Genomic DNA, 288,358 nt, shown 5'->3' with positions numbered 1-288,358 from the left:
TTGCATATGTAACATACGAGTAAGGAGCTTGTCCGAAGTTCATTACATTTATTTCTTGCAATTTAATGAGATGTGGGAGCACCGTAAACGATAGACGATTTTGGACAATAACGTTGGCAGTCCTAAATATCGTAGCTGTCTTTTTACCACGAATTTCATTTACAATTTTCCACCTGTCTACTGCATTTGCCATTGAACCCTATATTTTTTCCCTATCCCTTTGTTCACATACTGACATGTGAACATTTCTTGTGTGTAATAGACTTTTCGTGGCCGAAGATTTTATAAAAACGTTTCTTTGATGCATTTGCAATAATATCGTTGCACCATACACTTTGTACATTTATTCTTCTTTCTATATGAATACCGAAATGAATGAAATCTTCAACTTTTACGTCCCACGTTTATGCCGGTTAGGCTAAAGGAGACGGTGGGGATGAGAAATGAATGAAATGATTGAATGAAGAAAGTGGAAGGAAACAGAAGAACCCCGAGAAAACTCACACAGTGTATCAATACCGAGTTTACGAACGGCAGCACATATGGTGCACACAACGCGAATGTCATTAGTATTTTGTTTAGCACCTAGCCACGGTGTTTAATTTTCCAGCTCGGAAATTGTTTTTGATCACATATAGAAGGGAACAAGCCACTGGGACTACAAATAACCTTACTATTATTAACACTAGGTCCCGAATTATTTTCATCTTTCTGATGAGATGTCTGCAATGTAATTTCGGATGTTGCACTATCTTCAAAGCCTTTGTGTGCTGGAATTACTTGCCTCATCATCAGGAGCTTTTCTTTTGTTAAAATATAGTCTAATATCAATTTCCTTTTGTTCTTTTTAACGTGCTTGTCAACGAAGAAGATACCAATTCACAACTGCTCACTGATTACTGAAAACGTTGCTTTTTTTTTTATTACTGTGCTACTTGGATTAAGAATGATAAGTAGTGATGCCAGTTGAAAGTTTTTTCTTCGGGAAGCAATTCTATAAACAAGACCAACACAGCTCGCGACAATGAACATACTGAAAAAATGAATTATTGTACTTTAAAACAGATTGTATAGCCTAAGAAAGAGGGAAAATATCTTCCCAGGCTGGGAAGACTGAATTAAATCTAGAGACAGGGAAGTCAGAACTTAGAAGGGGGGAAATTCCCAGGCTTCCCTGGCTACAAATAAATCCCTGCCCCCATAGGAAGGGGTCACTTGCTACCAGGGCATATAATTTAATGCCAATTCAATGTACTATGCAGTGAAGCCCGGTCTATGAGGGGACTTGAAACATCAACGTCTGGGAATTATTGTGATAAAATTTGCATTTAAAAAACTCAACATTTTGATGGAGTTGTGGGTGAATATATGTTGCAAAATGTAAAATATTTCACAAAACATTTTAAAAATTGGCAAATGAAGAAAATAATGAAAATAGCTCCAACCTACCTCACATAAAACTAGAAGTTATCCTCATCATGAAAAAATATTGACTATGTCTTCAATAGAAGTTTCTGGTATTTTCCTATTATTTGAAAATTACAGTTTTCGGCATATGGCACTAATAGTACTAAACCGAACTGAACTGATAAGAAAATAAAAACTTGCGAATATTGTAATTAAAATCTTTAAGTTTTACGTCCCACGGTTATGGCGGTTAGGCTAAAGGAGAGGGTGATCATGAGAGATGAGTGAAAATGGTGGAATGAAGAAAGTAGGAGGAAACGGGAGAACCCCGAGAAAACCCACGAGCACGGTGTTTGTCCACCACAAAGTCCACACGGTGCGAGCTGGGATCGAACCAGGGACCCCAAGCACCGGAGGTGAACGCTCTACCACTGAATCCTGCAATCGATTAAGCGTCCCAAGAATACATTTCATTTCCATCCTTAACTCTCTACTGAAAGCGGAAGATGAAGAAATCTAGTATGACTTCCGGTTTCAATATTTCTCTACATACACGTGGAGCAAAAAAGGATGAGTCCGGTTTTAACGTTAATCGGCATAAACTGAAAATAATACCAAATAGCGAGAAGGATTTTCTGCAGTTGATTAATCATCCGAAGAATATATTCCACTGCTCCACTCAAATTCCTCTACTAAAACCGGAAGTGGTATAAATATACTACAACTTCCAGTTTCCATAATAATTAACCAAACACCACACCATAATACCAAACTCATTAACGTGGTGTATACAGTGGCGTATTTACGATTTTGTTTCGGGAGGGGCTTTGCTAACTTTGCCTGAAAATGTGAAAATTCTGCAAGATATTTCATATACTTGATTATAGTAAGTAAGATTTCGGGGGGACTTAAGCCCGGAAGCCCCCCTAAATACGCCACTGCATGACACTCCCCCTTGTTGTCAAGGAATTTTGTTTACCAAAACTTTTTATTATTAGTTGAACCTTCGATCTCTACACAGCGCATCATTCACATATGAGCATAAATCTCCTTGTCATTCCTTACAACATCTGTACATGTCCCTTTACAGATACAAGTGAAAGACGTCTTGATAAAAATCGGCAAAGGGGTATCATAAAGGGAGATTTTTCAATATCTCGCACCGTTTGCAAGATTTGAGCCTACTTCCGGTTGGAGTTTCTACTTCATGTATGATCAGTGTTTTCTTTCTTCTTGCATGCAGTTTGTAATGAGCAAATACATTATACATACAATTAATTATAATGTCAGTGATATATGGTGATCATTGGGCAAAACACTCTAAACAATAAAGACTCATCTTGGACTGGAGAAATGATTGTGCTTCGTTTTTCATTATCATTTCGCCATGAAGCAAACGCGCGCCGGAGAGATACACTAAAACCGTATACAAATGTGTGGTGTTGGAATGCAGTATAACTTGTAGGATACGATGCTTTACTTTCTTAAAATTTCAACACTTCCAGTATATCCTTTAAAATGTAGTAAAGATATAACGCCCATTTTTTAAAAAAAATATTCAATTAGAACTGAACAATCTACACAAAATTTGTAATCGATTAGTGAAAACGGCATATTTCTACAGCCTATGGTTCCCGAGAACTCCCTGTCGAAAGGATTGGCCACAATCACATAAACTTCTCTTGACCACAAACATATATATATCTAACATTTTAATATGTAAATTTACTAATATAAGTTCGTCTGGGATCACTAGCGGATCCAGAAGGATCGTTTGGGGGGGGGGCGGTTTGCTTCCTGAAAGATGATCGTACCCTCATGGTGATCAGAATTTTTCTTTTGCAAGAATCGGACGTTTATGAATGCGGGACTGGAAGGGGGGGGGGTGCAAACCTTATTCCCAGTTTCCATTTTGGTACCCGAATTTGTAAGTTTTCTTAAATGAAAGTATATTCTGTCTCTAGATTTAAATTAAATACGCACTTTCGTTTCGGAGGCATGGCGGTGTCATGATTCACTAGTCACCAAACTGTATCAATGCGCTGTCTAGCACAGTACTTGCACAAAAGAAAATACTGTATTGACGATGGCATTCATTTTAACGAAAGAGTGTACAATTTGCTCTAATCATTTATATTTTGAATAACAATTGTGGGACAACAGATAAAAAAAAAAAAAAAAAAACAGACTCGGTCTGCGCAAATATAGATAACAAAAATATACATGAATCAAGAATAATACAAAATGTCAACAAATAACAAAAGACATGATGATATTTCTATGTAAATTTCTTGGTATAAAATACTACAATAATTAATTATAAAGTGATGTTTAAAAGTATATGGCACACATTGTTCCAACTGGGCCAAAATATAGGGGAGCAATCTTTACATATTGCTTTCATTTATGTTTATGTCAGATATAATTCAGCAAATTAAAAATTGAAAAAAAAAAATCAAACTGAACTCCAAGGATGCTTAGTGGTTCCGTGATTATTACCTATGGTAGTGATTTCCGAAACATGAATTTCGTGGCTTTCTCCGGAAATAAGAATGTTATGGGTTTTGCCTTAAAAGAACTAGCCTGCATACTTAAGGGCACAAATCGAGTACAGGAAAATGAAATGGATACACTTCCCAATACATAATAGTAATCCTCAATGCATTTAAATCTTGTACTGTACTACTAACAGTAACCCAGAGCGACGGTTTGAAGTTAAACTACAGCAGTAGCATAAAGAAATGAATTTTGGATATAATCCTATATAAATATAATATATTGCAGGTACTCCTTAACCATACAAATCACTACGAAGGCAAATGCACAATTTATTCAATAAAATATTGCAAATAATATAATAACAAAAATATCAATGCTAAACTTTATCTTACACAAACTCAACAGAAATTTTGTCAGATCATCTAGCACGAAATGTGTATAAATCTATATATATAAAAGAGAACGTACAATTTTTTGTCCGCTCATCACGCTAATACGGCTGAACCAATTTCTTTCATTTTTGGGGGGTTATTAGGATTTGGACCCTAGATGGTTTTTATCATATCACTTTAATTTTTAATTACCAGTGTCTTGAGATAATTGACCATTCAGGTGTCCATAACGTACAAATCCTTTGTTATTAGTTCATCATAGGTAAAAATAAACGTATTTATATGCAACCCGCATGACCGTGTCACTCGGCGGGTTAACATAAATGACAGGCGATATACAGCGGAAAATAGCTTGAATCTTCTGTTTAAAATTTTTTAATTGATTTGCTTATTTTTACAGACACTTTTACAATATGCCAGCACCGGGATGACCGCAGCGAAGCGGGGCGGGTTAACATAAATGACAGGCGATATAATGTTAAGATTTACTGCAATCTTCTATGGTTTTTATCATATCACTTGAAAGCGAAAAAGTAAAAATTATCTAAGTAACAAAGTTTATTGCGTTCCGGGGTGACCGCAGCGAAGCGGGGTGAACGCTGCTAGTTTTACATGAATTAAAATATGAATTACAATTATATAGAATCACAATATAAGCCATTATAATGATAAATAGTAAAAAACAAAATGAACGAAACAAGATCTGAAATGTAAAACCAAAGTGATGTTTTCGTTCATTACTGCACACAAACTATATCTCCTTTAACATTCCGACTGGCGATATTATTTGACAATATCAGATATTTGAAAAAATTCAAATTCAAATTTAATTTTGAAAAATTCTCACCTTTAAACGAAATCATTAATGGAGAATAAAGTACAAAAACAAACTTGTTGTTTTTCTTTAATCTCAGATATAATAAGGTTTGATCTAATGGCTAACTTGCCTTTGGTGCGAGTGATCCCGGGTTCGATTCCCGGTGAGTTTACAGTTGAACGAAAAAAGTGGTTCGGCATTCCACTATAATCAGTAGGTCCACGTCTCCTTTAGCCGTCCTGGCACAACCGTGGGACGTTAAACAAACAAATATCATATGTATTGTTTATTAAAAATATAATAGTCTATATACCGGTACACATTTTTTACGATTGTTGTTGTGCCCTTTTGTTTCAGTTAAATATTTAAAAAAATACAATTTCAAAAACTTTTTCGAGTTCGTTCATCTTTCTTGCTTTTGTTTGCGATTCAGATACATAGAAGGAGTTCAACGTTATAGATTCATACTCATGATTTTTGGGGAATACCCACGAATTGAAAATAATTACTGGCCAAAATCACGGCCTTAGTCACCTTGCAGTCCATCTCTGTGAAAGTTACAACACAAACTCAAATCTACGTCCTTTCTTGTTCCTGGCAAATCTGTCGATGACACGAACGTAATCTACGTTTGTCTCGGTGTGTATATAGTAGTGCCAGGCCGCTAACTCGATCTGCATCCGTCCGGGATCGTAATTATGTCTTTAGCCTTTTTAGTGTTGAAAATGTTCTTTCGGATGATGCTCTGTATACGGTATTTTGTCCGAATACACCACTATTGCAGTAGTATAATTGAGTATGTAAAGAAAAAAAGCATTAGACCAGGCTAGGACTAGGAAATTTGCTCTATTAGGTAATTTCTTAAATGCAGTTCTTAGAAACATAGTATAATTATAGCTATGCTTACAACAACAATAAAATTACATTATACTAACCTTCGCCTAGGTAGAGCTTCGCTCACAGATAATTTGCTCTACATACGGCCTCGCACGATATGTATAGCAAATGCCCCAGCGTGCTATTGTGACACTATTGCACAATATTCTTTCGTCTCATTTAGAATATAGAATTGAGCTATCATATAGAATATAGAATTCAGCTATCATTTCAATAATGTAGAATTGGATTGAGCTAAAACTCTCTTACGAAATCCAAACACCTCGAAAGGCATTTTAGTGAATTACCCGCACCTCTTTTTCTTCCCTTCTACGTTAAGTGGCAAAAACGCTCAAATACATGTTTAATTATTTTAAATGAAAAATTAAACTACCTACTTTCATGTCTCTAACTGTAAGGGATCACGGGATATGGGCATTTAATAATAATAATAATAATAATAATAATAATAATAATAATAATAATAATAATAATAATAATAATAATAATAATAATAATAATAATAATAATTTTGATCCTCTTTCTTTCCTTCTAGGTAAAATATCAAAAACGCTGAAATACGTAGTGGATTATTTTGAGTGAGAAGCCCATACACCAAATTTCATGTTTCTAACTTTTAAAGATTCTTAGATATTGATATATTGCTATAATAATTGCAATCCCCGTAACCTTTTCTTTTCACCTCTTTTTCTTCAATTTTACTAAAGTATTAAAAAAAAACGTTGAAACGGGTGTCAAATTATTTAAATTGTGAAATCCAAATACCAAATTTCAAGTCTCCATCCTTAAGGGATTCGGAGAGATGGCCACTCCCTTCCTTTCTTCGAATTTCCAAAAAATCCTTCCTTAGTAATACTCTACATCACAAATCTTATCTACTGTCCGAATTCCAAGTTTCTAGCTTGAGCGGTTTGGCTTGTGCGATCAGTTATTCATTCAGGACTTCGTGTTTTTTTATAACAGTTTGTGTTATTTCCCAAGGAAAGAAGAAATGCCATTAAAAGTCACAATGAATCCCTGGTTCCTTCCGAATGTTTTCGTGTTGAACCTCAAAAGTCACGGCTCTCTTTGTTGATCTAGTAGCTAGCGAACGTATCTTTGATCTTTGATGCATGAGGTTGTGTGGTTTGATTCCCGGTGAGTAAGCATCGAACGTAGTACAGTGGTTAAGATCCAACTTTAAACTCTAGTTCTCGTTCTGTAAAGCATCGCATTTGACAAACAACGTAAATACATATCAATAAATCAACCAACCGAAAAGTCTCAGATTCAGAGAGCTTTTCGGTAAGGAGCGCTGAAGATTCTCTCTATTCAAGGTAAAGATACTTGAAGTTTCAATTCCCGAATTCCATTTACATATCCTTTTTCTAGGACACAATTTTAAAATATAGCTTTTTAGTTCAAAGAGTGAGCCGTCACCGTCTTTCCTAAAGCTGTTCGTCCAATGAATGAATCATATTCTCGCTCCTTTGGGGCTTATAGTGACCACCTCAAGGAACTAGGGACAGAATTATTCACACTTCAAATACCACACATTTTGATTAGACTCTGCTAGGCTTGTCTCACAGATTGAATCTGTCGGGAAAAGACCATATTTGTATTTTACAACGATAAATGCTGGAATAAAAACCAGACCTTTGGGGGGGGGGACGGTCGCCCCCTTCGCCCCCCTTTGGATCCGCCAGTGTCTGGGATGCAGAAGACCTCAAGCCTGGGATGCAGAAGACTTGATCATTCAACACCAAATTTGGCCAAAATCTAGGTCATAAGCTAGGAATCGATTTTTTTTTGTACCCGATACTCAAATCGAAAGTGGTAAAAATCAACCATTTTAGGTTTTACCTTTTATCACTATAAAGGGCAAAAACGGAAGTAGATAGAAAGAAGCAGTTTTCTGCAATCGATTAAACCTCCTAAGAATACATAACATCGCCGCCCTTGACTCTCTATTAATACCGGATTTGTTGAAATCCAGTACAACTTCTGGTTTCTGTATTGTTCTACATAGAGCAAAACAATAACACATAGCGAAAACCAGTTTTTTTAAAATTGATTTAGCGTTGTAAAAAATATTACTATCTTATGTTTTAACCGCTTACTCAAACCAGAACAGTCAGAAATCAACCACTTCCGGTTTTAACGGTGATCGTCGTCGAGTAAAAACGGTGATAGATAGCAAGAAGATTTTTTCTGCAGTCGAATAAATGTTTCAAGAATATACTCCACTCTAATCTCTCTACTAAAACCGGAAGTTGTAGAAATCTACTACGACTTCCGATTTCAATAGGGATGGGCACGAGTCCAGCTGTCGAGCCAAAGGTAATTTTCTCGAGTCGAGTTCCGAGTCGAGTCACCGTTTTGAGGTCGAGTTTCGATTCGCGTCGAGTTTGAAAATGGTTCGCTCGTTTAGCTCGTTTAACTCGTTTTGAAATCATGGCCTGATTAGACTGGAAAGCGAAAGCTATGAGAAATGTAAGCATTAATGTGGAATATTTTTAGTGTTGCTCACGAGATGGGACACTGCTCACATCTCGACTCGTCTCGATTAACAAGACGATAATGAATTTTTATAACGAAACAGCCTCAAATGTCGTGACTACCAATATCAGTATATACTCTAGTTCAGCGTTTCCCAACCGGTGTGCCGCGGCACACTGGTGTGCCGTGAATGGGCTGCTGGTGTGCCGCGAGGAAATCGAAACAAAATTATTAATTCTATAGCAATCAAATTGCAAGACATAAGGAAAAATGTACATTTGTGTTTTTACATTGCTGTGAACCTTTACTATTAGACCAGAAGTACCATGTTACCGTTTCATACCGTGTTACCGTGTACATTTTTAATGTTCAAAAAAACATTTGTTATCATTGTTATGACCATTATTGCTTGTTTATTGTTGCAGACTATTTCGTCACTTGAAATTTTAAAATATCATTCAATTCTTTCAACAAAGCGAACATGCATACAAATTACCTATATTTGTGTTTCAAAAGTAAAAGAGATTTGTTTCTTCGTTCGTTATTTAGTGACCTTCCTTCTTAATGAAAGCTTGAATACAGTTTTCGAAAAAGAAAGCGTATTTTTAATAATCTAAGTCCAATACTTCATTGCAATTGTTTTCTATTTTTAAATATTGACCTTTTTCTCTGTGAGAAGGAGATCAGTTATCACAGAAAAACATACCACGATATTTTATATTCACAAATAATAATATCTATGAGTGTGCCGCAACAATTCAAGGTACACCCATAGTGTGCCGCAAGTTCAGAAAGTTTGGGAAACGCTGCTCTAGTTCTTACCATCAAGCCTGAGACCTGCACGGTGGAAGTTCTCAGTCCAAGTAGAAGCCCAACCAGGGTAGTGATGTCAACCAGCTCAGTTCGGTTCAACTGAGCGAACAGCCCGAGCCGGCTCGGTTGAGATGAGGCACCTATTCGGCCCCGGTAAGCCATCGTCTCGAACAGGCTCGGTTGAGGTGAGCCATCAGTTCGGTTCGTTTCGGCTCGAGCCGGCTCGGTTGGGTAAGCTGTTGGCTTGGCTCGATAGTGAATGAGCTGTGAGCCGAGTCGCTCGACCCATTGGCAACCTTAAACCCGGGCTGAGCAGTTTTGAACATGTTTGGTCGGTGCTCTCTAACATTTAACAATTTTTGGCTCGAGCCTGGGTACTTGCTCCTCCGGATCTCAAACCTAGAGCCTCGTGAACAATGTTCTTGCCTCCTAGACTTCACGAGTACCGAGGTCAGCAGTCAACTAGTTTTTGGTATTCTTATACAAACCGCCTACCTTTCATGTTTACACACGGTTATTATTATTATTATTATTATTATTATTATTATTATTATTATTATTATTAGTTGTTGTTGTTGTTGTTGTATTATTGTAGTAAGTATCATTGATAATAATTATATTGTCTATGTAAGATACTTGAAGAAAGTACTTAAAACTACACACAACATTTGGCACGATTTGGCTCGACTCGACTCGAAACTCGAGTCAAATTCGAGTCGAGTGTTGAGGAAATTTTTCGATCCGAGTTCACGAGTCGAGCTCAAAGACGTCTGTTTCGAGTCGGAGTCGAGTTTCAATGAAAACTTGCTCGAACTCGATCGTGCCCATCCCTAGATTTCGATAATGATTGAGAAAATATTATGTTACGTAAACCAAACTCGTTCACGTGGCGTACACGTTACAGTGCTAATTTTTTTCTGCTATTATAGCCATTAATAACTTGAATGAAAACAACCATGTATTTATTTCAACTACTGTATCTAGTTTAGGACACACATGTTTTGTTTAAGAGTTCTGTTAAAACGTTCTATGATATGTTGTTTTACGAAGACATATGCTCAAAATGGAGGCTAAAAGATTGAAAAATTCGCAAAATATTATTTCTCTATGATTTACGGTTCCCGAGATATGGCACCTTAAATATTCTGAAATCGAAACTTCTTTGGCCAATATCTCGGGAACAGTAAGAGTGACGTGAAAAATTCCATCACTTTCTCAGATAGTTTATGATGCTCTATCGAGTGGAGGGCTCAAAATTTAAAAAAAAATTGCAAATAACACACACAGACATAGAGGATTCAGTAACGAACTCTTTTTTAAGTACTTTGAAAATGAACAGAGAGAGTAACAAATTAGTATGTTTTAAAACGTATAGGAGAGAAGAGGATCCTTCTTGCCAGCATCCTTTGTAGGAAGGCCAATTGGATTGGACACATCTTGAGAAGAAATGTCTTCTTCATAGCACTCTAAAAGGAAATATGGAAGGAAAGGGAGGAATAGGAAGAAGAAGAACCCAACTGATCGATGATCTGAAAAATTGAAGAAAATATTGGGAATTAAAAGAGAAAACTGAAGATCGAGAAAAATAGACACATTTCCAGGCTCAAATTTTTTAAAAAATAAAAAAAAAAACTAATTAGTCCCAGAACCTTCCAAAAGGCACAATACTTAGTAATAATAATAATGGTAACTTGAAACTTATGTTGGTGGAAAACGTTGCCTCCCCCTAAGTAAAGTCTCAAATGGTGCTACTAGTATCTACTTCTGCTACGTCTTAATACATTGGGTCTCTTGATCAAACTTTCTATGATTGGCAACTCTGTTACTACATTTTTCTTTACTTTTTTTTTTTTTAAAAAAAAGGCTAGTTACGTAACATTTTTTTCCATAATTGTGTTTTGTTTTTCTTATATCTTGGCGAAACAGAAGGGGGAGAAAAATGTCATACGCTCGAGAAGCCATGGTGGCAATTTCATAATGAAACAAAACAACATCTGAACAATGATTTTGTTGTCCACGCATCTATAATTCTTGCTTCGTATTTGTTGCATCTTTTATACTGTAATATATCATCTTGCGAATATCAGCTATCCTCTCTACACTGTCTTATGTAGCAATACCCATATATAGCAATTATGATTTATTACTTACAAGGGAAGGGTGTGTACTCCAATAGTATTTTATTCTAAAAAATATGTGGAAATTTATGGGTTTTTAAATGGTGTTGATACCTGCCCCAGCCTTTTCTGCCCCTTCCTCCTCCATTGATATATATGCTGAAATGTTTTATGTTTTCTTTGAAATAATCAGTAAATTCAATGGTTTGATTTTACTGACTTTTTCTGCGAATCGCATTTAAATATTCCTTAATTCGTGGAAATAAAATTTTGTGATATATATGGGTGAACATGGATCTGAAAAGGTAGGGGGACGGATGACATCACGACGTTCCCGGTGCCTATCTTTGCTCATTGTAATATTTTAGGAAGTAGGAAGACGCCATAGATATTTTGGGAAGTGGGGAAACGTCGTCCTCCTTCGTTCCCCCTCACTTTTACCCCTGTATATATAGGAAGTTTCAAAACAACACCCACAACGTTTGGGAGGTGAATCCTGACACCAAGATAAGGCAAAAAGCATAGACTAAGTTGGGTGCAGAAATGCTTCCTTTTGGAGTTATAGGTTGCCGAAAATATGACAAAATGAACTTTAAATGCTCATAGCTTCAATACTATGGGACCTACTGTAATCGGGCTAAGACTTCACTTAGGTACTAATATGTGCGCTGTTCAAAAATACATGTTTCAGAATCCTGCGATACTGACGCAACATTTTTTATAGAGGAAGTTTGGCTACAGGCGTATAATTTGAAGTATTCACCAACTACCTCGGATCGCGACAACGCTTTCGAGGTTGCTGGATGGACGTTCTCACACGCGCCACATTTTCCGCGTTGTTACGGTCCGAGGTCGGGCAGGTGATTTTTTTTCTCACTGCAGAACCTGTTTGATACCCAAACTTGAGTAGTTTTTCTATCCGGAACAGAATCATGTCGGTCAAGTCCGAACCAAATGCGAAATCCCCGCTGAGTAGTGGTCACAGAACCACCGTTACGAATGTACTCCTTCACAACAAACGCACGATGCTCACCATTCCATGCCATTGTAACTACAGAAAATGGCACGCATACTGCTATCAATCGATACTCCCTCCGCTGCCGTATCCTCACCACAACTCACATAGCGAAATCTCCAAATACGAGATGTTTTTGACGGACCCTGTAGCTAGTAATCTAGTTCAGAGAAAAGTAAGCTTGGGTTTTGAATTTTGAGGGCTTATTCAACCACTTTCTTTACAGATAGAATAAAATGTCGAAGCAGATATGCTCTCTATCGTCAATTCCACAGAAAGTTTCCAATAATTTGGTAGTATTATGTAATAGATTGTATTCTTAAGAACCTAACAGACACTTAAACGGTAACCTCGAATTTTCGAGGAAATTTCTCACTGAGCTTTACCTATATGTAAGATCGAAAAATGACCGTTCTGTCAGAAAGGAAAGACAATGATAGTCTTCTGTTATAAGAATTCGGTAGTAAAATATGATCATAGATGCATCGCATTTTGTGATACAATTTTTTGTTTGCATCGCACTTTTAATATTTTGTGTAGCAAAATCCGATGCGATAACCCCTAAATAAAACGCTGTATGTATTGTACGAGCGTATGTACTATATACTAGCGTTTTGCACTACAATTCGCTACACAAAATCACAGAATCGCAATGCAAACGAACCTCCCCCCCACGCCAAACATACACATTAAAAACATGTAGTTTTCCCTTCATGATAGAAAGATCTTTTGATTTTATATAGTTGTGACAAATTCCCCTTGGAAACCGATATTTTCCTTTTCAATTTGGTTGTCAATTATACATACCAATTCATTATCCGTACCATAACTCGCACAGCACTCTCTCCAAATACGGGAGGTCTTTTCCCTGGACCTTGTATAACATTAGACTCTCTCCTGTCCTCCCATCCTTTTATAGTTGTTTCATACCATTGGCCCAGAAGTATAATTTGTTATGCTACACTGTTCTGTTGTTCATTGAAATGAAAGAAAATTGGTTTGATATAAAACGTTTAAAAAAAGGAAAAAAAACATAATCGGAAGAGCAATTAGCTACAATATGAATTAAAAAGTGAGCATTTGTGTGAAATTGAGCTATTTTGTTTTAATATTTTAAAAAAAATATAGTTTTTCTTCGTGGACTGTGAATTGCAATTCTCCGTTTCTTGAAATCATTACAAATTCAAAACTTAATTAAAAAAAAAAAAAATCTTCATATGGGCATATTCAAAACCAACTACCAGCATAGACAAATTTTGGAATGTTAAAGTTTAAAAATAAGATATATATATATATATATATATATATATATATATATATATATATATATATATATATATATATATATATATATATATATATTTGCGTACTGTGCTCCCCATTATCATCCTGGTTTGTGATACACAAAAAATAATTATTATTTCATATTTACGTAAACAAATAAAATAAATAAATAATAGGCATAATAATAATAATAATAATAATAATAATAATAATAATAATAATAATAATAATAATAATAATAATAATAATAATAATAATAATGTTTTTTCTTTCGCTGAAAATGTGATACAAAACTTATAAATTGGGATGGAAATTTAAATTTGATTTGCAAAAAGCAAAATCTAGGAAAAAAAAGCTTATATACACACACACACACGTATATACATAGATAGATATGTATGGTGTCCTAAAAGTACCTTGACATAGGGCAACTCTGTTATTATCAAGAGAGGAAATCGTTTTCAAATATAATGTTTTCAATCTAAAGTGAAGAAAATTTTCAAAATCGGACGAGCCGTTTGGGTTGTACACTATTTATGCGCCCAACGTTAAATGAACATGCAACGTTGCCATTTACCTGGACCCACAAGATAAGTGAATGAAGTTACTGTCTTTTACACTAATGTGTCGATGGCTAGCCCCTATTTCAAACATGTCCCCATTCACTTCATGTTGTAGATACAGGTAAATGGCAAGGTTACATTTTCATATAACATTGGGCGATTAAAGAGTGTACAGTCCAAACGGCTCGTCCGATTTAAAAAATGAATCCATCATTTTAGATTGGAAAGATCATATATAGAGATAGTTTCCCGTTCCTCTGGAGAATCTTCTGAAATATTAAGTTGAAACTTCGTTAAGATATATTGAATGGCATGGTCTCCAGGCAAATCGAAGTCATCAGGAAGAACGGTCGATCGGACGGAAGAACAAACATAAAAAAAAAAAAAAAAAAAAACACTTCCCAACCATTTAGAAAACAAAATGTGTAAATGCGTTGAAATTTCGAAATAGATTTGGAAGTCCTGCGATCGCTTGAAGGTAAAAAGAATCCATGCAACTAGCAAATGTGCTGTTAAATTATAGAATCACTATCAGAATACCTGTTCTTCGCACGGAGAGAATACGTTTCATTTTGGACATAGGAGGCTGAATTCGGATTTAAACAGCATCAGAAGTATCACTGTTCATCTCTAGGACCCTGTAAACTATGGATTTGACACTAATATCGGTCATTTTCGTTCACTTTTAAATATTTCCCTATCCCCTAAGTTACCTAGGTACATTCATGTCCAAAATGATTGTCGCATATCTATAAATGTCTTCTTATAAGAATATAATTTGATAATCATTTTCCAGGGTACTTTTAATACTGATACTATGTGTATAATCGGGAAATGTATATTTGTGGTAAATCTCATAGGGAAAATATTAGGCCTATAAATACGAAAATTACAATGAGTAAAACAAAATGTTGTTAAATGTACAAGAAAATTTTATTTTCGTTCAATTTTTCTTATTTACGGCTTTTTTGATAAGAAATCTGCCACATACATGTCTTTGCAGATTATACACATACTTACATTATAAGAAATACAGGACGAATTCGTTATCAAATTATAATTCTACAACAACATAATTGTAGACATGTGACAATAATTTTGGACATGAGTGTACATCGTCAAAGTGAAATAATAAAAATAATCACAGGATCAAAATCTTTGGGGCAAATTTGGTCAAGATCGGTCGTGTGGTTCAAGAGAGATGAAGTCAAAAACATACTCACTTTCATTTTTATATACTACGTGTAGATTAAGAAACAGAACTATTCGATCTTGTATTGGAAAACAACAACAACAACAACAAAAAAAAACTTTGTTATAAAAAAATAGCCGAAATGTCCTTCCCTAATGGAGGGAATAGGTAATGGAAAATATTTCACCCCTCCCCCACCTTTCCTGCCCGTCATGGCAAGAAACCACAATTCTTTTGTAATTATGTTGCATTCTCCGATGAAAGTAGATTTTATTAATTTTTCAGACAACGATTGACAGTGGATGTGGGAACGATCGACGAACTACCATAACGATCAACAGCGAATGAATTACAATGCCATCAATATCTATAGTGAAGTACAACGGCTTAAGTGTCATGATATAGGGTACAATTTAAAAAAGTAATCGTAATAACTAGAGACCGGATGTTCAGGTACTAAAAAACTGGAAAATAAGCAGGCAAATAGGCACTTAAAATTTAAAAAAATAAGCATTTAAATAGTCACTGAAATGTAACTCGAAATAATGGAGATAAATACTCAATGCAATTAAAAAATAAATTCAAGTCACAGATAATGTTCAAAGAATATAGAAACATAATTCATACGTGTTTGTTAATATTTTCTTTTACTATATATATGGGTAGCGTTTATATATAAACGAACCTTGACATGTATTCCGTATATATTTGGTAAATACATTCTCTACAGCACTTTATCACTACACATAACAGTCCAAATTTTAAACACTTTATCAGTACACACAGCAGTCCAAAGTTTTATAGCACTTTATCAGTACACTTAGTAGTCCAAAATTTTAGGACATCTTATCATTACAAATAGCACTTATATTTTTCGGAACAGGCAAAATCCTTTATTGAAGTACTAAATTATATATTCTTCCACAATAAAGCCTTATTTTGAATAAAACACATAGAATAGGCAATATTAGGCACTAAAGCAGTTATTTAGGTAGGAATGGGCGAAATAGGCAAAATAAAATTGGCTTAAATTGAAACTAGAACCCGCCATATAAACTTTTAAATATTTTTTTTATCATATCTTTAATATTAAAGAATAGGCATTTTGCCTAACATCCGGTCTCTAGTAATAGCTTTTATTTTATTTTATTTTATTTTATTTTATTTTATTTTATTTTATTTATTTTTTTTTAATGAGCAGATCAATGCTGGATTAAGGTATTTCAATATTGATTGTCACCTTCCTTTGAAACAGAATTGTCGCGGGACACTATAACTGCGTAAGTCTTAAACTACAGAAGTTCTCAAATTAAGGACTTGTTCTGACGGGAGTTGTGTAATTAGGACTTACGCACTTTTAGGACATATGAAGGCAGATGGGGAGTTCAAAATCTAAAAAAAAAGCACCTTTTATCAAGGGTCCAAGGTCAACGAATTATTCAAAATATCAAAGGAAAAACCAGAAAATGCTATCAGTTCATGTAGCATTACGAAACAAAAGCATTTGGTCATAGTGTTAGGAATTTATCTGAAAAAAAAAAAAAAAAATTGAGTCATATTTTCGGAGAAAGGTGAACTCATCATATAGAAAGATGTGCTTATTGAAGCGAGTTTCCATTATTATTATTCAGCTCAACCTACCTTTGTATAGTACGCTATCTCGTTCTGTTTATTCCATTGGTAACTTGCATACATTTTCACTGATTTTAATGAAACTTTGCGTCTGCTTTCTTCCAGGCTTTAGCTCTTAGTTTCTTAGTTTGTTGCTTTCGGTTGAAATCCTGGAGAATAAGCCAGTACAGAAAAGGCAAAATTTACCCCAAGTTAACAACTTGCGCATTTGCATTAAATACTTTCAAAACATTTTTCCGAGAGAACTTCCGTATTAAAAAGTACGGTCTACCGCACTAAACTTTCTTACTACAATTTTTCCTAAAACTAAATCATATTGTTGCTGCAGCTTATTAATGAAACATTTTATTGTGAAATATGAACAATATTATAAGGCATTTTTGGAAAACTTTGCCAAAGACAATTTACTCCCAAAAGTAAATTACCCCCTTGTAGATTTTCCATAAGAAATTACTTATGCCATATGTTAGACTTTTAATGAAATATTTCTTTTAAAAAATGACAAACTCTCATAAGTTGTAATTTAGAAAACTCAATAATAGAAATGTTCCTAAGGATTAACTACTCCTTTTAAAACTATACCTATTGGATATTCTCATAGAAGTGACTTATGCATCATTATAGAAATATTAACGAAATAAGAAAAAAATCGCCTAAATCGTTTTTGAGAAAATCACCTGAGAAAAACTTCATCCCCAAGAATAAATTACCACTTGTACATTTTTAGGACTTTTTTTTTTTCAGGACAGGACAATATAATTCACATTTAGAAGTTGCATGAGTGTAAAAGGGATAAAATGTAAACGTTAGTAAGATACAAATAACCATAGAATGCAGTCTGTTAGTTAATAGTACATGTTGCTACATATATATATATATATATATATATATATATATATATATATATATATATATATAGAGAGAGAGAGAGAGAGAGAGAGAGAGAGACAGTGGCGGATAGAGGATATGATCAAGGGAGGGGCTAAACCATAGTTTGCAGTTTTATCCAGTGTAAAGCAGGATTGAAACCCATTTTATCCAGTGTATACTTGAGTGCCAAGGGGGTGTCTACATATAGATATATAGATATATAGATAGATACATAGTTATATTGGCGGATCAGGTATACACTCAGATATACACTGAACAAAATAGGCTTCAATCCTGCTTTACAGTGGATAAAACGGCAAAATATGGTTTAGCTCCTCCCTTGATCATATTCTGGATCCGCCCCTGCATAAATATATATATATATATATATATATATATATATATATATATATATATATATATATATATATATATATATATATATATAGATAGATAGATAGATAGATAGATAGAGAGAGAGAGAGAGAGAGAGAGAGAGAGAGAGAGAGAGAGAGAGTACTTAAATAAATCTTCAGCCAAAGTAAAAATTTCAATTTATTGTTGATAACGAATGACACTTTAAAAAAAAATGCTACAAAAGTTCTTTTTTCTCGAAAACTACTGATAAGACTTTACCCCTCAAATGAGATATTTTCTTCAGCTCAATGTGATTTAATGATTACTCTTATTTGTTACCTTTCGACAACATTTTACTTGAACAGAAATTGAGATTTAAACGAAATGAAATGAAATCTTTAAGTTTAATGTCCCACGATTATGCCCTTTAGACTAAAGGAGACGCTTCATTAAGGCAAATGAATTATAATTGAAGTAGAAAGACATGCAGAGGTCTTATTAAACGCTTGCAGGGACATGGGTTTAGAAGTAAATGCAGAGAAAACTAAATACATGAAAGTGCGTCGGGACCGTAATACAGCAAATTATGGATGTGTTAAAATATCCAATAATAGTTTTGATAAAATAGATAATTTCAAATATCTAGGATCAATATTAACAGACGATTCACGAAGAAATTAAATGTCGACTAAAAGCAGGAAATTCGTGTTACTATTCGGTTCAAAATCTCTTGTCGTCGCGAATTCTATCGAGGAATTTGAAGCTTAAAATATATAAAACGATAATCATGCCTCTTGTTTTGTATGGTTGCGAAACATGGTCCCTTACTCTGAGAGAAGAACGTAGACTGAGAGTATTCGAGAACAAGATCCTGAGACGAATATTCAGACTCGAGAGGAACGGGAATGGGGAATGGCGGAAACTTCATAACGAGGAACTACATAATTTATATGGTTTACCAAACATTGTTAGGGCCATCAAGTCTAGGAGGCTTAGGTGGGCAGGTCATGTAGCCAAGATGAAAGAAAGCAGGAACGCTTTCAAAATCTTAACTGGAGGACCAACCGGAAAACGACCATTAGGAAGACCTAGGCGTAGATGGGAGGACAATATTAAGATGGATGTAGCAGAAATAGAAATACAAAGTAGAAACTGGATGCAGTTAGCTAAGGATAGAAGCCTATGGAGAGCTTTTGTGAACGCGGCATTGAACCTCCGGGTTCCATAGGCCATAGAGTTAGTTAGTTACAATGATGATTGAAGGATTGGTGAACTGAAAATGTGGGAGGAAACGAGAGTACCCCGAGAAAACAAACAGACACGAAGTTATCCAAAATAAACTTACTTGGACGGAGATCGAACCAGAGACTCCACACACTACCATTGAGTCATTGCACCCTCTTTTTGAACTTATACTACCGTATCAATTATGCATCGCTAAAATAGTGTTTGAGAATTAAGAATTGGGTGAATTGGTGTTGCTTACGAGAATCGAGAACTTTCTCATCCCGAAAACGAGACGAGATTTCTCATCTTGTGGGTAAAACTACCCTAATAATATTATCAGGGGAGCATATGTACGAAAAACATGCTCCGTGGCAGCTTTCGTGAAGATAATACGAGAAGGTAATTTTTTGATTTAGAGGAGTCTTCTGATTAATTATTTCGATGGTGTCACTCGCTGGTGCGTGGCGTGTAGACATGGTGACGTCATCAAAATGTCGGACAACTCGATTCAAGAAACAAGCATAATCTCCGTTATTTATGGACCAATTTTCTTTTTTCATAGCTCATTTTAAAGGAAATTAAATTTCCTATAAAAATCGATATATAAGCATTTTCTCTAAAATTAACGGTTTTGGAGTTAGTTTTGTTTAACGGTTTTGTTTATCTTACAAATATTTGTTCAACAATTTATTAAATTATTAAATCACTCATACCTTTAATTTTAGACGAAATACTCAATTAACGGTTTTGGAGTTATTTTTGTTTAACGGTTTTGTTTATCTTACAAATATTTGTTCAATAATTTATTAAATTATTAAATCACTCTTATACCTTTAATTTTAGAGGAAATACTCACATAACAGTTTCTATAGGAAATTTAATTTCCTTTAAAATGACCTATGAAAAAAGAAAATTGGTCCATATACAACGGAGATTATGCTTGTTTCTTGAATCGAGTTGTCCGCCATTTTGATGACGTCATCCTGTCTACACGCCACGGACCAACTATTGACACCATCGAAATTATTTATCAGAAGGCTCTTCTAAATCAAAAAATCACTTTCTCGTCTTATCTTCACGAAAGCTGCCACGAGATGACATATGATCCCCTACTATATTGTAGAATGCTTCATGCATTGCTTTTCCTTACATTTCACCTATTTATTCTTTAGTTTCTTGTGTCGAAAATTGAGTGAAAAATTGCAATTCTGTCTTCCATTGTAATGTTTATAGGTCAATACAGAACATAACATTGTAATTTCCGTATGCAGCACATCTCTTTCTGGAAACCCACTGGAAACAGATTATACTTGAAGTACTGTCAGAAATACGTCACACCTGACTCATCATTTGCAAGAACTTCCTATACCTAAATGTTTAAGCAAGTATACATACGTACACATACGTAATTGGTCATTTTTTTAAAAATAAGGCTAACAAAATATTTACGTTGAGACACGTTTGTTTTCGCATTCTTCATGATCTGCCAATTGACATTCCAACAGCGTATCTTGTTAAGAAGCTGCCTCACATTCCTTTTACAATAAAATATTCAGCTATCATTAAAAGAAGAAAAAATCCTTTACACTTCAAAAGTGGTATGACATTTTTTTTTACAAGTTCATTACACTGACAACTGAAATGAAACAGTGTTCTTGTTTATATAATACGTACACTCACGTCCAAAATTATTTTCGCATGTCTATAAATATGTTGTTGTAGGAATATAGTTTGATAACGAATTCGCCCGGTATTTCTTATAATGTTAGTATGTGTATAATCGGCAAAAACATGTATGTGACAAATGTCATATCAAAAGAGCAGTAAATAAGAACAATAAAACGAAAATAAAATTTTCTTGTCCATTTAGCAACATTCTTTCTTTTCTTTTCTTTTCTTTTTTTGTATTTGTTAGCAACCGTGAAAAAAAAAATGCAAGAACATGATGCATATTCAACTCAAAAATCATATGACCGGACAATATGTGTATAATCGGCAAAGACATGTATGTGGAAAATTTCATGTGAAAAGAACAGTAAATAAGAACAATAAAACGAAAATAAAATTTTCTTGTCCATTTAGTAACATTTTGTTTTACTCATTCTAATTTTCGTATTTATAATTCTTTTCCTATGAAATTTACCACAAATATACATTTCTCGATTATACACATAGTATCAGTATTAAAAGTACCCTGAAAAATCATTATCAAATTATATTCTTACAAGAAGACAGTTATAGATTTGCGACAATCATTTTGGACATGAGTGTACGTAAGTTGAAAAGATTCCGTGATCATAACTTTTAAGATCAGTGCTAAATCCTTCTGCTAAATCGAATTTCGAGCAAAGCAATACAGCTCATTAAATGTCTCCTTTAGAAACGCTATAGTTAATTAGTACATAGTTTCGCCTTTGTAACTACATCTTAACCAGACAAATGAGTAGAGTATACATCAATTTTAGCCAGATGTAGAGGATCAAAAATTAGGAACAAGATGGAGGTGATATTCAAAACGAACATTTTCACAATATAGAAAAAAAAAAAAAAACGGTAATAGACAACTAGAATCAGTGGCGTCGATTTCTGTATAACTTTGGGGGGATGCCCGTCCAGATGCATGTCGTTACAGGCCCGCAACTAGAGGGGGGGCCAGAGGGGCTGGCCCCCCTAAACTTTTCATGGCCCCTCCAGACCTCAATACAAAATGCTATTATTAATTTTAAAAAAAATCAAAATTTAGATATTTGTAAGAGAATTTTTATTGACTCCCCCCCCACCAAACTTCTGTGTTTGGTTGCGGGCCTGTGTCGTTATCTCTCTCTTTCTCTCTCTTTGTTGTTGTTGTTGTTGTTAAAGGATTCCCATGAACAACGCAACTTTCGAAATGCCCACCATTTTTGTTGTAGTAAGTTGGCAGCACTGAACGTTACACGATTTTCATCTGTTCTCTTTGTGGTTAGTGGTCACGCAGCGCATGATCGTCATCTGTTTTCTGTTCGGATAGGAATAGAGCACTTCACGACTTACAACTATGTCAATCATTATGACAACACGCTGTTCCGTTTCGCGTGAAACGGGTCATTAGCACTTCCTTTTCGTCCAATCCTATTCTTGTTCAGAAGTGTTCTCGATTACATTTTTCCTGAAAGGAGAACGTAAATATTCTGTCTTGGTTTTACTAATTCTAAGCCCTTTGCTCTCCAGGCATCTAATTTCTCCGGACAATGTAAATATTCTGTCTTGGTTTTACTAATTCTAAGCCCTTTGCTCTCCAGGCATCTAATTTCTCGTGCAGAATTTCCTTGGTCTCACTTATCAGCACAATGTCATCCGCAAATAGCATGTTCCAAGGTCCTAACTCTTGGATATCCTTTGTAAGTTCGTCCATCACAATTGCAAAAAGGTATAGGTTAAGACTAGATCCCTGATTAAGTCCCACTTTAACTCCAAACTCTTCTCTTCTGTCCTACATCCATTATACATAGATGTAGCCTATGTGTAGCCATTATACACAGATATAGCTGTGTTCGGAACCCACCAAATAACGTTCCATGGCACTCGAGAAAGGAATGTGGTTAAACTTTTGCTTCCTAACAGTGTTTAATGCGAAGTGCCCTAAAAGTGTTCGGAATGTGCCAAAACTTCTTCCTCCTCGGAATGTGCCTAAACAGTGGTTAAAACAAACTGCACTTAATGTGTTCAAAATGTGACTAAGGTTCTGATGTATCTATGACTATATGGACAGAAAGGCCCGTAAATGTGTAAAGGTATCAAATGTTTTAACATTGTTTAAAATCAATTCTGTGCCCCACAAATGCATGGCACATCAGAAGTTCAGACACATTTTGAATGCCTTTAGGACAGTTCTTATTAACTCTGTTAGGAAGCATTCTAAACATACGTAGTTGTTCACTGATACAACTCTTCCGGACATTTCTTGACATGTTAAACAATAAACCAATGCCCATTCACAAAAATGTCCAAATCATAGTCAAACACTGATTTTTTTTTTTTTTTTTTTTTTTTACACTGTTGTGTTCTGTTTATTAACCTATAATTACAGTTTTACCTGATGAATTCACTATATACTACATGTGGAGTGAAGTATATACTATATGAGTGTGGACCCCACGAGTGGCGATGCAGACATCAAGACGATATTCTTATTCACGCCACACACACACGCACACTCCAACATATCTAATGAAATGGACTGGGTGGTAGCACTGATAGGAATTTGCACTTCTTGCAGGTTTTGAGGCAATGTGAGTACATAGACACAATTCTTTACGTAACCCCATAAAAAGTCAGGCGGCCTCGGCGACCACTTGTAGAAGACATTATCATTATTTCCGGCACTTCCAATCCATCTTTCTGGAAGCCACTCATTCAGATGTTCCCGAACATGTAAATACCAGTGAGTACCACTTCAAAATTGACGTGTGTAGGAGCCTGATGTTAAACCTTTCGCCTAAAAGCTAGGGATGCGTACGAGACAAGATTTGTGGCTGTCTCGTGTTACAAATGTGCTGTAAAAGTGATGTCTCGACTCGAAAAATGTATATTTCTCTATTGGAAGAGACGTGTCTCGACTCGAATTTTGTCAGGAAAATTCTGTCTCGACTCGTCTCGTGCACATCCCTACTAAAAGCACGTTGAACGTGCACCAGACTGCGTGCTTATATTAGAAAACGCACCAACTTCGTTCTTGTGGGGTCGACCACTGGCGCAAATCCCAGGGGGGACGAGGGGGACATGTCCCCCCAATGTTGGACCTGGGGGGGACAGTCGCCCCCAATAATCTGACTTAAAAAGTGCTTTTTGGGATAAGCTTGATGATTTGTGTCCGACTGCCACAAAGGAATGTAAGATCAAATTGATTTCTCTTGGCTTTTCCATTTTTAAAAAAGAATCGTAATCTGTAGTATTTCAAACTGAACTTCATGCTGTAGTGCGTTTAGTAGTCTCATCAATATGTATTAATTACACTTCCACTACTTGGGCACAAATTGCGATAAATGCTAGAGAAGGATATATCCCTCTCCTCATGCTGGAAAGTTGTCTCAGCTGTAGGTACGGGCACAAATTCCGGGGAAATTGGGAGACATGTCCCCCCCCCAACATTGAAACTGGAGGCTCTCCCAATAATCCGATTTGAAAAGTGCTTTCTGCAGATAAGTGTGATGAATTGTGTCCGACTGCCACAAAGGAAAGTGAGATGAAATTGGTTTCTCTTGGCTTTTCCATTTTTAATGAAAATGAAGGCGTGCGACTGTGCGTGACGTAACCTGATACGAAATCTTATCTCCTTTTCTCCCCTAGGCCTTAGCACACGAAGAATATACAGACTATCCAATGTCAGTAGAACCCATCTTTTCGGTAAATGGGAAATTAATCTATTTGTAGTATCAGCCTAGGCATCTACTCATGCTTCGTAAGCTAACTCTATAGCCTATGGTACCCGGAGGTTCAATGCCGCGTTCACGAAAGCTCTTCACTGACTTCTATCCTTAGCCAACTGGATCCAGTTTCTACTTTGTATTCCTATTTTTGGAGATCCATCTTAATATTGTCTTCCCATCTGCGCCTAGGTCTTCCTAATGGTCGTTTTCCGATTTGTCTTACCGCTAACACTTTGTAAGCGTTCCTCCTTTCTTCCATCCTGGCTATATGTCCTGCCCACCTAAGCCTTCTAGGCTTGATGACCCTAACAATGTTTGGTAAACCGTATAAATTATGTAGTTTCTCGTTATGAAGTTCCGCTATTCTCCATTCCCGTTCCTCTTGGGTCCGAATACTCGTCTCAGGATCTTGTTCTCAAATACTTTCAGTCTATGTTCTTCCTTTAGAGTAAGCGACCATGTTTCGTAACCATACAGAACAACAGGTATGATTATCGTTTTATATATTTTAGGCTTCAAATTCCTCGACAGAATTTGCGACATGAGATTTGGACCGAATATTAACACGAATTCCCTGCTTTTAGTCGACATTTAATTTCTTCGTGAATATGATTTTCGTCTGTTAATATTGATCCTAGATATTTGGAAGTATCCACTTTATCAAAAGAATTATTTAATATTTTAACGCATCCATGATTTACCGTATTACGGTCCCGACGCACTTCCATGTATTTAGTTTTCCTTGCATTTGCTTTTAAACCCATGCCCCTGCAAGCGTTTAATAAGATCTGTGCATTTCTTTCTATTGTTCTCATGTCATCCCCTATTAAATTTACATCAGCGTACGCATAAACTGGTGAATACCATTCAATTCTAGGCCCTGGTTGCTATCTTTGATTTTCCTTATAGCGTATTCCAGCACAAAATGGCGACAACGCATCTCCTTGTTTCAGGCCATTCTCGACGTGAAAGCTCGTGGCCAAAAATTTTCCTACCCGGACTTTACTTTGGGATTCATTTAAACATGCCTTAATTGATCTAATTAGCCTTTTCGGTATTCCAAATTCTGTAAGAAAGTTGTACAATGTTTCTCCCCTAACCGAGTCGTAAGGCTTTCTAAAATCAATAAATAGTTGATGTACCAGGCTACTGTATTCCCACTTCTTTTCGAGTATTTGACGAATGGTAAATATTTGGTCGATAGTTGATCGATTTCGTCTAAATCCACACTGATAATCTCCAATCATTTCATTTGCGTATGGGGTCAATCTTGCTAATAGAATATTTGAAAGGATTTTATAGGATATTGACAGGAGAAAGATGCCTCGATAATTATTACAGTCAGTTTTGTCGCTTTTCTTGTAGATTGGAACAGTGTTTGATTCTTTCCACTCTTGCGGCAATTCTTCCTTGTTGTAGATAAGGAGAATGAGTTTGTGTATCTTGTTCCACAATTTTTCGCCTCCATCTAAAATTAACTCAGTCGGAATTTCGTTTATACTCGGATATTTGTGTTTCCTTAATTTCTTTATAGCAATTTCTACTTCTATTCGGTTGGGTTCGGGAATATGTTTCTGCGGTGTGTATCTATCTCCCTTTCTCCACGCAGATTAGTTTTTGCTGCGTGTTAAGCAAATCGTTAAAGAAATCTTTCCATCTTTTTAAAACGCTATCTGTATCAGTGAGAACTGTTCCATCAGCTTTCTTTAATATAAGCACGAGGTTGATAGCCTTTCTTAAATTCGTTGATCCCTTTATACATGTCCCGAATGTTTTTATTTTTACTATTATCTTCAAGTTCCTAAATTTTAGCTTTCAAAAAATCGCGTTTCGTTGTTCCAAAAGTTTGGGAAGTTTCCCCCCTGATGTCTACGAGATTTTTTTGTGGTTCTTTCATTCGGATTTTGTAGCCAACGTAATTTTGCTTGTTTTCTCTTTTCTGCTCGTTCGAACAGTGGTTTGTTGCTACGTATTTCCGCGTGTCCCAATTTTTCTTTTGAGAGAGGATGCTTCGTAAGCAAAGAAAAGAATTCAATTGCTGGAATATTTTTCTCCATAATCTTAAGGTTACATCTGTTAACTAAAGAGTATATGACATGCGTTAGATTTCTGTAACGATTCCTTTAATGTTATTGAGATCAAGGGGGCCGATCCTGGGAGGTCGGAGGCCTCCCCAAAAGGTCACGTGGACCCCCGGTATTTTTATGAATATGTATTTGTATATGTATTTTCTCTTGTTATATGTATTGTTTTATGCATTTTTATGAATGCCCTCCCCCCAAAGTTACAGAGAAATCGGCGTTCTTGATTGAGATTATCATCATTTTGCTCAAAAAGTATTGTTGCGTCATACATAATTGATATTCTTTCTTAGTTTTGGGGAAGTCATTATTTATATTATTATATTATAAAACAATTTTAACGAGGATCTTTGTGGATGCCTAATTAGAAACATACCAATTATAAATATGCATGTATTCAGATTTCAGAATGTGTTTACGGCAGTGGTTTGTAATACTGATATGTACTACTACTTCATCTACACCGCCTAATATATAATATACTCTGTAACAGTTGAGTAGATTCATCTAATGTAAATTGAGTTTCATCTCCCTTCTCTAGAATAAGCCTCAAATCTGCCCACCTCCCAATGTTGAAGACAACCAATGGCGTATTTAGGATTTTGTTTCGAGGGGCTATGTCCAACACAAGGAAGGAAGTCGGCAATTGCCCACCTGATCTTGAGGATTAAATATATTTTAATTTATGCATAAATTGAAGTTATAATGGCAAGAATTGCAGACCGATAAATGCTATATGATATGATACAAAAATTTAGAAGTGAATCTAACCCTTTATTCTATTCATACAAGGGGGGCCGCGGTGGCTCAGTGGTAGAGCGTTCACCTCTGGTGCTTGGGGTCCCGGGTTCGATCCCAGCCCCCGCCAAGTGAACTTTGTGGTGGACAAACACCGTGTGCGTGGGTTTTCTCGGGGTTCTCCCGTTTCCTCCCACTTTCTTCATTCCACCATTTCATTCATCATTCATTATCACCGTCTCCATTAGCCTAACCGGCATAACCGTGGAACGTAAAACTCAAAGATTTCATTTTATTTTTTCTATTCATACAAGAAAAAGGAAGCATCCTCTTGGCCTTCCTAATTTCCCGGGCTAACTATTGCCCCGTTTTGATTTTTTTAAATTCAAACTTTTCCTTCTTTTAAAAATAACTAAACGATATAATTTTTCCTTTCTTTATAATAACTCAAGTCCTGTCATGTTGATATCCGCGCAAGTTGGTGTGGAATACCAGTTTCGCTTATCAACTCCTCTTAGTTTTGGTGTTACTGATGACGGCCGACTTGAATCACAACTGACCATCCCGGCGGGAGCTCATGTGGTTCGGATTCCACGTTAATCAGTAGGTCCACGTCTCATATAGCGTCGCTGCTGAACGGGACGTAAAACTCAAAATCAATCAATCAATCAATCACAACTGACCATGGTCGATAAAGTATGATAGACGAAATGAAAGAAAGTAACGTCAAGAAAAAGAAACAGAAAAGTAGAAAGGACGAAAGAAAGAACAAAAGGACGCAGTTCTTCTTACATAGAATGAAATTTGGCAAATACAGTATTATTTCTGAACAAATAGCATAAGAAAATGGAAAGTCAATGACATTCTTAGAAATGGTTAGAAGGATTATTGTTGTACGTGGAATGCGAAAAACTAACAAATTTATTTCGGGGGGAGCTTGAGCCCGATAGCCTCCTAAATACGCCACTGAAGACAATTGTCCCCTGATTCTTCACAGCATTGTTCTTCAACTTAATAAATATTTTCAACATCGCTTATATATATATATATATATATATATATATATATATATATATATATATATATATATATATATATATATATATATATATATATATATATATATATATATGGGAACGGTCTTACCCGTCCCCCCCAATGTTGAAGACAGATTTGCGCCGATGGGGTCGACATAACTCCTTAACGCTTATTCTTTAATAACAACACAACACAACGAAAGGAAATAAATTTACGTTAGCACATTATGGCATAACAGTACAAATATATATATATATATATATATATATATATAACTTCCCAAATGACTTCCAACAGAATTACCAACTACCTGCTAAATATCCAACAATGAACCTATATCGAATAATCACAAAGTAAACATGAATGAATTTACTTTTTCTGTGTTTGATCCCGGCCATTTTATTGACATGCACAAAAATATTTGGATTTTTCTTTGAAATGTGACCAATTTCATTTAAATACGATTATCCAAACGACTTAATATCAATTTAAAGTATGGTAGTATATTTGTGGACACGCTGTATATGTTTGAATGTGCGCCACTACTTGACTATACTTCCAATAAAAGAGGAAGATAGTGTGCGACCCCTTTAGCAACAATTCTTTTTATTTAAATCATAAAAGTTTAACGATCGTCGATAATATAGGGTTCCTGGTTCATGTCCCAATTTCCTCCTTTTTTGTTTAATTTTTCAGGTAACTACTTCTTTTTTGATATATTAATTGATAACGGCGCTCACAAAGAAAATGCATTATATTTATAATTAGTTTAGTTGCATTTGTCGGAACTTTTTTACGGAAGCTAATAGAGCCCCACACTTTATGTGCTAATAAACAATTCATTTTGAAACACAAACTGTTTCACTTTTAAATGTTGCTCGAGCGACTCCTTCCGTAAAATCACTGAACAAAGACTTCCTTATGTTGTATCTGAGTCTATAATCTATGCCGATAGAATATTAATACTTGCACGTGAACATAACAGCAGAAATAATGTGAAAATGAGCGCAATAGCAGACCATATCTTTCGAGTATTGAACTTGAGCACACAAGTGCATGAGAAATTTACTTTTTTTTTTTCTGTTTTCGATTATTGCTCTGACCTTTCTGCTTAATAGCTCAGTAAATTGTAGACTGCAAGTAAAACAATAAAGCCTATTTCACAGTACGATGAGTTTTGTTTGTTAACAAAACAGATTTCCTTGCAACACAATGATAAGTCTTGTTTTAGACCGCTTCCATTTCCAATGAGCCTCTAAAATTAATGAGACGGAGCGTGTATTTATTAAAATAATTAATTGTTCTGACCTTGAATACCACGGAAGCAAAGAAAACCAAAGCCGAAAGTGAAATCAAATTTATGATGAGTCAATTGGCTTGATGGACAGAAGTACTTGTTTCTTTTATCAACCATTTTGTTGCATTCGATACCTGGAACAAGTTCTCGACAGATTCAGCTAATCAGATCGCGTGTATGCTTTTTAGTTTTTAGTCGTGCAATACAACGGATTACAAACTTTGCTGTGCGATTGTCTTCTGTCTTTTCGGAATTCCACTCCAGAAACAATGACTACTGACAATATCACTGCATCTGTCATGGCCAATTTGTATGATTCTGAAGTGTTCGTGAGGTTTTGTTTAACTCGTATGATCCAGCAGGAGACATACTTTTCTGTAGGTTGAGAGTGGACAAGCAGACATCGTTTTTGAGTTTTAAGCTTTACTTGCACAAGTGTCACAAACATCATAAGCGTTGTTTCTTCTACGAAGTACAATAATTCGGCCAATTTGCTCTCCTGTTCTTTAGGTAAGTATTTTAAATCCTTATTTGTTTATGTTTGTACTTATCAAGCTTCTAGATATAGCCTGTGACAGGGACGTGCGCAGGGGGTGGGTCCTGGGGGTCCGGACTTACCGAAATTTCTACTTTTGTGTAAATTTAGCCTAATTTTAGGGGCAATTTTAGGAATATTAATCTAAAATACCCTCATATTTAGTTTGGAACCCCCCGAAATAAATTCCTGCGTACGCTACTGGCCTGTGAATCAAAACTTTACTTGTTGCTCACTGGGTTTTGGTTGCGGAGGAAACCAGGCCCGTAGTAAGAGTGTATCCAAGGAGTATTCAGGCTCCTAACTTTCAGTTGTTTGTTTTGATAAATATTGTTCAAAAATAAGCATTCAATAAGCTCTTACAGGTTATTTCGTTGCAAGCAAAAAATAAATAAATAAATAAATAAAATCTATTTATTTTGGGGCAAATTAGAGAACCCTATTTAAGATTTTAGTTATTTCCTGCCTATTCCTTCTTTAAAGAAAGCGATAGAATTAGGCTACCCATCTATCTATATCTATGTATCATGCTCATTTATACGCATTTACTTCGGTAGGCTCCCCAAACGTCCCGGTTTTGAGGAGTCGTCCCGGCAGGTTTCGTATTTAGTCCCGGCAAACGGAGACGCAGACGAAGACGCTTTTTTTTTTATTTATTGTGGTCTGGTGACATCTACGCTCTGGCAACCTTTTTAAGTTTTACGAGTAGACATCGTTGGTCGTATATCGAGAAATTAGAACACCAAATTTGAATTTGACCTACTGAACATCAAATTTTTTGAGACTAAAATACCTCAGACTGATTTTTGCTTTATTATTATCATTATCAGTGATAAAAGTGGATCTGAGAAGGTTAAGAAGGATGCATGACGTCACTCCATCCCCGTGCTTATCTTTGCTCATTGTAATTTTCTAGGTAGTGGGGGATGCCATAGATATTTTTTTGGAAGTGCGGTAATGTCAACCCGCGTTCCCTCTCAGTGCTCTTGGGTTTTCTCGGGGTTCTCCTGTTTTCTGCCACTTTCTTCATTCCACTATTTCATTCATTTCTCATAATCACTGTCTCCTTTAGTCTAACCGTCATAAACGTGGAACGTAAAATTTAAAGATTTATTTTTGCTTTCAAACACTGAAATCATTCATAACACTGAGATTGGCTCATACTTTCTTCCACGTACACTTTCTGGAACATTTTCAAAGTTTCTGTAAATGTTTTCTCAAATTTGAAATAAAATTGCTGCTATTCCAAAATTTTTATTTTCGTAATACCATAAAATCACCACAACTATGGAGCACAGCTTTACTCAAACGCTCACAGTCTCATAATGACACAAGGCAGGATATAAAAATTACCATTAAAATGCTGGGGAAGAATTCCATTACGCGGCGCTGGCAAGCAGAAAGTCAAGGTAGTATCGTTGATTATAACTTTTTTGAATCGAAGTTGGTTTCTTTTTGAATAGACCTCGTATGCATTAAGAAATTGTGAATGTAAGATGAAGACAAGCTTACCCTTTCCTTAAATATATATATATATCTCGTCCTCCCTATTTTATTGTTCTGGCAGGCCTGGAGTGAACAAGACAATAGATAGCCAGAGCAATTATCTCAGCCGACTTCGGTAACGCAGTCCATCCGTTAACATTTAAACGAGTAACGGCGGCTTACATTTGTCCGTTAGTGCACGCGATAACTCTTGAATGAAATCGAATTTTTGATTTGTTTTTTAAAAAGGTAGTAGAAGTAGTAGAAGTTACACATATCATTGTTAGATGACAGCAAACATTTTTCAGGCAGCTGACATCTACCGGACGAAATTGAAACTTCTAGTGCGTGATCCTTTTTACTGTCTACCAGAATTTATTTTGATGTAATTCGGTATAAGTTTAGTTACTAGTAATAATAATGTTAGTAGTTACGGTGGCAAAGTAGTAAAAATGTAAAATCTATAGTTTCAAATTTGCGACCCCAATTACACGAAATGCAGGCTGGTCTCCGAATAGGGGTGTCGAAGGATGAACAGGAAGTAGATGGGTTTTAGAATGCAAGTTACGCCAATGAAAATATTTGGAGAACACAATTCTCTTTTATTGAAAATGATACAATCAAATTGGAGAATGTAAATTTGAAGGCAGAAAAGTAAATTAGGAGGAAGAATGGAAAATTTGGGGAAGAATGGTAAATTTTGGGGTCAGAATGGTAAATTTTGGGGTCAAAATGGTACATTTGGGTCAAGAGTGGTAAATTTGGGAGTCAGAATGTATATTTTGGGGAAGAAGGGTAGATTTGGGGGGAAATTGTAAATTTTGAGATGCAGAATGGTAAATTTGGTGAGCAAAATAGTAAATTTGAAGGAAGAATGAAAAATTCGGAGGAAGAATTGGAAATTTGGGGATTAGAATGGCAAATTTGGAGGAGGAATGATAAACTTGGGAGTCAGAATAGTAAATTTGGGTCAAGAATTGTAAATTTGGTAGGCGAATAGTAAATTAGAGGAAACAATGGTAAATTTGGGGGGTAAGAATGGTAGATTTGGGGTACGAATAGTAAATTTGGGGTACAACGGTAAATTTGGGGGATCAGAATTATAAATTTTGGGGAAGAGTGGTAAATTCGGAGGAAGAGTGCTAAATTTGGGGGAAGGATGGTAACTTTGGTGGAAAGAATGGTAAATTTGGGATAGAGAATGTTAAATTTGGAAAGAATAAACGATAAATGTGGGGAATGAGAATGGTAAATTTAAGGAGTTCTGCCCAAACAAGTCCTTCTGCTGATTGATAATCGTGTCTCCGGGCCTATTTTGTTTAATCTGGCAACACTACTTAGTAATTGAGAAACATAAGGAAACAAAAGAGAAGATAAAATCAAATTTGAAAAAAGAAAACTCATAAAACTTTATTTTGTCCTTCGCGCTGGTGCCAACGACATAAAGATTAGGGGAGAAGGATAGAGTTTTGTCTCAAAAGTAATCGCCCTTGATCGAATGCTGAGAAAACATCGTAAAAAAAAAAAAAAAAAAAAAAAAAAAAGAAAGAAAGAAAGAAAGAAAATGGTGTTTAAAACGTAATGACGGAGCATCTATTTGTAATTCATGGCTTGTCATGAGTTTTGTCAGTGCAGAAAGTAAGTAGCCATAGCATATAGAGTTTTTTTAAATAGATTTTTTTCCTTCTTGTATGTGACTTACATGAAAGGTCTTATTAAAGGATAACAGGGTATCTTCAAACTCTTTAGAAGATGAGAGAAGTATTTAAAATTGGCATTTAAGCAGTGTTGCCAATGTGGTTGGTTTATGCTTAAATTTCAAGATTACTCGATACATTAAAAAAAAAAAAAAATTGAGAACGCTCGAAAAGCATTGCCAGAACGAACTGGATTCGACACTAATATCGGTCGTTTTTAACAATTTTAATTATCTCCCCCTCCGTCTCCCCTACGTTGTATCGTCAAAGTGAAATGATAAAAACTATCGAAGGCTCGAACCTTCTCTTTTGTTGAAAATTTGATCGAGATCGGTCGGGTGATTCAAAAGGTATAGTCACTTTCATTTTTATATAGTATATAGATAGTCTACATGAGAAATAATGTAAAGGAAGCATTATTTTGAACGGTTCATTCCCGTTGTGCCTACTTCCCGTTCTGCCTACAGACCCTCCAGCACTTTAAAGAAAATATTTTTAATTATCTTATCTCTAGGCAGAACGGTAATTCCCGTTGTGCCTACTTCCCGTTCTGCCTACTCTTTCGAGACGGGGAATTATGTGCAGGGAGGAATTTTTGTAGGGAATATTTCTTTAGTATTTCTAAAAGCTTCTGATCATATATAGAGGTGATGCCGGAAAAAGATCTGTGATGTAGAAGACAAAGGCTTTTTTTTAGAAAAAGAAAAGAGACCGAATTATGCATCTTCTTGCATTGTTTGTTTAATATATGGCCAAATATATTTTGAGGATGTGAACTGTAGCACCTATTACGTACTGCGAGCCTTAGAATGTTGGAGATGAACTACTGGAAAACTGAATAAAATTTTGTTGTGAAATGACTTGATATTAGACCGAAATAAGTTTATTTTCTTGTAACTGAATCAATTAATTTTCCATTTCTCTGTAAGTATTAAAAAAACACATCTCTACTAAAGTAGACGTGAATAACGCTGCTAATAACAAAACTATACCTAGTCATTTTTTCTGAGAAGAGCAAGTAAGATAACATTTAAAATATATGATGAAATTTAAAGGAATAGTTATTCTTCTTACAGAATCTATTAGAATTACTAAAGAAAAAATCCCTAGAAAAGATCCCTCCCTGCACAGAATTCCCCGTCTCGAAAGAGTAGGCAGAACGGGAAGTAGGCACAACGGGAATTACCGTTCTGCCTACAGATAAGATCATTAAAAATATTTTCTACAAAGTGCTGGAGGGCCTGTAGGCATAACGGGAAGTAGGCACAACGGGAAGACTTTGCTAGGAAATAGAAAATTTAGATAAGAAGGTTTACACTTTCCAGATGATATGACTCTTGTTGCACCTGAGGATAGAAAATAGTTTGAGATTAGAGTATTGTTTCCTGAAAATCTATAAAAGAATATTGAGGAACTGTGTCAGCTATAAGTTGTAAGGAAAATAGTGGCATTCTTGACTAGTTTCGAGTGTCCGGATATAACATCATTAGTGAAAATGTGAAGAAGGCACAAAAAAGCTAGAATAAGAATGTTGAAAATAAGCATTTAGGAAAAAGACTTATCTCAATTGCTGTGCTGTGCTGTGCTGTGCTGTGCTGTAAACGAAGCAGTCATTATATGATTTGATATTTAGTTTAGCGTCTCTTTCAGCAGGGAGGCTATATGAGACTTGGACCTACTGATTAACATGAAATCCGAACCACATGAGCTCCCGGCGAGTATGGAACCCGGGTCTCCCACGTTACAGGCACGTACGCTAACTGCTTAGCAACGAGGGAACTCAAAACATTACATTAGTATTACTCAAAAGAGATTTAATGTCTGTTCAAGACGAAATGTAGATAAGAAGAAGAATTGGGAAAATTGTCTGGATGAAACAGAAGAAGAGGAATATCAGAAAACTAAAGAAAAGCAAAGAAAATGGCTAGTATATGATTTGCCATGCTGATTGAAACGAAGCTATCAGAATCAAATATAGAAGTAGTAGAGGAGAAAGTAGAATAGGTGAGTAGTTTTTGATACCTCAGTAGCATTATTAGTACTGATATGAAGTGTGAACGTGAAATAAAAGCAAGAATAGGAATGGCGAAAGAAGCCTTTAGGAGGAAGAAAATGCTATTTTATGCCATCTTGAATAAAGAGTTGAAGAAAGGCCCATAAAATGCTTCATGTGGAGTATAGTACTGTATGGGACAGAAACATGGACACTACGCAAACGTGCTCAAAAATGACTAGAAGCTTTCGAAATGTGAGTGTGGAGATGAATGGAGAGAATTAACTGGATTGAGCGGAAGACGAATGAGAGGGAGTTGGAAATGATGGAGGAGAAAAGGACAATTTTAGATATTATTAAGAAGAGGAAGAGAAACTAGTTGGGACATTGCTAAGAAGGAACTGTATCATGAGGTACGAGCTAGAGGGTATGGTGGCAAGAAAGAGAGGGAGGGGCGAAGAAGAATACAATTGATGGGCGATATCGAAACAGAAAAATCGTACGTGAAGATGAAAGAAGTTAGAGGAAGATCGTACAGCATGGAAGTTTCAACAAGTGACCTGCCAATAATGTCAGAATACTTATAATGATTACGATTGTGGTGGACAAACACCGTGTGCGTGGGTTTTCTCGAGGTTCTCCCGTTTCCTCCCACTTTCTTCATTCCACCATTTCATTCATTATTTCCTCATCACCGTCTCCCTTGGCCTAGCCGGCATAACCGTGGGACGTAGAATTCAAATATTTCATTTTCATGATGATGATTGTACGATAGATTTTGTAGATTGGTAAAACAAAATTAACGCCCAACGTTATGCTTCGAGACTATGACGAAGTTGGTGATGACGATAAGATGAATGATATTGGTGCAATGAAGGGAGTGGAAGAACATGGTGTTTATCAACCAGAAAATCCCAAATTGACTCGAGCTGGGGTCGGACCACAGACCTTCCACCTAGGGATGCGCACGAGACAAGATGTGTCGCTGTCTCGTTTCGAAAATGTGCTGTTAAAGTCATGTCTCGACTCGAAAAATGTATATTTCTCTATTGGAAGAGCCATGTCTCGACTCGAATTTTGTCAAGAAAATCCTGTCTCGACTGGTCTCGTGCGCATCCCTACTTCCACCAGAGGTAAACGCTCTACCACTAAGCCATCTCAGCCCCAAGAAGGAAAAGATTGCGATCAATTAAAAAATATCCTAAATAGTATATTTGAAAAAGATAATTTATACATCAACACAAAGTAGTTATCAAGTGACTACAGAATATCGAAACCTTAATATTCTCAGAGAGATTCTGTTCACTTAATTCATTTGTTTACAAATAAATGCGGACGCCATATTTGTTTTTTTTAAAACCTTACCAAAGATTACTGATATTATATCTTGATTGCAGCTTTCATCAACAAATAAAATAACAAATTACAGGCAATTGAAAAAAGAACTTCCTGCAATTTATAAACATTACTTTAATCGTTTGGTAGCATACGAAGGAAGTATTCTAATATCCAAATCTTCTAAATAGAACTGCGAACACGCGAAGTTCAAATTTTCTTGCATCGAACTACAGGTCACAATAGCACTCAATAATCTATTAAATTATAGCTTACCGAGAGAGAGAGCGAATCGTAACAAGAAGAACAAAATATATATTTACGTTGAGCGGAAATATTTTTTACTGATAATAAAAAAAAAAAAAAAAAAAAAACGTTTCAACAGAAAATTAAAATTGGGCTATACGCATATATTATTACTAGCTGAATATACCCATTCTTCTCATGGGGGCTGTATTTGGAAGTCAACGTCTGTGGGAAGTATCACCATTCATTTCAGCGACCGTGAAAACTATGGATTTGACACGAATATCGGCCATTTTGGGTTATTTTTACATATCTCGGTATCCCCCTCCCCCACTGACTCCCGGCCTGCATATAATACTAGCTGAATTTGTAGGTCATCGCTAATGGAAGTGTCACCATTGATCTCAATGACCGCGAAAACTATGGATTTGACACCAATATCGGTCATTTTGAATGATTACTTTTGCATGTCTCGGTATCTCTCCCCCCCCCCCCCGGTGACCCCCGCCAGCAGCCGAATAGGGTGAATTTGGAAGTTAATACGATCGGAGTTTCACCATTGATCTCAGCGAACGCTTAAACTATGAATTCGACACTAATATCGATCATTTACTACTCCTTTTACATATCCAGGTTAATGCCCCCCTGAGACCCCCTCGTATGAATTTTGACAAAAGCTCTTCACCTTGGTCTGGGGCCTGGACCAAGGTATACGTGACCAAATTTTGGTAACTCTCGGTCCACTCATCTGATCTGCAGGCCGCACACAGACAGACAGTCAGACAAACTCTATTTTATTTTATATTAGATATATCTTTTAGATCAGTGGTTCCCAAGCTGGGGGTCGGGAGTGAAGAGCGAGCACAAAGGGAGCGGAAACTACTGACAAAAATAAATTGTCAAGTTATGAATAAAACACAACGTGTAATAAGCATTTACCCTCTAGCTTTAGCAAACTCCATAGACGCTACCTGTTTGGCATTTTGCCTTTGTTGTTCCTATTCAAGATTTCTATTTTATTAAAAAAACTAAATAATTATGAAAATTAAGATTCTTTATATGCTGTTTCAGTGTACTACACGGACTCCCCAAAAAAACTTATATCTAATAAATATTTGAGTGTAACGTCCTTTAAATTCGATTATGCCCCTTAAGTTAAGGGAGACGATGATTAAAGGAAGTGAATGATAATGGAACAATTGGTAGAGTGACAAAGTGAGAGGAAACGGGAATACCCCGAGAAAACCCACGGGTGCAATGTTGTCCACCAGAATCTTACTTGGCTGGGGTTCGAATCAGGGACCTCACTCACCAGAAGTAATCGCTTTATCACAGTTACCATGTCGCCCTTATATCAAATAAAAGCTAATAATAATAATAATAATAATAATAATAATAATAATAATAATAATAAGAAGAAGAAGAAGAAGAAGAAGAAGAAGAAAAATCACAGTAAGAGAAGGAGAGGGGCAGTATGTATAGAAAACTGGAAATCTATAGGGAAACCGGTAAACCAAAGAAGTGTATATTGGAAGTGAACGTGAAGAGATATTCATTTAAAATATATATATATATATATAGGAGTATAAATAAACATATTGGGAAGATAAACTAATAGGCGTATGTCAATCAAAAGAAACGACAAGTACTACATCAGAAGATAAGTATAAAATAATTTTAGTAAGGGAAAAGAAGTCCTAAGTGGATGAAAGAAGTATAGTGAGAAATTACATTATAATAGGAACTGACTGCGTAACATAGATGCTGAAACAACTAAGCGAAGACGGTAAAGGGTTTATACTATACTGAAAGATGAAAGTGACGAATGGAAAAACAACTAGAACACATAAACTGCGTTTTCAGTTAGTCAAAAACTTAAGTTAGAAAAGAAATAGATGTTTTGTATGTTGTATAAACTACATGAAACGATAGAATAGTCAGATGTATTTTTTTAAAATCGTAATGACTCCATTGAAAAAGTGCAAAACACATGAGAAATACAAAACATACAGTCATTGCCAAAAGTCTAAGGACACTACTGATTTCTAAAAAAAAAAAAAAAAAAAAAAAAAAAAAAGACATATAACCACACAAAACCCAGTTTGTTGGACTTATCATATATAGAAACTTAAAAATAATATTGTCCTATTTCCACTGAGGATGTATTAAGTATATTTGCATTCAATGAAATGCAGACCCTTAGCCTTGATAAGAGCTTTACAAATTCTAGGCATTTGTTTGATTAATTTATCCAACTTTTGAGAAGCTATGCGACTCCAATAGCTCTGAAGAGCCTTCCAAAGGTCTTCAGTATTCGTTGACATCTAATTACCAGTGGTGGATCTAAAAAGTTAAAAATGAGGAGTCAGTCAGAACCCAGGCTATGATAGGTATATCATGAGTTTACTATAAACTTTCAAAAATATATAAGTAACAGCTTAAATTATTTTTGTCATTCAAAAACCTGGAGAGGTCTATTCCCCCCCCCCCGGCAACGTGCAAGATCCGCCATTGCTATCCTATCCCTAAGACCATAGATATGAAGGCAATGCGCCATCATTCTATTGGATACCAATTGATATGGAACCATAGTTCTATTGGTTCTTCCGAAGCTGTTAACATCTATTCCATTTGCTTGTTTTTCCAGTGAACATGTTCTTAAGAGAAGTTGTTATTTTTGGACGATCAATACGTTTCAGTGTAATATTTACACCACTTTGTGACTATCTTTCAAGAGTCCGACCTATTGCACCGCCCGATCCCTGTCAGCTCATAGATGAAAACAGTAAGATCGCATGTCACAGATTTGCATCCAATTTTGCCTAAATTATGACACGATTGACCAGCACATACACAACTGTTCGTTGAAGTAAAGAGACAGCTACTGACAAGGATTTGTACACACACCACTAGGTGTTGTTGAAACAGAGAAAATAATGAACTAAGCACTGTGATCTAGGTTCTTTCGAAATTTTGAGGGAGAAAGGCACGGTTACTCATTGGTTGAGTCCTCAACTCTGATATGAATGGTCCTTGGTTTCATCTCAGGACAATATCGTATCTGTGGTTTTTCCCGAGGTTTTTCCAGTTTTGTTTCAAATGAAATTCTTACTCTGTCAATTCTTTAATAACCATTCAGTTTCGTTAGTCATCCATCTCCTTTAGTTTACACGACTTAAGCTTAGTGTCTCTTTTAGCACACAAGTCTAGAAAATTCGAAATGTCGTCCATTAAGTCCATTCTAATGAGATCGTTCTATCTTTCGCATGCTTTCCCCTTTAAAGGAAAAACAGTCTTTTAAAAAATGACAAACAATTTGATCCTCTGAGTTAGCAACGATGTAGATACAAGTAATAGTAATAAAACTCGCTGGTCCATTAATACAAAAACTCTTTTTATTACATTTTTTCCCTGTGTGATAGTGTTTAGAGATTTCTACCTAGTCAAGATATTTGCATTTAAGTAGGTGCGATGTCCACCCTTCTCGTCCTATAAGGCCTTGCCTTTAGCTATTTGACCCGTAGCATCATCAAACCACCAGCAACCATTTCAATATCTGACTCCAGACTGTCTTCAGCGTGGGCAGTGTCCAAGGAAAAATTAGATGACCTGGAAGCGAACGCTGCTTTTACGTATCTTCCTCGAATATCTTTGCTTATGCGAGGTCATTCAAACTCTCTCTCTCTCTCTCTCTCTCTCTCTCTCTCTCTCTCTCTCTCTCTCTCTCTCTGTCCGGAGACTGGAGTCGCAGAGTTATCTGAAATAATAAAAGAAAGGAAAACGAATAAAAAAAAAAAGAATAATAAAAAAAGACCATTGATGACAACCAGAAGGTCATCCGACTCTGTGAGTGGCCCTTGCAAAGGTTCTTTGGCACTATCTGCTCTGCGAACTACCGTAGAAGTTTCTGGAACCAATTCCATAAGAAGTCCTATCACATAACATGGTGCTCAGTTCTTGGAAGACATTGAACTGAAATTTCACCTGTCCATAGACGAAAGAGAAATGATTTAAAGCACAAACAAGAAGAAGAGGAAGAAAAAGGTAAAACAGTCAATAGTAAAGTGTTGAATGTTTACAAACACAGAGTCAAGGACAGATCAATAAATTAGACTGAAGCATATGGCCTACACTACTATAATAAAAAAAAAAAAAAGGGAAAATGTTAAAACATATTCCGGAAGGATTTACAATTCTACACATGACCTACACTGATGGAATTTCCACGAGTACATTCCAGAATCGTTTCAATGCACTACATCTTCTGGAAACAGATGTTGTCCAGATAGAAAAGAGAAAACTTTAAAATACTTTAATGCTTACTTTAGTTTTTGTTCTCTTACCTACTTCTAAGATTATTATTATTATTATTATTATTATTATTATTATTATTATTATTATTATTATTATTATTATTATTATTATTATTATTATTAAAAATAAGTATGACGCACTTGCGATTATATCAAAATGCTACTGGAATTAATACTAAAGAGAAGGTATTTATAGATGAAGTAAATTGTAATGACTTTGATATTTATTGTATCACTGAAACTTGGTTAAAAGAAATGAATCAACACTTTGTACAATTGTCAAATAATTACAATACTATACGTAAAGATAGAAACTTGACACTAGTAAATAAGACTAAGGGTGGGGGCTGTATAGTTATCATAAAAAAGGAATATGCATATGAAATTATAACTCCCCCAGATGATATTCTTGATATTATTATACTTAAAGTTTTAATCCCTGACAACAAGCCATTATTATTGTGCTTGCATTATATTCCCCCTGACTTTCCATTGAAGAATTTTATTAACTATTGTGAATGGTTAACTACTCTTCTAATAACAAGAAATTGTAACCTTATAGTTTTAGGTGATTTTAACGTATGTGGAATAGATTGGGCTACTGGAACTATAACCACATGTAACTATTACACTATGAAAAAAGCTGACAAAGTAATTGAACTAAGTAATATACTTAATCTAAAACAATTGAATAGGTCGTATGATCCTAATAGGAAAGATAAAGTTCTTGACCTGTTGCTAACCAACATGGATAATAGTTCCATTGTGTATGATGTCCCACCTTTAATAAAAATTGACCGCTTCCATCCACCTTTTGTTTTTGAATGGGAAGTAATTAAAAGTAACAATAACAATCAAGACAATATCTATAACCAAACAAAAGTTTTTGATTTTAAGAATGCTGACTTCTTAGGTGTATATCAGGGTATCAAGGCAATGAATGAATTGAATGTAGATACAAGTGATATTAATACTATGACCAACAGTTTCTATGATAGTATATATAATGTTCTAGATATTTATGTACCTAAGAAAGTAGTCATTAATAAACCCAAGTTTAAAGACCCCTGGATGAATAGGGAACTGAAAACTTTAATAAATAAGAAAACAAAATGTTTCGTCAAAGCAATACAAACCAATGACAGTATGTGGTACCAAAGGTATTCTGCATTACGTAAAATTGTAAAAAAGAAATATCTAGAAGCGAGAAAGGCCTATTATCTTAGTTTAGAAAACAGCATTGTTAGTGACAATATGGTCTTCTGGAAAGTATTTAAAAACTCAGATGACAAAAAATTACCTAATGAAATGAAATATAATGAAACAGTAGCTACTACACAGACTGATGTTGTGGAGCTGTTTAAAGAAATGTTCAGTGAAAATTTTAATTTGGGACTAAGTCATGTAAATGGCCATAACATGTATTTTACATTACCTATTTGTAGCGGAGATATAATTAATATACCTAATATTTCTGAATCGGATGTCCTTAGTGCAATTAAACAGATTAATGGAAGTACCTCTCCTGGTCCAGATAACATACCGTACTATATAATAAAAGCATGTGGTACTGAGTTATCATCCATTCTAGCAAATATATTCAATGAATCACTCAGATGTGGAGAGTTTCCATCGACATGGAAACAAGTATATATTGTACCTGTACATAAAACAGAAGATAGAAGTAATATGAAAAATTATAGGCCAATCACATTAGTTAATGCATTTAGTAAGATATTTGAAATAATAATACATAACCATATATACTTTAATGTAAAAAATAAACTAACTGAATTTCAGCATGGGTTTTATAAAGGTAGATCAATTGCTACGAATCTTGTACTACCATGAGCAAAATAAATGACGCGTCTCTTTATTTTGAAGTTTTTTGAAAATATCTCCGTTTTCTTTATATGTTCGAAATCTCGGAAGGTTTCCCCAGCAGGACAGGTTAATAACAAACCCATTTTTAATATTTGTGTTAGATATTAGCTTAAAATAAAGAAATTAGAAGCAAAAAACATTAAATCGACAGAAATCTCGAGAATTACCAACTCTGCTAAACTGGGAAATTTTCAAGAACGCGAGGGAATTCTGCAGTTCAACACGAAGCAGCGACATCTATGTCAGTGGGAGAAGCGTGGATTAGATCTACAAACGAAAATTTTAACGAAATATTTCTAGTATGTTTTATTATATGCATTATCAGCGAACTCCAAATATATGAATCTATGCTAAGTATTAACGTATAGATAGTGCAAATAGTGGAAATTACCTATGGAAAAAGACGAATTGTTAGCCCAATCGTAATGAAAAATCGTCTTTACTGTAGAACAGGTTCAGCTTACGTAAGAAAGCAAATAGCTCAGTTAGATAAAGCAACGAGTTTGTATACCGAAGGTAGACGGTTCGAATCCCGTGAAGGACTGTTGTCATTTTTATCACTAAGGTTATTTTATTTATTTTTTATTTGGGAAAGAATCAAATTGTAACATATGTGTAAAACTCATGACGATACAAAAAAAAAAAAAAAAAAAAAAAAAAAAAAGAGAGAGAGAGAGAGAGAGAGAGAGAAAATATCTTCGCATTTGCATTAGTGTCTCTAATTTTTGTTTGCAAACAGATTCGTAATTATTTCCCCTGTGCTCACTGATGCATAACGAATGTTTTCCAGTAAATGTTAATTCTAATTTGGAGAATATTATAGTTTCACAATTTCTCACTACATAGTCTTCTATCTACGTGTTTGGATATTTTGATAACAGATTTCCCTATTAAATGTTTCATTTTCTCTATAAATATTTGTCTTAAATTGAAATTGTTTTGAATTTACTACATAAGCAAAGTTGCCCGAAGGAGGAGAGCTCAAGTAATAGATATTCTACGTAAAAGCAACCTATTGTAGAATAGGAAAAGTGTCTAAAGATTACAAAAGACTTTATATTTTGTCAGAAACAAGGCAGTATATACACAACATTGCTTTCGTTAACAAGTGTTTCACCCTTGAGTCGCTTATAAAATTAGGCAGAATAACTTTTGCCGATCATTGTTCTAGAGGGATTTGTCCAGGATGGTTTGATGTCGAGCTAATAATGATGAGTATGTTTATTTACATCACTGTTAAAGAAATAGCAAACTTTCTGAAAGGAACTTACTTAGGAAACAGATCTTCCTTCTACTTAGCCAGAGCCCACTCTGAAAAATTGCATCTGGCGTTCTGAGTGAAAGTTCTATGGGACTATTAGAAAAATATATTCCCGTTTCCACGCTGATGGTAGAATTTCTTAAACCGTTATTGAATTACGTTCGAAGGGTAGGCGTAAATAGCGCCCCCGCAACAATGTGGCGTGGGGACCGCACAAGCTGCAAGGCCAAAAAGTATACAGAAAGTACGCAGGGGCGGAGCAGGCCAAATTTTCACACGGGCAAAATGACTTTTTGGCGCCCTTCCCCTAGTAGTAGCCTATATTTTACATTTTATCATAGTGTTTTTAATAGTTTAAACCAGGAGCGTCATTTCAGATTTTGCTTTGGGGGGGGGGGGGCAAGACCTCTTGATATAAGTAAAATTTAGCGTTTTTCACTGATTTACTACTATTCTAATGATAAAATCTATATACATCTCAAACTCAGGGGGGGGCAAATGCCCTTCCCTGCCCTCCCTAAATGACGCCCCTGTTTTAAACCCATTTTCGAAAAGAAATCCTTACCTAGGAAAACTGCACAAAGAATATGGCCCGCTATAAACAATACCAACTCCACCCCCCCTGGTCTAGTGGCTAGCACGCCTGCCTTCTGTGGTACCGGGTCCAATTCCCGGTGGATTACTGTTGAACGATAAAAGTGGTTCGGATTCCACTATAATTAGTATCCACATCTCCCTTGCCCATTAAGGCATAACCGTGGAGCGCTAAACTCAAGCAAACAAACAAACAATACTTAATTCCCGGCACTCTTTATTCTACATGCCATCTCTCAATTTTTCGATACAGCCCCCTTAGTACTATGAAACTCTCTTCTTCCATAGTGAAATGGAAAAAGATCATATAATTGCCACTACTTTACAAGAATATAAACCAAAAACGTCAGTAGAAAGCACATTATAAAATTTACTTTTTGAGGCTCGTTTTGGTGCCCCTCTTTCTCTGGCGCCCCGGGCAGTCGCCCGGCCCTTAGTCCGCCCGTGAAAGTACGGACGCATAACTAAGGACTGCGGAGGAGAGGTTAACCTTCATGTTATGCCACTGGTTTGACGTGTTTGAAATGTTCAGTAAGTGATCGGTTAGTGAAATAATTTCGACAGTTACTGATGTTTAAAGTTTAGCTAAGACAAAGCTACCTAATCAAATACATTTGATATCGGGATGTCACAATTTGATTTTTCCTCACATAAAAAAGATAAAAACAATAGTAATAAAAACCCTTACTCGTACTGGGCTCCTTACTAACTAACAATCTAATTCTTACAGACTAGTTGCTCTGACCAACTGAGTTTCGATTTCTTACGCGAAAGAAGTCTGTTATATTAAGAGGCATGCTTTTCATTATCAAAACTGTTCGAAGTAATACGAACATGGCTTAAGAACAGAGACGGAACTGAATTACCACTCGATTGACCTTGAGGGCAAATCACCAAAGCGTAAGTTCAGCATGCATCTCTCTGGAGTTGTGTTCAGTATTCCTATCTGCCAGTCATGCTTGTTCGTAGGAGTAATATGTTACAAACCTGACCTTTCGATACAGCACAATAGCAAAAGAATAAAAGGGAAGAATTCTTGCCCTTGTGAACGTTGGATACCACCATGTGCAATAAAACTGTCGCGTCTCCTTGAAGTGATATTTTATCGAAAATAACTCGTTTTCCTTTATATAGTCTATCCGAAGTTTTTGAGGGTTTCAAAATGAGGAAATGTTACTGACAAACAAGGACGCATTTAGGGGTGGGTCCAGGGGTCCGGACCCCCTCTGAAACCCCAACTTTTCTGTAAATTTAGCCTAATTTTGGGGATTATCTTTTAAAATTTTATTATAATTTATCCTAATATTGAAGTCGGACCCCTCCCGAAATAAGTTACTGCATACGTGTCTCTGACAATTTTCAGTGGTGGACAAACATCGTGTGCGTGGGTTTTCTCGGGGTTCTCCCGTTTCCTCCCACTTTCTTCATTCCACCATTTCATTCATTACTCATCATCACCGTCTCCTTTAGCCTAACCGGCATAACCGTGGGACGTAAAACTCAAAGATTTCATTTCATTTCATTTCTGACAATTTTCAATATATTCGTTAAATAATAAAGTAAAATAACTAAATTAGGAGCAAAAAGCTTTAATAATAATAATAATAATAATAATAATAATAATAATAATAATAATAATAATAATAATAATTGAAACGAGCTTAACGAGTTTCAACCGTACGACTCAACCAACGTTTGGGTGCCTGTTCGTTCGTCTGCTCCTCTCATAAAAGACATTTCATTTTAATGAAACTAGTAAGTGCCTTCTTTTAGCTCTGCGGAGTAACTATTGCTTGGAATATGAATCTGCAAAACATAAGAGGTAAAATTAACCAAATGGTGCAAGTTTCCACTTATATATATAAAACAATTTTGCAATATCAACTACGTGAATCTTGTCCCATAAAGAAGCCGAAACCCCTACACCGAAGAGCCCTCCGAGACTTGATCATTGTCCACACGGACTGAAATTGTCATTTGAAGCCAAGACTTTAATATGAAGCCAATAATTTCTTTAAAATAGACGGAAAATTCGGAAGTTATAAGCATTTTCATACTTTTGCCTTTTCCCATAAGGGAGCCGTAGCCCCCTGTACTGAAGAGCCCCCCCCCCCGGAGATTTGATCATTGTCCACTCGGACTGAATTTGTCATTTGGAACCAACACTTTAATACGAAGCAAAATATTTCTTTAAAATAGACGAAAAATTAGAAAGTTATAAACATGTTAATAATTTTGCCTTTTCTCATAAGGGGGCCGTATTAGCCTACACTGAAGAGCCCCACGAGATTTGATCATTGACCACTTGGACTGAAATTCTCATTTGAAACCAAAACTTTAATATGAAGCCAAAAATTAAACTTTTACATCAATTTAAACTGACTGGGTTCCGGTTCCCCCACTATTGTTTAGTTTAGTTAAGTGGTAATTTGTGACAGCTTCACATCATCAAAAGAATGTTTCACTTCCCCTCCCCTCCCCCAGGAGTTCATGCTGGATCCACCACTGGAATCAATAGATACTCTTCCTATTCTTTTTGTCACCCTTGATTGTGTAGGGGCTCCCTCGTACATAGGGATGCATTCGAGTCGAGTCGAGTCGAGATTTAAGCCTGTCTCGACTCGTCTCGAGAAAATGTTGTCTCGACTCGTGTCTCGACTCGAAAATATGTTTCTGTCTCGACTCGTGTCTCGACTCGACAGTCTCTGTCTCGACTCGACTCGAATTCGAGTCGAGACGTCTCGAAATTCGAGTCGAGACAAAATGCACGAGTTAAAATATACGCACACATCAGCCAGACCATCATGACTACCTACCTGATTGTCCGTATGTCGACTTTTGGCATGGATAAAAACGGCGACACGTCTTGGCATACACGCAATGATTGTTGATAGGTCGCTGGAGAGAGCTGGCACCACATGTGCTCACTCAGGTCACCTAATTCCCGTAAATTCCGGGAAGGGGGGCGATGTGTTCTGACGTCACCTTCAATCACATCCCACAAGGGACATCACTCAAATGTCCGGCTCCAATTTCAATGAAACTTTTTTTGCTGATAGAAGGCATGTATGCATCATTACTTGTGATGACGAATTTTTGCCATGGTGCATGTTTTCTATTTTTTTTTTTTTAATAACTTTTAAGAGTTGTGATGTGGTTATTAGAGATTACTACAGAAGTTCCTTACTACCGTTTGTAAACGGAGCGTTAATGAAGAAAAGTGAAGAAAAACCATGTGAATACATATAAGTTCTGGGGGGAAGTCGTATGGTAGATATGACCTTGATGGCAGCCATCTTGAAATCCGCCATTTTGAATTAAGGTCAAGTTTTCAAAATGGGAATAGGGTAATATGATACATAATTTCGGGCTAGAATTTAATTAGAAAAATAATGGTGAGGTTAGTTTTAAGATACACCCATTTGGAGGAAAGTTACAGGCATATTAATTGTTTTTACTTACTGTGTGCGTAAGTCCCTTCTTACTTTCGTCTCAAGATCTGTAAATCGATCGCAACGGCAGAGCCCGGTTTCGCACTAGTGTTTAGAAAACTTTAAACTCACTTGAGGCAATATTTGTGGATTATTGTATTGTATTTTGCCTTTAATTAAATTTGAACCCACTTCATGATCTTGCGTAAAGTATCACTAAAAGAGAATTTCTGTTTTTATGGAGAAAAGGAAGAAGTATATTGTAGTTCAAAACAAATGTAGAAACCTTAAATTATTTTTTCTTTTCCCTCTGACTGAATGAAACCCCTGCTGTGTAACGACCTTAGGTAAACAACGGCTATCTTTGGTCCGCTACCTCCTTTTGTTAGCCGACATGAGATGGGTTACTTTTTTTCTGGAAGAAAGTGAAGAAATAATTATCCAGTACATTTACGTTTTGTCAGGCACACAGGCGCAGTCTGTACTTGTTTCTTAACGAATTTTAGCAACATAACATAAATGAAACATATGTACCAGAAAATAGAGGCAGTACAAACGGAAATTTTCATCTGTGACACATTTGATGAGAAATATAGTTAGATGTCACGTGCAAGCACTCTAAACATGTCCTATCCTGTAATTCTATTCGTATGTTTCTGTAGGTGAGACTGAGAAATCAAGAAACAATAATAACTGGTTTTCTTCCAGGGGAAAAATCTAAATGTGAAGGGGTGTTACACTGGGACTTTAATTGCGTCCTTTGTACAAGATTAACAAGTAATAGCAATTTTTTGATTTATCTTAGTTCTTGGAGAGAGGAAGATGGAAGCGAACCCTCGTAAGGATCTCTGCAAGGAAACATGAATATTATCCGCCACTGTTTGTTACATTACACAAAATAGTTTTATATATATATATTGAGTTTTAGTCAGGGTTTTCATTCTGCAGGAGAGGGGGGAATAGTAATACCTGACGAACATTTTCTATTCTGAGTGTTGCAATGATAGCATTTCCTCCATTATAACTTGGCCAAGCTAGTTGCATTATATGTAAGGATTAAGTTAGCCTAAAAATCTTAAATTTCTATGGCTGTTTTACTCTGTACCCATGTTTCCCATTTTCGGTCTACGGGACTCTGTGTCCGGAGATTTTCAATGGCTTCCAAGTCGGAAAATAATTGTATCAAAGGCATATATATTATATCTATGGTTATATGAGGCATGGATCTACAGTTTAAAGTGGGGTACCGGTAACAACTTCATGAGCTTCCACCGTAAATCGAACCAGAGTCTCCCGCGATCAAGGCGTATGTGTTAACCATACAGCCACGAGGAAATTCACATAAGCACACACACATATATATTGTTGAGTTGATTTTGACTTTATCGTCTCTTTCAGCAGCGAGGATATATGAAATGTAGACCTACTGATTAACGTGGAATTCGAACTACATGAGCTCGCGCCGGGAATTGATCCCGAGTCTTCCACGGCAAAGACGCGTACTCTAGCCGCGGAGTTCACACACACACACAGAATCAGAGTCCTCACACACCAAGGGTGAGAGCTGTGCCACTGAGTCACAGCGGCCACGGGGCTAGGTCGAGTCCACTTTACGTTCATAGTTTCTTAGTACATAAATGTTACGATTATAAAATAGATTTTCCTTAATGAGCTGCATAAAAACGAAAGCTTTCGAAATGCATTAAACAATTAGCTCGATTTGAGTGTGAACTTAAAGTTATATCAGAGTGTAAATACGGATACGCACCAAAGCTCGAAAACTTAATACACTATTTCTCCTATATAGTCAGCATGTATCAAGCAATCGTTCAGCTTTCATTTGAGAGGATGGAAATCGAAGGCCCCTGAACAACTATGTTACTAATGTGCGGAATGTATTTATCTTACAGTGAACTGCTTTGATGCCAAGTGGCCTAACTCCAAAATTGAAATTTCCAGAAGTGAAAGTTGAAGTTCAATATCTCATGAACAATCCATATTTCTTTTATGTTGGGAACCAAAACCATAACTACTGTATGTAGTTCATTGTTTTATAACTTAGTGTTTACAAAAATCCTTTTAAAAAATACCTATTCATAGAAGTGAATGGTACTTATCTGTACTAGTTCTTGGCATCCAAGCAGTCCATTTATTGTAATACTAGCTTAATATACCCATTCTTCGCATGGGGGCTGTATTTGGAAGTCAACACCTGTGGAAGTATCACCATTCATTTCAGTGACCGCGAAAACTATGGATTTGATACTAGTATCAATCAATATGGGCTATTTATACATGTCTCGGTATTCCTCACCCGCTGACACCCGGCCCGCATACAGTAGTAGCTGAATTTGCAAGTCATCGCTGATGGAAGTGTCACCATTGATCTCAGCGACCGTGAAAACTATGGATTTGACACTAATGTCGATCAATTTGGATTACTTTTACTACATGTCTCGCTAAACGCCCCCTGAGACCCCCTGGTCCCAATTTTGACAAAAACGCTTCGCCTTAGACTGGGACCTGGACCAAGGTATCCGTGACCAAAATTTGGTAACTCTCGCTCAACTTGTCTGGTCCCTAGGTCGGTCCCAGTAAACGTCCCCCCGCAAGACCCCCCTGGTTCGAAATTTAAAAAAAAAAGCTTCGTCTTGATCTGGGGCCTGGACTAAGGTACCCGTGACCAAATTTTGGGAACTCTCGGTCCACTCGTCTGGTCCCCAGGTCGCACACAGACAGACAGACAAAGACACAAACAAACTCTTTATTTTATTTATATTAGATAAGATATACCGGTACTATGTAAAATAGTCTCGTATCATAATATGTGATGTACAACAAATGTTACATTATATATTATCCGTAGCTCGTGATATACTGCAACATATTAAAGCCTCAGAATAGTTGGGCAAGCGAATAATCCAGAAGTTACATAACCCTATTGCGTTCATGGGAACGAAAACACAATAATTATAACTATGCTAAATTACTATAGACTACCAACTGCTCATTCAGAGAATTTATGAAGTTCACTTTATCGCAATAGTTTTATACAAACTATATTTAGACTACGGATAATAGTTTTATACAAACTAGATAATCAATTATTATTATTATTATCATTATATTTGCAGTACAACCAAATACAACGACATTAACTATTAGTTCTAATTAACTGAATTGAGCTGAAAATTAAATCTTGATCTTTAAAGATTAACTATTAATTTTATGCGTTCTGTACCTTTCTGAAGGAATAAAAGCTGGAATTGGTTTCAAGGCTGTTTCTGAGTGAATACTTTCTTCAAAATAATATTAAAAATTATAGAAAGATTTTCGAGACATTCGAGTCGAGTCGAGATTTTTAAGAGCCGTCTCGACTCGACTCGTGTCTCGACTCGAAAATTCGAGTCGAGAAATTCGTTTGTCTCGACTCGTCTCGAATTTTACAAAGTGTGTCTCGACTCGAATCTCGACTCGAATTCGAGTCGAGTCGAGTCGAGATTCGAGACATGTCTCGACTCGAGCGCATCCCTACTCGTACAAATAAAGAAGCGGTAATATTACAATCAAGGGGCGCTATATATTAGGTATTTTTTTAGTTACCTACCCCTAACCGCACAGGGCCATCTTTCGTAGAATAAAAAATATTACGTGATATTCCAATCATGAAAGGGGAGAGGATGCTGTAAATATATTTCTTATTCATTTTGTCTGTCCTGCTTATCAAAAATTACTTTCTGTTGGAAGGGTACTGAAATGAGAAGGGCAAAATAAAAAGTCGTACCCCCTCCTACATGGTTGCTCAAATAAGTACTAAAGAAAGCATTTTAAACTAAGATATTTAAGATTTAAACTAGGAAACTAAGATATCCTTACATTATGTAAGGATGGCATATTCAGGATTATTATTATTATTATTATTATTATTATTATTATTATTATTATTATTATTATTATTATTATTATTATTATTATTATTATTATCATATTATTATTATTTGAATGTTTTTGGAGCACCGAAATTTTGTGAGACGAACAATGATATGTAGAGGTTTAAGATGGGTGGTCATAAAGGAGGAAAAACAGGATTTTTCTCTGTCTGACTCTCTAACGTAAAGATTATGTGCTGAAGGTAAGAAGCATCATCATTCTACAATAGGTTGCTTTTACGTAGAATATCAATTACTTGAGTTCTCCTCCTTGGGTCTACTTACCTTATGTAGTAAATTCAAAACAATTTCAATTCAATACAAATACATTGTAAAACGTTTCCGTAATTAAACATCTAGGGAATATTAAACATTTAATAGGGACATCTGTTATCAAAATATCCAAACACGTAGATAGAAGACTATCTAGTGAGAAATATTGTGAAACTTTATAAAATTCTCTAAATTAGAATTAACATTTACTGGGAAACATTCGTTATGCGCCAGCGAGCATATGGTGAGCAGTGAGCACAGGGGAAATAATTACGAAACTGTGTGCAAACAAAATTAGGGACGCTAATGCAAGTGCGACAACGGCATTTTTTCTTTTTTTGGTATCGTCATGAGTTTTACACATACGTTACAATTTGATTCTTTCCCACATAAAAAAATAAATAAAATAACCGTAGTGTAGTGATAAAAATGACAAAGGCATTTCCATGGGATCGAACCCGCTACCTTCAGCATACAGATTAGTTGCTTTAACTAACTGAGCTATTTGCTTTTTACGTGAACTGAGCCTGTTCCGGTAAAGACGATATTTCATTACGATCGTCCTACCAATTCGTCCTTTTCCATAGATAATTTCCACTATTTGCTCTATCTTTATGTTAATACTTAGCATATATTCATATATTTGGAGTTTGCAGATAATGCATATAATAAGACATACTAGAAATATTCGTTAAAAGTTTAGTTTGTAGATTTAATCCACATTTCTCTCAATGACATAGATGTCGCTGCTTCGTGTTGAAATGCAGAATTCCCTCGTGTTCTTGAAAATTTCCCACTTTAGCAGAGTTGGTAATTCTCGAGATTTCTGTCGATTTAATGTTTTTTGCTTCTAATTTCTTTATTTTAAGCTAATATCTAACACAAATATTAAAAACGGGTTTGTTATTAACCTGTCCTGCTGGGGAAACCTTCCGAAATTTCGAACATATAAAGAAAACGGAGATATTTTCAAAAAAACTTCAAAATAAAGAGACGCGTCATTTATTTTGCTCATGGTAGTACATTTTACAGATTTTACGTACTTAGCTCTTAAAAACAGACTACAGGTTGACACTATATATATTGATATGTCAAAGGCTTTCGACTCTATAGAACATGGACTTCTAATTCGTAAATTATCCAATGTTGGTCTATCTTCTCAGTATATTCGATGGTTCCAAAGTTATTTATCAAACAGAGAATATAGAGTGAAAATTGGTCATATAACTTCCAGTAATGGCTGCATAAAGAATGGTATACCTCAGGGATCTCCTTTAGGACCACTTCTTTTTTCATTATTTATTAATGACCTGACGGAAAAGGTTAAATTCTCAAATATATTATTATATGCGGACGATATGAAGTTATTTAGAATAGTGAATAGCGAATACGATAACTACTTACTCCAAAAAGACTTGGATAGTATTAGTATATGGTGTAAAAATAATCTACTGAAAATAAACTGTGATAAAACTAAGTTTATTTCATATACCAATAAGACGCAATACTATGTTAGCAAATATATCATAAATGGAATATCGCTGCAGAAAGTTGAAAAGATTAAAGATCTAGGCATAATATTTGACATGAATATGAAATTCAATTATCATATTAATGAAATAGTAAATAAAACACGAAAGACTATAGGGTTTGTTTTTAGACAGTGGCCTGAGTTTAAAAATGCAAATACATATGTCTATCTATTTAAGGTACTTGTAAGACCCAGATTAGAATTTGGTGCAATTATATGGAATAATATATCCACAACATTATGTAGCAAAATTGAATCTTTTCAAAAATGTTTCATTAGACTATTGTGTAGAAATAAGAAAAAAGATTACTACTCTCATAGTTATGATTACTGGAAAGAATACTGGGGGTTGCAAGAATTACATGTAAGAAGAAAAATGATAGAGAAAAACTTTATTCAGAAAATTTTAGATAATAGATATAGTAGTGAATACTGCCTACATAATATAGGTATAAGGGTACCAACATATAACCTTAGAAAAGCATCGGAAATGATTCCCATGAATAAAAATTCTATAATTTTAAGAAAACTGACAAGTTCTTTTAATATATTATCGGGATAATTGTATTTATTGAACTGACGTATAGATTTTAATAGGTATGTATGCTTTATATAGTATATCTGTATGTTTGACAGCATCCTTATTTTAAGGACAATTTTAAGAAAATTGACTGACTATTTTAATGAATAATGAAGTAATTATGTTTATCCAGACAAGATACAAATAATAAAATTATGTATATATTATAAGATAGACAATGACCTCCTGTCGTCGAAACAAATGTATTGTTAATATTAAAAGGAATATAAGATCTGTGTTATAACCCTTAGTTCTATGACTAAGTGCTGTATTTTTGCTATCTGGCTGTTCATGGCACTAAAATAAATATATTATTATTATTATTATTATTATTATTATTATTATTATTATTATTATTATTATTATTATTATTATTATTATTATTATTATTATTATTATTATTTGGCCTAAGAGGAATAAGAATGGGAAATGGGGAAACTTCACAACTTTGCCTAACATTATTAGAGGTCAAGAAATCTAGGAGACTTGAATGGACAGGTCATACAACCAGAACGGAAGGAAGTAGAAACATGTTTAGAATTTTAACTGAAAACCCAATCGGAAAACGACCATTAGGAACACCTAGGCGCAGATGAGAGAACAATATTAAGATGGATCTCGTAGAAATAGGGATACAAAATAGAAATTGGATCCAGTTGGCTAAGGACAGAAGTCAATGAAGAGCTTGTAGTTCTGAATGCGGCATTGAATCTTCGAGTTTTATAGGCCATAGAGTTATTATTATTATTATTATTATTATTATTATTATTATTATTATTATTATTATTATTATTATTATTATTATTATTATTATTATTATTGCTATATCTCGATTTAAATCGGTTTCAGTTTAGTAATCTGACGACTGTCTCTGATAAGTGCAGATTATTTGAAGACTTCTTCTTCTCCAAAGGGCTTTCTGACCATATGACAGGTGTCTAGTATTACTGATTTTTGTAGATTTGTTAGGAATGTTTTGCGTTCAAGTTGTCACAGTACTTTTATGGACAATTACTCGGGGTGACATGATCAGTCTTACTGTAACTTTCTGACATTTTCATTACTCTTAATTTCATCTGAAAGGTCTTTATATTTGCTTATTTTCGTCCTGAATGTTGTATGTGTTATGAGTCAATGATACTACATCTATGAGGGTTACTTCTTGGTCCATTTTAGTGATAATAGTGATGTCGGGTCTGTTTGCAGGTATCGTTACATCTCTTCTGATTTCTCAATCCCACTAGAGTTTGTACTACTACTACTACTATTATTATTATTATTATTATTATTATTATTATTATTATTATTATTATTATTATTATTATTATTATTATTATTATTATTATTATTACTAGCAGCGTTCACCCCGCTTCGCTGCGGTCACCCCGGAACGCAATAAACTTTGTTACTTAGATAATTTTTACTTTTTCGCTTTCAAGTGATATGATAAAAACCATAGAAGATTGCAGTAAATCTTAACATTATATCGCCTGTCATTTATGTTAACCCGCCCCGCTTCGCTGCGGTCATCCCGGTGCTGGCATATTGTAAAAGTGTCTGTAAAAATAAGCAAATCAATTAAAAAATTTTAAACAGAAGATTCAAGCTATTTTCCGCTGTATATCGCCTGTCATTTATGTTAACCCGCCGAGTGACACGGTCATGCGGGTTGCATATAAATACGTTTATTTTTACCTATGATGAACTAATAACAAAGGATTTGTACGTTATGGACACTTGAATGGTCAATTATCTCAAGACACTGGTAATTAAAAATTAAAGTGATATGATAAAAACCATCTAGGGTCCAAATCCTAATAACCCCCCAAAAATGAAAGAAATTGGTTCAGCCGTATTAGCGTGATGAGCGGACAAATTTTTGTACGTTCTCTTTTATATATATAGATTATTATTATTATTATTATTATTATTATTATTATTATTATTATTATTATTATTATTATTATTATTATTATTATTATTGGTGCTTCTCACATCTTGGATTCTTCTATTTTTTGACAATTATATTCTGGAAATCAGAACTCAATCCGAATATCTCAACTTCCCAAAACAAGGTGAATATACTACGATTGACGTAACTCTTCTCGACATATTTATTGTATCCCCCTCTCCCTCCCCCCATCATCATCGTTTAAGAAGAATTTCACAGCCTGATGCAATAAACTTTATAGACCATCATTGCATAATCCTTTTGTTCAGACATTTTACACTGTAATACTTTGCTTTAGTCTTCTTCACGTGGCCAGATCAATGTTTCGCGTGTGTCCTTGAGCTGATGCAGTAGACAAAAAACAGGGGGGGGGGGCGAATTGTTGCAGTTTGAAGGTTAACTGTGACAATAGTGATTTTAACATTAATATCTGTTTCCTTTCATTTCATCTGTAATAGCAAGCGATGGATCAGACAGGAAGTAGAGCGAAATAACAGGAATGCGTTTCTTATATATATTTTTTCTTTTTTTCCTTCAAAATCAGAAGTGCATATTTTGTAGGTAATTTACATGTGCAAGGGAGCTTTCCGTCTGCACGTGTAACGTTCAATACAGGCAGCTATCGTTTGTTTAACTAACCTAAAATCAAGCTGCAACGTTACTCATCTGATAATGTTATTAATCAGTTGAATAACTTGAATAAATACAAATTCAGTTTCTTTTAAGTTAACACCTGTCAAATGCATTAAAACGAATGTTTTTCTGTTCATTTTCTTCTTTTTCTTCTTCTATCAATTAAAGATTGATAGGCAGCACGGAGTTAAATGATTCACCCGTCTGTGGATGAGTCATTTAATTCCGTCCCTTTCAGTGACAGTGAAAGTGCGAGGATCCAAAAATCATATTTTCGGTTCTGAAGAAAATGGCTTTTAGGTGACGAAAAAACAGGTTGGTATTGGTTCGTGTTTATTTTCATGCAAAAAAGATATCCTTACTTTTGATCTGTGTAGTGTTTAATGTTCCTTACTTCGGAAATTTTGACAAAAATTCCAATTTTCTCTGTCACTGTATTCACAATGCCATTGTAAGTTCTATAGGTGTTTGGGCACCGAATTAGTGATGTCAGCCGGCTCGGCTTGAGTCCTGAGCCATCAGCTCAGCTCGAGCTCCGGCTCGGCTCGGCTAGGTTCAACTGAGGAGCCATCGGCTCGAGCCAGCTCGGTTGCGATGAGCCATCGACTCAGGTGAATCATCGGCTCGGTTCGACCCAACTGAGCCGAGGGCTCAAGCCGGCTCAGTTGGGTGAGCTGTTGACTCGGCTCACTTCTCGGCTTGGCTCAGTGGTGACAGCCGTGAGCCGAGCCGCTCACAACACTACACCGAATGCCACAGTTCGAGTTGAATGGCAATTGTACAGCATGACTCGCCACGGATATAGAAAGCTTCTTTCGCAATGGCTTTCCACATTCAAAATGAAATGAATTCTTTTATGTCCCATGATTATGCCGGCTAGGCTAAAGGAGTCGGTGATAATGAGAAATGAATGAAAATGGTGGAATGAAGAAAGTGAGAGGAAACTGGAGAACCCAGAGAAAACCCCACGGACAGGGTGTTGTCGGTGTATGTCCACCACAAAGCTCACTTGGCGCGAGCTGGAATCGAACCCAGAACCCCATGCACCAGAGATGAAAGCTCTACCACTGAGCCATCGCGATCCCTTTTCATCTTCAAGAAAAATACTACAAAGTGCAAGCCATTTCCACTAAAATTTAGAGGAATGTTTATTGTTTACCCATTTCTTATTGGGATCTTTTACTTTTCTCTATTCTTGCTTTAACTTCTTTATCTCATCCTGGCATTGCACTGGCGTCTTCTCAATGTCTTGTAACCGTAACATGTCCGGAATAACGTTAAATATTTTCTAGTTTCGCACGCAATTCTTCAGTATTTTGAACATTTTCTTTCCCCCGAAACCCCTATTAAAGCTTTCATTTCGCAACATTCCATCATATACACCGTGTTTCAAAAACAATGATCTGATTTTGGACGGTAATAATTACAGAACATGGGACATGTCGACAAGGAAATGAGTGTTGTTGGTCTAGAGTTTCAGAAAATGGCCGTTAGATGTCAGTCAATGCGTCTTCTCAGTTTGCAGTTAGTCAGAAGTGAGATGGCGTCCGCTCAACAGAAGGCGTTTTGTGTGCTGCAATTTGCAAGGATTCAGTCAATGATTTCAGTCCAGGGTGCTTTTCGTCGGCGTTTTTGACATTGATCCACCTGTACTCAAAAACATTTATTATTGGTACCGCCAATTTGAAGAGACAGGATGCTTGTGCAAAGGTAAGAGCTCAGGTCGGCCTCGCACTTCCAATGAAATGGTGGAAACAATTCGTCCAACGTTTGGGCGGAGACCACGAAAGTCTACTCGCCGTAATAGACTTCGTAATTGAATAGCTAAAACTTGAAGATTTTGTCAGTATTTTGGAATTCATCCCATTTTTGTAGTATGTCTTTATCAATATATATGAACTTTTAAAATCAGATAATTCTTTTTGTAACACCCTGTATTTGTTATTTAGCAAACGAACAACGTTATCAGTATAATGAATGAAAAGCTCCCGCCAAAACAAATCTCCTCAGTAACAACTAATCGATTCTGAAAGTTGAACACAGACAAAATTAAACATGGCATTGTTGAGATAGTTATAGTATGGATACGTACACTCATGTCCAAAATTATTGTCGCATGTCTATAAATATGTTGTTGTAGGAATATAATTTGACAATGAATTCGCCCGGTATTTCTTATATGTTAGTATGTGTATAATCGGCAAAGACATGCATGTGGAAAATTTCATGTCAAAAGAGCAGTAAATAAGAACAATAAAACGAAAAGAAAACTTTCTTGTCCATTTAGCAACATTTTGTTTTACTCATTCTAATTTTCGTATTATAAAATTTATTATAAATATACATTTCCGAATTATACATATAGTATCAGTATTAAAAGCACTCCTGAAAATCATTGTCAAATTATATTTTCACAAGAACACTGTTATAGATATGCGATAATCATTTTGGACATCAGTGTATATGTTTGGACCAAACAATATTCGAGTCGGCGTGCATCGGTCTGATTCGGTACAATTCAGAGCTAGTAATTTCATGCTGACTCGAGTCAACGACAGCTAAGGTCCCAGTGTGAAAAGGCTTCATATGAAGCACATGGCTTTGGAACCTGCTGAAAACAAATACCGAAAAATAAGTACGTAATTGCTTGGTCTATTCATACGATAACTTTGCCACGCATAAGGATTTGCGCTTTTTTTCCCCGGAGGCTTAAGAGCCAAAGCGCAAGATTTCCAGAGCTAACAGTTTTACGAACCAATACATGGCTTAAAGGGCAACTTCGATGAGTACCCTTTCCTTTGACTGGTGATTGTCACATGAACAAAGTACATTCATTAGAAGACATAATTCATAGTCTAAGCGCATGACAAATATTTTCGACATTTTATCAGAAAGTCAAACACGTTTTGGTATTCCAAAATGGCGGAATTCATTCTCTAATCATTTTAATAAAAAAAAAAAAAAAAAAAAAAAAATAGAGGAAAGAGGGAATCCTTATAAAACCCACAATTAGGGATTTATGACAATCCCTCGTAGTTTGACTCGAAGTTATCACTCCTCGTATCTAAGGTGAACATTGTACCATTATGCAATTCTTTTCCTCTTACATTAGATATACCATACCACTGAGTATTTAAAACTTCTGGTCGTTCATTGGACATTCTTAGGTATTCAAATATTCATTTGATTTCTATTTTACATGCTAAATACGGAATTCGGAAAGTGCTTACTGCAAGTGTTAATTGTTTGCACTTACCTTGAAGCTAGTAAGCTTTCTCACTTTCGAGATAGTCAATTCACCGAATTTTGAAAGGAATATTTCCTTTGAAATGATACAATCTTCCATAGGAATTTTTCTCTAATGGTGTTAATGAATAAAATACGACAATTTTTGATGATGGATTTTAATTTGGGAATTAAAAGAAGCCTGATTAAATTGTCCGGTGAATATAAAGTTTGGAGAAGAAGTGGCGTCGAGTTTTTGGCCAAAAGCTCTCCCTAATGACAGAGACAACTTGCAAACCGCTTGGTATAAGTTTGAATTGCAAGTCAGCCAAGCTTGCATCCAGCTTGATTGGAAAGCGTGTAAGCCTGCCGCAAGCTGGGTTCCAGTAATGAAGTTACATGGGGGAATCTTGCATTCAGTGTACCATTCAAGCTTGACCCAAGCGTTTTAGAAGTCAAGTCAATTCAATAGCCAATAAACGGCCAGTGATGCTATGACGCTCTGCAAATGGTCTACAGCATCATTTGGGTAGATTTAGAGAACAACAGAACAAAAGGTAGAATTATGAAAACATGCTTTTCAAGTGCAAGCGAAGAAAGCCAAAAGCCAATCACGCGCCAACTGGCAGAAAGCTTTCTTGCTACTAGGGCTGTTATTGGTAGTGACGTACGGGACAGAACGTTTGGGCGCCACCATTTGGGCGCGGACGTTTTGGCGCAAAGTCGTTTAGGCGCCAGACGTTTGGGCGCGAGGCACATAGTAAAAATCACAATTTACGACATATAAAGCAAGCTAGGCACTGAAAACTAAGCACGAATCAAGATATATACATTTCCTACACTTCTATCTTTATCTCACCTCATTTATCTGTATATTTTCTATCTCTATCTTATTTATTCACCTAAATTATATAGTTTAATGCGTTTGTGGCATTTGTTGCCTAACCTCGTCATGGATTGATTTTTCGCTTGTTATGAGTGTACGTGGTTCGTGTCCTGCAGTTCCCTAGGAGGGCTTGGGCAATTACAACAGTTCGGGATTCGATCCTTTATGTTTTGGGCGTCTCCTTTAGACTTTAATGACAGTTTGGATCTTTTGCCAAAGCCGACCATATAGCCACTGGACAACACGGTTCAGAATTCGGGTCAGAACATTCTGGGAAATCGACATAAAAGCTGATTCTAATTGTATTCTCAGTGCCGATGCAATTTAATAATGCAAGAATTATTATGTTCTGATCTAATGATCTAATTTTTGTATTATATAAGAAAGCTAGGAAATGAAGGAATCAGACGAACTGTTAATAATTTTCTTAATGTTAACTAAAACATATTGATTTAATTTTTGTATTTTTTTTAAAAAAAAAGTTAATAATTACATACTTACGAATATTAAAATTTGTTTTCTTTCGTGTTACATTTACCAAACTCTTCTCTTCCTTAAGTCCAATAAAGAACTATCAATAAAAGATTTCCGCTCACTCGAGTTGAGGAAAGTGGCACCGCGTAGCATTGTCACTAACGCTCTCCTTCGGTCGAAAAAGTGTAAACACGCTTTTTCAGGCCAGCCACCCTGAATGAGATTTTCCTAATTCACACCAGGCAAATGCCGGGTTGGTACCTAATTTATAGGTCCAGGCCGCTTCCTTCCTTCCCTTTTCCCGAATAGTGTGCTCCCTCAAACGTGACGGGCTAAATGGCCTTAGATGCAGAGAGCCTAGAAATCTAAAAATCCTAAATCCTAATCGAGTTGAGGGAAAAATGTTAATACAGTATGTCTAAGACATTAAGTTTAGGAACTGCAGTATGCCGTATTTCTGGTATCACTTTTTAAAATTAACATTCCAATATAAAAATCAAAACTTAACACACTTTTTTCCCGTCCCATTGTAAATATTTAATCTGCATTAAAGAAAGTGGCGAAAGGAAAAAAAAAAAAAAAAAAAAAGATTTCCAAGTGAAAAATAATAGTTAAGTATACATATATTGGTCATTTAGCCACTAGAAATGTTGAGTTGAGTTGAATTTCAGTTTAGCGTCCCTTTCAGCAGCGAGGCTATGTGAGACGTGGACCTACTGATTAACGTGGAATCCGAACCACATGAACTCCCGCCGGGAATCGAACCCAGGTCTCCCGCGCCAAAGGCGCGTACGCGAACCGCTTAGCCACGGAGGAGCTCCCACTAGAAATGTGTTTGACACACACACTTATTGCATAACTAGAGTAGAAGGCCTGCTTTAAGTTTTTTTCATGGAATAGACTCACTATGTGTGTAATGCAGTCAATCATATCTAGTCTGGTCAATCATATCTACTTACCTTTGGCTTGAAAAGTTATCAAATAAAAAGCACACTTAACTTTGGTTGAAACTTAAATTTACAAAATTTAATTGTTAATTCAGTTTTTAGAATTTTGAAATTCCAGTATTTCTAGTATGTAAAACAAAATCCAGTATAATTCAAGGACTTCCACCACAGTAGACACCATGTGATATCTTGATTCGAACTTAGTACTCAGCACCTAACATGATGACTTTTTTAATTTAACTCGCGCCCAAAGGTCTGGCGCCCACCCAAACGTCCAGTGCCCAAACGGCGGCGCCCAAACGTCACGTACCGGTGACATATGGCAGACGCTTTTCTATATCAACTGGCACATTAATGCAATCTAAGCTCAAGATAAGCAGTGTATCTTTTTGCCCAATCTTGACTCGACAATTCGTTCTTGAGTTAGAATTCCATCCAATTTTTGACCGGCTATAGCCGCGAAATTATGCATTAGTGCACCCCTATTGGCTATATATATTTTTCTTGTTTTCGTGTGAGGATTCGTTTTCCAATGTTATTATTATTATTATTATTATTATTATTATTATTATTATTATTATTATTATTATTATTATTATTATTATTATTATTTGTAGTTTCCGAATGCCCTGTATACTTATTTTCACATGTCACTTAATTCCTCCGAAAACAAAAGGTACTTTAAGTGGCAAGAAGCCAGATTACCAAAACTAGAGATATAATTTTTGTGCCAGAAACAATGTTTGTGGTTCTTGAGAAAAAATTTGCTTTCCGTATACAATTCTTTTTCCTCTTAAGGTTTTAAGCGCTGCTTCCTCCTGGTGTTAGTTTTTTGTAATAATTTCCTTAATGTTAGGCCAGTCAAGAAAGAAAGCAAGAAAGAAAAACGTATTTGACCTTGAGGAAAGGGGCATCATCCGCACATTTCTTTATCACTATAATTTTCTGCTTTTTCTCCTCTTGACGGAACTTAGGAAATTCAAAACAAGAGAACGAAAATAGAAGTACAATTTTTTATTTACTTTTGTTACTAGATATTTCGTAAAGATACAATTATACATGTGCTGCGGCGTAGTTAGTAAAACGAATATCTATCAAAATGACGGCCCGAGTTCTTTTTCCGAGGGAGTTAATGTTTGTTCTTTCATTCTATTCAAACGTGGCTCAGGGGCCGTGGTGCTCACTGGTAGAGCGTTCACTTCTGGTGCTTGGGGTCCTGGGTTCGATCCCAGCCCCCGCCAAGTGAACTTTATGGGGGACAAACACTGTGTGCGTGGGTTTCCTCGGGGTCCTCCAATTTCCTCCCACTTTCTTCATTCCACCATTTCATTCATCACTCATCATCACCGTCTCCTTTAGCCTAACCGGCATAGCCGTGGGACGTAAAACTCAAAGATCTCATTTCATTTTCATTTCAAACGTGGCTCAGACGTTCTCCCATGTTGTGTCAAAAGAGTATGTGTTGAAATTTGTCGGTAAAGGTGGCTTTGACACGTGGTATTGTCCACAACATTCTCTCTAAGACTAGGGGCAGTGTGAAGTCCGTGGGCCATGTTGGCCTATGGCATATTGGTCGCTATTTTTCTGCTTGATTGTCTAACTCAGTTTGAACGGCGGCCCCAAGCATGTTTCATGCCGCCCTCAAATAAAAATGTACGAATTATTCTTAAAAAAAAAAAGAAAAAAAACTCCATGCGTAACGCAAAGACTGTAGGTGGCCATCACAATACACGCTATATTTTCTTTAACCCTTTAAGTACCAAGCCCAATCTGCAAGTTAAGGTCCATGATACCGGACTTTTTTAAGAAGAAAAATACGATTTTTAAAGAGTTATTTTCAAATGTATCTAGCTCATGCCCTAGTTAGACACATGAAACAATAAACGGGATACGTAGATAGAACAAAGATTTACAGAATAGAATATAAATGTAATAAGTTCTTAAATTTGCTACTTATATATATATATATATATATATATATATATATATATATATATATATATATATATATATATATATATATATATATATATAATATGCCTGGCAATCAAGTATGGTTGTCATTTCGTCGTAGCTCGCAGTGCCAGTGCAAACTCTCCATCACTATTCTAACTCATTAATAAACAACATGACGCATAAATTGTTTGTATTGTTTTGCAATTACTAAAAGAACGAAGGTTGAAATTGTTTACACGAAAACTTCACATGCAAACAGTGTTGCTAAAACGTTGTCATAAAAGGTTATTAAACGAGAGATGAAAATACTCCCAATTTTAAAAGGAAAGTACCTGAAAATTATTCCTGAAATTGGTTTAAACATTCAGATGTAGCTAATTTATTTGACTTATCATGATTTGAGCAAGGTTAAGGTCTATCACTACTATACATGCAAACAAATATGCTATAGTCACGTCTTTGACTACGGGACGCAACCAATCCTTGAATTCAGGGTTCATTTCCCATTGTTTTCTGTAGTTTTCTTCATATTTTGAAGCAGTATGTTTTTTAAAGTTTTGCTGGGAATTCGAGAGGCGAAACTCCACCTCTCCTAATTGGTATTGACATACTGTATTATATGAGTTTCTGAACGGAAGTCCTTCAAACTAAAGGAAATTTAAGATTGGAATTGTTCTCCGTTAGAGGACATTTTGTTCATATTTTGTTCTGTTCAAGGGGTGTAGCTGAAAGCAAAGCGTGGTTGTGGAACATATATTTTAATCACGCTCGAGCCTAGCCATAGGAGCTAAGTACACGTTTCTGATTGGTTGGAGTTATCCGTTTCTTGTCACGTAGCATAGCCTACATATAACTCCAACCAATCAGACACGTGTATTTAGTTCCTATGGCTAGGCTCGAGCGCGAAAAAATGCGGTTATGGAAGGGAGGTCGAGTTGTATGCTTGTCCAACTCCTTGCCGTTTCTACCACTGATCAAACACAAAAGAAAGAGAGAGAGAGAGAGAGAGAGAGAGAAATTAAATGAAACAACTTCAAACTAAAAGTGCTTGAAAAGTATAGAAAGATAAGTTCGCAGCACAAAAATTACTAGGTTTGTAAGGACGTCACTAAATCGTCATTTAATAATGACCAAAAAGGGTCAGGAATCGGAAAAATTATTTCTTGTTACTATCTTGCAAGTCGAATTCCCTAGATTTAGCGACTTTTCCCGTAAAGTAGTAACGTTGCAAATAATTATCGAATAGCTGAGATACTCCTGGACGTTTTAACAGATGGAAAAGGAGTCTGGGAGACAGAAGTTCATCCGCAAACTTTTGTCATCTCATCATCAGTGGCGGATCCAGGCCCCGAGCGACAAAAATAATTGAAGCTATTGTTTAAATATTTTTGAAACTTTAGAGTAAGTGTTGCCTTTTATATTCTGTATTGGAAAATTTTTGAAACATTAGATAGAGTTTCAGTTTCAGTTTTTCTGTTATGCAATGTGTAAAACAATACTTCACGTCCACAATATCAACGTCTAACCTAGCCATAATAACTATCAGCAGAGTTAAGTTGGAAAATTCTTGAGGACCCATGAAAAGTTTGTAAACTCAGGATATCAGTCTGGGTTCTGGCTGCCACATCAGTTTTTACTTTCTAGATCTGCCACTGCTCATCATCATCATTCATCATTTTCATCAGTTTTACATGAATTTGTTACATTTTTTTTTATTTTAAAAATATACAGGCTGTTCATAAAAAAGTATACATATTTTGAGATTGGAAAATTGAAAAATAAACACACTTTTAAAATACAACACATATTTTACAAGTATATAAATACATATTATTGCCAATATTGCAACAATATGAAGGGAAAAGTTTCAACACAAACACATTTCTTCATTCAACTACAATACAAATAAGTGCTCAAATTGCAAACGACTAGCCTCCAAACACATGGTACTCTTCATTCCTGATAACATCTTCCACATTGGCTACATGCTGTACAAGCTATTTCCATTTGATGGCGCGGTTCTACTAGTGACTGTCATTTCTTACTGTACATAATGTTCTTAACGGTGCCCCACAAGTAACATTCTAGGGGAGTTAAATCAGGTGAACGTGGGCTGTACGCAATCAGGGCCATTCGTGCTATCCAACGTCCTAGAACAGCGTTGTCCAAGTAGTCGCATACATGTGCATGAAAGTGCGGCAGGGTGTCATCTTGTTGAATAAGAAATGGATCGTCACCAAATAAAGCCCTAATCAACAGTAAACTTAATGTATTCATCATATCCAGGTAAGCCCGGCAAGTAACCGTACTTTAGAGAAAGAATAGTCCAATTAGTCCCCTTGAGATAGCCCACACCAGACATTGAGTCCTGAAGAACTGACCGTTTGCTCGAGGAGATCGTGTTTAGGTGTGTTGGTGCCTCAATACCGTAATCCTGCTTCCATTGTCGTTTCATTTCAGACATTCTCAAACTTTCAATTCACTTTTTTTCAGAATGTTTTTTATCGCTTCTCGAATGTCAGCCATATTTGCGCCATCATTGCATTTTCTCAACTGATTGCATCGATTAATGCAAACGCCATCTGTTGCTGTTGTTGAACGATAGTAGGGCCTACTACATGTTGAACCCATTACCAACGCGAATGTGCATACATTTTTTGAACATCCCGGTATTAATAACATTTCTTAGTTATGAAAGTAGCTAGGTCTCAAGACTGCACCTGAAGATATAAAACCTCAATTGCGGTTATAAAAGAAAGATTTGATATACTTCTCACATAAGGCAGAAAAATACAAAATATTACAGTAACTTTCTGATTTCCTGCATCATTCTAGATTTAAAATAAATAAAAAGTGAGTGCATATTTCACCATAAATTCTGTGGTTATTAACATACGGTGTATAATCTAATATTCATACACTAAGTGTGTATTTTATCTAAATATTAATATAATAAATAATAAATACAAACTTCTCTGCATTTGTCAAGGTACTATTTTGTTCTGAAAGTCACATTGTACTGCATAACAAAATAGAAATTGAATATTTCAAATAGTGAGCTACATTCGAAGGTCATTTTACTATTTCCGCTTCCATGCGTTGTTGCCCAAGTTACCTATTTTACGGGACTTAGAAAAATTAACGCACGCAAAGAAAAATTAACGCACGCAATTAAGTTCTGGAGGAGTGTACAATTTTATTTTATACAGACTATCCCCAAAAGTTTGAAATCATAATCTTTTTTTCTTTCTTTATAGAACATGTTTGAAACAATCTCCACTATGCGTAACACACATACCTGACTGATTCTGAATGACAAGCAGGCGCGCACCTAGGAAATTTTTATTGGGTGGGTTCCAAAGTTTTTTACAGGGCTCCCATATTACAATTAGGGACAAGCAAAACAGGTTTTATAAAAACCAGAAACCGGTTTCTAGAACAACCGAAACCCGAAAAACCGACATTTCGGTTTTCTACAAAACCGGTTCAGTTTTCTCCGAAACTTGTGGAAAACACATTAAACTATTTTTGTGGAAACGGATTCGGTTTCCGGAGAACAACAAAACACTATTCTGGTCAGAAATAGAACAAATTTTGAGGAAAAAACCGGAACTGGTTTTGAAGAAAACTGAAACCGGGTCCGTTGAAAAACCGAACCGGTTTCGGTGAAAACCGAACCGGTTTTGAAGAAAACAGAAACCGGTTTTGGATAAAACCGAAATACGAAAAAATGGTTTTTGTACCCACCACTAATTACAATGTGTCATTCTACATGTATTCTCAGAAAGACGAGAAGTAATTGTTAAGAAGTGCCACTTATATTCTCAGAAGAAACTGTATAAGAATTAAATTGTGCAGATGAAATGTATAAGATTAAATCTTTACGCTACATAAATTATTTCTCTGCTAAATAAGTATAGTTTTATTAAGAAATTGTATAAATTGTTTTCTTGGGAGAGGGGGACCGAATCTGGTGGACCCCCCAAATGGGTGTGCCCCTGGACCATATCATACAACAAGTGTTTTCAGTGTAATCTATAGATCTTAAGCATAGGCGCCGACTTGAAGAAAATATTGGGGGGGGGGGGAACAATGAACATCATCATATTCAGCCGTTTTCTATCAGCTGTTTGATGAAGCCCTCTTCTCCCCCCCCCCCTCAGTTCTTGATCCGCTACTCCGATTCATCCCCTCCGCTGCGAAATTCACGACCTAAGTTAAATTTGTCTAAAGCCAATAAAACAAATTCAAGTTCAAAATTTGGGAACTTCGCTGCAACTTTACGCACCATATTGATCTTCACTTGTCATATCAGTGCTGCCAGAGTGTTGGTTGAAGCTTCAGTGCTCTATTAAACACAATTTTGAAAACTGCTTTTTTCTATTCAATAAGAAGGCTGTTCCTAATATTCAATTAAAGGCACGACAAAATTTACGACCGAATTTCTTGCTCTTCTTTGTTAATTCTTCCTCGACTAGATTATATTGGGGGGCGAGGACCCCACCTTTAAATATTGGGGAGACAAAAGTGTCCTGACCTCCCAAAATCGGCGCCTATGATCTTAAGTGTTCCCAAATGTAGGGGCAATAAGTATCTGGTTCGACCTTTGCTGGGGCACTCAACAATGTTTATTGTCACGAAAATTGATGATCAAGGTATTCTTCCTTAACAATCAAAAGAGAATACCCTTTATGACGTCAGTAATAATAATTTTATACACTAACTAATTATAATTTCTTTTGTTTCAGACTGGTGCTTACGACCAATTAGTAGAAAGCAAATACAAGTAAGTAAATATAAATATATTTTACTTTTGTTTTGTTTCTATTATATTTTTTCCCTGTAACATTTACGTTCAATTTACAAATAAGCAAGATTGTAAAAGAAATTTTGATTCGTTGGAGAGGTACTACACACTACAAGGACAATAAACCATACTGGATTTTATATGACATTGCTGTTGTAAAGGAGGAAATCGATTACATATATAATCTATCTCATCATAATGTGTACTTCTGCACAAAACACGTAGCTGCCTACGATAAGTTGTAAGAGGTATTTTTCAACATTAAAAGTGCTTTCAACGGGCATAGTTTGTACTTTTAATTTTGGTATTATAGTTTTCACATAATTGACTCAATCAGTTATGTCACAGCGCGACTGTTGCTATATTAACATGTGGACGTATAACAAATAGTCCACACTGGCTTTGGGAACTAATTGAATGACCATATTAGTACTCAGTTGAATTTGTGCCGCCTAGTTGAATTTAGGTCCATGTAACCTGACTTGTAGTGTCAAGAAACTATCAATTCTATATGTAAAACTTTTTAAAATAGTAAAGTTGCGTACTCTAAGCCAGCCCTTCCCAGCCGGTGTGTTTCAAAGCGCTGGTATGTCATGCAGCTCAATGAGATGTGTCACGAAATTTTAGAATTTAGAAATGAATTCTATGTTTTCCAGAAGACCTATAAATCTAGACTTTACACAGTACTTCTATTTTTTTTTTTTTTAACCATGAAACCTTTAAAATAATAGCTTAGAAACAATTTTGTAAAAGACTGTACTAAGTTTCAGAATCCTGTGGTACTCACACATCAATCAAAGTTCTTTTTTTCATGTTTTCGGCAGCCTATAACTCCGAAAGGAAGCATTTGTGTTTCCCAGGTTGATCTATACTTTTTTGTCTTATCTTGGTGTCAGGAATTACCTCCCAAACGTTGTCTTTTTGAAAGACACTATACATGTATGTAGATGTAGGTATCTGTATAGGCTTAAAAACAAGATGTCGCAAATACTGATTAGTTTTAAGGTATAATCTACCAATACTCACTTACAACACTTCGAGTTCACTAGGCCCTTCAGTTGACTTTTTCCAATCACATTATTACATAAAAGGCAATATTTCATAGCTGTAAGGATTATCTTTGCAATTAGCTTTGTTTGTGTTGAAGGAATGACATATGACATTGCACCATCGAATATACACTCTAATTGCTGTAAAGAATGAGATATTTTCATATTCATCTTTTTTTTCTAACTGGTGAAAAAAAAATCAGAAAGTCATGGAGTTCCTTAAAACCTATGCCAGCTGATAAAACAAGGTGTAATTCTAGAAAAGCATGTAAACGATCTCACGGTGCATTCAGAATGTCATCGATTCAATTCCCAAAACCTGTTTCTTTGGCTGATAACTTCTATACTTTAAAGTTTGTTTCTTTATGTGAAGATCAAGAGTGCTTGTGAATTAAAACATACAATATCTGAATTCTAAAGAATTACTTAACTATCTAACTAACTCTATGGCCTATGGAACCTGGAGCTTCAATGCCCCGCTCACAAAACCCCTCCATTAACTTCTGTCCTTGGCCAACTGGATCTAGTTTCTACTGCGAAATCCATCTTAATATTGTCCTCTCATCGGCACGTAAGTCTTCCTAATGGTCGTTTTCCGATTGGATTTCCAGTTAAAACTTTGAAAGCGTTCCTTCTTCCTTCCATTCTGTCTACATGACCTGCCCACCTAAGCCTCCTAGACTTGATGACCCTAACAATGTTTGTTAAGTGGTATAAATTATGTAGTTCCTCGTTATGAAGTTTCTGCCATTCCCCATTCTTGTTTCTTTTCGGACCGAATATTCGTCTCAGGATCTTGTTCTCAAATACTTTCAGTCTTCGTTCTTCCATCAGAATAAGCAACCATACAGCACAATAGGCTTTGATATATATTTAAGTTTCAAATTCCTCGACAGAATTCGCCACGACAAAAGATTTTGAACTGAAAAATAACACGAATTCCCTACTTCTAGTAAACATTTATAATTTCTTTCTGAATATGGTTTTCGTCTGTTAATATGGATATCAGATAGTTGAAAGTATCCACTTTGTCGAAAATATTATTTGATATTTTAACACATTCATAATTTGAAGTATTACACTCCCGACAAACTTCCATGTATTAAGTTTTCTCTGTTTATTGTATTTAAAGAATTATTTACCTGAAGAAATAAAATTGCTCAAAGGTAGTAAATTCTTTAAAATCTCCATCTTGCCATTTGACTGCGCTTAGAAACTAAAGAAAGGAAATTAAATCCTTTGAGGGAGAAGGAAACCATAAGGATCGCTATTTATGATGTTTATGATTCACCGGAATCGAATCATTACCTTCTAGTTGCGAGACAATAACGGGTGGCCGCGGAAAACTTGCTCGCGACAGTGGTATGGTGTATGCCTAACTCGTCTGCAATGGCATGGAGCCACTAAACGACAGTAGGATGGTATATGTCTAGCTTGTCTACAATGGCATGGAGCCACTGAACGACAGTGGTATTGTGTATGCCTTACTCGTCTGCAATGACATGAAACCACCGAACGACAGTGGTATGATGTATGCCTAACTCGTCTGCAATGGCATGGAGCCACCGAACGACAGTGGTATGGTGTATGCCTAACTCATCTGCAATGACATGGAATCACCGAACGGCAGTGGTATGGTATATGCCTAACTCGTCTACAATGGCATGGAGCCATCCAGCGACAGTGATATTGTTTATACCTAACACATCTGCAATTACACGAACACTTTTCCGAGGATCCACTTCTACGGTGTTCCTGAAGAGATCATCTGAACATGATGTTGATCGGTACCCACGGCACTCATTTGTTGGCTTAACGATGTGTCGCTGGAACAAGGTTTGACAAGCCAATGGCGAATGGTGCATCATTCGCTATTCCAGGCCCAAATACACTGTTCATTTTTTCCCGCTTTGTTGTTCAGAACGACCAACTTTGAATTCGTAAAGAAAAGTTGCCACGGTGCAATTTCATATGACCCTATTCACCGATGCACTGCCTTCTGACTCTGGGTACTTCAGCCTGTTTGCTGGACGTCTACAGATTTTGTGACGTTATTCCATTCTTGTGTTCTGTTGCTAAGATGACTTCCCCACTAAATGCGAAAGAGTTTATTTTATTCCCACCAACATAATAAGAAGGTCAAACAATTGTAAATATATAAATGTAATATATATATATATATATATATATATATATATATATATATATATATATATATATATATATATATATATATATATATATATATATATATATATATATTAATCTGTCGAAAAAGGGGTATTTTAGAAGAGAATTTTAGTTAATCATTTCTCTGTGTTTGAAAAGTACAGAGAAATGAGTACATCTTGAATTTCCATTAAGTAGCGCTTCGTCATTAAATTTTCCTCTAAAAGTGACAAACTATGAAATAATTAAGACATTTCCATTGGTTTGGGGAAAACAACCAGATGTTCCTAACTTTGTATTTCGTCCAGAAAATAACTTGAGCTCTCGGGAAAATCCATGAAACAGTTGAACATCACTCAGAGAGGCAATGATATTTATGAGATTGCGGTCTTCCTACTCTGATGCCAAAATATTAAAAAAAAAAAAAAAAAAAAATGTTTAAAGCTTCCTGTAGATAACGCAATCACAAAGAAAATGTCCTGGAAATTTCCCACAATTTTTGTCCTTTTAGTCTATTGTAATGGTTGGGTCATAGCCTAAGAGTTATGGCTTTGGAGACATCCATCAGTCACTAACCTTTGATGATTCGTTGGATGATGTTAAACTTAAAAAACGAAAAATCTTCTTCATATGAAAATGAAAAGAATGGATGTCTTGTCATCTAGGTTTTGTCGGAAAATGCGAGATGCATCCGGAAAGTAAGTTTCCCTCTGGCGGTAAACATAAAGAAGGTTCACAAATCTTGACACATTTATTGCCAGAGAGGTATAGTATAGATATTCACCACCAGAATTCAGGCACTTGTCATACTATAAGGTCAGCTTTTGTGTTCCGATGTCGCTATAGTCAGTTGCCTGAAAACAAAATCTGCATATGATAACCAGGAGCAAGATCTGGGCTATACGGTGGGTAATCAGAAACGTCACAATGGAATTTGAGCAATTTTCGTGTCTTCTTGCAATTCAAAAAATTCTTGTCCGGTAAGCACTTTGATGGTAATTAATAATTTGTAGACAGCTTACATGTGTCTGGTCTCCGGTGGCAAAACTAAAAAGTAATGTCGTCTGTGATGTATCTGTGGCAATAAATGTGTCAAGGTGAGTGTGTCTTCTTTGTGCCCACTACCATGGGGAATAGAGATGAGCGCAAGAGTCTTGACCAAGACCAACTTGCAAGAGTCTTGCACATGTTCTGCTTGAGTATGTTTTAGTTCATTAGGGTGACTAAGATGTAACAGATGAGTTTATTGACTACGGAAAGCTTTCAACTTTAAACTTTGGACTACGGACTTTAAAAGGTTTACATTGATACATTCCTTCCACAGCAAAGTATTGCTCCACAATCTCGAAAATAGTTTTGCTCTCGATTACTCGCTTCTGAACTCTCTTGGACCATGATTAATCTCATTAGGTGTCTGGAGTTGCGGGCACGAGTCCTCCTTAGTAAAAGCAAACAACAGGAATAACTGTTATTCAAATACAATCTTCGCGTATCTTTGTTATTCCTTTGGAACTTACCTGGGACACGAAGAATGACAATGAATTGGAACGGTGTGTAGAAGACGACAGAAAGTACGATTCTATAAATTGTTACAAGAACTTCAGTGTCTGATTTACTTTGGCCATCATTTGGTTCATTTACGACTGCTTATTATTAGATTCTATGAAATCATATGAAAAAAAAAAAAAAAAATAGTTGTGTGCTTAAGACAGCAGGTACTAACAAAACATTGAATTTTCCCCTAAAACTAAAGCAAAATGTAGTATTGAACTTCGGTAATTCTGTACACTATCATATCACACTCACGTGACGGTGAACAATATTACATTTAAAAACATATTTCAGTTACTACTGATGTATTAAAGCAGGCAATGATACGCGTAGCTTTTATTATCTCTTATATCCAGTTTGAAATTTACCTATGAAAAGCACAAGATTTCTTAAAAGCAAGTCTTGTGAAACTCTTGCAAGCAAGATTGAGAGCAAGGGCTCCAGTGCAAAACCAAGACCATCCGAGTATTCGTCTTGGTCTTGCAGTTCTTCATCACTACTAGAGAAAAACCTACCGTCTGAACACGCCTTGTATGTTGGGGAGTTACCATTAAAGTTGGTCATTTTTGTAACTTGGGTATATTTTCTTAATTTGAACCTAATCTCTGTAGCACCTACAATTTCTCATCAGTTGTGTTGACCACAACAGGAGTTTTTTTTTTTTTTTTTTTTTTTTTTTGTCTCGCTTCAGAAATGAGAGCAGACGAGTATTCTTAAATTCGAAACAGACAAGAAATGTCTCGAGTTAGTTCACCCAAGTTTTAGATACCAAACACTGTCTTAATGTTACATGATCCATAGTATAACAATTATAAAGTGAAAAAGTGATTGTAGAAAAATAATGAATAGCATTTATCAACGTTTAGCGATACGCAAGTCATTATATAATAGGTTTAAATGTTGTTCTTTCACCCACTTTGCAGACCTTTCCTGACGCAGAAGTATTCTGAAACTTTCAGATAAGATTAAGTAAAACATCAGGCTATAAATTTTGAACACGAATACAAACGAGACAGGACGGGAAAAGCTTTGTGAAAATCGAGACGAGAAAGAAGAATTCGAGAATCTAGACGAGAAACTTCTACAAAATTTACGAGAACAAGACGAAAATACTCGTCTCGAGATTACTCGTTTCATCTTATCTTATGAGCAACACTATTCACAAGATATTAATTACTGTGTAACTTGGCCAGTTGCTCATCTTGAAGCTTTTTTTCCACACTTGCAGCTTTATTCCCACAAGAGCAATCCCATACCTTTGGCCAGTTGTTTGGTTGCTTTTGTTGAAGTTAGCATTCCGTTTCAGCACCGAGGCTATATGAGACGTGGACTAACAGTTTTAAGGTGTATACAAGCCATCATAGTGCATTCGATGTGTTCCTAGTGGGGAAAGTCTTGTCCACTTCAAATGGCGTCTTGTTAAATATTTTTATATTGGCATGGTTATTGTATTCCGTGATAGCGATTTCTCTATAACAACATATCCAATCTCATTACGTTTGTGGTACCTTGCGAAATGAAAGCTCTTAATATAGATTACAAGTGCCCCATACAAGTATTTTTGTATACGCAACTATATTTCCGATAACTAGGTTTGTTTCTCGTTTCCCAGAAGTATGATGTTGTGGATTTTTTTTTTTCTTTTTCCACTTGGACATATTTTTTCTCTCGTTAAAGTATAATATTATAGAATTGTTGTTCATGGAAACTTTGGTTTACACCTGACTTTCTGTTGTCGTCTTTCTCTTCGTGGAGTAAAAATCTAAGAGAAAATTTTTGGTGCCCAATACATTGAAATAAAATCTTCCAGTTTTACGTCCCATAGTTAATACCGGCTAGGCTAAAAGGGACGGTGACGATGTGAAATGAATACAAAGGTGGAATAAATAAAGTGGAAGGAAACCGAATAACTCTGAGAAACCCCACGAACACGGTGTTTCTCCACTTACAAAGCCCACTTAGCGCAAGCTGGGATCGAATGTGGGACTCTACGTACCAGAGGTGAACACTCTACCACTGAGCTACCGTGTCCCCGTCAATAATTTTCCTATCATTCGAATATTAATTAGCCAATTAATTCAGTTCTCATTTAATTTTTCATTATTCGAATATTCGACTTTTCGTTTCCAAATTAATTCTCCTCTCATTCGATCATTCGCTAGTCGAATAATTCTTGTATCATTCGATTTTCCTTACTCGAATAATTCTCCTCCATTTGATTTCTCGTTACTGGAGTAATTATCCTCTTATTTAATCATTCGTTACTTAAATAATTCTTCCCTCATTCGATTTTTCATTACTCGATTCTCATTATTTAAATAATTCTCCTCCATTCGATCTCTATTTATTCGTATAATTCTCATATTCAGTTTCGTTACTCGAATAATTCTCCTCCATTCGATTTCTCGTTATTCGAACAATTATCTCATTTGATTTTTCTCTGATTAAATAATTCTCCTTTCACTCGATTTTTCGTTACTCAAACAATTTTCCCTAATTATACAAACGATTATATTCGAAGAATATATTGATTCATGTACAGTATTAGGGTATTCAAATTTTAATATCACTTAGTGCAGTAGGCCTGTAACTTGAGGTGGGCAAAGGTGGGCTGAGTCGTCCCTCCCTGTAGCCAACTTCAACTCACCTCACTCCTATCTGTTGTTTGTTAATATGTATTTACGAATGTTAGGTGAACTTTAATTTTCTACCCCCAAAACTATATCATCCCCTATTCCCTGCCTCATATTCTGGCTACGGGCTTGTACTCTAGTCACCCGGATCTAGCTGTACTTTCCATTCTTTGTGGACAGACTGTTCTTTGAACTTTGAAATGTTTCTTCCGCATGTACATAAGTTGTTATTGAAATAAATCACAGCCTTTTTCTAAAAAAAAAAATAAATAAATAAAATCCTGTATTTAAACTTATTTAGCCTGCCCACGAACCTTTCAACATAAAACATTCTAAGAATCTTTCTGCTACCACTGTTATAGATGGTGTCATTGTGCTTGTGTGCTGTTTGTCAAGCGTAGGAAACATGTCTTACAAAACTGTCAAATCCTTTTGCTTACATTATTAAAAATAAACCAGAAGAAAGAATATTTTTGTTTGTATGGGAAGAAATAAAACAGAGGTTGGCAAGTAAATGACTCAACAAGACTCAGAAATCCGTTATGAAAGAAACAAATAGAGACTCACACGGATAAAAATCAACGAAAGTCTGAGTTTATATTTTTTTAAAATCCAAGTGTGGTAGGTTCTATTGACAAAATGTTCATGTAATGTCCATAAATTAATTGCCTCTACTTTATTTAGTGAATCAACTATCTCACCGGGATTTCCATCATACATGTACGGTATTCATCAAAATTTTGTAATACGATGTTTTTCTGTTACTTGGTAATTCTCCGTGTCACTGGTCTGGCAATATTGACATCCGGCCTCAGCTTGATTAACCATTTTGTGACTTTGTGTTATTTGTTCAAAAGTTCGTTTACTGTGATTTCGAATGTTACAGCTTCGGAGGAGAAAAGAAGAAGAAGAAGAAAAACAATATTTCTTGGAAGGTCAAACACAGTTTATGAATAAGTTAAACAAACTAATCGCTAAAAATGCGTTTTTACGGCCATGAGCTCTTTTAGAACTAACCATAACATTCACCAGTGCTTTTGTTTGCGTTTAAAATGAATATGAATGTATTCAGTACTTGGTGCTGCAGTCATGAACGGAATGAAAGTGCAGAAACACAGAATCTAATTGAATTATGTACGTTGCAGTCTTGCTGTTAGATTTTACAAAGAAAACATATCAAGTTGAATATACTGTATCTCCAGATTTTCTGTAAAATTAGTCCTTTTAACAAAGAATGAATAAATAAAAATGCAGGAATAACTTGTAAAAATAAGAATAATTAATAGATTCTATTAATGGTTAAATATATCTTTTAACACCAGGAGCGGATCCAGGACGGACTTCTGGGGGAGGCGGTGGGTTGTAATACTGCTACCTAGAGCTAGTTTTAAGAGCTTCAAACCCTGGGATGGGTTTTATTTATATATAAAATAAGAAAGTTTCCCTTCTAGAGGGAGGGAGGGATCGTCCCGATCGCCCCCTTGGATCCGTCCTTGGTTAACACTAATTAAGGCCGTAATGAGTCATTTTAGAGAGAGGAGTATCAGAGATAACGATCATCTAATTTATAGAAAGACAAACATCTCAATGCATCACGCTACAGTAAGTCCTAATAATAAACATTTATGCTAATAAAAGTCGCTAAGTGCGTTATAGCTTGTCTTTCTTACGCTAATAGATGTCGCTAGTGTGCTGTTAATTTGCCGATTTAAAACTATTTTGATTTTAATTGCAACTTACAATTTATATTATTGCAATTTATTAATTTAAAAATGAATAGTGATGATTCAGAACATGATCGTGCTGTGGTATTTATTAGTTGGGACCTACTATTTAGATTTGACCGTTAAATGTTCGTGTAGCCCCATGTTCCTTGGTAGACAAACTCAAAGTACCTGTAACAATAATAATAATGGTATGATTTTTGGTATTTTAATTTACTACCGGCATACCATAACGACTGAATATTGTAACCAACAGGAGTGCGTGGTCTCTGTTCGGGCTTCCATTTATTTGTAACCATTCTCAAGTTCGTGTCGGTGTTCGGGCAGCCATTTATCTGTAACCAACTAGAGGTCTGGGTCCATGTTCGGGCGGCTTTTATTTGTAACCGGCTGTAGTTCTGTTCGCTGTCCTCGGTTCGTGGTATTACCAATAAGTATACTCCTGATACTTTAACTTACCTGGACAGGATGATGAAGACCTCTCCAAGAAAGGTTACAAACTGTTTCCCAAAAAAGCTCGTCGGTCTCAATAATGAGATGAGCATTAGGCGCCGAGAGGTTCGGGTGTCTCGTCTCGAAAACCTCACGGACGATCAGACGGTCATCCAGACCATAACGCACACAAACACCATTCATACATACAACGAAAACACACTGGGTTAAATGACACTATACTTATTTATTAGAACACTATTTTGAAAAAAAAAAAATAACGAAGAGAAATGAACACAACACTGGACACTAATAAATTTTGCCGCTGAAATTACGTTTTGCCCTTTTCGGAAAATAGAGCCCTTTCTATATATATGATTATAATTCAGGTATCACTATAAATACTTTGCTCACACCATTAACACACTTGGGGGATTCGCACTGGGGAAAAGTTGTCTGGATCGTCCCACGATGAATCCAGTTGTTACGCTGAACAGTCCTGCAGCGTAAAGGTGAATCTTCAGCAAACATACAAAAGAAGATCTCCACAATGGAATACAGATATTGGAGGGCGCGTACGTAACATTTTAAACGCACAAGGTCTGAGGACCTGGGATTTCACTGATTGGGGCTAGCCGTAAGAAATCGTCCTTCACCGGCTAAATAGCTTGTGCCCCTTAACACAACCTATGTTTGAAGTTCAACGCGAGATGCGTGGTTGCATCTTCCAGACCTGGAGTCAAACTCCTCGAGCATCCAAGCTCAAGCTACGGGTTGCAATGGTCAACAGAAAAGTGTTGGCAGTTCATTTCAAAAATCACTCGGTTAACTCACCTGTATGCACATACAAACAGAATACGGAAAACAATTTATGTTAATTTTAGTCAACTGCCTATAATGCACTAGACGCGGCGATAACACTGGCGTGAGAAAGTACAGATAACGGACTGCAGAACAACACAGTTGGTGCCACTTTGGTTGCTGGAACATCTGGTCAGCCCGTATTTCTCTAATCTATTGTAATGTTTCCATAAGCGATTAACGAAAGCACTTAATTCAGTTCCAAATAGCTGCAGAATATATACTGTGCATATAATAAGTCAGGGAGAAACACTGAAATGGTTCGTCACTAGCTGAAATGTTCTCAGCAAAAGCAATGTTTTAAATATATATATGAGAAAACGATGAAAGACTTCTTTGTCCAATTGTGTGGGAAAGAAGCAATTCCCACCAAAGAAAGAACTTATGTGCGTAGCAGAATAAAGTATAAATCGAAAATAATAATCACTGTCTTTACGAAATATACAGAATGTCCACAAAAAATCCTTCTATAACCTGGTAGTGGTTATAATATCATCATAGGTATTCTGCCAGTATTGGCAGTCACTTGCCGCAACTGCGAAGCTTCCAAGCTCCACAGTCTTCCGCCTACCTCTTCGTCTTCACGTACAATTTTTCTATTTTGATATTGTCCATCAATTATAGTCTCCTTCGCCCCCTCCCTCTCTTTCCTGCCACCATACCCTCTAGATTTCTCTCATGATACAGTTCCTTCTCAGCCAATGTCCCAACCAGTTTCTCTTCCTCTTCCTAATAATATCTAAAAGTGTTCTTTTCTCACCCACAATTTCTAACACTCTTTCATTCGTTTTCCGCTCGACCCAACTAATTCTTTCCATTCTTCTCCACACCCACATTTCGAAGGCTTCCAGTCGATTTTCGTCACCTTTACGTAATGTCCACGTTTCCGCCCCATATAGTACAACACTCCACACGAAGCATTTTATGAGTCTTTTTCTCAACTAAAATGGTAAATAAATAGGTTTTCTGCATTTCTTTAGTAAGTAAATATTTTGGTTACGACTATAACAGTTTTTAATGTTCCTGTGATATTAGTGTACGACGAACGATCTTATAAATTGAACTAGCCTTTGGCTAGCTGGGGGCTCCGCCCCCCAGACCCCTGAGTTTGTTCGGCCTACGGCCTCGCATCTCCTAGGTATAAGCCTTTCACCAAGAGTGAATTTTGTGCATTTGCTCTTTAATTACATTTCCTGAATTTGGCACAGCTGGGGGCTTCGCCCCCTGACCCTCACGTTTACTCAACCTACGGCCTCACACCTCTTAAATCCTAAATCAAATTTCAAGTATTTTTTTTCCTATTTCAACTATCTAAAAGATAAGATTTTGTATCCCAAGAAAAGGACCATTTAAATAGCAAGGGAATTTCTTTATCCCCACTTTAGACCACGAAAATTTAAAAATATTCACTTATGATAATTTTCCTGTCGGTTAGTCTTGAAAGGCTACAATCATGCCAAATTTCATCATTCTAATCCTGCCGAAAGTGCTTAAACATTTTGGGGTGTAGAAGACGTCCCATATAAATAACATGGGAAAGATTTTTCGGTTCCTCGTAAAACCACTCTACGTTCGGAAATTTTTATTTCTGATGATTTACTTAGGTAATGCTAATGAAAACGTACAAGCATACCGAATTTCAAGTTTTTATTCCAATTCCAAGTACTTAAAATATGTGATTATAGGTCCAAAAAAGGCCCATTTAAATAACATGGGGAAATTCTTCATCCCCCCTTTAGAACCCCTAAAAAATACAAATATTCACTTTTGGCAATTTTCCTGTGGGTTTGCCTCGAAAAGCGACAACCATGCCAAATTTAATCATTGTAGCTTTACAGGAAGTGTTCAATAATTTGGGGGTGTAAAAAGTGTTCCATATAAATAATATGGGAAAGACTTTTCAGTTCCCTATAAAACCACTCTAAAGTTGGATTTTTTTATTTTTACTGATTTATTTAGGTAGTGCTGACGAAAACGTACAAGCATACCGAATTTCAAGTTTTTATTCCAATTTTAAATACTTAAAATATGTGATTATAGGTCAAAAAAAAGACCCATTTAAATAACATGGGGAAATTCTTCATCCCCCTTTAGACCCCCTAAAAATTACAAATATTCACTTTTGGCAATTTTTCTGTGGGTTTGTTCCAAAAAGCTACAATCATGCCAAATTTAATCATTGTAGCTCTACAGGAAGTGCTCAATAATTTGAGGGTGTAAAAAGTGTTCCATATAAATAACATGGGAAAGATTTTTCAGTTCCCTATAAAACCACTCTAAAGTTGGATTTTTATTTATTTTTACTGATTTATTTAGGTAGTGCTGACGAAAACGTACAAGCATACCGAATTTCAAGTTTTTATTCCAATTTTAAGTAACTAAACCATGAGATTGTAGGTCAAAAAAAGGCCCATTTAAAAAACATGGGGAAATTCTTCTTTCCCTCTTTAGACCCCCTAAAAATTAAAAATATTCACTTTTGGCAATTTTCCTGTGCGTTAGTTCCGGAAAGTTACAATCATTTCAAATTTAATCATTGTATCCCTACAGGAAGTGCTCAATAATTTATGTCAGCTCAAGACGTGGTTATTAAATTCTTGTGAAAAATTTTGTACATTGTCTCGTACTGCTCTCGACGCTAATAAGTCCTCTGTGGTTAGCCCACTCCCTGTTCCAACTTTCACATGCCTGTCCTAAAGGCTTCTTTCACCATTCTTATGCTTGCTTTTATTTCAGACTTCATATCATCACTATTAATACTACCATAACGACCCATACTATCAAAACTGGAGCACTGATGTGGGGGACAAAAGGGTGGAGAAATTGATCCGTATACCCCTGTAATTGTAACCATCAATAAAGAAGGTTTGGGTAGGCCAGAATCAATATAAAAGGAGCCTAAGTATCTTAAGAATATGGCTAATACAGCAAACAATCCGGGTAAGGTTCATAGGTGTCCAAACTCGCGAGCCCGACGCTCGTGAGCTCGGCACTCACGCTCAACCGGGCTCGGGCTCAATAATTGAGCGCGAGCCCGAGTGAGCCCGAGCCCCAATGAAATAAGTGAGCGCGAGCCCGAGTGAGCCCGAGCCCAGTTGAGATTAGTGAGCGCGAGTCCGAGTGAGCGCGAGCCCAGTTGGGAGAAGTGAGCGCGAGCGCGAGTGAGTGCGAGCTCAGCTGGGAGAAGTGATCACGAGCGCGAGTGAGTGCAAGCCCAGTCGAGAGACATGAGCGCGAGCCCGAGTGAGTGCGAGCCCAGTCAAGAAAGATGAGCGCGAGCGCGAGTGAGCGCGAGCCCAGTTGGGAGAAGTGATCGCGAGCGCTAGTGATCGCGAGTCCAGTTGAGACTGGTGAGCGCGAGCGCGAGTGCGAGCCCAGTCCAGAGAGATGAGCGCGAGCCCGAGTGAGTGCGAGATCAGTTGAAAGAAGTGAGCGCGAGCCCAGCTGAGACAGGTGAGCGCGAGCCCGAGCGAGCCCAGTGGAAAATGGCCACCTTTGGTAAGGTTACATTGTTTTGTTTTTCCGGTAATGGATTTTGGAATTCTTAAGTCACAACAAGTACTTAATTATGTTAAATCACTGCTGTTCCATACTTCAGTAGCTCTTTTTAAACTCATATTTTCAAACTACGGACTCAAGTCATGTCAGAGTCTGCTTGAGTCATTTTGAGAGAATCAAAGAATTCCATAGACTACAGACTAAAGTCTATAATCCTGGCGGAATAAGAAAGAAACCGTGGCTAGCAAAGCATAATACTAAATCATGGCCTTGTATTGCACTGAGTCAGGAGAGTTGATTACTACAAAAGAAGTGATGTATTATTGTTTCAGTCACGGCGTTATTACAGATTCAATCTCTGGAATGTAGTAAATAACACTGCTCTACAAAATGAAATAATAACTTTGCACATTCCGTGTACAGTTTAAACTATTTCCATTACGTTGGTTCATATGATTCTGTTTTCTTTTCTGATCTCTTGGACTTGAGTCTTTTTACTTAAGGCAGATTCACAAGCATTTTCTAGATATTACGATTCTCAGATTTCTCTTCACAGGTTTTTTTATAACTACTATATAAGTTACTATTTTTTTAAAAAATATCATGACAGTTGCTGACAATCCCAAAGTATATTATTATTATTATTATTATTATTATTATTATTATTATTATTATTATTATTATTATTATTATTATTATTATTATTATTATTATTATTCATCGAAAGCAGACTACAGGGTATTTGAGAAGTCGTCGTATCCTTAGAATTGAGTATCAATGTATTGAGTTGCTTTAAGACATACATAGCTTAATCTTCGAGACAAGCTTTTAACTCTTGGCAGGATCAACCAGGGAGGATAGGTACGATCTAAGATTGATCCTGTCTATCCTGGGTTGATCCTTCCAGTAGTCATATGTTTGTCTCAAAGATTAAGCCATATACAGGGGTTTGACAAAAAAATCTAAAAACACTTAATACAGGACACGTAAGTTTGGCCTTCCACTGTACAACACGTGTTGCGGTTGCCGATCGTTTTTTTTTTTTTTTTTTTTTTTTTTGTTTTCAATGTGTCATGTGAACCTTCCTCTTCCGTCAGCAGTAACCAATTCACCTGTGAGTGTCGTGGTGTGAAAGTGGTGCGGTAAAATGGGCGACCTGACAGGCTTCCAAAGAGGCATGATCATTGGTGCCTGTCTGGTTGGAGCTTCAGGGACAACAATGGCGAGCTTTGTGGGAATATCGAAAGGCACTGTGTCCAATGTCACGAGGGCATACACAATTCATGGGCAAACGACGTCTGCCAAGCACAACAGTGGTCGAAAGACAATCCTGTCAGATAGGGACCGGAGGGCATTAAAACGGATTGTAGCAGCTAAAAAGAAGACCACTGCAATTAAAATTACGTCTGAACTCAATTCCGGCCTACAGAACCCGGTTTCATTGAAAACAGTGCGACGGGAACTTCATAAAATGAAAATTCATGGCAGGGCCGCTATCGCCAAACCTCTGGTCACAGCAGTAAATGCGAAAAGGCGTATCCATGGTGCAAGGACCACAAGGCGTGGACTCATGAGCACTGGAAACACGTAATGTGTTCCGATGAATCGACCTTCACCTTGTTTCCAACAACCGGTCGTGTTTAAGTATGGAGAACACTGTCGCAGACCTATGATACAGACTATCTGCTCCCAACTGTAAAGCATGGGGGTGGTTCTGTTATAGTATGGGCAGTGATATCGTGGTTTTCTGCAGGTCCCATCATAGCCCTGCATGGAATAATGAATGCTAAGGCGTATGAAGCCATTTTGGAGGACCAGGTTCTACCCATGGCTCAAATATTGTTCCCTTATGATGATGGCATCTACCAAGATGATTTGGCACCCTGTCACGCTACAAAAGCGGTGAAATCATGGTTTGAGGAGCATAACCAGGAGCTTTCACACCTTCCCTGGGTCCCACAATCACCAGATCTGAACATCATTGAGCCATTGTGGTCTGAGTTAGAAAGGCGTGTTCGGTCTCATTACCCTCCACCAGCATCCTTTACGGAACTGGAGCATGTTTTGCAGGAATATTGGTACAAAATTTCTCACACCACGATTCAGAGCTGTATACGTCCATTCCACGTCAGATCGAAGCTGTTTTGGACGCTAAAGGAGGCCCCACACCATACTAGGTATGATTTTCACACTTTTGCAAACGTTTTAGATTTTTTGTACACCCCTGTATGTCTCAATGCAAGCCAAAAGAAGACGAAATCGCGAATCAAATCAGTTATGGTTTCTTAGATCACATCTATCCTCTCTGGTAGAACAATGCAGTGTCATTTTAGTTGCGGTATTGGTAACATCGTTTTCCTGGTCACATATAAGTCTGGTATTTCTGCTTTGAAGTACTGTCTGGTATCCCTGCGTTCAAAGTCACGTGGAGCATTTCTGTTGTGGAGCCATGGTTGAAGTGAGTAGTAGTTGTTACACTGTTGGGAAACTTTTAGTCGTTTGTGTATGTGGGCTTAGGAACTACATACAAGACAGATAATGGCACAGTTGATGACCACGTTAAGAGATGCCTTTGGCAAGGAGTCTTCTCATAAAGAAGCTTTACTTGATTAGAAGAAACATGTGTTTGCTACATGATGCATCAAAGACGGGCCGCGTAGTGTGCGTAAGAAGTAGGGTGGCCAGAAGACAATGATTTTAAAAGCCGGAGACATTGACTTAGACTCTTTCCAGCCTTAGAACAAAGTAGACATAAACAAAGCGTAATGTATTACTCCGCGGCAAACACGTGTTTCGGCAGCCAGAGACGTGAACAGCAAGATCATCTGCTAGCTTACTGTCGTCGCATAATTTCCACAATGTTAAGGGTATAGTTGGTTGGTAAATAATTAACGCACTGACACTATATTGGAAATATGTATTTTCTTAAATCCTTATATAAACGAGCTTACCGCTGTTCCTGTGTCCTCTTTTGTGTTTTATAACACGAGACGAAAATGGATTATTGTCACATATCGTCGCCACGAAACTCTGCATTGTGCTATAATTTTAAATGAGTAGGGTAGGCGCGCGAACGCATACGCGTTTGCAGTAAATACTATATGTCCAAATACGCGTGAGGTTGAAATAAAGCTACATCTGTTGTTAAATATTACATATATTGCGTTTATTATCACAAAATGCAGGATAAATTCAGATATCTTTATTTGAAATTATTATTTTAGTAGGGAGTGCAGTGAGTCCAACAACCAATCACTGGTCATCGACCCACTGGTAGTCAGGTGGGTTTGTTTACATCTACTTTTTTCTAAGGCTGGAAAGAGTATAGAAAGCCGGACTTTATGAATTTGTAAACCTTTTCCCCACATGTGACGTGACAACAATTCAACTCATTAATTGCGTTTAGGCATCTTTGGGTCAATCAAGCTGGGAAAGCTACATTTACAATTAGCTACATTTACGTGTTAAAATTCTTACCTTATTGATATTTCTCTGCTCCTGAAGCGGCTTTCAATAGAAACTTGTTCTGCAAGAATTCTTTAAATATGTCACTGCACGATCCATTCTCACTCTTTCCTTCGAAGTTGAAACAAACTTGAAGTTCGGACTTAACTGTGGAGATATTAAATCGGTTGCGTTCTCTTGTACAAGCAGCATTCATTAATAAAAATACCTATTCGCAGTAAGCATTACTACTTTATATGGACAAAATATATGAACCGACTCTCTTAAAATTTTCAAAACTTTTTCGATTGATGTTTTCGCACGTTAATGGTTTTCCTACCATATTTTGGAACTCTAAACTTTTTTTTTTTTAAATTTTACAACTTACAAAAATGTAATAATTTGGAATAATCTGATAATAATTTGGAAATTCTGAAATGTCTGAGACGGGAGCCTTTAGAATAATGGAAAGTTAAACATTTATAATGAGACAACAGAAAAACAAGACAAATGGGCGTCCGGCTCAACTACTAAGCCGGACACGGGGGACAGAACCTCCAACTGTTCGGCCAAAAGCAGGACATCTGGCCACCGTAGTAAGAAGACGCGTGAGGAAACATGAGCTGATGTCGCTCGGACACTTGGCAATGTTTCCAACTAAATCACTTCACAAAAGAGCAGCCTAATTGAACATACTGAATTTAACAATGCAAGATCCCCCCCCAAAAAAAAACCCTCTCTGTGAAATTCAAAAATAGGGATTCAGGGACTTCTCGAACTCAAAAAGCGTCGAATGAATACATTTCATCTGCATACTAAAACCGGAAGTGATATAAATCTATTACAACTTCCGGTTTCAATATTAATCTATAGAGTATCGAAACGATAATAGATAGCGTTCTAAAATAGGTGCCACTTCCTCTCTTAACATTATATTCAAACCGTAACTGACAGAAATAAACCATTTCCGGTTTAACCTTAATCGCTATAGGCTAAAAATTGTAATACAGATAGCGAGGAGCTGTTCTCAGCAATCATTTAAGCTTCCGAAGAACAGACTCGATCTTCATTATAGTCTCTCTACTAAAGCCAAAAGTGGTAGAAATGTAATACAACTTCCGGTTTAAATATTTGATCTACCTACAGCAAAAGAATTAAGAGGGAGCAAGAAGAGATTTAAAAAAAAAAAACATTTATCGTTGTAAGAGTATGCACTATCTTCTCTCTAATCTTTGTATCCAAACCGGAAGTGGCAGAAATCAACCATTTCCGGTTTGAACGTTGATCACTATAAAGTGAAAGCGATAGCAGATAACGAAAAGTGTTTTTTTTTCTTCCTGTAACCAATTAAGTGTTCCAAGAATATTTTCCATCTCAACTCTAATCTCTTCATTAAAACCGGAAATATTAGAAATCTACTACCACCATTTCCACTCTATACAAACCAAACTCCTTCACGTGGCGTACCTGTGACACCGCTACTTGTTTTTGATGGTTAATTTAACTCCTTGCAACTGAATGGTGCTAAACTTTAGAAATGGAAATAAGTGTAAATTCTTGAGGCTTAAGAAAGCGATGTCTTTCGTGGAAACGCTGTCGCTGTCTTTCCTATCTTTATATATATTTAATGAAACTTATGGAACATTTTTTTCCTGCTTAGTTGAGGTAAATCTACTTTGTTCTCTGTGGCCGATTTCTATATGAAGCAACTAGGATGATTGATAGGCCTCTTAAGAAAGTGTACGCCATAACACAGTTATTTCGAAATTCTTTTTTACGAAAGTTACAGTAGAAAAATATTATGTTTATTTATTTTGCATATAGTAATCTCCGATATATATATATATATATATATATATATATATATATATATATATATATATATATATATATATATATATATATATATATATATATATATATATATAAGTAATGCGTTTCGTAAACATTTACCTTACTTGAAGTCGAATCTGTAAATTGCTTAAGTGTAAGTTCACAAGAAACTCCAATACTTATTATTATTATTATTATTATTATTATTATTATTATTATTATTATTATTATTATTATTATTATTATTATTATTATTATCAAAGTATAAAACAGGTCTTTCAAGCGAGAGAAAAGTTTTTAAATATCCATCTTGCCCACCAACCTATGGTTGAGGTGAACAAGAAGATTCTTATTATATGTATGTTATTTATATATTATTATAAACTATTTTATGTGGGTTGCAGTGGCTCAATGGTAGAGTGTTCTCCTCTGGTGCGTAAGGTTCTTGTTCGATTCTAGCTCTCCGTAAGTGATCCTTGTAGTGGACAAACACTGCATAAGTGGGCTTTCTAGGGGATCTTTCGTTTTCTTCCCCTTTCACCATTCCACAATTATCATTCATCTTAGCATCACCGTCTCCCCTAGCGTAGCATAATCGTGGTACGTTAAACTCAAAATTAAAAAAAGAAACACTTTCACAAATACATTAGAGGGGAGACCGGAGACAATTGTAACGCGGGTCAATTGTAACATTGGCCATTACTTGTAGAAGTGAGTTTCGAAATATCGTTTCTACATGTCATTGGAGTCACTCATGCAAGGTGTATGTGGGAAGCAAAAAAAGAACATCATTAGTAAAGTGTGGAAGACTGAACAAGGGGAAACGTGATTTTAACAGAGGTAAGTAAATTTTTAACTGACTTGTTTTTATTTTCTCTTGATAGATATGTGTTTACTGTAAACAAATACCCTGTGTGTGTGTTATATATTTTCTTTCCTTGACAACGTGGATATTGTGTTTGATGCTTTGACTCAATGTAATTATGAGAAATCATGATATTTATCACTGACCGTTGAACGGGTACAAATGTAACATGGCGATCGGGGACGATCGTAACACGTTACAATTGGTCCAGACAAAGTTGTACTGAATCATTATGAAAATAAACTAGGTATGACCTAACATAATACAATTGATGTAATTAATAAAACAATGTACGTATTAAGTATGCTTTTCCGGGGCCACAAGTACGTAGGGAGGGACCCGATCTCCCAAAAAAAATCCTTGGCGGCCTTAGTGTATAATATATCATTATGGTTACTATAGGGAAAGAAAACTGATAGCAGACACTGACACCCTTTTTTCTTTGTATTTTCTCTGTAGTGGGATGCGGTTACCACTACACAAGAAATATATAGAAATGTATAGTACCTAGGCTACTAGGCTATATTAGACGTAGATTAATTCAAACCACAATACCTATCACCGGAAATATAACCCGTCCTCCTGCACAGACAGCGAAGTTCAACCACTTAGCCACAAGGAATCTTATCGACGTATGTTTGTCAACAACATGTTTTCCTAGTTCTTTCAATAATAATAATAATAATAATAATAATAATAATAATAATAATAATAATAATAATAATAATAATAATAGATCCGGAAATGCTTCGTTTGACAAATAGTGTGGCTGGGAATCGTATGATTAATATACAAAGAACAAAACATAGTAGAAGATCAGTTAGCTCCCACGGGGCACGTTTCAAGTTACAGAAAAATCAGGATTATAAAGGTAATTTGGGAGATGGTAGAATATAAAGAAGCAGGCAACAATCTGTTCCTTGTATCTTATGCATGTATCACAGGATGATGCCGTGTTATAACATAAAATACAGGAATAGTCTATAGTTGTTTTAAGATAGTCGACAACTTCAGTATATGGTGTAAAATAAAGTTAATTTTAAGTGATAAAGAATTGTGCGGTTTTTTTCTCTCTCTGATCAGTAATCCAACTAAGTTTGTTTGTTTGTTTGTTTGTTTTCATAAAAAATACCTTACCGCAATCTTGTACAGTGGAGGCCACTGCAATGTCCCCATGCGAAACGTTCCATTTAAGACATTGCTTCTGCACGAGTGACGAATATTGAGAGTTGCTCGAATCGGATGCGCTAGAGTAGACGGTGACAGCGACTGCAGTTGCTTCGTGTGAAAGCTCCAATTTAAAGCAATGCTTCACAAGGAGTGGAACAACTCTGTCGTGCAACTCAGTAGCTGTGTATGAAGAGGATTTAATTATTCAAATGCGCAAACTTGCAACTTTAAGCTAATTTTACACTCTTTTTAGTTTCATTCACGAATTGCAACGTGAACCAATAGATTTACATCCAAAGGAGGGGGAGGGGGGAGAGAAAGCGTATTCCAAGTTTAGTTAAAAAATTTACGAAAGTTGTCATGCAAGAGCTATGCTAAGTCATGTACACTTTCTTCAATAATACTATTACAAACAGTTGTTGACAATTCTAAGTACAAAAAAAAAAAAGTTTATGGTAGGTCTACTATCCAGAAATTATGTCGGTATGTTTATTTATCTTAAAACAATTATCAGCTGTAATTTGTCTAACGAGGTAATAACAAATTTAGTGATCGGGAATTCCTTCTTGAGCAACCAACTAAAGAAAATGCATCACGGTACAAAAACTTAACGTACTTTTTGTTTATTACGCCGGATGATCGTCACCAAAATAATTGCATACTTTTAACTTATCTACTATTATAACTACTTCTTTCGTGGAAAGAACGGCCTCTTTGACATTGAAGCAAGTTTTAAGCGCATATTTCAACTCCATATACAATAACGAAGATTTGTTTTGCTACTATAAAAGATATTCTGTTGTTAGTCAAACTTCCTTAAAAAAAAAAAAAAAAAAAAAAAAAAATCTAGTGTTCATGTTTATTTAATTTTCTTTGCTTACACGAGGGTGATTTGGTAACTATTTGCAATCTCTTGCAGATGGCAGCATTAATTCCAAAGCAAATACGTTGTTATTATGGCAATGGTTCAAATTTAGTTATTTGATGGCCAAGGGCGCCGATTTCTCTGTAAATTTGGGGGGGGGAGCATTCAGATGCACAAGGTATATATGAGGATTTTAAGACAAATTATGCATTCAAATTATGTCAAACATTGTATATTTATAAATACAACGCTTGGACCCACATGAGCTTTGGGGGGGGGGGGTTCCCCTGGAATCGGCTCCCTTATTCATGGCTAAATCTAGCCATTGCTATAGTTCGTTTCTTGAGCCGAAGTCCAGCTCGTATATATACAAAACCGCCTTCTTCGTATAAGTAGTTCGTGCCATAAAGAAAGTCATCGTCCGATCGTATGGAAAGTTAATTTTTGGAAAACAATCCCGATAACTAAGTCTGTGGCTATTTGAGAATGCATTTTCGAAGCGTTACCACCTAGAGCGAACGCGATCAAGGTGGCTATTTGGTAACTTTACTTTCGCTAGAGTTATAAATCATACTGTGAGCCAGTCAGGGTTTCCAGGTGTTTTTTTTTTTTGCCAAGTTCAGGTCTATAATAGCAGAGTTCCAGTACTCTGCACAAAGCATCTTCAAAGCAGCTGTTTCTTTCTAAAATCCCCTTGCCTGGCAACACGTCTTTCCTTTTTTTCCTTGCTTTTGATATATTTTAAACAGCAGGCGGTCTATTGTTCCGAAACGCACCAAATACGCTCGAGCTAACGTTTTCTCCGCTTTTTTTTATTGCTTTCGCGTTTGTGATTAGCCATTCACCATTTAAATACATGGTCAGCGTGTTCCAAGCGTAAGCATGAGTAATAAAATCGCTTTGCAAACGCTACAAATAGCCGGGGACTAAATGCCCAACCAGACACTTCATTTCAAACAATTGACAGTCGGTTTTCAAGTCACAGTTCCAAACGCTCTCCTTTAAGTTAGAAGATTACTGTTTAACATATATAGTTTTCTTAAATATATGTTATACTCCATTCTCTGTTCCCAAGACGAGCTTCTTTCTTCTTACATTGCCTAATACAGTGGTCGCCAAACTTATGAATTTTGTGAGCTACCGTACCATTTTTAAATCCTGCTGTGAGGAATGTTTAATCCTGCTGTTTAAATCTACCGAAAATATCCCCGCGAGCTACTAGTAGCTCGCGATCTACGGTTTGGCGATCACTCGCCTAATATATGTTTCATATTAGCCATAGTATTGGGAAGAAAGAATGGACACAGTCGGAGTTAAACGTTGCAACCCCACAAATGCGGTCAAAAGAGGGATAGATGGAGGAAGGGATGTTGTTGTAAAAAAAAAAAAAAATGCCTAACTGCACTCCTGTTGAGTGAACGCACTATACATAGCATTTAGCCAGTAAAATGTAGCTTATGCATTAGGTATAATTTTAACAAAATCTAAATTAAAAATTGCCAAATTTCTAGCCATTTGTCCTTAGAGGTAGTTGAATACTTTTTCAGTAAAAGCCTTTCTAAAATTACAAATAAAAGCATAAAGATATGAGTTACTATTTTGGTAATCAATCTCCTGGTAATAGTGCATATATTACTAAAGCACAAGCTATCTTACGCACCTTATTTATGATTCGCAATTACTCCTCATGGCCTCAGGCAAATCGAATTCTGGAAGTTTTATTTTCCCGTAGCTAATTTCAACATTTGATCCATTTATAAGTACGAGAGTTTTGAGTGTATGTTGGGCAAAGACGGTGTATTTTTAGTGCTATCCTACCTATATCAATAATGCCACCTACCTGAAGCACACATAATCAAAAAGTTGGAGACAAACAAAAGAATTCATGGGATGCGTAGCACTGCGTCAATGATGTAAACAAATTGTATTGTAAGTGTTTTAAGTGTGAAAGAATTTTATCTGAGGATTTCAGGAAGAATATTACTGTATACTTAGGTATACAATAAAATTATTGTTAACTTCTTTAGGCTGTAAGTTTGCTTGTGATTTTAAAAAAAGTTTAGACATTTTTAAATTTTTGCCTAGGTATTTTGCGTCATTTAGCTATTTTCTGACGACACAGGGTGGCAACACTAATTATGAAATGAAAATGAAATGAAATCTTTGAGTTTTACGTCCCACGGTTATGCCAGTTAGGCTAAAGGAGACGGTGATGATGAGTAATGAATGAAATGGTGGAATGAAGAAAGTGGGAGGAAACGGGAGAACCCCGAGGAAACCCACGCACACGGTGTTTGTCCACCACAAAGTTCACTTGACGGGGGCTGGGATTGAATCCGGGACCCCAAGCACCAGAGGTGAACGCTCTACCACTGAGCCACCGCGGCCCCAACACTAATTATGAGTTATTTTCAGATATGACATTTTGCATTATTCTCGGTATCATTACACAACAGATGATGTTAAAGATAATTGTCGTGTAATTATGGTTCATTTCTGTTTCTTTTATTTAAAAAAAAAAAAATAACAAATTTCAACCACTGAGCGTAGTGTTGCCAATTTAGTAACTTTGTTGCTAGATCTAACAACTTTTCACTCTCTTAAGGGACAAAATTTTAAAAAATAGCGTTTACCAACGAATCTGTCGAATTACTTTTAAAAATGTAGGTTTGGCGAAAAAATGTCATTTTTAAAATTTCTGTTATTAAATTGACAAGATTGCTATCGATAATTTACTAACGTAAGCGCGATCCTCATTGAGAATAGTTTGCCTGATATAGAGTGAGTCTCACTAACATTAGCGAACGCGATCCTTATTGTGAGTAGTTAGCCTCAGTTCACCCTAGCCTGAGAAAGCATGAGTCTCATTAAGACTAGTCTCATTGAGAATAGTCAGGTTGAGATGTCATAAGCCTCACTGAGATTACTCGGTGCGTTCCTCATCGAGAATAGTTAGCCTCAGCTAACACGAGCCTGAGAGAGCGTCAGTCACACTAAGATCACTGAGAATAATTAGGCTGTGAAAGTGTGAGCTTCACTGAGACTAGTGAGTGCGTTTCTCAGTAAAACAGTTAGCCTTAGCTCACCCAAGCTTGAGAAAGTGTGAGTTTCACTAAGATTAGTGAACGCGATCCTCATTGAGAATAATGAGCCTGAGATACTATGAGCCTCACTGAGATTAGTGAGTGTTCCTTATTCAAAATAGTCAACCTCAGCTTACTCGAGCAGGTGATAGCATGAATCTCACTTAGATTAGAGAACATGATCTTCATTGAGATTAGAGAGCTTGAGGTAGCTTGATCCTGACTGAGATTAATGAGTCTTTTCCGCATTCAAAATATAAATAGCTAACCTCAGCTTATCCCAGCCTGTGATAGCGTAAATCTCACTAAGATTAGAGAGCACGATCTTCTTTGAGAGTAGTGAGTCTGAGATACTATCAGCCTCATAGAGGTCAATGATTCTGTTCCTCAGTGAGATTAGTTAGCCTCAGCTCCCAGAGTCTGAGATAATGTGAGTTTTACTAAGATTAATGAATTCGATCCCCATTGAGAATAAGCCTGAGTTAGTATGATCCTCACTAAGATTAGTGAGTCTATTCCTCATTGAAAATAGTTCTCAATGAGCCTCATCTTACCCATCTTACCCAAGCATGAGATATGTGAATCTCACTAATATTACTGAGCATGATTTTCATTGAGAATAATTAGCCTGAGATAACGTGAGCCTCACTGAGATTAGTGAGTGCGTTTCTCATTAAAAAATAGTTAGACTTATCTCATCCGAGCCTGAGATAGCTTGAGTCTCATTAAGATTAGTGAGCGTGATTCTCATTGAGAATAGTGAATTTGAGATACCATGAGCCTCAGTAAAATTAGTGAATGTGTTCCTCATTAGAATAGTTAACCTCAGTTCACCAGAACCTGAGATAGCGTGAATCTCACTAAGATTAGTGAGCGCGATTCTAATGGAGAATAGTTAGCCTGAGATAACGTGAGTTTCAGTAAGATTACTCAGCATGATCCTCATTGAGAGTAGTTAGCCTGACATAGTGTGATCCTCACCGAGGTAAGTGAGTGTGTTTCTCATTAAAAATAGTTAGCCTCAGCTCACCCGAGCCTGCGATAGCGTGAGTCTCAGTAACATTGGTGAGAATTTCACTAAAATTATTGAGTACGATCCTAATTGAGAATAGTTAGCCTGAAATAGCGTGAGTTTCACTGATATTAGAGAACATGATCCTCATTGAAAATAGTGCCTGAGATGCTATAAGCCTCACTAAGATTAGTGAGTGTGTTGATCACATCCGAGCCTGAGATAGTATGATTTTTCACTAAGATTAGTGAATGCGATCCTCATTGAGGATCATGAGCCTGACCTCTGAGCATATACTACAAAATAGCGATTGCTGCTTTTATTTAACCTGAACGAAGTCCCAGTGGTGTGTAAGCAACTCTCTAAAAAGCTTCAGTAATAATAATTATAAGTCATCAATTAAGGAAAATGAAACCCTTGTTAAAGTATATAATTAAGACAAGACATTAAAAGCAATATTTTTATACTCTAAAATACCCAAGAACCAATTGTGTTAAACCATTTTATGATAACGTTAACCTTGTGAGAAAATCTCTTTCCGAAGAAGTTCAAAAGTACGTTGAACTACAGTAAGTAGTTAGAGAAATATATAATATACTTGATAATTTTATATTGCTTATGACGCAGCCAACCAACAAAGAGAATAATTTCTCAAGTAAAAGTATCCATTGTTCGTCTGTTCCATTTGTAAGGAGATCATAGGTTAGAAGTATTGATTGTTCTTCTCAGTCTATTGACTAGGTAAGTGGGAACCTGTTTCCTTCCTAGGACTGCACCAGTGGCGAATCTAGCCTGAGCCTTAGGGGTCTAGGACCCCAAGTTTTTTTTTAGTGACAAAATCATATTTAAGCTATTATTTATATATTTGTAAAAATTTATAGTAAACTCAAGATATACCCGGGTTTCTGACAGGTTCCCCAGTTTCTACATTCTAGATCCGCCACTGTACTGCACCAAAATCTAGTGTTGCCAGATCTTTCAAAGAAAGAATGAAAGATTGTGACATTCAAACTTGCATACAACAAACAGTTCGTAACGTAAAATGATTTTAACTGCAGACTGAAGCAGTTACATTAAAAATAATTGCAACATATAAAATACAGTTGGACATCGATAACTCGATTTTTTTTTTTTTAATTTTCTTGAACTCTCCATAATATTCAATATTAAGATATCGTCCGTAACTTGAATACTTAGAACTTACAACCTCGATAGGCCGAATTTTAAGGGCTTTCATAAACATATCTAAAAACTTCAGTAACTCGAACTTTTGTATTTGCGAATCTCTACGAGTCGACGTTTACGTTGAGTTATAGCTCTAAGACATCTTATTTAATTTAAGGAATTTTCATAACTTCGAGTTATATAGGTTGAATTAATAAAACTTCGAGTTATAGAGGTTGAATGAATAGAACTTTGAGTTATAGAGGTTGAATGAATAGAACTTTGATTTATAGAGGTTGAATAAATAGAACTTCGAGTTATAGAAGTTGAATGAATAGGGCTTCGAGTTATAGAGGTTGAATGAATAGAACTTTGATTTATAGAGGTTGAATAAATAGAACTTCGAGTTATAGAGATTGAATGAATAGAACTTCGAGTTATAGAGGTTGAATGAATAGAACTTTGAGTTATAGAGATTGAATAAATAGAACTTCGAGTTATAGAGATTGAATAAATAGAACTTCGAGTTATAGAGGTTGAATGAATAGAACTTTGATTTATAGAGGTTGAATGAATAGAACTTCGAGTTATAGAGGTTGAATAAATAGAACTTCGAGTTATAGAGGTTGAATGAATAGAACTTTGATTTATAGAGGTTGAATAAATAGAACTTCGAGTTATAGAGATTGAATGAATAGAACTTCGAGTTATAGAGGTTGAATGAATAGAACTTTGATTTATAGAGGTTGAATAAATAGAACTTCGAGTTATAGTAATTGAATGAATAGAACTTCGAGTTATAGAGGTTGAATGAATAGAACTTTGATTTATAGAGGTTGAATGAATAGAACTTCGAGTTATAGAGATTATACAGTCACTTTTAATGAGGAACGCGTAACTTCGGTATCTCGAATTTTGGTTGTGGCCACTTGATATATCGAATGTTGCTTACTCGAAAACCTCGATAACTCGAATTTTTGTCTATTCCCTTCAGTTTCGAGTTATCGTAGTCCCACTGTATGTATTTCTTGAGACTTTGAGTGAAATATTGCCCCTTTATTTTAACTTGTAAAGCGTGAGATATTCCCATCATACCATTTCCAAAATAACTGAAAATGCATTTAAGCTGCTCCTAATACTTCATTTGAACAAAATACTTCCTAATACTTCCCTAGGATGAAGTGTAAATGTCATCTGGATTTTACTTCAGTAAAACACTAGCTGTGGCCCCGAGAGGAAATTAAAATGTTTATTACGGTTTTAAATTGTAAGGCGGAACTTCATATTTCATAATTAAATAGGGGACCCAACTTCATACTTTTCTTAGGAGGTCCAATTGCATTAATGTTTGTCTTCCCAGAAAAAGTTCTACGTTACGGCACTGGGGTACTAAGTAAAAATAATTGAAAATCAATGCGCTGCGGTGTCTTGTTAACTTCTTGGTGTTACAATTGTGCTCTTTCATACCGTTCTTCAACAATATTAAACGGCGTAACAAACATCTTGGCATTTGAAGGCGGCGCTCCAAGTTCCCTTTAAATGCTGCTAGCAAATGAGAGGCAAGCGGTATTGCCACGTTTATTTTGTACACATCCACGTCTATCCCCTGTCACCTGATCGCGCTGTAGTTTGTCTGCTTAGCCATAGCCACATACCTTAGCACTCGGCAACGTCGCGCCAGATCTTGCGTCTTATTCGTTTAGCTGAAATGCCAAGATGTTTGTCACAGGCTTTAGTTTTAATTCTCTTTTTATTTTTATTTTTTTACTGCCATCCTTTCATCGTATCCTTCAAACTATAATTCATTTTTAAATAACTTTCTAATTTGTCTCTCATTTTTAAATTACCAACAGTAATCTTCTCTCATATTCCTCCCCCCTCCTAACATTTACTCGTTGGTTTTCCGTTGTAACAGTTTTCCTCCAGTTTTCCAGGAGGACACATCGATCGATTTTAGTTGTTTTTTCCCCCTAACTTTTTGATAGTTTTTGTATTTCTTCTTCACAGACTATAATACTGGAGTAGCTGACATTGTCACGAACAAAGTGAAAGAATTAGAAGTACAATGCGTTCAAAAAGTTGCTCCTCTGGAGATTATGGCAAAGAGATACATATAAACACTACTACAGTGAGTGTTGAAAATGGTTTATCTTAACTTGAAGTAGCGACGCAACCAGGCTAGTTGTCGTTCGGGGCAAGAACTTGCCTTAGCGCCCCCGCCCCCTGACTAACTAAACCAAAACGTTCCCCTACTACTTCTGATGTTGGCATCACACAGTAATTCTCGTATTCCATTTTTTTTTTCTTCAGGTGGTGAAGCTTGATTTCAAATTTGCAAAACATAATTTAATTTTTAGTACAAACTAAAACAACAAACTAATTAGTATTTGATTGTCAAATAATCTGAGAGTAGCATGCTTGACATGCTTATAGTCTTATCATAATAACTGCAAATCACAATGTTCTTTTGGAATTAAATTGGGATGTGCATATGCATAGAATTAATCAACCGTCTGTTGCTTTAGAACAGAATATTTAATTATGACAAACAGCTAAACTCTTGTCTCAAGTATTATATCGGACATTTTACAAACCTCTCAAATCGATGTAAGTTAAATGAAAGTACAGAAAGCTGGAACCAAAATTTAGCTTTGGCTGTTTTGGCTGTATAGGCTTTTACAATGTCCTCAACAGATAGCTTTGAAGCTAACTTATGTTCTATGGATATGATCATAAGGTTGGTGAATCGTGGTTGTCCTGTTAAGTTTCTGAAGTAATTTTTTATGATCTTTAGTTTGCTACAACTCCTTTCCTTACCTTATAGTGAAAATAAATATTTGCCCAGTTTGCGCCCCTCCCAATCTGGCGCTCGGGGCACAAGCCCCGTTTGCCCCCCTTTCCTTAATTACATCACTGGCTTGAAGGCACAACTCAATCCTCCTACAAATTTTGCGAACACGTGAAGTAAAGATTGGTGATCGATAAATTGTACGTACCTTGTATGTGATAGCTGTACAGTGTTGAACCACTTTTCAATGAATAGTGATTCACATGTTCTCTGTATCTGTCACCTGTACAAAACATGTGGATGTTACTAACCAAAAAACACTTGTTACTCCATTGTTAACATTGTAATATACACCTCTGTTACTCGATACTCAACGGAACTCTGACCGACCTTTCTGCATAACAACTGGTTACAATTACAATGTAACGCAATTCGTCTTTATCATGCAGTAGACGTCTCAGTTGAGTTGGAAGTTTCATAAATTTTAGCTTCGTTCCTGTCTGCATCGAACATTTTCATAACTCGTAACATACACATACACAAGGAGAAAACATTATATGCCAATTCAAATATCTACATTCACCGCGGAGTGACTTTTTGGACGCACTGTATATTCCGTAATTTCTAGTTTTGAATCAAAAGATCCAATATATTTCAGGCAAAAAAGAAAAAATCTTGAAGGCCTTATGTCTGGAGAACTACATATAATGTAGCTGTAGCCAAACCCAAACTATCACTTAACTCAGTATGATGTGCTTATTCCGTAAAAAATACGAAAACTGGATTTAGGGGCTGTTCAAAAATTTTGTGGCCCTTGATTCAAAAACTAGTTATTGGCCAAGATCGCAATCTTTTGATGCATTTTTTTTATCATTCCTAAAATTCTTGTTAAAGTATTTACCTAAGCACTTTCTTCGAAAGACTTGAATATCGTGGAAGAATTAAAAAGCATAATGTATATACTTACTTTTTCATACGACCTCGTATAAACCCACATCCGAAGCCCAAAGAATTTATGGCATCATTATGACGTAGCATGTATATTGCATACTGCACTTTGTTTACTTAAAATATCATACACATATTTTTTAAATATGTTTTTTCTACAGAAAGAACATAATTTTTCTTACATCACCTTTCTGTGATTGCTTTATCACCGGAATGTAGAAAGCTGTTTGATGTATGCGTTTACGCATGATAGATTCTCTGACACATTCGCTTCCTCGAACCCTGTCGCATCGGTGTGCTCATATCGGTAAATTAAGACACACTCACTGGAAGAAACCGTGAAACAGCTAGTTTTTTCTTAGGCATAAATAGTTGTGTATGTCGTAAGTTGGATTGCTTATTGACAAGCTGAACCATATTGTTTAGCCATAGATCCACAGGGATTTCCATGCACTGTCGCCTACCACTGTGTGATATGGATGAAATGCACCAAGAATAGTAACATGATAGAGACTTAGTGTATCTTTTTAACAGATGAATCCAGTTAAAATGATCTTTTTTTTATTTTCGTATGTACTTTTGGTTGTCTACGGGGTTCTCGTTCTCCGATGGTGTATGATGCACGCTTCTAAATTCTCCTAGTGACATCCGACTCCTCTCCATCCCCTGAAAAAGTAATACTACTCTAAAAATTACTCAGAAAACTATAAGAATATAGAAGAATTAGAAAGAGTTGGCAAGTAGGTAGTAAAATCTATGGATATTCTAAAGAAACAAAGGGGTATCACGCAGGCCCGTATTTATATATTGTGGGCCCCTGTGCTCTAAATAATTTGCTGCCCGCCGTTCTCGAAAACGACCACTATTAGAGTTGAATCCACAGTTTTTGAGATTGCTAAAATGAATAGTGACAGTTTTAATCCAATTCAACTTCAAGATCATACCCCACTTTGCCCCGGGGCTCCCCGCAGGGTCCCAGACGGGGTCTAACTCAAAAGGTTCAAATGGCAGGGTGGTTTATTACCACATCGTTTAAAAGCTGTTGTAAAATGAAAGAAAATGGAGCAAGTCTCGACTCTCTACGACAACCCTGTGCAAAATGGCGGCGGGCCAAAATGTAAACAAACTTAATTGAAAAGTCAATAGCCACCCTAATTGAAAAGTCCATAACCACCCCTATTACAGTGAGACAAACGTGAAAACAGGAAAGGCGTGTATCATTATTTTCAAAATACAACGATTTAAGTTAAAACATCTTGTTTCAGAGTCTTTACGGGATCCCAAGTGGGGTCCAACTAAAAAGTTTCAAATGGCAAGGGAGGTTAAGTAGCACATCGTTTGAAAGCTGTTGTTAAATGAAAGAAAATGGAGCAAGTCTCGACTCTCTACAATAATCCTGTGCAAAATATTCAGAGTGCATCGTGATCATAGAGCCGTGAGGAACAGTGTTTGGTTCTGTCGTGTAACTTTTAGAGAATATAACATTTTGAGGGGACGAACTTAAATATTATAATTTTATTTAATTTTTCTTACTTATTGGTTGATTTTGGGGGTAAAATTCATACTCAAGTTCTTCATAACACACTTTTAGAAAATCTGCAAGAAATACATGTGTTACGTTGAAGTTTATTATTTGTTATTTTCATGCTGAATGTTTTTAGGTTAGAGTTACGGTTAATACTCATTTTCACAATCAGTTGGTCCCGGATGGCCTGCCATTTTTGGTTACGGCTTTTCCAAGATATTTTCCTCAGTTCCACCAGGCGAATGCCGAGATGGCACGTTTAAACACAAACCAAGCGAACTGTTTCACTAGTCTTAGTGTTGGTAGCTAGCAGTGTTTCTTCCAGAAATATTTTGAGGAAGCACTGCCCCCTGGAGCTCTGAGACTGCCCCCCACCCCACCCCGAAGAGTCGGAAATAATACGTCTATAACTAACTACGTAACTAACTCTACGGCCTATGGAACCCGGAGATTCAATGCTGCGTTCACAAAAGCTCTCCAGTGACTTCTATCCTTAGCTAACTGCATACGTCTATAATGTAATAATAAATCATACCGAAACCGTGTGATAATAATATATGCCCTTCCAAATACTAAATGAGCCCCTCCCGAAACATTTAACAAAAAAAAAAAAAAAAAAAAAAAAAAAAAAAAAACACTAGTAGTTAGTTATTCCAGTGCAAATTGGCCTCGAAGGCTGTTAAAGTTGTTAAATAAATGAGTTATTCTTGCAATCCAGTTGTGGGAAAATTTAGTACAAAATAAAGTACCGATAGAATATAAGAATAATCCAGTAATATGCTGAAGGAACGTCCTTTCGCTGCATAGTGTTATAACGGTGATTCCTTTATATGCCGATCCCAGTAACATTCTGGGTCAATGTCGCCATTATGAGCTGTCAAGGCCACTCAGTGGGCGTTAACCATGTGTGGAAGAAGCAGTCGTCTCCTCTCTTTATTTGTGAATATTCAATTACGTAAGCTATAGCTAAGGTAAGTCCGCTTCCATTACGAGGAAAGAAATATATTACGATTCGTGAAGTCGTAATACAGGCAAAATGATCTGTAAACAGAATGTAAACGATTTTTTTTTTTTTTAATACATCACCAAGTGATTCAGAACTATATAGATAAGTTTAAACATAATAGAATAGCATAGAATAGAATAGAAATGAAATCTTTGAGTTTTACGTCCCGTGGTTTCGCCAGTTAGGCCAAAGGAGACGGTGATGAGGAGTAATGAATGAAATGGTGGAATGAAGAAAGTGGAAGGAAACGGGAGAACCTCGAGAAAACCCACGCACACGGTATTTGTCCACCACAAAGTTCACTTGACGGAGGCTGGGATCGAACCCGGGACCCCAAGCACCAGAGATGAACGCTCTACCACTGAGCCACTGCGGCCCCTAGAATAGAATAGAATAGAATAGAATAGAATCCTTTATTAATCGTTGAACAACTACATGTTGGAATAGATTTGGTCAGGAATATAATTAATACAGATAATAAAATAATATAATATACAAGAAATAAATATAATAATAATGATAAGGACCAATGAATATATTAAATTAATTAATATATATATATCGGGTATTGTAAAATAAGTGTTACAACTCTTGGGAGGTAACTCCTGCCACTGAGACAAGAAAAAAAATTATCTTGAACTTTCGGCTATCGGACATAGTTTCGGATCTACAAGGTGCCGAAAGCGTGGGAAAATGACTTTCGGACGCCAATAGTTCGGAAACAATCCAACGTAAAGAGGGCGGGTGAAAAATTCACTGAAGAAGTCATACCTGCTGTATTGAATTTTGCATGTTTCGCAATCCTACCTTGCACGCGCAAGGGATTCCCCAAAGGAACGTAGGGAGTCCCGGATAATCTGCCAAATGAAAATTGGTCTAAATGGATATGAATTGTAGCAATAATTCGTTTGTATTAAGTCGATATCAGGAACAAATACAAAATGGCGGACACCTTCATGCTCGTTGTGTGTGATTGCATAATCGCCAGGTACGGATGCTGGCCAACAGTGACGTTCTGAGTATTAAGTGTAGCGAATTCGTGCTCAAATGCTCTAGAAAGACATCTGGAGTATCAATAGAGCACAACAAATGAAGCAGGGTGATTCACGTGTGTGGAAACACGTAACGTAAAATGCCCAAAAAAATGCACTCGTACTAAGTAAACGTGAGTTCAAAGCGTCGGAAATGTAAGGAATAGCATCAAGTACATGAAAGCCACTGCAAATTCACCAATGATATTCCATCAATACGATGCAATATGATGTGCACGGTTGCATACCAATAAGGATGCAACAACTGAGGTCAAATTGAAATTGTGCTAGGGCACTCACAAAGAAACTGGGTAACTAAATTAATGTCACTCGTTGGATCGCATGATCGATATTGAAATGTGGCCAATGTGTGTGTTGATATCGACATGTAGCTAATGGACAAATGTCAACATGTCCCACTACTGCTGGGACACCGTCCCACGTGCGAAAAATAAGAAAATAACTACTCGGGTCTTGAATCTGAGGCCGTGGGCTCTCAGTAGGATCGGGAACTGCGACCAGGCGAGCGAAAGCGAGCGCTCTAGCCCTGAGGCTCGAGGGAGCCTCACTTTCTCTGTATTCATTTCTTTGAGGGGTACCAACTTTGTTTGGCAAGCGCTCTTGTATAGCCTCCCGACATGCTTGTGTATTTCATTTTGTTACTCCTACTGCACAGTTGTAAACAATCAGAACTTTAAGACGTTTCCTCCTATTTCTCATGTCGTTTTATTTTCCATATGTATGGTGTTCCAGCTGTAGTGTTACATTTGCCAAATTGATTCAGTTTCGTCTTTGTCTTGTCATGTGCACTATGTATAAGATACGAATTTCTGGAGGTATTTTCCTATATTTTCAGTACGTCATATGTCCCTGAAGACGTGGGACATGATATCAGTTTATTTTCACGCTCTATCAGAATTTGAACCATGGATTAAGAGATTTCTTTTCATATGTATCGACTGTGGGTCAATGTCCCAAACAAAGAGGAACATTGATACAATCGTGTTCTACTTACGTTCTACCAAAAAGTGCACCAGATGTAATAGCAGAATGTACAACGTTATTTTCCTAGTTTTCGCACGTGAGACGGTGTCCCAGCAGTAGTGGGACAGGTTGACATTTCTCCATTAGCTACATATTGATATCAACACACACATTGGCCACATTTCAATATCGATCATGCGATCTAACGAGTGACATTAATTTAGTTACCCAGTTTCTTTGTGAGTGCCCTAGCACAATTTCAATTTGACCTCAGTTGTTGCATCCTTATTGGTATGCAACCGTGCACATCATATTGCATCGTATTGATGGAATATCATTGGTGAATTTGCAGTGGCTTTCATGTACTTGATGCTATTCCTTACATTTCCGACGCTTTGAACTCACGTTTACTTAGTACGAGTGCATTTTTTTGGGCATTTTACGTTACGTGTTTCCACACACGTGAATCACCCTGCTTCATTTGTTGTGCTCTATTGATACTCCAGATGTCTTTCTAGAGCATTTGAGCACGAATTCGCTACACTTAATACTCAGAACGTCACTGTTGGCCAGCATCCGTACCTGGCGATTATGCAATCACACACAACGAGCATGAAGGTGTCCGCCATTTTGTATTTGTTCCTGATATCGACTTAATACAAACGAATTATTGTTACCTGGTAGAAACCCTACAATTCATATCCATTTAGACCAATTTTCATTTGGCAGATTATCCGGGACTCTCTACGTTCCTTTGGGGAATCCCTTGCGCGTGCATGGCAGGATTGTGAAACATGCAAAATTCAATACAGCAGGTATGACTTCTTCAGTGAATTTTTTACCCGCCCTCTTTACGTTAGATAGTTTCCGAACTATTGGCGTCCGAAGGTCATTTTCCCACGCTTTCGGCACCTTGTAGATCCGAAACTATGTCCGATAGCCGAAAGTTCAAGAGAACCTCCCAAGAGTTGTAACACTTATTTTGCAACACCCGATATATATTAGTATTACACTAACTTTATACTAGGAGTTGATCATCATGCACTCCTCGAACTCTTTCAAACTATGTAGACAGTAATCTATAAGCATATTTTTAATATATCTTCTGAAATATGTTAAATTTATTTCACGCGTAGTTTGAGGGAGCAAATTAAATAGTTTTATACCATTATATTCGTAACTTTGTTGTGTCTTACTTAATCTAACATGTGGAGTATCAATGCTAAGTTCTCTTTTATGAACATTAAACAATTGTAAACGTATATAGATGGTACCGTCATGATTCGATATTTTTTAAACAGTCCCCTACAGGACACTGTGTCTGGTAAGTCTTCCATACACCTAACCGTCATAATGACTTCAAGACTTTACTTACAATGAAATTGACTATAAAATTGTGAAGTGCGGTGGCGTATTTAGGATTTTGATTCGGAGGGGGCTATGCACAACACTAGAAAGCCGGGGGGAAAGCAATTGCCCACCTGAGTTTGAGAATATTTTAATCGATTGTCTACTAATATACCAGGGGAAAACGTGAATCTCGTATGTCGGTGGATGATCTTAACCCCCCCCCCCCCCGCCCTCAAGGAAAGTTTGAAGTGACGCTCCAGTAAACACACGTTGAATATTTGTAATATCATTCCAACTTAACTGATTTCATTTTAGGACAAAAAAAAAAAAAAAAAAAAAAAAATGGAAATGTTTAGTTTTAACTGAGTTCGTTTTTACCTGAAGGACAATTTTGTGACAAGTTGAAACTGAAATATTCTGATTGCTGTTTTAGTTGGTGTGAAACACCAGTTTCACTTATCAGCTCCTCTTAGTTTTGGTGTTGCTGACGACGGGCGAATTGAATCACACCTAACAACGGTCGAAAGTATGGTGGGAGAAACGAAAGAAAGTAACAACTAAGAAAAAAGAAACAGAAGAGCAGAATAGACGAAAGAAAGAAAAGAAGAACGGAGTTCTTACATGAAATGAAATTTGACAAATACAGTATTATTTCTGAACAAAAGCATAAGAAAATGGAAAGTCAATGAAATTCTTAGAATTAGAAGAATTATTGTTGTACGTGGAGTGCGAAAAACGAACAAAATATTTCGGGGGGGGGGGGGGATTCACTAAAAGAAGGAGTGAATGATATTTCTGGTGGAGTAAAATGAAGACATGGGATTAAAATTATAAACATTGGGAGCTCTTCTTAAAGCTCTAGAGCAGGGATGCAAATTAGCAACAAAATTTTACTAGCTCAAGAGAAAAGCTACTACCCACATCTACAATAGAAATCACTTACTTACTTTCGGTTATCTAAATACTCGCTCGCACCGATGAACCTCTTGCCCTGGGCGAGTGGTTATTTGCATCCCTGCTCTAGTATAGAGGCTCTCTCTTGTGTCAAAACAATCTACTTCTAATTTTTTTTTCTGAAAATATAGATGGAAGTATTTTACAATTATTTATCGTGTTTTCGGATCAGACGTAGTGGCTTGTAGTATTGCACCCTCCTCAAAGCTCAGACCCCTCCCAACAAAAATTTCTGGGGGCGCCTCTATATTATTAGTAAATCCTGTCCTTTATAACCCTGCTGTTGCATAAGAACACAAACACACAAATTCAACTCAACTCACAGCCTATTCTGCACTGTTACTTAACAAAGCAAACTTCTGTATTTTCCAAGAAAACTTCATTTAGATCGAAGTGTGCAACAAGAGAAGCAAAAATAAATTAGTTCAATTTACAAGAGGATGCTATCTACAGTATATTTCCAACCAAATGTAAAACAATTAGGTCAAATTAATTTTTAAAATTTATGACTTAATATTCTTTGAATAAAAGCATTCATTAAATGGTGATCTCATAATCCTCTCGATGACTTTAAGGAAGGAAAACAAGTCATATCTTGCTCAAAATGCATACACATATGCATTCCTGTTTTAAATATGGCATCTTACATTATAATGGGTTATTATATCTATGTATCACCATTAAACGTAGTTGTTACCTCCAAGACTTCTGCTCACTCTACATTATACTTTAAAACCGTGCTTAATTGAAAGTTGTATTTGTCAACATTTAACAGATTTATTATTATTATTATTATTATTATTATTATTATTATTATTATTATTATTATTATTATTATTATTTTATATTTCAGTTTGTCCACAACCATTTGAAACTCCATACTATGATTTATTCAAGGATCTTATAAAATAGAGGATCTGCCTACATGTATCTTCATCCTATTAAATTAATGAAGCCAAAAAACAACCGAGCTTCGGCAAGTCTGATTGGCTACTCTCGTTTTCGCCATCGTCTGATTGGCTACTTTCGTCTCCGCCATGATTGTTGGCTCAAAACATTGCGATCTTATTGGATGGAGTGGGCAGAGTAGGGGTGGTGAAACTGTGACGTATGGCTTCAAGTTTTTGTTGTAAGGGCAGATCCTCTATTTTATAAGAGCCTTGGATTTGTTATGCAATTATTCAAGGATTTCGGCATACACAACAACTCTAATAGGGGTGGTGACATCTGTTAGCGTCAGGCAGGCAATAATAGCGGACGTAACGTAATGACACCTTTTAGCGTGACTGTTTACTATTAGAAATTAAGGGAGCAGACTACTAAAAATCATTTAAAAAAAAAAAAAAAGCTAACCATTTTTCTTTTGCCCGTTTTTCATAAGTGAAAAGAGATAATGAAATGTAACTTACCACAATAATAGATAATGATATTCTACACCCGAAAATACGAATCAATAGAATTTTCACTGTTGGCATCCGTAGAAATTACAGTATGGCCATAATTTGAATTACCCTAAAATCTAGGTTAAGGCAGCGACTAGAAAAATGAACTCAACGGTGATTGATGACTTATCATGTTTTCTTGGTTCCTTGTTAACTACTTTTTAAATAATATTTGTATTTGTTTTGTACTGTTTATTACAAAATTGTTTATTTTGTACTGTTTATTACAAAATAAATACAAATACTTGTACGAGTGACAGAGGAGGAAACAGAAGACCGAGTAACCTCACGGACACAATGTTGTCCCGTAAAATCTCTTATGATTTTATGATCAAATCAGGAGGCCGTATCACCTGATGTGAGCTCTTTACCTCTGAACCATCATATCTTGCATGCAAGGGCGCCGATTCTGGGGGGAGGAGGGGGCCTGGTCCCCCCAAGAAACTCATGTGGTCCCCTACTGTATTTATGAATATACAATATTTGGCATAATTTGAGTGCAATTTTGTCTTAAAATCTTCATATATATACCTTCTGCATATGAATGGGCCCCCCAAATTTACAGAGAAATCGGCGCCCTTGCTTGCATGTGTCTTTAGACGGGACAGTCTCAACTCTTGCACCGAAAAGGTGTCGTGAAAATGATGTCTAGTCTCGGACGAAAAATGTCTCGTCTCGTGGATAACCCTACCATAAGCTCAAGTTTAGAACCACTGGGTTTTCATTAAATCAGTTTTTATTCTACACCGTATTGTCAAAAAAAAAAAAAAAAAAAAAAATGTTAAACCTTAAACAACCGCTGTGACGCTAGTGTACACAGGGCCAACTTTGGAAGTGAAATCAATGATATCCAACGTTATGTAAAGCATTCGTAGGCCCTGAATTTTCTCACAATTCAACCTTAGAAGGAATTGCTAACCTTGGCCTCTGAGAAATATATGTTTTCTCCCATATATCAAAAAAACTTACTCACAACTACCGTTAGCCCTACTTTCCAAGTTTTTATGCATAAGCTACGCACATTTACAGAAAATATCCGAATGCAAATAAGAATTAAAAAAGAAAAGAAAAGAAATCTGATTAAGAAACCTGTTTGAGGTAGACACAGTAACAGTAAATCTTAACTTCCGTCTTCCTTTATGGTGTAGTTTCGCTAGCAGAAAGCTGTTCTTCCACTTAGCACATTTCGTTTGGTTCGTAGACATTGAAACCTATGAGGAAAAAAAAAAAAAAAAAAAAAAAAAAAAAGTTACAAAAGTGTAGTCATATAATAAAGAGTCGCGTCATGCATGCTTTCAGATTCGTTTGAGATCTAAACATGATTCATCCGCCATCTTTCATAATCATGAACTATTTTCATCAGTTTTTACATTGAGTTTGTGACGCAGTTTTACAAAAGGCCATCATAAAAATTGTTTTATGGTTAAAGTGAGTGAGTGCATATGAAAGAGGACTGTCTAAGATAATTTCCATCGGTGGAGTCAGTGATGATTTTAGAAGGTGGTCCAGGGCCTCCTTGTACAAATCTTGTATCGTACTCAATAAGGATTACTATTTTCAAAGTAGTAACTTACTTTATTCCGCAGCGTATTGAAATTTCCTTTGAAAGAAATCATCTAAAATAATCACTGGGCGGAGCATTTCTGTACAATGTAGGGAAGTTGTATTTTTTTTTTTTTTTTGCGTACAAGCAGTGTTGATTTCACGGATGGCCTGGTGAAATCCTTCCCCTCGAAGCTGAGAAATCTCCACGTGGCAAAATTACCAGTATTTTTGTATAGTATTTTCACCACTTATATATTGAAATTCCCCGGGAGGCCGCGATGGCTCAGTGGTAGAGGTCATCTCTAGTGCGTGGAGTCCCTAGTTTGATAGCAGTTCGCGCCAAGTGGTCTTTCTGGTGGACAAACACCGTGTACATGTGTTTACTCGGGATTCTCCCATTTCCTCTCACTTCCTCCATTCCCCCATTGTATTAATTTCTTATCATCGTCGTCTCCTTTAGTCGACATAATCGTGGGACGTAAAACTTAAAGATTTCGTTTCATTTTATATTATTATTACTCCGGACAAGAACTGAAACCACTGTTTACGACAGTAGGGCTACCAGTGTGAATCCAGTTGAAGTGTTATAAGATGTCGTATACTTGTTGATAATTCTGAGTACTTACAATATTGTTTACACCAGTCAATTTGTTTCTGTCGTGAGAGCTATTTTCTATGTTATTCACGTTGAAACACTGCGAAAGCCACGTTAATATACTTGTAAACACAACATATAAGCACGATTGAACTGCTGCTTGTAGTGGCCAATGAGCACAGGTTGGTGCATGCATGTTTCTTGCATCAATAATAGTTTTTTATGACACGTCAGCCTGCACGCATATAATCGATTTGTGTGCAATTATTTAGAGGCATGCGTTAGGAAGGAAGATAAGAGTGCAGAATGTCTTAGCAAACTATTTAAAACAAGAGAAGCAAAGTTATATCGAATTTCCATCTGCGATTCTCTGCTGAAACATAACAAACTAGAACCATTCCTGATCCGGTTGATCACGAACGATGAAAAGTAGATAATATATTACAACAAGCTGCTGCCACCAGATAGAAGGATAAACTCGAACTTGTACTGTCTACAATAGCGTGAGTGCATCTAGCAAAGTCAGAAGAAACGACCAGATCTGTCAACAGAAAGGGTATCGTATACCCGCTGAAAACGCCAGACCGCATAATCTTTAACGATCCTTCAGAAATTGACAGAACTTGGCTGGGAAGTTTTAATATATCCACTGTATAGCTCGCACCTGGCACTGTCAAACTATAATTTGTTTTGGTCTCTGTAAAATTCCTTGAATGGTGTTAAGTTTCAAAAAAGACCTGTGAAAACAACGTTTTGACGTTTTGACCAAAACCCACAGAAGTTCTATAGCAGCGTTTCCCAACCTTTTTCAACTTACGGCACGCTATGGATGTTATTTATATTCTCGCGGCACACTTATAGATATATTAAACACAGTGGTATTTTTTTTCTGCGATTATTGATCTCCTTCTCACAGAGAAGAAATTTCTATTACTGTTTTTTCCCTGTGGTAAATCATTACGCTTATTTTTCATTCTAATTTTAAAATAGAAAATAATTGCATTGGAATATTGGACTCAGGTTTTTAAAAATACGCTTTCTTTTTAAACAACTGTATTCAACCTTTTACTAAGAAGGAAAATCACTAAATAACGAAAGAACAAACAAATGTATTTAACTTTTAAAACACAAATGTAGGTAAATTGTCGAAAGGATTGAATGATATTTTAAATTTTCAAGTTACAAAATAGTCTGCAACAATAAAGAAGCAATAATGGTCATAACAATGATAACAAATACTTTTTTCAACATTAGAAATATACAGAACAGTAACTTGGTATCAGTAGCGTAGCCAGGATGTGTGTTTGGGGGGACAAGTGCTGTTGTAGGTACACATAGAAAAATTACAAACAAAAAATATATAAACATAAAAATATATTTTAAAAATTACAAACATCAAAGTACCAAAGTACATTCTCGGACCTCTTTGGGGGGCCGGCCCCTCTGGGCTCCCTTCCCTACGCCACTGCTTGGTATGAAACTTAAAATTGTAGATTCATAGTAGAGGTTCATAGTAATGTGAAATACAAATATACATTTTCCCCTACATTTTGCAATTTGATTGCTATAAAATTAATAATTTTGTTCCGATTCCTCGCGGCACACCGGTTGGGAAACGCTGTTCTATAGCGACTTAACTATGGTGTTGTCGGGAAAGTGGCAAAAAGTCATCGCACAATATGAGTATATCTGGTTTTATAATGTTATTTTTCAATCACAACAAATGTCATGACAAAAAGTCTATGGCCTTAGAACACTAACTGACTATCTAACTCTATGGCTTATTGAACACTAACTAACTCTATGTCCTATGGAACACTAACTAACTGTATGGCCTATAGAACACTAACTCTATGGCCTGGAATACTAACTAACTCTATGGCCTATGGAACACTAACTAACTCTATGGCCTAAGGAACACTAACTAACTAACTCTATGGCCTATGGAATAATAGCTAACTCTATAGCCTATGGAACACTAACTCTATGGCCTATAGAACACTAAATCTATGGCCTGGAACACTAACTAACTAACTCTATGGCCTATGGAACACTAACTAACTCTATGGCCTATGGAACACTAACTAACTAACTCTATGGCCTATGGAACAATAGCTAACTCTATAGCCTATGGAACACTAACTCTATGGCCTATAGAACACTAACTAACTCTATGGCCTATAGAACACTAACTAACTCTATGGCCTATAGAACACTAACCATATGGCCTGAAACACTAATTAACTATGGCCTATGGAACAATAACTAACTATAGCCTATGGAACACTAACTCTATGGCCTATAGAACACTAACTAAATCTATAGCCTATGAAACACTAAGTCTATGGCATGTGGAATACTAACTTTATGACCTATGAAACACTGTCTATAGCCTATGGAACACTAACTGACAAACTAACTCTATGACGTATGAAAAACTAACTAACTTTATAGCTTATGGAAAACTAACTCTATGACCTATGAACACTAACGAATTCTAGGCCTATGGAACACTAATTAACTAACTCTATGGCCTATGAAACACTAACTCTATGGCATATAGAACCAGGAATTTTAACGTCCAAATGCTCAACGCTTTTTATAGAAACTGATCCATGGAAAGCCAGACAGATGTTCGTAATTTGCCATTTTCAGGATTACACACTTCATCTGCCGAAATCTTATATTCAATTTTTGTGTTTACAATTACAAAATTTAGCATCTCATGTTAAGTTAAACGCGTCACTTAAAAAAAAAAAAAAAAAAAAGTTGCTGACAATTGTGAAGGACGTGTAGACATTTTAATTTTGTTAATGCGTAGAATATTTCAGTGCCTGCTAGAACAGAATCAACCTTTGGGGCTTTCCCCGTCCTGACGCCTCCACTGCGAAAAGAAGAAAAAGAAGAAAACGACAGAATCAATGGCTTAAGGACAATATTTTGAATTTACGCACGAAGCGACCTCAACATCAATGCAAAATATCACAGATCCTTCGCCATCACAACATTCTTTCTTAATAAATAAGCATAGGCCATTGGTGTTGGTGTTGGAATCGACACGCGCCTGGTTTCTAAATTTAAGAAAGAAAAAAAAAAAACTAGAATCCTTGCTACAGGTTCTGCCTTTACTTTCAGTGTTTCCAATTAACATTGTTTTTGTCTTCATGCTGATATATATAAATTATTATCATTTCTGTTTGATTACTTGAGGTGTATTTATGCCCTTTGATAACAGCAAGGCCATAAGGGGTGACATGTACATTTTGAGATGGATTCTCAAACACTGTATTTTGGCCCTTGTATATTGGCTAGGGTGCTCTTATTTCAGGGGCGGATCCAGGGTAGACTTCTGGGGGGCGGTGGGCGTAATACTTGTATTTAGAGCTACTTTTAAGAACTCTAAACTCTGAGATGGCTTTTATTTATATATCCCCGATCAGCCCCCTGGATTCGCCCCTGTCGTATATTGTGCAAATGGTCGATCCTGGGGAGAACCTTATAATTTGAACCCATTATGGTGGTTCGAATTTCACATCGAACTTCAGGCCCACGTCTTGTATAGCCTCGGTTCTAAGAAGAGACGCTAAACCTCAACTTATCAATCACTGTAGTGAGATTGATGCTGTTCCACTTTGAAGTGAACCCGAGACATCGTGCACCAAAGACAAACTCACTAATCACTTCGAGAGCTATATTAAATAACTAACTAACTCTATTGCTTATGGAACACTTACCAACTAAGTCTATGGCCTATGGAACACTAACTGACTAACGAAATCTCTGGTTTGTGTAACACTAACTAAGTCTTCGGCGTATGGAACAATGACTAACTATATGGTCTGTGGAACACTAGCTCTATGGCCTATGAAACACTGACTTACTCTATAGCCTATGGAACATTCTGATTCTATGGCCTATGGAACACTAACTAACTCTATGCCTTATGGAACACTAACTAATTCTATGGCCTATGGAACACTAACTAACTAACGAACGAACTCTATGGCGTATGGAATCCGGAAGTTCACAAAAGCTCTCCACTGACTTCTGTCCTTAGCCAACTGGATGCAGTTTCTACTTTGTATTCTTATCTCTGCGAGATTCATTTTAATATTGTTTTCTCATCTGCTTCTAGGTCTCTCCTAATGGACGTTTTCCGATTGGACTTCCGTTAAAAACTCGGTATCACATAAGGCATTGACTACATTAGCATTGCATTAATACTACATTCCCCAGTTTGAGAATTATTGTAATTTTCGATGGGAACTTTTGATTTATGTACTGGGACATCATATTAGTAAATCATAAAACCTTAAACTTATATGTATAAATCTTGCATCATAAAATCATGGAGCATTCACAACGTACAATTAAGGATCGAAACAGGAAGATATTTGGACAAGCATTTTATTAATGCCATAAAATTTGAAAAATACTAAAAGAAAAAAAAATGAAAATAATGAGCAAAAGTAGCACGAGTATCAGACTTAAAAGAGGAAGAGGAACCGATGTGCCTGTTATATAACAAAACATTAAGCATTGAAGGACGCTATAGTATACATTATGGAAGTGAAAAAGGCGCTAAAAGGATCGGGCCAAAGTGTAGCTCATACATTGCTATAAAAAGTCAACGGGATTTTGCTGACGTTCAGAGGTAGAGCGCTCACTTCTGGTACGTGAGGTCCCTGGTTCGATTCTAGCTCCCGCCTAGTGGACTTCAAATAAAAATAATTCAGTCACCAAGGCCGGTTCTATCATGTGCCCAAAATGTGCATTTGCATGGGGCATCAAAATGTGACATAACTGTATTATTTAAAATAAATATTTCTTGTTCGAAACAGACTTCATGATAATGGTAGTTAAATTTACTAAGCTAGCCTTCTACTTGAATACTACATTCATAAATTATGTTTAGGTCGCATTAGTTTAAGGACACATGGTCACATGGTCAAACAAATCTCAGCGTGAATTGCTTAATTGTTGTCAAATACCAGAACTCAATTCTTGAACAGTAGCGAACACCTGTTCCATTTAGTTAGTTATCCAGTTTTGATATGAAAACTAATCTTATCTTTGTCACAAACATGTTCCTTATTATTGAGGGTGGGAACAAGTTGGTTTTAATTAACAGACGTAGAAAGAAAATCAAGAAATAAAGATAGAAGAGCTAGTTTCACTGGAATTTCAAACTGATATATTCAGAATGCAGCTCGATATTGAATTCCATAAAAAGGGTAACCATCTTTCCTCTACAGACGTGTTTGCATTATCTGTCACTAACATAATAGATTATTAAAAAAAAAAAAAAACACGAGATTGAATTTGTAGTGTTTGGGCTTTTCTGAGTGCGAGTGTACTTTCCCTCGCCTTCGTTGTTCATAATGGGGTAGCATACTTACAAAGCCTTGCACTCAGAAAGCCAGAGGGTGGCTTTTACGATTTGTTCCTTTTGCAGAAAGGGGGGTGGCAAATTATGTCATTGCACGGGGCAGCAAATTGCCCAGGGCCGGTCCTGTCACTCATCAAGGCCCAGGAATTGCTATTATGTCTAGAAATCTGAAATTTGGAGAGGAAACTCCCTTTATGACGAAAGCAAGGGACAAAAAGCAAGGATTAAAAAAAAATACTTATCATAAACAGTTGAAAAAAGATTGTTTAATTTATTTTTGTCAAAAATGAAGTATCTCACGAAATTTAGGGAGATGACATTTTTGAGACGAGACGGGAAAAGGTTTTCGAGAATGAGATGAGAAAGCTTTATTTCTCGTCTCGTGTCGTGAGCAGCGCTAGGCAGAACAATCTGATATACAGTTTAGATCTCTCCTTATTACTAGATCCTGACGTTTCAACTCTCAGTGAAATAGGAACACAATTACAAGTAATCACATTTTATTTGGATCAAAAGATTATAAGGACGTAATCAAAAGATCTATTATATTTGAATCAAAAATTTTCTTATATACCTTATATCTGGAGAACTACATATAGAGTAGCCAAACACAAACTATCACTTAACTCATTATGATATGCTTATTCCGCAAAAGATACGAAAACTCGATTTTGGGGCCGTTGAGAAATTTTGTGGCCCCTGATCCAAAAAATAATTATTTGTCAAGCTTGCAATCTTTTTATGCATTTTTTCTTGGATCATTCCTAAAATTCTTGTTTCTTTCCGCTTAAAATTTCTCCACTTTTCATCTTAAAAAGAGCCTATTAGTATACTACGTTTTTTTTTTTTTTTTTTTTTTTATGTTATTACCCTGTCTGTTGACGTGAAAGTGAGTTGGTACCACTGCTTGTCAAGGAGAAGATATAAAATAGGTTGTTGACGTCATTAACTTCTGCTTCACACGAAATTGATTTATTAGCCTTCTGTATCAATTTGCTTCTCCGATTTTTTCTTTTAAAAATAAAGTATAAAAAGAAGCAATTAATAATTAGTAATATTCAAACTAAAGGGAAAAAAACTGAGAAAAAAGGAATATGAAGTCGTAAGCCTTGATTGCCTATGGAAAATTTATGCGTGTTTTCCCAACTAAAATTATACGTTATTATCTCGCTTTAGAAAAAGAAAATTATTTTGCTAAATGTATTTGATGTTGATGCAAAACTTAGTAGAGGATGTTTCTCGCAATACATTTGGGGTAGAGTGAGTTAGCAGCATATCATTCATCTCTGGTACAAGGGGTCACTGATTCGATTCCAGGACGAGTGAGTTGCTGGTGGAGAATATCGTGTTATGGGTTTTCTAAGGTTTCTCCCGTTTTACCCCCACATCCTCATCCCATCATTTTTTTCATAACCATTCACTTTTCGTTAATCATCCGTTTCCTTTAGGGTACAGGGCATAACTATACGACGTTAAAATTCATACTAGTTAGATTTAACTATACGAGTTTACTTCATTTCAAAGATTTTAAAGAAAACATGTGTTTTCATAAAGGGAGTGATCAAAGAGTAGGGTTACAAAGACTGTAGTGAAATGTACACTCATGTCCAAAATGATTGTCGTATATCCATAACTGTCTTCTTGTAAAAGTATAATTTGATAATGATTTTGCAGGGTACTTTTAATACTGATACTAAATCGGGAAATGTATATTTGTGGTAAATTTCACAGGAAAAGAATTATAAATACGAAAGACAGAATGAGTAAACCAAATGTTGCTAAATGGACGAAAAAATTTTATTTTCGTTTTATTGTTCTTATTTACTGCTCCTTTGACATGAAATTTGCTGCATACATGTCTTTCGCGATTATACACATACTAACATTATAAAGAAATATTGGGCAAATTCATTACAAAATTATATTCCAACAGCAACACAATTATAGATATGCGACAATAATTTTGGACATGAGTGTACATATATTATTTCATACAATCAATATAGGCAACAATAAGATAGTACATACAGTAGTTATCTTTCGACATAGTCTCTCTATCGGTTATGGCACTTATCGTATCGTGGAATGAATTTAAAGATTTCCTCCTGGTAAAGTCCTGCCCCTGCGTGTTCAGCCACGTTGTCATGAAGTGTTTTTACCTCCTTGTCTGAAGCGAAGCGACGGTCTCTTAGGTGCTTCTTCAAGTGCAGGAACAGGTGAAAGTCACTTGCGGTGAATTCCGGACTGTACAGAGAGTGGTCTATGATGTCCCAGCGAAACTGCTTCAACAGCGTGGTGGTCTCCTGGGCTGTATGCGAGAGCGCGTTGTCGTGAAGGAAGATGACGTCCTCGGTGAGAAGTCCTGGCCGAGACATTACAATCTCTCGGTAAACCTCTAGCAGCTCCCGGTGAATATCAGCCACGATTACATTTTTCACCCGCAGAAATATAAATAACTGAACGGACTTCTTCGTGAGACCAGTTTTCCAAACGAGTCGCCATTTGTGTTTACCTACGACTAGCCCCGTGGATGGCGGATGGCTGAAATTCTGCACAGTTGCCAACTCCATGTATTAAAATTACCGCACAATCCTTTATAACAGAAATATCGGCCTTGTAACCTTAGTTTCTGATCCTTCCTCGTAAATCACTTCTATGAACTTTGTGAAGTTATGGTATTGATTAGAGTTTAGTGTCCATTTCACCAGTGGTTCTCAATCTGTTAGAGCCTAGCGCCCCCTTGATTGAGTGCAATTGTCCTGAGCGCCACCGTTATCTTAACCCAAACCACCCACGCACAAGGCTGAACGTAAGACTGGACGAAACAGTCTAAGAACCAAAGAAAGGTTTCAATTCTTAAAACCAGTCTTAAAGAATATGTATAATAAATCTTCATAGGCATTCTGCAATTATTGGCAGGTCATTTGCTGCAACTAAGAAGCTTCCATGCTCTACGGTCTTGAGCTAATCTCTTGTTCTTCACGTACGATTTCTCTGTTTTGATATTGTCAATTAATTCGTCTCCTTCACCCCCTCCCTTCCTTTCCTGCCACCATACCATCTAGCACGACCCTCACTTAGCTAATTCTTTCCATTTAAAGATTGATTTGAAAACTTTAAGCCATCAAAGGAAACCAAAACTCCGAAAAATGCATTTTTTTCTATTTTTTTAAACATACGCCTACACACCTTCACTTTCCCAAAGAAAGGTACCAACGAACGTTTCTTTGACCCACTTTTTAAAGATATAATAACCGAATTTTTATGTCGGTTGCATATTTTTTGTTAATGTAGACTACTCTACTACTACTACTACTACTACTACTACTACTACTACTACTACTACTACTACTACTAATAATAATAATAATAATAATAATAATAATAATAATAATAATAATAATTATTATTATTATTATTATTATTATTATTATTATTATTATTATTATTATTATTATTATTATTATTATTATTATTATTATTATTATTATTATTATTATTTGTAAAAGAAGTCTGAACTTTTGGTACTTTATAAAATACATAATGCCTTTCGAACAATAATAAGAAAAAAAGTCTTAACAGATTATAAAATGCTTGAACGCCGACTAAATAGTCTATCATCCACCAATCTATCCTTTTTGTTCCTGCGTTGACTTTAGAAACGGGAACACTTCCTTGCGGGGGTTTTAACGTCCACGTTGAGAACCATTGCCTTTCATCAATGAAAATATAGCAGACTACTCTTTGAAGTGCCATAGGAAAAAAATACTCGGATTTGTATCCGAGGCAGGTTCTCCCATGAGAAATTAAGCAGGGGATTACGTGTACAAGAAGTGCAGAAGTGCTCCAGTATATTTTCAGAATCGGGCACTCACTTTTCTCGGATTTCTTTCTTTTTTCTCATTTGCAGTTACAGATTTATTAATTTTTTTTATCCTGGACAGTAAGCAATCCCGCAGAGCAGCTAATCAAGGAGGGTTGCAGAACCACGGAGAAAACCGTTCCTTTCCCATTCGTATAAAATCTATATGGATGAATATTGGTGATCATATCTAAGCTCGTACGGATTGTTTCATCGAAATGAAGTGATTCAAAATTCCTACAGGTCGATTCCTGTTTTTGTATAGCACGTCATGAAAACTGAATTGATCGTAATGGATGATGATGTAACACACAAAGTTAAACTTCATTTTATGCGTATGTAGTATTGCCTTACCTTATTTCCCGACTCGCTTCGTAAATTTTGTAAAAGTCTAGTCTCTATTTTTTAAATAATTCTTTCTTGTCTCGTCTTAAATAACGGAAACATTTTCGTCTCGTCTCGAATTTTTCTGGTCTTGTTTAAACTAATAATATTGTCTAAAAACGAGAAATGGTAGTCGATATATCACATCGAGCTTAGCAATACGATCAATTCTTATGCGTGGTTTTCGAGTAAATCAAGGAAATTAATTTTTAACAATATAGCATAACTCTTTTGTGCTGAAAAAAAAATCTACGAAGGGTATTTTATATTTGAGGGGTAATTTATTTTCGGATAATTTTCCCAATAACGAGTCAGGTCATTTTGTTTATATCTCATAAATAAATATTTCTTTAATACCTCTATAATGTTGTGTAATTTATTTCTTAACGAAAAGATATCAAAGGGTACTGTACTCTTGGGCGATAAGTTTCTCTTCAGACAACTTTCCCAAAAGCAACTCAGACGATTTTGGTCATATTTCTTAAATAAATATTTCATTATTATTCTTATTATGTTGCATAAATCATTTTCATGAGATTATCCACAAGGGGTAGTTTGCTCTTGTTTTTTTCTTTTTTCTTTTTGACCATTTTTGTAAAATACCCTCGTGCGATTTTGTTATTATTTTGATTGAGTTGTTGAGTTGATTTTGAGTGTAACATTCCTTTTAGCGGCAAGGCAGACGGGACCTACTTATTAACGTGGAATTCAAACCACAAGAATTCCAGCCGGGAATCGAACCCCGGTCTCCCACGCCAAAGGCGCGTACGCTAACCGCTAAGCCACGAAGGAGCTCTTGATATTATTTTGTAAACAAATATTTCATTAATAACCGTACCATATGGCATAAGCTATTTCTTATGGAAAAATCTACAAAGGATAGTTTAATTTTCGGTAATGAATTTTATTTTGGTGAAGTTTACCAAAATCGCATTAGAATTTTGTTTGAATTTTGCAAGAAAGTGTTTCATGAACACCTGCAATACAACAAGATTTAGTTTTAAGGAATTGGATCGAGAAATTTTAGTGTGGTGGCCGGCAGCTTTTATTCAAAATGAATTTGCTTTATACTTACACCTTAATGTATACATAAATTTAATTATTGAATATTAAAGTTATAAGTATTAAAGTCTAATAAAGTTATGTATACATTAAGGTCATAAATATTAAAGTCATAATGAATAACATTTTGAACCGTGAGGACGGTGTATCTTCTGAAATCCCGAAGAGCATCATATCTTGAATAGATAATCTACTATTTGTATTCTCCTAGGTTTTTTTTTTCTCTCTCTTAAGCATTTCTTTTCTGTTTTCATTTTATTTTTCAAAATTTTCCTTTTCTTTGAGCTAACTTCAACGTTACTTGTAGATGTTCAGTTATATTATTGATAATAGCTGTTAGGGGCATGGCGTCCTGGTCTTGAGCCACCAAGTTGTCAGACTTGTGGAGTTCCGAAGAGCATAAATAAAAGGGGTGTCCAGATATACTTTCTTTGTACTATAAGCATTTTTACTTATATATTTATTATTATACTTATTATTATTATTATTATTATTATTATTATTATTATTATTATTATTATTATTATTATTATTATTATTATTATTATTATTAATGCTTTCATAATCAGAAACCAGACCTTTGGTATGTTTTTAGTATGTAAAAGCCGGTTCCCTCATAGAAAAGCTTATTAGCGCTGCGTATATGCATTTAAAATGTCCGTAATCATCGACAATATGTCAAAAAACGTACTTTGATGCAGTTTATTTCCTGAATTTTACTTTATGCAGTATATTCTTGTGTCACTCGTCCACACATTTCTGTACGATGTTTCTGGGTTTGTAGTCGACTAAACGTATCACCACAGTAAAACTAGAAGATCTGTTTCACACAGAAAAATGCTGTCATAATAATTAACGCATATCGGTCCGATTCACTCACAATTAATTGTTTGGCAATCCAAATCACAATTTATGCGTTGAAATGTCTTTAATTCAGGAAAATTTTGCTTTCCTATTTCTGTGCTTACCTTATAAGTGAAGCTTTAAGAGAACCGTATCCCATTGGATGTTTCCCAGTAATGATACCTAGCGGAAATAATCAAACTATCCACTTTCTTCTTCTTTCCACTCATGACAGGCTGTCATTTCTTCAGACAACTTGGTTTACCAAAGGAAAGGTTATAAAAATAAAAATAAAAATATGAAATAATAGATTTCCTTGGATGATAAGTGCAAAGAATGGCTAAAAATGTTAAATTCTTAGTTTAAATATGAAAACTGTTACTTAAATTGCAATAATAACAAAAAAATTCGTTGTACGTATATTCCAATTGATATCTTACGTGTAAACATGTTCCCATGCCTTTTATACCCGCATGTTTACTTTTATTGTCCAAGTCTAAAAGCGGCTGGGAAAGAAAGTACGCAACTTAACAATCTCTGTATCAGTGTATCCACTGACGTCAGAAGCATATTCGGAACATCGACTTATGCTTTGTCTCTTACAGTGGTAGAAAACAAAATTTATATTACTACGATTTTTTTATTTGAAAGTTACGTAGTTGGTTACGTATGCAGTACCCCTTTAATTACCTTGTTTATAATACAGGGTGTTTCAAAATAAATATGGGGATTTTAAGGTTGTAGTATTTATTACATTTAATGTACTATTATAAATAATACATCAAACGAAAGAACAACTCAAACTGTTTTTGCTAGAACTGTTCAATGTGAGTAGCATTCGTTACACGGCACACATTGAGTCGATAGGCGAGAAAGGCCCATAAACTTTCCGCTCTATGGCACAAAACACGTTCAATTTAGGAGAATCTCGCTGCAACTGTACCATCTCGTGGGGATTTGCAGATCTCCAAATGCGAACATTATGAGTGTTCACATCGTCACTTAAGTGAAATATAGATTCATCATTGAAGATGACACGATCTCCAGAAAATCTTTATCCTTATGCAGCAGCATTTCATTTGTATAGTTGACACGCAAACCGAAGTTTATAGGCTTTAGAGCTTGTAGCAACTACAGACGATAAGGACGTAGTTGTAAGCATCTGCTTAAAATTCTCCAAACAGACGGTTGCACTGTAACTACAGAGTCAGCCTTCGCAAAATGTAAAATACAAACAGCTTTATGGTCACTAGTCGCCATCTTTGCTACTAGCGCTTTCTAACGGCAGACAGAAGAAACAGTGCATGCGCATGCATGCATACAAAACTATTTGAGTTGCTCTTTTATTTTATGTATTACGCATAATTGTAAGTTAATTGTAATAATATACTACAAAACCTTCAAAACCCCGATATTGATTTTGAAACATCCTGTATTTGTAATTACGAAAAGGGTAGTGTTATTTACTTTATTTGAGGGCAGACAGAAGGGAAGACATCGCTACCGGTAATATTGCTCGCGAAACAATAATCTCGTCTCGTCTCGATTCTGGAAAATTTCTTTCTCGTCTCGGTTCTGGGAAAGCCTTTCTTGTGTCGTTTTGTAAATTTACGTACAAAATGTATACCTTCATTTTTTCTTAATTTTGAGTTGAGTTGAGTCGATTTTGAGTTTAACGTCCTGTGCAGCAACGAGGCTATATCAGACATGGACCCATTGATTAACGTGGAATCCGAACCACATGAGCTTCCGCCGGGAATCGAACCCGGGTCTCCTACGCCAAAGGCGAGTACGCTAACTGCTTAGTTTTTTTTAACTTTATCTAGAAGTTACCACAACCCTTCTTCGTCACTGGAAGTCCACGGAGGGTGTGATATAACAACATCCAAACAATGTATTACTATTGTAGTATATTGTGTAATGAGTTTGCGTATCTTCAAACGTTGAGAAACGCTCTTCATTTTATTCAGTGGCGGATCTATAAGGTAAAAACGGGATGGAGGGAGAGCAGACAGAACCCAGACTGTGATAGGTATATCATGAGTTTACTATAAACTTTTAAAACTCTATAAGTAATAGATTCAAATTTTTGTGAATCAAAAAACTGGGGGGCCTAGGCCGTCCGGCTCCGGGCTTGATCCGCCATTGATTGTATTTGTATAATCACTTAAGAGTCCCTATCACTGCGAAATTAAAAGACCGCTAATTTTACAGTAATTATGTGATATCTTCAAATAGATAAAAGATAATCGAAAAGTGGATCAAGACCTCCCTAGACGACGTTATTTTGCATGAGGTGCCGTTATCACGAGTCACCTAGTAGCTTTACGTATGCAGTTATTTAGAAACGCGAAAATAAATGCCGATTTTCTAAATGGTTGGAAATCGAAAGCAGATAAGTGAGTCTTGATAACGGTATCTCACGAAAAATAATATTGTCTAGGGAGGTCTTGTTCCACTTTTCGATTATCTTTTTTCTATTTGAAGATATCTCATAATTACTGTAAAATTAGCGGTATTTTAATTTCGCAGTGATGAGGCCTCTTAATTTATAAATTTTATCATGTAACACTAAACCACTGTAATCTGAGACTGGTGAACTACTGTTGCTCATGGCATTCGTGAAATTCCTCATTTCGTCTCGTGGTTAACACCAGTGATTGGATATGCTGGTAACCGTGAGGCAAAAACCAATAGTCGGCTCGAATGTTACGAAGAACGTGGTCTTTTCTAACTGATTTGGATGTTTCAATATTCATGCCCCTGTCATGTCTGGTAGGAGTTCAAAGTATAAAGAAAGGGATAAGTAAGAGACTCTAGTGTGTTGAATAATTCAATGTTGATATTTGACTGCACTACACTTCCGCACTACATAGTGGTTCAATCAGTGGTGTATTTAGGGGGGCTTCCGAGCTGAGGCCCCCCCGAAATCTTACTTAGTATAGTAAAGTATATGAAATATCTTGCTGAATTTCCACATTTTCAGGCAAAGCCCCCCCCTCGAAAGCTAGCAAAGCCCCTCCCCCAAACAAAATCGTAAATACGCCACTGGGTTCAATTAAATTCCACTTTATAAACTATACATCTCATTCTATAGCCTCGATCCTGATGAAAAATCTAAGTGCAAACCTCAACCAATCAATTGCAATTTCAGAGACGGGAAACTTATAGAAATGTGGAATGTACGATAAGAACTGGAAGGGATTTCAAGTAACAAGATACTGCATTAAAAACGATATACGTATAACGATAAAAACTAGAATACGCTGCCGAAATCTGTAACCCTGCAAGCAAAAAGTATAGCCGCAAAATAGAAATGATACAATTAAAATTTGTGAGGTACTTAGTCTTCAAGAACCCAGGCATATATCTTAAATTTGAAACATATCAATCTTTAATTAAACTACTGAACATTATATCACTCGACAGCACAAGAAAAGTTTGGTTACTCTGCCTTTTTTCCAAAAATTTTAAACAATAAAATCCAAGTGTCGCAATTACTTAACTTTTGAAGTTTAAAGTTACTTGACTTGAGGGCAGAAAGAAGGGAAGACATCGCTACCGGTAATATTGCCGACGAAACAATAATCTCGCCTCTCGTCTCGGTTCTGGGAAAGCCTTTCTTGTGTCGTTTTGTAAATTTACGTACAAAATATATACCTTCATTTTTTCTTAATTTTGAGTTGAGTTGATTTTGAGTTTAACGTCCCGTTCAGCAGCGAGGCTATATGAGAGGTGGACCTACTGATTAACGTGGAATCCGAACCATATGAGCTCCCGCCGGGAATCGAACCCGGGCCTCCCACGACAAAGGGTGCGTACGCTAGCCGCTCAGCCACGGAGGAGCTCTACCTTTACCCATTGTATTTTTTTTAGAAAGTGTGGGGACGACACAGATATTTTCTGGAAGTGGGGAGATGGCATAACCCCGCGTTCCCCTTCATTTTTACCCCTGATATCAAGTAATACTTTCGAGAAAGTAGACACTTTTCAAATATCTAGAATCAACATTAACGGATTAAAACCATATCCACGAAAAAATTAAATAATGACTATCGGAAATTCTTGTTTTTATTCAGTCCAAATTCTTTTGGTTTTGCAAATTCTGTCAAAAAATTTGAAGCTTAAAAATATCTATATCTATATATACGATATATCTATATCTAAGTTATCTATCTATTAGTTTATACTGTAACTACTGTAACATTGCTATCTATTATTTTGATAGGGGACACGGTGCTCACTCATAGAGCGCTTACCTCTGGTGCATGGAGTCCCTATTTCGATTCCGACCAACTAAATTTCTGGCAGACAACAGTATGTCCGTGGGTTTTCTCGGGGTACTCCTGTTTCCTCCCACATTCTCATTCCATCCAATTGTCCCATAATCATTCACTTGCTCTAATCATCATCTGCCATAACCCAACGGGCATAAATGTGGGCGTTAAATTGAAAGATTTAATTTTCATTTTATCATTTCGATAACTGTGATTTGCCAAATCCTCTTAATTTTCCTGGGCCGCGGTGGCTCAGTGGTAGAGCGTTCACCTCTGGTGCTTGGGGTCCCGGGTTCGATTCCAGCCCCCGCCAAGTGAATTCTGTGGTGGACAAACACCGTGTGCGTGGGTTTCCTCGGGGTTCTGGATTTCCCCGTTTCCTCCCACTTTCTTCATTCATATTAAATAACTGAATATAAACTCTTCCTACAGGATTCGAAGTTAAGATTATATATACTGTTACGACATAGTCCCTCTTGATATTAAGACCGTATCATTAATTACAGAGTTTATTGCAGAACTGTAACTTGTGGGGGAGCAGAGGGCAACTTTTCCCCAGGAAAGCTCTTCGCCGTTCGAAGGGGGGCCCACTTTAAGACATTTTTTTTACTCCACATACAATACGAACATGAAATTATAAATGAAGCATTAAACAAGTTCAACACATTACATAAAAAATAAACAACACACAAAAGCTAAATAAAACAAAAATGACTCCTGGGACCATTTCAGTAAAAAATGTCTACTATTAGGGGTCCTAGAAACAATATTTATTCGTATGGCTTTGAGATTCGTCAATATTCTTCCTTTAATTAATTTGTCATGTATGGAACAGGCCCGGGGGCGTGGCCAATGGCGCCACAGACCTTGACGTGTGGGAGGGCCCACAGGCTCCGGGGGACCCACAAAAAGTAAGAGATAGATGGAAAGAAGGCGCATATTTTCGAATTATGCGGGGGCCCAAACATCTTTTCTAGGGGCCCCGAACACCTTTTCTACGGGGCCTAAATATTAATGCTTGCCCCCCTCCCCCTAGAAAAAATCGGCTGGTTTATTGTGAATATTATTAATGAGGTAATGTACTCTTTATCACTGCCTTGAAATCATAAACATGCCGTTGGCCATTGTGAGAAACCTGCGTGTCCACGTGAGATCAGTTTACAAAATACGTTGACTCATAATATATTCTGTATGTACTCTTTAAACTCTTGCAATATGTAAATATGTTGTTCCGTTCCCTGAAGAACTCTGTCGATCGTCTATTGGTTATCTGGCGTCTGGTTTCTGAACCAGACACTTCCTCATCGGATCAACAACAGTCAAACGCACGTGCATTTTGCAATGTTGCTAATACCAAGAACGCCAGATGGTTTTTGGCTCACTTGTTTCGTTCTTTTTTTAATGTTTTTTTTTAATAGGTAGGAAAGAGTTCGTTACCTGTGCAGTGCGGGAATTTCCCCTTTCACTTATTATTATTATTTTTTAAATTGTTTCAGATTAATAGCATGGGGCTGACAGAGTTCAAGGGAAGAGCACCATAAATATTTCTCTTCCTAAAAGAAAAGAAAGTACACACGTGTAAGACCTCGGTATTATAATGGATTAATTCTTAAAATACCAAGTGCTTCTTGGGAGATCTTGTGATTCTTGATACAAATTTACATTTTCCAAGTTATCAAAATGTAATCTGACAGTTTAACGCCCCATAATTATGCCCTTTAGGTTAAGGGAGGCTATGATAGAAAATTAGTGGGATGAGAAAGTAAAAGGAAACGGGAGTACCTCGAGAAAACCCATGGACATTATGTTATCCACCACAAACTTATTTGGTCGGGAATCGAACCAAGAACTCCAAGAACACATCAGAGGTGAGCGAGCGGTCTGCCACTGACCAACCGTGCCCTCCATTCACAGGTTATCTAGATGTGGAATCGCGAACACAAGCTCACCGGACATAAATTTACCTACATTCAGTGGCGTATTTAGGGGAGAGGCTTCCGGGCTTAAGCGCTCCCCGAAATCTTACTTACTATAGTAAAGTATAAGAAATATCTTGCTGAATTTTCACATTTTCAGACAAAGCCCCACTGAAAGTTAGGAAAGGCCCCCGACCGAAACAAAATCGTAAATACGCCACTGCCTACTTTAATACAAAAGCGGAGAAAAGCTAGCTGGATATGAGCTCACCATAAATAATACAATTGTATTATAAAAATAATAATTAATTAATAGTAATAATAATAACACCAAAAGATACATTTTTATTATGATGATATGAAATCTTTTGACGATATAATATAATATTGATTACACTAAATATTAGGTCAACCCAAAAACATAAAAAGCATAACAGCAGTTTACACATATGGTTGGTACCTTGAACATGGTTATGTTTGTCTAAGGGTCTAGAAGAAACTAATTTTAAAAGCATAATAAAGCATAATTTTAGAAAATAAAGCATAAAGCGTAACTTAAAATACTGGAAACTTCTATTAGGACAATTCTTGGACAATTCTGTTTAACTGCAAGTTTAAAAATTGTATTAATATAAGTATTAATATATTTTTAAAACCAATATTTACAATGCAAAATCCTTGAGAACGTAACAATGCAACAATAAAAAAGCTTATTTTCGTTTCTATTATGTGCACCTCTTGAACTGAGCATTTTCTGTAATTTTTGGTGCCATCTTTTACTTTTATTTTCTGTATGTATGCACCTGTAAGACGCACACAAGTGATAAAAAACTGACTTCAGTAAAAAGCATATTTCTTTACAGTGCTTTAAGAAAAAAATCATTAAATATGAAAGAAACTAGTTGCATAAAACATTAATAAATAGATCAAGGTATTTAGAATATTTAATGTATAGTAAATATTATAGATTATACACGATTAATGTAAAACAATGATTGAAATTAACAAGAAAGCATAATAAAGCACAATTAAAAAAAAGAGCATAATTGAACAAAAAATAAAGCATGAAGTGGGTTGCTATACTAATTAGTAATCATCTTAACACCGTTTCAGTTTTCACTGTGACGGATAAATAACCATTGCTGATACTCTTTAATCCCTCAAAATCAATCAACTAATAATAACCAGTGATGCCATTACAGGGGGTCGGGCCGGAATAGCCTAAAAAATCCCCCATGATGGGAAATCTCACCGGAGAAACTGAACGAATTACGCCTATGACTTTTCTAGTTAAATTTATAACATTTGATAATTTAAGGAACATGCTGTACTTTATACATACAATGAGCTCCTCTGTGGCTAAGCGGTTATCATACGCGCCTTTGGGGTGGGAGACCCCGGTTCGATTCCCGGCGGGAGCTCATGTGGTTCGGATTCCACGTTAATCAATAGGTTCACGTCTTATATAGCCTCGCTGCTGAAAGGGACGTTAAACTCAAAATCAACTCAACATTTATACATACAACAGTATGTCAAATATTCTTTTTACTGCACAATGATAGAGAGTTCACAATCAGTGGTGAATAGGAGAGTATTACAAAAGACCACCAAAAGTTTTCTTAACTAGGACGAAAGCCCATTAGGTAGAACATTTAACGAGTAAATATAGAATACACACTATACATAGGAAAACAGTATATATATTACCGCGAAAGTAGGAAATCAGATATTGTTAACAATGCCTAGGCACTATATGCAACGCGTGAAATCTCTAGGCAAAATGGGAAATAACATTATACATATCATACATTGCATTGTTAATAATTCCTAAGAATAATGGAGCAATGTAGGAAATAAAGTGTTCCAAAGAAATGATAAAATACTAAAGTTCTAATAATGATTACTCTTCCAAAATCTCAGCCAACAAAACTCATCAAGATTTTTTTTCTTTCCAAATTGAGAATCCTCCGAGACTCTCGACCGGTAAAAGTTTAGCTTAAGACCTGGAACAGCTAGTGTCATAACTAGCTTTCCTTGTAAGGAAAAACTGACGAGTTCACTATCTCAATGTAAAACAAGGAAAACAAGCCGTGCTGAAAGTTCACTCAAATTTAAGACGGCTATAAACAAAACAAAATCTCCTTCTCAGATACAAACCCTCCTATGAAACGTGCCAAGTTAAGGCTGACATTTAAAAAAAAAAATCTATGTGCGAAAATTCTAGCGAGGATAAATCACTTGATGAAGAAAGAGTGAATTTATTTTAGACAAACTTACAGGAATGACAAGAATTGAGAAATTTGGATGCGTTGTATCATATGTATGTTATGGGCTCATGAGCTATGCAATGGAATACCTGAAAAAAGATGCGTGCAAAAGTTTTCGCTGTGATTTCTGCTTGAAAAGGCAAAAGTAAGTTCGCAAATCAATATCCGAAATTAGAAAGCAATGCTATCTGAAAATCTGAACCACTATTTTGAGATGACAGAAACTGACACATTTGCATTTTAGACTTTATTTTAAGTAATGTACATCTTGATGTGTTAATACTTTTTTTTTTTAAAAAAATGGAAGACATATGGTTAAAAGTTGTGTTTAAATGTTTAGCAACCTAAGATGAAAAGAGATGATCCTATGGTTAATTTTTAAAAAATATCCGAAATATGGGCACTTTACCCTAATCCTTCTTTTCTTATAAAAATAATCTAATTCTATAGTTGGCAGTACTTAACAAGTGCCTATCGTCTTTCAACGTGTAGATTAACATGGATTCCATACTATACTGTATTGTTGCATTGGACCACCTCCCAAACTTTGGAACACTCTTCTCCCAAAACAGAAAATCTGGTTGCTCACCTGCAGCCCTGCCTTATTCTCCCTCACTGCATGGTTTAATTAATCTGCGAATGTTCAAACCGGAAGCTTGTGATTCCGTTCAGTAAAGAAAAGCTCCGTATCATACATCCCGAAAGAAAGACGACCCCCATATTCTTGAGTACTAAATTATATTGGATTTTTAGATATACACTGGATTGGTCGTCGAGAGTCCATTGAGTGGCCACCTCGTTCGCCCGACTTTTTACTGTGAGAGTATCTTTAAAAAAAACACACAGATCTCCGACACCTCGAACAACGAATCAGGCACGATTGTGACTCTATGACGTCGGAAGTGTTATTACATATCCAACAGGACTGGAAAAAATGTCTTGCATTCTATGTTGCACACGACGGGGAACATATAGAGCATATCTTGTAGAAACCATGTGCAATGTTTATTTCACAAAATTTCATTACTGATTAAATTTAGGTGAAAAATAACATCAGATTCATATTTTTGGTGAAATTCTAGCCTAAAATCATGTTTCGTATGCTATCCTTCCCATTTGAAATATTGTACCAGAATTCAAGATGGTGGATTTCAAGATGGCCGCAATGGTGTGAAATGGCACCAACTAGTGCGCCTCCATCCCAATTACTCACATCCAAGTTTCGTCACCTTTCCTCAAGCTCTTCCAAAACTATAAGAGTAGTGGTGGACTTTTGCCTCACCCTGTATATATATCGAATATAATTTAAGTAATATTAAATACGGTACATAACTTATATATATTAAATTCATTTTGAAAAAAGAAGGGACATTTAATTCGACAAAGAAGAAATCAGCAAAATGAAAACATTAAAATTGCTGTTGATTTAAAAGAAAACAGAAATATATTTCTCCATAGAAAGCAACTGAGTAAAAAACAAAGACGTCATCGTAAATACGCAAGAAGGCTAAATAGGACAGGACCTACAGTTTAAAGTAGGATCTGAGCCAGTATAGCGCGTACGATGGCCTCTCATCGAGAATTGAACTCAGGACCTGCTAAGTAAGCCAACGAGAGTGGAAACTAATATTGGTGAGACGAGTCAGATCTTACTATAGTTTACATAGAAGTTTTCAGGTAAGAATAACAAACTTGAAGGAATTACTTGATTAAGGGGGCCACTGTGGCTGAGTGGTGCCCTCCCCGCTGGTCTAGTGGCTAGCACGTGCGCCTTTGGTGAACGGGATTCTGGGTTCGATTCCCGGTGGGAGAGCCTTTGTGATTTTAACTGTACTCGATGTTTCTGTGTTCGTGTCCCTGTCGTTCGAGGAGATTAGAAAAGTCAGTAAACGAGTAAAGCAAGTAAAATTAGTAATAAGTAGTTAAAGTAAGTTACTGAGACACGTTCGGTGAGTCAGTTAACTTAAAAAAAAAAGTGGTAGAGCGCTTACCTTTGATGCGTATGGAGTCCATGGTTTAATACCTGGTTAAGCAACTTTGCGCTGGACAACATGGTGTCCGCGAGTTTTCTCGGGGAACTCCCGTTTCCTCCTACATTCTCATTCTTACAATTTTTCCATCATCATTGACTAGCCTAAATCATCACCAACCTCAGCCAAAAGGGCATAATCGTGGGACGTTAAACTGAAATATTTCATTTTTACTTCCTTGATTACTATCAAGTTACATAGTTATCATTTGCGAAACTATACGAATAGTAAAATTTAGAGTCTAAGATGGCCGCGATACGTTGCTCGCATGAGAAATACGAAATTTAAGAAGCCTCCGAAGAGATATTTTTAAGTACACCAACGTTGATTGATTAATTTACTTTCCCAATAGCAAGACAGGCCCGTATCCAGGGGGTCTGGGGGGGCTGCCGTCCCTAAAATTTTGCTGGATCTTCCAAAATTTTCACGGTAGGCTTGCAAATGAACTATAATATGGTAATGAACTATAATATGTTTGTATCAGCCCCCCTACATTTTGAGGCTGGCTACGGGCCTGTAGCAAGATTATATAGAATAAGACCTAAACTTTAACCTCTCAGTGGCACGGGGGTTTAAATCGCCGCTTGACTGTATGGACGGAAGTGATTCTAAACTTTTTTTTTTTTTTTTTTTTTTTTTTTTTTTACGGAGACGCTTACTACATCAAAGAGGTCAGGTGAAGAATTGCCATAGCCAAAGAAGCATTCAACAAGAAAAGATCACTCTTAACTAGCAGCCTTAATATTGGACTAAGGAAGAAACTAGTTAAGTGCTATATATGGAGTATTGGACTGTATGGTTCAGAGACTTGTATATTACGGAAGTTAGAGAAGAAATATTTAGAGAGCTTCGAAATGTGGTGTTGGAGGAAGATGGAGAAGATAAAATGGACAGAGAGAGTAACAAATTTAGATGTTTTGAAACGGATAGGAGAGAAGAAAACACTTCTAGCCAGCATTTTTCGTAGGAAATCCAATTAGATTGGACACATCTTGCGAAGAAATTTTCTTCTTCATACTGCCATAGAAGGAAAGATGGAAGGAAAGCGAGGAATAGGAAGAAGAAGAACACAACTGATTGATGATTTGAAATATAGAAGAAAATATTAGGAGTTAAAAGAGGAATCTGAAGATCGAAAAAAGTGGAAGAAACATTTCCAGACCCAAAATAATAATAATAATAATAATAATAATAATAATAATAATAATAATAATAATAATAATAATAATAATAATAATAATAATAATAGCTCATATTCTCAAAGCATAATCTTTAAGATGAAGAAACTCCGTCCAGAATATGTTAAATAAGTGACAAGTTATGCCATTTCAAACATTACAAACATTTCGATCGCCACCCATCGGGAATCGAGTTTGAGACCTTGTGCACCAAAACCACGTGGTGTAACCACATCCTAGATCGAAAGAGTAGAACAAATGAGATAATGGTATGCCGATTGTTCTAAAAAAAAAAAAAAAAAAAAAAAAAAAAAAAAAAAAAAAAAAAAAAAAGTGGAAACTAGCGTGCCTATCTCGAGAAAATTCGTGCATAACATAAATCACCTCAATATTGCCTAGAAAAACTGGGATTCCCATGGAAAATTGCACATTATATATATATATATATATTTCTCTATGAGGAAGCAGATATTTACAAGAAATATAGATGAAACAACAATAGTTCATATTTTTTTAAAAAATAGAATAACAGAATAACTTAATTACTACTTCTGTGTAAACCTTTGTGGTGAATAATTTATATGCAGTATCTGTTTTTATTATTATCTTCGCTTGTTATTATTATTATTTTTATAAACTGGAAAATACGTGGTACTTAACGAAGAAATAATAATGAAAAAAGCACTGTACATCTATTTTGTGGAAAGGTACATATTTAACCATACTTGACCTTGAAAGTCATGTTAGTATCAGTTTTTTTTTTTTAATAATTGTATGAGAGAGTCTGTGGTTGTCATTTTACTGTATTTCCCTCCTTTTCTTCTTCTTCTTCTTCTTCTTCTTCATTTTTTCAATTTCCTATTTTTGAGTGTGTTTTTCCTTCTCTTGATAGATGTCATCATTTGTGTATTAGTAAAACTTCTAATTCCACTTCAGTCTCAAAACAGGTTTTTAGATGATTCATATATTTACTGTTTTTCACTTTTCTTCATTCTTTTCGGAATGAAAATATTTGTTGAGCTTTCTACTTACTATTTCTAAGAAATCTATGAAGTAATAGCTCTAATATTGCTTTGATGCGTAACAATGTAGCCAGGTAAAGGGACTTTTAACAGAAAGTGGTATTTGTTACATTTTTCACTATATTAGTCTTTTAAAACTTACGTGGAAAGAGACCTTGACGAAATTATTCGATAGAAAAATCTTAACTACCGTATATTGTCAATGTGGCTTTCAAATTTCCACTGTAAAATGTGAAGGTTAATCGTTTTAATGGATATCTTCTGTAATATCTTACGACAAATCTATTATGTCCATTTTTACATTTCCGGCTAGGGACGTAATGTAGTGTTTTGTATGTATGCATACCTTAATATAATGATTTTATTACATCCGTTCATTAAGTAGGCTAAGCTATAACATTATAATACATACATATATGGATATTAATGAATATATATGAATTCCGTGTTGTCTGTCTCATCATGATGGAAAAGAGGCTGGAACATTTGAAATGAAGTTTTAGGCTAACAACCGACAACTTTAAACCCGGGCCGAGCAGTTTTAAACATGTTTGACCGGCGCCCTATAACTTTTAACAATTTTTGGTTCGAGCCCGAATACTTGTTTCTCCGGAACTCAAACTCAGAACCTCGTGAATGATGGCCTTGCCTCCTAGACTTCACAATTACTGAGGTCGGCTGTCATCTAGTTTTTAGTATTCAGATACAAACTGCCTATCTTTTGATGTTTTTACACGGTGTTATAATAATAATAATAATAATAATAATAATAATAATAATAATAATAATAATAATAATAATAATAATAATAATAATAATAATAATAATAATAATAATAATATGGTAACAATTATATTGTCTATGTAGAATACGAAGAGAATACCTGAAATTACACACAGGATTTGACTCGATTTGGCTTGACTCGATTCAAAACTCGTTCCAAATTCGAATCGAGTTGGAGGAAATTTTCAAGTTCTCGAGGCGACTTGGAGGAAAGTTTTTGAGCCGAATTCTCGAATCGAGCCGAGTCGAGTTTCAAAGAAAACTCGCTCGAACTTGCTCATGCCCATCCTTAACAGTGCACAATCGTGCATTCTGAGGGTACTCCCAGGGCTAAGGGATTCTATCCCAGTCAATCTTTAAATTTGAGTCCCGAAAATGAGTTTAAAATATTTTTGAATGAAAATGGAGTTTCTTTTTTCACAGTGGAAAGTATTCTTGAATGAGAGTATGACAGCGTAATTAAGGAACTTCTAGGGTTGTGACTAATCGTAGAGCTGGTCGAGCCATTCTGCACTTTAACCTTCGGATTTACATATTTTAAAAGGGAAGAAAGCAAATAAAGTTAGGCCTAATTAAAAGAACAAAATTTAACCACCTACTTTCATATAGTTGCAGCGTACCCAGTACAGTATACAGTGCAGTAAATTGTAATGACATGCTTGTCTATAGTTAAAAAATTAAGAAATCTTATATCCTCTTCTTCCCTATAACATTTATATATTAGTCCTAAGTTCGTTATATAATGATTTCTGGAACTAATCAAAATGTAGTTTACTCACTAAAAATATTCAATAATAACAATGAAGGTAAAATATATTTAAACTGATGTATTTTCCGAAGATTTTCTGCATTTATCTTCTTATTTTTCACAAAATGCCTTCTTTATAATTGAGAATACATCAATGATTAATGGCTTCTTTATGTGTTATATCAGAACTGTCTAGAAAAACATGTTGATACATGTCTGGCTACAAAACTTAATAAGTTAAATGTTCAGGTCTGGCCATAGAAGAAAATATCATACGATACGGACTGTTGTTTATATCAACATATACATATTTATAAATATTACCGCTACACCCTTCTATGAAAAAATCGGGTCCTAACATCATTTAAGAAATATAGCATCAGATTAGAATTTCCCCCATTTTTTCTTTTTCTTTTTTGAGTAAGTGCTGAGAATCCCTACGCAAGTTCTGGAAGGGGGTGCTCTGGTACCAGAGCGAACCTGGTTAGTACTTATCTCGAACTGAAATTTATTATATCATTTTTATTAAAATGTATACCGTAGGTGAGGGGAGAAAATTCAAAATTTAAGCCTAAAATTGAGTATCACGTAACCCCCTTATGATATGAAGATGAAATTTGGTAGGAAGTCCTCTTTAAAAAAAATAATTGGACAGGTTTCGCAGTGATTTCTAAAATATCATTTTTAGGAGGAAACGGGGTCAATTTCTATAATTTTTCCTCTATATTTAAATTGTCTCTCTCATAATCGCGGAGAAATGGATAGACCATTTGAAATGGATTTCTGAACATAGCATTTGCTTCCAACTAGGTATTCATAATGTTACTTTAATTAAAATGCCCATTATAAGAAAGAGGAGATGTTTAAAAGATACGCCAAAAACAGAGTATTTTACGAGCCTTTCATATTAAACTTGGTATACAAATTCCTTATTAAAAGAGGACACGATCCCAGCGTTTTAGAAAAATTGCATTTTTAATGTGGGAAAAGGGGGAAATTTCTATATGTTTGTCTTCAATTTTGTATTCATAAAATAATAATAATAATAATAATAATAATAATAATAATAATAATAATAATAATAATAATAATAATAATAATAATAATAATAATAATAATAATAATAATAAAGGTTTAACCGTTTAAAATGAATTTTTGAACATAGAACTTGGATCGAGCTGGGATTTGATCATTTCATTTCGACTTAAATACGTATCCTAAGAGGAGGAAGGCGGTTCAAATATATCTTAATAATATTTTGAATAAACTATTCTTCCTGTGAAAAAAAAAGAACATGCATTTCACCTAGCCTAATATAATTTATAAACAGGAAATTTTTATCACATTTTTTTATAAACATCTTTAGAAAATTACTTATGTGTTATATAGGCCAAATTGGAAATTTTAATGCTGGTGTTTAACACTAGCCCTAACAATATTGACTAGAAGGTCACTACAAGAAAATAACTGGGTCCAATTTTAAATAAGTAAACAAACAAAATTAGCACGCCCACTTTGCGCAGATGATCCGTGTTCGATTCCCAGTGGAAAGTCATATGGTTTAGATTTCACGTTAAACTGTATGTCCATCTTACATAGCCATGCTGTGGAGGAGACGGTAAACTTCAAACTGACCAATCTGTCTCTTATTTTCTTTTCTTTTTTAAAAGTTCAACATTTTTCTGCTTGAGAAACACTGCTTTAAAACTGGAAGAACAAAAGAACATCTAGTGAAAGCGAATGATTAAGAATAAATATGGGATTAGAATATCAGAATGAACAGAATAACTCCAACATAACCCACAGGCACAATATTATGTGCACGATCAACTCTCATGACCTGGAATCGAATCAAAGACCTTTCGTCTCAAAGGTGACAACTCTACCTCTAAGTTTCCTCTCTCACCTTCCTTAGCGGCGTTTTTAGGTCATACAGATCCGTGCCCTATTAATAGGTTATCTCGGTGAACCAAAATAATTAGTTCAGTGGATCTTCCTTTTTACATTTGATAATGGACTTATTTCACTTCAATAACATGCGTCACATCCGAACCCGTAACACAACAAATAACGTGTATAATGGTCATTCATAACTTGTTCCAAATTAAAACTTGTTTAATGTTTACTGTAATTCAAAGGTACAGTATTGTTCGTACGCGCATTCAACGTTTCAGAAGGAAGTGGAAAAAATACATGAAAATAACTTCCGGGAACGTATTAAAAATTTATCTTGCGCAATGTACCGTAGACGATTATATCCTTTTGGCATAATTTACTTTGTCCACAAAGAATACCCAGTACATTTAAATTAAAATTCTATACGTATATGTTACTATGTTCTATTCGTTTAACTAGTTAAAATGCCCGTTCTTTATACACGAAGAACGGGCTTAGGAAAAATGTTTGAAAAGTACTGTATATTTGAGTTCCTTCTCCCTCCTTAATATAAATATTTGAATCGAAATTAAATTATAAAAGCCGAGCTCGATCAACTGCTTACTATGTTCAAAAGTTTATTTTAAACGTGCGTTGGTTATTCTGTGCAAAAATACTTAAATACCCTCCTTAGAAGACAGGGGCCGCGGTGGCTCAGTAGTAGAGCGTTCACCTCTGGTGCATGGGGTCCTTGGTTCGATCCCTGCTCAAGCCGAGTGAACTTTGTGGTAGACAAACAGCGTGTGCGTGGGTTTTCTATGGATTCTCCTGTTTCCTCCCACTTCCTTCATTCCAGCATGTCCTTTATTTCTCGTCATCACCGTCTCCTTTAGGCTAGCCGGCAAAATTGGCGGATGTAAAACTCAAAGATTTCATTTTCCTCTTTAGGAGACGCACTTTAATCAAAGTGTAAAAGTAGAAACCAAGGTCGACTCAACTGCTAACTGTTTAAGAAAACGGATTAAATGGTTCAACTGTTCCGTTGCTTTCGCTATTTTATAAATACAATATTCTATGGAAAATTAAAATATTATCAGAAACTTTCTTTTCCTCCCTCAGAAACAGAATATTAGGAAACGCTTGAACATGTATCAACTTATTTTTAATAGAGTTTACATTATACTGGGTATCATCTTCCTAACTTGAGGAGCCAGTAAGATACTTTAGATTTGGTATAAATTTTGAAGTCTCTTTTATTTTAGAATACGCATTTTAATGAACGTGGGATATAAAATCCTGGACCGAGCCAAGTGCTAAGCTGAGCTAACCACAAATTTGTTGAAAAATTCATTTGAAACGGAAATACGGTGTGGATTTGTGGAGAGAACAAAAATACAAACATATCAGGGGCGCGCTAACAATGGATTCACCTTATCCGGATCCCCCCAAAAGCTTCCTGTACACTTTCTCAATAAAACTATACATGTTTAACAGTGAAATGATTGATGTAACCAGGGGCGTCATTTAGGGGGGGGGGCAGGAGGGGGCAATTGACTGCCATTATACTCTTTAGCACGTCCCTCATGATAAAATTCCTTCTCAGCCACTATACCAACCAGTTTCTCTTCTTTTAAATTACATCTAAAATTGTTAATTTCCTCCCAACCATTTCTAACACTATTCCATTCATTTTCTGTTTGACCCAACTAATTCTTTTCATTCTTCTTCTCAGATACATTTTGAAAGCTTTCAGTTGTTTTTCGTCGATTTTGCGCAATGTCCATATTCCCATCCCCACTCCACACTACTAAATATTTTATGAGTATTTTTCATAACTCTTTATTTTCCTAGTTTTAAGATATTTTAAATTTTTATTCAAAAATCAACAAAATAGTCTTTTCCTCTTTCTAAATTCATTGCCATCATTAAAATAAAATCTCTCTCTCTTAAGAAATTCTAGCAGATTCAATTCTAACTTTCCCTCCGCTCTCCCACCCTAAATCATACAGATATTTCTAACTACTCCCTTTTTTTTTCATTAGTTTCAGAACAGTCCGTTTTCCACCATGTCTCAAAGCCACAACACTTTTCCGAATTCCTGCGTCTGGTGAATACCTGTGCCATTTTGTTTACTGAGCCAATTATTTTAAATATGAAAATATTGTTATTTACTCTTCAAACGGAAAGAGATTGTAATGTTTGTAATTTTTGAAAATATTTTTGTGGTAACATAGTTACACTGAAATACTTCTAAAATTATTTGATGGACTATCAATAATACGTAATAATAAATAATAATAACAATAACCAGTGCCGTATTGAGGGGGGCTACCGGGCTTAAGCCCCCCCCGAAATCTTACTTACTATAGTAAAGTATATGAAATATCTTGCAGGATTTTCACAGTTTCAGGCAAAGCCCTTCCCAAAACAAAATCGTAAATACGCCACTGTTAATAATAATAATAATAATAATAATAATAATAATAATAATAATAATAATAATAATAATAATAATAATAATAATAATAATAATAATAATAATAATAATAATAATAATAATAATAATAATAATAATAATAATAAATTTCATGTGGCTTGGAGGAAGACACAGTTGCTCAGTGATGGAGCGCTTATCTTTGTTGTGTGGAGTCCTGGGTTCGGTCTCCGCCCAAGTAAGTTTGTGGTGAACATCGTGTCCCTAGCTTTTTTCAGGGTACTCCCGTTTCCTCCCACATCTCATTCCACCAATTCTTCCATCATATTTTGTATGTCGTTTCCTTCCCTTCTCCTAACAAGCATAATCGTGGGATGATAAACTGAAAAAAAAACATTTAAGAAAAGTTTTCCGTGTACCTTGAAAATATGGATTTAAGCAAAGAATTTGGGAGAATGTGATTTGTTGGCTTTGAAATTTTCTCCTCTCTTCTTTCTTTATTTCTTTCCTTTTTCCTTTCGGTGTATTTAGACAAAAAAGAAACAACTCAATTACTTTTGCACGAAACATCTAGAATACTTTATTAGAAACGTGACCGAGACAGGTTTTTACTAATAAACAGAAAAGTAGTAGTTTTTCTGTTGAAAACAACAGGTGACTGATCAGTTCCCTTATGTGAGACGCTGGATACTCTTACGAAGAATCTGTATTGAGGAAAACCAGGATTCTTTGAACTATCAATATTTATTTCATATACTTTTATAACCTTCATATAATTCAGCGAATAAATTGTTCACTCGGAAATTGTTGACACAAAAGTCAAGTCTGATTATTTGGTATATCAAATGGACAACTGAGTCCGTTAAGTATATTGTAACCAATATGAATAATAACAGATGCTTATTTGAAATTAATGGATATTTCGTAGATCTCACGCATGATGGCGGTTCCTGAGGGAAGTCAGGTGAGTAAATAGTAAATTTTCTATCTTCAAACTAAAGAAAGAAAACGTCCCTATCTAATCATTCATAACTGACTTTGTTCGTATTTGTGGACAATTATGAATGATTAGTTTCTCTCCTGAAGGTTTAGTAACAGCGCACTGCGAACTTATTGTCTAATGCCACACACCAATTCGGGTGACGTGGACTAATAGTATGCTCAACCTTATACGTAAGAAATAAAACATTAGACAAGTTTTTTTCCCCTCTAAGTTTGAAGCTACAAAAGTCTAAGTTTTACAGATGAGACCTGTCTCAAAGAGCCGCCACTGCTCACAGATTTTACAAGTGTATTTTACAACTTGGAAATAGTAGGAAAACAGAAATACTTTCTATCCGCACATCTTGAAAGCTGTGGCTTCTCCGTTCTAGGCTTTCAAAATATCGATGCAAGACAGACGCACACCAAAAAAATTTTGGTGGGAGGGGTCCAAGGTTTGGGAGAGGGGATACAATATTACAAGCCACTACGTCTATGTAGTATTGAACGGGTATTATTCTTCACCCTCAAAGACGATAAATAATTGTAAAATACTTTCAACTATATTTTCAGAAAAAGATGATAGAACTAAACGGCGTGACAAACATCTTGGCATTTGAAGGCGGCGCTCCAAGTTCCCTTTAAATGCTGCTAGCAAATGAGAGGCTAGCGGTATTGCCACGTTTATTTTGTACACATCCACGTCTATCCGCTGCCACCTGATCGCGCTGTAGTTCGTCTGCTTAGCCATAACCACACCCCTTAACACTCGGCAACATCGCGTCAGAGCTTGCGTTTTATTTGTTTAGCTGAAATGCCAAGATGTTTGTCACAGGCTTTAGATTGTTTTTATAAGAGAAAGAATACAGATGAAGTGCAAGATCAAATTTTCATGCTACAACAATCATTTCCCTGTTAAACAAGTATAGTTTATTGACAAAGTGTAAAAATGTATGTTTAATTACGAGTTCTCCGAGGGGATCCGGTCCTGGTGGCCCCCAGTGAGTGTGCTCCTGGCCATAGGTTACACCATATGAAGGAGCTTAGTTCGTCACAATATACACAATGTAATAATTATAATAATAATTAAGATTTACTAATGATGTGATATTTTTCTCAGTTGGTATTCAAAACCGAAAGCAGCATTAGCTTTTTAATATTTCTGGTTTTAATAGGCAGATTAGAGTGAAGATGGAATATATATTCTTCGTACGCTTAATTGATTTGCAAAAAACTGTTTCTCGCTATCTATTACCGTTTCTCGCTATCTATTACCGTTTATGACCGTGTTTGCTCTATAACGACCAACGTTAAAACCGAAGATGGTTGATTTTTGCCCTTTGTAGATTTGAATAAAGGGTTAAAGAAAAAGATGGTATCTATTCTTAGAACGCTAAACCATTCTTTTTTTTAATGGAATGAAAATGAAATATTCCAGTTTTACGTCCTACGGTTATGCCAGCTAGGCTAAAGGAGACGGTGATAATGAAAAATGAATACAATGGTGGAATGAATAAATCAGGAGAAAACGCTAGAACCTCGAGAAAACCCAAGCACACGGTGTTTGTTCACCACAAAATCCACTTGGTGCAAGCGGGGATCAAACCAGGGATCCCACGTACCGGAAGTGAACGAGCTACCACTAAGGATGCGCACGAGACGAGTCGAGACAGGATTTTCCTGACAAAATTCGAGTCGAGACACCGCTCTTCCAATAGAAAAATATACATTTTTCGAGTCGAGACATCACTTTTACAGCACATTTTCGAGACGAGACAGCCACAAATTTTGTCTCGTGCGCATCCCTAGCTACCACTAGGCCACCGTGGCTCAATTTAAAGACAAAAGTTTTCCACTATCTCCCGTCTTTTTTGCTATATATATATATATATATATATATATATATATATATATATATATATATATATATATATATATATATATATATATATATATATATATCAACATTTAAACCGGAAGTTGTACTACATTTTCATTATTTCCGCTTTTAGTAGAGTTGAGGATGGAGGTGAAATGTATCCTTAGAACGTTTAATCGATAGCATAAAACCGCTTCTCGCTATCTATTACATTTTTTGCTCTACAGCGATTAACGTTAAAACCGGAAATACTTCATTTCCAGCACTAGCAGTAAATCCATCGCCTCCACCAACGAGCTCAGTTTTTAGCTCTTCACCCTCTACATCCGGGTCAAAATTGATAATGATTCGTCAAGAAGTATTTCTGAGATTTTTTTTGTTTCCCGGACAGACAGACGGACACGCGGATATACAGGGGAAATATATCAAGCAGTTTTTGGCAAACTACTGCTTAAACAACATTTTCATACAACAAAAACTTCTCCAAGGACTTCGTAATATCTAAAATGTAGTTAGTATTTCAATAAGGACACTCAGTAATCAACAAATAAGACACAGCTAATTACATTTGAATATCCATAAACCTTTATTATTATTATTATTATTATTATTATTATTATTATTATTATTATTATTATTATTATTATTATTATTATTATTATTATTATTATTTCCTTCCTTTATTTCTTATACAATCCTCCTCAAAGAATCTCCTTTCTCTACAATAACAACATTTAAGTAACGAGTTAGATTCGCATCATATTAGGAAATTATAGCAGTCTTAAAAAACTATGTGAATTCAATATTGAAACTCAGGCAGCTGTGGCTCAGTGGTAGAGACTGTTCATCATTTGTGCCTGGAGTCCCTGGTTCGATCCCAGCTCGCGCCAAATGTACACTTTGTAGGGAACAAACACCTTTCCTCGGGTTTTGTCCCATTTCCTCCCACTTTATTTATTCCACCATTTCATTCTTTTTTCATCATCACCGTCTCTTTTAGCCTATCCGGCTTAACCGTGGGTTATAAAGATTTCATTTCATTTTGGTATTGCCTCGCGATTAAATTTTTCTTGTCTCGTTCGTGTAAATTTTATAGAAGCATCGTCTTGTCTTGATTCTTGTAAGTTCTTTCTCGTGTCGTCTCGATTTTTGGATTTTTCTCCCTCTCCTCTTGTCTCATTTTCTATTAGGGATGCGCACGAGACAAGATTTGTGGCTGTCTTGTCTCGAAAATGTGCTGTAAAAGTGATGTCTCGACTCGAAAAATGTATATTGCTCTATTGGAAGAGCAATGTCTCGACTCGAATTTTGTCAGGAAAATCCTCTCTCGACTCGTCTCGTGCGCATCCCTATTTTCTATATTCATGTACAAAATTTATGACCTGATTTTCTGCTTAGTTTAAGCTAAGAGTGATCAGAATTCTTCCTTGTCAAGAGAGATTCACGAAAAGTGTGATACAACACTATTTAACCCATATTTATTATTGAAGTATAGGGTCTATTATATGATGATTTATGTATATTTTAAACGTGAAAATGTGTCGTCTCGCGAGCAACACTAATGATAAGAGAGGTTGGGGACAGTATTACAATTGAGCGACTCGGCCGAACATAATGGTAACCGTCACTTCTGGTGAGATTGAGTCAAGTGCAATGGGTTGGGATCGAACTACAGAATAGTATGTGGGTAGTTGTATTTCGAAAACGTTTCTGCAGAAGGCAGAAGTTTGTTTAGTATGTGTCATTGCATTGTATTACATAGGCATTGTCAACATTTTTTCTCTCAGTATATTCGAATCGAAAGTTAGAAAACGTAACAGACCATTATGTTTGTCAGAGCTGCTCAATTGGTGGACAAGGAGCACGGTGGCTCAAGTGTTAGAGCGCATACCTTTCGTGTGTGGGGGATCTTGGCTCGATACTCGGTCAAGTCAGTTTGTGGTGGACAACATTCTGCCCGTGGATTTTCTTGGAGTACTTCCGTTTCCTCCCGACATCTTGTTCCACCAATTTTTCCATCATCATTCACTTGCATTAATCATCCGTCTTCCTTAGCCCGAAGGCAAGGGTGCCGATTTCTCTGTAAATTTGGGGGGAGGGGCATTCAGGTGCAGAAGGTGAAGATTTTAAGACAAATTGCACTTAAATTATGCCAAATATTGTATATTCATAAATACAATAGGGGGCCCACATGAGTTTTAGGGGGCCCAGGCCCCCCAGGATCTGCGCCCTTACCCAAAGGGCGTAACCATCATCATACGTATTCTCACATTGTTGGCAGGTCACTTGCTGCAACTGAGAAGCTTCCATGCTCCACGGTTTTCAGCTAACCTCTTCGTTTTCACGTACGATTTTTCTGTCCTGATATTGTCCATTAAATGTAGTCTCCTTCTTCCCTCCCTCTTTTTCCTGCCACCATACCCTCTAACACGTCGTCCCTCATGATACAGTTCCTTCTTAGCTAATGTCCCAACCAGTTTCTCTTCCTCATAATATTTAAAATTGTTCTTTTCTCCCCCACCATTTTTAACACCCCTTTTATTGGCTTTCCTCTCAACCTATCTAATTCTCCCCATTCTTCTCCACACTCACATTTCGAAAGCTTCCAGTCGTTTTTAATTAATTTTGCGTAATGTCTATGTTTCTACTCATATGGTACAGTCCGCGGCTAAAAACCTGCAACATGAGCATGTAAGTTTATTGTGTAACGACGAAGTCTTTTGCTCCAAAATAAATGTGCAGTTGAGGACGTCGAGGTTTTTCCTGGCCTGATTCGTGCCACTTAGACGTTATGTTGATTCCCTGGGCTGTTAGGCGTAGTTTCACAATAAACTTACATGCTCATGTTGCAGGTTTTTTGCTGCGGACTGTACAATACTCCATACGAAGCACTTTATGAGTCTTTCTCCCAACTGGTTTAGTCTCGTGGGACGTTAAACTCAAAGATTTAATTTCATATCAATTGGTGGACAATAATAAGAAAGGTCACCTGGTCCACTTTTGTTGTTTAACATCCCTTAAAATTTTACGAAAAAATCAAAGAACACTAGCAGTCACTCGCCTTTTTCTTAAGAATGTCAAAAAAATATCTGCAAACGACCTCTGCCCATCTGGAGAATGTAAATAGACGAACGTATTTGTTTAATTATTCATTTAGTCTCATCGACATCAGAGATAGGTAATCTGTTAGTCCCTGACTTGTGCTTGTCCAGACGTCAATAGTACAAATCTTTAGCTTCTTTCTCTTCCTTATTTATTTTATTTTACTAATTGGGTCAAGGACAACTCCGTCGAAAGGCAATAGAAAGTCGAAAAAGAAATTATGAACGTTTTTTGACTCAACAACAACTACCGAGAAATCATGTATCTAGGTAAGTAAGGAGTTACGGGCTTCTAGTAAACGTGGAGTCCATGTGCTGTCCATATGCCATGAACTAATAAGCTGGGAAGCACGGTGACTCACAGGTGGAGCGCTTACCTCTGATGTGTGGGGCCCTTGGTTCAATCCCCGGCCAAGTAAGTTTGTGGTGTAGATAATCGTGTTCATAGGGTTTCTCGGGATACTCCCGTTTCCTTCCACTTTCTCATTCCACCAATTCTTCCATAGTCATTCACTTGCTTTAATCATCGTCTCCCTTAGTATACTCGTGAGACGTTAAACTGAAAGATTTCAACTGATAAGCTGTCTAGCGACCCCTCAATTTTTCATGGACTGTAGTTTGCTTTGTTTTGTGTTTACGCTCTCTGTCAGCGGTGAGGCTATATAGGACAGTACCTTACAGTTTTAACTGGAACCTATAACACTGAAGTGCTGCGTTTGACATTCTCCCACCGGGAATCGAACACGCTATCTCACGCACAAATGCACAGGACTTAGAAACTAGACCAGCAATGGAGGTACACTCATGTCCAAAATTATTGTCTCATGTCTATAAATATGTTGTTGTAGGAATATCATTTGATAAGGAATCCACCTGGTATTTCTTATAATGTTAGTATGCGTATAATCGGTAAAGACATGTATGTGGCAAATTTCATGTCAAAAGAGCAGTAAATACGAACAATAAAACGAAAATAAAACTTTCTTGTCCATTTAGCAACATTTTTTTTTTTTTTACTCTTTCTCATTTTTGTATTTATAATTCTTTTCCTTTGAAATTTACCACAAATATACATTTTCCGATTATACACATAGCATCAGTATTAAAAGTACCATGCAAAATAATTATCAAACTATATTCTTACAAGAAGACAGTTATAGATATGCGACAATCATTTTGGACATAAGTGTACCACTCATGAGCTGTATTATCATTATTAGAGCAACTCAATGTTTCATTTTTTTAAAAAAATTTCTTCTTGTACATTTTAAAGAAACCATTCTGACATACACTTGGTGAGACTCAGGAAATGAACTGGAACACATTCAGTTAAGATGGCCGATCCTTGGGTTGAAGCCAACATTTTCGGAGTTCGAAACAAGGCCACCAATCATTCAGAATATAGTTATCATTATTTGTAATATTCCGCTGAATGATATACGGTCAGCACATTGATTATTGTTCTTCTTTGTTGAAGTTTAATATTTCTTTACAGCACCAAGATTATATGAGACGGAATCCGAACCACTGTAATGTATAGCAAGCACTAAAGATACGTACCGTAGCCATTAGATTAGCAGGAGGGGGCAGCGCATCGATAACTAACAAGAGTAGACACGGTGGTGGCTTACCGATCGAGTGCTTACCTCTGGTGCGTAGGGTCCCTGACTTGACTTGACTTGATTTTGACGAGGCTATCTGAGACGGGACTTACTGATTAACGTGGAATCCGAACCACATGAGCTCCCGCCGGGAATCGAACCCGGGTCTTCCACGCCAAAGGCGCGTATGCTAAACTCTTAGCCACGAAGGAACTCCCGTAGGGTCCCTGGTTCGATCCACGGTCAATTAAGTTTGTGATGGACAACATCGTGGTTTTTCTCAGGGTACTTCCGTTTCCTCCCACCTTTTCATTCCACCGATTATTCCATCATCATTCACTCGCCTTAAGAATACTTAGCCTAACCGGCATAACGTGGGACGTAAAACTTATACATTTCATTTCATTTTCAAAGATGTTGTACCCACAAACACTACTAGGCCTACCAGCTAAATGCATAGAACTTCGCCACGGTTTGTAGCCTAAAATCAAGAAGCGCCTACAGTTATAACAAGGTATTTCCCCCTTCATTAACGACACGCGCTTATAATTTGGTAAACTGGTGACGTTACAAGCAAAATTTAGCAGGAAAGGCTTGTTGTAAAGGCGGGGACAAGGGGAGCGGCAATAAGGAAAAACACACCTTCTAACACAACTAATGCTTTAAGAATATGTATACATATATGAATAACCAAGATACTACAGGTTTAAAGTGTATATAAGTGATGACGTTTTGAGAAAGCCTGTAAGGAGCAATGATTCTTTATGTCAGTCATTGGCTATGAGAGAATTCCCGCTTGTCTGTGCATTTAAAAGGTCATTGGAGCACCTAGGAGAGAAACACTCGTCAATTTCCAAAGTAGTTGAGCTCCAGCTGTAGGGAAACGCACATCAGTGCCCTCTGTCAGTGCAGAGTGGAAAGACGCGCAGCGATAAGAGTTGTGTATTGTATAGTAATGTTATATTGCATATTGTGGTTTTGCTGCAGTGTTCAAGTTTAGCAGGTCAAGTGTTTGTTCAAGTTGTTTTCTGCCGTGTGGTGCCTTAAGGAGTGAATTTCGCGGAGGTGACAAGTTCTCTTTTGTTAATTGTTTATGTTTACGTACAAAAGAAGAAGATATTATTGTTGTGCCTATTTTTATAGATATTTTTTTGGAGTTTTCAATTCATGTAAATAGTGACAGACTGTAATAAGAAGAGAATCACACGGTAAGAGATTTTAAATGTTTTTTTTATTTTAAAAAATGTTTGTGTGTGTTCATTTTTTAAAATGCAATGGCTACTTGCGGTATCTTTCGAGTTTGACCTCCTTCTTGATGGTTTTTGCTATTGTAACACACTTTTATTGCTGAAAAAGAAACAAAAAGGGTACAATAAAAGCTACATATAATGTGTATGTACTACAGTACTGTATGCAGAAAAGAAATACTTCAACACGAATTAGTAGATCGCGAATCCTATAAAAATTATGTTCTCCACATTAAAATAGGAGAATTGTTATAAATTACACATACCAAATCCATGTGCAATTTTTATTTTTTCAACAATATGCCTTTGCAATCTTTTATTTTAAAACTAACACATACATTACTTCATTATTTTACGAAGTAGATCAGTTGAGTTAACCTAATTGGGCAATCTTGTAATGTCATCCGCGTATGAGATTTTATATTAAATTGTGGATTTCTTATTTCACTCTACAAAAAGTGGCTGTTTTTGGCCATTGGGAATTGGGAGTAGAAAAGCGTTTAAAGAATATACTCGTGTAACTTCGTTTAAAATATCTCTAGAAACAAGTTACTCATCTTGTTTTTGTTTGTGCGAGTTGTTGTTTGTTTAATGACAGAATTTGCGGTAGGAATGTGCCCCGACGATGCGTAATTTTTTGTAAACAGAAACTAGGTTTTTAAAATACAAGGATTTTGTTCTTGTATCTATGTACTAAATACAAGAGCGGTGGAGTTGTTCATACTTTTAGTATCAGGAAAAGTTCAGTTCAGTTCAGTAGTAAAGTGACCAACGACAGACGTGGAAGGACCGCGGTTCAAGCCTGTCTATAGTAATTCCCTTACGTGAAGTTTTCAACCAACTGAGGACCTCTTTACTGGTCAATGATTAAATTACGTTTCCCATTAATTAACATAAATATTGTGTCCAGTCAGCAAGTATTTAAGGTGTGATTATAGGAAACATTCGTTTCTGAAACTTTTTATTTTATTTTTAAGCTTATGCCACGCATAGGTTATTAGGTTCTAGTATTGCTGGAAAGTTACTCTGTCCTCTGAATGTACTTATACTATAGTTTTGCCAGGGGAAGGGGTGCGGTGACTCAGTGGTACAGCGTTCATCTCTGGTGTGTGGGGTCCCAGGTTCGATCCCAGCTCGCACCAAATGAACTTTCTCGTGGAAAAACACCGTGTGTGCGCGGGTTTTCTCGGGGTTCTCCCGTTTCCTCCCACTTTCTTCATTCCTCCATTTCTCATCATCACTTTCTCCTTTAGCCTAATCGGCATAACCGTGGAACGTAAAACTTAAAGATTTCATTTCATTTTCAGTTATAGTTTTGCCAGTATTTGTTTGATTCTTCAAATAAGAATATTATGAGTAACAAACGGTTCATTACAATAACGTCATTTCAGATTTTGTCAGAGGTGGTCCACCAACATAGAGAGTTTCACATTCTTTTTATTTATTTATTAGTATGCAATTTTTTTTTTTTTTTTTTTTTTTTAAAAAAAGTCCACGTCTTTGTCAAACTCCGGGGGATGCAATTTTCCTGCTGTCCTCACCAAATAACTCTCCTACTTCATTACATGAGAACCACGAAGGAGTGGGAGAGTCAAATATATATAAAATACCAAAGGAGAAAACATCCAACTCCTTCCATAGCTATGATGATTGTATACATGGATTGTTGACTTGATCGTCTGTCTATATAATATATTTAACCGACCAATTGACGAAAATTTTGGACAGTGTCTTTATTTTAACTTTTAATCATGCAACCTAACGGGGAATGCAGTGGTTCAGTGGAAGAGCGCTTATCTCTTGTGAGTGGAGTCTCCGGTTCGTCCAGGTAAGTTTGTGGTGGACAACATCGTGTTCGTGGGTTTTCTCGGGTTACTCCCGTTTCCTCCCACTTTATCATTCCACCAATACTTCCATTATCATTTACTTGCTATAATCATAATCTCCCTCAGAATAAAAGACGTAATGTGAGACGTTAAACTGAAATATATTTCATTTCATTTATTTTAATCCTGCAACCGTCTATAAACTTCTAAAAGGGGGAAGGGTGAATGAGTGGTGCAGCTCAAGGTGTTCCTGATTCGATCCCAAGCCACGTCACTTTGTGGATAAGAATATATCTTTGGCGTTTACTCGGGGTTCTTCCATGTACTTCCACATTTTTATTCCACCATTTTTTTCATACTATTCACCTTCGTTAATGATTCGTCTTCTTTAGCCTACAAGCCATAAACGTAAATATTTCGTTGTATATTTTGATAGGAGTTCTCAGAGCGAAATGGTTTGACATGGATGATTCTCCACATATAGGTATTCCTAAGCATTAAGTGCGACTATTGTATCCTTTGGGACTATTTCTTTGTAGAGCTCCTTCCTGGCTAAGCGGTTAGCGTACGCGTCTTCGGCGTGGAAGACCCGGGTTCGATTCCCGCCGGGAGCTCAAGTGGTTCGGATTCCACGTTAATCAGTAGGTCCACGTGTAATATAGCCTCGCTGCTGTACGGGGCGTTGAGCTCTCAAAATCAACTTACTATTTCTTTGTATATTATGCAAGAGTAAGGGAAGTTTTAAGAATGCTCGTGAAATTCGTCGTCTCGTAAATTTACAAAACGAGACGAGATGAGAAAAAACTCTGAGAATCGAGACGAGACGATAAACTTTATTTCTCGTCTCGTAGGAAACACTACTAATGCGTTAGATCGCTCGACTACGCCAGCCAGTGTTAGTTATGTGTTTTTGAGCTGTTACTCTATTTAAGATTCTTCAGCGGTTTTTTTTTTTTTTTCTATTTTGACTTTGACACCATTGAATGGTAACAATTGGGGGCCGATTCCCAGCAGGATCTCATGTAATTTGGATTGCACATTAAGCTGTCCACGTCTCATATAGCCTCGCTACTGAAAGGGACGCTAAACTTAAAATCAATTCAAGAGTAACAATTCTCCATCTTTCAGTATCCTGTAAAGTATTGTGAATAGTATGGGCTAGCTAAAGTATTTTTTTTTTTTTAAAGTACGCGATTTTGTCCATTCTTGTGTTGATTCATAAATCTTGCAGATAGAGTCTAAGCGGCCATTTTTTTTTTTTTTTTTTTAGTAAAGTTAATAACACTGAACAACAACAAAGAATAAACGAAATATATGAAAAATACTGGAGGCTATCTCGGCATTCGTCTTGTGAAACTGGAGAAAAATCCACCGAAATGGCCAGCTATTGGATTCAAACTCAGTACCTTCCACCAGAGATGTCCACAGGGGGTACCATGACGCGGAGAGAGTAGTGAGATTTGGGAGGGGGAGGGAGAACAGAAATATTTTAACTAATTTGATTTTCTGCCTAAAATTTCTTTATAATTTCGTCCCAAACTAAGAATAATGCTTTTGGAAGTACCTCGTGTCGTGTCTAATGAGCATAATTAAAACTAGTCACAAGTGTTTGATTTGGGAAGGAGGGGATTGTAAATTCATTACTTGGGACATTTTCTCTAATGCTGGATTCCAAAGCAGTTTCAAGTCCTGGTAGGTTTTATTAAAAATAAGCCAATCATTGTAAACCATTTACTGCGAAACTTTCGTAAATCAGTCGGGGGGGGGGGGGACAGTCTGCATGAGGTGGTAAAAATATTTACTGAAAATTTAATAAAAATAATATTATTATTCGAGGAAGAAGTCTCGTGGAGTATTCCATATCCCCCTCCGTAAATAGAAGACTCTATCTATAGTAGTATGCGAATTACCGAGAATTAAGATTAACTGCTGTGGCACTGAATGACCCCCTTAAATTTTCTATTTTTCATGCTCGGCAATTTGTGGGGGGAGGGATAATTCACCTAACTTACTTTTTCATCTAAAACTGATTTATTTCTCTATTGAATATTAAGAGTATTTCACTGAAAATAGTTCATACTCTCTCCTTTGTGGCATGATTAAACTTTAACGTTAAAATGTATGCGAGGGAGGTATTGGGGCGTTCCTAAGATTTCTGTCATATTTTAAGTAATTATTGGCGTAATTTTTATTGTTTTCGTTAGGCTGGCGTCCCGAAACCTCTCTACTATTATGAGTTCGAATTCTGTTTAAGGTATGGATGTTGCGTATTATCCATTCATTTTGATTAGTATAATTTATTTTTGACCGTGATAGGGTATCGCGAGGCGCCAAGGGTTGTGCATATAGAACTTCGAGGTCGAGCGCTGTATAAGGTTCTATAAGATGGTTTACAAGACGTGGTTCTTGGAGAAGAGCCTTGCGTCGTTCGTTAGTTGGTTTGTTTGGAGTTTAACATGGATGTGAACAAGAAGGGTGGGGAGCTCAGTGGTAGATGTTTCATCTCTGGTGTGTGGGGTTCTGATACAATCCCATCTTGCGCCAAGTGGAATTGATTGTGGACGAACACCATATACGTGGGTTTTCTCGTGATTCTCCAGTTTCCCCCGACTTTCCTCATTCCACTATTTCATTCATTCTCATCATCACCGTCTCCTTTTAGCCTATCCTACATAATAGAGGGACATAAAACTAAAGGATGAACATAGGATTACATCTTAATATGGACTCTGAATCACGTGAACTCTCAGCGGGAGTCGGATTTCCGGTCTCTCATGCGGAAGTGACGTATTTTAATCATCTAGACAGGTATACATGGACGGGATTTTACGGCAGGTTACACCAGTAAGAATATTTGCCAGAACAATTTCAAATTGAAAATATTACAATAAAGCTGGAGAAAAATTGAAAATATGGAGGAGAAAGGTACAGCCTGCGACAAAATTTCTTTCCGTGTGATGAAATTAGTTTTATAAATAGCTTCAGAATGGAATGACAATTTGAGAGCAATTTTTTTTAAATGTAATTTTCTGTACGTTCCAGGCATATCAACATTATTCCCAAAATACATTTTACCAAACGGAAAGAAGTTTTGTCGCTGAATGTACATTTGGGGGGAAAATTGTGAATTATGGAAGTGGAAAAGGGTAAATTTGGGGGGTTACACTCAAGCGCTAAGGGGGAAAAGAGCATTCTGCACCTAGCACGAGGGAATTCGCGTTGTTGGCGAACACTAGTGTATTTCCCCATCTTTAACTCTGTTACTGATAAATATTTTCGTTATCATTCTGTAATTTACCCAATATTTTTTTTATGTAATAGAACATTAAAGACGTAAAAATTGTTATACTTTACACGATAATTGAGTGTTTCCGGGGTGAAGCGAAGACATAATATAAACAATGAGTTTCCTTGTTTTACGATACACATAATTAACAAGTTGGCATTTTGAACTGACAGTTTTATTTATAAGAGTAACAAAACCAAAAAAGATAGTACACAAATTATTGACTCCTGGGAAAAGAGAGTATAAAACACCAGATAAAGCTCTGAAACTATATAATAACACAGTAATTCTGGCAATTATGGAATATTTTCCAGAAATATGGGGACATAGAATATTTCCGAATGAAAATCTGAAAAGGAAAGTCAACCAAGTTCAAACAGGACTACTATTAGAAACTCATAAGCAAGTGAAAACCGTTCCAGTAAAAGCATTCCAATTTCTTTCATTAGAAGAACCAATTTCACTTTCAAATATTAAGAAACAGTATAAAAGATCATTTCCTAGTAAGAGTGAAATCGGCCCTTGATCCAAGTTGAATCGTTATTGACACAAAATGTTAGTTTGGACCTAAAGATACCCCGAAAAAGTTTTTATCCCCACCCCTTATCGAATTATCGTATCATACATGCTCAAAATTCAATATGTTTTAATTCTGGTCTAAATAACTTGAAACTTTCACAGATTGTAGACATTACGTAAGTGTAAATTTTAACATTTTTTTAATAAAAAAATAACGATGCATATTTTCTTGGTTTCTTTTTTGCGTGTTGAAAATTGCAAATAAAAATCGTAAAAAAAAAAAAAATTGAGGGGGCCACGTTGCTAATTTTTGTTCAAATGTTGTAATACCTTTAGATACAACATATTTTTTCGGGAGCTGGAAGTTATGATAACACTGTCAATAAAAAATAAAACTAAAACAAAAATTCACTTTTATTTATTTATTTCTTACCATTTTAGAATCTTCAAGGTCAAAACTTTCAACTTTTCTTTGCCAGACTTCATGATTTTCCTTTCTCTTCGTTACTAATTTATTTAAAACAGGCTCTAAAGTTAAAAATATAAGACAGCGACGAAGATTGAATGAATTATTGCTTATTATTGTTTCTGATTTGTTCTCATTATCAGAGAATATGTATGTGTATCTTACTGTTTTATATGTTAAAATAAATGAATATGTATAGTAAATAAGTTTACTCAAACATGTATGTAGAATGAAAACTTATTGGTATAGTTATAATCCAAATATTGTTTTCTCTTGTTTTTTTTTTCTTTTAAATTAAATGTGTTTTTGTTTTTCAACTTTTAAACTTTATTTTTGTGATTTAATTTCGAAAAAGCTTTAATTTCGTGATTCTTGAAGTTATAAGATTTAATTGCATCCAAAACTGTGAATTAGAAAAACAGGCAACTGCAAATGTGTATAAAATAGATTTCAAGTTTATCTTTTGTAAAAGTTGCATGATAATAAATAACAGGCAAACTTGGAGAGGAAAAGATTGCAAAATGAGGTTCGGTCCCTAAAAATACACTACAAGGAGCGTTCAAAGTAATATTTTTAAATATTAAGTTGGATTCAAAGTTTTGACATTAACGTCCCTAAAATGGTCGAAAAACTGTGAGAAAAAGAAGCAAGTTATTTTTCAGTTTTTTTTTTTTCTGTTGAAATCAGTTTCAGACTGAGAAAAGTATATGCCGCACCTAATGGTATTATATCATTTTGAAAAAATAAAAGCGATGTCCCTCACTCATTTTTTAAACGATTTTTTTTTGCTTGCGTCTGCTTGCTTTAAAAATGTTGCCATATTTATACCCTACAACAGCTGTTTTCCAATGTGAGACCCGCAGGATGCCCGCGAGAGATTGGAAAGCGCTCTGCGACACGTTTTATTTTCATTAAACTTTATCTTATCTTGCTCACAGCTAGGAATTTTTAATATTACATTACCTAGCCTTCAATCAATTCAAAATAATACCAAGGTAGAATACCAAGAGAATAGAAGAAATACCAGAACTAGCAACCTAAACTGAAAGATGAATTACCCATCATACTAGGTGAGTGTTGAATTCATATTAGGCCTAACTGGTACGATCGTGCTTTTTCGAATACCTCTATTTATAGCAGTATTGCATTTATTAGTGTTGTAAAATTATGATTTATTTCATATTTATGACTAGCCTTTGGCTAACTGAAGGCTTCGTCCCTAGACCCCCGCCTTGCTTGGCCTACGGCCTTGCGTCTCTTACGTATCAGCCTTTGCATCAACAGTGAATTTCGTGCATTTGCTCTTAATATTTCCTCAATTTGGCCAGCTGGGTGTTTTGCTCCCAGGCCCCCGCTTTTGCTCGGCCTACGGCCTCACACTTCTTAAACTCACAATTCTACCGAATTTCAAGTTTATTTTCCTATTTTAACTACGTAAAAGATACGACTTTGTATCCCAAAAAAAAACGCCGATTTAAATAACATGGGAATTTCTTCATCCCCCCTTTAGACCCCTTAAAAACTAAAAATATTAACTTTTGGCAATTTTCCTGTGGGTTAGTCCCGGAAGGCTACAAAGATGTCAAAGTTCATCATTGTATTCCTGCCGGAATTGCCTAAACATTTTGGGGCGTAGATGATGTGCCATATTAAATAACATGAGAAAGTTTTTTCAGTTCCCTATGGAACAACTCTAAAGTTGGAAATCTTTGTTTTTAATGATTTTGTTAAGTAATCCTATGGAAAACGCACAAGCATACCGAATTTCAAGTATTTATTCCAATTGCAGGTACCTAAAACATGAGATTATAGGTCCAAAAAAAGGCCCATATAAATAACATGGGGAATTTATTTATTCCTCCTTTAGACTTCCTAAAACTTCAAAATATCCCCTTTTGGCAATGTTTCTGTGGGTTAGTCCCAAAAAGCTACCATCATGCCAAATGTAAGCTTTAAGCCAACCGGAAGTGCCCGTTATTTTGTGTCAGTTCATGTAGTTTTATATATAGTAAAGAATTATGATATGTAAAACATTAAGAAAAAAATGATTTCATGGAGTCTGCGGAGAAGTAACATTCGCTACAAGGGGTCCGCGACATCAGAAGAACTGAGAAACGCTGGTCTACAAGTTCATCATTTAATCTTTTCACAATTGAAATCTAGGTGCTACTCGATGAAAGATTTGAACCCGGAACGTAATAATTATTGCAAGTACATCGACCCTTTAACTTCCTTTGCCGTTCACTCGCACAGAAAGCATCACGGGAAAATTTTCCTCCTCTTCGCCACGCTTTCATTAGCCAAAAAAACGTTTAAATGATCAATGTAGAGTAACTAACCTACATTCGTGTGAGAATCAAAATGGAGAAAGAAAATTGTTATATATGTACGTAAGTTTTTAGTGTGCGTGTGTGTGGGGGGGGAGAGATTATTATTTTGCATTTACGGTGTCTGCAATTTGAATGCTTAGTAGGGGTCAGGAAAGGACAAACGAAACAGACCATTCGATGCAATTCAAGGTGAAAGACATTTGTAATCAGAGCTATACGGACAAGTTAAGATAATTCAGTCCTTGAACTGAGCAGTTTGTCATTTCGTTTCCTCAATATGAAGAATCATTGTTGAGTTTTCTTTTTTCTGTACCTGGGAAACAATTTAGCATTCGCTAGTTCTTTTTCCAGGACGATTGACCTCAATATGTTGAAAGTAAAAGTACTCGCAGAAAGAATAACAACATGTACTTTATTATCTTGTTAAAAAGTGACTTATTCTGGTTCCCCGCATATCTTCCTTTCTTTTACAAAAGGTCATTTACGTCTGTGGCCTTGCCCTTCCTAACCACTGCAGCAATGGATAATGCATTTACGTATAGGGTAACAAACACTTAACAAAGGGACTTCCTTCTACCTATCGTGCTGGAGGTACCCTTATTCATTGAACAAAATCTCAGTATACAGCTTCGTGGCCATTGTACGCTATGACTTGATAAGAAAGTAAAAATAAATAAATAAAACAATCATAACATTAAAAACAACAAAACAAAACCTGGACACATAAAAGATTCCATAATTGCTGTACACGGTAGTACGTTAGTGAAATGAAATGAAATTTTGAGTTTTACCTCCCACGGTTATGCCGGTTAGGCTAAAGGAGACGGTGATAATGAGTAATGAATGAAATGGTGGAATGAAGAAAGTGGGAGGAAACGGGAGAACCCCGAGAAAATCCACGCACACGGTGTTTGTCCACCACAAAGTTCACTTGGCGGGAGCAGGGTTTGAACCCGAGACCCCTAGCACCAGAGGTGAGCGCTCTACCACTGAGCCACCGCGGCCCCGGTAGTACGTTAGTGTTAGGTTTTTTAGGTGTGCAGATTTTCCTTTAAGAGGCCTATATTACTTCTAATTGGTAGAGATAATTTTCAAGCATTTTTTCGTAAATTTTGGTTTCTTTATCCCTTTAATCTGCCCCTAATCTGCTTTACTCCTGTTTTACTGCTACTTCTTAAACATTTATTCCAAATTTCTGTGTCATCGTAGTTTGAATGTGCTGTTTCTTGTCAGATAACGTTTTACAAATGGCCTATACTGTGAGGCTTGGGACTTGAATGATGGCTTTGCATCCATTGGAAGAGAGGAATAAGGACAGAGATCTATTTATTTAAAACATGCCTGTACTATGCAGTCGTCGACAATAACAAATTATAGACCTTATTCATTTTGTGGATATACAAAATATTTTATTGTCGGTAACTCTACGAACACTAAAAAAAAGGGATCCTACATATCCTATACGTACTTTTGCCAATCACTTTCGAACGAGTTGTGCAATTGAAATGCAGTTTCTAGCAAGCCGGTAGCCAGCCCAAAAATGTAGGGGGGGCCCACTGAAGTTAGGGGGGGCCGATCCAGTTCATCACTATATTATAGTTCATTTGCAAGCCTACCGTGAAAATTCTAGAGGGGGCCCGCAAAAATTTAGGGGGGGCGGCTCCCCTAGACCCCCCTGGATACGAGCCTGGTTTCTAGCACTGCACAGAGAATTGCGTTTTACAGTCTTGAGATTCATCCGCCATCTTTCATAATCATCCATGATTTTCATCAATTTTTACATTAAAATTATCATTTACAAATAGGTATTGCTAACAAAACTCAGTGATGTAGGCGAGTGGGACTTCGGTCTGCATCTGAAGACACAAAACAGTTGAGGTTCTTTCTTAATCTCAATTGTTTTATATCTTCAGGTGCAGACTTACGTCCAAGTTACCTATGTAACTGATTTTTCTTACGTAATATACAGGGTGGCGCAAAAGTAGGTATACAATCCTATAAAGTATGACATTTTAGTTTATTAAGATAATTAGTTTATTTGCTTCTGTTTGTTCCAAGCTTAAGGAATGTGTGAAAATAGATTTAAAACAAATAATAAAGAAACTGTAAGTCACTGCTTGTATGGATAACAATAAGTAAATTATGTAAAATGCCATGAGCCGAACAGTACAGGACTGTATACCTACTTTTGGGCCACCTGTAGTAAGTAGCAATAGGAATTCTCCCTATGTTATAGAAATTTGAATTTAAAATCGAGGGATTCTTCCGCATAACGAAAAAGCGTGCAAAATGAATATATCTATGATCACTGTGCAAAAGTTTGACGTATATTCATTCCCCGCCCTCTCCGCATTCTTTTAAATGTCTGACGTTAAAATGCAATGTGTATAATTTGATAAAGATCTGTGAAGTCATGGGGCAGAAGAGATGCATTAGTAGGCATTTTGATTGTTCAGTTTTTAATTCTACATTTCTTCAAGAGGCAATTAAGTAACAAGGAAACATTCAGTTACGCATCTTGCGTGCTATTTCGTAATTCATTTTAATTTTTCTTTCTTTTCTTTGTAACAATTTAGAAGAGCAACTTAATGCATAGTCATTAAAATAAACGAAGTAGGTAGTTATTATGGATTTCCCCTTTAAACTACATATAAAGATGGTTAAAAAACAAACAAAAAAGTTCATTAATTCTGCTAGTTTAATACGTAATCCATTTGTAGCTTGGTTTCATGGTAAGGATTTTTACAGTTATCAAATATTAGAAAAAGATGGCTTCTTAAATATATTACATCCTAAATCATTTTCTTGTCGAGAAATTAGTTTTGTTTACTATTGTTTGCAAACCAAGAGTTATTAAGATGTCCACTGAGAAAAACAATCGACCCTTAAACTTCGGTAACCACAGTTGTTATTGTAATAGGAAAGTCGCATCCTTGTTAGCCAAGTCGACTATTATACTAGAAATTGTTAGGGCCTATAAGGGAGATTTAAGTGTAGAAAGTAATGAAATTGTTTGAACTATATATATATATATATATATATATATATATAAACGTGGTCACATTAGTTGGAACCAAAATGGCGCGGGCATAAACCCGAATTCGCCTGTACTAAACGATGCTGTTAGAGAGTAAATCCATTGTAGATAAGAAAAATAATGCCCGAAATATCCATACACTATAAAGAGTGAATAAAAAATAATTTTAAAAACAAAAACATGTATTAAACGAAAATATAGTGTGAAACGGATATTCGGAATAGTCCATCATATCCTGACGCCATGTGTGCTCGAACTCCAAAATAGATCCCCTGGAGGAGAAGGTACAGGAGTTTTGTTACGTAGGGAGTAAGATATCAGGCGATGATAAATGAAAACCAGAACAGCTCAGGTGAAGAGGGTATTCAAGGAAAAACAAAAGCGTTTGGTCGATAATATCAACACGAAGAACTAAAGAAGAGGCTGATGAAAGCGTATGTAAATGGAAGAGTATGAATGTGTGGTATAAACTCTGGAAGGAAAGCTGAGAATGGAGAAGCCTTCGAAATGTGGTGCTATTGAAGAATGAAGTTAGATGAACAGATGAGCTATCAAATGAGAATGTGTTAGAGAGAATGAGATAAGATATCAGATGTGAAATGGTAGAACAAATAAAAAGAATAATTCGAAATAGTTCGAACTAAAGAATAGTTCGATAAAGGAAAAAAAGAACGATTGGAGAAATGGAGGAGTCACACTAGTAGCCACGGTGATAATGGCAAAAGAAAAAAAAAGACATAGGGGAAGGTCAGGATTGAAATATATGGACCAAATAATACAAGAGGTAAGGAACAAAAGCTAGAAAGAAATGAAGATTCTGGCTTAGGATAGAGAAGAGTGGAAAACTGTGTCAAACAATAATACAAAGTGTAGGAAAGAAAAAAGTACATGGACATGAAAAATCTGACTCAGGGGAAAGCTGTCAAAAATAAAATAAAACAAAATAAAAGATGTGGGGAAGAAAAAGTACATGAAAACCTAAATTCTGGCTCAGGATAGGGAAGAATGGAAAGCCACGTCAAACGAATTAAGATGTTGCTGGCCGAGAAGACGACGATTATTTGTCACGTTTCTACGTTGTTTGTAGAACACCTTTAACTATTTTGTATTTTATTTATTTATTTTTACATCAAGAGACTAGTCTCTCTCTCTCTCTCTCTCTGGTCATCTTTATTTGAATTATGTCATTTTCTAGTATTTCTTAATACTCCTCCCGAAAGCACTAATGGCTGCTTTGAATGTAAAAATTACGTCTTAAATACATAAAGAAATTATGACGTCTGTCCCGTCTAGTGTTTTATGTATGGTATTAAATAGCTCCTATCTATCAATTGGCAAATACTGTCTCTAGAACGTGCTTCAGTGTACAGTAGGGTTGCCATATTTTAAAATTTAAAAAACGGGGGATTCTAAACCGTAAATACTGATGTGAACTTGTGTATAACAAATACTAACCTGGGATCCTTCGGATCATTTTTTTTTTCACTGATTTCTTTGTTACGTGACACTTCCAATGTACTTTTCTAACAAAACTAAAGTAAAACAAGTTTAGTTTTTGCTTTTAATGTTTTATTAAATTCGACAAGTGTGAGTCACGAATTGTAAGGTAAGTATTACAGTAAAATATCTGTAATTGTAAGTTTATCTCTAAGGCGAGTTTAGAAAAAAAAAAAATAAGTGATACACGGCAGATATTCTTCATACGGTTTTCTTTCTAAGAAACACAAAATAATTTCTATTTTTTTTATCATAGGAAAGGTAAAACTTATTTAGGAGTGTTGGTCCATCTCTTATAAAAAATTCTAATCTTTTTAAAGATTGCTACTTGAAATCGTACTAACATACAAAATTACCAGGGTTTCACAATATATGAAATATAGCATAAACATTTTAAAAGAAAAAATATATTAGTAATAAATCTAATCTAAACAAAATGCTAAGGATACCGTAATTCAATTTGCAATCATTTCTGAATAAATAAAAATTAGGTGAACACATAAACTAGGTTAAAAAAGTGTGCATTAGAGCAAATCTCTTATTAGCAAACCGGCCCTGCGCACGCGCACTGGGCAAATAGCTCACAGCCTGAGTCTGACCGCGAGTCCAAATTTAACTCAATCGCGATTGAGATTGACACAGATGTAGCGGTTTACGTTTAATATAACAACACTTTATCAACAAAGTCGTCTTAGATTTTTCTCCAGTCCAAAAAGCGGGTGTTTTTTCTTGATTAAGAGATGATTAAGCGGGGAACGGATATAGAACCTGAAAATCGGGTGGTACCCACTAAAATCGGATAATATGTCAACCCTAGTGTACAGTCATTTGGATTGTTTATGTATTTGTTCATTTTTTTTTTTTCATAGAAGTGTTGCAAGGTTTTTAAATATGAAACATTTGAGCAATTATCCACGATGTTAGGATAACTAAAAGTTCAATTTTTTTTTATGAAGTGTGGATAATGCTCTGTTGTCCCTTATTTTATTAAGAAACAATGTTTATCCTTTTGAAAGTTTTTGAGTGGAGAATGGGTCGTGAGGGGAAATCTATAAACCAAAACTTCACTTTACACATTACACACACTGTCACAAACCGAATTCCACGTGGTATATGCTGTCACATTGCTACTTATTATTAAATATTTGCTTACCCTACACTGTAGATTATTTATCTCTTCATAACCAATTACGACAGATAATTATTGAAGTAAACAGAAACACGTTAAAGCAAGTAGCCAGCTTGTTTATTGATTCAAACAACACACTAGTGCTAGATAGTAGCAGGTGGGATTTCCGACTTTTCATGTCCAAGAAGTGAAAACTTGTTTGATCGTGTTATCATCGAAAATTCTAGAAGCAGCGTCCCTCTTACGATGTTACAGACTTTCATCTCTCAGAATATAAAATTTCGTTAAAGCGTTATTGTCCAAGTTGGTGCATAATTCCACATGCCTGGTAATTTTAATTTTACAAAATAAATATACTAAATAATTTTCTTTTAAGAAAAAGAAGAAATTGTTGTTGGGTGCTGACTAAAATAATTCTTTGCAGATTACTTCAAAGATCGTTGCCGTTGCAATTGAAGTGTATTCGTTTTAACTATAAGCTGTATGATTTTCAGGCTTCATTCACTTATATACTCAGTGGTGCCCCCCCCCCTTATGTCCATGACGCATTCCCCCAATTGTCTTTCCGTAGGTGTTCTTCCATGAAAAAGAAATCTTTTCGATTAATTTTTACAACCCCTCAAACATATATAGATTTTTACCCCCCCCCCCAAATATTTCAATGACGCAGTTTGCGTCATAGCCCCCCCTTTGTGGGCACCCCTGGTATACTGTACCTATATATGCGCACTAACCAATATTCTTTTAGTTTAAATTTCTTTGTGTCATATAGTATTGTGCAGTTGTTGTTATACCTACATTGTTTTCTGGACTAACTCGGTGTAAAATGACAAGTATATACTCAGCCGATGTTAGACCAAATAATTATTGGTAACCAAGGATAAAAGTGAGGGGGAATGCAGGGGGAGTTTGTCCCCCTACCTCCAAAAAAGTACGGCGTTCCCCAGTTCCTAAAAAAAACAATACAATGGGGTAAAGATAGGTAGGGGGACGGTGTGACGTCATGCCGGCACCTACCGTCCCCCTATCTTTTCAGATCCACTTTTACCCCTGTTGGTAACATTACAAAAATCATGAATTTTGAACATACGTGTAATACAATAATGTACAAGAAAGTAGGCTTCTATTTATTTCATTAGCCCTTCTGCTGGTGGGTGTAGTGACGACCGCGCGCCTTTGATACACGTGGTCCCGAATTCAATTTCTTGTGGGGGACAGCTTTAGGCTTCCAACCATACGATAATTTATCGTGATATTCGATAACTTTTAAACCTTAATGCTAGATACGGCAATAGCCTTGCGATAATACTGTAGGTGAATATACGATAATTTTAGAACGCACACTTTTATATAATATATATATATATATATATATATATATATATATATATACAGTATTTGAATGTGCAAATAAATTATAGGTGTGTATTAAATAAGTATAAAATACTCACACTGGAGTTTTTAACAGTCGTTCCCGCCTAAATAAATCAATAACTATTTGAGAATTGGAAAATGGAAAGCCTGTATCCACGCTTTAAATTCAATTATGTTTACTTGGGGATGGAAATATTTTTGTTGTTCAGAATAGTGTAAAATATGATTTTAAAAATTGTGAGAACAGTGACGCCAATTTGAAGTTCGAAGCTGAAGATAAATAGATAAATTTATTATATATTATTGCTATTATTAGTAGTATAATACTTGTCAACAATTATCACGTGCATAACAAATATACTATAATTTTAGACGGAAACCGATAATTTTGTTATCTGAGGTTGACAACTCGAGAGCTTTAACAATTTTGAGTGCATTAGAGTGGTTCGGATTTCACCTAAACCTTGAGACTCACGTTTCATATAATCTCTATTCTCGGAAGGGATGGCAAACTTCAAGAGACAAACAATATGTATATTATTATTATGACTCTTTTGTTATTCTTGAAGATTAATTACATTTGGTATTTACTCGCTGTAAATCTGGTATAGCCTAGTGCTCCTGCCTTAAATGATTGTTGATTTTGACTTCAAACAGGATACTAACACGTGCCTTTCTTTCTTTAAAAGAAAGAAATCAATGTATGTTAGTGGGATGTAATCATTTGAAAGTCTTCCGGACACTGAACTGACTACAATCGAATCGTTACGGCAGTGAAAATATAATGCATTGGAGATCGTGAGTTCTAACCATTATTATCTTTATTGTTATTATTTCTATTATAGTGCAGGTGATGCAGTAATTTTTAACTGACGTCACTCATCCTTGAGTATGCAGGTAATGTTGTAGAAAAAAACATGTTTGTGATGGAATGCTTACAATGACTGCCCTTACATTCAGTAGTGGAGAGAGAGACAGAAAGAAAAAAAGTATTGCAACGTTTTATTTTTGTAGTATAAATAAAGTAATGATGTATTGTGTACAGTGGTGCTAACGACTGTGCTGATTTAGATGCAATCCCCTCTGCTGCATGGGGTCCTTGGTTCGATCCCAGCTTGCGCCAAGTGAACCTTGTGGTGGACAAACACCGTGTGTGTGGGTTTTCTTAGGGCTCTCCCACTTTCTTCATTCCACCATTTCGTTCATTTCTCATCATCACCGTCTCCTTTAGTCTAGGCGGCATAAGCGTGGGACGTAAACAGATTATTGAAAGTGAATAATTATGGACGGATTTTGTGGAATGAGAATGTACGAGGAAGCGAAAGAACCCAGAGAATCCACGAGAACCGATGTTATAGCCTGGAAACGATCCAGGGACTCCTTCCACCATACGTACTTAAGCGCTCCACCACTGAGTCCTACAATATTTAGTAAAAATGTACTAACTTCTAAACACATATACAACTCCCGAATATTTTGAAATTTCATAGTGAAAGTGTTTAATTTAGTGTGTTATGTGCAGATTTGCTAACGGCAACAGTTCTGTGTTTAGTTTCGTTGGTCCATTTGACATTGGAACGTGGAGAAAATTTTAAGAAAGTAATTCTTAGAACACGGAACATTCTTCTCTCGAAGATTAGGCGCAACAGGAATAGCCTAAATAGGAATTCCTGTGTTGCCTACATCTAAGACCAGGTAGAGATAATTATATAAATTGCCATCAGAGCTGTAAGCGAAACATAAATAAGACGAAACCGGGAAGAACCTTGGAAACAAATGATGCTAGATGACCTGGGAAAAGAACATCATCTTTCCAGGGGCGTCATTTAGGGGGGGCAGGAGGGGGCAATTGCCCCCCCCCCAAAAGTTTGAGGAATACATATACTTTAATAGATTCCCTACTAATCTACTAGTACAAAACGTGAAAGTCTTATGTCGGTGGGGCTCTTGCCCCCCCCCCCAAGCGAAGTCTGAAATGACGCCCCTGCATCTTTCACTCAACGGTTGAACACTGGATAGAGGGTAAGACAGGAATTTTCAGGGAAATCTTGAACAAAATTTTCCGGTCTGGTTATAGAAATAACGCAAAAGGATAGATGAAGTTCAAAATGTGTGAAAACCTGAAAACTAAGTTTACGGATTAGAAACTAGAAAAGAAATAAAAGAATAGTTAAGTCAATATTATAGCAATTTCATAAAAACAACAGTTGTCTAATCAAACGTCGCACGTTTAAGCCAAATAAATGTAGGAATGCGCACGAGACAAGATTTGTGGCTGTCTCGTCTCGAAAATGTGCTGTAAAAGTGATGTCTCGACTTGAAAAATGTATATTTTACTATTGGAAGAGCCGTGTCTCGACTCGAATTTTGTCAGGAAAATCCTGTCTCGACTCGTCTCGTGTGCATCCCTAAAGAAATGTGAATTTAGCGTCCCGTTCAGCAGCGAGGCTATATGAGACGTTGATCTATAGCTTAACGTAGGATACGTAGGATTCGAACCACATGAGCTCCTGCCGGAAAATTTTCAGTTAAGGGAGACGGGTGGTTAATGAAAATAAAGGACTAAAAATGAATTGGTAGAATTACAATGTAGAAAGAAACTGGACAACGCCAAGATAACCCACGGATATGGTGGTGTTCACCATAAATCTATAATAGAATCTGGGATCGAACCAAAACTGATCAGCAGAGGCGAGCGCGCTCTACCACTTCAAGAGTCTTAACTACCAAACTCGACAGACACGACCACATAAAGATCGAGAACAGTTAAGGACGCCTCTGCTCTTCAGAGAAACTCGAAGCTCTCAAGAGTTTCCACCTAAGACCTGTTGATTATACCAGTGGTTTCAAGCGGTGTGTTGGGACACGCTGGTGTGTAACGCAGTCCCGGAAGACCAAAAAATTTTAGAATTTAAAAATCACGAAACTCTTTTTTTTTTTAATAATTAATTGAAATCAATTTTGAAACAGACTGTACCAGTCAATGCCTACAGCAAATAATGCTCAGTACATAGTCACTACTTTATAGGAACTTATACGATTATTATTATTATTATTATTATTATTATTATTATTATTATTATTATTATTATTATTTAAGCATCAAACAAATGTGTTGCAATGCATGGGTGTTCAGTAAGGTGTGTCGCCAGTCAAAAAACGTTGAAAACCATTGGACTACACCACACTAGCCAAGGGCAGATCCACGGGGAGGGGGCGATTGCCCCCCAGAAGAGGAAACTTTCTTATTCTATATATAAATAAAACCCATCCCAGAGTTTGGAGCTCTTAAAAGTAGCTCTAAGTAGCAGTATTACAACCTACCGCCCCCCAGAAGTCCATCCTGGATCCGTCCCTGACACTAGCACAACTGAGCCACCAGATCTTCCTACAACCCTCTCAAACTACAGACCAAGTCAAGATGATGGACCTGATTTCAGAAATTTATTCTGTGAAATTTAATAGGCGTGAAATGAATTGACCACAACACGCTACAAACGATTTAGCAGGAGATAAACTATTGGCTTGATGTTGACTGAAACATGCTACAAAAGGTTTGGCAGGAGATAGACTATTGGCTTGTTGTGTGCCGTATCAACGAGATGTTCACATAAAACATTTGTGGGGGCCGCGGTGGCTCAGTGGTAGAGCGTTTACCTCTGGTGCTTGGGGTTCCGGGTTCGATCCCAGTCGCCACGAAGTGGACTTTGTGGTGGATAAACAACGTGTGCGTGGATTTCCTCGGGGTTCTCCCGTTTCCTCCCACTTCCTTCATTCCACTATTTCATTTATTACTCATCATCACCGTCTCCTTTAGCCTAACCGGCATAACCGTGGGACGTAAAACTCAGATTTCAATTCATTTCATAAAACATTTGTGATGTGTTTGAAGCAAACTTTGACAGTCTGCCTTTCTTATTTATATCTCTCACAACAACATATGATTATTAGGTTTAACAGAATACATTTCTGAAATCGGCTACATCATTTTGATTTGCTCTGTATAGAAATTGTATTCTGTATGTATTTCCAAAGTAGTTTATTAGTTGTTTGAAAATATTCCTTGTTTTGAACATACCACGCAAAACTATTTAGGCACAACTTCAGCTGACCTTATCCCGTCCTTGGTCTGATTTGACCTTTAAGAAATCTCTTAGGAGGTCAAACTCCCACATCCCGTGCAATGTCCGATGATTTTCAGGAAACGTTATTAATCTGGCTGTCAAGCTAAAACTACTGAATGTAGGAGACGAAGTTGTGTAGGTTACGGCAAATTGCGTTTTCTTTAACGTACGTAATACTAGCATGGCTTTGGGTTTATACGTTCCAAAAAAAGTTTTGTTTTTCCGCAAATAGTGTTCTTTAGTCACGTTTTGTTGATAGCTAGACGTGTTATTTGAAGAAATGACCAGCGTTCAGCCCTTCTAATCTAACGAAAAGAATTTCTTGTATGAAATAGATACTAAATTAAAAAGGCCAAAGGCATGTCAGCAATTCCCTTGGTCTCAGCGCCGTAACTTGGAAGTTTTCCTGGAGGGACAAACATTAATATTTGCAATACTGAATAAATTATAATAGTGTAGTTTCCATAAAATAATGTATCTATGTTGTATTGACAAGGAACGGACATGAACGTGTCATCCGGACATCCGAATCAAACCTAGTTCATTCATAAACATAACAAAGATATGTTCATGCACACAAAATTAGATGTCATGGACAACAGAGTAAAGTCCCTGGGGCTCATTAACCCTGTTAGTATAAAGAAAATCGTAGACTCGCAGTGAAATAGCTGTTGCATCAACACTGTTTATTGGAAAGTCATGGTTTGTAGTTCATTCTCTTCAGCATGAAACAAACTTTCCAGAGGTGCTATGTATTGGGGCCCATAACGTATTTGAACAGGGAAAATTAGGAGAATGTCGGGAAAATTTCTTCCAGAAATCCCTGCCATCAACTTTGGACCCCTGTGGAGAGGCCCCCCCGGGTAAAAGTACACAATCCAAATGTATCTCGAAAAAATACTATAGGGGATAAGAAATGTGTGTACCAAGTTTTGTATTGATTGATAGAATAGGTATGAGGGGAAAGCATGTATTTGTATAAAAGGAATCCCACGTACCAGAAGTAAGTGCTCTCACTATGGCACCGTGCTCCACCCCAGGGGCGGATCCAGGGAAGTCGATCGGGACGATCGCCCCAACCAGAAGAGGAATCTTTCTTACAGAAATAAAACCTATCGCAAAGTTTGGAGCCCTTAAAAGTAGCAGTATGACAACCCACCGCCCTTCCCCCAGAAGTCGGTCCTGGATCCGCCCCTGCTCCACCCCCCTTGTAATTTGCGGGCGATAACATATATTTAGTAAAGAATTGCAACATAAAATGTAATATAGGTTATGATGGTAGCCAATGTAGGTTTCATTGTATTTCGATGAAAAACATTAAAAATGGTGACAAATCCTTGGTCCGTAAGATTTCACATTACGAAATACTTGCAGTGGACAGAATTAGCTAGATTTCTGCTTATACATTCACAGACAGGTGACTGCTGTTTGACACGTGTCAAATTAAGGGGATAAGATCAGTCTGTCTGAACTGAACAGTTTTGATGGAATCTAATGCATTGGAGAGACAAAAGAAAGATCTTGTGTTGTTTGTTTATTTGCAATGTTCATATTCTTCCATAGTAGACATGGCCTCATTTTTTTTAACCCCCTACCTTTCTTTTTTGTAAAATTCACAAACACAAGAATTTCTTCACATTTGCAGACGATTTGTTCTGAAGTTTCCTTGTTCAGTTAGGCGCCTCGTCTATAAGAATTTATTCTAGCTTCTAAAATTTCTAAACATCAAACATGTTCATGCATTTTTATTTTATTTTATTAGCCTAATATTTGTGTGTGTAGCGGGAAATGCTTTTAGCTAAGAATGTATGAACATTCACAAAACATTTCCTGTAGATCAGCCGGGGGTCCAAGGTTTGGGAGAGAGGATTCAATACTACAGTACAAGCCACTACGTCTATGTAATATTGAATGGGTATTTTTCTGTATCCGAAAAGATAAGTAATTGTAAAATACTTCCACCTATATTTTCAGAAAATAATGATAGAACTAGATAGTTTTTTTTTTTTTTTTTTTAATAAGAGAAAGAGTACAGATGAAATGTAAGATCAAATTTTCATGCACATCAATCATTTTTCTGTTAAAAAGTATAGTTTTATTCAAAAAGTGTACAAATGTATTTTGAGTTAGGAAGTTTTAGGGGTTATTCAGACCGAGTGGACCCCCAGTGGGTGTGCCTCTAAAGTAGATGATTCAAATGAAGGAAAGTAACGATATAGTTTAAAAGAAATAATCAGAAATAAAAACATACTCCTGGAAGTTTAAAATAAGTAGTGACCTGCAATTGAAAAGAAACTAATGTATTACCAATGCCTAATTTTGTCGATTTTTAAAAAGACTTCCAAATTAGACTATGCGTTAGTATGGAAAGTCTTCTCTAGTACGGCTATGTCCGTTGGGAAGGATCAGAACAAAAACTGTAAAAGATAGTGAAAAATAGTTTTCTTATGCAGATTCAGCTTCCCAAGAATAAATTCAATTCTCCGTCCTTATTCGTCTCACCAAACCGGAAATGGTAAAGATATGTAGTTTCCGAATTCAATGTTAATCTCAATACAGCAAAAACTGAGTGGTAGAGCGCTAACCTCTGATGCGTGGGGTTCCTAGTTCGGACTCCGGCCAAGTAATTTTGTGGTGGACAACATTGTGTCCATGGGTTTACTTGGGGTACTCCCGTTTCCTCACACTTTCTCATTCCACCAATACTTCCATCATCATTCACTTGCCTTAATCATCTGTCTTCCTTAGCCTAAAGGGTGTAATCGAGGGACGTTAAACTGAAAGATTTCATTTCATTTTGCAGCCCTGGGATCTTTAAAAGAAGGTGAACTTTACTTTCTTATGTATAGACTTCATATGTATAAATTACACTTTAATATGGGAGCTGCAGTGGCTCTATGGTACAGAATTTTCTCTGGTACCTGGAATCCCTGTTATGGTCCCAGCTCACGCCAAGTGAATTTTTGTGGTGGACAAACACCGTATGCATGCATTTTCTCGGAATCTTTTGCGTTTCCTCCCACTTTCTTCATTCCACCATTTTCATGACAGTCTGTTTTAGCTTATACAGCATAACCGTCGGACATAAAAGTCAAAGTTTTCGTTTCATTTCCATTGTACACTATAAAATAAAGTTTTTTTAAAAAAACGAAAAGTCGCTTACTGCGTGGTCCCGGTCCGATTCCCGGTAGATATGCTTGTCTCCGTGAATAGAAACCTGAGCAGTATTCAGATCCCATAGTAGATTCCACCTCATGTAGTCTTGATGCCATAGGCCTACTCAAATCAATTCAATGGAACAAACTTAAGTAAAATAATGTAAGCGAATAAGTTTATTTCATTAACCCTCGAATCGCCACGTTTCTTGTAAGAAATGGGTTTTGTTTTCCAAAATAGGTGCCGTTTATTTCGATTGATTCGCCAGACGTATAGTATGTAGGCCCTATGTTGTGCTGTATATATATAATGGCGGATCCAAGGGGGCTATAGGGGTTATAGCCACCCCTTGACGCTCAGGTATACACTGGATAAAACGGCAAAATATGGTTTAGCCCCTCCCTTGATCATATCCTGGAACCGCCCCCCCCCCTCTCTCTCTCTCTCTCTCTCTCTCTCTATATATATATATATATATATATATATATATATATATATATATATATATATATATATATATATATATATATATATATATATATATAAATCTTTACGAGAAATTTACATGGGTCAAAAATATCCTACCTTGGCGTTCCGATTGTCAAGGAAATGATGAAATTTCTTGTTTCTTTTAACATGCTTGAGTGAATGTAATGATTTTTATGCAGTCGGATTCTCTTTGATGACTGTACTATTCACATGGCCAATACACTTATTTGAATGACGTAAGTATATAATATATTGAATGACAATTCCAACATATTTTGGTTTAGCTTCTAAATCTATCAGTTTCGCAAATATAGTCAGTCGCTGGTTGTGGGAGAGGAGGAAAAAAAAAAAAACCAGCAATGGTAATGTCTTAACTCGAGTTGATTGTCAAAGGCTCCACAAAACGGAAGCATGGTGAGTGCTTAGCCACGCTCATTTCGTCTTTCATTGTTCGCTGTCAAGGTAAAAGATCTTAAAATGATGTAAAGAAAGAAAAAAACTTACCTTTAAAACAAAAATGAGAAAACATGAAAAAACGAAAAGAACATTATTTTTATGATAAATTACATTACGTGTTGAATGTCTTGATCATTGTAATCCAACAAAATGATCAGGAAAACTCTCATGTTATGGAACAAGAGGAAAAATACTCGAAATCATTCCGCGATCAAAGACGAATTTATTGTTTTGATGAGTCTGATGGCTTAGAATCCCTAAACACTTCCTATGTAGCCTAGAATGTGTAAATATACTGCCAGTTGCATTCCAGAAAACCTCAATATTAAAAAAAAAAAAAAAAATCCATTAGTGACATTTGAAGATGCATATTACACATGCATGATGAATGGATGCAGTTGTTTATTGTTATATCTAGAGTGCGAATTATCAGGGGGATGATGATTTTCCCCCACCCTCTCAAAGAAGCTAACAGAAGCTTTCCTGTTGGGAATGCTTATTTCTTCTCCCCTCTCCACAACCATGTTGAGTGATAAATATTTGGGTGTATTGCCAAATTCCACTGGACTGTCCTTTTATGTAATTTTAATTTGCTAGTTATATTCCGAATGAAAACTTAATCTATTCACTTTTGATATTGGGGCCACGGTGGCTCAGTGGTAGAGCGTTCACCTCTGGTGCATGGGGTCCCAGGTTCAAACCCTGCTCCCGCCAAGTGAACTTTGTGGTGGACAAACACCGTGTGCGTGGGTTTTCTCGGGGTTCTCCCGTTTCCTCCCACTTTCTTCATTCCACCATTTCATTCATTTCTCATAATCACCGTCTCCTTTAGCCTAACCGGCATAAGCGTGGGACGTAAAACTCAAAGTTTTCCTTTCCTTTTTCCTTTTCACTTTTGATATTTTATACTTTTATACTGATAGGTATTACAATATGCTAATTTTCTAATCCTGTTTCTACTGTCGGCCAGTTTACTAATTATTTTGTTTCGTGCTTTCGTTGTCGAATTAGAATTTGGATAACGGTATAACTATAGTGTAACGAAGCCATGTGTGGATATACAAACGTCTCACATTGAGTATGCACATACAATGTAAAAAAATACATTGAATTGTATTGAGCTCCCTCGTGGCTAAGCGGTTAGCGTACGCGCCTTTAGCGTGGAAGACCCGGATTCGATTCCCGGAAGGAGCTCACGTGGTTCGAATCCCGCGTTAACCTGTAGATCTACGTTTCATATAACCTTACTGCTGTACGTGACACTAAACTCAGATCGAATCCAATTTGAATCCTGTGTTAAACACATTCGAAAGAGTTAAGACAATAATTAGTTATTGTTGCTAATTCTATTGATTGCTGCTAATTCTATTGCTAATTCTATTGTTGCTAATTCTATTTATTTAATAATTTCATTTTTGTTTATCACTTTCGTCAGATAATCATATTGGTGTGTGTTCGGAGGGGAGGAGGGATGCATTAGCGTTTCATTTTGAATTATTGCACCTTCATACTTCTGTATCCTATTCGGCCTCATTTTATCCCCCAATATCAATAATGTACGGTTGCGAAACATGGTTGCTCGCATGGGAAGAACGTAGACTGGAAGTATTTGAGAACAAGATCCTGAGACGAATTTTCGTACCCAAGAGGAATGGGAATGGCGGAAACGTCATAAGGGCAACTACATAGTTTAAACGGTTTACCAAACATTGTTACACCAGCCATACACTGACGTATTTTTCAGTCGTAGCCATAAAATTTCATGCGCTAGTCTTGTTAGCAGCTGTCAATACGTTAGTGTATGGGGCCTGGCGTACGTTTACGTACCGAATTTTTATACGCTTGAAAAGTCTGGCTGCTTTTAACTTCGAGCGTAAATACGGCGCGTAAAAACGGCTCAGATGAAAGGGTTTTCGAGCAGCAGGTGGTCTCTTGCCCTTTCCACGGCCTTCTCCCTGGTCTGGTCTTATTGTTTTCAGAAGAGAAAACCTGTTCTTGAGTTGTCGTCGCGAATCGTTGCTGAGGTTTGCTGGTAGACTCACCAGAAATCTTCATTCCAATCTAGTTTCAGTCTTTCTATACAATACATGATTTCGGCTAAATTAATATTTTCTATTGCACAAAACGAGACATTATTTCCTAATTAAAATTCATAATTAATTTTCAGTACATAGAGGAAAAGGTATTTAAATCCAATAGTTTCTAATTAGAATTCGCAAATGATGAGAGCTCCTCCGTGGCTATATGGTCAGCGTAAGCTTCTCCGGCGCAGGACATCCTGTTCGATTCTCGACAGAAGCTCACGCAGTTTGGGTCTCACTTCTCATATCGCCTCGCTGTCTGAGAGGTCGCTAAATTCAAACCCAATCCAATCGAACATGATGTCTTTCGACTACGAATTTAACATTAAATTTAATATTTGACAATTAGTCCCCCCCCACACACAGAGAGGTTAAGATGGTTATAAAAATGAAGTCACACCTTTAGAGTTGCTCATATTCTGATATTTAAAAAAAGAAGTATAACATGACTTTTAATAGCATGTGACCAATTTCTACCAAATTAAAAATGTCATGCTATTTAGAAAAGAGAGAGAAAGCAAGAGAAGGGAAAGAAGGTTAGGGCAACCAACAGTAGAGTACGCAGGAATTTATTTCGGGAGCGGTCCAAACTCAATTTGAGGGTATTTTATATTAAAATTCCTAAAATTGTCCCTAAAATTAGGCTAAATTTACACAAAAGTCGAAATTTGGAGGGGGGGTCTCGTCCCCCAGGACCCACCCCCTGCGTACGTCCCTGGCAACCAACATAAAATGTTACTTCCAGACATACTTTCTCGTTCACTTGGTTGTCTCCGGTCGAATATGAATAAAAATGTCCCCAGTAGCAAAGATAAATTACATTTCACTCTTATGAAGAACACTCCTTCACCAAACAATGTTCAAATTCAGCTTTCTGATATTTTGTTTTGTCCCACGCTACCCGTACAATATTTTTAGAAGAAATCATTACCAGCATAGAGGTTACAGGTACCTACTAGGTATATTTAAGAATAAAAAGTAATAATCCTGACCTTCAACAAGATATTATCTCGATATCTGCCTGATAAAACAGCAAAAAATTGCGTTTGACTATCGAAATTCGGTGAAATTTTTTTGCTATTTCGACCACCTGCTGCTTGTTATTTTAAGTACCTTCTCAATTTTACAAGAACTTGTAACAAAATAGGTTCAGAAAGTCGCTATTTTTTTCCGCCGTGATCTTAACATTACTCGTGAAAAAGAAAATGTGAGAAACCGCAATACATGGCCTAATGTTTCTTTCTTTGTGAATTATTTCAAACCTCAGATTGTACATATATTTAAATTTAATAGACCTAATAATCATATTTCACCATTAATGCTCACATACTAAATCTAAATAGCACAATCATTGTACTGCTCGCTTTAGTGTGCTTGCTTTTCAGCCTAAAAGTTCTAGTTCAATCCAGGGTACCAGCTATGTTGAATATTTTTCAACATTTTATTATATCTCGTCATGATGGGGACTGTACCAACACTTATTTGAAAAACTTAAGTAGACTCAAAACAGAACATACCTAACACCAAAATTGAAATGACACCCATTTGCAGGAAACAGGATTACACTCACAATAGTTCATGTTAACTTGTAGTATGCCATTAAAGCATTTCTCAACTTTTGTGGTGTGGTTACTATCAATTCTTCCCAGATAAACGTTAACTTAAGGTCTATTACCACAAAATATTAAATAACAATGAATATCTGACACTTAAATAATTTCTTTCACGAACAACTCAATCATTTTACTGAGCTCCTCTGTGGCTAAACGGTTAGCGTGCGTGTCTTTGGCGTCGGAGATCCAGGTTCGCTTCCCGGTGGGAGCTCATGTGATTCGGATTCCATGTTAATCAGTAGGTCTCGTCTCATATAGCCTCGCTGCTGAAAGGGACGTTAAATTCAAAATCAACTCAACTTGATCGTTTTATTATGTTTATAAGTAGCATGTCCATCAGTGTCAGGAGAATTTATATAATAATTGACACAACTTCTTACTTAATAGTGTTATTTTAGTGTCATTCTTACTACTAGAGCTTCGAAATTAATTGATATTTGATTGTTTTCAGTTTCGTGTAACATACAAGTTTGTTTACAGTTTTCTTTTTACTTTCTGCTTAATTACTTATAACTACGCTTTCTTACAGTGAAATATGTCTTATTCAATGAATACAAGAAGTATGAGTATTAAAAACATACAATTCGACGGATCTTTACACTGAGAAAAATGAAAATTTAAAATAAAACAAATCTGTTTATTTTCTGAAACTCTTCCGACATAGATTGCTACAAATCATTGGTTCATAAGTTGTGAAACAAATGTATTATTATTATTATTATTAATAATAATAATAATAATAATAATAATAATAATAATAATAATAATAATAATAATAATAATAAATTTAAACGAACGAATGGATTTGGTTCAAAGTGTCTTTAATGAGTTAACAGTTTAAACTTCATTTGAAAAAGAAATCTGAACTAAGATTGGGTAGCTCAGTTAAGTTTAATAAGCAGTTGGATGTTTGTACCAACATGTAGTGAAATTTAAACAAACCAGTCGTTCATAATAGTTTAACTTTGTTTGAAAATAACCTAATCTGAGTTGAATTGGAGAATAGAGTGTTGTGAATAGCTAATGTTTGGACCAAATTTGACTAAGTTCGAAATTAAATAAATTATGGTCTATATTGTGGTACAGCTTCGTGATAATATGCCAAATATTATAGCTACGCCAAATTCATGAAACAGCTATAATCATGAAACAGCTAAAATTATTTGCAGTTTCTTATGTTCCCATATAACATACACGTGCAAACCTTTTTTTAAAAGACAAATTTAATATTTAGTATACTAAATAACTATAATATTTTAATCAAGCGTTAAATTTATCTTACTTTCCGTAATCAATTGTAGTTGCGCAAAAACACAGATCTATTCGCTTGCAATGGAAAGTACCAGTGACGGCAATTGGGTATGAACACTAAAAAGGGGGACAAAACACTACTAATAGTAAGGGGCATGTAATTAGGTTATAGTGTAAAGCCAAAAAAGTGGGGGCAGCAATTACCTTCACGCCCCTAATCGCCGATGGACAGCACATTTGTTAATAATATTCCTAATTTAAGTGAATTTTAAGACTTTGTTGACGAATAATTTTAGTAGTATTTAATTAGATCTATACGCTTTTATTTGAATCACTTCACTTCAGATTTACAATTAGTTTCATTATATTTTCATTAACTGTTAATCATCCAACGATGCGTTCAAACGTAGAATATTCACTAATAGTCATTACATTGGCCAACAACTTAAATTAATTTGTTTACAATTGACTAAATTATTTAAAAAAAAAAACACACAAAATTTCTTATATTTAATTTGAACATGTGGTTTGGTCCAGTCATTTGAATCAATCATTTTTTAATTTAAAAGTTGGTTTACATCGATCAAAAGTGTCTGCTTACTGTGTCAACAGCTTTTCAATAGACCTTACATTGAATACTGTGAATTTCTTATATCTTATACACTAACATGAGAGGCGGACATAGGGCGTATTGTGAAATTATATACTCTGAAAAAATTTATGTGGCGTACTTAAAAACGAAGGTTACATGTGTAAATCACGTAGTTTTAGGACTTAACGTATAGCAAATGTATAACTGAAAAAAGTACATTTTATACATACTTTCCGCACACATGTTTCGAATAAACGTACTTTCTGTACGAACGAAAGAACTGTATATAGGTGGTCAGGATCTCACATACAGATATACGTATGTAACATACAACTGGCGTATGTAACATACGTATACGTATGTGATATATGGAAGACTGTTAGATGTCATACATCCTGCAACGGCATGATGTAGCATCTAAGCGGGGAAAGTCTGTAGCATATGGATAACGTATGCTCCGTGCAGGTTTCTGTAGTAAACATAATGATTCCGTATAATTGTACAATATACCGCTGTCCGGATAACGGACTTTTCTCAGTGTATTAATTAATAAGAATTTGCGTCCGGTGAAGGAGAATATTAAATGTTCGAAAAATTATATATATATATATATATATATATATATATATATATATATATATATATATATATATATATATCAATAAATATTATATATATTACAATAATGAGGAATATCACAGTCGAATCGATAAGTGTTAGTAAACAATACAAATGTTTAGAAGGTGGATGAAAAACAGAGCTGTAGCTGGAGATTTCGGCGCCAGGGGCGAAGTAGAATTCGGCGCCCCTCACTCACCTTATCAAGCTTCCTTCCTTTATTTATTTACAAATAAGAGAAACAGCTGTTCTTGTTATGCTACGTTGAATTTTTATCATGCTGCTTGCACAGACTATTGCAACAACTGAAAGTGATCATTCTCTATTCTTTTACAAATAACAGCTGTTTTCAAGAGGATTATTTTGGACTTTTTGTTAAACTTACAAAACTGCCTTTGCTGTACACAAATCCACTTTGAGAAAAGTTATAAAAATTTACAACTTTTTATGTTTCATACTATATATAAGAAATGAAATTTTAATACGTTAGAAACTATGTGATTTAAAAATGTTCGAAATGGGTAACAGCATCAATTTTCAGTAATAATTGTAAACTTTTGTTAATTTTATTCTGTATGTGACCACATAAAGAATATTTTAATTTTGATCGTTTTACGGTCAAAAATATTTTGTGAAATGTAACGGAAACTCTGAAGAGACAGTATTTGTGAATTTCTTAATATTGATCGATGGAGGTAAAGAATATGTTTAATGTTCGTACTTGAAATTCAAAATGTAGTTTGGCTACTACATACACTATGTGATCAAAAGTATCCGGACACCCAAAAAACATACGTTTTTCATATTAGGTACATTGTGCTGCCACCTACTGCCAGGTACTCATTATCAGCGACCTCAGTAGTCATTAGACATCGCGAGAAAGGAGAATGGAGCGCTCCGCGGAACTCACGGACTTCGAACGTGGTCAGGTGATTGCGTGTCACTTGTGTCAGAAGTCGGTACGCGAGATTACCACACTCCTAAACATCCCTAGATCCACTGTGTCAGATGTGATAGTGAAGTAGAAACGTGAAGGGACACGTACAGCACAAAAGCGTACAGGCCGACCTCGTCTGTTGACTGACAGAGACCGTCGACTGTTGAAGAGAGTTGTAAAGTGTAATAGACAGACATCTATCCAGACCATCACACAGGAATTCCAAACTGCATCAGGATCCACTCCAAGTACTATGACAGTTAGGCGTGAGGTGAGAAAACTTGGATTTCATGGTCAAGTGGCTGCTCATAAGCCACACATCACGCAAGTAAATACCTCGCTTGGTGTAAGGAGCGTAAACATTGGACGATTGAACAGTGGAAAAACGTTGTGTGAAGTGACGAATCACGGTACACAATGTGGCCATCCGATGGCAAGGTGTAGGTATGGCGAATGCCCGGTAAACGTCATCTGTCAGCACGTGTAGTGCCAACAGTAAAATTCGGAGGTGATGATGTTATTGTATGGTCGTTTTTTTCTTGGATTGGGCTTGAACCCCTTGTTGTTTTGCGTGGCACTCTCACAGCGCAAACTTACATTGATGTTTTAAGCATCTTCTTGCTTCCCACTGTTGAAAAGCAATTCAGGGATGGCGATTGCATCTTTCAACACGATCGAGCACTTGTTCATACTGCATGGCCTGTGGCGGAGTGGTTACACAACCACAACATTCCTATGATGAACTGGCCTGCACAGAGTCCTGACTTGAATCCTATAGAACACCTTTGGGATGTTTTGGAACGCCGACTGTGCCAGGCCTCACCAACCTACATCGATACCTCTCCTCAGTTCAGTACTCCGTGAAGAATGGGCTGCCATTCCCCAAGAAACCTTCCTGCACTGATTGAAAGTATGCCTGCAAGGGTGGAAGCTGTTATCAAGGCTAAGGGTGGGCCAACACCATATTGAATTCCAGCAGTACCGATGGAGGACGCCACGAACTTCTAAGTCATTTTCAGCCGGGTGTCCGGATACTTTTGATCACATAGTGTATGTTTAAAATTATAGTACCTACTTAATTTCTTAATGACTGAAAATTCTGAATTTAAGGTTACTTTTATTAATAAAAATATTAAAACACACACACACACACACACACACACACACACATATATATATATATATATATATATATATATATATATATATATATATATATATAATGTGTGTGTGTGTATTTTGTATGTATGTAGATAAATAGCAAAAATATATCACACAACTAGATAGGTAAGCACAAAAAAGAATCCTGGCGATACAAGTAGTTAATGGAGAAATGATCTCAATAAATTTCTTTAAATTGGAAGCATTTCATATGTCAATGAAATAATAATAATAATAATAATAAAAAAACACTGGTAGCGATGAGTGTTTGAAAAAGACGAAATTCGTGGAGTAAAGTTCTGACCCATTAAGCCCCTATTCTACAACTGTTTCAAATTCAAGAACGTTATTATTCTCCTTGTTTACCGGGGCGCGGTGGCTCAGTGATAGAGCGTTCACCTCCGGTGCTTGGAGTCCCTGGTTCGATCCCAGCTCGCGCCGTGTGGACTTTGTGGTGGGCAAACACCGTGCTCGTGGGTTTTCTCGGGGTTCTCCCGTTTCCTCCCACTTTCTTCATCCCACCATTTCACTCATTTCTCATAATCACCGTCTCCTTTAGCCTAACCGGCATAACTGTGGGACGTAAAACTCAAAGATTTCATTTCATTTCTCCTTGTTTACCTTCATTTTTAATATTCCCGCGCAAACAACAACTTGTGTGTCTCTTCACTCCTTTCATTTTTCATACTTTTATTCTCACCGTCATGATTAAAACGATTGGTTAGAAAAACGTGATTAACTAACCAAACTCATCATCATCAAAATGCCGAATACGTACGTATTTAAGACTGTGACCGTTTCTGATTTTGAAAACGCTCTTGTTTACACTGTAAGTCATGACTTGGCAGCATGCATGTCACATCGTCATTAAGAAATCATATATAATAGCTTTTTTTTTTTTTAAGTAATAAGTAAAAACTTGTTCTAACTCTTATTGAAACATTTGGATTGTGTGCGTAGCGAGCAAGAAAATTTTTAACAAATCTTATTTCATTTCCAATACTTTCCTTTCTTCTTGCTCCTTCGGCACCTTCTTACTATCTGCGCCCGGGGCAACCGTCCCGCTGGCCCCCCAACTTAGCTACGACTCTGATGAGAACTATTCTAAATATAAAGCAATCTATTCTACAGTTGCTAAATGGATAAGTGATAACACAAGCACTTATATATTTAAAAATTAGTTGTATTTAAGGTAAAGTATTTTTTATCTTAAAAAGATATTTTAACTTCCAAAAATTTCTTATTATGAGCAAATGTACTATCCAATGTAATGTAGCATGGTGCATTAATATTGTCACTGTTAGAACAAATGCTATGCTTCAAAGATTGTGAAAGAAAACAGGAGAGTGAATTAGTTGCCGCATTTCATATTAGTAAAGTACAACAATACAATTGATATTGTTTTCATTTGGTTATGTTATATCCCAAATTAAGTGTTAATTCGTTATCTAAATATAATATTTTAATTATTCTAGATATTCTTTGTAACTTTTAAATAGCTTGTCAAGTCACACTTCGAAATTAAAACTTGGTTTGTTTGTACTTGGAGACGGTTGACTTTCCTTCTTTTTGTTGACCCTTTCATTAAGGACTAGATTCTACAAGAGCAGCAGATGTACTGAGCATATATTACCCAATAGCAGTGCGCGAATTAGGTTGTGCATATTTGAAGGGGGATAAAATAGTTCCTAACAGGAGATAGTTGATTGCTTTGTGAGGGACCAATGTTTCAATTTGTTGCTTTTGGAAGGGATTAAAACAAAATAGAAGGAAATTCCGCCCCGGGATTCGCACCCTGCCCTAAAGGCATGAGTGGCACAAGCTGGGTGGTAGGCCCTGGTTCCATAAGATATGTTACACCACAGAGGGTAGATTTATTTATTTATTTATTTATTCCAGAAATCTAACAAATTTAGTGAGAAAATTTATTAAATTGAATTACTGCTTTCACAAAATCATGGATTTAGCTTTTGTTTTTCTTTCTTTCTTTCTTTCTTTTTTTTAAACAAAAATCTGTCTGATTTAACTTGGTTAAAACATTCTATCTGAATTTTCACATTCCGATACTATGAAAAGAAATAAAAAGTACTCCTACATTGAATATCACTTGCTAGTCCAAATGTTTCTATTGTTTTGTTCTTTCTTTTTATTCGTTTCCTTAATAGCATAATGTTTATAGGACCTGCATTTAAAACATAGATCTGTCCTGTTCAAACAACTTGAGCAAACTGGAAAACGACCGCGTGCTGAAACAACAGGCAAAAGGAAGAGCGAAAACTGACCGTTTCTTTTTCTTCTTCTTTTACGCGCCTATTTTTACGCTAGGTGTATGGGCCAACTTACGGACCGAAATTTACGACATCATTTTACGGACCGAAAATGCGCGCTGAAAATACGCTAGTGTATGTTGGCCTTTAGGGTCATCAAGTTTAGGAGGCTCACGTGGGCAGGCTGTGTAGCCAGAATGGAAGAAAGTAGAAACGCTTTGAAAGTTTTAACTGGAAATCCAATCGGAAAGGAAGACCCAGGGGCAGATGGGAGAACAATATTAAGATGGATCTCGCAGAAATAGGAATACAAAGTACAAATTGAATCTAGTTGGCTAAGAACAGAAGTCAATGAAGAGCTTTTGTGGATGTGGTATTGAACCGCCAGGTTCCATAGGCCATAGAATTGTTAGTTAATACTAATAACCAAATTCGCATTCAAATTATGTCTATATCCGCATTATTAATCTATTCGTCCCATGGGAGTACTACTCCAGTGATAGAGAGCACAATTACTTGTTTATACCACGCACCATGATGCACGGGAGATTTTTTTTTCTGTACTAAAAGATTTTGATGACAAAGAACTCGAGTGGGAAAAAGAAATGAGAAATTAAATTTAAACAATATGCATTAAGCATTTCGCCATTTAGTAGTTACGAGAAATAGAAAAAGTCGCCGAAGCCATAAAACTTGTGTAGGAGAATACAAAAAAGTGTTCATGTTGATACATAATGTCGATCCGCATATATCCCAGCACGAACAGTATAACAATAACAATAAAAAAAAGCAAATGTTTCTACTGTGTGCACAGAAGGAGGGAATAATGTTATGTCCACATTTTAAATATTACTGTTAAGATTTCACTTTTCACATTAACATTACAAGCAGCAATGCATGTAATATTCTTTTGTTTGTTACTTTATTTTATGATTGTAGCGAGAAATGGGAAGGGCAAACAACTCTATAACTATAATGAAGCAAAACGTTATCTTTTGTTACACGCGCATTAACTCTCCTCGTAATTTATTAAGACGGTGCTAGAAGTGGGGGGAGGGGGGGAGACATGGAATTTAGTAACATGATTATGTAGTACGGTACGTTTGTTGTGAAATACGGATTGAAAAGTTGTTTTCGCAACACATGGAATAATTTATAGACTATCGTGTAAATTAAAATGGCCACAATTGAGTGAGAAAACGATTATATTACTTTGGTTTAATTTCATGTATGTATAGGGATGTTTTCAAAGAAAGATCCGCCTATTCCTTGGACCGGCCCTAGTTGTTACGTTACGCTTCGCCACTGATTTAATTTCCTTCTGACAAAACTGATACATAGTCATGCTTTCATTTAATTTTTGACATTGTGTTTGCGGTTATTACCCGACTACGACGAAGCCAAAATAAGGTTGTGGAAGGCATATGTGGATACGTATATATAGGGTGTATTAAATCGACTTTTCAATTTTGAAGCCGATTTTTAGCATTTTCACATAAAATTCCTTACGATCAATTCTATCAGTGTCTCTTAATTCTTGCACCATTTGTAATTTGTATGGTTTGAGATGTAACTGTCTTCTCAACACAGGCCAAACTGACATATGTATTATGCCCAGCTGTCGAGAAGCACGCCGGGTTGAGTTTTGTAGGACTGTCCCCAAAGCCTTGTCTCACTTGCTCAACAACGTCTTCAGACCTTCGGGGACGACCTGAAGATTTGTTGTGTCTTACTGAACATCTAGTTTCAATAAAACACCTATGCCACTGATAAATAGTAGAACTGCTGGGAGGATCTTTACCATACTTTGTACGAAAATTACGTTACACAGTGTCGCAGACTTGGATTTTTCAAACCAAAACATACAGCTATCACGCTCGGCGCCAGTAAAAGTAGCCATCTTCGTTCCAACTGCCGCTAGCGCTTGTGGTGGCTTGTTTCTGAACTAGTGAATTACGTGAATCAAAACGTGATGTATTTTGCTACAAAATGACACCGAAACCATGTTTGTAAGATAATTGAATAAATCAGTATAAGTTTTCAAAGCTGTAAAGTTCTTTTTATGATACATCTTGTACAATCCGCGGCAAAAAACCTGCAACATGAGCATATAAGTTTATTGTGAAATGACGAAGTCTTTTGCTCCAAAATAAGTGTGCACGGGAGGAGGTAGAAGTTTATCCTGGCGTGATTTGTTCCACTTAGTCGTTATGTTCATTCCCTGTGCTGTTAGGCGTAGTTTCACAATAAACTTACATCCTCATGTTGCAGGTTTTTTGCCGCGGATTGTACAGTCACGAAAGAAAGTATTCTTCAGTTGACAAAATTTCTTTTCCTAATAACGCAACAAAAAATAACCTAATAGAGTACCGTTTTTTTTTTTTTTTGGCAAGTTAACTATTCTAATGATAGCAACAAAAAATATCCACAGTAATTCATTTGTTCGCGAGTTATTGACAAAAGAAAATTTGTCAAGTGTCAAATACTTTCTTTACTGTGTGTACAGTATTTAATTCCACTAGTTCAGGAAAAAGGTCTCATTTCTTGTATTTCTACGCCTCAGTAAGGAATAGACTGAAGACATTGTTTGTAGATCTATCAATAGAAAAAAAGGTAATTAAATATGACATCTCTCTATTAGAAATAACTCTAAGCCATTCATTTTAATTTGTTTAATTATTTGTGTGCTTTAGCAGTGGATCTCTAATTAATTCTTTATCCTCCATTGCTAGAAGCAAGATTGATAAGGAATTTGTAACTGATTTGGTGGATTGTTTACATTAAAAATTGCCTATTGATAATGGCAAAGTTAAAATGATTTTAACATGGGATTCTCACAGTAACCAGTGTTCTCGAGAAAGGAACATAGAGGTATAGTAAATTGTCATAGAATAATATATATACACTAAACATGTAATACTGTAATATGACTATAGTATAATTAAAGATTGGCAAAATATGTCATACATTCTGTTGATCGAAACTTATGTTACAGAAACAGTAGTAGTAAGATTGTTCTTTCAGTGGCGGGCATAGAACGCCATGAAGTTTTATTTTTGTCTTTTGTTTAATCGTTCTTTTTGAAGATTGTGGATAGAAAATGGAGGGTTCACAGTGAACTCTTCTCGATTAGCATAGGGGGCACGGTTATTCAGTGGTGGAGCGCTTGTTTCTGGTACGTGGGGTCTCTAATTCAATCCCCGGGAAAGTAAGTTTGTGGAAGATAACATCGTTTCCATGGATTTTCTCGGAGGTACTCGGGTTTCTTTCACATGTTCATTCCACGGATTCTTCCATCATAAGTGACTTGCCTTAATCATGCTTGGGATGTTTCTTTCTGTCTAGCGCATAACACTTTCTAATTTCACTAAACGCCATGTACACAAAAAAGAAGAAGAAATTATATCAGAATAATCTTAATAACACACTATGTTTCGTCCATAATAGTGACTCTATGGTATTACAGTTCAACGAGATCTACATTTATATTGTATTCTTTTTATTATTATCATTTTGTTTATGTCATTAAAATCACGATCACACGAGGAAACGTAATATGTAGACATGGAACGCAATTGTTCTGGAAAAATTCCGTCCACAAAGTTCTCCTTTTTTCATTTTTTTAAAAACTTTTTTTTTTTTTTTTTTTTTACGCCGTTCTGGCATTTTTCTGAATCTCACGGCATTTTCAAACAAAAAGACAATGGGAAAAGCAAAGCCGTAAGTGAATGAGGTTACATTTAATCTGGTTGGTGCAGAAAAAGTCAAGAATTGTTCTTGCGAATTTTTATCAAACTGTATTAACTCCGTGTATGATCTGGTTATCGCATCGTGTAAAAAACACATCTGAAGAAGTTGACGTATAGCAAATTATTAAGGTGTCGATTAGGATCTCAGTTCTACTCAGTTATATACTCCTGTAAATATCACCGTTAAATATCAGTAGCGTAATTAAATTTTTCATAGTAATTTTTCTTTTTCTGTATAGTATGTTAATTGTTCTTGACACAATATTCTTACGTCGGTTTACAACTCGTATTTAATGAGAAGTATTGAATTTGTCGGTCCGAAGAAAACTCACAAACCGACAACTTCGCAACGTACTGTTGCAGGTATTATTTAAGGAATAGAACGCGAACACATAGCCCGGACTATTTGCGCTTTTTATCGCCACTAATGGCATCTTGTTGTCCAAGCCGGTGTTTTTAAACCTAACTGACTTATATGGCCTATGAAACCCTGAGGTTCAATGCCGCGTTCACAAAAGCTCTCCATTGACTTCTGTCCTTAGCCAACTGGATCTAGTCTCTACTTTGTATTCCTATTTCTGCGAGATCCATCTTAGTATTGACCTCCCATCTGCACCTAGGTCTTCCTAATGGACATTTTCCGATTGGACTTCCAGTTAAAACTTTGAAAGCATTCCTACTTTCTTCCATTCTGGCTATATGACCTGCCTACCTGAGCCTCCTAGACTTGATGTTCTTAACAATGTTTGGTTAACGGTATAAATTATGCAGTTCCTCTATCTGTAGTTTATTCCTCCATAATGACAAGTTCATACAATAAATTCGAGGGTTCCAAATTACAAGATGGCATGAAGGTCGAGTTTGTGAATTGTGTGCATTTTTCTTAAGTATTTTTACATGGTTTTTGATTTTTTCTCATCTAATCTTAACATAAATAATCTCATTAACATTGCAGTGCCTGAATGCCAAAGGGTGTAACTCCAAAATGTTTATTTTTCTAGGAGACAACTTTGAAATTAAATGAAAATTTTTCAGTTTAACACCCCACGATTATGCCTTGTAGGTTAAGGGATGATTAAGGCATGTGACTAATTATGGAATAGTCGGTGGAATGAGAATGTGGGATGAAACGGAAGTATTCCGAGAAAACCCACGGACACGATATTTCTACCACAAAATTTACTTGACCGGGAATCAAACCAGGGACCCAACACACCAGAGATGAACTCTGTTCCACTGAGCCACCGTACTCCCAGACAACTTTGAAGTTCAACACCTCATTTAAAAAAGTTAATTGTTTAAAATGACTTCAACCAAAATATAATTATAAAATTCCATTTATAATCCTGGTAGTGAATGACATTTTCTCTTGGTCTGGCTTACACGAAATGTTCAAATGACATTTTCTCTTGGTCTGGCTTACACGAAATGTTCAAATTCAAACTTCTTTCCTGGAAAATTTTCAATTTTCGAGTTAAAACATTTGTCATTCAAGCGACCCAATTTAATATTAACATTATCACAATTAAAACATCAGCAACAATTATCTAAAGAACAACAACAGAAAAAGAAAAAAAGAAAAGAAAGACAATATAACGAAAGAAGAAGCTTGTGGAAAAACTAAGGAACAAATTTCAAAATGCTAAAACAAGGGCGATGAAGGCCCTTATTAACTCTATATAACATTTTTCATTTAAAACAATTATTACGTAAAAACAAATAATCAACTTTTAACACATTACTATAGTCTATAACTTTAAATATTAAATATAATTTTGTCTAATTTCCGTGAAACATAAGAACTCTGGAAAATGTTGCGTTCTAGCCTGATACAGTAATGCTTTAATTACCGAGTTGATTAATAAATATTATTTTAAGTTGAAATGTATGTTGTTTTGTCTCATACATCAACTTCATTAATACAAATAAAGTAAATATAGATTTTTTAAATCTAAATATTTGGATTTTCATTTTAGTAACACTAGTAATGTAGGTTGCACGGAAAAATAACTTCTCTTATTTTGTAATTTGAGCTTCTCTCCCACTCTGATCGCTTTTAGTTCCAGTTATGTATTATACCCTAAATAGTAATTATTACAACAGGTAATAATTTGAGATTTGCTGTTAATCAAAATAAGTGTTCTTCATTCATTCGTCAGCACCTTTATTGGTGATAAGAGTAGATGCACCAGACGTGTCGTTCCTATGTGCTACAAATGTAGGTAGTGTAATGGTCTCATTCTTATAAATACAATAGTTTTATACATACAATATAGCTTTGTGCAATTATAATAATATGCAAAGTAAACACTTATTATTACTTGTGTTATTCCGACGAAAGCAAACATTTAATTATCTAATGAGTCTGATGAGGGTAATGATAATATATTACCGAATCTGTAAACAGATTACTACTACTAATAATAAAATGTTTGATTTGGGTAGATTTTATTATTTATTTATTTCATATACCTCTGTGTATATATAATTACAACAATACCAAACAAATTAAATTGTTAATAATATTGAATATTAAAATATTTTTGTATATCTTACTGGGATAAATATATATTGTATGGTAAATCCATATATTATAAATTGTTAATCACAAATAAAGCGATTTTTGCCTAGTTATTTTACATTTAAAATTTAACAATCAAATATACTTATTATTTGATGAGGAATGTAGCTATTTCTGTAACTCTGATTTCTGTAATGTATTTTAATATTGTGCGTTTTAGATGTTAATGCTCAAAATATTAAAATACTGAACATAATACCAAATGTTATAGGCCTACCTACACTTTTGTTAAAAATAAACCGAAATTATGTTCAAATAATAATAATAATGAACTATTTTTCTGTAATTGAAATTTCCCTGTAATATTACATTTTAATATATTTCCTTTTTTTTGCTTTTCAACAAATTTAAGAACTATATTTCCCATTTAAACTACAAATTTCTTTTCAATTGACAACTAAAGTCAAAGTCCTGTTATAGGCTGGATGTCTTTTAATGACGTCATAAATAATGGGCTATTGATAAAGATAACACAAGGACACTGATTACTGCGCTTTGTAATACATTTTAAGTACTCTAGAGTGATACGGAACTCATATTTTACAAGTGTACCGTATTTTGTTTTTAGGCTATTTTCGAAGATGTATAAATTGCAGATCCACAGACAATAAATACAACAGTATAAATGTAATATACGGTATATCTGGGAGTACAATGCATTTTTATATAGAAACACAAACGGTATAGAAAATAATTATCACAAGTTAGTAACACTGATTAGCAATGTAATGTTGGAGTTCATCAGACCGTCACATGTTTTGCTTGTTTTTCTGTACTTCCTTGTAATTTTCCACCAAAACATAACCAGAGGGCGCTGAAGTACTCGATGCAATTATCTATTCGAAAGTTGACTTATAAACTGCAGTCTAATAGTAAATCTATATTTACTGTAAAAGAAAAAGAGGTTATTTACACTATTCGCTGTATTTAAACCACATTAAAAGTTTATTTATTTTGTAAAATATCTTTTAATAAACAAACTTCCTTATTTTAGAATTTTCTTTCTTATGCTCAAACTGTTTGTCACGAAACTGAAAATGACTTTTTAAAAGTTATCATTCATATTCTGTTGGTTACATAACAGCTTCTTAATTGCCGTAATGCTTGACAAGGCATTATGGTAATTTGTTTTCTAAGTAGCCTAGCTATAAATGCATAACGAACTGTGAGAGTTTGTATCAACTGATTATTATTATTATTATTATTATTATTATTATTATTATTATTATTATTATTATTATTATTATTATTATTATTATTATTATTATAGTACAGCCTATAGATAATAGTGCAGATATTGTGGATTATTTTTGTCAACAAACAGATTACAATTTGAGATTTGCGTTTAATCAAAATAAACGGTTTCCATTTTTCAACACCTTTATTGGTGATAAGAGTAGGTGCACGAGATGTATCGTTCCTATATGCAAGGGCGCTGATCCTGGGGCCCGGGCCCCTCAAAGCTCATGTGGGCAGCCTATTATATTTATGAATATACAATATTTGGCATAATCTGAATGCAATTTGTCTTAAAATCCTCATATATATACCTTCTGCACCTGAATCCCCCCCCTCGAAATTTACAGAGAAATCGGCGCCCTTGCCTATATGCTACAAATATGTAATGGTCTTATAAATAGTTTTATACATACAATAGCCCTGTATAATTAGAATAATATGGCGGTAATGATGATATTTTGAATTGTCCTTAAGTTAGGATCTTATAAACTGTGATTGTTTTATTTTCCATTGTATAATCTATGATAATCAAGCACACAAAACAAACACTCCCATTCACATTTACGCCATCTTTTCTTTATTTTTAATCCTAAATGTTCTTTTATAAACTTCAAAATACAGTTATGTAGTCTGTGGTATTTTGATTTTAGAGTGACAACTCAGTAATCTAATTGATGCAGTTTTACTATACGGATCCATAGATGGCAAAATGCACGAAAAAATGTGGGGAAGTCTTTAATTTGCCCATTTTATGTCGAAAACAGACCCCTGCGGGGCTTCTAACCAGTTCTTACTCCTACTACTACTTATACTATGGATAGTAAAACTGCACGTCTAATTAACTGTGAAATTCTCTTTTTGAAGTTTTTTTAAAGTGTTGTTCTTATTTTACAAGTAATTTGTCTGTTACTATGTCCTGTGTGTGTTACTGTTACTATTGTGTGTCATTCCTTTGATTTAGTGGGTTATATTATGACTGTATGTGTCACTTCTAGGATTTTCTGGGTCGTATTATGACTGTATGTGTCATTTCTAGGATTTTGTGGGTCATTATGACTGTATGTGTCACTTCTAGGATTTTGTGGGTCATTATGACTATGTGTCATTTCTAGGATTTTGTGGGTCATATTATGACTGTATGTGTCATTTCTTCGATTTTGTGGGTCATATTATGACTGTATGTGTTATTTCTAGGATTTTGTGGGTCATATTATGACTGTATGTGTCATTTCTAGGATTTTGTGGGCCATATTATGACTGTATGTGTCACTTCTAGGATTTTGTGGGCCATATTATGACTGTATGTGTCACTTCTAGGATTTTGTGGGCCATATTATGACTGTATGTGTCACTTCTAGGATTTTGTGGGCCATATTATGATTGTGTGTGTCACTTCTAGGATTTTGTGGGCCATATTATGATTGTGTGTGTCACTCCCTCAATGAACTTGATTCGTTACTTTTGACCTTCTAATCCTGGCCAAAATTTATATTGATCCATCAATAGTTCTTGAGATTATTTTGTCTCCCGGATATTTTTTTTTTGTCTTTCTGACGAACGGACAGAGTAAATACTTAAAATAGTTTTGAGAAACTTAGCTCCTTAACAGGCTATCATTCATTAACAATTCAACTTGAAACATATATCAACTCATGTTTTCAGAGTTGTATGCATTTTTGTTGTAATTTGGAATTAAGGCTTAAGATAAATAATGCATTTGAAGAGACAAAGATGTTGATCATAACTGAAAGTGCATCTCTGGTCACAAATTCCCAAAGTCTGATACATCAATAGATTAAGACGTTCTTGGTACACTTCGAAAATTTCAAACAAATCGTTGTAGGCATATTACGAGACCTGCTTGTGACTGCTAGCGAGTTCTTTTCGTAGTGGCTTAGGGGTCTAGAAACAGTTTTTTTTTTTTTAAATAGCATTTTGCAGACCGACTTCTGTCTCAGTTTCTAAAATGTTGATATTATTAGTTATCTTTAAGGTATTCACTAGGATTTTAAACACAAGTGAGAATGAGCAGGGTGTGAAATCCTGGAGGGAATTCCCACTACTAACTTCTAGGTGGGTGGGTGGGTGAGTGAAGGAAGTGATACTGTTGTTAAAAGTTTGCAAATTAATTACAGTAATTCATACAGGGTGGCCCAAAAGTAGGTATAGAGTCCTACAAAGTATATTTTAAATTTATTAAGATAATTGGTTTATTTGCTTCTGTCTGTTCCAAGCTTAAGGTATGAGTGAAGAGAGATTAAGAACAAATAATAAAGAAACTAAATCACTACCTGAATGGATAACAATAAGAAAATTATATAAAATATCAAGAGCCTCTCAGTACGGGACTGTATACCTACTTTTGGGCCACCCTGTATTTAATTAATGTCTTTTTTATGTAATTAATGGCTGAACTAATGGTTAGGGAGGTCCTTAAACTTACATAGTTTAATAATTATGAATATTCAAATATGTGAAGGGGCCTCGGTGGCTCAGTGGTAGAACGTTCACCTCTGTTGCATGGGGTTTTTGTTTCGAGCCCAGCTCGCGCCAAATAGACTTTCTGATGGACAAACACCATGTGCATGGGTTTTCTAGGGGTTCTCTCGTTTCCTCCCACTTTATTCATTCCACGAACATTTCTTATTACCACCTCCTTAGTCTAGCCAGCATAATCGTGGGACGTGTAAAACTAAAAGATTTAATTTCCTTTTTCAAATGTGTGAACTCTCTGAAAGGAAACATTTCAGATTTCTTTCATTCTTGCCTCCGGTCTTCCCTCAGACATTTTGACTGTTACGATTTCGCATTGAGGATAAGCGTACTTCAAAGATTATAGCATCTTCAAATATTTGTTCTGATATGTTTCTATGTCTAAGTGATTTCATCGAAACATACATACCTTAATAAATTAGTGTATCCTGTACTTTTGAAACAAAGATTTAATAGAAGGATTTGTTACTAAGTGAACACTCTGTTACCTGCATACTTTTTTCATGACGCTAAAAGAGTTAGCTAATTGGCAGCTAAAGTGAGAGATGTCCATTTAGTTCTATTGAAGTCTGCTACAAAGGAGTTAACCGCAAACGGGATCGGGTTCATGGTATTTCACAACTCTATTTATGCCTGTAATGTAAACAAGCTTCCCAATGCCGTTTTACAATTTCCTTGCCAATAGGGGAAAGGCCGTCTCGTGGTGTTATTGAACCTTTTTTCCTTTAACTGTAAAGTTAGTACGTAAGTACACTGGTGTTTCTTGAAAAATAAACGAATTCTTCTCAAGTTAAGATGGAACTTTCCTATGTTTATTAGCACGCTGGTTTCCAGGTCAAAAAGACGTCTCGCCTTGGTTTTTAGTTTCTGCTTACTCATCGCTATTTGATTGAAGTAATTTGTCAGCTATTTTGTTGCAATCAAAGGTATATATTGTGTTTATTACATTCTTTTTTTCTTTCTTCAGAGTTTAAAATCGATTTGCTTTATCACTGTAATAATTAAAATCTTGTATAAAATTCACAGTGCTTTTTAAATACACTAGTTAAAATTCTGGCTTGCATGGGTTCCAGAGAAACCCAGGTTACAGATCAGACAAAAATAGTTTTGTTAGCTTAAATAATGCACAAATCACAGATAAAACCAGTGGTAAATCTGTTGGATAAAACACTGAAAAATAAAATCTGCGATTACCACCGTAGCAGTACAGACAGTAGCCTCAACAATGTAAATGGTAAATTAGACCAATGTTTCTCAACCGCTGTGTCGCGAATACATGTAAGGTGTATCGCGAGATTTTTAATGTCTTCTAAGATCTTCCACAAAGAAATTATCTTTAGAAGAAAAATTAAAAAAAAAAAATTATCTCCATTGATTTCAAACTTGTCTTCCAAGTTTAGAGCTGGAAAGTTTGGTTGTAACGCTGTTCATTTTTCTTTTGAAAGAAACGCTGGACATGAGAGTTTGTCTGTCAAGAGTTCGTCCAAGCATAGATATTCGCAAAAATCGCCAGGAACAAATATTTCACTAGTTTTAAGTTTGATAATTTCTTATATTTCTGATGATAATATTTCTTTCTCATATTAATGCTTAAAAGTCATAAGTTTTTTTTTTTTATGTTAATATGATTCTATTGGAGAGTCTTATGTAATTTGCTTGTGAGATTTGTATCTCATAGTCGTTCCATATTTTTAAAAAAACGTATGTATTTTTAAGTTTGCCTTTTTGCATCTAGTAAAAAAAAATCACGTACAGGGGTTTCGAGAAAGTTTGAAACCTACTTTGGTGTGCCCTAAAAAAAGAAAGAAAAAGAAAAAAAAGATTGAGAAGTGCTGGGTTAGACAACTGCCATCTTTAGCCCTACATTGTACCGAGTTACCGAGACTTTGCCAGTGTTGTTAACTCCTACGAAATAAGCCAAATTGCGAATAGGAGACCGAGGTCGATACTATATTATAACGGAAATATTACATTATTAGGGAGAAAGGTTTACTAATACATTTCTCCTCTCCGACCTCAATTAGGTGCTTCATACATTTTTGCTTTGGAAAAGTGGAAACCCTGTAAGAAAGCACAACATAAAAAACTCAAAACTATATACAAGGTCTAGTATATACATTGTTTCTATAGGTATACAGTTGATTTCTCGCTTTATACGGTGTATGTTGCTGATAATTGAAATAACATTCCTTTCATTTTAAATAATTTATATTTCCTGTCTTTTTAAAAAAATGCTGTTATCAAAAGGATATAAGAAAAATTCAACATTACAACTAATTATCAACATTTATTAAACGGATATACAAGTTAAGCACAGCCATTACCAGTGCACGGAAGAGGGTTGCGATCTCTTTACAAGAAAGGAAGGAACAAATAAGCAGAGGAAAGGAAATTATAGGATACTTTTAGTTATTATTTTATTTAACGTATTAGTTTGTATGGACGTTATCAGTAATTACAATTTGGCCCTGTGTAAAGAAAGGATAAATGTGGAATGAGAAATTGGGATGAAACTGGACTCGACATGGCGGCATAAAGAGTATTTCGGTGGGGGGAGATCATGTTATCTTTCTGCTGATGACATTAATTAGGATACTGGTAGCCAATAGCGGATTTCGAGAGCAACGACTTTCTTCCTTTAGTTTGTAGCGAGAAAATGTCAATTTTTATGCGAATGGCTTCCCTCAAGAGACGCCACTGGACTGGTGTGTATTGGTCGTAGCCCAGTTAGCGATAAAGAATTTGCCTCAAATCATGCGATGAAAAGTTATGACCGTAGGAGCAAAATTGCTATTTGCGAGTACGAGAACAAACCTCTTGAATAAAATATTACAAAATGTTCGTTTGTGAACATAAATACTGTATTTCAAAAATATGGGTCACAGTTGGGCCAATGTATTTCGCCCAACCATCGCAACCATTAGTCTACATACAGCTTTCCAAGTCCGTATCTTGGGATTTTGATGATAATTTAATAGAAATATGCAAATAGCGTATTTTTTTTCAAGCTCTTTATTGATGAATTACCACTGTCACATATCTTACAAAAAAATATGTGAAACATAACCGTATAATGTTTTAGGTTGTACAATAGCCCTGAGTTCGTTATATTAAAATTATGGAAATATTTCAAAAATTAATTCATACTAGCTGTACCTGCGCTCTCTACACAGCGCATCATTCACATATGAGCATGAATCTACTTGTCATTGCTCACAACATCTGTATATGTCTCTTTACAGATACAAGTGAAAGACGTCTTGATAAAATTCGGCAAGGAGTACAGTAAAGGGGAGATATTTTTCGATTATTTTTTCAATATCTCGCATCGTTTGCAAGATTTGAGCCTACTTCCAGTTGGAGTTTCTAATTCATGCATAATCAGTGTTTTCTTTCTTCTTGCATGCAGTATGTACCACACAATTAATTATAATGTCAGTGATATATGGTGTTAATAACAACAAAGATTCATCTTAGACTGGAGAAACGGTTATCCTTCGTTTTTCATTATAATTTGGTCATGAAAAAAACGCCTGAGCGATATACAACCCACGTATACAACTACGTGGCGTTAGAATATATAACTTGTAGGATATGATGCTTTACTTTTTTAATATGTCATCAATCTCCTTATCATTCCTTACAACATCTGTACATGTCCCTTTACAGACACAAGTGAAAGACGTATTGAGTAAAAAAAAAAAAAAAAAAAAGCCAAGGGGTATCATAAAGGGGATACTTTTTTCGATTTTCTCAATATCTCGCACCGTTTGCAAGATTTGAGCCTGCTTCCGGTTGGAGTTTCTAATTCATGTATGACCAGTGTTTTCTTTCTTCTTGCATGCAATATGTAATAAGCAAATACATTACATACACAATTAATTATAATGTCAGTTATATATGGTGTTCATTGGGCAAAACACTCCCCCAAAAAAGGTTCATCTTAGACTGGAGAAATAGTTATCCTTCCTTTTCCATTATTATTTGGCCATGAAACAAACGCCGGAGACATATACAACCCCTATATACAACAATGTGGTGTTGGAATCTATAATGCTTAGGATGTGATCCTTTTTTTTTTTTTTTTTTTTTAATTTCAACGCTTCCAATGTACCCGTAAAAATGTAATAAAGAAATAGTGCCCATGTTTTTTAAATATTCAATGAGAACTGGACAATCTACATGAAATTTGCAATCAATCAGTGAAAACGTCATCTTTCTAGAGCCTGTAGTTTCCGAGATCTCATTGTCGAAAGGATTGGACAGAAACATATAAATGTCGTTTAAAAGAGCTCCAAAGATGGTAGCACAATTCATTTGCATTTATTTCGGAGAAGACTTATTAAAGACAAAGGCCTTTGAACAATAATTTAAAAGAATAAACTTTGTGAAAAATATTTCTTTAAGTAATTTATTTAAAGTACACTCTTTTAAAAATATTTGTCTTTGTTATAAACGTGAAATCTCAAATAACCGTAAATCAAAGTTTTGAAAGCTATGGTTATAGCTCGGTCGCTCTTAATTGGTACTGTAGCATTTTAATAGGTAGATACCAACTGTACAAATGATAACACAAGAAATGGAATTTATTTGAACTACTGTATTTTTCGTGTATTTTCTGTATTTAACTCATTATTTCTATAATTAATTTTCTTTATAAACGAACTTAAATGCATCTACTATGGCTTCCTCACATATTATATATAAAGAACAAGTTTTTACATGTTTGGCCACACAAGAAGGAAATGATAATATACGATACAGACCATAAGAAATGATATCATAAGATATGGACCATTATCCTTAATAACATATACATATTTCTACAAGTTATCGTTACAATCGAAAGAATATTTTTAATTATTTCACTAATGGTTTATATTTTTTCTTTTCTTGCAGAATTTCTACTGCCCAAGAAGCACCTGTGAACTCTGAGGATTGTTTTAAGTGAGTGCTGATATTTTAAGTGTCTCTGTATACTGTGTGTGACAATGTTGCGTACTTGTGGTCGGAGTGACAAGTGATTGTGATAGAACGACGGTTTTGGTGTTTTTTCATAAAAAAAAGTTACCAGTAGCGAGCGTTGTGCGTGCAGATTGCGCGCACGCGCCATATTTTTTCCCAGCTTTAAAATTATATATATATATAAATTTAGAGCATAATTTATTGCTCTCTTGTTTGTACAATAAAACATAAACTGTTTGTGAATAAATTGTTTGAGACAATGATGAAGAACGAACTTCGTAGTGGTAGTGAAGTCACTTTGACCTCCTACATGGGAAGCGTTGGCTCAATCAACGAAACACCTTCGGAAAGTCCCTGCAAACCAGCAGCAAATGGCGTCAACGGACAAGCGGGAGGTGGTTCTGGTAAGTTGTAAATGTTTTTTTTCTTTCAATTTGATTTACAGTAGTTGTCTGCCCCTCTTCCAAGTCTTCGGCTTGTCTGCAAATTGTCTGCATACTAGTGACATCTATTGGCCTCGGTAGAAGTCAGCGCACCTAGCGACAATTTTTATGCTGACTGTGTACTGTTGGGAACTAGTGTGACTGCTTATAATAAAGATAAGTTTTTTTTTTTTTTTTTTTTTTTTTTTGCTTTAGAATAAGGATTATACAAGTCTATACCTGGAGAATATTATGGGTCGTCCTAAAATATTTAATCTATCTTTCCAGTGGCGGCAAAACTGCTTTCCCATCCACCTTGCAGAACTTAAAAAAAAAAAATGAAAATTGAGTTTCGTAACGTCAGAAACCACCTACAGTTTTTCCTTCCTCCCACTTTGCACCGTTAGATCTGCTGAGCAGCGGGGCAGTTGTTGCTGCTACTAGCTGGAGTGTGTTAGTTTCGTACCACAAGATCTCGAATTGGAATTCCGGCAGGAAAGCATCGAACGCACTTGATTGATTCAGACTTCACATCAAAATGTAGGCTTTTAATAAACATCCTTTTTTTTTTTTCCTTTGAAACGAACGGAGGTGTTTGCTTTGTTCTTCAAGTCCTTTTAAAATGGCTTCAAATCTTTTGATAAAATAAATGCTACGTATTATGATATAATTTTACGAAGAATAGGGACTATCGTTCCTCAATGGCAGAACTATTTTATCTGAGGAAAGATACCTGCTTCGATCCCAAATTTTACTTTGTGGTAGATAACATTTTATCTGTGGGGTTTGTAAGGATTATCCCGTTTTCTTTCAGAATCTCATTCCCATCGGTCTCCTTTAGCTTAAAGAAGTGCAGATTTCATTAATCTTTCTCGCTAGTGTGGATAGCGCTTGTGCCTTCGGCACACCAGGTCCTGGATTCGATTCCCAGTGGTAGAACGTCGAGGGTATTCAAGTAGTACATAACCAGTGGCGGATCTTGCCCGGGACCGGGGGATGGTTAGGCTCTCTCAGTTTTTTGAGCAGGAAAAATAATTGGAGCTATTAATTATATATTTTTGAACATTTATAATAAGCTTTGCCTTTTATTCTTGATTGGAAATTTTTTGAAACATTATATATAGTTTCAGTTGCAATTATTCTGTTATGCAATGTGTTAAACAATACTTGGGGTCCATAATGTTGACGTCCAACTCAACCATAATATTCATCGGCACAGAATTAAGCTGGAAACTTCTGTAGGACCCATGAAAAAAACGTAAACTCATAGTCTAGGTTCTCGTTCCCCCCCCCCCCCCACTACAGTTTTTACCTTCTGGTTCTGCCATTGTGCAGATCTCACTTTAAACTTCAGGTCTCGTCATGTAAGGCCTCGCTGCTGAAAAGAAAGACGTAAATATCAATTAAGAGTCTTCATCCCGGCGAAATTAAAATACCGCTAATTTTACAGTAATTATGTGATATCTTCAAATATATAAAAGATAATCGAAATGTGGAACAAGAGCGCCCTAGACAATATTATTTTACATAAGAAACCGTTATCACGACTCACTTATCTGCTTTCGATTTCGAGCTATTTTGAAAATCGGCATTTATTTTCGCGTTTCTAAACAGCTGAAAACGGAAAGCCACTAAGTGACTTGTGATAACGATACCTCACGCAAAATGTTGTTGTCTAGGGCGCTCTTGTTCCATATTTCAATTATGTTTTATCTATTTGAAGATATCACATACTTACTGTAAAATTAGCGGTATTTTAATTTCGCCGGGATGAAGACTCTTAATCAAACCCCTAATATCAGAGGAGACAAAAGTCCCAAGTTCCGAAAGCCAACGCTACTGAAAGACACTATGATGATCAGGAGTCATTTATTATAAGGCAAGCATTCATATGCGGATTGTCACGTCCTTGGTGTGTGTCATATGGATGGAGTTCCCCTGTCGAACAGGGAAAAAGTTCCTTTCACTTCTACTTTCTACTGTGACACTTGCTCTAGAAGAGTGCTTTGTCGCCTGGCGATGGCGTTTGGCTCTGAGGGCTTAGCCTTCAGCTATACAAAGTATAGAAGAAGCAGCAACTTACGTAGTCGTAGGTGGCAATGGATTTTTTTTTTTTTTTCGATGCGTGTGTTGTTAAGTAGACAAGTCACAGAGGAAGCAAAGACATTGTTGTAAGCTCACTCACTCCTACAGACTTTCTTTCCATTTCGATGGAGAAACAAACTGGAACGAAGTGAAACTGAGGAAAAATGAGCATATACATACATATTCGTACGTATACGAGAGAAAGTTGTGAGGTATTCTACAGCATGTGTGCAAACTTCTGGTACAGTACCTGCTAAATCTTCGATTACCACAGTCTGAAAACATCTTTTAATTTGGTTACAAACATAAAACTCGCTGAAGAGCCCATTCGTGGCTACGCGGTTAGCGTACGCGCCTCTGGCGTGGGAGACCTGGGTTCGATTCCCGGTAGAAGCTCATGTGGTTCGAATTCCACGTTAATCAGTAAGTCCATGTCTCATATAGCCTCGCTGCTGAACGGGATGTTAAAATCAACTCAACTCAACTAAAAGTCGCTAATTGTTAAATCAAAACCACCATTACAGTGTCATAAGTTGTGGGAGGCAGGGAGCAACTGCCCTCTCATTTAAACTCCCAGCCGTTCAAGGGGAGGGGGACTTAAAAATGAAATGTTCTTACTTCATATGATACAACTGGGGTGCATCCACAAGGGGAGGGAGTGGTCTACCGGGTCCGGACTCCCGCCACAAAACCTCCTAAATCAACATACATTCTTTCTCAATAAACTTATAGTTATTTTAACAGGGAAATGATTGAAGTATGATAACATGATAGTTTGATCTTATACTTCATCTGTATTCTTTTTCTTTTATAAAAACAATCTAGTTCCATCATTTTTTCCTGAAGGTATAAGTCCGAGTATTTTACTTATGGTCTTTTTCGGTGCGGAATAAGACCCGTGCAATACTACATGGCAAGGGCGCCCATCAGGGGGGGCAAGGTGGGGCGCTGGCCCCCCTTAAGAGGAAATTGTACTTTGGAATATTGAAAACCCAATAGAATTTTTACATTAGTTACAGCAAAATTTGAAACTATATTTGAAACGTCGCTTATATTTGCCCCCCCCCCCTTGGAAACAACAACATGGTCGCCCTTGCTACATGGGCATGGTGGTTTGTAGTATTGGATCTCTCCCAACTAAAATTTCTGGGTGCGCGCTTAGCTCAGATAGTGGCTCAATGGAAGCGCACTTACCTCTGAACTGAGAGGCCTGTAGTTTAATCCTAGGCCATGGAAATTTGTGTTAGACAACATCGTATCCGTGGGTTTTCTCTGAGGTTCTCCCGTTTTCTCGCACATTCACATTCCACCAACTCTTTCTCATTCACTAATCACCCATCTTATTTTAACCCACAGGGCATAATGTGTGGGACATATATTAAGAAGTTATTCATTTATTTATGTGTTACTAGCAGAATAGCCGCTCTTCGCACGGGGAGAATACGTTTCATTTTGGATATAAAGAGGTGAATTTGGATTTAAATGGCATCGGAAATGTCACTGTTCATCTCAGTGACCCCGAAAACTGGATTCAATACTAATATCGGTCATTTTCAATTATTTTACATGTCACAACCCCCCTTAGTAATACTAATGGGACTGAATTTGGACTTAAACGTCATCGGAACTGTGTCTAGTCATCTCATAGACCCGATAACTCTCAATTCGACACAAATATCGGTCATTTTCAACCATTTTTAATATCTTCCTTCTCCCCCTCCCCTATATTGTATCGTCAAGTAAAATGATGAAAATCAGGCCCGAACCTCATCTATGCTGAAAATTTGATCGAGATCGGTCGAGTAGTTTGAGTTATTCAGTCACAAACACAGCTACTTTCATTGTTATAGGGTAGCTGGGGGCTCCACTCCCAGACCTCCCCGTTTGCTCGGCCTACGGCCTCGCATCTCTTATGTATCAGCGTTTGCATCAACAGTGAATTTCGTACATTTGCTCTTCATATTTACTGAATTTTCTTAGCTGGGGCCTTAGCGCTCACACCCATGCCTTTACTCGGCCTACGGCCTCGCACCTCTTACACCCACAATTCTACCGAATTTGAAGTTTCTTTTCCTATTTCAACTATCTAAAAGATAAGATTTTGTATCCCAAGAAAAAACCCATTTAAATAGCAAAAATTTCTTCATCCTCCTTTCAACCCCTTAAAAATTAAAAATATTCACTTTTGACAATTTTTCTGTCGATTAGCCCCGGAAGGATACAATCATGCCAAATTTCATCCTTTTAATCCTGCTGGAAGTGCGTAAACATTTTGGAGTGTAGAAGACGTCCCATATAAATAACATGGAAAATAATTTTCAGTTTCCCATAAAAACATTATACAGTACGATTTAAAAAAAAATGTTTACTGATTTACTTAGGTAACGCTAATGAAAATATACAAGCACACCGAATTTTAAGTTTGTATTCCAATTTCAAGTACCTAAAATATGAGATTATATTTAAAAAAAAAAAAACAAAAAAAAAAAAACCGGAAAATTTCTTCATTTCTACTTTAGACCCCCTAAGAATTAAAAATATTCACTTTTGGCAATTTTTCTGTCGGTTAGTTCTAAAAGGTTACAATCATGTCAAATTTAATCATTTTAGCTCTACAGGAAGTGCCAAATAATTTTGAGGTCTAAAAGGTGTCCTAAATAAATAACATGGGAAAGATATTTTCGTTCTCTATAAAACTATTCTGAGGTTGGAAATTTCTATTTTTACTGATTTACTTAGGTAACGCTAACGAAAACGTACAAGCATACCGAATTTCAAGTTTGTAGTCCAATTCCAAGTTCCTAAAACATGAGATTATACTGTACGCCCCCCCCCAAAAAAGACCCATTTAAATAACATGGGGAATTTTTCATTGCCCCTTTATACCCCCTAAAAAATTAAAAATATTCACTTTTGGTAATTTTCCTGTCGGTTAGTTACGGAATGCTACAATCATGCCAAATTTCAACTTTCCACGTCAACCGGAAGTACCCCTTTAATTTATGTCAGTTCATGTAGTTTTATATAGGCCTACTCTATAGTTAACACAGGATAGGATATAGATTTAATTAATAAATATATAAGGAAACATTTCTTGATTCGGTAAGATGTATTGATAGCCTTGTGGTGATGTATATTGTTATTTATTTTATTTTCCTGCCAGAATGAAGATGGTTGGTTCAAAGCCGTTCAAATCGACAAGCAAATAATAATAATAATAATAATAATAATAATAATAATAACAGAAAAAGGACAGAATTTATACATATTGAATATTGTATTTGCAAAAAATATAAAATTCCGAAATGGTAGTACCTGTTACGTGGAGTGGGACGCTTTACAAAATCCACCACAAATCGTTTGTTTGTTGAAGGACAGCAGAAGAAATGATGCGATTCCTACCAGGCACTTGACCTCGGCGTCAAGGGAAACCAAATGCAACCGCTGCCATGCGACGCCCTCACTCGGCGGCTGCATTCAAATGCACAAAATGCACTAACATAAGCTAAAATACTATATAATTAGATTACGTCAATTTATCTTTTTTTAAAGAAGGAAACTATACAAGAGGCTTTCTTAAATAAAAACTAGAAAACCTTGTAATTAACTATTTATATCGAAGGGCATATCCGAAGAAGAGTTTAAGGGATGTTGATGCCTTTTACTCATTTACAATTTTACAATCTTAGTGTTTAAGAAAAAAAAAAGAAAAGAAAAAAGAAAAGAAAAGAAAAATCATCATCATAATAGGTATTCTGCCATTATTGGCAGGTCATTTGCCGCAACTAAGAATCTTCCATGCTCCATAGTCTTCCGCTAACCTTTTGGTCTTCACGTATGATTTTTGTTTTGATATCGTCCATTAATTGTAGTCTTCTTTGCTTCCTCCCTCTTTTTCCTGCCACCATGCCCTCTAGCACGTCCCTCATTGTACAGTTCCTTCTTAGCGAATTTCTTAACTAGTTTCTCTTCCTCTTCTCAATAAAATTGTTCTTTTCTCCATCACCATTGCTAACACCCCGTCATTTGTTTTCCGTTGCACCTAGCTAATTCTCTCCATTCTTCTCCACACCCACATTTCGAAAACTTTCAGTTGTTTTTAATCATTTTTGCGTAATTAAGAAAGAAAAGTATTCAAATTTGTTACATTTAGTAATCGATGAATTTTGATGTCGCTCAATAAAATGATACGGATGACTGTAAAATCCTCATGTGTATTTTCCGAGAAAGTGTCGAAAAGCTATTTTTTGCATTAGGCTGATAAAAAATGAGATGCTTGAAGGTAAATCCTCATGCCATGTTTTCGAAGTTACGTTTTACTTCTGATGGTTTCATTCTACTTCTAACTGATGATAGTTTTATTTCTGCCTAGCTACATTCGGGCTGGATTGGGCTCGGTCCGAAAAATTCGGCCCGTGCAGGTCTCTAGGACGAGGGTATCTCTGAGATCATTTTTAGATATTGGGCCACTTCGAGATGTTTTTAGAAACCCTTAAAATCCAAGATGGCGTCCAAAATTTCAAAATTATTTATTTTTTGTTTTGATTCACTTTCAGATTTTTCTAGGTACAACTCTTTACGTACTGGTTATCCTTTAAGTATACTAACTACTTTTAAGTGCACCTAAGAGTCTTTAATATCGAAAAAGGTGGTGTTTCATCAGATTCCTTTATTTGTTGTCAGAATGGTTAATTTTTATATTATTAAGCAAAACAATTATTTTACCACTGTCCTCGACCGCGAATGAAACCGAAGTACATATATTCACTGCTGCTAAACACTAAATTAACTTTAATATCTTTTGAGACTAAATAGTTGCCAAATTAAAAAAAAAAAAAGTGTCAAAACTGTTCTTAGTGGATCGAAATTTATATATATATAAATCCAATTTGCGTTTCCTTCTGGTAGAGGTCTGCACGGACTCGGGCCTGCAAAGAATATATCACTTCGGGCCCGGGTCGTAAATTTTTAAATATATAACCATATTTCTCGGGCTTTTCCGGGCCTAACTTTGTAAATGTACTGTACAACGATATTTATTGGACGTTTGGACCGTTCTTTCTGAAGAACTTTTAAAGCACAGCTGCAAAATTAAATTTCTAATTGCTGTAAATAAAAATAAAATTTTGCGTAAATTATAAAGTTTCTGTAATTCGGGCTCATTTAATTACCACAGGAGCTTGGGCCTAAATGCTAAAACATTTCGGACTCGGGTCGAGCCTCACATTGTAAATTCAGGGGCCTGGCCGACCCGGACTAAATATTTCCGTCCGCGCAGTCTTCTACCTTCTGGGCTGACGTTGCTGATGTTGTATCTACAGGAACAGAGAGTTTTTAACTTTTTGACGTCATCATGAATACGATTTACTGTTTCACTAATTTAAGATGTATTATTTTTGTAATTACACTAGTGGACCTGAAACAAAATAAATCCAATAAGTGAAAGTGAATTGAAATCTGGTAGTTATCTAATGCTATATAGATAAATCTTAAATAATGGCCGCCATCTTTCGTTTAAGGCCCTTCTGTAAATTTAAAATGATTTAATTTGCTAAATTAAGTTAAAACTTCTTTTAACATCAGAAGAGGGATGTAAAAATTGAAAATCAATCAAATACGATCATAAATAAATAATTTTGAAATTTTGGTCGCCATCTTGGTTTTCCGTGCTATTAGACAAATTTCAGAGTGGGCCAATATCTTAAAATAACATTGAATGTATTTGCTTTCATTATGCCAAATGTCATACTTTTATATATATATATATATATATATATATATATATATATATATATATATATATATATATAAAAAGTGGACGTTTCTTCAGCTGTGCCGCCCCACTATACCTTCTGGATATAAAAGTGAATGTTTTTTTTTTTTTTTTTTTGTGAGCCACAGTTTATTATAAACAGATGTTTCATTACCTTCTGAAACTCGAAGTATAGTGTAGTACATGTCAACCACTAGATGACACTAGTACTTAATCTGGTCGGAGTGATTGTGAAATATTCCACTCAGGAAAAAAAGTTCATTATTTCATAAGAAAGATAAACGCATATATAACTATATAGTAGTATAGTTTTTAAAAAGTTTTTTTTATTAATATTATTAACTTTTTACGCACTTTGTTTTGGCTTAAAGCACAAAAGCATAACTCAAATACATTGGTGAAAATTATACCTCCTGTTTTTTTGTTAAAAAAGGAAGTAACTTAACCTTTTTTTGTTTTTTAAAAAAAAGAGAAAGAAGAAAATAGTTTGTCGGTTGCTGAATGATAATGACCAGATTATATAAAGAAAGGGATTAAGTCCAAGGGCATGCAAGGGCACATATTTTCAACTTGTTTGAAATGGAAAGTTGTTTTCTCCCGTAAACTATAAAATCATCGGCGTATTGATGGTTCTAGAAGAAATTTTTAAAAATACACAAAGAGAGTAGTTTTCACCGGCGGAAATGGAAACCTATTTTTTAAAAAAGAAAAAATCTTAAAACATAAAAAGGGACAGTTTATTCTTTGGTGCAGTGTTTGTCCTTGTAAATTTTTAATTAAATTAGGCTTACAATAGGCGGCGACATTTGATGTTTGGAGAATACAATTAATGACTGTGATTTATGTATATAAAAATAAGGAATTACCTTATGATTACTTTACGTTCCATTTCTTCAAAGGAAACAATTCATATTTTAAAATTATGAATATGTATATCCTAAAACAAATTAATATAGAAATTCGGATGGCATTGGGAGTACTGATATTTGTATACTTTTTAATTAAGTTGCCGTATTTACAATTAGAGGTTCCAGAATATGTTTGTCTCAGAATGTGAGTGACATGATCAGGATCGTATGTAGCGGGGGGGCAGTTCCCTTATGGATTTTCAAAGAGTGTTCAGTTCATACTAATTTGCTTTAACGCTATAGTTAGGGTTGCCATAAATTTTTTGATCCAAAATACGGACAAGCCTTAAAATGACGACCCATTAAAGATACGGTGCCTAAACACAGAATAAATATTTTGAAATTTCTTACCTAAAAATCACTTATTACACAATTGTTTGCTGTAATACTTAAAACACTATTGGAAACTAACATGTTTTATATATATTTTTTATTAACACAAATATAATAAATAATGCAACTAAATTACGTATATTAAATCTAACTAAAAGAACCCTGGAATGGAAAAATGGGACACTTTTTAAAAACTTAATCTACTTTATTAATAGTAACTAAAGTATATGATAAAAACACAATTCTTTTCGTCCAAGCTGTCCAATTTTCGGACAGCTAAAAACTGTAAAATACGTACATTATCCTATTTAATATTTTGTACGATACGGACACGGACCCAAAAGTACAAACAGTCTGTACGAAATTCGGACATATGGCAACCCTAACTATAGTTTATTTACTGTAATCATCATCATCATCATAGGTATCTGCCAGTACTGGCAGGTCACGTAGTGCTGCAACTGAGAAGCTTCCATGCTCCACGGTTTTCTGCTAATCTTTGTCTTCACGTAAAATGTTTCTGTTTTGATATCGTCCATGAATTGTATTCTTCTTTGCCTCTGTTTCCACCATACTCTCTAGCACGTCCCTCTGATACAGTTCCGTCTTACCCAAGGACTCAACCAGTTTTTCTTCCTCTTCTTAAAAATCTAAAATTGTTCTATTTTCCCCAGCATTTCTAACACTTTCTTATTCATTTTCCGCTCAATTCTTCTTCGCATCGACATTTCGAAAGTTTTTTGTCGCTTTTCGTCATTTTAGCGTAATGTCCATGTTTCTGATCCATACAGCACAAATATTCCACACGAAACGTTTTATGAATCTTTTTTTTCTCAACTCTTTATTCAACTTCTCCCGGCGAGAGCTCATGTGGTTCGGATTCCCCGTTAATCTGTAGGTCCACGTCTCATATAGCCTTGCTGCTGAAAGGGACGCTAAACTTAAATCAACTTAACTCTTTATTCGACGTCCCACAAAATATCATTTTCTTCATCCTAAAGACTTCTTTCGCCATTTCTATCATTGCTTTTTTTTTACATTAATCGCTGTAGCTGTTTATTGCAAGAAATAGAACCCAGAAATTCTCTTTCTTTCAAGAATTATCGTGCGGAGTAACGGACGAACGGACTGATTGACAAAAAAAAAATCTTATAGTGCCTATAACATGATTCTAATTAAAACATTTATGTACTAAGAAATTATGAATGCAAGATGAACTCAAGTTATTCCCTCTCCATAAACTACTTCGATCTCCCTAATTTAGTGTTCTGGCTACTGGCGCCCCGATACCGGACGATGGAGTAAATTCCTAAAATCACATTATTTCCAATACACTAACGTATTGACAGATGCTAATAAGACTAGCGTATAAAATCTTATGATTACGTCAGAAAAATACCATAGTGTATGCTTAGCTTAAGAATTCTGAATCAAGCAATTTATATTCCGACTTTAACAGCGTGTATTCGATGTTATCGCCAATATTCTGATCCCCTGTATCACTGTAGATGAATCAAGTGAGGAAGTCTGTCGCCAAAACAAGATAACTAACATGTAAGTCATGTTTTTAAAAATGTATTTAAGTATTACTCATGTGTTTTCACAATGTAAACTGCGTAAGTAACAAGGGTCATTTTATCTTTAGGATAATACTAAGTTACGGAAATGTCTTTTATTTTTACCATTTGTATGAGAACTTCCTTAAACCTTTGAATGCTGTATAATCAGATTATGTACTTTTGACCCTTAACGTCAATGGAATTATTTTCTAACTACATATTGCTACAAAATTCCTTAAGACTGACACATTTTGAATTATAATTATGTATCTAGTAGATAACTTTCCCTTAAACTCTAAATTTACTCTGAATGAAATGGTACTTGCTCACGTTATCATATTTAAAAAAGGGGGAAATGTTAATAGCTTTCTCTTGACCAAATCTTAAAACCAGATCTGTATCAAGTGGTAGAGCGTTTATCTCTGGTGTATGGTGACCATAGTTCGATCCCTGGTTAAGTAAGTTTGTGGTGGCCAACATCGTGCTCGTGGTTTTTTTCGGGGTATTCCCGTTTCCTCCTACTTTCTTATTCCACTAATTCTTCCATTATCATTCACTTGCTTTAGTCATCGTATCCCTTAGCCTAATGGGACGTTAAACTCCAAGATTTTGTGAACCCTAGGCTCTACATGAAACATACATCTGTTTTCCCTCGAGAAACAACAGAAGTGGCCCCACAACCTTGCCAAATTTAAAAGGATATGGCGAACGAGCGCAAAAAAAGCACTTAAAAAACTATAACAGAAACACTAACGTTTAGTCAATTAAACGGTAACAACAAAAGCAAAAATATAAAAGAACAATAACAACAAAAATAAAAAATCGAAACTTGGCGGCAATACAACACTGTACCCGTAGATACTTTCCGTGAAATACGACAAATTCAAAATTTCATGGATGAAGTTGATGACTGGGACATACTCACACGTTTTATTGGGTGCTGAAATTGATATAGATCAAGCTTCACGACTCCTTGCGATTACTATAGTGCCATCCAAATTTCGCGCTGAAAGATAAACATCAACCCGAAGCATTGGCGTAACAAGACGAAGGTCCAAAGCCAGAAGGTACACCCCCTCCCCCTAGAATTCCGACCGCTCGAACTGTGATCGTTGGAAGGCTCTTTCAATTCTCAAAAGTAAAAGACCATTACCTCCTAGCAAAGTACCTTATTTCTGCTAATGACCCGAGGTCACATAATTTAAATTTGATATAAAAAAAAGATTTCATATTAGAATTATTGTTGCTCACAACACGAGAATTTGTTTTCTCGTCTCGCCTCGAAAAATTAGTCTCATCTCGTCTCAAAAATTACCATCTTTTGTAAATTTATGTACAAAATTTTACCTATTTTGGCCTTCTGCTTTTTGCTGACGATTGTCAGTTATGCAGAGAAATATCGTGTCTCCATGACACAATTACCCCTACAGGAAAACAAAAAATTACCTTATAAGCTGGTGTGAAATGTGGCACTTGAAACTTAACAGTAAGAAATGTGACAGTAGTACCATTACTTTGAAAAAGCCTCCTGTTCCCTCCACATACCATTCCCCTATTACACATTTTGCTAGTTATAATGATCTTGTTGTCATCTTTGATTTAAAATTCATATTCTCTGACCACATCTCAGTACTCAAGAATTCAATGCGTATGTTGGGACTTCTTTATCGATTCACTGAACTACGCACTGTTTCATCATTAGCAGCTTTTATTATAAAACTTTAATAGCGCCCAAGATCAAATACTGCTCTCCCATATGGGCCATGGCAGCACCTACCCATCTCTCCAGACTTGATTCTATTCTCAATTTCTTTATTGCTATAGTCCGTTTTAGTGTTCCTGCACTTCGAATATTATCTAAGAAGGAACTCTTGCGACATCTTAATATCCAGACCCCGGGAGTACGCACAAATATCTCTAACCTGAAATATCTTCATAAAATAGTTAATGGGAACTTAAAATCGGAAACATTACTTCAGGAACTATCCTTACGTGTCCCTTCCCGCATAACCTGAATAGCCACTTATTCCATCTTGCTCGTCCTACGTTAGCAATTATACATTTATTTATTTATTTATTTATTTATTTTACAGAATACCGAACTGTTGTAATTAAGTAACAACTGATGTGGACATTTTTTTTTCGAGTTACCCGGTGTTTGAAAAAGTAATTAAACGACTTTTCACGAAATAATATTACTTTCACACTTTTTTTGACACTGTTTTATGTTGTTGTTGTCTTTTTTTTTTTTTTTTGTTAACATTTCTCTGTGTAAAATGGCAAAGTTATGCCATAACTGGGAATTTGTTCAATAAATAAATAAATTAAATAAATAAATAAATAAATAAATAAATAAATAAATAAATAAATATTTTTTCTTTCTAATTTGATCTAGAAGTTCTCAGCATCTTCCGCGCCATTAGAAGTCCAAAAGGGGCGTTTAACAATATTTAAGCTGTAAATAAATAATAAATAAATATAACATTTAAGCTATATTTATTATTGGAGCCTATTGTATAATAATTTGCATATCTTTAAACGCTGATATTTTATACCGAATGCATAAAATTTGCATTTGATTTTTTTCTTTTGAAAATTATTTTTTAAATATACCTATATATTTCTCATTTCAATCTGGACATTTGACAATACGGATGACTGGAAAATGAATTAAATGAAATTTCCAATTTAACGTTTCACAATTATCCACCGAGTGATTATAATAATTGATAAAATGGTGGAATGAAAAAGTGGGAGAAAAAGGAGAAAACACGCACACACACGGTGTTTGTCCACTACTAGATTCACTTGTTGCAGGCGGAGATCCAATCAGGTACCGACACCACGTGCCAGAAGTGAGTTTTCTGCCACTGAGACACCACGTCCCCGGATGACTGAAGTTCGAACAAATGGAGTTTTACTGTATTTGCAAATTGGAAATGTAACTACAATAAACCGATTAGTGAATGTGGATTATTGTTTGGAACGTCTTAGACTGCGGAGAGGTGAAGGAAAATTTTTAAAACACCAGGAAGGACACGTGTTAAGTGGAAGCAAGGTTTTTCTATCCGTCCCACGTGCGGCGGGAACGGAAGCTAGGCAGGCATACTCTCTTTTTATTCGACGAGCGACCGACAGCAGAGGCCACATCTACCAACAGAATACGAACCATACTTAACATACAGTGTTGCCATCGTTAAAAATATTTTCATGGTGTATTTAACATAGTATGTAGGTCATAATATAAACATACCAATAATTTGCGGAATTATAATATTTGTGATTGTTAGACAAGAGATGCTTAAAAGAGATCAGGTCAAGAATTGCCGTACCCAAAGATGCATTCAGCAAGAAAAGATCACTTCTTAACTAGCAGGCTTAATCAGTGGTGCCCCCCCCTTATGTCCATGATGCACCCCCCAATTGTCTATCCATAGGTGTTCTTCCATGAAAAAAATCTTTTCGATTAATTTTTACACCCCCCTCAAACATATTTATATAATTTTACCCCCCCAATATTTCAATGACGCAGTTTGCGTCATAGCCCCCCCCCTAGCTTAATATTGGACTAAGAAATAAACTGACCAAGTACTACGCATGAAGTATTGGATTATATGGTTCGGAGACTTGGACATTAAGGAAGTTAGAGAAGAAATATTTAGAGATCTTCGAAATGTAGTGTAAGAGGAAGATATAGAGAAGTTAAAATGGACAAAGAGAGTAACAAACGAAGATGTTTTAAAACGGATAGGAGAGAAGAGGACGCTTTTATATACCTAGCATCCTTTGTAGGAAGGCCAGTTGGATTCGATACATCTTACGAAGAAACTGTCTTCTTCACACAGCCATAGAAGGAAAGATGGAAGGAAAGGGAGGAACAGGAAGAAGAAGAACACAGTTGATCGATGATTTTAAAGATAGAAGATGATATTGGGAGTTAAAAGATGAAGCTGAAGATCGAAAAACCTGGAAGTAACATTTCGAAGCCCAAACCTTTAAAAAAAAAGTCTCAAGACCTGCCAACAGGCATAAAGTAATAATAATAATAATAATAATAATAATAATAATAATAATAATAATACTGTTTCTTAGTTCCCAGCTTCCTTTGTCGTTTTTGCTCGGACCGATGGAGATTCTCCTACGATGGGGCGCGGTGGCTCATTAGTAGAGCGTTCACTTCCGGTGCTTGGGATCCCTGGTTCGATCCCAGCTCGTGTCGTGTGGACTTTGTGGTGGACAAACACAGTGCTTTCTCGGGGTTCTCCCGTTTCCTCGCACTTTCTTCATTCCACCATTTCATTCATCTCTCATCATCACCATCTCCTTTAGCTTAACCGGCACAATCATGGAACGTAAAAGATTTCATTTCATTTTTTCATCCTCCTACGAGACTTTTCGTACGTAGGTCTACACATACCGTAGTTTGGGAGTCTAAAATTCTGAATTAGCGGAATGAAATGAAATCTTTTAAGTTTTACGTCCAACGCTTATGTTCGCTAGGCTAAAGGAGACGGTGATGATGAGAAATGAATGAAATGGTGGAATGAAGAAAGTAAGAGAAAACAGGAGAACTCCAAGGAAACCCACGCACACGGTGTTTGTCCACCACTAAATTCACTTGGCGCGAGCTGGCATCGAACCAGGGACCCCCATGCACCAGAGCTGAACACACTAGCACTGCCTGAATTAGTGACCTAAGTGGGTATAATTTCTTCTTTTACCTGCGTCACTGCTTATACATGGCTTTCTGTTATGTTTCCATCTGTACATATTTTCTCTGAGATGTAAAGATTGCAATACTGTGAGAAAAGAAAAAGTAGGGGAAAAACGTTTGAGAAGGCCTCGCGATAGCTTCTGACGGGAGAAGGGAACTTTTTAAAAAGTGCAAATGCAGAAGACGAGGTGCAAATATAAAATGAGGAAGTTAAAAACAGACATTGGCTGAAGAATTTTCACTCGGGACATGGACATCTCAAGGAATACTTGCCCCACACAGATTGACGTAATAGGTCAAACACACGCGCTGCTGTTTTTTTTTTTTTCTTTCTTTCTTTAAATCTAGGTACAGTATGAGAGATCCAGCTTCCTCACCGGCGAAACACGATTAGATTTCGGCAGACGTGAAAATGGCAAGTTTCACATTCTTTCTCTTCGAGGTCATTATCACTGTGACCGCCTTTTGCTTCTTTGTAATGGCAGTATCCTTTTATGGTGCAAGGACAATTTGTTATCGTGCATTTGTTTGCAAGCGCCCAGAAGAATAGACAAGACAGTTTAAAAAAAAAAAAAAAAAGTTTACTGCGAAATCTTCTGTTTTAATTTATATTCTATACATACGAGGAAAGAACAAAAACTTAAAGGTAAATCTACTGTAAAAGATTTATGCTATACTTCCACAGTGAAAGGATATAAAGTTCTTGGAATTTTTCTTGTTTCCTCTTTCCTCAAGTTGTTTTATGTACTTCCTTCCGAAAGCTACTTGTAACAATAAACAATTGACATTCTGTCTTGTTATTTCCGGATTCTCGTGACGGCTGTAATTTATATTGTACACAATTATTTAAAAAAAAAAAAGTTTTTAAAATTTCTTTTCGATACAGAGTTAGTAAATTTAATTTAGTTTAAGATATGCATTCTGTATTTTTCAATAGTTCTCTGTGGATATTAAAGGTAACGAAAGGCTTTGGTCAGTCAAATGGAATATATTTTGTTTGGTGTCGTCCTACTTGCGACAGTCCTATGTGCGACAGGAACTGTTAACTGTCCTATGAGAGACCGATTCGATCTGTTAACTGGCGTGTATGAGTCACCGATTCGGTCATACTAAGATAATGGAAGAAGATAAGGTTCCTTCTTCTTTAACTTTTTTCACTCTAGTGTGATTTAGAACCTAACAAAATGTACAACGAAAAATTTAATTTCCTAGAGGTCTCATTTCAAAAACACTGTGTATCCGAAGAAATTATTACACAACTTACAAATCTCTCGCAGGACTTAAGAATTCGTCAAGCCATAAGTGAGTATATCAGATTGCTATACGACAAGGTTTTATGTATAAGTCAAAACAAGGGGGAAGGCGAATTAAGCAATTAGTTTACGTTTTGGTGACTTACAACAAGGGAGGAAGGTAATTTGTGTGTGTGTGTTTTTTTTTTTTTTTTTTTTTTTTTTTACCTTTTGGATTGTTTAGAGTGTACTGCATTGTAAATGGTGGGATTGGTTGGGAATAGCCAATCAGGTGTAAGGGATCTAAAAAGCTGTCTTCTATTATTGAAATGTTTTTCTCATTTTATTTATCGAGTCTTAGGAAGTGTAAAAAGTGGATAGTTGGCGAAACTGTTACACTTTTAAGTTTTCCAAAATAAAATATATTGCTTTGCTTAGTGAGTAATTAGATTTGAATTAAATTAAGAAGAGAAAGCAGTGCTTTCGAAGAAAGGGGATATTACAATTGGATTTTCAATAATTAATTTCATAGAAATATACTTTCCATTTAGATATCCCTGTTGCCTCGATAAGTAACTTCTAACTCAAAATTAAAATGAGTTTTATTTGCACAATAGAGTTTTATTACACTAGAGACAAACAGTATCACTGGCACGTACATTTTTCATAGTGAAGTTGTTCGGAAACGCCAGAGGCAAACATATTTTACGAAAGGGAACCATATCATCTCCCATTATCTCAATGTAAATGAATCGGTCGCTCATAGGACAAATAACAGTTCCTGTCGCTAATAGGACTGTCGCTTTTAGGACTAATTATTTTGATTTTGTTCTCTTTAAGGATGCGGGGGAGAGGGGTTGGCGTCATGACTCAGTGGTTAAGCACTCACGTCTGATGCGAGGGTTCTTGTGTGAGTTGAAGATGGACAACATTGTTTCATTGTGTTTTTACAGTTTCCTCCTACATTCATTCCAGCAACTGTACTGTTTCGTTGTCCTTTCGTCTCTTTTAGCCTATCAGGTATGATCATGAGAAGTAAAATAAAGATTTCATATTTCTTTCCTTCTAATTCTAAAATGGCAATATGCAAATAAACTGTATTCCTCCGCTGTTCAAAATCTGATTGGCCAGTAACATCACGTCCATTTTTACAGAGATGGCCAGATTGTACGAGTGACTTTTGAACTTGTCACTATCATGTGGTTTTCTCCAGAGGTCTCTTGTCCAAATACCAACTATATCTCAGAAACTAGAGCTTGTTCTTTCTTCGTCTTTTTAAACTTAAGTGGGGTCGATGTTTCTGATGAATCTTCTTCATAAGTTCTGTCCTGTTCCTGTTTGACCTTTCTCTCTGAACCCATTCGTAACCACATCCATCTGTTTCGTTCCTGGTCTCCTTTTACTTCTCTTTCCATCCACTTTTATTGCCATTACTTTTCCGAAAACAATCGTTTGTTCAAATTCGATGACCAAACCACTGTAATCTTCTTTCTTGGATTTCTTAGCCTGATCAGAAATCTTAGGTGTTCTACTTACTCTCTTATTTCTCACTTAAGAGCTCCAACAGTGTGCACCACCGTATCACCACACTTCACTGTTATGCTTAGTGGTAATAGTGCATTTTAAATCTGTGCAAATTTGTATATGGCGCTATTTCAAACAAAATACTTTTATGCTGATTTGCCAACACTGTGGTTTTCGATACGATATTTTGTTCTCATTATATTGTGCACTTTTTTTTTATTGCTTTAACAGTTTTCAAGATACTTGTTTAAAACGTATCTATTTCCATGATATAATTTTTTGGATATTCAAATGTTGAAGCCCCGTGGGTCCTATCCTTCTAATACATAGCACCTTAAATTTTGCTCTTTTTCATTTTTCATGATCTATCAGAGTGCTATGTGGCTATCAGATTTGAGCGACAACTTGGGGGACCTTCCTTTGTAAGAAGGAAGTGTATCATGAGCAAGGGCGCCGATCCCGGGGGGGGGGGCGAGGGTGCCCGGGCCCCCAAAGTTCATATGGGCCCCATACTGTATTTGTAAATTTACAATATTTTGCATAATTTGAATGCAATTTGTTTTAAAATCCTCATATATGCTTTCTGGATCTGAATGGGCCCCCCAAATTTACAGAGAAATCGGCGCCCTTGATCATGAGGAACGTGTTTGAGGGTATGGTTGCAGGAAAGAAAGGAAGAGGGCGAAGAAGACTACAATTAATGGATGGCATCAAAAGAGAAAAATCGTACGTGAAGACGAAGAGATTAGCGGAAGACCGTGGAACATGGAAGTTTCTTAGTTGCGGCAAGTGACCTGCCAATAATGGCAGAATATCTATTATGATGATGATAATTGTGTCAATTTTATGTGAATTCCGAATGAGTCAAATGGATCTAACAGTTCTACATCGCAGGCTCTCCTTCCTAGTCTAGTAGCTAGTGCGTGCGCCTCCGGTGTATACGGCCCTGAGTTTGATTCTGGATGGGAGAACATTACAAAATTTCTCGGTTCGGATTCCACCTTAAACTGTAGTCCTACGTCTCACATAGCCTCTATGTTGAAATGGAACACTAAATTTCAATAACCAACCAACCAAAGAAACGCACGAAACTTAACATGGCTACAAGTGACGCGTTTATCGTAGTTTTTTTTTTTTTTTTTTTTTTTTTTGTAGATAAAAAGATACTATCATAAATTGCCACATCTCACATACTTACACAGGATTTTTCTCCATGGTCGGAAATGACGCTGAAACATCCTGCAGACCCCATGGTGTGGGCGGAGGTGTATTTTATGGGTTCCTTCAAGCAGTGGCGATCTACCCCCGGGCCGTATTTTGAGTCTCCAGTATTTTGAGTGACACAAATAATTGAAGCTATAATTTATATATTTTTGAAATTTTATATTAAACTCATGATATATCTATCATAGTCTCGGTTCCAGCTGCTCCCAGTTTTTACCTTCCATATCCGCCACTGCCTTCAAGTTGTACTTAAATTCTATTGTCATAAGACTTGTTTCGTTTATAGTTCTTTGGGGGGGGGAGGGGGAGTGAAGCAGGTTTCTCCGCCACTGAACATAAACTACAGTAAAAATAAGTGAGAACAGAATGAGTACATCAAAATATTATATATTTAACCTTTAAGAGAACAACACTGATCATAATCAAGATAACGAATAATGAGAAAAAGCTAGTGCTTGCTTATTGTAAAATGACAGCATTATTTCTGTCATTGTGATTTTCCTCTGTACGCTGTTCACACAAGTCTTTTTTTTTTTTTTTTTTTTTTTTTTTTTTTAAGCCTCTGTTGTAAAGAATTAAAAACGTGTGACCTAGATAAGTCAGGTTCTCTTCCCGTATACCAGGCATTAGGCTTTAGCTCTTTCCTAGGTCACACACACATGACATTGGAACTACATTTTTTTTCTTCTCTTATAGGTTCATAATGGTAGCTATCGTAATGTAGTCATTTGTTGTAGTATGAACATGCATCATGCGGAACTGATTATCAACAGAAGCGTACAACTGTGGACAAGTACAAACGACGTTACAAACTAACCTGCCTTAACAGAGTGTTCCTTGATATTATTTTCTTTTTCTGTAGGCCAGATCCTCAACTCTTACTTACTTTACTAGCACTTTAAATGTATCGATCCATCGAGTGACATCTTCAAATATCGAAATATCGATATTGAGAAAATTTATTGATCGAAATTTAGATATTTATTTAATATTAAGATATTTCAATATTTCCCAATTTCGTATAAAAACTGAGTTATGTTTGATGATTCCCTAGTAGCTCAATATTTCGGCGTTTCAATAACCGAACACAACTTTAAATAACTTATTGGATCCTTTTTTTAGTTTCGAGCAGCAATAGATCGTGAAAAGTCTTAATTCGAAATTTCAACTGTCCAAATACTATTTTTACTCACTGTATATGCGTTCCATTTCCAAATGCCAAACTACACTTTTGATACAGCTATTGTTTCTTTGCTGCTGCTTCTATTCTATTCTATTCCATAAACAACTATAAAAGATGTATTTATTTTGCGGATATAAATCACATGTCCACAGCCAATGTTTTAAAATTGTATCAAATTGTAGAAAAAGTTTAAATAGTTACTGTACAAACTGCAAAGAAGATGGCACAAACCTAAGTTTAACATGGCTTGTGTCAAATTGGTATGTTTAAACATTTCAGTTATTACGAAAAGGAACTAAAGACTGACATCAAATTGTTTTACTTAAAAAAAGAAAAAGAAAAAACATACTATCAAAATTTATATCAAAACGCAAAAGATCTAAAATTATTTTTTTTTATAATAAAAAAAACGTATTAAAGATGCGGTAAAGAGACTGCTACTTATTAGTGGCTGGCCATCTTCCCAGAATTCCCTGCTTCTCTCTCAACCTGACGTCACTTCATCTTTAAAGATGTAAAAATTTATGGAAAATTCAAGTATGAAATTTAAATGGTCTACTGCCTAGAAATTGCCTTCTTTTCATTGTCTTTTGCTGTTTCACTTTCTTACAACGTGATTGTTTTCATATTATAGCGCAAAATCGTCTTCCTATAGAATGAATTGGAATTATTGAGGTTTCATATCTTCAGGTACAGACGTAGGTCCCAGTCACTTTATAGCTGATAAAAGATAATTGATCGATCTCGGTCCTCCACAATTTGCTTCACACTTTTAATGAAGACAGAAGGAATTGCTATGAAATACACAATACCGAGTCTCTTTCCTTTAATTCGCTGTCGCAAGTACACTCATGTCCAAAATGATTGTCGCATATCTATAAAATATGGTGGTGTAGAAATATAGCTGGATAACGATTTTGCCCGGTATTTCTTATAATGATAATATGTGTATAATCAGCAAAGACATGTATGTGGCAAATTTCATGTCAAAAGAGCAGTAAATAAGAACAATAAAACGAAAAAAAAAAAACTTTTTTATCCATTTACCAACATTTTATTTTACTCATTCTAATTGTCGTATTTATAATTCTTTTCCTATGAAATTTACCATACATATACATTTCCCGATTATACACATAGTATCAGTATTAAAAGTACCCTGTAAAAATCACTATCAAATTATATTTCCACAACAAGACAGTTATGCGACAATCATTTTGGACATGAGTGTACAGTTAGACGATACTGGTGGTGCTTATGACGGAGTGATGTGTGAATTTGAATTCGTCCTTAGACAACGATGATAGAAAGTTCTGCTCGGTTCTTCCAATTAAAATAGCCTTGAAATTCATAAATACATTTTATTTTCCAGTAACTGTGTAACTTTTCCTCAAGATGTGTTCTACGAGAAATTCCGTTAGCAAGACTGGATACTATTTACTTCTTGTGTATTTGAAGAAGGGCGATGTTTCTCAATATCCACAGCTTGGCTTTAACCTTCAGCGCATATTTTAGTTTCAATGCAAATTTTTCTCTGTTACAGCCCGTTAGGTAAATAGACGTCATGTAGGCCAAAGTTATAATGACGCTATCATCACCTCCAAGCGTCCATGTCACGTGTCGATTGTTGGTTGATTAAAGAAAGGTATGAACATAAGGCCTTCGGATTCCAGACGCATTAGTCAAGGACATTCATCTACAAACAGGACTCCATCTTACTTCGTATCCAAAATTATATTCAGGATAGAATATTCTTTGCTATGTCCTAAGTATATTACGACTGACTTTATTTGTTTTTACCGATATTTCTCTTATAGCGGGATCTAAAGCCAGAGTACATAGGGTGTTACAAAATTTGAGGAAAAGCTGGGAAAGTAAAACACTGAGAAAGCGGTTGAAACTAGTGTTGCTCACGAGATTAGGTTTACGGCTATTTCATCTCGAAAATTTCCTGAGAAAGTGCTTTCTTGTCTCGAAAAGTATATTGTCCCGGGCGCTGACTTTCCACAGCACAGCACTGTTTTGAGGAATTGATTCAGCGTCCCAAGAATAACGATGTATCGTAACCGGAAGTCGTATAAATGAACTTGTTCCGGGGACAAACATTAATAGTTCTAGAATAAAAACTGTAATAAGACAACGGCAAGAGGTATGTTTGAAATTGATTCATTGTCTCAAGAAAGGATAGCATCTCCACTTGCATTATTCTGCTAGAACCGGAAGTGGTAGAAATTTACTAATACTTCCGGGTTTCAGTATTGATTTCCATAGAGCAAAAACGGTAAGGGAACCGAGAAGTTTTTGGGAATCGATTTAACGTCCCAAGAATAAATACTCTCTCTCTTTCGATAACCTTCTATTCAAACCAGAAGTATTAGAAATCAACTATTTTCAGGTCAACGTAGAACAAAAACGATAAAACATAGCTTCAAGCGGTTTATTTTGGAATTGATGCAGCGTCTCAAGAAAAACTATCTGTATTACTCTACTAAAATCGCTCTAGTATTCATATTGATATCAACTGAGCTAAAACGTAATGGATACCAAGAAACTGCTTTTCAGCGTCCAAAGAATGGATTACATCTGGTCCGCTTCCGTCAATCTTCTATTCAACCGGAAGTGGTAGAAATCATCCACTTTCGGTTTCAACCGTTATCGTAATGGAATAAAAACGGTAACTGATAAGAATTCCCCCCCCCCCTCCAATGAATTCAGCATCTTCTGACAAGATTTAACTTTTTCTGTATCTCTCTACTAAGTCCAGAATCATTAGAAAGGTACAATTTAACCCTTTAATGGACAAGCATTGATAGCATTACCATTAAAATATTCAGTTTGTTTTTATGGTTGAACCATGTCTTCCTGATTATAATTTTGTACTTTGGTTACAAAATACAGGGTTTTTATTTCAAAGCAACATTGCCATATAGGTCTTATGTGTAGCTACTGAGTAACATTGCCCTATTATGGTAAAATATCATTAGAATGCCCTCAGTAATTACCAACAGTTTCGTTGAAATATTTTCCTACAGAGCAAGAAACCAGAAATAAATAAATAAAAGAACTCGTGGAACGTAGGAAATAAAGCTTCTACAATACTAAATTTGACTGCCCCCTGTTGACGAATATTAGAAGTATCTAAAGAAGTGACCCGCAAATCATGTATACGAATATTGTATGAAAGCAATAATGCCAATTAAGTGATCACTGAAGTTATAATTCTTGCAACTAACGCAATAGAATGCGATGTTGCTTGAGAGCAACACTGCCCAATAAAGGGTTAAGAGGCTGCGTCTCTTACTGTTTGTTTATTGTAGCAGGAAAGTATAGATCTATTTCAATATTGAATTTGCAAATTTTAGAAGTCTGTCGTAATTTCACTTCTGTGAAACGAAATTATTATTATTCTTCTTTTTTGTATTCTTCATTATCTTAGTGATATATTCCTTAAGGTTAGTTTAAAGGGACAAGTTTTGCCGATAGATGTCACTACAGTCTTCGTATCTTTCTCATGTATTTTTTACCTTTCACGAAAATTCACGATTTCTCTTACAAATTTCAACCTAGAGATTTCAAATTTTTAGAGAAGGAACTTCATAACCTATTAAAGGGAACAATCCGTGCCGATTTTTTATTTAGAATTTTCTTCATGATTGAAATGGCTTGTTTCTTGAAAGGGATATACCAAACCTTTCACAATATAACTGTTTCAACAATGAAGAAAATTCTAAATAAGAAATCGGCAAGGATTGTTGCCTTCGATAGGTTATGAAGTTCCTTCTCCAAAAATTTGAAGTCTGTACGTTAAAATTTGTAAGAGAAATTGTCAATTTTCTTGAAAGGTACAAAAAATACATGAGATACAAAGATTGTAGTGACATCTATTGGCAAAACTTATCCCTTTACACCAGCCTTAAAATTTTAAAAGATTGAAGCTTAGCAAGGAACTTTAAGGTGAAATTCGAACCACCATAATGCGCGTTCAAAACTCTTTCACCACAAATCTAACTCAAGATGACTTACACCAAAGACGTGTATACTAACCACAGAAAATGTGGGAAGTGCTGTTACTTGCTTACCACTACGATGGTGACATCAGGCGCGCACCCAGAACTTTTTCTTAGGGGGTACTATGCTACAAGCCACTACGTCTTTGTAGTACTGAATGAGTATTATTCTGTACCCGAAAAGATAAGTAATTGTAAAATACTTCCACCTGTATTTTCAGAAAAAAAAAAAAAAGAATTAGATCGCTTTTATAAGAGAAAGAGTACAGGTGAATTGTAAGATTAAATTTTCATGCTACATCAATCATTTCCCTGTTAAACAAGTCTATAATTTTATTGAGAAAGTGTACAAATGTGTGTTAGGAATTTTTGTTAGGAAGGTCCAGACCCAGTGGACCCCTTCCCGTGAGTGCGTCCCTGGCAGCCACGATATTTTGTCTAACTTGAAGAAAGGCAACAACACGCGGTATACGCAAGAGGGGTTTGGGGGTTAATCCACCCTCTCCTGAGGAAGATATTATGGAAAAATAAAAAGCGAGGTAGCTCCGAGCGAAGTAGCTCAAGTGGTAGAGCGTTGACCAGGCCGGTAGCCAGCCCTAAAATTTAGGGGGGGGCCCTATACAACAATATTATAGTTCATCAACATATTATAGTTCATTTGCAAGCGTACTGTGAAAATTTTAGAGGGGGCCAGTAAATATTTAGGGGGGCCCGGCCCTTTAGACCCCCCTGGATACGGGCCTGGCGTTGACTTCGTATTCTCGAGGTCATGAATTCGATTCCCGCTGCCGACCATCCTAACTGGGGTTTTCCAGGGTTTCCCTCAGTCCTACGAAGCAAATGCCGGGATGGTACCTACTAAAACAGGTTTTCGCCGATATCTTCCCAAATCCTTTTCATTGTTGTTGTTGTTTTTAGATATCCAGTATAAAATGGCCTCTGAGCTGTATCTGGTGATGGTTAAATAAATAAATAAATAAACATTTACTATAGAAAAGCCATTCTTGCCCTAAAAAAGGAATTAAGTTGATTGCTTCCTTCCTTGACGAAGTTCTACTACGCCAATGATACCAACCATCACGTTTCAGATTTAATTCTTACACCTACCTCATTTTCAGACTCAAGTTATCCTTAGGTCTACCCTAGATTATGCGAGTTTGTGGTTAGCAATATCGTCTTCATGAGATTTTCTTGTTTTCACCCACATCTTGTTACATCAGTTCTCGCCCATTATTCTCAATCTGCACCACACATTAAGGACTTCATTGAATTTTATGTCGATTTGTTAAATAAAATAAACGACATTGAATTTTATGTCGATTTGTTAAATAAGTAGGCTTAAATAAGATAAGCGAATCATTTATGTGTGGTTAATATTAAATTAACTGTACTAGACAATATCTTACTCTCATTAAACACAAACGGATGCAATAGAAATAATATGACACGTTACTTCATTTTTTTCTTTCTGTAATTATATGTTACTACTGGTCTAATTCTATACTTGTTTCTTTGAAGAAAATTACAGGGAGAAATGTAGTATTTTTACTTGAGGCAATATGTTTGCTGGTAACTCACTGAATACAATGTAATGTGTAGAAGTACGTATAGGCTATATAAAAGAAAGAAAACAGCTGCAGTAAATTCCTTACATTTTATTTTCTGCTGATGCAGTTCCGTGGACTGCACTGCCGGGAAAATAGAAGGTCGCTCATTCACTGTGAAACAGGAATCTATTCCATGTTGCCTGTACAACTGAATTTTATGATGCTTTATATCAAGGTAACACAATGATATATTTCTCTCTCTCTCTCTCCTTTTCTTTCTATAAAAAAAGAAAATGACAGCTGACAGTAGTACAGACTCACATAATCAGTGGCGTAGGTAGGGTACAGGCAGTGGAAGAAGATACTTATCCTCTGGACAGAATGGCAGCTCAGCCCCTCTGAATTTCCTAGGCACTTCTTTCTTTCTTTCTTTTAGTTTTTTTCTTTCTTTACGAGTGATTTGTATACCATGAAATTACCGCATAGATAAGAAAAAATTAGTAAGAAGACCATTTATCTATGTTCTTCGTGAATAAAAATAATTTGTTTTCGATGTCTGGCAAGATTTTTTTTTTTTTTTTGCTGCATATAAATATAGGTGACAAGCAAAATACTGCAGTACCCCTATATTTAAGGCATCTATCTACTGTTTCTAAAATTGAGATTGGGCAAAAGAAGAAATTAATTTTCTTTTTTTTTTAAAAAAAAAACTGCTTTTAAGACTTTTATTTCCGAAAAAAAAAAAAACAGAAAAAAGCAAATATTTCAATGCATGTGGATAGATATTATAGGGGGCGCATATATATTCTAGGTGGACTCAGCTTCCCCTTCACCATGCCTGAATTCAACACTGGTTTCTATACGTAGGTAATTTTAATTTATTATGTACTTCTCTTCTAGAATTGGATTTTCTTTGTGAGTTAGGCGATAATTGTACCTAAGAACAGTACTTTGGACTACTATTTGCTTTAATAATCTTATAAATATATATTTTATCCTTTCTTTCTCTGTCTTTTCCCATTTATGTGGGGTCGATGTTTCTGATTAACCTTCTTCATAGAGCTCGGAATTTCTCGGAATAAACCTCTCTTCCTGAAGTAATACTTGACCATATCCATCCATTTTCTTCTTGGTTTCCCTCTACCTCTCTTCCTATCCAATTTCATTTCCATCAATCTTTTGATTACATAGTTGTTTATTCTTCTCATAAGATAGTCATACCTTGCAGTTTTCTTTCTCGTATCTTCTTAGACATCTCTAGAACCTTGGTTATTTCCTTTACTTTCTTATTATATTCTTCAACCTGTTATCCCACACATCAAGCGCAGCATTTTCACTTCGGTAACGTTCAATTTTTGCTTTCCTAGACTTTCTTTATTGGCTATTTTTTTTCCCCTGCTTAGTCCCATACATATTATATGTTCTTCCAGCAATTATAATCTGATAAAACTGCAATAAATTTATTTTTAAACGCTGCATGTCATTAACGTTAATTTATGGAATAAAAATCTCAATTCCAATGAGAAAGTGGAAGCAGACTGTGAATTCTTTATAATGCTTTTTATAGTTTTTGTAACAAACAAATTAGACGCTAAAGACAATCAATATTACCAATACAACAAGCTTTGTTTCTTAGTGTGTACGTACCCGGTATGTAGCAAGGTTTAAAATTACCTGCTCGGTATATATATATATATATATATATATATATATATATATATATATATATATATATATATATATATATATATATATATATATTCCTAACTGACGCAATCTTCTTGTGATTTTGCAGTAGTATCAAGCTGAAATAGCATGTTATTGGGAACTTATTATAGTTTGCTTTACAGAAGTGGGTATAGTTGAACAAGGCTAATTATAAAATAAGTGTCCCGGGGGTGAGCAGCTTTCCCTATAATGCGTTTTTCTCCTTCCTCGAAGGAAGAAAACTGCGAGTACTCACCATGCATATATTATGAAAACAATTTTCACATTTTTTACATACATTCTTCCTCTTTAGATTTTTCTTGCTTTTTGTATCAATCACAGGACGACATCGGAGCATGCATTAGTCCACATGTGTGCTAGGAGAAGGCACAATGGCTCAGTGGTATACCGCTTACCTCTGGTATGTGGGGTCCCTGGTTCGTTCCCCGTCCAACTAAGTTTGGGGTGGACAACATCGTGCTCAGGGGTTTTCCATCATTATGCATTTGCTTTAATCATCGTCTTCCTTAACTTTAATCATTGTCTTACAGGCATAATCATGGTATGTTAAACTTAAAGATTTAATTTCGTTTCATGTTTGCTAGGGTAAAACTTTGTGAACGACAGGCCTATATTCTGATGAACAACCGTGCACAATTTGCCCGTATCATTAGAGATAACCTCTTCCCAAATTCGCTGAACACATTGCAATTACGGTCAAGTGTGTTTTACTGGAAACAGTATGTCCGAGACATTTTTTTTCTCAAACAGTATGCTGGCGGAATCCACACGAACTATACTTTTTCATGTAAGTAAAATTTTAGCTTCTACGAACGCATGCATCATGACCTAAAGAAGAGAAAGGAATTGGCAAACTATTAATTGTAGTACTTTTTGTACTGTTGTTCCAGCCTTTAAAGTTGATGTAAGTTGAAAAATTCATTTCATAAACATAAAATTAAAAAAAAAAAAAAAAAAAAAAAACACTTTTAAAGATGTTTGAAGAACTCTAAAATCCAATGCATACAATATCACTATGGGACGACAACAAGGTCAACGCTTGGAAACTCCTCATGCCGTGACCGACTGGATGCAATTTCTTGATTTGTCACACCATGGAAAGACATAGAAGAGTGGAGAAATACTCATGATTAAACCTGTTTGTTACTGCAATATTATCTCGTGACTTTTGTTAATTATGTTATCTCTGTGTTTGTAATTTAATTTAGGGTAACCTCTTCCACCATTACAGATTGCTTCCGTGAATTTCCAGTGTATTGACGTCAATATAGTTTCATTGATTTTTCATAAATGCTGTTTTTTTTTTTTTTTCACAAGTAATCTGCTGGTTGACATTGTAACTTGTCGCTTTGTTGGCAAATATTGTAGCCCAGGGAAGAGGAAATAAACAAGAATTCATTTGCGTTGTGTCGTACGATTTATTAACACTGAGGCCACTGACAAAGTATACCAATTAATATTTCAAGAAAATACATAATTTTCTAGTTCTCGTTTTTATTTTAAATTAAAAAAAAAAAAAAAAAGATCTCATTAGTAGACTTACAAGTAGCATGTGTTACTGTTAAATGACATTAAATAAAAATAAATCAATCCGTCACTTAGCAGTGTGTAAATTTCATATACAGTATATATACAGAGTGACTGATAATTCGATCTATTCCCTCGTGAGAGACCCGAGTTAGATTCCCGGCGGGAGCTCATGTGGTTCGGATTCCACGTTAATCAGTAGGTCCACGTCTCATATAGCCTCGCTGCTCAATGGGACGTTAAACTCAAAATCAACGCAGCTCGATCTATTCCTTGAACGGGATAATGCTACAGGTAATTTGAAACAAATGTGTTCCTATGAACTGGATGTCTGGAATCAATGGTTTCGAAGCAATTTACAGATTTGTGATACATTTTTTTTAATTTGACGAATTACAACCCTCCGCCCCGGAAAAAACTGCAAATTGTGAACAAACTATTTCACTCGATCCACTAAATGCATACTTTTCTAATAGATGACGAATGAATTACTAGTGTAAAAAAAAAAAAAAAAAAAAATCCAAAATCAATATATAGTCAGACACAGGGGTAAAAGTGCATCTGAAAAGGTAGGGGAACGCACGACGTCATGTCGTCCCCCATGCCTATCTTTGCCCATTGTGATTTTGTAGAAAGTGGGGGGATCATAGATATTGTTTGGAAGTGGGGTAACGGCGTTCTCCCGCGTTTGCTCCCACGTTTATTCCTGATCAGACATAAATAGGTCATAAATTGCAAATCAAAGTATTATTTAAAAAAATTCTTTATATCAAAGTGAATAACTCATGTAAGCGTCAAGACACTTGGCGTACTACTTCATTTCATAAACTCCCCACCAAGTATGGCGGAGTTAGAAATTATCTGCTAGGGGGAGGGGCAGACGTTTTGGACGGTTTACAAATTAACGAAACTTGCCCTGAGAATTCTCTTGCTTGAGTACTGAATCACGCAGCCTACGACGTATTTCACAGCACAGTCTCTGTCGCTCGCGATAAGTTCAACTGTTGTATCAATTTGATCCCGTATCTTAATCTGTACGGAATTAATGTAACATACTCGTACGTCTTATAAAATTGAACTGAAACCAAGTAGCCTGCTATTCGATATGAATGTAATCCAAATATATAGATGACTCGGATAATTCCGTCACTTCTGTGTCAACCTAAATGCAAGGTTCCAAAACACACATTTTTGGTTCAGTTGCGTCAGTAGTAGGCCCCCGCGTATGCCCGAATGACTCATCCTCACTCTCTTTCATGACCGGGGTGAAAGGTCAATGACCTGGCCCGGGGTCAATGACCTAGGGGTACCTAGGACCACCCCCTCTAAATTTTGGCAGGGGTACCATGGCCCACCCCCTAAATTTTGGCAGGGGTACATAGGACCACCCCCCTTAAATTTTGGAAATTGCCAAATCTAAAAATTTGGTATGGTAGCCTAGGACCATAGTATGTACCTCTATTAGTATTGGGTGTCTATGTCGTTCCCTTTTATGGGTAAAAAATTGCCAAAAAGTCAAATTTTGGGGGTTTTTGACCTAATTTATCCCCTTTGATGAGGTATTATTACCATATATAGTTATATGGGCGTATACAGGGGTTCATTCCCTTTCATAAGACATGGGTATATTGGTGCACCCCTTGAAAAATTTGGGAGGGGTACCTTGGCCCACCCCTTAAATTTTGGAAATTGCCCAATTTCAACATTTGGTATTATAGTACAGGACCCTAATATCTATTATGATAAATTTCGGTGGTCCACCTCGTTCCCTTTTAGGGGTACAAAATTGCCAAAAAATATAAACGTAAGCAATACGTTATACCACGTGTTTGGTTTTTGGTCGATTTTATCCGCTTTGATGAGGTGTTATTACCCTATATGGTTATATGGGCGTATACAGGGGTCCATTACCTTTCATAAGACATGGGTATATTGGTGCACCCCTTGAAAAATTTGGGAGGGGTACCTTGGCCCACCACTTAAATTTTGGAAATTGACCAATTTAAACATTGGGTATTATAGTACAGGACCCTAATATGTATCGTGATAAATTTGGGTGGTCCACCTCATTCCCTTCTAGGGGTACAAAATTGCCAAAAATTCAAATTTCGGGGGGTTTTGACCTAATTTATCCCCTTGGATGAGGTGTTATTACCCTATATAGTTATATGGGCGTATAGAGGGGTCCATTCCCTTTCATAAGACATGGGTATATTTGTGCACCCCTTGAAAAATTTGGGAGGGGTACCTTGGCCCACCCCTTAAACTTTGGAAATTGACCAATTTAAACATTTGGTATTATAGTACAGGACCCTAATATGTATCGTGATAAATTTGGGCGGTCCACCTCGTTCCCTTCTAGGGGTACAAAATTGCCAAAATTTTAGTACAACCACGTGTTTGGTTTTTGATCGATTTTATCCCCTTTGATGAGGTGTTATTATCCTATATAGTTATATGGTTATGTATAGGGGTCCATTACCTTTCATAAGATATGGGTATATTTGTGCACTCCTTTAAAAATTTGGGAGGGGTACTTTGGCCCACCCCTTAAATTTTGGAAATTGCTCATTTTATATATTTGGTATTATAGTACTGGACCCTAACATGTATTATGATAAATTTGGATGGTCCACCTCGTTTCCTTCTAGGGGTACAAATTGTCAAAATATAAACGTAAGCAATACGTTGTACCACGTGTTTGGTCTTTTGGCCCAATTTAACCTCTTGGATGAGGTTCTATTACCTTATATGGTTATATGGTTATGTATAGGGGTCTATTCCCTATCATAAGACATAGGTACATTTGTGCACTCCTTTAAAAATTTGGGAGGGGTACTTTGGCCCACCCCTTAAATTTTAGAAATTGCTCATTTTATATATTTGGTATTATAGTACTGGACCCTAACATGTATTATGATAAATTTGGATGGTCCACCTCGTTCCCTTTTAGGGGTACAAATTGTCAAAATATAAACGTAAGCAATACGTTGTACCACGTGTTTGGTCTTTTGGCCCAATTTAACCTCTTGGATGAGGTTCTATTACCTTATATGGTTATATGGTTATGTATAGGGGTCTATTCCCTATCATAAGACATAGGTACATTTGTGCACTCCTTTAAAAATTTGGGAGGGGTACTTTGGCCCACCCCTTAAATTTTAGAAATTGCTCATTTTATATATTTGGTATTATAGTACTGGACCCTAACATGTATTATGATAAATTTGGGTGGTCCACCTCGTTCCCTTTTAGGGTACAAATTGCCAAAATATAAACGTAAGCAATACGTTGTACCACGTGTTTGGTTTGACCTAAGTTATCCCCTTGGATGAGGTTCTATTACCTTATATGGTTATATGGTTATGTATAGGGGTCTATTCCCTATCATAAGACATAGGTACATTTGTGCACTCCTTTAAAAATTTGGGAGGGGTACTTTGGCCCACCCCTTTCAAAATTCGGTAAACGTTTTCTAGGACCCATTGGTGTTCCTCTTATGGCCAAATATTCAAAATTTAAATGTTATTGACCGGTTTTATTATTGAATAAGTACAGGATTTATTACTTTTTTTTTCATAAGACACAGGTGTATTTGTGTACCAATCTTAAATTTTGGGAGGGGTACATTTCTTATTGTCGTATCAATAATTGGTAATTGTTCTTTGGGTAAATCATTGTCAAATATGAGTATGATCACGTGATCAGTTATTAACCTATGATGGGATTAGGAGTCCAGGACATTGGTACATTAAAACTTTGTAGTATAATTTAAGAATTGTCAAATGAAATTACGTCATTGGTTTTGATTATTCACGCCAAATATAAACGTAAGCAAGACGTTGTACCACGTGATTGTCCTTGATGAGGTAGTGTACAGGGATTCATTTCCTTTGTTGTGGTACTTCTTAAGTTTGAGTACACACACTTCTAGAAAACAGTTGGTTCTACTCAGGTAAACAATTGACGGACATTATTGACCTTATTGAACATATAATAATATGATTAACTCTAAGACTTAGGTATATCAGGAGAAGTATTCTTTAAATTTGGGAATGGTGATAAGCAGAATTTTAACATAAGGCGCGAAATTAGAAACAATACATTGAACTTTAGTCACAGCTCATAGTCTAAGATCATTGGTGGTGATTGATTTGAAATCTGATAGCTATCCTTATTGAATCTTATGACTCATAGACGAAAGGCAATACATGCTACAACACTGGCAAAGTTATTGTTAATGCAATTTGATTGGTTGATCACTATCTTTCCTGCAATCTGATTGGTTGATCACTATCTTTCATGCAATCTGATTGGCTGATGATTTTCAAATCTTTGCTGTATTCAGTTTTAAGTTTTGTTTAACATTTAAAAATCTTGGTTTCGTTCAACATTTTGCACTCACTGATAAATATAATCAAAACCGTTTATTTGTTAATCGAATAGTTAAAAACCGGATAAAGTTTGACGGTTAACCGTGAAACGTAAATTTTTTTTTTAGTTTGAAATTTTTTTGCTTGAAATTTTTTTGTTTGAAAATTTTTTCGTTTCCAATTTTTTTTTGTTTCAAAATTTTGTTTGAGATTTTTTCGTTTGAAATTTTTTGTTTGAAAATTTTTTCGTTTGAAATTTTTTGTTTGAAAATTTTTGTTCGAAAATTTTGTTTAAAATTTTTTGTTTAAAATTTTTCGTTTCCAAATTTTTTGTTTGAAATTTTTTGTTTCAAAATTTTGTTTGAATTTTTTGGTTTGAAATTTTTTGTTTGAATTTTTTTTTCGTTTCAAAATTTTGTTTCAAAGATTTTTGTTTGAAATTTTTGTTTCAAAGTTTGAGTTGACATTTTTAAAAGTTTGTGCACTTATTAGTAAAGAACCGGAACTGTTTAGAACAAAAACCTTTGACAACATTATGGTGCAATAGTACACGTCAGAACCTGGGGTTGTACTTGAAATGAAAAAACACAATTCATTGAAATGAATCATTTTATTACACTCCACATACATCCATACCAGATAGTGGTTCTGGATATTGTCGATACAATGTATTTTGAACTTCTTGCACTAGTTTGTCTTTAGCATATAATTTTAATTCCAATTGAAGTCTTTTAAGGTCTAATGCAATATCAATTGGTGGAAACTCAATGTCCATTTGATCACAAATAAACTGTTTATCAATACAGGTATGCACCCAAGAACGATGTTGACAACCATCACAATATCTAGATACATGTTGTACAATATGCATAACACATTTTTGAAGGAATATACTTGTTTTGTTACACATTTCCACTGCATGTTTCACACACTGAAATACGCTGATAAATTTGTTCCATTCCGTTTGTGTTAGATACACCATATTGCGAGGGACATGGAATGTACTCTTCTTACGTAACAGCACCATCTTCTCTTCGAGGACCACTTCATGATTTGAGCCTAATGATTTGACTATGGTCACATTTAGCTCATCGTTCATTTGGTCGATTCGTGCCATTCTTCACAGGTCAGTTGTACACCAAATTGTTCTGCTTTGCCCAATCGAATCACTGGGTCAAATGTTCTAGCACTGATACCAATCATCACATGTTTTGTTTATTGGATAATAGCTTGCGAAGATGAACTCTTTATCGTTAGAAGTACACATCTTTCCTCCTGAAAAGCACTTGCTCAAATGATTTCGTGGGATGACACTGTATTTGCTGGTTTATAGTTATTGCTGACGTCATTGGTAAGGAATGTGCTGATTCATGATTTCATCACAGTTGCTGACGTCATGCCGACCAACCACATTCATACAACTACAGCTGACGTCATTGGAAAGAAATGTGCTGATTCATGATTTCATCACAATGGCTGACGAATCTGGCTGTGTACTAAATTCAAGTTGATGACTTCGACCCAAGAATCCTTTGTAACATAAAGATACAGATCCAGTATTTAAGAAACGCAGCAGTTCTTCTTGTTTTGATGCTTCCATGGGTAAATATCTTGCTGGTAAAATTATATTCTTATCATTTTCAAGCTTCACTACGATTCTTAATCCAAACTTTGTAGGGATTTTTTGGCTAGCTAAGATTCTATAAGGTACATTCTGTTGTAAATCAGTAATCTTGGTAAATGATTTCATCACATCACGTGTGTTTAGAAACTGCAGACAAGTAGCCATGATGATGTTATCATGAATACTAACTCGAACGATGATGCAAAACTGATGACGTTGCATGATCATGTTCTGACGTGTACAATTGCACCACAACGTTGCCAGATGTTTTTGTTCTAAACAGTTCCGGCTAGTGCATACCTGTATTGATAAACAGTTTATTTGTGATCAAATGGACATTGAGTTTCCACCAATTGATATTGCATTAGACCTTAAAAGACTTCAATTGGAATTAAAATTATATGCTAAAGACAAACTAGTGCAAGAAGTTCAAAATACATTGTATCGACAATATCCAGAACCACTATCTGGTATGGATGTATGTGGAGTGTAATAAAATGATTCATTTCAATGAATTGTGTTTTTTCATTTCAAGTACAACCCCAGGTTCTGACGTGTACTATTGCACCACAATGTTGTCAAAGGTTTTTGTTCTAAACAGTTCCGGTTCTTTACTAATAAGTGCACAAACTTTTAAAAATGTCAACTCAAACTTTGAAACAAAAATTTCAAACAAAAATCTTTGAAACAAAATTTTGAAACGAAAAAAAAATTCAAACAAAAAATTTCAAACCAAAAAATTCAAACAAAATTTTGAAACAAAAAATTTCAAACAAAAAATTTGGAAACGAAAAATTTTAAACAAAAAATTTTAAACAAAATTTTCGAACAAAAATTTTCAAACAAAAAATTTCAAACGAAAAAATTTTCAAACAAAAAATTTCAAACGAAAAAATCTCAAACAAAATTTTGAAACAAAAAAAATTTGGAAACGAAAAAATTTTCAAACAAAAAAATTTCAAGCAAAAAAATTTCAAACTAAAAAAAAAATTTACGTTTCACGGTTAACCGTCAAACTTTATCCGGTTTTTAACTATTCGATTAACAAATAAACGGTTTTGATTATATTTATCAGTGAGTGCAAAATGTTGAACGAAACCAAGATTTTTAAATGTTAAACAAAACTTAAAACTGAATACAGCAAAGATTTGAAAATCATCAGCCAATCAGATTGCATGAAAGATAGTGATCAACCAATCAGATTGCAGGAAAGATAGTGTCAACCAATCAAATTGCATTAACAATAACTTTGCCAGTGTTGTAGCATGTATTGCCTTTCGTCTATGAGTCATAAGATTCAATAAGGATAGCTATCAGATTTCAAATCAATCACCACCAATGATCTTAGACTATGAGCTGTGACTAAAGTTCAATGTATTGTTTCTAATTTCGCGCCTTATGTTAAAATTCTGCTTATCACCATTCCCAAATTTAAAGAATACTTCTCCTGATATACCTAAGTCTTAGAGTTAATCGTATTATTATATGTTCAATAAGGTCAATAATGTCCGTCAATTGTTTACCTGAGTAGAACCAACTGTTTTCTAGAAGTGTGTGTACTCAAACTTAAGAAGTACCACAACAAAGGAAATGAATCCCTGTACACTACCTCATCAAGGACAATCACGTGGTACAACGTCTTGCTTACGTTTATATTTGGCGTGAATAATCAAAACCAATGACGTAATTTCATTTGACAATTCTTAAATTATACTACAAAGTTTTAATGTACCAATGTCCTGGACTCCTAATCCCATCATAGGTTAATAACTGATCACGTGATCATACTCATATTTGACAATGATTTACCCAAAGAACAATTACCAATTATTGATACGACAATAAGAAATGTACCCCTCCCAAAATTTAAGATTGGTACACAAATACACCTGTGTCTTATGAAAAAAAAAGTAATAAATCCTGTACTTATTCAATAATAAAACCGGTCAATAACATTTAAATTTTGAATATTTGGCCATAAGAGGAACACCAATGGGTCCTAGAAAACGTTTACCGAATTTTGAAAGGGGTGGGCCAAAGTACCCCTCCCAAATTTTTAAAGGAGTGCACAAATGTACCTATGTCTTATGATAGGGAATAGACCCCTATACATAACCATATAACCATATAAGGTAATAGAACCTCATCCAAGGGGATAACTTAGGTCAAACCAAACACGTGGTACAACGTATTGCTTACGTTTATATTTTGGCAATTTGTACCCCTAAAAGGGAACGAGGTGGACCACCCAAATTTATCATAATACATGTTAGGGTCCAGTACTATAATACCAAATATATAAAATGAGCAATTTCTAAAATTTAAGGGGTGGGCCAAAGTACCCCTCCCAAATTTTTAAAGGAGTGCACAAATGTACCTATGTCTTATGATAGGGAATAGACCCCTATACATAACCATATAACCATATAAGGTAATAGAACCTCATCCAAGAGGTTAAATTGGGCCAAAAGACCAAACACGTGGTACAACGTATTGCTTACGTTTATATTTTGACAATTTGTACCCCTAAAAGGGAACGAGGTGGACCATCCAAATTTATCATAATACATGTTAGGGTCCAGTACTATAATACCAAATATATAAAATGAGCAATTTCTAAAATTTAAGGGGTGGGCCAAAGTACCCCTCCCAAATTTTTAAAGGAGTGCACAAATGTACCTATGTCTTATGATAGGGAATAGACCCCTATACATAACCATATAACCATATAAGGTAATAGAACCTCATCCAAGAGGTTAAATTGGGCCAAAAGACCAAACACGTGGTACAACGTATTGCTTACGTTTATATTTTGACAATTTGTACCCCTAGAAGGAAACGAGGTGGACCATCCAAATTTATCATAATACATGTTAGGGTCCAGTACTATAATACCAAATATATAAAATGAGCAATTTCCAAAATTTAAGGGGTGGGCCAAAGTACCCCTCCCAAATTTTTAAAGGAGTGCACAAATATACCCATATCTTATGAAAGGTAATGGACCCCTATACATAACCATATAACTATATAGGATAATAACACCTCATCAAAGGGGATAAAATCGATCAAAAACCAAACACGTGGTTGTACTAAAATTTTGGCAATTTTGTACCCCTAGAAGGGAACGAGGTGGACCGCCCAAATTTATCACGATACATATTAGGGTCCTGTACTATAATACCAAATGTTTAAATTGGTCAATTTCCAAAGTTTAAGGGGTGGGCCAAGGTACCCCTCCCAAATTTTTCAAGGGGTGCACAAATATACCCATGTCTTATGAAAGGGAATGGACCCCTCTATACGCCCATATAACTATATAGGGTAATAACACCTCATCCAAGGGGATAAATTAGGTCAAAACCCCCCGAAATTTGAATTTTTGGCAATTTTGTACCCCTAGAAGGGAATGAGGTGGACCACCCAAATTTATCACGATACATATTAGGGTCCTGTACTATAATACCCAATGTTTAAATTGGTCAATTTCCAAAATTTAAGTGGTGGGCCAAGGTACCCCTCCCAAATTTTTCAAGGGGTGCACCAATATACCCATGTCTTATGAAAGGTAATGGACCCCTGTATACGCCCATATAACCATATAGGGTAATAACACCTCATCAAAGCGGATAAAATCGACCAAAAACCAAACACGTGGTATAACGTATTGCTTACGTTTATATTTTTTGGCAATTTTGTACCCCTAAAAGGGAACGAGGTGGACCACCGAAATTTATCATAATAGATATTAGGGTCCTGTACTATAATACCAAATGTTGAAATTGGGCAATTTCCAAAATTTAAGGGGTGGGCCAAGGTACCCCTCCCAAATTTTTCAAGGGGTGCACCAATATACCCATGTCTTATGAAAGGGAATGAACCCCTGTATACGCCCATATAACTATATATGGTAATAATACCTCATCAAAGGGGATAAATTAGGTCAAAAACCCCCAAAATTTGACTTTTTGGCAATTTTTTACCCATAAAAGGGAACGACATAGACACCCAATACTAATAGAGGTACATACTATGGTCCTAGGCTACCATACCAAATTTTTAGATTTGGCAATTTCCAAAATTTAAGGGGGGTGGTCCTATGTACCCCTGCCAAAATTTAGGGGGTGGGCCATGGTACCCCTGCCAAAATTTAGAGGGGGTGGTCCTAGGTACCCCTAGGTCATTGACCCCGGGCCAGGTCATTGACCTTTCACCCCGGTCATGAAAGAGAGTGAGGATGAGTCATTCGGGCATACGCGGGGGCCTACTACTGCGTCATTTAGGGCTTCAAAGGAATGGCGATTGTCCCCTTCCCTTGAGTTTGAAATATCTGGTACATTTTAATCAATAATATATACTACTAATGAAAAATGTGAACATTCATTTATATCAGAAAGTCTCCCGCCCCGCTTTCACTAAGCAAAACCTGAAACGACTCGATTGGTTTTGTTCTACACCAGTGTTGCCAATCACACAGAATGAAATTATCGATTTTCGTCTTTGAAATTATCATATATTACAAAAAATATCGTATATTCGTTATGGACGTGATAATTGTAGAAACAAATGTAATACTACTCATAATAACAATAATATATAATAAACTTATCTTTCATTTCGAACTCCAAATGAAAGTCACTGTTCTCACCACGTTTTAGTCCTCATTAACACTACTCTGAACAGCAACAATAGACTATTTCCATCCCCTTGTAAACGTAATTGAATTTAAAGAATGGATGCAGGGTTGCCATTTGCCAATTCTCAAATCGTTAATGATATATTTTAGCGGGAATGGCTGTTAAAAACCTCAGTGTTTGTGTTTTATAATTATTTAATACACATCTACAATTTATTTGTACATACAAGAACTGCAGAAAAGTGTACACTCTAAAATTTTCCTATAATCACCTATTATCACAAGTGCATTATCGTATTACAGATAGCATTAAGGATTAAATTATCGCATATTACGATAAATTATCGTATGGTTGGCAAGCCTGTATCTAAACAGTACGTCTGTTAGGTAAAAAGAGTTGTGTTGATTTTGAGTTTAACGTCCCGTTCAGCAGCGAGGCTATATGAGACGTGGACCTACTGTTTTAACGTGGAATCCGAACCACATGAGCTCCCGCCGGGAATCGAACCCGGGTCTTCCATACCATAGGCGCGTGCACTAACTGCTTAGCCACGAAGGAGCAGCATAGGCCGGTGTGTTCCACTTTATTTTCACATAGACCCTTATCTTTCTTACCTTTGGTTGATTTGCTCTTTACAAGTACTTTCTTTCGAAAATTTAAGTAAAAATTGCAACTATATCTTTCGTAATAATATTTATAAGCCAATATGAAAGATAAACATTGTAAGCTACTTTTTGGAACGCACTGAAAACAAATGATGTCGGAAGTTCTATCAGAAACACGTCATGCTTGACTCATCTATTGTAGTCTTCAAGTTTATCTAAATACTGTTAGGGTTCCCGAGTAATATCAGATGGTTAGATAACAATCGTATTAGCTTATAACTCAAGGATGAAAAGCAAATAAATTTACACAGAAAATATTCTTCTGTATTCGAGAAGTTAAATAGTGAAAAAGGCAAGAAAAGCAACTGTTTGGTTTACCGTTAATTTACGTAACAATACGGAAGAGTTATGTGATTATGGTTAATAATTATTACAAACACTATATCAAAGAGTAGCACGATAAATGGAAGCGTCCTTGTTATTGCAAAATTAAAAATGATCTTGATTTCATTTTGCAGGAAAACGTAAACTTGTATGAGTCAGAAGCAATTAAACGTCATATTAATTACTTTACCGGTATAGAAGGTTTCTCATGCACACGTGGAAAGGTTCTTTTTTGTTCCGAACTTGGATTATCTCAAATGATGAGGTGTATCAATGCAGGTGAAAGCAAGGCAATCCAATAACGGTGTTGAGATACTTTATTGCAGTAAAAAGTACTTACATTCCGTTATTATATCTAATTGCGGTTACCATTCATCAAGAAGAATGAATCTTGTAAGATCAAACAAATTATTGCCTGTTTTCCCGTTCAAATACTGTAATTGTTCACATACTATTCATATTCAATGCTTATAAATAGATATTTCTTTGGTATAAGGTATATTTTTAAAATCTCACATTTTTTTATGTCGCATGAGATAACAGGCAGGCACGTACTCAGAAGTTTATTTCGAGGAGTCAAATTCAATATGAAGTTAAATTATATTAAAATTTGTAAAATCACCCCTAAAATAAATTTACAGAAAAGTCTTGATTTGTTGGGGGTGTGTGAGGGAGGTCCGGACTCCCAGGCCCACACCCTGCGTATCCCTGGTAACGGATAGATATAAGGAAAGAATTGTTGTGTTTAATGGTTTATTTTTGTGTAATCTGAAATTAAAACTTTTAATAGACATCGCCAATGTTGCCAAAACGTTGATAGAAAAAAAGTCGTTAATCGAGAGTTGAAATCACTTCAATGTTGGATTTTAAATAGTCGCTAAAATTGGAGGCATAATACTTGCGACACAACACTATATGCGATTTTTTAAAATACAATAAAAAAATAAAAGTTGACATACACACAAACAAGCGCGCACACACACACATAAGCTAATTGCGGACTGCCATGCAACTTAAAAATGCATTCATAACTTTCGGTAGTGAGTCTGTGAGAACTTCTACGGCGTATAGATTATTCTCAAACGCAAAATTTGTATAATTTTTGTGATATAACAAAATTAGTATATGATATCGAATATTGTAATGCACTTTTGCATTGCGTTGACGCAAACCAATAGAAAGGACCCTAATCGGCTTACTATTGGTAAGGAAGCTCTGCAAACTAGAGATTGAAGACTGGAATTGTTCTTCGTTAGAAGGCGAAATGTAACAGAAAACCCAGCGAGATGTGGTATACTTGTATACAAATTGTTCGTAGCACAGAAGGCACTAGATTTGTTAGTAGAAGTCACCAAGTTTCAAATGTTAACTGCCAATTAGCCAAAAAAAGAAAAGTAGCTAATTGGAAAAAATGATCTTGGGGAGGGGACTGCTGCGCAGTTTCGGACTGGCCAGGGTTTGAATCCCGGCTGGGACCTCACCCTCAACTTCATTTCTTTTAAAATATAAATTTTTAAGCCTTCTGTAAGTATATACAACATAACAAAAAGAAACATTAAATTCTGGTCTACATCAAATGCACGTCACTGAGTATTCCCACAGACATCAGAAAGATAACTATAGATCTTATTAGGTCCAGGAAGCTCCAAATACCTTACGGGCTCCTTCCCGAAGGTTACTGCAATGTATAACAGAAAGAGCATTTAGAAAACACGGCATATCCGTCATTTCTAGTTCAATTATGATTATCATTTTAGCCTGAATTTACGATAGAACAAACAGAATGGGGCCCCTTTTCTACATTACAGTAATAATTGAATTTATGTTATCAGTAGGGCTAGGATAATTATACATTTTGCATATTGCATATGTAAATGTATATTTAAGGATTATTTTTAACGTAAACTGAATATTTCGGTTATTTATCTTGCTACTACAACTAAACGCTAAATTTGTCGAACTATAATAGTTCTTGTCTGTATTGTCTATCCGTCACTTGAAAGTAGTAGACATTAAGTGACTGTGGTAGAAACAATGAGCTACCTACCATGTTAGTTTTCTGTTGACAGACCTCATTAACAACTACTGTATTTACCCTGTAGTGTGTATTCCATAAAAATAAAATACGGGACATTTTAGCGTTCCGGCAAACGTTTTTGGGACACCGGGACAGAACGCAGAGAAAGGGACGATACCATATTTTACGGGATGTATACGACTCCTACCGTGGGGCTCCTAAGCCCCCGGGAGCCCCAGTCCGACACTGATGCTGCATCAAAATCGTCTTTAACAAAGTTTGAGCACCTACTCGATCTTTATTTAGGCCCCTGTTTATTTTTAATCCATTGATTTATATTAGGAATTATTTTTCAGTTTGTTTTACAATGAATTCGAATTTTTAATAACGTGATTTTAGCGATTTGTTTTTCATATCTAATTAAGTGTTCCTTACTTTCTCAGTTTGGTTGATAAATACACTATTTGTATTAAACATAATTTTAATATTAATTAAATTAAATATTAAATATATTAAAATTTAATTTTCACAAACTATAAGTAAAGATTATTCAGATAGATCTGAGGAAGAAAATAGTAAAACCAAACAATTACAATTCCACTTGTTCTCTTATGGTTTTGTAAGCAATCTGATGATTTTTATAAGAGAAAAGCCGCAGCCATGAGCCATGTCGACTATTACTCTATAGTGATTAAATAGTAAGAAACTTTCTTAAATAAAATTGATATGTGCTTTAATTATCATGATCACAACCGAAGTTGCAATCAAAATGGCGCAGGCATATAGTTTGTAGTCGCCCGTGTTAAACTGTTTGTTATATACGTAGCTAACTTTTTTCATAATGAAAATTAGTAACACTAGAAATATCCACACACTTTAAAATTTGTAACAAACCTAAAATAACTAAAGAATATAACGTTGTAGCGAACTGGAGTTCGAGACAGTGCTGCTTATCACGACGCCATGTTGTCTCGAACTCCTACAATTCCAATTCAAAGAAAACAGACTTCGCCATAGAAATAAATGAACCCAAAAAGAGGACTCACTTGGTGAAGTAATGCTCCCGGAAGTAGGAACTAAATACATGGTTCTGATTGGTTGGCGTTATCCGTTTCTTGGCACGTAGCTTACATATAGCAGAAATCAAACGCATGCTGAGCGTGCTAGCATAATATGCTAGGAATAGAAATCGATTTTGGCGTGGGTTCATATCTGGCTCAAGAAAAGTTTTTTTTTTTATTTTCATAATACTTAAAAGAAGATGAAAATAATATTCGAAGAAGGATTTACTTACTTTTGTGCAGATAAGTAGTAGTAGGAACGGGTTAGAAGCCCCGCAGTGCTCGTTTTGTTCCACCTTCACCCCCATGACCAACTTAAATCAGCTGGCTAGGATAGCGCATAAAACAGCCGGCTAGGATAGCGCGCGAAAACAGTTACTTCCGGGAGTATTACTCTCCCGAGCGGGTCGTCTAAAAACAACGATGGCGTAAGTGTTCGAGTTAAAAATATTTCTTTATTCAACAAGAGCGCGACAAAACAATAAAAATGTCAGGCTGACAAATAAAAAAGAAATGATTTAATATTTTCTGAAGATAACTACAGAATATCCCGAAAAAAATCGTGAACCACGATGATTGATGCATAGTTTTCAGGAAGTTACAATGAATTAAGTATCATTGTAACAGTGAACACCATGTATCATTGACATTATAATTGATTGTATCTTTCTTTGATGTGTAGATGTAACATAATGTGATGAAGTAACACATAACAGTAAACTGTCATCTCTTCTAGGCAAACTTCAAGGCATCATACGCAAATTATATACGCGTCAGAAAAAAAGACAAATTGTGTAAGATCAGTAACAAACACAAAAGGTGACTACCGTAGACGGTAAACACATTTTTAGACAGCTTTTCCGGGTTATGATTAATGAAACATATGTAACATTCCAACAGCGTAACCTAAGTAGAACTAAATAGCAACACTTAATTATGTGTGTACATGTAGAATTTCTCCTGTAATATCTAATAAGTTGCCCAAAACATTTTGGATTAGATATGTATGTCGTTGTTTTTCAATCACGTATATTATACTTGTAGCTAAATATTCAAATATCCTATTTCTTTGTAGTAACAGTATACAGTAGTAGTTAGTTACCTTGGTAATAATTGTGAGTCATTGGCCTTACGAAAAGTTACAGAATATGCAATCTTTTTATAACATACAGTAAACATCTTTACCACATAAAGAGGATGGCACTTGGGAATTAAGCTTCAGAATAATCTATCTATTAAAATGCTACAACGCCTCAGCTCCAACCTGTTTCAAACCATTGATTTACGGTTATTTGTGATTTCACGTTTAACAAAGACAAATATTTTAAAGTATGTATACTTTAAAAGAGAATTGTTTAAATAGATCTTTTTCATAAAATATATTTCTTTTTAAATTATTGCTCAGAGCCTTTGTATTTCAATAAACCTTCTCCAAAATCAATGCAAATGAATTGTGCTACCATCTTTGGAGTTCTTCTAAACTATACGTTTGTGAACGTTTATATGTTTGTGGCCAATCCTTTTGACAATGAGATCTCGGAAACTACAGGCTCTAGAAAGATGACATTTTCACTGATCGATTGCAAATTTTGCGTAATTATCCAGTTCTAATTGAAAATTTTAAAAAAATAACAATATACCCATTTATTTCTTAATTACATTTTTACGGGTACTCTGGAAGTGTTGAAATTAAAAAAAAAACGTATCATATCCTACGCATTATACATTCCAACACAACGTAATTGTATACATGGGTTGCATACCTCTAAGGTGTTCGTTTCATGACCCAATTTTAAATAAAAAACGAAGGGTAACCATTTCTCCAGGCTAAGATGAATCTTTATTGTTTGGAGCATTTTGCACAGTGAACACCATGTATCATTGACATTATAATTGATTGTGTGTGTAATGTATTTGCTTACTACATACTGCATGCAAGAAGAAACAAAACACTGATCATACATGAATTAAAAACTCCAACCGGAAGTAAAGGGGCCGCGGTGGCTCAGTGGTAGAGCGTTCACCTCTGGTGCATGGGGTCTCGGGTTCAAACCCGGCTCCCGCCAAGTGAACTTTGTGGTGGACAAACACCGTGTGCGTGGGTTTTCTCCCGTTTCCTCCCACTTTCTTCATTCCACCATTTCATTCATTTCTCATAATCACCGTCTCCTTTAGCCTAACCGGCATAACCGTGGGACGTACAACTCAAAGATTTCATTTCATTTCATTTTCCAACCGGAAGTAGGCTCAAATCTTGCAGACGGTGCAAGATATTGAATAAGTAATCGAAAAATCTCCCCTTTACTGTATCTCTTGCCGATTTTTATCAAGACTTCTTTCACTTGTGTCTGTAAAAAAACATGTACAGATGTTGTGAGGAAGAAGATTCATGCTCTTATGTAATTATGCGCAGTGTACATATCACAGGTCCAGTTAGTAGTTCTTTAAAGAGACTTAAATTCGTTGTTAACAATAACATGAAATCAAAAATATTAATTTAACAGTTATTAATTACCTTATTAATGTAAGAAAACTTAGTCTCAATAATTCATTAAGAAAGTACGTATATCCCAAGAGTAGTAAGACAGGCCTGTAGCCAGCCCAAAAATGTAGGGTGGTGGTGGTAGAAGTTAAGGGGATCCCGATCCAACCATATTATAGTTCATTTGCGAGCCTATCGTGAAAATTGTAGGGGAATAGTAAACATTTAGGAGGGTCTGGCCCCCTTAAACTCCTCGTGGATACGAGCCTGTAGTAGATGAGTATAACCCCCTAGGATTGCTTATAAAGACGCTGCTACTTTTTTGAATAACGTAACTACGTTTAATTCCACAGTAACAATGAAAATCTATTCTAATTTCTTAAACTATTAAATGTGTATGTATATGCATTCAAGATAATTTATTTCCTCATACAAATTTGATATGCTATTCTAGGACAATTTGTTTGCTTCTTTTAGTATATATTGTTCAGTATATTGGTAAGAATTTCAATACAAGACAATTAAGTATAAATTAAATGACAAGATGTGAAACTAATTCCTAATTTCCCGATAGTGAATAAAATGATGGAATGAAAAAGTGGGAGGAAACGGGAGAACTCCGAAAAATTTCATGTAAGCTCGAAAGAAGTTTCATTTTATGTTTGAAAAGCTCCATTTTATTTACTCTAAATTTGAAAACAAAGGGATGGTGTATAACAGTGCAATTCAACATTTTTTTTTTCTCGCGTACCCCAAGCCACAGTTCGCCATCCAATTGGGTACCCCTGAAGCTGTTTAAAAGAAATTAAATCGAAATGAACTTATACACATGTTCTGTTGATTAAGAAGGGGGACAAATAGAGACCCAGCATAAAGACAATCGTGTGCCAATCAAAAGACTATTTACAGGGGGATAAAGTGCACATCCGAAAAAAAATTAACATGAGAAATTTCAAAACATATGGGAGATATCCAATTCTACTGAGGGGGATTTTCCCCTCGTCCTCCCTAATAACTTGCACACTGAGGACAACGTTAAAAATAAAAAATAAAAAAATAAAAACTAAAAGTAACTTAAGAATTAACCTGTTAATGAGATGACTAAGCTAGTTTCCGGGACGCCAACTCTTCGATTCTTGGTCGAATTTTCGAGAGTGCGAGAATTAGAGCTGATTCTGGATTCAAGCAATTTCTCTGCTTATTTTTTATTGATGTTAATAAAAAAAATGGTGCACACAAATATGTTGATGGAAATGGAAGAAGTTGTGAAATAGCATTATCACTATTTTCATTATACTCTTTTCAAGCATAAATACAAGAGTCACAAATAGGCAAGTTATCGAATTTCATTTGCAGTGAACTGTCTACAGACATTTCCAACAGACTCCCAGAAGCAGCATTACTTACCCCCAGAAACATCTTCGCGTACCCCCGGTTGAATAGCACTGCTGTATAACTTCTATAATAGACCTTGGATATACTCATAAAATTGTATATAATTACACGTGTCATGATAAAATTATTGCAGAGTAGATGTAATAATACTAGTCTTTTCAGGACTTATAAAAACTATTACTGCATAACTTATAAATTTTGTAAGATGGGCACCAAAATCTGTATTCATTGCATTGAAGGTGTGATTCCAAATGGGGTACAGTTTAGCTGGACCAATGACAACAGTGTTTACTACTTATGTAGATTTAATATATGTATTTTTTATTTTTTTTCCTGGCAAAAATAATGTCACATTTCAGTGCAAACAATAGCAAACCTAAGCAGCTAAACAATTTGCAATTAAGCCTATTCTGTTGTACATATTAAATGCACCCAATTCAGTAATTATTTCGAAACTTTGTGTTTCTTTTTCTCGTGCATTTTACGTAATATAAATTTGTTATTTCATGCATCAAATAAAGTGACAAAAGAAAGACATTTTCCAACTCTTTCGTGATACTGTGTGTCAACTTTCTATTTTCTTAAGAAACTATTTTTAAAATTTAGAAAGGGAAATTTTCCACTTTTTTTTTAAAAAAAAAAAGAAAGAAAAGAAAAGAAAAACAAATGTTATTTGCACTTAGAAAGTGTGTGTTTACTTTTGCATGCAATGCTTTTGACAACATTTCTTATTCACAGAGTATTCATAACGATGTGCAACATGCTTAGCTTGCTCACACATTCTAAAATTTGTTAGGTAAATTAAATCACAAATTCGTCTTTCATTTGTATTTAAAAGTAAGTCTAAACGGTGATATTGTAAAGTAATAATACCCTGTGATGTATAGATAATAATTCTTCTTATCAGCATAATTGAAAATTTCGGTGTTCTGTGATAAATTATATATATATCTGTATTGAAATTAAGAGGGCGTTAAAACTAACAAAACATAATTTGTGTTATGCATACACGAATCATGTCAATTAGTTCGTTTTCTTATTCTTTTATAGTTGAACATAGCAACATAGTTTCATTTTCCAGTAGTGTATTCAAACTAATTGATCTAGTTTATTTTCGTATGATAAATTTACCTGATTCTTGTTTCAAAAGGAATGATTATATACAGGGTGGTTGTAAAGTCAGTGCCTATTTGTAACAATGAATATTTCAAAAAGTAAACAACCTATCACGATTTTATTTTCATTGTTAGGAAATGAAATAAAATCTTTGAGTTTAACGTCCCACGATTATGCCGATTAGGCTAAAGGAGACGATGATTATGAGAAATGAATGAAATGGTGGAATGAAGAAAGTGGGAGGAAACAGGAGAACCCCGAGAAAACCCACGAACACGGTGTTTGTCCACACAAAGTTCACACGGCGCGAGCTGGGATCGAACCAGGGACCCCAAGCACCGGAGGTGAACGCTCTACCACTGTTCATTATTAGGATGTACCATTTAGTTATTAAGTTACATTTCAACGTATGGTTCTAGGAGTAGAATCCACGACTCTTCTTTGCATCTCAACTGGAATATTTGCAAACACTTCACGGATATTTGTTCAAGATTGTTAATATACAGTACCTTGGTTTTAACTTGCACGCTTGTTCCTTAACCCAACTCCAAAGGAAGAAGTCGCATGGGGTTAGATCGAGGATGCGTGCAGACCATTCTATATCGGTATCCAACGGCCAATGCATCTGCCAGGGAAACTGTCATTAAGCCATGCTCTCACTGGAATTGCGTAGTGAGGCGGAGCTCCATCGTGCGTGAACAGCAATTCCCTTCTGTTTTCCAATTCTTGAATCGCAGGCCATATGTATGTTCCAAGCATCTCCAAGCATTGTTCACTATTTATGGTGTTGCATAGCACGAATGAACCAATGAATATGGTAGACGTAATTTCACACCAGACGGTTATTATTTTTTTTTTATCTTGATTGCATTTTTCCGCCGTTACATTTGGATCGAAATGTGACCAATAATGACAACTGTAATGGTTCACAAAACCTCCGACGTAAAACACCGCTCCATCAGACCTCCAAACTCTATGCCTGACGGCAATCTTAACTCTGTCTTCTACGCTGTATACACCAACCATTTTGCGGTTTTCACTGGATTAACTTCTGAAATCATAAATGGCAAACCTTACATTAGTAAACAGTATTATACGCCAGCTAGAGCAATTGCTAGTTTCTAGAATAATCTAAAAAATATGAATTGAATTTACAACCACCCTGTAGTCAAATGTGTTCTTCTATTTTAACACAATTATGTATTTAAAAGTGATGATACTTAGTTTTGTTCATCTTTTTTTTTCCATTTTCAGATCGTGGCAGCAGTGTCGTATTATCCTTAAATGAGGAGAAGGGTTCAGTACAGCATGTGGCGTCATGGGTATCGGATCGAGCGAAAAGAAGTTGCACGAAGAAGCTCCTGTACAAACGAATTCCTATTTTGGGATGGCTTCCCAATTACACACCTCGATTAGCAGTGGCAGATCTTGTTGCGGGAGTCACCGTCGGACTCACAGTTATTCCTCAGGGTATTGCATATTCCAATGTAGCTGGTCTACCTCCACAAGTAAGTAACAATTCAGAATGCAAGGATGGAAACTTCTACAAAATACGAAAATTAATTGTCAGATTGTAATTCATTGGCCTTACACAAAATGGATGAATCAAGTAATTTAGACAAAACTCACAATTTTGTTTTTCATTATAATGTGAGGCGATTCCCCCTAGAGTCGCGACCCCCAGGTTGAGAAACCCTGCTCTGGGTAATGGGAATACCCTTTTCTAGCTTCAATATATTAATTTCATTCATGTTCATTTTTCGACAATTGCTATAACATTCAAGCGCCTGAAAAAACTGTACGAGTCCCTCTATTTTTTAAACTGGTTAAGAAAACTACTTCTGCAAGTTCTGTCCCAGATGAAGCTAGAAAAAGAGTTTAATAGACGTAGGATAAGTATAATATTACAGTGGCGGATCCAGGATATGATAAAGGGAGGGGCTAAACCCTAATTTGCGGCTTTATCCAGTGTTAAGCAGGATTGAAGCCCATTTTATCCAGTGTATAACTGAGCGTCAAGGGGGAGACTATAGCCCCTATTGGCCACCCTTGGATCCGCCCCTGTGTATATATATATATATAAGAACTACATGGATCCAAGATTTTGGATTTTAATAGAAAATATGGACGCCGCTTTTGTAACATACACCAACATGTTTACTCTCTTTCTACTACTAGATGAGTCAAGCATGACGCACTTCCGGTATCATTTATTTCCGGTAAATTCCAAAGCGATATGCTACATATGAAACTTACTGTGTTCAACGATTGAATTTTGCGTAAACCCAGAAACATTATAATGAAAAACAAAATTGTGATTATGGGGTCGCGAACATAAGCGGAAGAGAAATATAATTAGAATTTAATACCGGAAAATATTTTTAAATAATTTTGATTTTTGTTCTGATAGATGTATTTTTATACATACTGTTAAGAACAACAAAAAATAGGTCTACTAAACATTTTCAACAGGTGCAGAGTTGTTTAAAAATCAATTTAAATGAAAGAGGTACGATATAAAACTAATGAGAACTGTATTGAAATACAAATACAACAAAACCTGCATATTGAAATACAATTAAAATTGAAAGCTAATGAGATACCTGAGCATGGTGAGATTTCACTAGTGCGGCCATGTCCGGTTCAATCTTCGTGACGCACATTAACAAGTCATTTAAAATATTCAATAACTTAATTTTTTTTTAACTGCCCAAGTTTTTAAAACTAAAGTTAGAAATCACTTTATTTTTTTATCATATGACCCAAAATTAAGGGAGTTACAAAGTTTTAAAAATTTTCATGCGGCGTCCATTTTTGAAAGAGTATGACGGATCGGATTCGATGTTTGTAATATGACTGAACTGACCAAATTTGGTTTTAATCCATTTGCTTTTAGGATTGTATCCACTATATACAAGAAATGGATTCTACTATAATAGAAATAGGCGGATATCGTGAGATCTCCGCAATAGGTATAATTAAAAATCCCACACAAATTTATTACAAAATTATAAGGGGGTCGCTGGCAAGAGGATGTGATAAAAAGAGGTCGTGATAGGAATTTTGTTGAGAACCACTGACCCAGAGGGTAGGAAAAAGGTTTTTTTCGTGGATGTCCCATACTCACAAAACTACTGATTCAGAACGTTAAGAAAATTATTTTTTAAAAAAATTGAAACATATGTAGAAATATGCTAATATCATCGGAATATGCATATGAATTTAAAAAAAATAGAAACAAAATCAGGTCTACTTATAAATTTTTTCCACATACCTTATTACATTTCTTCTTTATCGGTAAAGATACCTTGCTTATTTTTTTTTTCATTGCTTAGATATGTTGCATAACACCAAGGCAGTAAGTGTTATATAAACTGCTTCTCTTTTATTTTTCCCATTATAACAACAAAAACGTTCTTGCGTCAAACCAACGGTAAAACATTAGTATTGCATTAAAGTCATAGCATACGAATTCTTTGTTAAAAAAAAAAAAAAAAAAATGAAAATCGTTGCCTAACGTTGAGATTCTGCTTTGTTCTATAGTGAGTGTGTGTGAAGATGAGATCTCAGGTCTCATAACATTGTCATAGATAAATCAGAGAGGATGATGGTTAGTTTACAATGCTTTATAAAATAACGTTACATACTGACTTAAGGAATGTAGTGAAATACAGGGTGGATACAAAATAGAGCACATAAAAGCATATCGCCAAAAGAATCCAATTTTGCATGAGTCTTTGTTTAGTTTTTCTTCTCGAGGTTGCCTTTGGCGTGGGAGACCCGGGTTCGATTCCCGGCGGGAGCTCATGTGGTTCGAATTCCACGTTAATCAGTATAGGTCCACGCCTCATATAGCCTCGCTGCTGAACGGGACGTTAAACTCAAAATCAACTCAACTTCTTCTAGAGGGTTTTTCTAGGAGCATTGGACAACATGTTCGAAGACACTTCTCTGAAACTATTCCATGTAACTGTAGAATCCACTTGAATAGAAATCATTCTTTGCTTATTCCTATGTATTTAGAAAGATAATTCGGTGACACCACACGAACGCAGAGATGTCAGGTCTGTAGATTTATCAGTAGATCTACAGATTTTTGAAAGCAATACGGAAAACAAGAATTTTGATACGATTTACAAACTATTTCTGTATTCTTTGGTTTTGTACTTTTGTATATAACAAACAACCATATAAATTTAAATGTAGACAGATTAAAAACATTGATTTTTGCGTATGTTAATGAGATTTGTGGTGGCTCTGAATACTGCAAAAAGGAACTATTTAACTTGCTCTGTTTCTAGGCATTATCTATTAAATAGGCTTACTATGTTGAAGAATTATCAGAAAGGTTAGGTAAATACTGTTCATTACATATACAGGGTGGAGCAGAAGAAACACATATTTTTTAAACCGCTAGTACTCGGCGACGAGTACGGGTATTGATTTTGAGTGATCGTTGGCAGACAGCTCAGATAATACAGTTTCAGTCGCTATGGAGTGTTGGGGGCATAGAGCATCGTGTGTTCGCGGTCGAGTAGGTCTTTACAAACAATGATTCTGTGGTCACGGTTCAGCATCCGTCAAACCTCAAAGTACAGTCCCAGATCGAAACTCTATACTCCAATGGGGTGCAGCGTTCAGAAATATTGGATCTGTGGTGAACAAGTAACCACCTGGTCTTCCCAGTTCAGTTCGAACTCCGGAAAACGTAGACAGGGTGAAAAGGGCAGTTCTTGCTAGTCCGAAACGATTCGCTAGGCGACAGGCTGTATCGCTGGGTATGTCACGTCGTTCGCTTCATCGCATCTTACATGATGATATCAAATTTTCTTTTCCACCATAAATCCTGTTCTTCTGAACGCTGCAACCCATCGTGTTTCGATCTGGGACTGTACTTCGACGACCGACATTAAACTTTCGACGCAAAATCATTGTTTCTAAAGAACTGCTCGAACGCGAACACACGATGCTATACGCTCCAACGCTCCATAGCGACTGAAACTACATTGTCTGAGCTCAAAATCTACGCTGCCAACGGTCGCTCAAAATTAATGCCCTTACTCGTCGCTGAGTACTAGCGGTTTAAAAAACATGCGTTTCCACTGCTCCACCCCGTATTTCTCCAGATATTTCAATAAAAATACGATTATGACTGTGCATCTATAGATTATTTGACTTTTCGACTTGGCAACACTTAATGGATGAGTCAAGTAATTTTATATAACTTCTAGCGACGAGGAAAGTGCAGGTTTTCAAAAATTGCATTTTTGGGTACTATGGTTGCTAGGTAAAGAAAACTGTGTCAGTTATATGATCCATAATCTTATGCAATACATTTTCTTATTTTCCATCTCTTTATTCTTTAAAGTTTCTTGTTTCGGAAATTTATACAAAAATTACAATTCCCTATTTTATTACACAGGGTGGACCAGACTCAATTACGCAGTTTTGAAAAAATGAAACGGAATTTTCAAGTTTTACGTCCCTGGTTATGGCGGCTAGGCTAAAGGAGACGGTGATGATGAGAAATGAGTGAAATGGTGGAATGAAGAGAGTGGGAAGAAACGGGAGAACTCCGAGAAAACCCACGCACACGGTGTCGATCTACCGCAAAGCTCACTTTACGCGATGGACAGTTTCGAATAGACGATATTGTTACTAAGAAACGTATAAATTGTTACAGTGGCCACAAAAATGGAATTACGCATATACAAATAATCGATTTTCAACATAGTGGTTCGACCTGGGAACTACCTAAGTCAGTACATTTCTGGGGCGGTTTCAGGACGGACTTCTGGGGGGGGGGGTTGTAATACTCCTACGTAGAGCTACTTTTAAGAGCTCCAAACTCTGGGATGGGTCTTATTTACATATAAAATAAGAAAGTTTTCCTCTTCTGGGGTGGGGTGGGGGGGGGGGCAAACGCCCACCCTGGATCCGCCCGTGGACTGAAATACTTTATATTTCATGTAACTATCACTGTCGCTTCCATTATAGTTTCGTCGTTTTAGCTTTTAATTTTCAAAATTAATTGCTTTATTTGTTTATTTTGAATTTTATCTGTTAGAAACGTCAAAACATTAGTATCCCTCTCGGTATAAACTTAATTCGGGAAAGGAAGATTCATCGTTTCCCTTATAATTACCTTTAAAAATTGATATTGATAAAATATCGAAACTTGGTCGATATATCGAAATTTCGCAGTCGTAGTACACGCCTTAGTGACTGCGTCAAGTGTTCGTAGTTTTAGGGAAATTTTTCCTAATCTAGGGAAATTTCGTAGGTAAATTTAGCAAAAAGGGTTTTTATCGATAAAACGTGAAAATTCAGGGAAATTCTCGCACTGAGTGATTAACCATTACAAATTCTTAAATCTTTGTTCGTCAGAAAATAAACCAATGCAATGGCAATAATCTGTGTGTGTTCAAAGTAGCATAATTTGCACTCACTCTTGGCTGGGTGTATTGTGTGTATTTTTTTTTTTTTTGTAAAAAAAAAAAGCGAAGTTAAAAGTTTAAAAAAAAATAGAAGCAAAAAGCAAATATACAAAACAAATGCGGTTGCTACTTCTTTTAATGTAGCTAAATTAATCTTATCACATAATTTCTGTCATAGGAATTGGACACCGAACAAACTATGAAAGATTGGATAAGATAAGGGAAAATTTAGTGGTAGTCGAGGAAAATTTTCTGAGGGAAACCTGCGAACAATGACTGCGTCACCATCAAAGATGTTATAAAATAGAGGATCTGCCCATACAGCAAAATCGTGAAGCCATACGTCACAGTTTCGCCACACCTACTATGCCCGCTCTGCGCCACTAAGATCGCAATGTTTCGAGCTAACGAACATGGTATCTTGGATAATGTAATCTAGATTCATGGTTGTAAGATTACAAATTACATTTAAAAAAAAAAATCAATTTTCTTCGTTTTCAGAGAATTCTATTTTGTACTACACGAAGACCTAGTTTAATGCTTAAAAATAAATAGTGTCTCATGAGGAGAAAATCCGCATTTCATTTGTTTTTAATTTCTCATGTTCGTATTATAAACTCTTAACGAGAAATTGATCCTACGTTTTCTGCTACTCACAGGCAGCATTATAAGCACAAGCCATACAAAGTTCAAGGACTTAAACAGACAAAGGAGCAATGAAACAATAACGTAGCAGTTTTTTGATATCTTTTTATTCTTCTTTTTCAAAAAAAAAAAAAAAAAAAGTTACCGGAAAGCAACATAATGTATGAATATTACAAACTAGAGGAGAATACGTAAATCAAACAGATTGACTTATATATAATGATCAATAAAAGTTACATTGGAAAACATAATATCGTAGCTCATATTCTGTAGCGGAAGCCATCTTGGATTTCCGGTTAAATATGGCGCTCTTCCTCGAGTAGTACTTCCGGCATTATTTGTTTCCGATGGGTTTTAAAGAAATGTGTTGTATATAGAACTTAAAATTGTAATATTTTGGTACATTACAATGAAGGAAAAAGAGAATATTGTAATTTTGTCTATAAATTGTTCGAAATAAGATACTTTAAATGGATCAAAGCTACAATGTTACTTATGTTATAGCTTGCACTTTCTTTCCCTAGCAATTATATTGTTTCCAAACCAAAATATAACTTCTGGAACTTTGCATTTCCTGTGGCACCGTAAGTGCCAAAGTTACATGATTTATTCATTGGTTTTAGGATCAAATAATTGATGTGTTTGAGGCTTTTTACTAACCGATTCAGTGGATAAGTCAAGTATTACAAGTCAATTTGATCACTCCCAATGTCAACAAAAAACGCACGGTTCCAAAACTTATATATTTAAAAGGTTCTACGTTATATTTATGGCTCCATATAACATGTGGCACCTAAGTAAAGATAACCTAAGTCTGAATATATTTCACATTGGCTCATATTTTTGTGCAAATAGTTTCCTTAGCTTATTTTTTCTTATCCATTTCTGTTTAAAGTTTTTTTTTTTTTTTTCGAAAAAATAAACAAAAGTCTTATTTAAACCACTTGGTAAGCAAAACAATACATTTTATTGTAAAAATGTTTAACGTGTAACAGTTTCGCCAACTATAATATTTGGCTTCAACACATACTATGAATACACAGGTAGTGACAGATTTAATATACTGTGTGTTTCAAAACAACACCGACAACGTTTGGGAGGTGATACCTGATACCTAACACCAAGATAAGACAAAAAGTATAGACCAACCTAGGTGTACAAATGCTTCCTTTTGGAGTTATAGGCTGCCGAAAGCATGAAAAAATGAAGGTCCATGGTTCTAAAACTATGGAACTTAACGTAGTCCGGTCAAAATTTCACTTAGGAACTAGTATGTGCCCTATCCAAGTATCCATGTTTCAGAATCCTCCGGTACTTGCATAACAATTTTTATAAAGGTAGTTGGTGAGTACTTCAAATTATATGTCCGTAGCCAAACACCCTCTATAAAAATTATTATACAAGTACCGGAGGATTCTTAAACATGGATTTTTGGATAGGGCACATATTAGTTTCTAAGTGAAGTCTTGACCCGACTATGGTAGGTCCCATAGTGTTGGAGCTATGGACTTTTAAAGTTCATTTTTTTCATGTTTTCGGCAGCCTATAACTCCGAAAGGAAGCATTTGTGCACCCAGGTTAATCTATACTTTTTGTCTTATCTTGATGTCAGGAATCACTTCCCAAACGTTGTCGGTGTTGTTTTGAAACAACCTGTATATTAAATTTGTCACTACCTGTGTATTCATAGTCTTGATGAAGTCAAAGTTGGTAGCTGGTGAAACTGCTACACATTAATAATTTTTACAATAAAATGTATTGTCTTGCTCAACGAGTTGTTTAAATCAAATTTACGTGTACTAAAACATAGCTTGGACAATGGAAAACATTAAAAAAAATACGATTTTATTTTTTCTTAAAAAAATAATGTTTAAAAGTCAGCTATAAACGTAACCACGGTAGCTTTTGTATGCAGGGTTAAGCATTTTTTGTGGAATCAGAAATATTTACGGAATGGTTGATCTATCCATTCGTCGTAAGGTAGAATGAAATACAGTAGGACGTCGATAATCCGAACTAATTGGGACCACAGATAGTTCGAATTTTCGAAAATGACCAAGAAAATGCCATTTAGGTTTAAATATACCGTACGGCATGTTCTTTTATCAATACAGTGGTTATACAGTACATACAATAATTACAATACCGTACGTAAGGCTACTTACATTTAATGTTTGTGAAGAAAATGCTCGTACACTAAATTACACTGTTCTTGTAACTCAAAACTTAAATTGTATAGGCCTAAGGGAAAATAAAAATAAAAATATGTATGACAAACAATTACATATGAAAGAGTTTTTGTAAAAACAGTGACTTCACACAAGTTTGTTTATCGCTAGCGCTAAGACACAATGTAAAAAGCTTCTAGGGACCGTGTTCGGGTTTTTGACGTTCGGATCATCGACGTCCTACTGTAGTTATTATTTCATGCAATACATCCACTTATTTTGCTTGTATCATTTTTAAGACTTTATCGTTTGTAAAATTAAAGAATCACATATGCCTTTATTGCTTTTATACATGCTTAATTTTGTACTTTCTTTTATTCTTGCAGTATGGTCTTTATTCATCATTTATGGGCTGTTTCATCTACGCCTTATTCGGAAGTTGTAAAGACAGTCCTGTTGGCCCGACCGCCATATTAGCAATTCTCACTCGAGAAAATCTTCATGACTTGGGACCTGAATTCGCAGTATTGTTGTGTTTCCTTAGTGGCTGCATCGAGCTTGTTATGGGAATATTACAATTAGGTAAGAATGTGTATAAAATATACAGTATCCCATATTACAAGGATTTAAATATTCGACAATATGAGAAAATACGGGCATTGATGATTACGGCTTAGAGATTCTTTCTCCTAAACTGTAGAAATCTCCACCAGTTTTGTAATATGTATTATTATTATTATTATTATTATTATTATTATTATTATTATTATTATTATTATTATTATTATTATTATTATTATTATTATTATTATTGCTAGGAACAGAGTGCTCTTTAAACAAATACATTACAATACATACTAACAAATTTGTGTTTCTTGTTCAATTTCAAATCAATTCATTCCGATTTATTGCATTTTAGACAATATACATGATATTGAATTTGCCAAGTGGAGTATAAAAACAGCTTTCATAAAGATTCCTTTTCATTAATTTCTTGCATTTAACAATACTTTTCTCATTATTTTCACTATTACAACGGTTTTAACCATGTTCATCGACAAACGATTTCCTTCGTCACTCCAAAATAATTTGAATAGAACTAGTAAGAGAAAAAGTTACCGGACATTTTAACGGCCGATTTTGAGGTCGTACCGGACAAAAATCGAACTGTCCGGTACAATACCGGACGCTTGGCAACCCTAGTTCTCATTGACCACAAGATACAACGCAAATAAGGGAGAGATTATTCCGGAGAGTTCTCAGTTCTGCTTGTGATTCCGCAGGAACAGACTGATCTCTGCTGATTTATTCTAGAACCGACGAAACTGACTATCGCCTTTCGAAGTCCGACCACAGTAGTTAAAATTCCGCTAGGAAAATATGTGATGTAGTTAATTAATGCATTTGTTTTTGTCTATAAACTAAAATTAATACAAGTAAATTGTTTGAGCAACCTATTTCTTAACTTGTTTCAAATATGTAGCCGTTATTTATTTATTTATTTCTTATTCTTTTCAGGTTTCTTAATAGATTTTATCTCAGGGCCTGTGTCGGTGGGGTTCACATCAGCTGCGGCGATCATAATAGCGACGACGCAGATTAAAGATGTGTTGGGGTTGACGTTCCCTGGTAGTAAGTTCCTTGACGTGTGGGAGAATTTATTCGAACACATATCCGAAACCAAACTCTGGGACACCCTCCTGGGATTTGGTTGTATGGCAGTGTTGCTTCTATTGAGGGTAAGTGAACATGTCTGTTTGATTTATTGCAAAATTGAAATATACATACATTTAATTTCCGCATTAAATCTAGTAATGGATATGAGAATGATCGCTATCTTTCACATTGATATGTCGCTCTTCATTTGATTTTTGATAGAAGAAATTATATATATATATATATATATATATATATATATATATATATATATAATTTTATAAGCAAGGATTTCTTAATCTGGAGGTCGGGGCCCGTAATAACCTAATAATATGGCAAAACTCATTTGTTCTGAGGAAGAGGACTGGTCTTAGTCAATTTTCCGCCCCGTGCAATGGCATTATTGACGTCTCCCCTCCCCCATGATTAACAACGAAGGGAGGGGAAAGAGCAGTCGCACTTAGGCCTAAACACTACGAATACAATCTCGTTGTGTCTGTTTTTTCTTTAAATAATAATCTATTATGTTAGTGAAAGATACAGGACATCTGCAGACGAAAGATGGTGATCCTTTTTATAGAATTCAATATCGAGCTTCAATCTCAATATATCAGTTTGCAATTCCAGTGCAACTAGCTCTTTTAGATTTATTTCTTTAATTTTCCTTCTACCTCTGTTAAAATAATAATAATAATAAAAAAACTTATTTCCACCTTCAATGATAAGGAACTTGTTTGTGACAAAGTCGCGACTAGTTTTCATATCAAAGCTGTGATAACTAACTAGATGGAACAGGTGTTCTCTACTGTTCGAGAACTGAGTTCTTGTGTTTGACAACAATCATGCAATTCATGCTGGGATTTGTTTGACCATTTGCTTTACCACTGTCCATGTGATCTTAAACTAATTCGACCTATACATGATTTATGAATGTAGTATTCAAATAGAAGGTCAGCTTAGTTAATTTAACTACCATCATCATGAAGTCTGTTTCTAACAAGAAATATTTATTTTAAATAATATAGTCATGACGATTTTGCTGCCCCTCAAAACTTGCCATCCTGTGCAAATGCATGTGTTACACATATGTTACAGCCGTCCCTGCTGAAAAATATACAAGGAGTACTTTATTCTTGAGGATGTTTTTTTTTTTTCGGACGAATAAAAATATCTGATTTTTTTAAAAAATGACTGAGTAATTAAAACCTGAATTCGAATTTATTGACAGATCCTGAAATAGACAACATTATTCAACTCAATATTATTCGACTCAATTGGAAGATCCTGAAATAGACAACATTATTGACCTTAATATTATTCAACTCAATTGGAAGATCCTGAAATAGACAACATTATTCAACTCAATTGGAAGATCCTGAAATAGACAACATTATTCAACTCAATATTATTCAATTCAATTGGAAGATCCTGAAATAGACAAAATTATTCAACTCAATATTAAACTCAATTGACAGATCCTGAAATAGACAACATTATTCAACTCAATATTATTCAACTCAATTGACAGATCCTGAAATAGACAACATTATTCAACTCAATTGGAAGATCCTGAAATAGACTACTGCAGTAAAAAATAGTCTGTAAAAATATTTGGTGCCTGTACCGGGAAAGGTCATATAACAGTGATGTTGATTCTTATATATCTTATTCACAGTTGTTATGCTATCGTAATGTTCTATATTTTAATGATATGAAGTACAGTAGTCTCTAAAACTCGGTACTCGATATCCCGGCAGGCCGGATAAATCGGCCATACCGTGGCAGGGCGAAGAAACGCCGCACGCAGACCCAAGGGCGCCGATTTCTCTGTAAATTTGAGGGGGGCCCCACTCAGACGCAGAAGGTATATATATATATATATATATATATATATATATATATATATATATATATATATATGAGGATGTTAAGTCAAATTGCATTCAAATTATGTCAAATATTGTATATCCATAAATACACTAGGGGGCCCACATGGGCTTTGGGGGTCCCGAACCCCTTCGCCCCCCCCAGGATCGGCGCCCTTGCGCAGACCCGTTCAAGGTTATTGTCGGGTATTTTTCTGAGGTCTGTCTTATCAGGTAAATTACTGTACAGTGTGTATTCTTTAATTTTCATTTTTATATATAGTAAATGTTCTATGCCTTCATAAAGTACGTACTTTTCCTTTGTTTAAGGGTAATGGGCAGTTTATTCTCTGTTGTATTCTCAAGCAACCAATACATACAAGTACAGTACTGTGTTTTCTGAGGATACACTCGTACTTTTTTAACCCCATTCCCGATAACCTGGCATTTTCACAAACTCGGCCACCCTTCGGTTCACATTAAGCCGAGTTTTCGAGACTCTACTGTCTTAGTGTTTGTATATACCGCTACATGTGTTTGTATATACCGCTACATGTGTTTGTATATACCGTTACATGTGTTTGTATATACCGCTACATGTGTTTGTATATACCGCTACATGTGTTTGTATATACCGTTACATATAGTACATGCTATGTGTAATTTTTAATTTTAGTTTTAAAGTCTTATGCTTTTATTGAAGTGATTTGAAATACTGCAATTTTTGTTTTGGGATTGTTTCATGATTGTTTCTGCAGTTAAATTAGTTAGAAATTTTGAAGCAGAGTTCATTTACAAGGATGGTATTAAAATATTTGATGAGACAACTGAATGTATCGTCTATGAGTATCTAAAACAAAATTCAGTTTTATATATTGTAAAGATTCCAATGATATGAAGCCATTTGGAACCAAGTAGACTAGATATTTAATTGATGTATGGTCACAGTGTATTTATTTTATCTTTTTATTAACAGAAAGCCAAAGATATTCCATGTGGACCTGAAGACGCAAGTAAAAGAACTGTATTCCAAAAAATAGTGAAGCAATCTTTATGGCTGATCTCGACGGCAAGGAATATATTTGTTGTGGTGATATGTGCTATTATGGCTTACGTATTTGAGGCACATGGTTCTACTCCATTTGTGTTAACAGGTGCGTGCATGTTATATTTGTTGTTTGTTTGTGAATTTAACCTTTATAACGGAAAAAAGCTATGACAAAATTTACTAAATATTCAAAAAGTTTAACTGTGGATCATTGATAGATATTTGTATATAGAGTAAGTAAGGAATACTTATCTAACATAGGCATTAATGTCGTTTATTACATTTGAACTAGGATATACATAGTACGACACAGAAATCAGTTGACAAATGGGTGTCAAAACCAGTGTTCGAAGTGAAAAAAAAGCAATGGCGGTATGTTTCATTATGATTTTGACTCAACATACCGGCTATTTAAATATTGTCTTGATCACTGAAAAACCAGAGATGGTATGTTCTCATTACTGAGAAACCAGAGGCGGTATGGCATACCACCTCATACCGTCTCACTTCGACCACTGGTCAAAACAATTGAAGTCTTTGATTACGTGTAATGACTGAATTCACATGTTTTGTTTACATTGAATGATTCAATTGTGACACAGGCAGTTACCAATGTGAAAAAAGTGTCTTTCTCAGATGTGCTTCATTTACGTGAAGACAGTGTCTGATGTGATTCTGACATTCGTCTGACACGCGTAAATATGTTGCAGGGGGGGATGTGCTGAGTAACGTGGGTGATTCTTTATTTCAAGTCATCGATACGTGACCGTTTTGTTTGATAAACTTGCCGCTTGGCATACTCTCGTAGAAAAAAAAAAAAGTCTAGGAGAGTAAGGTCGGGTGAACGTGTAGGCCATAACTGTGGCCCATCTCGTCTAATCCAGCGCACACAGGACATCAAATTTAATCTGTATTGAATGACGACGATGAAGCTGTTCTATGCTTGTCTCTACAGAGCAGTGCTAACTTGTCTCGATGTTCAGGACCCAGTATTATCGTTCCAACACTTTCAATACGTACGACACCTCGAAATACTGCGCAAGTATGTTTTCTTCTTTGAATCAACTCCTTACCTACTATTACTCCACACAATAAACGAAACAAACTACAAATTGTATTGTCACTGTACTGATCGTATTTATCTTGGGCTAACGTATATTCCAAAGTAACTAATGCAGGTACAGGTGAACTCTCGTGGCAAGACAAGTGCGGAATTTCTCCTGCCACCTAACGAAAATAAGGTCACTCAGATCACAGACATTAACACAACATGTCGTTACGTCATTTTGTACAATAATTATTTATATTAAATGCATGTTTTATATATATAATCTTTTTTTATTGTTTCACTATTGCTCTTTTGTCAACTTACTACTGTGTTGCACCGTATATGTTGGAATAAGATGTATTGGAGTTTGTGAGTATTTTAGTGGTGTTGAAATACCACACTTAATATTTACTGAACACTGATTTCATTAAAGTATTTTTTGTTCTTTATCATGTTTACTGAAAAATTACTTAAGTTTTTGTCATGTTTTTGTTCGTTTGAACAAGATGAAATGTTTTTCCTCTCGTCATATTATAAAGATATACAAAAGCACAATTTGTAACGAAACAATTAAAATCCTTTTTATTCTTTATGACATTTGTGGCTGATAACATTACTGAAAAACATTAAGACCTCTCTTTCTAAGTCTATGGCCTATGGAGCCCAGAGGTTTAATACACAAAAGCTCTCCACTGAGTTCTATTTTAGCCAACTAGATCCAGTTTCTACTTTGTATTCCTATTTCTGGGAGATACATCTGCGTCTAGGTCTTCCGAATGGTCGTTTTCCGATTGGATTTCTAGTTAAAATATCGAAAGAATTCCTACTTTCTTCCATCCTGGCTACATGATCTACCCACCTGAGCCTCCTAGATTTGATAACCCTAACAATATTTGATAAGCAATATAATAAATTGCGTTATGAAGTTTCCGCCATTCCCCATTCCCATTCGTCTTGTGTCCGAATATTCGTCTCAGGATCATCTTTTCAAATACTTTCAGTCTACGTTCTTCTCTCAGAGTAAGCGAGCATTTTTCACAACCACACAGGACAACAGACGTGATTACCGTTTTATATATATATATAAAGTTTTAAATTCCTCAACAGAATTCGCGACGACAAGAGTTTGAACGGAATAATAACACGAATTCCCTGGTTTTAGTCGACTTTTTTTTTTTCGTGAATATGGTTTTTGTCTGTTAATACTCATCCTAGATATTTGAAATCTGAATAACATTAAGTCATGTATAAATGATATAGACTTAAACAGGAGAAAGGCCGTGTTGTGATTCAATATATCTATATCTATATCTATATATATCTAGGGGGCGCGGTGGCTCAATGGTAGAGCGTTCACCTCCGGTGCTTGAGGTCCCTGGTTCGATCCCAGCTCGCGCCGTGTGGACTTTGTGGTGGACAAACATCGTGCTCATGGGTTTTCTCGAGGTTCTCCCGTTTCCTCCCACTTCTTCATTCCACCACTTCATTCATTTCTCATAATCACCGCCTCCTTTAGCCTAACCGGCATAACCGTGGGACGTAAAACTCAAAGATTTTATTTCTCTCTCTCTCTCTCTCTCTCTCTCTCTCTCTATATATATATATATATATATATATATATATATAAAATATAATATAATATAATTTGTAAATAAAAAGAACTATACAGTATTTCTTGATGCGTAGAAATCTGAAGTTGTTCATGTGCTCTATTTGCCTTGACAGTGAATGGAAATCAGTATATATGAAGGTTTTACTTTACTTTGTACCGTAACATTATATTAATAATATGTTTTCATACGATTTCAGGACACGTAAAGCCTGGCCTTCCAACGTTCCAGCCTCCGCCATTTTCTGCGGAAGTGAATAACCAGACATACTCGTTCCTTGAAATGTCGTCACGACTTGGCTCTGCTACTTTTGTCATTCCGCTGTTATCAATTCTAGAGAACATCGCAATTGCCAAGGCGTTCTGTAAGTCCATTTCAACCGTAGAAATTTTTTGATTTTACGACAGAAATTGATGCATGGTGTTGAATAATTAGACTATAAACTCATTAGTGATTATGTTTGTTAAAAATTATCATATACAGCTTTGACAGATACTATATACCAGATATCATATGCAGTTTTGTCATCTTCGTAGTTGGAAAAATTAATGAAATATTAGGGAGTTAAAAAATTAAGGTAAAGAAAAATGTCTGATTAAATTCAAGATTATTATCAGAAATGGCAATTTGCACGATTATGCCATGAAAATTTTAATTTTAATTTTAATTTTAATTGTCATTTTTAATTTTAACTTTAATGTCATACATTAAGTCACGAATAAATGCCATGGGATAAAAATAAATGTTAAAAAGGCAAAAGCCATAGTGATTGGAACGAAGCAGTCGGGGTGAAATATAAAAGTAGGAGGGGAGAAAATAGAACAGGTGACTAGATTTTGGTACTATTAGTGACGATATGAAGTGTGAACGTGAAATAAAAGCAAGGATAGGAATGGTGAAAGAAGCCTTTAGGAGGAAGAAAATACTATTTTGTTGGACTTTGAATAAAGGGTTAAGAAGAATACTCATAAAATGCTTCGTATGGAGTATTGTGCAGAAATACAAACATTACCAAAAAATGATGAAAACGACTGGAAGCTCTCGAAATGTAGGTGTGAAGAAGAATTAAGAAAATTAGCTGGGTCGAATGGAAAATGGAAGAAAAGTGGTTAGAAATGGTGGGGAAGAAAAGAACAATTTTAGATATTATTAAGAAGAGGGAGAGAAGTTAGTTAGGACATTGGCGAAGAAGAAACTGTAACGTGAGGGGTGCAGGAAACAGAGGGAGGGGCAAAGGAGACTACAATTAATGGACTGTATGAAAACAGAAATCGTACGTGAAGAGGAAGAGGTTAGCGGAAGACCATGAAGTATAGAGGCTTCTTAATTGGCGGCTAGTGATCTGCCAATAATGACGAAGTACCTATGAGGATGATGATGCAATGAAAATTGCTTTGAGCTGTGAAAGTTCATGTAAAACTTAATGGATAAAATTAAGGCCATAGGCAAATTAGTCGGTTATTATGAGAAATTACTGTTTTCAAACAAAACTGACATCTAATAAAAATAAAATAAAAATGTCATAAAATTGAGGGGAAAAAATCAATAAAATTATGTATTTGTAATATATTTTTTGTGTACTACTTAGTTTTACGAGGAATACAATTTTTAGATCATATATTTTAAAATGTAATAATGATAAGTTTATATCAAGTTAGTCATACCAAATACCAAGTACTTCAATAATGCAATAATGGTAACTTTATCGTTTCAAAGTTTACGATTTCATGATACAGACTTAAGGAAAAAGGGCTTATATTAGTCTACTTTTGTAGTGGAACCATCCGCAAAATTTTTGAATAAATTACAAAAATGTTCTTGCAGAAAGTTCATTTGACAGTTTTCGAGAAAATGTAATGATTAGTTTTAATCGTTACGATTTTTAAACAGCTATCAAAGAAAATATAACGATTATTTTTTAGTCGTTACGATTTTTTAACGTCTATCAAACAATATAACGATTAAGTTTCTAGTCGTTACGTTTTTAACGGCTATCAAAGGGAATATAACGATTAATTTCTTTAATCGTTACGATTTTTTAACGGTTATCAATTAAATTAACTGCAGCGAAATTTATTTGATTAAATTAATTAATAATGAATTTCATAATGGATTAATTGTTTGTATTTTAAGAGATTAATCACAAGCCTTGTCATCTTGTATTTTACAGGCTCAGAACAAAGGATGAAATCAATCACTCTAAAAACAAAAAAAGCTTAGAGATGCTATAGAACATGTGTGAGGAAGCGCTTTATACAATTTTGAAACATAACAGCTCTCGTTTTTAAAGGTGATTGATATTATCCTTCAATTATTCTGAACCTGCAAGTAAGTACAAGATGACGTTACATGTTTCATTATAAAAAGATAAGTAACTCCGGCCTACCGAGGAAGACAAGAGCATCTGTCGAAATCATATAGGAAAAATTAACAAGATATAGTAACTAGTAATTTTTTTTTCTGTCTAATTATTTAGAAATGTTACTTCTGACTGTTATTAAGATAAAGCATTATTTCTAAATCGAAAGTTTACATTTATAAATTTGGAAAATTGTTGTAAACTTACACAACATTAAAAGTTTGCTTTATAAATTTTAGAATATATGAAGATTCTGAAATGCAAAATTGGAAACATAAATTATGAATTAGAACAATATTTATGACATCCTCTGTTAAGAATTTGACATTGCTATAAATTTATCACCTTCTGAGATATAAAGAAATGTTGCCAACATAAATATTTCGTGACTATAGCAATTTAGCTAATCATTTCTTAGCCTGGCACAAGGTTATTTTTATTTTATTATGATTGAATAATTATTTGTTGGCCTGGTATAAGATTATTTTTATTTCATTTGATTGAAATAATCAAATATTTGGCGTAGCCATGAAGTGGTTTGGAAATGTCAGAGTACTAGTATATGGACTAAGACATTTACATATATTTATAATTTTCGTACTATTTCCTTAACCATAACAATCTGTTTGTATTTATGTGCACTATATTTAAACTTTGATTACTTGAAGAAACAAAATAAAATCAACGACTGTTTGCTATCTACAAGATTCTACTTTATCATAGATATTACTGCCGATTTATCACATTTGTGCTTTTCTGTAACCAAAAAACAGTGAAAATTCATCATACAGGTGCAAAATTAAATATATATATATATATATATATATATATATATATATATATATATATATATATATATATATATATATATGATTTTTCCTACATTAGGTATATGTTGACGATTTTACTAGAAAGAAAGATTGACCGAAATTGGTTATGTAACAGGCAAATAACAGTACTACTCATAACTGATTGCCGATAAACCATTTGTACAATTTTAAATGCTTTGCTGCCTGACTTTGGAACCATACTGTATACTGCAACACTAGTAATTGTTTTTGTAGTAAACTTGTTCCTTTAATGTAATTGACATTTCCTGTTCTTTAGCTGATGGACGAAAACCTGTAGATGCCACCCAGGAAATGCTTGCTATTGGTCTATGCAATATAGTTGCATCTTTCGCCAGTTCTATGCCAATTTCTGGAGCTTTGTCTAGAGGAGCAGTGAACCATGCCAGTGGAGTAGCTACTCCATTAGGCGGTGTTTATACAGGTAAAAATTTACATAGTTAATCTTTTATCATCATGTGATTTTTTTTTTTTTTTAATATTTAGAGAAGAATGCTGATACTTTTAATAAGTTGTATTTTTAAAGTATCCCGGATTTGAAAGCATCATATGAAAGGTTGGATAAATATGAAAAAACAAGTAAAATTGGCGTGATAATTAAAAATTTTTGAATTGGCAATATTGTGAAGTCAGTTGATTAGAAGATGGCGTCTCTTCAGGAGAAGGAAATTGTTTACTGAAATTTAATTGTTGAATTGTTTACTGAATTTAAATCATTATTGTAATGCACAGAGTGTTCCAAAAATATCAAAGGAACCAAACTTTGAATAACAGGAATATTAAAACGGGGTTTAAGAATTTAACGGAAACTGAAAGTGTTACTGATTTATAGCAAAGTAATAGACCTACAACCGGCATAAAAATGGTTGAATTAGCGAGGGCGAATGTGTTAGTAGTCTAAAAATATCTGTATAAGGAAGGGCTGCAGAATTAGGAGTGAGTGACCGTACAAGGTAATACATATCATTAACTTAGAATAATAAGTTCTATACTAACTCATTTTAGTATGTCCAAAATGAAATATATTCTATTCTAAACAATTTCAGTGCCTCCTGCGACCTTCCTCAGTAGAGTTGGGAAACTTACTGGCAAATTCCTTCACTTTATACAATGTCTTCTTTCGAGGAGCACGGCGGTAGAGCACTCACCTCTGGTGCGTGAGTAAGTTCGTGGTGGACAACATCGTGTCTGTGGGTTTTCTCGGGATACTTCCGTTTCCTCCCATATTCTCATTCCACCAATTTTTCCATCACCATTCACTTGCCTTAATCATCTCTCTCCCTTAGCCTAAAGGGCATAATCGTGGGACGTTAAACTGAAAGATTTCATTTCATTTTCATTATGATCTTCCTACGTCGTAGATATTCAAGAATCAGTTTTTGTATTAACGTTTTCCCAGGGATCAAATTTTCATTAGAAGATTTGTTAGATGCAAGGAATTGATTATTAGTTTCTTGGCCTTATCCTGACTCAATTATTCTCATACTCAAATCTAAGATGACATTTTAAGCACTGAAATGCTATGCCAGTATGTTACCCAACTCTACCGAAGTTGGTGCTACCGAAATAGTTTAGAATAGAAAATTCAACGCTGGATGCAGTAAAAAGTGTAAATACAAGACTTATTTTATCATCATCGTTATTAACATGCACAAATTTATCATGTTAAACTTAAAACTAAACTGTAAATGAATGAAACTACGACACTCATATTGAATTTTGTTAATGTTAAAACATGCTTATTCGAGAATTAAACAGACGAATTATATATAAAGATTTTTCTAAGAACAAAATTTGGCACCTTTCATTTAACTCTTTAGGCCGGAAATTATCTGGAGAAGAAATTTGATAAGATGCGAATTCGTCACAGGAAAATCATTTGTTGGTCTGGAACTTCTGATTATGAAGTGACGTTAGAACAATAGATGTTCTGAAAAAAAACTTTAAATCTGTATAACCTAAAAGGAAATTTGAATTGTTAGTCAACACATTCCAATGAAGATCAACAGATGCAGTTTTAGGATTCCAGGAACTGCTCTAAATGTGTTTGTACAGTTAGAGGTTTAGTGTTGAACATACGTACGTTTTCGTCAAAATCTGGTTTAAGGAACGTTTTTACAAGTTAGTACATCCGATTCTTTGTTTGGTGTGCATGGCATTTTCAATCCAGCAGAATTTCAAAAACGCTATGCATAAAATAGCCCTGTTAATAGACAAAAGTTTTAATGGGTCAATGTCTTGATATACATATATAATAATATATTGCTGCAGAATTTTTGGGGGACAGAATGATAAAGGAAGCCAAAGTCATGTCCCGTGAAACGAACAACCTCTATCGAAACAATGGGTTTTAAGTTAGTCTCACCTGGTCGGCTGTTCTCAGGAACACAGAAACATATGTTCGATAAAAGTCCTTCTCAGGACTATACCAACAGCCAATCAGTAGCCAACATTCCTGTGAGCCCATCACAGGCTTCCATTCATAGTCATGCCCCTACGTAGCTACTTAAAAATAAAAAGTTCTCTTGACATTCAATGATAGGTGTTGTGTAATAATTTGTAACATTGTGAACATTCCATAAAGTAATTTGTGTATTATTTTTTGCTTCCATTTTAGGAATCCTTGTGATCTTATCTCTGCAGATGTTTACTCCTTATTTCTTCTACATTCCAAAGGCATCTTTAGCTGCTGTTATTATAGCAGCGGTTGTTTTCATGGTCGAGTTTCATGTCGTGAAACCTATATGGAAATCGAAAAGTAAGTGTACTTTTTTTTTTTTTGATATAACATTGATAATAATTCAAGATGGTTACAAACTTTTTCTCTGTAAGAAAGTAACAAAAGTTATGAAAATTTTCAAAAATGTTTTGAGCTAAGAACATGGATTGTAAATTAGGAAAAAAAATATAGTACCAGTATGAACAATACAGTCTAGAGGTTTTGGTTCCAGAATCTCCTAGTGAAAAATTAAAATAAGAAATTATAAAGACATGTAAAATCAGAGGCGGATCCAGGGGGAACTTTCTTATTTTATATATAAATAAAACGCATCCCAGAGTTTGGAGTTCTTAAAAGTAGCTCTAAGTAACAGTATTACAACCCACCGCCACCCTCAGAAGTCCGTCCTGAATCCGCCCCTGTGTAAAATACTCAATTGAAGTTGGGTGTATAAGAGTGACTGTAGTATAAATATGTTTAAATTGAATGAAATTATGTTTTCTATATTCTAATTACATATTTTTAAGCCCCTAGCAAGTTAAAGTTGAGAAAGTGAAAGACACTTTTTTTATTATTGGATCAAAAGATCCAATATATTTCAGGCAAACATTTTCTTGTAGGCCTTATATCTGAGGAACTACATATAGTGTAGCCAAACCCAAACTATCAGTTAACTCAGTATGATGTGCTTATTCCGTTAAAAAAAAAAAAAAAAAAAAAAAGGGCCGTTCAAAAATGTCGCGGTTCCTGATCCAAAAACTAATTATTAACAAAGATCACAATCTTTTGATGCATTTTTGGATCATTCCTAAAATTCTTGGCCAAGAAAACAATCTCCTGATCCATTTTTTTTGATAATTCCTAAAATCCTTGTGTCTTTACTTATTCTTTAGTCGATAATCAAATCTGTTAATCTTTTGTGTAAATTTCCCATCTTAATTTCGTGTGTATAAATGCTTTGAATCTATTTATATAATCCCTGAACCTAGACATAGACATGCTATATTTCTTATGCCTATTTATTTATTTATTTTTCAGAGGTTGATTTGATTCCTGCGATTGCAACGTTCCTATCCTGCCTGTTCATTCGTCTAGAGCTTGGAATAGTGATTGGGATAGGGATCAATGTATTATTTTTGCTTTATGCATCTGCGAGACCAAGTGTGCGCGTCGAGAAAGTTTACGTAAGTATATTCACAGCGTTAGCACTTTGAACTATTAAAAAAAAAATAAAAAAAAAATAATAGTAATCTTATACTTTAATAAATCAGCTCTAACTTTCTACAGAGTTAAACTATTTTGTTACCTAAGAGAGTACGTAAGAGAGAGAAGCAATACGTAGGATCAGCTTCTGCCACACCCCCCCCCCTTCCCGGCGTTGGAGTATACTCAATAGTGAAATTGGAGCCAGCTCTAGGCAATTTGCTATCTCCCTTTCTCCAGAAAGAGCAAATCTTAAAAGCCACGATTTTAAATATGTTACCCCATCATGAGCAAGGAAGGGGAGGGAAATAATACTTGCACTCACAAAGGCCTAAAAACTACAAATACAATCTCTTTGTCTGTTTTTTCTTTAAATAATAATCTATTATGTTAGTGAAAGCTGAAGCAAACACATCTGAAAGATGGTAATCCTTTTTATAGAATTCAATATCGAGATTCAATCTCAATATATCAGTTTGCAATTTCGGTGCAACTAGTTCTTTTATCTTTATTTCTTGATTTTCCTTCTACATCTGAAAAAAAAAAAAAAAAACTTGTTTCCACCTTCAATGATAAGAAACTTGTTTGTGACAAAGACATGACTAGTTTTCATATCAAAACTGTGATAACTAACTAAATGGAACAGGTGTTGTTTGCTACTGTTTCGAGAAATGAGTTCTTGTATTTAACAACAATCAAGCAATTCATGCTGGGATTTGTTGGACCATTTGCTTTAGCACTGTGCATATGACAGACTAATGCAATCTAAACATGATTTATGAATATAGTATTCAGATATAAGGTCAGCTTAGTAAATTTAACTCCATCATCATGAAGTCTGTTTCCAACAAAAAAAAAAAAAATTATATATATATATATATATATATATATTTTAAATAAGATAGTTATAACATATTTTGCAAATGCACTTGTTGCACATATGGTAGAACTGTCCCTGAGTGAAATTTTACAATGCTTTACGATAAGAATCGATATTGTGCATACTTTCACGCTTATTTGTCATATGGTTTTATTATGGGGCAGACTAAATTTATGACCATCCCCTTCATGTATATGCTAAGTGTAGTATTCATATTGAACAAAAATGTGTATTTTATAACTCTGTGTACTGTTATTGAAGGCAGAAAAATAAATGAGCTAGTTCTCATGTTACACTCAGCGAAATGCAAAATGGTTGCAAATATATTGATACAAAACCAGGGGCGTAAATAAGGGCCCCGCAGACTCCACATTGCGGGGGGCCCTAAGCCATCAGGGGACCCTCAACTCGTGAAGTGTGACGTAGAGAAGGGGCCTCACTCCACGCTGCCTGCGGGGTGGACCCCAAGCCTTTAGTTACGCCACTGTACAAAACTATGTAACTTGTTATCATTTCGAGAAAAGATACAAATTTTTTTTTTGAAAAGAGAACGAGAAGTATGGATAGACGATATTGGGAAATAACTACCGTATCAATATATGTCAAGTCAAGTAGCACTAAATAGTTTTTAAAAAATCCATATTGTCTACCAATCTTTAAGGAGTTTGGTATAAGTGTGTACAGTGTTCGAAAAAGAAAATGGTTAACCAATATATATAATATATAATTTCTCGCAGTGATGCGGGGCATGATGACTCAGTGGTAGAGCGTTTACCTCTGGTTCGTAGGGTCCTTGGTTAGATCCTCGACCATGTAAGTTTGTACTGGGTAACATCGTATCCGTTTGTTTTCTTGGGGTACTCCCTTTCCTTCCACATTTCGTTCTACCAATTCTTCCATCATCATTTACTTACCTTAATCATCGTCTCCCTTAGTCTACAGAACATAATCGTGGGACGTTAAACTGAAATATTTCACTTTATTTTCTCACAATGGTACTTATAGAATTGGAATATTTTAGCTTGTAGACAAGATCTCAATTGAAAACAAGGAAAATTAGCACTTCCTTAATATAATTCAATGTATGTATAGGAATACAAAGTTTTTTAAAGAGAAGTGTGTGCTATACAGCTATAACTTTTTACTATTAAAAATAACTACTTCCAAACTAAGCTACTCTTTATTTACGGATACGGGTACATTGCACACAAACTTCAAATGTACTTTACTAATTTTTATCCCCATGCTACTACATAATATTCTTCACAGTACTTATGACAAGCCCACTTGCATACTCCAACTTTATTCTTGCTCACACGAACTCTTGACTCATGCCAAAGCAGGCTATCCTCATGCCCCATCACAGACTATCGACAGTACTCTCACACTCTTCACAGACTATTTGCTATACCACATTCTCCACAGATTATTCACTATTACACTTTTCCACATTCTTCAGAGATTATTGACTATTCCACTCTTCACAGACTATTTGCTATACCAGTGTGTGGCTAAGTTTTCTGAGCAAGACTGTACATAATAGAATGGATTTTTAAGAAAATAGTCGATTGCATGGGTAAGTTTGAATGTAATGTCTCTTTCAGCACAGAGACTGTGCGAGACAGGACGTTCTGTTGAAAGTAGTATCCAAATCACTATTTGTATCGCAGACCATTGTGATCATACATTAAGTACTGCGTATATGTACCAATTAAAATAACTACATTCAATCGATATTAATAAACGTTTCCTTTCTCATGTCAATACTTGTAAATAGTTATTACTAATTTCATACAGTTGAATTTAAAAATTAAATTATAACCATTTCTTCTTGTTAAACTTATGGGATGACTGCTTTGTTTCCAGAGCTCATCTGGCTTTGAATATCTGTTAATAACCCCCGACAGAAGCTTGGTGTTCCCATCGGTGGAGTATGTACGAAATCTTGTGACTAAAGCTGGTGTAAAACAAGGTTCCAGTTCCATTCCAGTGGTAATTGACAGTAGGCATATACAAGGAGCAGATTTCACGGCGGCAAAAGTAAGTATAGAAGATTGTCAGTATTTCAACCTTACATTGTTTTACTTTTTAAAAAGCTAATTATTGATTTGATCATGTTGTTCGATAGGAAATGATGAAATGAGAAACAACATTACAGTTACAAGCAGATAAAATTTAGCAGAAATTACAATGTTCCCTTCTTATAATAAATTGGACGTTAATTCAAATTGAGGTCACATTTAAGCTGAAGATAGAAAAAAAAAACTATTACTAAAAGCGCCAAATTTTGAGAAGAAGTATGGCTTAGGAATAAGATGTTAGAAATTAGAATAGGAACAAGCTGTAGAAACAAACAAACAAACAAGCAAACAAACAAAAGCATTAAAAGCGGAAGTGTCAATCTCACGAATTTTGCCCTCAGCTCATGAAATTGACCACATATAATTATCCACATATCATCATTCACGAACTCAAGACATGAATCACAAATTTAAGACTTGCAGATATTAATCATAGTTAGTACACTTACATATATATCAATCAAAATTGATTGATTGATTGATTTAGTTGACTAATTTAATACCCCCTGTCCACTACCGAGGCTAATAAGTAGAGACCGGATGTTTAGGTGTTAAAAACTGGAAAATAGGCACTTAAAATTTAAAAAATAGGCATTAAAATGTAACTCGAAATAATGAAGATAAATACTCAATACAATTAAAAAATAAGTTTAGATCATAGATAATGTTCAAAGAATATAGAAACATACCTGTTTGTTAATATTTTCTTTTACTATATATATATATATATATATATATATATATAAACGAAGCTTGACATGTATACCATGTATATTTGGTAAATACATTCTATACATCACTTTATCACTACTTCATTACAGCACTTCCATAATAGTCCAAATTTTATACACTTTATCAGTCCACACAGCAGTCCAAAGTTTTACAGCACTTTATCAGTGCACATAGCATTCCAAAGTTTTACGGCATCTTATTACTAGAAACAAAACTTAACGTTTTTCGGAAAAGGCAGAATCCTTTCTTGAAATACTAAATTATATACTTTTCCCCAATAAAGTATTACTTTGAAGAAAATGCATAGAATAGGCAACATTAGGCACTAAAGCAATTATTTAGGCGGGAAGGGGTGTGAAATAGGCAAAAGAAAATTGACTTAAATTGATACTATAACTTGCCATTTAAAATGTTATTTTTGATCATATCTTTAAAGAATAGGTATTTTGCCTAACATCCGGTCTCTACTAATAAGATTGAACCTACTTCTTAAAGTCGGATCAATATCATTATTATGGTTTTGCATCCGTGACAAGCACTTCATCAGCAACTGAATCCACGTGCACGAGCAGAAAGCAATAAATACGTTTACATATTAATCATAGATTTGAGAATAAATAAACAGAATAAGAGCTTATTTGTGCATCATTTACTTAGTGGCTAAAATCCAAGTCGTTTAATATAGCAAACATAGATACAGCTACATTCTTCACTCAATATTAGAACTACAAATATTGAAATATTCAGTACTATACTTATTATAGTGCTGCCAAAATGTCTTGAGCCGTAGCAAAAATGTGAACTAAAGCTCACACCCGCTACACACCCACGCGTTGAATCAATAAGGGTTCAGCTGTTGCTAAGCGAGAGAGCGTTAGCGAAAGGGAGTGGAATTCCTTCAGCCGATTGCAGCGCTTGGAATAGAAGACTAAGTGTTAAGTCAATGCGGTATATCTATAGCAGAACTAAGTTTGTTTGGGGAAGAATCTCGTAAAGTAAGAGCACTTAATTACTTAATAAATAAGGTATTCCTAATTGCAGAGCCAAATATTCAAAGAATAAGGGTACATGTTCATTTCAGATTTAAATATTGATGGGCCAAGTATTTCTAGCACCAAATACATGTACGACATACAGAAGTTAAAATGTGCATGTTTTAATGTGGCCTAAAACGAAATTGTAAAAGAGAAAATTGAAATTTATGTTTAAAATTTTCGAAATAATAAGTAAATTAAAGATAGCCATCTAACGTTTCTGCATGAAAATGAATAAATGCAAAGTATACATCCCAATGTGCTTTCTTTGTCTAGTAGCCATGTTGTTCGGAACGGCAAATGTAAGTTTCAGAACTGCGCCCTTTTATATTCACCTTCGTGATGAAATTATTTGCTTTGTCCATTGAGAGATAGATCTTCTGACAAACAGATTTTAACATTTTCTAAACATAATATAATTCATACATCACGTACTTCTGGCATCATTTGTTTCCAGTAGTTTCGAAGAAATGTACTATATATTGAATTGACACTATCATGTTTTATATCCATCTATATTCATTACAAAGAAAGAGAGAATTGTAATTTTTGTACAAATTTCCGAAACAAAAAATTTTAAAAGATAAGGTAGATAAAAGGAGGGAAATGTATTGCATGAAAATAAATGTGACCTGCGTTTGCTTTCTTTATTTAGCAACCATACTCTTTCGAATCGAAAATATAACTTTTGGAACCTTGAACTTTCGTTGCCACCGGAAGTGATGAGATTACCTTACTCATTCATAGCTTCACGCGCCAATAAGAAAATAGACATCTATCTTATAAGTCTTGTCTTTGTTATTTAGCTTATATATAAAAATATTTTTTTCTGTTCTTTCAGGGAATAAAGTCTCTCATAGAAGACTTCAACCATCGAAATCAGCCAATTTTGTTTTACAACCTGAAACCAAGCATTGTGGAGATATTCCAAGGAGTTGGTCCCAAAGAATTCAAGTATTGTCACAACGACCAAGAACTCAATGAACTCCTCAAAGGTTTGTATGAATATTGAAATTTCGATTATTTATTCTTTGTCTCTCTTCTCACATATTACACTAATTTAATTAGTGAATCTAATTTAATCAATTTGATCACTGCTATTGTTCTTAGCATTAGGGTAAGAACATGCTGGGGAATTTTATCTTGCCGTTCACATCGCATGTCACCTTGCAGAGTACTAACCAACCTGTCACACGTCTTTTTGCTCAACGGAGCAGTTTATCAATCAAGTTGCGGCAACAATTCACATTGTAAAAATTTTCTTTGTGCTAAGTATACACATATATCTTTAATCTTTATTTATTTATTTATTTATTTATTTCTTAATCAAAGATAGCAACCAAAGCCTAGAGCTATTCACAAGGATATGGCGTATACTGATGATGTAAATATAACAGGGGATAATAGGAGAACGTCGGGATCATAATACTGCAAATTATGATGGATTCATTAAAATACCAAAAAAATATTTTAGACAAAGTAGATACTTTCAAATATCTAGGATCAATATTAACAGACGAAAATCATATTTACGAAGAAATTAAATGTCGACTAAAAGCAAGGAATTCTTGTCATTATTGAGCTCAAAATCTTTTGTTTCGCGAATTCTGTCGACGAATTTGAAGCTTAAAATATATAAAACGATAATCATACCTGTTGTACTTTATGGTTGCGAAACATGGCCCCTCACTCTGAGGGAAGAACGTAGACTGAAAGTATTTGAGAACAAGATCCTGAGACGAATATTCGAACCAAGAGGAACGGGAGTGGGAAATGGCGGAAACTTCATAACGAGGAGCTGCACAAGTTATGCCGTTCACCAAACATTGTTAGGGTCATCAAGTCTAGGAGGCTCAGGTGAGCAGGTCGTGTAGCCAGGATAGAAGAAAGTAGGAACGCTTCCAGAGTTTTAACTGGAAATCCAATCGGAAAACGACCATTAGGAAGACCTAGGCGCAGATGGAAGGACAACATTAAGATGGATCTCACAGAAATAGGAATACAAAGTAGAAACTGGATCCAGTTGGCTAAGGACAGAAATCGATGGAGAGCTTTTGTGAACGCGGTATTTAATCTCCGGGTTCCATAGGCCATAGAGTTAGTTAGTTATTTCTAAACAAAACTATTTTAAACTGTTTTATATCTGATATCTCATTTATTTAGAAATTTTGACGATATCTCTAAGATTCATGTACTGCAAAGAAATAAATAATTTGTTTTCTTGAAACTTTCAGTTCTTCCACTACCTTACCCTAGCATTTATCAGGTGATATGATACTTATGTTTCATGTCTTTGAGTGCTTGGTTTGATAAACATTGCGCCTATTGGCAAATCTTGATCCATTTTCCGAGTATACAAAGCAGCAGTGAAATGGAGTTTATTGTTATAGCAGAGGAATTTTGCAAGGTGGATTAAAAAGTGAACGGCCAGATGAACTGACAACCCCCACACTTTTATGGCAGTGAAGATGTTAAGGAACAAAAGAATAGGGATAAAGAAACGTATTTTTTAAAGATAAAATATATTTTTGCATTTTTTAAAATTTCCCTGTAGAGCTTTGTTTCTAAAGATTAATTGATTTAGGGGATTAATAGGGACGTCAGCATCATGGTCATGTATTCTCGTCATAATTGATTTCTAAACAATATATATACAGGGGGGGGGGGATGCCAGGAACTTTTTCCATGGCAAGAGGTCAGTATGAACAATGGAAGAAGGGTTATGACAAAATTGGGGATAATTTCCGACTTACCCTCGTATCTTGTGTTAATCGTATATTATTGTTTAAAAGCTTTCTCAGTATTATTGTATCATAACCCTATTATTATGTCAAAATTCTGTTTTTAATTAATTAAATAAACTGATATTAAAATATTTTATCATTTTTTTTTTCTTGCAGAATATGCTAACAAAGTTTCACATATTCAGACGCGAGAAATCAACAGTAACCATGGAGGAACGTAATGATAAAGGTAAATTATTATATTAGCCATAAATATTATTAATTACATTACTACTTTTAGTTGTTATTACATTGGTTATTAATGTAGATCTATGGTTTACCTCTTCTAGTGTCAGTTCTGTTTCTTGTTGGAAAATAGTACATATGCGAGGTGTAATCAAAAAGTACGGTGAATAATTTTATCAGAAACAAAGTAATAACCTTACATGGAATTTGATTTAATTTCCTTCAAAGTACTGTCCTTGGCTAGCAGTGCACTTATCTCAATGTTGAATCCATGATTAGAAGCATTTCTGGAAGACTTCTTTTAGCAGGGCCTTGAGCTTTTATGTTGTGGCCCTCCCAATATCAGGAATGCTGTCAAAACTTTTTCCTTTAAGCACAGTTTTAATTTTTTGGAAAGAGCCAGAAGTCGTGTCATATTATATCTGGAGAGTACGGTGGATGTGAACAGACAGAAAATTCCTGTTCGTCAGTCAAAAGTCGGGAAACGAATTTCGCATTCACTCTTCTCATTTCCAAATCGGTGGTTAAAATGCTTTATACGGACCCGTACAAGATGCTAAGTTATTCGGAAAGCTCACGAATAGTTATTCGCCTGTTTGAACGAACAATTTTTTGTCACTTTTTGTACATTTATTCTGTGTTTGAGGTTAATGGACGCTGGAATGTTGTTCGTGTTCTACCGACTCATTTCTGCTATTAAATCGCTCATACCACTTGTAAACAGTCTTCAGGGTTACACCACTATTGCCATATACCAATTTCAACATTTCATGGGTTTCTTTGGCACTTTTTTTGCAACTTGAAACAGAACTTCAATGTTGATGCGCGACAGACAGGGTAAACATGATCTCATTCTAGCGGCTCTGGACGCTGACTGACAAGTCGGAACGTGTTCCAACTTGACGCTGCCTCTCTTAATGAATTAGGCTATCCAACAAATTATATCAAATGGTCGTAGGGTTAGCAGTTGCTGGTTTTAAAAAAATCATTCATCTATATTGCATATGTCTGAGCGTTGTTGAAATCTACATGATTAAAAAAAAAAAAAAATAACAAGAATTAGGCTAATTTTATTTGTAAGAGTACATACCAAATAGTGAAAAATATTTAACATTTCTTAGATTTCTGTTATATTGTAGTTTATTTACCATTACACATCATGAGCGTTTCGTCCGCGTATAAAATGTGCTAACTAATGATGGATGTCTGAAAGAACCGTTACTGTTTTGCTTCTCTTTGTAGCGTTCATGTGCAGCTCAGAGTACTCTATGTAAAATGAAATATTCTTTCAAATAAATACAGGGTGTATCAAAAAATAACTTTACATCTTTAAAAACACATTGATTTATTCATTTATCTTACAGACGTGGTTTTGGTGGCACTTTGTAGCAAAATACATAAGATATTTTTCTTCTTACCTTATGCCTAAAGAGATTCAATGTGGCTTCCATTGGTGATGCGACACACATCCCATTCAAAGTCGATTTCTTGTCAAAATTTCCTTGGCTTCCATTGGTGATGCGGCACACATCCCATCCAAAGTCGATTTCTTGTCAAAATTTCCTTGGCTTCCATTGGTGATGCGGCACACATCCCATCCAAAGTCGATTTCTTGTCAAAATTTCCTTGGCTTCCATTGGTGATGCGGCACACATCCCATCCAAAGTCGATTTCTTGTCAAAATTTCCTTGGCTTCCATTGGTGATGCGGCACACATCCCATCCGAAGTCGGTTTCTTGCCAAAAATTCCTTAGGAGCACTTCTATCAGTGTCTTTTAATTCTTCCACCATTTGTAATTTGTATGGTTTGAGACGCAACCGTTTTCCCAACACGTGCCAAACTCTCATGGATGGGACGCCCAGCTGTCGAGAAGCACGCCAGGTTGATTTTGTAAGATTGTTCACAAAGCTATGTTTCACTTGCTCTACAACGTCTTCAGACGTACAAGGACGATCTAAAGATTTGTTGTGTCTTCCCGAACATCCAGTTTCAATAAAACACTTATCCCACTGATGACTAGTAGGCCTACTGGTAGGATCTTTACCATACTTTGTACGAAAATTACGTTGCACAGTTGTTGCAGACTTGGATTCTTCAATCCAAAACACACAGCTAGCACGCTCGGGATCAATAAAGGTAGCCATCTTTGTTCCAACTGCCCGCTAGCGCTTGCGGTGGCTTCTTTCTAAACTAGTGGTACTATGTGAGTCAAAACTTGATATATTTTGCTACAAAATGACACTAAAACCATGTCTCTAAGATAAATGAATAAATCAATATAAGTTTTCAAACTTATAAAGCTATTTTTGATACACGCTGTATTGTTGTTATTATTGTTAATGTCACTAGTAATTACCAGTTTTTTTGAGTCTAGGTCAAAACCCCCACAGCCAAAACTCCCACACTCAAGAAATATCAAAACGCCCACACGATCGGTCGTAACTCCCACATAAATGGACAAGTCTCCCAAACGCACGAACGGTCAAAATCCCCACAGCCAAAACTCCCACACAAATGGACAAATCACCCAAACGCACGAACGGTCAAAACCCCCACAGCCAAAACTCCCACACTTGAAGAAATGTCAAAACGCCCACACAATCGGTCATAACTCTCACACAAATGGACAAAACAGCCACACATAGCAACGGTCATAATCCCCACATAAATGGACAAAACTCCCACACAAATGGTCAAAACTCCCACATACAGAAATTGTCACAACTGCCACACAAATGGACGAAACCCCCACAGAATCGAATAAATCCCCCCCACACTCTGAAGTGATCGCGATTGCACGTCTTTGTTGCGGCTCTTTATGACGCCCACTTTAGTGTTTCTGTCATTCGAAAACAGTGCAAGAAGAATAGTTGCAACATCAGTTTAAGTGGAATAAAAAATGTTATTAAAGAGTACAAGGGCAAGACATGCAACCAGGATCATTTCAGAGTGTGGGAGATTTGTCCGATTGTGTGGGGGTTTTGTATATTTGTGTGGCAGTTGTGACAATTTCTGCATGTGGGAGTTTTGTCCATTTGTGTGGGAGTTATGACCGTTGGAGGTTATGACCGATTACCAGTGTGAGGGTTTTGGCTGTGCGAGTTATGACCATTCGTGCATTTGGGGGATTTGTCCGTTTGTGTGGGTGTTATGACCATTTGTGTGGGCATTTTGACATTTCTTGAGTGTGGGGGTTTTGGCTGTGGGAGTTTTGACCTGTTCCCGTTTTTTTACTGTAATGCCCCCTGGTATACTACTTCTATCAAATGTATGAAGTTCCTCATTACACTGATCAATTAAACATTCTATATGCTTTTACTGTATTTAAAAATCTAATATTTTTACTCTAATAAAAACACTAACGAAATATTTCTTTTGTTTTCAGGTTATTGTACCAAAAGTGCTTGTTAATTATTTAAAATAAAGTCTTGTGACGAACAGACTAAAAGGGAAGAAGTGAATTATGACTTCGTAAACTTTCTCTCTCTGTGTGTGTTGAAAGATTTACTTAGTTATTGTGAGAGCTTCCATTTTAACGCGCAGTATACCTGTGCACAGAGACATCAAGATGTGAATTCCGAATCTCTATCCTGTGAAGGGTGACAATAAATATCATGAAATTATATATATATTATATGTATATACAAATACACAATTTATCATTTTTCATCTCTTGAAATGTAATTTGTACATCAACCCCTTGTACAAGACGAATGTTCTAAAAGTTGAACTGTGATATTAAAAGCGTGTGACAACCAAATTGAACGAAGTGACGTCGGTACAAGTATTATTGACTTTAATACTATCGAAGACAGACGTAAATCTACTAACGTATTTCATGCAAATGGAAGTGAGACATTTTTTGCTGCAACTGCAGAAAACTATGTTAATTTTGGTGATGTACCATTGAGAAACTTCATAAACAACCCATGGAAAATATGAGTGCTTCCATTAGTCGTATGTGTTGTATGACCAACATATTAAACGAACTGTGGACGTTATTCACGTTTGGTGATTTGACAAGATTTGTAAGAAAAAAACGCGATTATCTTGAATGTGTCAGAAGAATAATGGAAAGTGTGGAACATTGTTTTTTTAAAGAATACGTGTTGAAAAGCGAATCATCAATTGACAGGAGGATAGTAGCTATTGGTAACAGCTAAAATTATTGCAAGTAGTAAAGTGGAAGTCTGTCGTCAGTATTATTAATAATTTTGTTATCTATTTTTGTTCATTTATACATATTTTTGAATGCATTATAAAGTATTATTACACACATTCGTAAAAAAAATCTGTTTACGGATTTTTTTCCAGATAATATATTTTAATTATTCTAAATATGCTTGATGTATCTACAGTCATGGCAGTGTGATAATGCATATTGTATTTAGCGTAATTTATCTGTATATCTGTAATATAGACGTGACTATTATTATTACGTAGCTTTGACTGATGCTACAAAAGTGTTTTGGTTGGTAACACACACGAGAATGTAGATGATCTAATTGACTGAGGATCTCTAATTCTGTGCTTACAGACACTAAAAGGTATAGAATTTTGATGGTATTTGAGTACCAAAATAAACAAGTAGAGACTTACTTTGTTTATCACAAAAATTTACATTCTCTTTGAAGATAATACTTAAAGGTCCGGTATATTTGACTTGATTTTTTTTATAGTTAATCAACGAACAGTTTGTTGTTAGATTGTATTTGCGTTTAGACGCAAATTTACAACAAAAACACATCAGCACGAGGAGCTGATTTAATTATTTCACTATGGTGAAACGTTTCAGCATTTGTGCGCTATTCTCTAATAATTTACAAATTGCCTTTGTTCCAGTAGCAGTATAGTCGATATATCTTTCCGAATTAAGAAATTGTTTACTTGAGAATAAAGTTCAATATTAATTTTGAACAAGAAACTATATTAATGTAAAGCAAAAATTTTTCGAATGTTTCGAACAGTCCTATTGAAAATATTGTTATTTTGGTTTGAAGCCTTGTTATCATCAGTGTGATAATGTTTGCTACTTAAGAAACGAGAAATAAGCTTTTTTGTGTAATAAGTGCTAATTAAAGCCAATTAGTAATTGTATAACGTCCTTATTAACAGTCAGTTATATTTAAGGATAATACACCAGTATTATGTCCTTATTAACAACCTTATTAACATCATTATACACCAGTATAACATCCTTATTAACAGTCTGTTATATTTAAGGACAATACACCAGTATTATGCTATTTAATTCGTGCATTTTTCAGGAATATCTAATTCATTTATGCTGCAAGTTTTGTAAATTTCATAATTAACACTAATTAGTTCGTATTAGCACTATTTTGAGAGACTAGTAAAGAATCTACCAGGACTTATTACACTTTCTTGCTTGTATGACGTAGCGCAAATAGTTTCTTGACTAGTTCTGTGAAACTTAACACTATTTTTTTTTTTTGGTTCTTACCAAACATCTTCATATTTTATGCATGATCTGAATCACAATTTCATCTTTGGTAGTAGAAACTTCGGTGTTATACAATAAATTATTTAATGTTCAGAATAACAACACACTTCAAGATTAGAGGTAAATATTAAGTCATTTTCTAGAAATTTTTACTAATAGTAGATAAAATATAATCAAAACTATTATAACTTATTTTAACATAACGGTTATTAGTCTAAAACATCAGTTTTTTAAATAGTCATGAATGTTGTATCTTGAAACATAAAAAATACACAAGATAAATGAAAACTAATACCGATATTGTTTACTAAAATACCTTTCAGTGTATTTCGTAGTTAAATAGAAAAAAATAAACTACCAATTCCATTGTTAAAACAAAAGTAGCTATGTAATGTGTAAATTAGCAAGAAAATTTAATAAAAATTCTAGAACATCAAAATTTAAAAAATCAAAAATAGTTGAACCAAATACGAAAGAACTAATTTCTTCTAAAGGTTAAAGATCTAATCAAAAGATATTTTCAAAAGTACTAACAATTTTTTTTGTTTAACTTAATGCATCCAATTTATAATATTCAATGCAAAAATGTAAAAATTCAAGACACATTACTCAGAAATAGAACAAGTTACGTGCAGAAAGATTTTACAACGGCGGAACGAATAAAATAATACATACACAGAAAATCAGAACAATTTGGTATGATATTTTTAAAATATGTAATTTCAACTATCTGGGAACCCAATAGAACTTCACCAATTATCAGTTTCATTTTTCCTTATTATTTTCCGTGTGTTGGCTTTCTAACGAAAAAGTTGTATCTTGTATGTATTATCTGTTATGAAACTTTTTACTTGATCTCTAAACGTTTCATATTCTTTTTCTGTAATATTCGTCTTAATCATCAAATTCGTCTCATTTTCATTGCGTCTTTATATTTTCTAAGTTTATTACTTCAAATGTCCTTTTCTCAGATGGAATCTTAATAGTTGGTCTTATTTTTTGTCTATAGACTGTGTTTTTGTTGTGAATATTTCCTTTTTTTATACCCATATAAAAACATAGTAATGTAATTAATATGACAATATACTCTTACGGTTTATAATATTAAGTTTGTACAAATAAAAGTTTAGTACGAGGTATGTATCTTTTTTCATAATTTGTTGTATCAAATTAAGACAAAAATTCTTCTTAAAATGTATTGGAAACGAAAATTAAAAATCGTGTTTTATCAACAAATATTTTGTTCAAACTTAATACGAAAAGGACCGTAACAGAATGTTGTTAAAAATCTCCATTAAAGTTAAATTTCTAGATCGAGATCTAAGAGAGAGACTGGAACATTGTTGATACCTGTAAACACTCTTAATTTGTGAAAAATTTCGAAGTAATACAATTTTCATTGACATTGTACATTATTTTTTTCGAGTGTGTGTGTATATATGTGTGGTATGTACATATAAAGATTGTGACAAATCATTTTTTATAAATAACAAGTAGTCTGTATATTATAATAAATAGTGAAAATAGTTGATTTTGTCGTACGGATGTCAAAGTAATATTATAGGTTACACACATATATATTTAATAAATAAAATACACATATTGTGTAACTCTAGGGAATGTTTGACAGTATATATAAAATGTGTGAGAATTGATTTTTTATATATAATCTATTTCAATATTTGTGTGAACATTGTTTCATGTTTATTTAAAACAAATACTCTTAATGTATAATAAAATAAGATGAATTTTGTTCCCAGTTACATAGCAAATTCCATGATAAATACAATTGTAACCTATGTATTATAGTAATATTAGACATTTTAAAAAACAAATACACACACATTCCATTTTCGACTGTTCGTTAAATTTATTCTTGTAAGATGTACATATATTAATAGTATTGTCACAACATTTTTTTTTGTTTTGCACCAATCAATAATATATGTATGTTAAAATTTAATTAAAGACTTTTTTAATTGTAAAGTTCCTAAGAAAAGCTTTTGGCTTTCCTGTCCTTTTACAAGAAGTAATGTACAATCTCTTAATCATTTAGCTTTCCTAAATCTGTGAAGTTGAAGACTTCAAACGTTGCATTTATCATACATTTAGGAAGGACAACGAAAGAAATCTGTTCCATCGTAATTTTTACATATTTAAAAAAAATACTGCTGAAATCAAAGAATGAATAAATACTATTAAAATATTGTTGAAATCAAATAAATAATACCATTGTCAAAGAATGGGTACTTTCAAATATCTAGGATCAATATATAAACAGACCAAAACCATATTCACGAAGAAATTAAATGTCGACTAAAAACAGGAAATTCGTGTTATTATTTAGTTCAAAACCTTGTATCGTCGCGAATTCTGTCGAGGAATTTGAAGCTTAAAATGCGTAAACGAT

At 35.5% G+C, this 288,358-nt stretch overlaps 1 protein-coding gene across 3 annotated transcripts; it reads left to right on the top strand.

Moving 5' to 3' along the window:
* Positions 1–147,799: 147,799 nt before the first annotated feature.
* Positions 147,800–287,236, top strand: LOC145664962 (sodium-independent sulfate anion transporter-like). Of its 3 annotated transcripts, none has more exons than XM_081732110.1 (14): positions 147,800–147,907; positions 199,656–200,125; positions 250,436–250,689; positions 258,818–259,013; positions 259,950–260,170; positions 262,929–263,106; positions 265,858–266,022; positions 269,125–269,289; positions 271,483–271,623; positions 272,623–272,768; positions 275,534–275,707; positions 278,356–278,509; positions 280,415–280,487; positions 283,870–287,236. In XM_081732110.1, exons 2-13 carry the CDS (start codon positions 199,981–199,983, stop codon positions 280,477–280,479), a joined length of 2,004 nt encoding a protein of 667 aa, XP_081588236.1. In that variant the 5' UTR covers positions 147,800–147,907; positions 199,656–199,980; the 3' UTR covers positions 280,480–280,487; positions 283,870–287,236. The 3 variants fall into 3 exon arrangements, with proteins under 3 accessions (XP_081588236.1, XP_081588235.1, XP_081588237.1); XM_081732109.1 differs by lacking the exon at positions 147,800–147,907 and adding an exon at positions 150,036–150,446; XM_081732111.1 differs by lacking the exon at positions 147,800–147,907 and adding an exon at positions 195,662–195,682.
* Positions 287,237–288,358: the final 1,122 nt, after the last annotated feature.

This window comes from Thermobia domestica, chromosome 11 (genome assembly GCF_964235325.1).
Source record: "Thermobia domestica chromosome 11, izTheDome1.hap1.1, whole genome shotgun sequence".
NCBI lineage: Eukaryota > Metazoa > Arthropoda > Insecta > Zygentoma > Lepismatidae > Thermobia > Thermobia domestica.
Note: the sequence above shows the minus strand (reverse complement) of the source record. Positions and strands in the feature narration are given on the sequence as shown.

Excerpts from the sequence above, each read along its gene's own strand:
- LOC145664962 (XM_081732110.1), top strand. The coding sequence starts at position 199,981 with ATGATGAAGAACGAACTTCGTAGTGGTAGTGAAGTCACTTTGACCTCC. Across the intron at positions 269,290-271,482 it reads ATTAGGCGGTGTTTATACAG|GAATCCTTGTGATCTTATCT; the intron begins GTAAAAATTTAC and ends CTTCCATTTTAG. Across the intron at positions 278,510-280,414 it reads ACTCAATGAACTCCTCAAAG|AATATGCTAACAAAGTTTCA; the intron begins GTTTGTATGAAT and ends TTTTTCTTGCAG.